Source organism: Microtus oregoni, unplaced genomic scaffold, assembly GCF_018167655.1.
Source record: "Microtus oregoni isolate MIOR12 unplaced genomic scaffold, Mior012 000018F_ref0000195, whole genome shotgun sequence".
In the NCBI taxonomy this organism is placed as follows: Eukaryota; Metazoa; Chordata; class Mammalia; order Rodentia; family Cricetidae; genus Microtus; species Microtus oregoni.
Window position 1 is genome coordinate 11029956 of NW_024543077.1, and position 288358 is coordinate 11318313.

A 288358-nucleotide genomic window follows, 5' to 3' on the forward strand; every position below is an offset into this window, starting at 1 on the left:
CTTTGTTGAAAATTTGTGCTCTGAGTGGTGTACCCAAACTTTATGGCTCTCTATTATGAATTTTTGTTCTATGTGACTGTTTTGATGGCAACGTCATGTAATTTTGTAGCCTCTGGATTTGTGGCATGTTTTGAATTAAGTAATTTGTGTTTTATTTTTGTCTTTCTTTTGGTTCAAGACGGTTTTAGCCACCAGGTGTGTGATGGTAACATTTTCTTATTGTCAGCTTGGCAGGATCTAGAGTTGTCTTGGAGACAAGACTTCAGGCACACCTGTGAGAGGGTGCTTCGTTTAGGAGAGCCGAACGTGAGGGTTGGCGAGTTTCATAGCTGCAAGGACCTTCAGGGTCTTGGACGTGCCTTAAACATACACCTAAGCTGGCAGGGTTCAAGACGCAACACAGATTTGCCCCCTCTGGGTTGCGGGTCTCTGCTCGGCGTGAAGACTCCTAGAACCCCGTCACCAAGGACCAGCCTAGTAATAGAATGCTGTAGGAGGTTGAAGAATGAATAATAATGAAACACCTTGACTGTGAAGGTGTACATGAGACTGAGTTTCACGCGAACATCACAGAAACCTAGCATGCTGTAAATAAACTTGCTATAAAGGGGGATTAATGATATTTTTCCTCCTTGGAAAAATTGGCCATTTCTCCAAAGGAACATTGAATTCTTCTCTAACTTAAAGGAAGCCCGTCAATTCAGCAATGGAGCTCACATCAGGTTAGATATAAGAGATGTGTTCATCTGGGAAAGGAAGGAAGGGAGGGTGGGAAGTAAGGAAGAAGAAGAATGAAGGAAGGGAATACAGGAAAGGGGATGGGAGATCGACGGGGAAAGGGAGGGAGGAAGAAAGATAGAAAATACTTCTTGGATAGCACTTAATATTTTGGAGAATATTTATTTCTTTTTTCATCTAAGCTGAACCAAATAGAAATTCCACTCAATAGTACAGACTTTGTGAAGTGTAGGGTGGTGGATCTATGTGACATTCAGGGCAACACACAGTCACTGGTCCCTGGCAGCCTGTCACCAGGCGACGATGAGTCTCAGAGCTCAGCGTGAGGGGAAAGAAACAATATGGCACATGCTTTGTAGACTCTGCCGAAGAGACAAGAGATCCCAAAACAAAAACACTCCAGGATGGTGTTCTAGCTCAGAACTAAGCCATTTCATGCATAATGAAAGCCAATGTGTAGAGCTGTCTCCCCAAGACAATAGTAACAAAATCCCAGATTACATAATGCTACTACAAGCAAAAGAGACTTTGTGGAGAATATAGCATTTCTATCTGATTTAAATCAGCAATTATTGTCCTAAAAAAAATGAGGAGTACATATAAAAGGAACATGAGACTCCTTTTTTTTTTTTTTTTTTTTTAAATCACAGATGTGTGATGTCTACATGGGATGTAATGTATCTGTATAGCACTAAGTACCCCACATGCTTCACAGGTCAAAAATATCATTTCTAAGGCCAATAACTGCTGTTTCTCTCACGATTAAGACTAACATCCAAAGTGACTTGTTATATGGTACAAATTTTACAAATATTCATACTTACCACGCAGATTTACAAAACCCTATAATCCACGGCAACTGCTAAGTACTCAGTAAAAGCGTCCCACATGACTTCGCCAATTGTGGAAAGGAAGACACTTAGTGTAATATGTAGTATAGATCCCATATTTTTCTGTCCATTGAAACTCACAAAACCAATGTAGACTTTTAGTCCCATGCTCCGGATTTATTAGGATTTATTTCTATTTTTCTTTCTTGTCTCAAAGTTGCAATTTTCTGAAATATTCAGTATTTAATGCAAAGGGGGAAAGATAGCCCTGCAGAACATTAGACATGGAAACGGCTCCTAAAGTCATGACTTCTCTTTTTAGTGTGGGCTTCTTGATGTGTCTGGATCTGCAGCTGAGTAGCTAGCATTATGCTGAGGGAGCGGGCAACTCACTTTACGGTACCCTGGGCTCTGGGGAAGCAGGAGACTGACCATACAAAGGGCCCCTCTGGAACAAGGATGGGAGGTTAGAATCCTAGGTCAGCTGTGTGTGTTTTGAGGACGTCTTTGTCAAGGTCATGTCTGGGAGACTCCAGGGGAGCTCTTACCACCTTTTGCGGAGTCCTCTAGATACCCTGCCTGAGTTCAAGGGAGGTAGGTCATTGCTTCTTTTGATAGAATTCTTTCTTAAGCAAAGTCTTTTTGAATTCTATCCTCTGGGCCAACAAAAGGCTAGTAGTGATGCTTATGCCAGGCTTTAGACTTTCAAACACACTCAGCAGAATTGTATTCTGTTGGTTTGAACTTTGGGAGGGGTTAGTGATTTATCTTAATACTACCTGTGAGTCTATGAGCAAGGGTGGTCAGGAGAGAGAAAGATAGAGTGGTACATCTGCTGCATCCTTGGGAACTGCGCTCTCTCTCTCTCTCTCTCTCTCTCTCTCTCTCTCTCTCTGTTACTAGTTGTCTTAAGCTGCTACTATAAACAGGTACGTAGAAGCATATGTAATACATGAATATAGTACATATAAATATATTTATATATAATTTAGTGTTCTTAACTTTGGACTCGAGTCCTCAACATTTTATCAAATTTCATTTAAATCAGTATATTTTAAAACTATCTTTGAATTGAACTTTTTTCCCAGAATAAACTCCGCCATTTTATTTAATTTTAGTTTCTGATTAACGTCTTAGTTTAGTCACATAGTCTTCATGCGAATTTAATAATTAAATTGTAAAAAAAAGTGTTTGAATTCTTAGCTCACAGAGTCATAATTTTCCGCATTACCTACCAGTGCATTAAGATTAAAATAGACTTGTGCATAGCTGCTTTGCTTTATTATTTAACATGGATCTAAGAGAAACTCTTTTCCTTATCTTTAATTTGCTTAGAGAAAGAATTATTTCAAAGTGTCTCACATGGATTTGTCTATTCACTTGGAATATTCCAGACATATATGTTCCTTAGGAACCATGAGATGTGTTTATGGTTTTAATTTCCTCTCTCCCTGTTGCCTCCTTGTGTTCCTAAACTATAGTTGTTGTTTTTTTTTTTTTAATGATTCAAATGCATGGTTTTTTTTTCAATTACTTTTGGTGGACAACAATGACCCCCAGTGGATTCTGGGGCCAATAACATGTGGAGTTTTCAGAAGACGTAAACTTTCTATTTATATGTTTTATAGATTCCAGCCTTGAAGAACCTCCGTGGAGTATTTTGTAAGTAATTTGTGAGTCATACTCATCTTCGAGTGACAGAGAAAGCCGTGAGACGTTGGCAGCACCGTATCTTCTCAATTGCCTGGCACACGGAGATAGCAAACAGAAATACTTCAATGCAAGGTCTGAATGGCTGTTCTTTACTGATTTTATGAACTCTGTGCTTGCTTTACTCTTATTCAAGACAAAAGTCTCATAAAGCTCATTTTAGAAAGGTAGCTGATAAATCTTTAAAACACAATTAGAAATGATTTCAAGATATAAACAGTCTGGAAAATATCAGTTTTTGTAATATAAGACGGATTACAATTCTCTAAAGGTCTCAGTAGTCAAACTAATCTAAGAAGCAATTTTTGTTTATAGAAAATGAGAGGAAAATGCTATGATAATTCCTTTTCAGGAAAGCACACTTCCAAAGTATTGCGGATCTCGGGGAACGGTTGACAAAAAGCTTGCCTTTTATGTTTTAAAAGCTCAAATGCTGCTAATATCTTCACTGTATTGTGAAGTCATGAATTATCAACAAGCATATTATTTCCATGTTGAACCATGATATAAGTATTATGGTTTTATCTTTTTAGTTGCGTTTTCTGAAAATGAGCTAGATGTATCTGCTCATAAAATCTTTCAAATCTCTGCCGGGTAATGACCAAAACAGCTCTAGAAGCGACCATGCCTGCTTCTACCACAAGAGGGTAGCACAAACCTTTTGATTAGCCTCGACTGCCATGTTTTGACATTTGAAAATATTTTTCTGAGAGTTTATCTTCCTTCTTTCCAAACTGGAGTGAAATTTAAAGGATATGTCATGTTTACAAAACAGAAATATTTAATACAATTTAGTGAATGTCTCATAGAAAGAACAAGCCACAGAACGGCGGGTCACAGGTTGCTTTTACGGTTGGTTTATAGCAATCACAACACAACTACTTAAAACTCACGGCTTAAAAAAATAAATCAGAACAGAGCAAAAAAGTTCACAGGAAAATCCTAAAGTATCTGATATTCTGTGTATTTTACCTTATGGTGGCAAGGAAAACCCCAGAAAGATTAAAGCTGGTTTAGTTTTACATTTGTCTTAATTATGAAAATCTATAACTTTTTCTTTAATATTATAATTATATTAAATATTCCAATGGTGAAATAATTTCCCTGAAAAGCAGCTCAAACTCAAAATTACAGCCACGGTCATGATGTTGATAAATACAAAGTGAAGCTTTTAAAGCAAAACACTCGTTTTGAGTCCTAGCACTGTGAGCGGTTTGTACAGTAAGATGAGTATGCAGAATAACTTAATACAGCGTTCCCGCCTCTCGGTACTACAGGAAGCTCTGGGAAGTCCTGGAAAGGCTTGCATGCGGTCGCTCTTCTCTTCCCTTTAAAGGTTTCCCATGCTCGGCTCCCTCGGCAGCCGGCGGAGGGTGCCCTCAGGAGTCCAGCGTGTGCCTGGGCAGGCGGTAGTGCTCCGGTTTGGAGCGGAGCCTCTTTTCCTGGGGGTTGGCGTACTTCCACTTGGAGGGAGACATTTTAAGCTTTTTCCTCTTCTTATCTGTACACCACACCTTTTCGCAGTATTCTTCCACTCTCTGGAAGTTGCTGTAGCCGATCAGCTGCAAGAACTCCTTGTACCAGGGTTTTGTGCCCTGAGGCACGCCGCTCAAAGGCGGGCAGGGCATCTTGGGATGATGTCTCTCCTCCTCGTGGTCCTTGTGAAACATCCCCTCCACCTTCTGCTCTTCCACTACCTCCAGCGTGATTTTACGCACAGTGTGGACAAAACCATGCTCGACTGTCTGGCAAAAATAGGTCCCAGTGTCGGATTTGCGCACTCTGAGGAAGAGTAAACCCAGGTCCATCTTCACCACTCTGTCGTCTGTCTTCACCTGGAAAACCAAAAACAAGCGAGTAAATAAGAAGATAAACAACGGGCGATGGAGTGTTGCGGCGTTCTCAACCTCCGCCCCTTCCCCTTATATTTTTTCCCTATCAAGTTCACACCATGCATTACGACGGTCTACAAGCGTGCTCGTAATTAAATGAGTCCTCTGTATGTGGCCTGTGCTTATTTACACTAGAAGATGCGTTCATCAATGACTTTGAGGTCACTTCCCACCAAGACAGTGGAGTCAAGGGCATGCGCATGAGAGAGCTTTTTGCCCTAATGAATCTAATTAAACAGGAGAAAAACAATCCATGCCGGCATAGCAGTCGGCCATAAAACGGAGTGAAAATTGGCCTTTTTTGTTTTTTTTTTTAAAACATGTCTAACGAACACAGCCAGTGGCACCTCCCAGGTCCCTCTGTGGGGTCCCGTGCTCCCACCCACGTGACTGAACGTTCAGCAGGGCTCTGTGCCTAAATGCTGGGATTTTTTTCACCGTCTCTTCTAAACCACCCACGCAAACAGCCCAGGGAACAACATGGCATTCCTACAAGACCGTTTATTAACAACTATTAAAAGCAAACAAATGAACTCCAAATTCCACTGTAAAGGAGTCTATAGTTTAGGGTAGGGTTTAAGATTTGCGTAGTGACCAAATAACTTTTTTATGCTTCGAACACATTTAATTATGCGTATTATTTCTATAAATAGATACATATATAATTCAGAGAAGAAGGCTTTCAATGGGTTACTGATACTCGGTTATCAAAGCCTGTACTTAATGAACGTTTGGTTTGATATTAGGTGAACTAGCTTCAACTATTGGCATGGCTACTAAGTCAGTGACTAAAGGCCTTTATGTTGATTTTCTGCCTTAGTTTTCTTTGGAAAAGTGGGACAATCTAGTGACTTGAAAGACAACTGTGACGATTGTATGGAGTCCCATGGTCTGTACCCTGAACATTGCTGTCTGCAGTTAGCTCTGCCTTCCATGGATTGATGCTCCTGGATAAGGCAAACATATGTCTTTGTGATGGCTGAGGTTTTATGATGATTCCATAAACCTCATTCCTTATTCAGAGTCCGTACGAGATGTTCATATGAGATGAACAAGTCAGACCATACTGGAATACTTCCCTGTGGTTCTGCCAAATTAAAGCCTGTTTTCACCTTTGCCGATTCAAAGGGGGCTTGGAGGTTACAATCACAATACTCACGATCATTTGTACCTCAGGAAAAGGTCCTCACAGGGATACTGGCTGAGGCTCTTGCCTGCCTTGACCAGAGCGCCATGGCGGAAGATATATGTAATAACTCCAGAGAGGAATCTGGGCCATATGTTGTTGCTCTCATCAGAAATCACACCCTACACACTCATGGACATTTTAAGCCATCAGGCTTCCCATTGGGAATCCTTTCAAACCATGTAGAGCAAGTTAGACACTTCAGAGAAAAACAGTTGAGACAAAAAGGCTCCACATAGTCTTCGTCCCTGATTCCCTTCCTTAGACAGGACTGGGCTCTGGGTGGGGTGGGGGGTGAGGGGGAGGGTGTAGCTGCCATTAACTCAAGGACTCCTATGTGGCATGGGAAGACAGTGAGCCCAAAGCATCTTCTCTGCCTATGAACAGACTGCTGTAGTAACAGTTAGTAATGAGAACACTTTTAGCACTGCCCCACCTACTGACATACATAAATATGTAATTGAGACAGGAGGGTAATATCGAGAACATGTTTTAAAACCTGCAGGAAACAAACACCGAACATCTAACAAAGAGTCAATGACCTCTAAAGGGCCTGAGCCACATTGTGTATTGTCACTACTGCCATGCTAGACTTGGATACAGCCTCGGATTCAACCGTGAACCTTGCCTGAAGTGCACATCTGTTTCAGCCTGTGATTGCAGGACCCCTTGGTGATACCAATGCAAAGGCAGCCTTTATCGTTTTTAAAAGGCTGCATTGTTGCCGATGGGCCTTTCTCCTTAAGCAGTTCTGTGGGGTGTGTGTGTGTGTGTGTGTGTGTATATGTGTGTGTGTGATGTGCTGTTATCCTGCCCCGATTATCTTTAGTTCACTTCTGTCTTTGTCAGATTTCCTCATCCTTTCAAATGAATATTTCCATGTACTTGTGACCTTTCTCTTTCTTTGTATCTACCAGATTCCTGAAAAGGGTACACATTATACATAGATATTCCATTGTCTTTATGTTAATTTAAATAATACTAAGATATATATTATTCTTTAACAACTTTGATTCATTAATTTTCTACCCAAGCAGCCCCCTCCATTTGCTGTCTTTCCCAGCTCTGATAATTTCATAATCACTCCAGGACTCCTACCCTCTACTGATGAATACTTATACCTGTCTACTACATATCTAACATCTACGTATCTGTCTGTCTATCTATCTATCTATCTATCTATCTATCCATCCATCCCCATAGACAACGCATCACAACCCCTTATCAGTATTTCTTCCTGGTAACCAGGAAAAACATGCTTTGTTCTTGATTTTGCTGCAGTGTTAGAACCCACACATCTCTCTCATGTTGTCTCACAGCAGACTTCCCCAAGTCCCCTTTTTCTCCATTCCTTCTATCGGGTTCTCCTTGGCAGTGTTTGGGACTCCTGCTCTCTTCACTGACTAGGAGGATTTTCTCTGTCTGGAAACATCTTATCCAGATTGACTGATGGAATTGTACACCGCAGACCTCCACCTTGACCTGAAACACACATCTCTGCAAACTGCAGGCCTCCACCTTGACCTGAAACACACATATCTGCATACTGCAGGCCTCCACCTTGACTTGAAACACACACATCTCTGCACACCGCAGGTCTCCACCTTGACCTGTAACACACATCTCTGCATGCCACAGGCCTCCACCTTGACCTGTAACACAGCATCTCTGCTTTCTTACCACCATGTTAGCTCTTCATCTTCTCTCTACACTTGAACACACGCAATGGTACTTGTACATACACTGCAGAAATTTCCTGCAGCGTTTTTCCCCTTTTCATTCATACTGATAGTTCCTTCTTTAGAGTTTTTCCTTAACCCTGAACTGGGAATTTACTTAGATATCTATTCCTTGTTCAAGTAGACATGAGTTGCTCAGGTGACTAGCATGAAACACTGTTTGTCACAGAAGAGTGAGGGGAACTGGGGCATTTCTGGAGGTCAGCCACTTTTCTGGAAGCATATTTTAAGTTACCATGTTTGCTTTTCCAATAGCCAACACTAACTCATAAGCTGTATTTTCTATCATATAGAAGATGAAATACAGCTTTAGTATTTGTATTTACCATATACAATCTGAACCATTTTCAAAACTTAATGTTTTCACAGATGCTAAGAAAAGCAAAGATGGACCCAGTAGACCGATGATACATCCCCGTGAGCCCAAACGGCACCACCATGCTGTGGGACTCAGAAAAATAGCAGACTCATTTGAATTAAGTGTTGGGATATGAAACTACTCTATGGCATACAGTGCAAGAGGCAAAAGTTGCATGCATGTGCATACACACACATGCATGCACATACACTCACGCAATATACACACGCAGTGCATGTGGCTCATGTGCCATGGTATGCATGTGAAAGTCAGGACAGCTTGCAGGAGCGCATTCTCTCCTTCCACGGCGTGGGTCCCACGAGTACACTGATCCTTGGCCACAAGCACCTTTCCCCACTGAGTCATCTCACGTTCTGAGCATGGTGATTCCTTGGGGGTGAGGCTTTTTCAGTCCTCTTCTGCCCTTTATTCCAGTCTTATTCCTTCTTTTCTTTAGCATATCCTTCCCTAGTGTATGCCAATGCATTTGCATTTTTTGTAAGTTTAAGTTTCCTTTGTAATGCCTCCCTTACAGTCATAAGGATCTTTCTGGTCTTTTGCAAGTCAACATTACTGGTGCCTGCAGCACACACAATGCTTAAAGTGTTCCTTAAATCTTTTTTTTTTTCCCAATGCAACTTTCTTGTCTTTAATCAACTTACAAGGTCATCAGGGGAAAAGGGTCCTCTTGTTTTTCATGAATCATTACGTTATAAGGAAGGGGCATGGACTACAGTGTAAGGAAAGCATCTCCATTTTCTCTTGAGAGCAAACTGCTGCAGGTCCATGAGAATGGACCCAGTATTCACATGTTCTAGACTGACCTAACGGTGATTTGAATGGTAAGGAAGACAACATGATTCTGATAGAAGTCAGTGAGTCAGGAAGACAGGTAGGAAAAGTCTAGGCCATCGCATCCATCCATCCATCCGTCCGTCCGTCCGTCCATCCATTCATCTATCCATCCATCCATCCATCCATTCATTCATTCATTCATTCATTCAGACCATGCACACACAAACACTTCCAGTGAGCATCATCTGCTCTCTTCCCATTGTCTGCCCTGAAAGCAAATGGCATGAGGAGATACAAAATTGTCTAGCATCTCTTCAGTTATGATATGAATTATTCATATGAATATGAAATATTTATGAAAAATAAATAAAGTGAAATTTAAACTATGTTCAGTGGAACTAGGGGTGTGTTTCTGTTTAATTTTTGATGTTTTATAGTATAAAGTAGTATTTCATTCATAATCAGAAAATCAAATTTGAGAAACACAGCAGTATAGGCATGTGAAGTCCAGAAGCATGTCATAGAAACATGACCGTTACCATGGGGATTGTTCTACATCAGTTACCTGCATAACAGAAACACTTCTATTCTCATACTTCTGTTTACTGTTACTGGTTACAGTGAACTCACACTTTTTCCTCAGGAATATAGGTCATTCTAAGTCCCTGTACCCATTGTTAGGTGGCCTCAAAAATTAAATGTGCCTTCTATGGGTGATGGACAGCCAAAAATAAAAATGACTCAAAAAGTTATATTTGAATTCCTCCCATGCTTTAATCCTTCCACCTTAGTTAAGCTGGATACCTCCAGAATCAAATCTTGACTACAGATTTTTTTTTTTTCACACAACTGTGCCTTTTCTACGTCTGCAGTCCAGATTTCTGTGGTCAAGAAGAGGGTACATAAGAAATCCTTCTCTCAGATGCTCTCCTGGGCAGTCTGTATAAACACAGAATTCTCACTGAAAATGGTTTTACTGTTCTTCACTCTAAAGATTGATTCAGGATGTGCCGTAATAGCAAATAAAAAAAGTAATTGAACCAAGAGCAGGGTACATCTGGGAGCTGGTCAGAAGGGAGCACTGGCTCTCAGGTGTACTAGCTACACGGCTCCATGCTTTTTTACTGGAAAGATTCATCTGAAAAGATAAAAGTAAATTTTTCTTTTATTTAATCATGTTCTAATATGACGCAGCATATGACAGAGATGGTTGCTAACTAGAGAGGGAACTAACTGCTTGTCTCTCCTGTGGAAGTTTAGCACCACACAGGGAACAAACGTGAAAAAGGAAAGTTATCGCCTAACATAAGAAGACATTGAAAGTTATCAGGATTAAGAATACAAATTTGATTGACCAACATATTTAAAACAACCAGGATGGGCAAAATGACTCAGAGAATAACATGGCAAGATCGGTGGCCTTAGTTTGATTGCTGTGACCCAAGGTAGAAGGAGAGAAAAGACTCTTAACAGAATCCATTCTCCATTGTTCAGCAACTTTTCTTTTCCATTGAAACTGAAGTTCTGAATGTTTGCTGACTGCAAACATCACTAGTTTTTAAAATGATGAACATTTTAATATGTTAAAAAGGAAACATCCAAATTCCTAAGTAGATGTTTCAAAGGAGGCAATAGTGTGTGCTCATTGTGTTGTATAAACAAGAAAAAGCAAGGACACTGGTGTGGAAGCAAACCCCACGCAGTCTGTGCATGTGTGTAAAGGCACAAGCATGGACTTCCGGCATCAGCGGTCCCTCACCTTTCCTCCCCTTTGTTTAGCATTGATGAAGGTTGGAAGAATGAGTAGCAAACAGGATGGTAGACAAAACACGGAGTCGTACTTTGTAACTGATTTTACTTTATACGGCATAACTTCAGTATCAACGGTGGAACTTGTGTTCCTGTGTTTACAGGAGCGGCCATCTTTGCAGGTCTTACTGCATAGTCAATACAGAAGCAATGAAATCTAAACATAGGCAGAAAGAGCAGCTGACTGCTGGGCAAACCTGACTACTGCACTGCTCAGTGGGATCGAAGTGACTTTGATGAGCTTACACAGCTCAGTGGTGGGCTAAAAGCAGTTAAAAATGATATTTAAAAATGGTAACTTTGGGATGGAATTAAAACAATATTGGGAATAAGGTATAATCCAAGATTTGGGAATGATGTCATTTTAGGCTTTCTCTTGAAATTTCCATCACAAATAGACACATTTGTGCATTATTTAAAGTTGACATAATGCTTACAATAAGCTAGATGGAAGTCAGACTATTTTGTTGTTGTTTTCAAGACAAGGTTTTGCTGTAGCTTTGAAGCTTGTCCTGGAACTAGTTCTTGTAGACCAGGCTGGCCTCAAACTCACAGAGATCCACCTGCCTCTGCCTCCCAAGTGCTGGGATAAAAGGTGTGCACCACCACCATCAGGCAGACTATTTTTAAACCATACTAACATATGGTTCAATTTAAACTGAAAATTCACAATGGTAAGATCAATAAGAAGAGAGGGGAAATGTTTCCTCTATGGTCACCAAAACAGAGACTGTACAAACTTGTATTGCTCTTATGGTCTGAGTGCGTGCTTTTCTGCTGTATCCCGCACGGAAGGAGAAGGACATGTTTACGTAGTACATCTTCAGGGGGCTCCCAAACCTCCCCTCACCAAGAAACTTATGACAGTTCAACTCACTGCTGAAAGCCAATTTCCTTACAGTATCATTAGGACATTGCATGAGTAAAGTCCGAAATCTAGAAGATTCCACTATAAACAGATTGTTCACACTATTGCTTAGTTCTAGTGGGAATTTATTATGGTGACATTTCAGTGCACACCAAACAGTGAGGAGACTTTTTTTTTCTGATACATCATCTTCTTCAAAACACAGGGGTACCTTTCACAATGATACTTGTTGGGTAAGGTTTCAGTGTATGAGCATTTTTTACCAAGTCATCAAATCTAGGAGCAGAACATTGTTATATAAAGAGCTATGCAGTCAGTACTTTGTTCCTTATGAATTATGTTCTCTTCTGTCAGTATTCCTGAATTAATAAGCATATAAATCTTAGCAAATAAGGCATGTTAAGATATTCCCCATTTACTGAATTTTAAAATATAATGCTTCTACATTTCAGAGAAAGAAAACATTTCAATTGTACAGCTAAATACTTTAACAAGAAATAATTTTTTCCATAATAAGGGTAGTACTGAAATTTGTCAGTTATTTGGGGGCCTTAAACTTTCAAGTATGTAAAACTGTAAGATTGAGAAATCAATAAACTAGGGAATAGTTGTGATTTGGATTTTCTTTTGTAAGTGTTTTGTTTTGTTTTTCTAACCAGAAGAAAATAATTTGCACCCTCTTCATGTAAAGTTTATTCTATTGTTTTAGATGAAAATGGTACACCAAAACAGTTGTGCTCACCAAAATTAATCAATGACAGCAGACCATTAAAGCGGCTAGCCTTCATCCGTGGATGAACTCCTACTATCCACTTACATCAACTCTTGCTTGTCCCCCAATGAGAGGAAGAGGCATTGTTGTATTGCTTGGGAGCCTAGCCTAGCAGAGCCATCTTGCCAGTCCGCTCGTTGCCTATTTTAGAACCTAGCCTGTCTCTTTGCTCTGGGATCACACATGTTCTTCATCTTGCTTAGCCGGGTAGCTGCACCCCCTCCCCTGCTATTTCCTTTCACCTATCAATAGAGCCAAGCCCCACATTTCAACAGAAACAATCCAAAACTCGCAGTTACCCTTGTCTCCCGGCTCCTCCTCTTCTCTTAGCTTAGCTTTTGGTACAGTCCGCTGCTTTGTCTGCTTCTCCTTCAGCCCAGACGCTTGTGTCCCTAACCCTACCCCTTGATGGCTTCTTCCGCAGCCATCCCACTCTACTCTTCTTGCTAGAGATTGAACGTGTGCTTCCTGCATTTTGCAAAGTATGTTTCTGATTACATATCCCAGCCAATTTCTTCTCCATACTCCAGTCTGACCTTTCTGTCTCTAATTACCTAAGTTATTCTACTCTAGAAGTACCGGCAACTTAATATTATTTGTATAATGTATATAGTGATACTGGCTTTCTCAGACAAGCGTTGGAAATTTAATGCTGGTTATGGTGTATAAACGCCTCAGAACAGCACAGGGCGTACGGCAAACACCGAATGGATGACAACTATAATCACCACTTGTTTTCTATTTCTTTCGCAGTCTGTCATCTAATTTTCTCTATAATGTATGATTTTCCTTTGTTCATAGCTGGAGCTCCCATTAGTTCTTAATTGTTAATTAAGATAAGCTTTGCAAAGGGAGGCATCTCTGTTTTGCTGCTCTGTTCCCTCCCGAACTGGTTGGTACCAGGCTGTACTTAAAGCAGTTAACTTTACAGCCCATGTGCTCTTAGAGAAGTAACTCCCTCTCTCCATGCTTCTGCTTCTTCACCTACAAGGATTCATCACTAGACTGCTGCAGGGGCTAAAAGTATCAACAGAAATAGATGCTTAGGATAGTGCAAAGCACACAGACCCAGAAAATACAGCCATTTTATGGTAACGCAGGGGCTATCCTTTTCCGGAAGGTCACGGAGTCAAAGCTTGGAAGTCACACGAAGAATGAAAACCCATTGCTGCAGATACCATATAACAACGACTCCTGGTACCAGAGCTTAGACTGGGGCAAGTTCAAATTATGGCAAGGGTCTAAGATACTTGAGCATGAAGAATAATGGCTCTGTCACCGAAGCTGAAGCTGCCTGCTTAAGTGTTTGTAAGGCTTACACTGGCAGATGTCAAGTGTCTAAACTCCTGCTATGAGCCACGTTCCCCTTGCTCTTCACCTTTAAGCATGTGAAAGCGTATTTATATTCTGATTTCAGAAGATTCTGTCATTTTGCAGAACATTTAGTAGAACGAGGCCTGGTCCTGAGTTTATTTTATTAGGTGTGAGTTATTACACATTCTGAGTTTCAATTACTTTGATTATAAAGTATGTTTTTAGAAGGGTTGTAATAGACTATACAGTCCTTTATACTGAGACAACGGATGACTATAAACTAACAACGGATCAGATATTCTTGAGTTTAAACACCGGGTATGTCACTGGCTGTTTATGAGCTATAACCCTCTCGACTTAACTTTCTGCATGTAAGAAGAGACTAATCATGCCCCCACTCAGCAGAGCAATCTAGCAACAACTAGAAAGGCACCTAGCACAGTCCTACAATAAGGTTTACAATAAGGATCGACTTCTATCAAAAGACTCTAGGTCTCTTGTCCTTCGCATATGACAATGTTGTATCTAGCAACCAGCATATTTACTTTATTCCCTGAATATTAAATATGCTTATAGCAACTATTAAAAAACAGGCTATGGAAAATGTTCCATGAAGTACAAAGAATAGCATATTTTAATAAATATTTGCAGACCTAATAAAATGTGTAGAGATTGTTTCCACATGGTGTATTTAGGGAAACAGGAAACGCTAAGATGGAGAGTTGAGAGAACTGCTGGTGCCCAGAGTTTAGAAGACAGACAAATGAGATTTTAGATGCTGCATGGTGATCCAGGAGAATAATATGATCAGATACTCTATTTGCAGAAAACACCACACGACTCAGTGCAGTGTACACACACACACACACACACACACACACACACACACACACACACACACTTGAAAAAGGCAGAGTTCCCAGAATCAAAGATTTCAGTTCAGTTGCAGGGAAGGATTATACCCTGTGGCCTGACCCAGTTTGTGAAGTGAGGGATACGTTTTGACTGTTGTAGCCTAGAACACTGTGCACAGCATCCCCCAAGAAACTAAGAATTTGCTCAGTAAAATCAAACATCCTTCATTATGGTCTAAATGTTGCAATAAGACTACTATACATCGCAAAGTAAATGAGGTGTAGAAATGATAATGAATGCAAAATGATCCCTAAATGAAAGTCAGGGCTTTCTGAGTCATTCTGCTTTCGGTGTAGAATATATACATCTGGCCTCTGATGACGTCAGCAGTTTGTTTTGTTTTAGCTTGTCAATAACTAGACGAATACATTGCCATGCCATTAACTGTCTGACAGAGCCGTGATTTTCATTCAGAGAGTAAATTCAAAATTCCAAATGTTGTAGCTATATCAGTCAGGGAAATTGGGGTGCAGCTGGCAAGAAGGTAGGCAGAAGCAGCAAGGTTGGGAAGAAGCTCAGAGCTGAACACTGATGGATGCTCTACATCGGCATGACTTCAAAGGAGGCAGATTCCAGTGAGCTCCAAACGAGAAGCAGAACTCAGTGAGGGAAGAACCCGACCGACGAAAGAATTACTTCTGTCTTCAGAAGCATTCTGACTGCAGCAACTGTGGAGTATTCCCAGGTCCCCTCCTGCCAAGTGCTACAGTGGAATTTAGAAAGCCGATTCATCTCACATTTGTGGAGTGGATTTAATTATTAATTGATTGCACTGGCAATAAATAAACAACTTAATTAAGTGTGGTATGTTGCATTGCCTTTGCCTCTGTATGTCTTGTTACACTGGGCGAATTCTGCTTTCCAGATAACCTTCCCTTTTATCCCTAAACCTTAGCATAGTAAGGCTCTTCCTTCCTTCTTTTCTTTCTTTCTTTCTTTCTTTCTTTCTTTCTTTCTTTCTGTTTTTAGGGTTTTTTTTAATTATACAATATATTTTGGTCATATTTTTCCCATCACCCAGGTCTTCCTCAACTCCCTACCCACCTAACTTTATTCCTCTTTTCTCTTTCTCTTTCTCTTCGTTCCCCCCTCTCTATATATATATTTGTATACATACATACATATATATCATACATATTATATATAAAAGAAATAACACATTTTTTAAAAAAAAATTAAACAAAAGAAAACACCAAAACAAAATTGGGTGTAGTGGTGCACACCTTTAATGCCAGCACTCGGGAGGCAGAGGCAGGTGGATCTGTGAGTTCTAGGCCAGACTGGTCTACAGAAGGAGTTTGAGAACATCCAGGGTTACACAAAGAAATCTTGCTTCAAAAAAACCAAACCAAAATAAAACAAAAGCCAACATAGATTTGGCTTTGAATTGGCCAGCCTGCCTAGGTTGATATACCAAGAGACACTCCATTGGAGAAAACTGATTTTCCCTTTGCCAGCAGTTATCAATCACAAACAGCTTCTTGCTTAGGGGTGAGTCTGTGTCCACTTCCTATTTTCAGTGTTGGGAGTCCATCTGGCTTGAACCTGTATAACTTTTCTTTCTATGAATATTCATGGATTTAGGATTAATAAATTTCATCATCATTTCAAGTATACTATGTGACTACAGACTAGACATGTTGCATTATTAGTTTTGCAAAAGCCTAAAAAAATATTTAGGAGGAACTGGTAATTTTGACTTCAGTGACAGATTTAATCTGCAGTAAAAAAAAAAAAAAAAAAAAGCAGTCATTTCTACTGGTCATCTACAGACACGCACGTACAGCTCTCCTCTGTGCACAAGGCAGCTTGTAACTACCCATCACTCACCTAGAATGAGGACTTCCCTTTCTAGTAAGGGCCATCTGTACTCTATTCATCAAGACCTTCCCACTACTGCGAATACTGTTCTTGCCACTTTATAGATCCTCTTGTGAAATAGAATCGGAATCCTTTAGTGAGCATCCATGAGATTTCTCCAGGCCATTCTGAATGTGCTTTAAGCCTGCCTCCCTCTCTTTCTCTCGAAGTAGCAAAGTCATTGCCCCAATCCTTAAATGACCTCAACAAAACAATCTCCAAAGCTACTCAAAATGGGCAGAGTGTTGAGGCTCACCTTTGTTCCCAGGGGATTAGAATTCTCTTCAATTTTAAATCAAATCTTACTTGATTTAAAGCTTTATTAATACTGATGCCACTATTATTCTTATATGTTAATAACTTTGCTATTTCTCAGGACAACTTCCTTGACGGATGTAGTTTAAGATTTTGCCATGACATATATCATCAAGCTGTAGGTACTTTCAGCAGGAAATACATGAAATATCAATTTCCATAGTTCAAAATATCAATTCACAAGTCTATGCAAAACAATCTATTTGAAACATAAACAATAGTTGTATAAATATATGTTTATATTATAAAATTACATATGTATAAAAATCTAGAAACTGTAATACATACTTAGCTCAATGTGGTTTTATTTGAAACACCAAGTTCACTCAATTTCTCCCTGAAGCTTGCTCTAGGTAGGACAGCAATGTGAACTTGTAGCCAAGACTTACCTCTTCTTTTCTTGTCTCACGTCCTTTCTGCACAAACCAGACGACCTTCGCTTGTAGCGAGCGTGGGGTGCACTCCAGCAGCGTGCTGTTACTCTCGATACCATAAGCCAGCCTCTCTTCTGTCCGGTCCAAAGCGTCTCCTACAGCAGAAAGGCAGGAGCATCAGTAGTGAGACTGGAATTTTATTGCTAGATGGTTTTTATTATTTTTATTGTATTCAGGTCCAGCAGCAAGGTAAATAACTCTTTCCTGGCTGCTAATCACTACACAGTTCTGAAAAATGAGTTATTTGGAACACCATATGAAAACTTGGGGATTACAAAAGGTAACTACATGATGAAGTGGGATAGAAGGCGGCACCTGGGAAACTGGCTCCAGAACATGGACAGAGATAAAGTTAGAGACAACATTCTCTGGTAAGTCAAGGGCATGGCATGAGACCACGCGTTCCAAGAACGTGTCTGATTTTCTCAGGATGTTTTACATTCACTACGAAAATTGATCTCTAAACTTCCTTTGATTAAGACCATACTTTCTCTTGCATATACTCCCAGGAACTGGAGTCCCTGCATGGAATCCAAATTTTACTGGGTCTAAAATAGTAGTAGCAATAATAATAATGATAATAATAGTAATAATAATAAACCTCTGGGTTGCAAGTTCTAACAGTAGGCATAACACCCGTTGACTATCCATGATGGCGGCCATCACCCTGCGCTTCTCGGAGACCCAATAACAAAACGAAGCTCTGTCATTGTCTATGACAATAGGACTGAAGAGATCGTTTTCCCCTGTTTTGTTTGACATTCTTGTTTTTGCCTAAATATGAAGATAGTTAATATCAGTTCTAAAATTACTCTGCTGTAGCAGAAGAGGAAATGGTTTTCATTTGTTCTAAAACTTAGTAGATGAGGTGATATATGTTACATCATAAATAATAAAAATAAATTTGAGAATGGTGGTGTTGTTGCTCATCTTTGATCCCAGCGTTCCAGGGGGAGAGGCAGGTGGATCTCTGAGTTGGAGGCCAATCTGGTCTACAGAGCAAGCTCCAGGACAGCCAGGACTACACAGAGAAAACTCTGTCTTAAAAAAAAAAACAAAAACAAAACAAAACCAAAAAAGAGAGGGTGGGTAATAAATCTGAGAAGAAGAGGTAGGTCCTGGAAGACACTGCCACCAACCGCTGGTAATTTGCTGCTTTCTGGTCCTAACTTTCCTCAGCCTTGATGTCTATTAGCAGGTTGTATCAGTGATGAGATCTGCAGCCAGTTTTGCTAGTTCTGTCAACTACATCTGATTGTAAACGTTGGGCAAAAACAGATCCTTCCAAAACAGTGGTCCAGGAAGGAGATGCACTTAAAGAAATGCGCAGTCCATCTTCAGCATATAGTGGGTAAATCACAACAATAGATTTTTCTAAGAATTACCAGCAAACTGTTGTCCGAAGCACTGCTGGGCCGCATTGCCATGCCGGACGTCCTGCCTGCGGAACCGCCTGGAGGAAAGAAAATTCAGGAGATTCTGAGATTTCATTTTACTGGATTTAAAAATACAGCCAAACAAAGTGACAATTCCAGAAAAGTTCTGCTGTTGAAAAAAAAATTATCTGTTATATAAAAGCAGCATAAAATCCAAGGTTTACATTTTTCTTATTTCCAGGCAGTATTTTCAATGGTTCGAAGATCTATACAACACTGTTCTTTATACGTTTACATTTGTTTGAACTCCAGACCCTCAAATACTAATTTAATAAATTTCTCTTTACAGTTTGTTAAACATTTGGTTCAACAAGAAACTCACAGTCTGTAAAGGAATGACAAGTGGTGTGCCCAGTTAAGAACAATAAGAATGTTTATTTGAGTAGAGAATGTAATAAAAAGCCCTACACATAATGAAGTGCAACGAGGAAAAGGATATGCGAATCCAAATATTTTACCTTCCTAGCCTCTCGAGTTTTCATTGTTACCGTTCCTATGACTCTTCACTGTCGTTAAAAATGATGGTGGAATGTTAGCGAGGAGGGCAGTTTTTATCACGGGAAAAGCAAGAGTAGACGATATTACCAATCAAATTTCGGCGCTATGCACTATATACAAAAGAATGCTGGCTTTGTTTTAAATGGATTGCTAATTAGAAAACTTTAGCCAAAGATACAGAATTTGACAAAATGAAAGTTAGAACTTCTACGAGAGTCATTGCTCTGTGCTAGACTGAAATAAAAACTTGTAATAAAGGCAAAGGAGCAGGGGGTTAGGGCGTTGTTTTATGCTAGTGTGCACAGCTAGATTCAAGAACAGTGAGCAAGGAGTCTCTTCAGCTGCCAGTGTGGAACCAGCCTATGGTGAGCACTGCTCCACAATATGAGTCTGCTGGGCAATGGTGGCTGATGCGGTAGGGGTCAAAAGGAGCAAGGGAGGAAACAGTTTGCATGTTGCAGTGATGATGTTTGTTGAGATATTATACTAACTATACGAGGATAATAGAAACAGCATTCTAGATCATTCTAGAAAAGAAACTTGAATAGTATATAAATAATTCAAATTTTTGTTCAAAATAGTTGGAAACCCGCAGTACTGAAAAGGTGACATCTTCCAGCAGGCTTTCAGCTCCTGTTAGAGTACCCAATCATTTTCCTTTAGGCTAGCATTAAACAAAACACTAGTTATCATCAGAACACAAGAGCTTGACTCAAGAAGCTATACACTCTTGAAGAATGAATATTTTTCTTGTATCCCTTCCTTCTTAGGAACTTGTAAAGAGGATACTGGAAATAAACAAAGGAGAGCCAGGAGGAGAGGAGGAGCCAGCTGCAGGGATTGCAGTGTACTTTGGAAGGTCATTTAGAAGTGGCCAGACGGTGAATTAGCTACCAACACATTTTCACTCTGGGAGAGGAAAGAAAGGTTTATGTAAATGAGTTCTTTTTCTCCCCGCTTCTATTCCCGTCTGAGGCAGAAATGATCCCTATAAAAGCAAACTACTTTCTCTCCATGTGCTGGAATTTACCCCAAAGGTCTCCTCCAGGAGGAATGGTTGAAAAGAACTGGACACAGTGGAAGATCTCGAGTGCCCTGAACTGAGCTAATTCATTTCTAAACATGGCTTCGGATCCTGGCGTCTCATCCCTTACTGCCCATTTATTTTGTACATTTCTCTAACTTTTTCTAAGTTACTCTTATCGACCTTGTGCTGTGGAACAATCTTTGTGCACTGATGTAGTACACTCATTGGTTAATAAAGAGCTGACTGGCCAAAAGATAGACAGGTAGAGGTTGGGAGGGGCTTGCAGACAGATGGGATGCTGGGAAAAACAAGGGTGGAGTGAAAGAGTCTCCAGGAGATGAAATTACTGTGGTGAGATAAGGAATTGAGCCACTTGGTAAAACATAAACAGAAATATAGGTTAATTAAAGTTATAAGAGCTAGTTGAGTAATAAGCCTAAGCTATTGGCCTAGCATTTATAATTAGTAAGGCTCAGTGTGGTTATTTGGGAGTTGATTGTCAGGACAGCTGACTGCTGAGATACTGAAACACCCTACCTACAAATCTGTGGTTGTAAACTTTTAAAAGATGCTCAAGGTCCAAATCAGGAGCAGAAGGAGACGGAGCACGAGCAAGGAACTCAGGACCACGAGGGGTGCACCCACACACTAAGACAATGGGGATGTTTTATTGGGATCTCACCAAGGCCAGCTGGCCTAGGTCTGAAAAAGCATGGGATAAATCCGGACTAGCTGAACATAGCGGACAATGAGGAATACTGAGAACTCAAGAACAATTGCAGTGGGTTTTTGATCCTACTGCACGTACTGGCTTTGTGGGAGCCTAGGCAGTTTGAATGCTCACCTTACGAGACCTGGATAGAGGTGGGCAGTCCTTGGGCTTCCCACAGGTCAGGGAACCCTGATTGCTCTTCGAGCAGATGAGGGGGGGGGGACTTGATCGGGGGAGGGGGAGGGAAATGGGAAGCGGTTGTGGGGACGAGGCAGAAATCCTTAATAAATAAATAAATTAAAAAAAAAATTAAAGATGCACATCAAATGAAGAAATATTAGCTCTGGAAATTCCTCTGTTAGAACAATATTGTTGCTGTGTGCCTGTTGAAGAGCTTGCTAGTCATGTATAAAATCGCACAACTCATAAGCGATTGGTGCAGTATCTGCAAACTTTTATTTTATAATTGCCAGTGACAATGCATCAATAAGCCTCATCCCATCTGTAAAATGTCCATTTGTGGCATGACCGGGGATAACGGAGTGTGGAGAAACATTTGATGGTCTTTATCTATGGGTATCCACCCTGGTTTCAAAAGTTTAATGAGAGGATGAACCTTTGGTGAGATAAGTCTATTTACCTTGATTTATTCTCTGCACAGTGTACACATACATGTGCGTGTGTCAACATCTCATTATAGCTCATAAGTCTCTACATTTTGCATCACTTAAAATTAAATTGGGGCAAAAATGTAAAACCCACAAGCATTAGATCTTTAAAATAATCCCTTCAGATAAGTTCCTCTTCTAGTATTCACTTTTGAGTCAGTGAAGGGCATGGTTCCTGCTGAGCGCTCGATGCCTTTGCGCAATCTTTTTCCTTAACTGGAACCTCTCTCTACTGTGTCATAGCAGTGACGCTCAGCTCTAGAGAATGCAATAAAACATCCCTTACACTGCACTTGGTCAAGCACCTAAAATGCTCAGAAACGAGCTGCCACTGGCACTGTTCTCAGCTCTATTCTCTACCCGAGTCCTTGGTTTTCTGTAGATGAAGGTCTTCACACCCCAAGCTTGCAGGAGTAGGTGAACAAGCTTCCTTAGCATTTCAAATAAGTCCAACTATATTCTTCAAGAATGGCTTGAAATACCGATGAGCACTTGTAGAGAAATTGAAATGATTTGCTCCCTTGTTCAGCACAGTTGGCAAACTATTTTGTCCATAGTTCTCTGAAAGATGCCCTTCATCTTTGTCTCATTATATTCTGTCTTTAAATCATTCTTAGAATGTTAATTTGCTAAAGTCAAATTAATAAAAGTTTTGAGTTAATGAAGACTTTTGTGTTTGTGTGCATGTGTGTGACAAAGAGACAGACAGGCAGAGAGAGAGACTTTTTGTGTGATCCTAAAAAGATTACTATACTGATTTAGATTCAAATTGGATCAAAATATATTTTTGAAAAATTAACACAAAATTAAATTATAATGACTGGAATTCATACACATATCTTTTCTGAAAGAATTTTAGATAATTCTATGTATTGCTTTATATATTCTTTATGAGAAAAAACACCCTGCTTTTTATATAAGAACTTTTCTTATTTATTTTTCTAAAATATATACAGCCGCCACATAGCGTAAGTGGAAAAATAGTCTTCAAAGTATTGTGGGAGCCTAAAAACTCCTGTTTAGAGATAGCATGGGTTTACTTTCCCTTGCAAATGGCAATGATTTCACAGAGCTACAGACATTAGACTTCAGAGGTCTCTTGGTACCTTTCATTTGTGTTGAATTAAATCACACATTTCATTAATTATACAGGTCATGTGTTTGCTTAGGAGTTAAAATATTCTCTTTCAAACTGACATAAATGAAGACCAGCTGCTGGAGGGGACTTGGGAAACTCCAGGGTGTGTTCGAGGATGTATTTATTTATTTCCTTTTTTAAGTCTCTGAATCCTTCAAGCGTGGTGGCTTTCCATTTCCCTGTTTTTACTTTCTCTGAAGTTCATTATGTCTTGGAGCAACAAAAAATCAAAGGAGGAGGAGATTTAGTGCAAAGTGAGGTAAAACGAAAAAGTCTGAAAGGGGGTGCTCAATTCTGCTCAGTGTACAAGATAGTACATCAAAAGGTGTCGGCATAAAAATGGCAACTTGTGAACGCTTTATGTTTATGAACAGAATATAATTAGGGTGGTTTGTTTAGATTAAAAAATAGCTTGTTTTCATTGAATGTGCACAAAAAGGAAAAAAAAAGACCCTCAAAATGATAGTTTTTCTGAACAGTGGAAACTTCCCCCTGAGTCGATAGCTTACCTCTTTGCATGTGCACCTGTTGGGTAATACCTGGAGCAGGAAATGCCATCCCAGGCACAGTAAGGGTCTCGCGCCAGGCAGCAGTCCGCACAAGCATTGCCGTACATGTCGCAGTGATGGAATCTGACCTGCGCCACCGCGGAGGGCGATCCGATGTAGAGCTGTTGCTGCAGGGAAGCATGAGGCCATTAGCGGAGCTGAACGTGCAGAATTCGCAAAGACAGAGCCTGTCTTCTTACAGTGGTAACAATAAATAATGAACAACCGCTTTTCCATACAGAAATCGTGTGCTACCGTCCTTGAGTGCTTTGGTGTTAATTAACAAACAGAAAAGACTTGGGCATGCAAGCAACTTACTCTTTTTGATGAGATTTCCATAGAAATGATAGGAGCTGGATCCTGAAATGAGTCAAAATGTTTTCTTTTTAGTAAATATAGGAATAGCAGTTTAATAAGAAGTCAAAATAGTTATGGCAGGTGCTAGGCTTGCAGCCTGTATCGTTTGCTTTAGTGAAACAACATGCAAATCCAATTCAATTAAAACACAGCTTTCCAGTATTTCCTAATGGCTAGGAAATCCTGCACACGTGAGGAAAAAGGGTGATGCAGTTATTCTTTGCCTCTGAGGTAAACAGCAACTGTTTTGATTGATATTTGTGATTTACAAAGCGCTACATCCTTAGAATAATAAAGTGGAAATTTACTAAAGTATTTGAGCCATTAGAAGTAAATTAACCGCATTTTAGAATATGTGTAATACCTAGTAAACTATATGGTTTTTAGTTATTTGAGCTCAAGCCTGTAAGGACCATGCCTGCAATATGAATGATCAGAGTGAACCACTGTACAATGTTTGACCATGATGAAAAATCTCGTCTTCTTAGGATTATGATAGACGAAAGACAATACATGGTACAGCGTCAGGAGCTTTCATGTTAGGTTAGCAATGCTGTTTAATATTTGAGCCTCTTTAACATTCACACACACACACACACACACACACACACACACACACACACACACACAAAATCTCTAAAATTAATCATACAAACAGAGAAACACCAGGCAGATGGAACTCACTCAGGGAATAGCTACCCTTTGAGTAATTAATTTTTAAGAGAAAAATATATGGACATTATGACAGTTTTTAAATTACATTTCAGATTTATTTACTGAGTGTGTGTCCTGGAGGCATAGTACCTGTGTGAAGGTGGAGGGCTGCTTTCAGGAATCTGTGCTTTCCTTCTACCGTGTTGGCTCCTGGGATCAAGCTTGAAACATTAGTCTTGGCAGCAAGCTGCCTTCCCAGCTGAGCCATCGCTCCCACCTTAACAGTTTTTTGTCCTGTTTGGGTTTTTTTTTCTCTCTCTCGCACACTCATTTTTCTATCTATTTATCTCTCTCTCTCATCTATCATCTATCTCTATCTATCTATCTATCTATCTATCTATCTATCTATCTATCTATCATCTATCTATCATCTATCTATCTATCATCTATCAATCTCTCACTTTTCTACCTATTTTTCTGTCATCTATCTCTCTATCATTTATCAATCTCATATTTTTAATCTATCTATCATCTATCAATCTCTCATTTTTCTACTTATCTATTATCTCTCTACCTGTCTCTCTATCATCTATCAATCTTTCATTTTTCTATTTATCTATCTACTATCAATCTCTCAATTTTCTATTTATCTATGTATCTATGTATCATTCATCTATCTATTTTTGTTTGGATTTGTGTGTGTATGCATTATGTAACATTTTGGACAATGAAACACTTTGCACACAAGGGCATTGCTCATTTATTCATCCAAGTAGAAATGATCCTAAAGAGTTGTTGTGGAAATACTGATAATGAGAGCTATTGCCCCAATGCTAAATTAAATATTACATAGAGGCCCACAATGCATAATAGCAAGTATATCTACTGTAGTTGAGAGAGAAAGAAGGCTTTCCCTGTGAACAGCACTAGGGAAATCCACTCTCAGGGATAGCAAAGATAAAATGTCTCTTTCTCCATTAACCAATTCTTTCTGCTAACATCCATTATATTCATATATGATCAGTCATCATCATTTGTAGACTCTGATTTGCAAAAATGTCTACCTGCTAAATTAGATTGTAGTCATAATATTAATACCTGAAGTGTATGTCTTTCTTTTTCACACGAGAAAAAGGAAGAGGGCAACAAAGAAACTGAAGTGTGGAATGTCCACATCTCTAGCTAGGTTGGCAGAGTGATCTCCAAATCCTTCAGCCTTGTGGTTTAAATAAGTGTGCACTTCATGGACTATTTAGTGCCATTTTGTTTCACTTCATTGATGGTGTCTTTGTGCTTAACATGTGTTCAAGCATGGTGCTGATGTGCTATGAAGTATTTTCAAAACTCAAAACAGCTGCGATGCATCTCAGTGTCCAAACCTATGTAAGACTTGAGCTCCATTCAGGCATGAGTTACAGTGATACTGAGGTCAGCTCAGTAATGTGTCATCAACAATGTAGACTAAGATGCTTTAAACAGAAACACACACAAGGCAAGGATGGGAATTGTTCCGATGAAAATATTGTGGTCAGAAATTTGCAGGATCCTGTTAGGCAGAAATATGAGTCAAGATTGAGGAATAGGCTTAAACATGATATCTGTTTCACTAATAAAACCTTGTGGTATATATTTTTCATTATGTTATAGATCCATATTCATAAATACATATTTTCATATATTTGTTTTATGTTTTAAATATGATTTTCTATATTTTCTTATTCTTGTTAATTTCTTTATGTAGTTAATATGTTACAGTTAAACACAGTGTGCTCCTCCTGTCACAACGTACACTAGTTGAAATGCGATATTAGTGACAATGTTAGCCATGTTTGTGTAAGATACAGGTCTTCACTGGTTGTTCTGGAATTCACATGTGAGATGAATGCTCTTTCTTTATGAAAGTGGTTGGATACTGATGTTTGTTTCTATTGCAAGCACAATGGCACTTTTGAACATTCTGGTCATGAGATTTTAAATTATTCTTCCCTTCATTTTTCTCTGAATTCAAAATAAACCTACTAGAGGAAAAAATATCCTGAAACTAATAAGACATTTTTCTCTTCCCTTCCAGCTTTGATTGAGTGTGGTGTGCGAATCTGATCTGTATCGCTCATGAAATTACCTTGAATATCTGCAGCTCCTCTAGAATGACCTCCTCCATCCACTCCGTTTCTTGGTTGTAAATTGTGATTACTTTCAGCACAATTCCTGTATCTATGAGAAAGCAAAATTGGCAATAATAGAAGGGGAGTGAGGAGCCAGACTTCAAGGGGACTGGAAATAAGAGGCACACAACACTTGACCACTGCCAGCTAAAACTCACGTGACTTCTTATACACCAACAACTTTAGTTGGTGAAGATCTATTTTGCATGCAGAACCAAATTTTTAAGTGACATACAGATTCTTTTTCCAAATAGTTTGGTCAATACAAAAACAAAATTAGAGACTGAGAAATCAAGCTACCATATTTTAGAAGTTTCTTCTGTGATGAATCAGATAAACAGATAAGTCTACCTAAGTCTTCTGCAGGATTAGAATCATGATGTACTTCTAGCCCCAAAAGAAACAAATTGCTGTTTTGTTTCTCTTTGACTGTGTTGAATACAGTGCCTACCATATTCTAGGCAAAACCCCTACCAGTGGATTGCACTCTATGACTTATGTATATTAATTTTTCAAATATCTGGTTTGCAGTCAATATAAAAGAGCAACGTATGTTAAAATAATCCCTAAAAGATAGTTTTTAGTTCTAGGTTTTCTCTGACATAATTTGTTCTTTAAAATCAGTGGTTCTCAACTTGTAGGTCATGTGTCATGATCCCATTGGGGTCCCATATCAGCTATCCTGCATATCAAATATTTACATGATAATTCATAAAAGTAGCAAAATTACAGTTATGCAGTAGCAACAAAATGATTTTATGGCACCACAGCATGAGAAACTCTCTTACAGGGCTGTAGTATTAGGAAAGTTGAGAACCATTGCTTCAGATTATGTTTTTCTGATTTTTTTCATCTGAGGGAAATTGCCTATACCAATGAATCAATAGTAAATACATCCATGTTGAAATTTGGAAGGACAGGCTGGGAAGACTATTCGGTGTGGAAACTATTTGCCATAAAACTGTGGGCCTCAGCACCCTTGTGACAGCCTTGACCCAGCCACACAGCTGGCACCCCTGAACTGGCCATGCAAAGACAGAATGATGCCTGGTATTTGCTGGCCAGCCACGTCTACCCCATTAAGGGAGATTAATAATTCATTGCCAACTACGCGGCTTCTATAACCGCATGTTGCTTTGTAAAGCTATAATTGTTTAGATTTCCATTCTATGTTTTTATTCTTCCTAATATTCTGAGTTTGTTCTATCTACTTGCAGTTTGGATAAGAAATTAATTTATACTTACACATAACTGATTATGGGTAGAAATAATAATTTATAAAATATATTAGACCTTTAGAAGTATTAATCTATGGACATCTGTGAGATTTGAACATTTTATCCATAATTACCAGGTCCTATACATGAATTAATAAAACTAGATTGCAATTAACCTGATAGCACACACCTTTATTTTCTATTAAATAAAAAGAATAAAAAATTGCTCCATTTTGTAAGTTAAATACACAAGTCCACATGATAACATCAGACAAAAGCAAAAATGCAAGTTGATTTATTCATTTGGAAGCAATGAATTTGCATGAATAACAGCCAAATATTGCATTAGAGCCCATGCCTGGCAAATATTGAGAGGGGGACCTATTATTTATAGGCTTTTCCAATATACTTTCCACACATCAAAAGTAGCTTCATTTGTTTTGGGAGACTGTAGCCCAATTGACAATATCAGTGAGTTAAATAAAATGTAGTTATTTCCCGAATGTTCTAAAAGAACTTGGATAAATCAAACAAGAAAACAGTTTTAGGATGGTTAGATATGTCTTCTGTTTTCTATGAGATTTAAAATAAAATATTTTCACCATTTTAACTGCAGTTCAGTCTTGATTTTGGATTTTCTCTTTTTAGTGGTCAGAAATCACCATGTATGAGTGAGTGGTCAGGTAATTACAGGTTTCTTTTTTTGTTTGTGGTTTTGTTTTGTTTTGTTTTGTTTTTTCTCGAGATAGGGTTTCTCAGTAGTTTTGGAGTCTGTTCTGTAACTAGTTCTAGTAGATCAGGCTGGGTCTCGAACTCACAGAGATCCGCCTGCCTCGGCCTCCCGAGTGCTGAGATTAAAGGCGTGCGGCTCCACCGCCCAGCAATTTCAGGTTTCTTACAGAGCTCCCATTCTTACAGAATATTGATCTCACAGAGCACACTATTAATCTTATCAACAATGATAAGATAGTGTCTGCACTATTGGTCTATTAAGTTTAATGTTTCTTTCCTTAAAATTTTTTTCTAAGATCTATTAAGTTTAATATTTCTTTGCTTATTTTTTTTTCAGGAAAATAAAGCTGTAGACCAAAGAAGCATGAAGAGGACTTAGCAATACATCCTTTTCCTGGCATACCCAGGCCAGGACCTCCTGCAGTGTCTTGTTTGAAGCTCCGTAGGGTCAAATGCTTAAGAATGTTTCCTAAGATCATTGCTCCTGCACACAGAGACGAGGATTTTAAGTTGAAGCACCACACAGTATTTGTTCTTCATAACACTGGGTGCTCAACAATTTACAAGTTTCTTCCCATAAGTAAGACTTAATGTGGCGGCATTAATTGAAGCTATGAGTTCATTTGGTCATTTTATCTTTAGCACTGTGCAAACCAGCTAGTGGAACAACATACGTGCTGATTTGTAAAAGCTGTCTGAGGACAAGCCGGAATGGATCAATGCTTTCTTGTGATTTTACCTGTCCCGATAAATAAAACATCATATTGGCCATCCTCGGCTTCCACTCGGTCCACTGCCAGTTGCTTCAGGTTATATTTTCCATCCGTTTTCACGAGGATTGGCTTTTTATGCGCCGGTTTTATGGGCTGATACATTAGTGGATGCGTCCTTGCGAAACGAATGGCGTCGTCAGGGTAGTCTTTGGTGGTCCCATACTTCCCTCCATTCATCTTGCTGGCACACTAAAATGCAAGTAGGTTAGTTCATTCTTTTCTCTTAAGCCTGAAGAGCAAACATACGACCACTACCAAAAAAAAATTAGACATGTCAAATAAGCTCAAGCAATGAACTGTGCACTCAAGGATATATAGTAGCTCCACATCTTCTGTTGCAGAAATGGATTCAGAATTAAAAATTTCAAAAGAAAACTAAATTATTTTTTTTAAAAGCAGCATTAAAAAGAACACTGAAATCCAGAAGACTGAAAATTTATACAATACAGGACAATTTGGGGACAGCAAATAAAATGCAACAATATGAATGATCAAAATATTTTCCATGGTTTTGAATTCTGTTTCTTATTTGAAGTAAATTTCAAACTGAAAAATCTGCCGTTCGCTGTTGACATAGTTTAGTGATAGCATGTTTGCCTAGCATACAAGCAGCCCTAGATTAAACCTACTGCACCTCAAAAAATAAAGAAATAAGAAAGGAAAGAGAAGGGAAGAGAAGGGAAGGGAAGGGAAAGGAAGGGAAGGGAAAGAAAAGGAAAGGAAAAGAAGGAAGGGAGAGGGAAGGAAAAGAAAGGAAAGGAAAAGAAGGGAGGGGAGGGGAGGAGAGGGGAAAGAAGGGAAGGGTAGAAAAGAAAAAAAGAAATGAGAAAGGAAAAGAGAGAAAGGAATAAAGAGAGATCTACCACTCATCAGAACAAACAACACGTGTTTTTGGTCATAAATCTCTAAAGCTCAGGTGAGCCCAGCACTGGGAGGTGAGGGGTGGAGGAGCCCATGTGAAAGGCAGACTGAGCTAGAAAGTGAGACCATGCCTTAAAAAGTAAATATAAACAAATTGACCCTAATTGTGCAAAATAGATTTCTCATAATTGAAACCACCACGTCAAATGGTTATGTTTCTGCTTCCCGGCTGCATATTTCTGGCGTTACGGTATAGAGAGTTATTCAAACTCTTATCATTGCTAATTAAAGAGACAAGAAAACCTCTTTGTATGGTCCTGATGTAATCTGTATGAATTTGTATTATTTCATATGTATCTGAAACTAACAAAATTTAAAGTTAGTTACTTGCTCTTCCACACGGCGATTCTTAAGACACTGATGCTAACACGCACAACTCCAGAGCACTGTGAGACTCAGAGCCTGGAACACGCACGCCAGTCTTTGCTTTCTGACAACTGCTGCTCACTCTCTCTCGTGTGTTCCTCAGAATCAATACCAGGTGGAAGAATATCTGGATTTTTTTTTCTAATTTGAAGTATAAATGCAGCAGTTAAGTAGCCAGGTTCTATAAAGGGGGCATTTATAATTGTTTGCTTTTTTAAAATCAGGCCATATGCCTACGTTTGGCATGAAGTGTGCACTTGGGTGCACTTGCACAATGCATTATTAGAAACATTTTGAACTACCTTGGAAGAAGTTCAACAACCAGTCACTTCCTCCGAGCCCTCCTCTAAGGCCAAGTGGTTTGGAGAAGCATTTTTAGCTAAGCCACAGGAGTGGATTTTCCCATTTAAATTGCAATTTCAAGCAATAAAATGAAATAAAATATATTTTATGTCTTACTAGAAGTAACGGGTTTAAGCCAGTGAGAGTGATTATCGTGATACAGCTTTGCCCTTGCTAATGGAGGCGAGGTTTGCTTTCGTTTGCAGCAGGCTCTGCAGAAAAGGCTCCTCTGTGACTCTGTGGTAATCACGGAATCAGTGAAGGCTTGCAGTCTCGTCAGACGCTTGAAAAGGGTAGATATGGCCTCCACGGCAAGCTTAACGCTCGTACACTGTGACTCTCATACAACACACAATGGTACAACCTTTGCCAACCCAGTTGCATGTGGTATCCATGGCCTAAATCTACATCATAATCTTCATTATTGTCAGCTTTAGACATGTTCCAATCAAAAGCATAGCAGTTGATACAGCTAGTTAGGGTTTTGGTAGCAATGTTCCAGGGTCAGATAATAGAATTCCCTTTACTCTGCTAAGGGAACAAGTTGAGAGAAAGTCTGTTCTAAGGAGCAAGGAAGTCAACACACATACTGAAATGGTAAAATTGGACAGGATTTTATTATTTAAAAGTGCCACATGGTACTAATTCTCCTCACACGGCTGGAAGAAAACTTTACCATTCCTATTTTATTAAATATGTCTATGCTTACCTGTACCCCCAAAAATGCAAGTTCCCTTGGAACTACTTGGCTGGAGCATCAGTGGGCACATACTTTATAATGCTGCCGCTAAGATGTATCCATGCACAGGTACAGCCTTTGCATTAGATAACCAGCAGAAAACTCAACTTGACACTGTTCTTTATTTACTGTTGAAGCATCCTTATAGACATGAAATTCTTAAATACTTCAGTTGCATAGCAAGATAGAATATGAGAAACAAAGACTTCATACATAGGAGTTGAATGTCGAATATTCCACTTACAGAACCAGGCCTCGGGTAAGGAACTTTTCCTTCATACAGTGACCAGTGGTATTCGGGTCCTTCTTTATGAGCATATGGGCCGTTAAAGGCTTCCCGTATACTTGACATGTGATAGACACAGATAGCATGGCCTCTGAATATATTGCTGAAAAATAAAAATTATAAATCTAGATATAACTAAGAGTTTACTTGGTCAAATACCCCAATATATGTACATTGGAATTAAAACGAGCAATTTCTTTCCTTTTCCTCTTTCTTTCTTTCTTTCTTTCTTTCTCCTTCCTTCCTTCCTTCCTTCCTTTTTTTTTTATTTTTTTGAGACAGAATTTCTCTGCCAAGAGCCCCAGTTATCCTAGAACTCACTTTGTAGACCAGACTGGCCTCGAACTTACAGAGATTCACCTGCCTCTGCCTCTCAAGTTCTGGGATTAAAGGCATGCACCACCACCGTCCAGCAAAAAGTAATTTTTTTAAAGCATAGAATATTCTAGAAATCTTAATTATTGCAATATTAAAGTAACAAAATCAAAAGACTTTCCATTCCTTTTATTTCCTATTTTCTAAACTTGAAAATGACATTAGGAGGGTGGAACTGTTCAACTTCTCTTTGAAATTGCTAAGTCTTATGTGTGCTTTTGCATTTATTTGAATTATTTTCATGTCATCATCACCTATTATTTCTTTGATAAAGGTGGGAGTTACAGTGCGCACAGTGTCAGAGAACTTTATGAGTCAGTTCTCTCCTTCCACCATGTGGTTCTCAAGTTCAAACTTAGATTGTCAGGCTGGGCTGCAAGTTCCTTTACTTGATGGACCATTTTTCAGGTCCCCTCTTTACATCTTTTTAAAGGCTATTAGCAATTTAAATTGCTCATTTTAAGGGAATATTTCTATGTCATTACATCCTGAGTGTAGCTAATGCTCCATTAATCATTATGTTGTTGACGTTACTACAAATTCTATATGCATTTTACTTGGTTTCCTGGTAGCCTTTACCCTACTTTTTATCATGGTGTCCTTTAAATATTAGAACATTTGTTAAACTCTTCTTCAAGTCACTGAATTCATCACTGATGGAAGGACTATATAAAACTCAGATACTTGATCATCATATACAGCAGCAATCAAAATGATTTTTGAAATGGTAAGATTCCTCTAGAGGGTAAATATCATTGTTGAATATGGTATTGGGGACATGTGCAATCACGTTTAGTGAAAAGCTATTGTTACAGTACTTGAACACAGAGTCGTCATTTGAATGAAGTGTGCCATTTCGCAGTCTCCTTATTTTGTGAATTAAAATAAGTGATGTTTGTGAAGGAGCTTTAGGAAAACCATAAACTCTGTGTAAGTGTATTTCCTGCACTTTGGGCCAGCTGTAGAGCAGAAGCCATGTTATTGTCTTAGGACATCAATTCACACATTTTTATACTACACCTTGAAGCAATTGGAAATGCCTGTGATACTGGGGAGAACTAGACAGTCTCAGCGGAGGTGGCAATAAACCTTTGATCACCATTCCACAAATATCAACCTCCGTGGCAGGTACAGCTGGGAGCTCTTTCCCCCTCTCAGATTTATATATAAACTGAACAAAGTGGAAATCATGGAAAAAAATCATGCCTTTGATTTCTCTGAATGATCCAATATGCCATCATTCAGGTAATTAGCTTTTAAAGAGATCATTTGAAAGAATAGAAAATAAACAGATTACCTCATCGATCAAATTTATCACTTAAAGAATTATCACATGATGCAACAATCATTTGCGTTAGGGAGAAAAATGAAGTAAAGGGGGCTGTCTGTGCATTGTAGTCAATACCAATACCTATTAACTTTTAAAACTGACAAAAAGTATAGTTAATAGAAAGAATTGTTCTCATATCATCCTGTGGAAGAAAAGGTCTGATTAAAACAAGATACTTGTTCAAAGAGCTTCTAGGTGTTTTCATTCAAAGTGATCTTCAAAAATCAGCTGCTTAAAATCTAAAGAAAACTGTGCGAAGCACCAGCTGCAGGGTCTATTAAACTTTGGCTTTAACACATTAATGAGAAGAGGTAGCTGGGCGGTGGTGGCGCACGCCTTTAATCCCAGCACTCGGGAGGCAGAGGCAGGCGGATCTCTGTGAGTTCGAGACCAGCCTGGTCTACAGAGCTAGTTCCAGGACAGGTTCCAAAGCCACAGAGAAACCCTGTCTCGAAAAACCAAAAAAAAAAAAAAAAAAAAAAAGAAGAGGTAGCAGCATCAACTCATCTCGGTTGACACACTGAGGTAGTTCCTCCGTTATTGTTGGTGCTGCCATTTTCCTTTGGAGAGAGACTCAGGAAATTACGTATGCAAACTTTCAACTGAAACCAATTCTAGGAACATTTCTTATTTCACACATCAATGCATGTAAAATATTAGTTTATAGAACTCTTCCATAGATACACAAAATGCAAAAAAAATGGAAAGGGGGGAATAGCACATATCTAAGCATCACCTTGAGCACCACATATCACAGATGGAGAGCAGATGACACATGCGTGCTCAGTATGTGTCTACACAGGAGGAAGACACAAGAACAAAGGCGTAGGGACTATTCCTGACTAAGGGCTTGGGAACATTTCTTGGGCATGTGTGGTAAGTATCAAAGAGCCAGCATAGACTGATATTGGAAGGGAAAGTCAAGTCCAGCAGCAATACTGAACAAAGCAGGGGTGGGAGAGTGAGGGAGTGGTGTGTGCAATGCTAAGATCTGTCCATGTAAATACTGAGATGTATCAAAGTATGATAGGCATTGGTGAAGTCAGAGAAAAAGTACCCAAAACTAATACTGTATCTACTATACATCTAATATATATATATATGTGTGTGTGTGTGTGTATATTTGTATATGTGTATAATATATATTATATAATACTAGAGCACTTTGTATATACATGTATATAATTGTAGAGCACTTTGTGTGTGTGTGTGTGTGTGTGCATGTATGTATGTATGTATGTATGTATATAATACCAGAATACTTTAAAAGCCTGGATTAGAAATTTTCATCTGAAAAATAAAATTACAATTTAACCTAGACTTGACAGTGTGGAAGTGATATCTTAAAACCTGACCATAAAAAAAAAATGTCAAAATGTTATCTGTAAGCAATGAAAGAGATTGGGGGACAAGCAGATGCAGGAGGATGATGGGACACGATGAACAAAAGAGTTAGGACTAGAGCGGGGTTGTGGCTTTATCCAATGAAGACCGGTGGCAGTCGGACAGAGGATGGGAATGGTGATAGGGTCGGTGTCTGCGAGCTGTGTACCATGGAAGGGACTGCAGGGATACGGTTGTCCTTTTCTAGTGCGTTCTCACCTGGTAGTGTTAAACAGCCCAAATATCACTGGGTTCTTTGGGTCTCTGGTAGGCAGGAGAAACACATCCTCTGGAAGAATGAAAGACCATCATTTTAACCTTCTCGACATGTGAAGAAAAAATATATACACAGCATAGTTCAGAACCATGTATCTTAAGACCGGATTTCCCACTCCACAGCTGTGCCCAGGGCAGAAGAAGGAACCATTGCTCTTCTCTGGATGGTGACTTACGCTGAGTGACAGAGCAGGACCCCACCCTGCTCCTCTGTGGAGATGAGTTTCTTTGTCCCCCCAACTCTTCTGCCCTCGGAGGAGATTGGGTCAAAGTGAAGAGACAGAAACTCGCCTTTGGGCTGTAGAGGTCAAAGCCTTCCGGGACACATTTTTTTCCACCCATGCCTGAGAGAGTGACAGTCAGAGAGAAACATGCCTGCAGGAGAATGAGCTGTCTACCCTCCAGGAATAATTACCTAGCTCGTCAAAATATGTGTCGATGCCATTTGCGCCTGGAACAGAGCAAACGAGCCTTGCTTTGAGGAATGTGCTCCACTTATTCACCAGTATTCTCTGCCCTCCCACGTCATTCTGGGAAAAACAAAATGGACAAATGAATACTTACAGAGCATTTACAAAGCAAGGTTTAATTTGGTGAAATGGGCTGATGGGTTTGTTGTTTGCGTCAGTGTGTGTGTGTGTGTGTGTGTGTTTGTGAACATTTAGCAAAATCCTCAGATAACACTACAAACCATTCCCTCTTATTTCTCCCTTGCATTGCCTTATCACTGTAGTATTCTTAAAAAAAATCATTTAATTTTTACTTTCACATGTGGAGTATTATATCACATTATATCACATGCATATAGGGATGAGCAGCATGCATGGGTTGGTGCTGCAGAAGCCAGCAGACGTCATCTGGTCCCCAGGGTATGAGTCCCAGGTGGTCGTGAACGGCCAGATATGGGTGCTGGGCATGGAACTGAGCTCCTCTGCCAGAGTCACAGGTGTAAGAACCTGTGACTGCCTCACCAGCCCCTCAGTGCAGTACTCAAATACTCTCAATATATTTTCCAGCTATTACGCTTACTAATACCACACATATTAACACTGCATTTGTGATGTAGCAACCTTGTTTATTATTTGTTCATATATGGTGTGCCTGTCTCAAGAATTTGGATGGATCGTACCATTTAGTTCGCTTGGGAGAGAAGCTTATGAAACAAGGCCTGGTGGCTGATATCTGTAATCCCTACACTTAAGAGTTCCAAGTCATTCTTAGCTGCACGTGTGTGTGTCTACATACTATGTGTGTTATTATTATTACATATCTTCTCAAATGTGAAAACACTCATTATCATGGTTTTGCTTTTAGTTTTGTTTTATTCTTTTATTATAGAACTGATCAACTGAATTTCTCATAACCAGATATATAGAATCCCAAATAGATTGTGAACCTAATAAAAATTATTAAATTCAATTTAAAATATTATAGAATTGAGACAATATGATGGCTCAGAAGGTTAAGGCACCTGCACAAAAGCCGGAGGACCTGAGTTCAATCCCCAGGACCCACATGGTGGCAGAGGAAAACATATGTCTAACATTCATGAACATGTACGAGCAGTAACATACACACAGATATGCACACATAAAAACGAGCAAATACATATACTATCTTTTAACTAGAACAAACTTCTATTTGGAAGAAAATACTAATTATAGACTATTTTCTAACATGGCTTTGAAAAATGAGAAAACTCATCCAAGGTAACGTTTTATCGTGAAACTTTCATTATCAATTAAGTGATGGACATAAGAAAGCTTACAGAACACTTTAAAATCTGAAAAGTAGAAGTCTGCTAAAGAACACTATGTCGGATGGGTAGGGAAGAGGTGGGGCATGAAGAGGAGTTGAGGGAGGGGAGACTGATATGACCAAAGAATATTGTATAAAACCCTGAAAAGAGGCAGTCAAAACAAGTCTAAAACTGTATACAAAAGGCCTGGTACACAGTGTAAGCAAGTAAATGTAGGAACACAGAGACACCATCCTCACCACGCACAGCCGCCCCACTCGGGTATAGATTGTGTGGGCACTGTTCTCTGCTTCCAGCGCCTTCTCAGTAAAAAAGAAGTACATCTTGTTGTCATCTCGGTCTTCATTGTCAGGGATCATATATGAACCTACAAATTTTGGTTCTATGGACAAAACATAAGTGAAAAAGTAAAAAAAATCATATATGTAATGGTGTAATAGCAAAGTCACCTTGATAAATTATTTAGCCCTGGATTGTCAGTTTGTGTGAAAATACAAACCATCTTGAAAGTTTTAGAGAATTATCGAAAATTAGATTAACTATCCTCATTTTTATGCCAAAATCAATAGACAATTAAAAATGTGATTTAAATAGGAAACACAAGAGTCAAGGATACAGAAAACAATTTTAAAGGTCCATGTTGCAAAGCAAGTACATTTAGTGAATGTACAAGCTGGAGACTATTATGAAAACAATCTCTATGAAATTCTTCTTAGTCTATACAAAGTGAACGTACATCACATCAAAGTTTAAGAGTACACTGGTACTTACTTTTATTCATATACAATCAATAAACCTCATGGAAAAATCACTCATTTTTGAAGTAAGAAATTTAAGCTTTTGTGTTTAGATTGGACAGCATCTGAGTAGGTGACTTTTGATTGATACGGTAGCAGGCATGTTAAAGATAAGGCATGTATATTGGCGCTTAATCAAAGGCTGGGAATGATGAAAACCCTCACTATAACATGGTATTTTCCCTCCCAGATATATTAGGATGTGACAAAATATAAAACTTATTTATATGTGTGTGTGTGTGTGTATACATATGAGTAAAACTGCATTTACGTAGTATAGAACTCTGGTTAGTGAACCACGAGTGACCCTCTTCCATTTTTCTTTGTCTAAAGTGCAGCGCGATCCTATCGAAGCAGCGAGGCACACAATAGCTATAGCAGCAAGGATGCCACTTATGAGTCTTTACTTTTCATATTCGGTTTGCTTATTTCATTTAGCTCTTGGTATCTTGGCATCGCTTTAAATAAACTCACTGCATCACTAAGGTAAACCACTTTATTAATAAAATGATAAACACATATCATATGTATTTTGGACCCAAGAATGCCATAGTTACAGAACTATTTTGTGTTTATATTTTCACTACCAAGATGGCAGACTTAGCCGCGGCCTATTGGGTTGTTTCCCAGTCTGGTTTTCCAGGCTCTTGTCTGCTCATCTCTACCTTTCAGCAGCCGGTCATCGTCATGCTCCGTGCGAATGTGGCCCAGCTTCCCCAGACTGCGGAAGATCGCAGAGTCTCTGCCCCAGTAGTCGCTGTAGAGTCCAGTAAACAGCTCGCTGCCTGCACAGGGGCACCGGGAAAAGAGTGTCAATGCCTGTCTCAGTCTGAAGATGAAGTAGAAGCCGCTGTTAGTCACTTTAACAAACATTCGACTTGAGGCCGGCAACACTGTTCTTAAGGGCAGAAGGGATGCAACCACGCAGCAGAGCAACAAATCCTGCTTGTCGAGTAGCTGTGAACTCTGAGCCCCATTTTCTTTCTGAACAGAAAAAGGAGCAGAGTTCAGAGCTGTTAGAAGAAAAGCACGGGAATGGGGCTGGGCGACGGGGGGGGGGGGGGGTGTCACTGGTGAATGCTGAGACCCATCTGGTGACGTAGCCGGGGTTCGTCTTAGTTTGGAAAATTTCTTGATACCAACTGTTTTTATCATTATCGCTGTACCAGGTATTGCAGTGGGTCAGTTAATACCTCAAGTGCTTCTTACATCAAATCTGCTGCCTTTAACGTGATTTAACCACGAAAAGTACAAAGTCTGCCAAAGTTGTGTCTACTCCAGTCAGTTGTCTTACATGTTGAGTTTACAGCTGAATCAGGGGAGACTGATAAAAAGATTCAAGATTTATCTGGAGTCAGCACAACGGCTGACCTGACCTGCAGCACCAGGAGAGGCCACAGACTTAAAACTCGGGGTCTGGGATTATTCAGATTCGTGTACGATCGTGAGAGATCACGATGTCTTTTTAGAGGAAGAAACAGGCATTAGTAGTTTAGGAAGAGAGAATAAAATTCTGTGCAAACAGAGAGACGGCATAGGCTGAACCTCGGGAATGCTATCACCTATGAAGCGTGGGGACCTCGAATGTCCTTCCTTCCTGTAATGACAGAGTGCAATGGGTTTGCATCAGTGGGCCCAGGAGGCCTGTCCTGGGAACGCCTGGTCTGCTCCCTCCCAGATGAACCTCATGGGCAAAGATGCAAAGAGTCACAGCAGATCTCTGGAACTAGGATCCTCACTTAGAGTGGTCAAGTTATTTCCCTACGGTGTGCCCAGAACTCTAACTGGGTTTGAAAATAAATCAGAAATGACGATGCTTGAAAAGTACATTATTGATTTTTACTTTTTGTATGTATGTGCTATATACACATCCATGTACATATGCAAGTGTGTGTTCACACGGGCGAAGCTACAATCTTTCTCTCTCTCTCTCTTGCTCTTGTATCTCTCTCTTTCTCCTTCATTTCCTCTTCCTTCCTTCCTTCCTTCCTTCTTTCCCTCCCTCCCTCCCTCCCTCCCTCCCTTCTTCCTTCCTTCCTTCAGAATGTATTTACATGTGCACACATGTTTAAAGTCATTCAAAGTGTAAGAAAACTCACAGTAACTTCATTTTCAATTTACTATGCTATTTATGCCATTAGTTTCAAGGTAAGACTGATAATGTTACCGGTATTAAAACTTGACCAATAAATGAACTCAATTTAAGGAGACTGCAGAAATTGCTTAAAATTTCATTTGTTAATTTTATTTCAGAATTTCTAAAGTTTTTTTTGTCTAACATAAAATCTTTAAAACTTTTCCTAAAAATTCAAATTATCACACACATTTGCATGGTATAAGGTTTCAAAAGTGTCAACTGGGTTGTGTAAAAGGGAATTCATAAAGATGTTTATTTCTAATGTGAGAAAACCATTAATTTTCAAAAACAATTGCTTTATTATAACAGTTAGAAGTAGGTTAATGAGATATCAATCAAACTCACATGTTTAAAAAAGTATGTATAAGTATTTCTGCAATAAACTAATTTTCATTTTTTTAAAATAGCAAATATAAATGAGATGCCTTTTCTGTCTAGAAAGCCTACAATGGAAGTTTAAAAACTATAGTCAGTTAAATGCAATCCTCTGGCAAAAAGAATTCACTCTTTTGTTTAGTGTGGTTATTTAAATTTCACATTTTCACTCTACAGCAAAAGCAATGTTTATTCAATGTTATTCATTTAAAGATTCAATTTACAACCAGGCAAACAAACATAATTTTCAAAAGCCACTTTGAAACAGACTAACTAGAAACTTACTGTGTGGAAACGAATTTGATTATTGCCTTATTATTAACTCATAATTTATAGCCAAGACTTCAGGATTTCTGTGAAGCTATCCCCTTGGCCTATAGACAGAACAATAACCCAAGTCGGCAAGACTTGGGCCAACAGTGTAAGTAGTAAAAGCAGCTCCCAGGTCTAGCTGAGAGCTTTGTTAGTAGTTCTTGATATATTTGTAAACTGGTCAAATTTGCTTTTGATATAAGAGCGGCTATCTTTTCTCAAAGTGTTACACCGGTGTTTTGCTTTATTTTCAGGGAAACAACTGCTATTTTTCAACCAGGCACTATCACTCTCTCTGCTTTCCCTCCCTCCCTCCCTCTCTCCCTCCCTCTTTCCCTCCCTCCCTCTCTCCTTCCCTCCCTCCCTCCCTCCCTCCTTCCCTCCCTCGCCTCTCTCTCACCCTATCATCTATCTATATCTATTAGTCTATCTCTCTATTTATCTATCTCTATAATACAGCACATCTCTCTATCAACCTCTTATACTTTTAATTCCTTCCAGACATGTCCTACTTCCCTTCTCAAATTTACGTCATTTTCTTCCTTAATCATTTTATATATGTGTATGCACACGTGTGTGTGTGTGCTACTGAATGCAATTATTATGGGCCATATATTCATAAGTACAGGGCTGGTCACTTGAGCATAGGCAAACTATCAGAAGACTTGCCCTACATAAAACTGGCTCTCTCTTCGTCAGGAGCTATCAATTGCGTATAGCTAATCCTATAAACTACAGTAAGGATCCACCCCACAACAGGGCAATAGCGGCGATAATATCTTAGGGATAACAAAGAGCTGCTGGGTTGGACTTGAGACCAGCTTATTTTCAGGGAACTTATACCTATATCTGAAAACCTAGGCAAGAGCCCATGGTCAGAGGGGTCACAGACCTTAAAGAAGAAAACATTACTACCAGTTTGCTAAGTTGACATAGTATCCAACTGTCTTCGAAATATTTATCCTGATCTCCATAGATCAAAGCAGCTCTCAGTACACACACACACAAAGGCAGGAATTCATAACTGATCAAGTTGGTGACTCTGATGTACCAGTCCCCGTTTGTGACACCTATAAAGGATCAGGGAACATTGCAGAAAGAGGGGCAGAAAGATTATAAAAGACAGAGAACCTCAAGAACTGCAGTAAAACAACATCTTCTGGACATGACAGAGATATTGCACATCCCTGAACTCTCTGTAGCTGTAACTGTGAGAGCGTCCCCATAGGACACCAGTCAGCATCCCATCATGATGCAGGGAAGAACACAGGACTTTGAGAGTCTACTTTTTCATAAAGCAAGCAAAAAAGGATAAGCCAATGAGAAGAATGTTCACAACCAACAAATCACGGTGGAAAGTAGCAAGTTCCCAATTCATTCCTCTCCCTTGACTTTCTCTTTGAACTTCCTCAAGAGAGCAAGCTTTAACAAGGAAGAGATCTGTTGTATTCATATCATTTATTAACATAAGCAAATGAGAGTACGATAATAAGAAAATAGCATAAAAAGAAAGGTATAGAATATACATTAAATTATAATTTGGAAAAGTTTTATCAGACTAGCATACATATCTTTTTATGGAGAGAAGAGAATTTTTGAGGCAAAAAAAATGACTCAGTGGTTAGACATGTAAACCATTTTCTGGGATTCAGTCTGTACCGTTTAATGAGACTTGAGACTCATCAACTATTATTATGGCAATACAATTTTACTCCTGTCCATATATCTTACCTCACTTAGCCCAAATTAGAATTTTGTTTCAAAGTTCTGCTTGTCTTGAGCAAGGCCAAACAATGACCATGTCAGCCAGTAGATGGCAGCCGTACAACAGCAAATGATGCCTTCTCTTGGCAGGTTGTCTGCTCCAAGATTTATTTTCAGTTTTATCCAATTTCTCTTTTTGTAGTTAGATGAAAGAAAATACTTCATAAAAATTCAAATAAATAAATGTAGGCTTTATTATTTCAACTTCACAGGAGGTTGTTAAAGCAACCAGGTGTTAAAAATTGTAAGCTATGGAAACCGAACCAAATGTTGGTTGGGCATATACACTATTCCTCAGAAGTTCCTGTCTTCATGTATTATTATCAGTGTGGAAAAAAATACCAGGCTACAACAGGTAGGTACTGTTCTTGGGAAACCATTTCCCAAAGAAAAATAAAGAGAAGATAATACACCAACAATAAACATAAAAAAAATAGAATTAAGCTTAGGTACAATTAATACCGAACAGTATTAATTAAATGAGTGGAACAAGTATCTAAAAAAAATAGTTCCTTAAAATATACTTCTTTAAAATTATAACTACTTGGTGTCATTAAAATTTTGATTCATTATTTTGCTAATTTCTGGAATGAAACAATGAATGAATACCATCCAAATTAGCCTTATTTCCCTGATTTAAAAAAGGGAATAGATTCATGTATAGAGTGAAATTTAGGGTTGCAACAATAAGAACAGACACATCCCTGGCTTTGTATTTCTGGGCACACAAATGTATTAATTTAGATGTGGTTTTTACTTGTTTCCAGTCTATTTTGATGTTTTGAATAAGAACAAGGTAATGTTTATGCCAAATACTCTTTTTAATTATTATAGAACTGCAATTGAATGGTGAGCAATATTGTATTAACTTTAGGCAGCTAATTGGTTATCAATGAGCAAAAGACACATGTTGTCAGGGCATTTTGAAAGGAATATAACTTATCACACTCAATGATAATCTCTACACATAGGTAAGATTACAACTGAGAAAATTCTGCACTGGAAACAAGCTAAGAGTCCAGCTCCAGGTCATCCACTTGGCCCTGAGAAAAGTGCTATTGTCATAACGTTACCTGTGGAACAAAGGGGTCTCTCCCTACTGACTTCCCTTCCCTTTGTATGACTCCTTTCCATCTACACCACAGAGTCTTCCAGGGCCAAATGCTACGGACACCATCCTAACTTATATCAATCATCTGGCTGAGTTTCTTTTCACTCTTACACACTTGACATTATATCCTATTAAAATATGGGATTTTGAAGATGTTCAGTAAACATTTATTGAATCAAAAAAGAGCATCATGAAGTAACAGTCAAATGTACCTAAGCCTCCCCTCTAGTGTTAAAAAAAAATGCTAGGAAACAGAATAGAAAGGACTCAGGACAAGATTAGATTTATTTTTTTCATTTACCTTCCAAGATGTAATACCTTTTGCGAATTTCATCCATAAGTGCCATGTTTATGTCGTTCTCATCTCTTTAGCTCCAGCCTCAAACGCCTCTGTGCCTCACCCCAAATTCATTGATTAATTATTTTCGAGTGACCTCAGGAAAAAGCTATGAATTGATAGGAGTCTACCAGGAGTTTATATGAATAAACGAATTCTTGAATTTTTATTTTTAACTTAATATTAACAACAATTAAGACCACTAGATATGGATATTACTACATTGTTATTATTAATTCTATGATATTAATGATAACTATAATTTTAAACCATGAATCCATAGATTCAATTTGTTTCTACCATTTGTACACAGTAGTTGCAGCCCCAAAGCCTTGCTGCTCTCACAAGATTATGTATATCATAAATTGCTTTCGAGAAAGAAGAAAAGATGATTATTCTGTCATATAAAAAATCCAATGTAAGTTACTTTAAAGTAAAGTATGGAATAAATACTTTCTACACAACTTCACTTTTTTAATGGTATTCTGTAGTTTTAATTAAACATAATACACCTTTAGTATTTTAGGAAAGTCATCAAGAATTTAGTCAATTATTATCTATCTTCTGAATTTGTATTCACTCTGTAGGAATACATATTTTAACTGTCTAGTAGGAGCAATTCATAGTAGTTATTTGCAATCTTATTTTATTTTACTCAAATGTTTCTTCTATTTATGTTATAAATGCATGTTCTAGATTCATAAAAATATTAAACACATTTGCTTTGTCAATAAGTGATTGTCTGTTCTAAAGAACCCATAAAAATGTCATAAGGGCCGGGCGGTGGTGGCGCACGCCTTTAATCCCAGCACTCGGGAGGCAGAGGCAGGCGGATCTCTGTGAGTTCGAGGCCAGCCTGGTCTACAAGAGCTAGTTCCAGGACAGGAACCAAAAGCTACGGAGAAACCCTGTCTCGAAAAATAAAAAAAAAAAAAAAAAAAAAAAAAAATGTCATAAGGGAGCCTGTCATGTGGGTACTTTCTTTTCTTACCAGTTGACTAGCCTTAACCATCAATATTAAGAATGTGGTTTCTGGGGCAAAAACATAAAAGAAAAGTTTGTTCATTTGCTGACACACAGGTCTGTAGCCGTATTTTGTTGTGGCTAACCAGTGACATCAGTCAATGCAGCCATGGTCAGTTAAATTCCTAAGGGGCATGATGGAAACCCAAGCTTGCAAAGCAGCAATCTTTTTTAGGGAGACGCTGAGTGTTTCTTTTCCTTTTTTTTTTTTCATTTGAGGAAATAATTAGAATATAAGCAAAGTATTCAAATAGCTCCTTGGAGAACTGTAGTCATGGCCAGACCCTGAAGTCAGCATGTAGACAGTGGACAATCTGCCAGCGTGGGGGAGCGAGGGGCTTTAATAAGATATTCTTTAGGGAAGGCAAAGTGGTAAGCGAGTAACTTGAGGTCTATTCCTATGCATCTGGGGTGAATTCGAGACATGACTAACCATTCCTAACTGCTCCTGATATAAATGTACTTAACACAGAAGAAATGATTGCTTATTCTTAAATGCTTTGCCACTAAAAGCTTAAGAAGCTCTTCAATTATTTTTTTATTCAATAAACATTTATGTTTAATTCATAGAACTGGTAATTGGGTATATATTCCCAAATAATATTTTCTTTACAAAAGTTCACGAAAAATTCCAGTGTTCAAAGACTTTGTAGTTTATTAAAACTCATGCGGAATCATAGATCTCCAAAAAGTTTGTTTTAAAAGTATCTTGAAACTTAATATTGTGTTGTGTGTGTGTGTGTGTGTGTGTGTGTGTGTGTGTAGGAATGAGAGTGTATGCCACACGTGGAGCTGTGGAGATAGGAGGACATTTCTCCTATTTTGGGATCCACAAATTACTCTAAGTTCACCTGGCTTGTGCTACAAGCACTTATTCTGCTAAACCATCTTGCCAGCCCCAATGTAAAATTTCTTAATGCTGGATATTTCATGAAATCGAATATTAATTCTTTAATTTCAATCACTGAGAGTGTTCTAGTAAAAGGTATCAGATTGTGGGCTGGGACGATGGCCTTGTGGGTTAGAGAAGTTGCTGGGCAGGCATAAGGACAGTAGCTTGGATCCCTGGTACCCATGTGAGAAGCTGGCAAGTCTACACACACACACATGCCTGGAGAACTAGAGCCATGGGGACTGGAGAGAAAGTGATACCGATGCTTGCCTGGGCACCGGTCTAACGCCAGGTAAGTGAGAAACCCTCTGTGAAAGGAGTCGGGGGGCGGGGGGGGAAGAGCTAAAGCAGAACAACCAGTCCTCCTCTGCGAACACAGGTGCAGGCATGCGCACACACGCTCACACACACACACACACACACACACACACACACACACAGAGAGAGAGAGAGAGAGAGAGAGAGAGAGACAGACAGACACAGACACAGACACAGACACAGACACAGAGACACACGCAGAGGGAGGATATTCAAAGGAAGTTTTCAAAAGAAACATGACACCCCAACGTGGTCTCTCTAAACACTTGCTCCTTTCAAGTGTAGTACTCAGGTGTGACAGAATTACAGTACACCCAGAAATTCTAACAAAATTAGTGGGAAAATAGTCTGTAAGATGTTGGGACTAATTGAGTCCTGGCCTTCAGCTGCTCTTCCCTGTCTAGAGCCTTCTAATTTTGAAGTTACTAGAAGCTGTGCTTTACCTAGGGGATCAGAGGATGGAATTTTCACCTGTTTGCCATTGACTGCAGGGTATTTAAGCCTCCATGGTGCTATTAAAGAAGGGCTTTTGGTACCAGTGTTTGGAGGTCTGCGTGTCGGTCTGTCTCTGCGTGTGTTTCCTCAACCTCCAGCCCCTTGCCCGAAGCTTGCGAACAGGGTTCTTGCGCATACAGTGCAGACCAGGCTGCAGAGCGGGGCAGTAAAAAGTTAAGTATCTAAAGGATTGAAAGAGAAAATGCAAGGTAGCCTAAGGTATGTTGCATCACACCTAACACTGAAGAGAGACAAAACATATGACACAGAGAAAACAGCTAATCAATTTCGATTCATTGACCACCAAATAACAAGCTGCTATTTTATCTTACTAAGCAAGCGAGGTGCTAAGTTCCTTCAGCTTGTTAGACAGCTGCCATGAAGTAACATGGCCACTGGGTTTAGTGCAAATTTCAGGGCACCCACAGATTTGAAAGCTAGTGATGGGGGAGTGTCATATATCAATCTGTTGATTTCATTGGTTAAGCAATAAAGAAACTGCTTGGCCCTCATAGGTTAAAACATAGGTGGGTGGAGTAAACAGAACAGAATGTTGGGAGAAAGAAGCTGAGTCAGGGAGTCGCCATGATTCTCCCACTCCAGGCAGATGCAGGTTAAGATCATTCCTGGTAAGCCAGCTCGTGGGCTACAGCAGATTATTAGAAATGGGCTAGCCCAGGTGCGAGAGCTAGCCTAAAAGAGGCTAGATAGAAATGGGCCAAGCGGTGTTTAAAAGAATACAGTTTCCATGTAATTATTTCGGGTAAAGCTAGCCATATGGGTGGCCAGGTGCCGGGGACGCAGCCCCGCTGCCCTTATTTCAACAAGCTAGGAAGCACTTAGCAGTTATTAAAACAGCCCTTGAGAGAATATTTGTGGTTACCCCAGGGGAAGAAATGGGCAAAACGCAGACACACTAAAAAACCCTGTATTCGAGGCATGAACTTTTCTGTATGGCAAACAAATCGGGCTTCAGTGAGACTTGAGGAGTGAGGTGAACTAATATCTGACCTCAGCTTGCTTGGCTTCTGATCGTGGGGAATGTGACTCCCTGTGGCCATTGCTTTGCTCTTGAATTCTTTTCAACATCGAAGCTGTTACCATTTCATTTCTAAATTTGGTTATAAATTTAATAAAAGAATGAATATTGAATTCTTTCACTTACTAAATAGTATTATTTTTCATTCCAGAGAATCTTAAATAATGTGAATTATTTAACTGAAATTAATATTGTATCCAAAATTAAGAAATAAACAGCGGTGTTGGTTCACAGTAATCTCAGACCTTGGGAGGCAGAGCAGGTGGGTCTATGTGAGTTTGAGCCCAGAGTGCTCTATGTACCAGACCCAGGCTAGTCAGAGCCACATAATGAGACTCTGGCTCAAGACAGAAGGCTAAGAAATACAATAAAGCAGCCACTCTTTGGAAAGAGCATTTGAGTTGTGGAGTGGAAACACAGGGCAGAGGACAGAGTATAGGGACAGTGAATGATGCTGAAGGATTTCTGAAGACGTCACAGACAGCTCCAGCTGGAGAAGCTCCCATGTATGTATGGGACATGTGCATATATCAGTAGTTATGAGAGTGGGCACAAGGCTTGTGCAGGCTCCTGGCAGACAAAATCTCAGCATGGAGGGAAGAGGAGGACAGGACATCATACCCTAGAGGAGGAGATACTGACAATTGGTCACTTGCCAGTAGAAGATCACATATCCAAAAATATATTGGCAGTACAAACTGGACTTGATGGTGATGAGAGAGAGAGAGAGAGAGAGAGAGAGAGAGAGAGAGAGAGAGAGAGAGAGAGAGGAGAGTTGGGTGATTAGGGAGGAGTTGGGGAAGGAGAGAATAATCAAAACACATTGTGTAAAATTTCTCAAAGAACTAATAAAAAAAAAGCACATTTTTTCTTCTTTAAGGCCCCATAGTCTTGTGAATGTTGTTATCAGTGTGAGTGTTTCCTCATGAAGTTAGTCTTCATGAGAACAATCATTACATATTTTGTGACATACATATGAAGAGACACAGGAATGATGATTAAAAGATGGCCAATCATCTCTGTGCTTGGGTTTTGTTTTAGCCCATGAGAACAGAATGTGTATGGCTATCAAACATCAAACTTGCCAAATTTGAAAAGTGAGCCATTTTATGGCTCACTTTTCTAGTGCGTTTTCAACTGAGTGAATTATTTGAACTTCCTATCGTGGAAAGATCTGTGGCTCACAGAGATAATCAGGTTCTCAGGCCAGTGCCTACAGCTTTCCACAGCGAGGAAACGATCTCTCCAAAGTACTTTGGGATGATAGGGAAAGGAGAAATATGAAGATTTATATTTTCATTTCTTCTCTTTGGAGGGATTGTTCCATAGCTTTTCTGTTTAGCTTGGAAAGCTATTCTTTAATGTGATTTCTCTTCTAAATAAACAGAGCAGCCCCCCGAAGGCAAGCATACCACATCTCAGCACACGGTGATTTGATCTAGTAGTCCAGGGACATTGTCTTGGCAATGCCCGTCCAGTAAATCTCCCCATTAAAGACTTCAACATTAAATTCCTGATTCCATGAATAATCAAATTCCAGGGAGACTGAATCTTGAATGACAGAGATAGCTATGGAAATGCCCATTTTCACCATTTAAATAAAATGTTTAAATGATTGGCCTTCTCTTCCAAAATTTTAAGTATTTCACAGCACAGGAATGCATACTATGCAATATCCAAACTCCAATATCTTTCTAATAAGGGAAATATCTCAAAATTTGTTTTTTGTTTGCCAGAATTTCTCAGTCTGTACTCTATCCAGACATTCAGTTTATCCAATGTATGCATTTTAATTCAGATCCTGCCAATTTCTGTGGAATGTCTAGCAATTATGGATATCGTATGCACCAAGAATGACATTCCTAATATTGTGATTACTACTGTCTGAACTGTCTTAATAGTTCTGTTTTCATATTTAAAGTCTCTTCATACTCTACATAAGTACACATACACACACATACCCCACATTTTATGTACAAATTTATAGAGGAACTAAAATATTTTAAAATAGTCATATTTACATGTTTAGTCAAGTCAACTTACTCTGTGACATTCTCATTTCATAACATCTTAAATTATAATGCGAAGTCAAAGTTTCTATGACCCACATCCACAATCCAGACAGGGAAATGTACTAAGCAGAACACAAAACCTGTCAACATCTGGATAAACCTGAATAAAATGGGTTCTCCAGTGTGCAGTCTGGAGAATCACACACAGCAGAGTTTAGTTTAGTTTAGTTTAATTTAGTTTCTTTTAATTTTAGTTTTAATTGTATGTGTATGGGTGTTTTGTCTGCATGTATGTCTGTGAATGTGTGGCTGCAGTGCCTAGGAAGACCAGAAGAGAGCATCAGATCCTTTTGGCCTGGCTATGCAGAAGGTTACAGGACACTGGGGTGAGCAGCCGGACACTGGGGTGAGCAGCTGGGACACTGGGGTGAGCAGCCGGGACACTGGGGTGAGCAGCCGGGACACTGGGGTGAGCAGCCGGACACTGGGGTGAGCAACCGGGACATCTTTCCAGCACTTCAGTAAATACTTTAATTGAACGTCAGCAAAGAATTTTAAGCTCTTTCAGTTTACTTAGATTATGAAGTCTCTAAAAGTTACAGTTTCTCATTTTCTTCAAAGAGGACTGATCACAGAATGGACTATACATAGGGAAAAATGTGATAATAGTGTCGTGTATAGGGGCCCTCAGATACTCAATACTGAAAACAAAGAAACACTCTTAGCATACTTGTTAGGTGTCAAGAATTGATTCCATTTATTTTATATGTATAGCGTCTCATGTGCTCATATTGCCACAGTACTTCAACGATCATTTCCAATTCCAGGTAATACAGAAAAGCCTGCTTCTTTACTGTGGCAAGGGAGGCTTTTGAGTAACTCATTTAATTAACCTGAATTAATCTGCAATATCTATCAGACAATGTGATTTATTGCATTGTTCCAAGGCACGCATTCAGGGTTGGTTTGAGCTGCTCAGCCTCTCTAGCCTATATTCCAGCTTAATGAGAATTTAGATGAGTGGGGATGAGCTGGCTGAGCAGTTAATGGTGCATGCCCCCAAACCTGGTGACCTGAGTCAGACCTAACATCCACATGGTGGAAGGAGACACTTGAGGCCTGTGTTTTGTCCTCTAACCTCTGTATGCATGCACACACACACACACACACACACACACACACACACACACCACTGCTTCAGGTATTTATAGACTTTTGCTTTTCATAAAGAGGCATAAGTACTAATATCACCTGTAGCTATTTTAGAGTCAAATTACCAAAGAGGTTGTCACTTGAAATTCACCATCATTTCTCCAGATCGCAGCCGATAGACCCTTCAAGGCAAAGATTATAAAGAAACGCCAAAGAATGTTCTGAGGCTGAAAAATACATTTCCAATCACCATGTCTACCATCTGATGTTTGTGGCAAAGATAATTACCGACTAGAGTAGAGACAAAGGAGGAGCTGGGGTCAAAGGGACATCTGCCCCTTCCTCTCTCAGATCTGTGGGACTCCAAGTGAAACAGAGGGTCCTGGAAAGACAACAGAAAGACACTGTCAAGATATCAATTGTGATAAAGGTTTAATTGCTCAGATAAAATATAGCAAGGGTAGGTAACTAACAACCTACATGGTCTCATCACGACCTCAGGAAAAGCACAGTATTTAGTTACTAACTGAGTTTTATACATAAGCATGGGGGCTTGGCAGATCCTATTTCAGTGTTTTTAGAGAATATGAGAGACAAGAGAAATTAGCAGTTCTTATTAATCAATTATACTGAGATGCATCAGTTAAATATTTCAAAGAAGAAACACTGAAAAAAGTTACAGTGTGATAAAAGCAGAATTGAGATTTATATCCCTAGTATGCCTTATTAATGTTTAGAATAACTTGGGAAAGAATAATAATAATATTTATTATAATAATTTTCATCATGTTATTGTTAAATATTCAACACTGACGATTTAAAATGATTAGTTCACAATTACTTTAATGTGAACGAGTGTGTGTGATATCCTATTTACTATTTCATCCAAAACCTTTAGTATCTGTTTTCATGGCAATCGGTATTGAATAAAAACATTTCCACAAAAATACTATTACACTATTGGCCTCTATTTCATTCATGTAAACACAGAAAATTTCTCTGAATGTTTCTAGAGTTCAAAAATTCTCACTCACTATACATGCATATATGTTTACATATATCAATGTGTGTAAAATGTGTATACACACATATATACATTATATACACATACAGCAAGTCTACAATAAGTAGTTTGGGTACAACAAAGGCATTTAGGAAACTAACCATAATAACTACTGTGAAAATTTTGTATAAATAAAAATAATTAGCAACAGAACATTTTTGATACTGAGGGGTACTCAGCCAGCTCACGGCCGTGAACCCACAGTGCCCGACAGCTGACCCCTCAGAGCTGGGTCTGCTTCTCTTCATTGGAGCATGCTCCACCACCCCACTACCTCCCATGTCCTGTTCTGTACTTTACTTATTCTCTCGGCCTGATAGTCTAAGATGGCTATCCTAACGTTTCCGTTTCAAAACCCTTCCAGTAACCCTTCTGAGTTCCTTTGATCCCTGTGACCATCCAGTCTTGTCTTTGAATGTGAAGCCTTGAAGAAGAGCCCAGGTGTGTGACTCCATCACTGAGCTCAACAGTGACGACTTTTTGCTCAGCTGCTGTGCACAACTTAGAAGGGGGTCTGCATGGCAGGAAATCAGGAGAGGGTACTACAAATTTCTATGGATAGCAATTTTCAGGGGCATGAGAAAAAATGGCCAATTTAGAAGGAATTGCAGACCTGACAAACTAAGGTTGATGATGCTCAAAGTTTCACGCAAATCTGCAGAGCAAACCCGAGCATCCCTTGCCAGACAGAAACTGTGCAGATGGGATTTTTGCCTGCTCTTCCACATCATATCACTTGACGAAGTGTTTGAGAAACTGATGTGGGATTCCCCTCTGTGTGTGTGAACACGTTTTATTGCCACTGGTTATTAAAAATCTGCTTCAGCCAATAGTTTAACAGAATATAGTCAAGCCGAAATATATATATATATATATATATATATATATATATATATATAGAGAGAGAGAGAGAGAGAGAGAGAGAGAGAGAGAGGGAGGGAGGAGTCAGAGAGAAGCCGTGTAGCCACCACAGGAGACAAATGGTGGATGTTGGACAGAACCTTACCAGTAGGCCACAACCGCGTGGTGATACACAGATTAATAGAAATGGGTTAATTTAAGATATAAGAGCTCTAGCTAGCAATACGTTTAAATGCTTCATTAGTGTTTTAATTAATATAGTTTCTGTGTCGTTATTTCGGGTATGGTGGCCGAGAATAAATGAACAGTTCCCGAGAACAGGAAACCAAATAACAAAGAGCATATAAATTTAAAAGGTCATAGAAGACAATAAAAATAAGTAAATACTGAGATGTTTGCTAAAGCCGGATGTGTTTTATACCTTAAAAATTCTGTAGTACCTATTTTCTAATCTAAAGTTGCTAATGACAGAGAGTATTAGACTCTGTAACACAAATATTGAAAGTGCAAGTCTACGATGAGCAATGTTGATTTATTCTAGGAAGAATCTTTCAGTGAGTTTAAATTTTCAAGTGAGTGAAAGACACAGAAAGTGCAGAGAAATAGTCATCACGAGATTCCTGGAATTGTGGAACAGGAGTTACAGGTAGGAAATGAAATCAATATTTCCTTAAAAATTCACCAGTTTTCCCTTGTGGAAATCATCACTTAGACTCTTTGAAGCTAACACTGAATTGTGGATTTCAGCGTCTATCTGAGATAACAAATTTCTGATAGATTCTACCTTTCCTAAAGATAAATTGGGTCAAAAGAAATGAAATCCCACCAAGAAGCCCGCAACCCTGACATTTTGAAAATTATTTGGAAAAAAATAAAATAAAATAAAATAAAAAAAGAAAATTATTTGGTTAATGAACCATCATCCTACAATGTCAGCCCTGTGTGAGGACATCGGTGCATCATGTACCTCCATCAGAGTCTGTGACATCATCCCTATGTGTATACAACATGTACCTCCGTCAGAGTCTGTGACGTCATCCCTGTGTGTGTACAACATGTACCTCCGTCAGAGTCTGTGACGTAATCCCTGTGTGAGGACATCAGTGCATCACGTACCTCCATCAGAGTCTGTGACGTCATCCCTGTGTGTATACAATATGTACCTCCGTCAGAGTCTGTGACGTCATCCCTGTGTGTGTACAACATCTACCTCCGTCAGAGTCTGTGATGTCAGCCCTGTGTGAGGACATCAGTGCATCACGCACCTCCATCAGAGTCTGTGACGTCAGCCCTGTGTGTGTACAACATGCACCTCCGTCAGAGTCTGTGATGTCATCCCTGTGTGAGAACATTGGTGCATCATGTACCTGCATCAGAGTCTGAGAAAAAAAACATAAACTCACAACATCAAATGCCACACCAAGAACACATGAACATTAACTCTGAGTGTCAGACAACACTCACGGGAAACTTGACTAAAAGGTTTCCCCCTTCTGGAGACATTTGATCAGTTGCTAACCCTGAATCAAGAGTGTTTATTAAAAATACTAAAGAAATTAAAACTTTTTATTTGATTTCACCTTCCAAATAAAATCCTACATTCTGGATACCCTAAAAGTTGACACAATTTGTCATTTCAATGTTAAATATAAGTATGCTTGCAACTACAACTTCAGTTTTGCAGTCTACTAACAAAAGGGTCATTGTTGTTTGTTTGGTGGGACTTTTGCTTGTTTCTTTGTTTGCTGCTCAAAATGTGGGACATATTTTCACAGAATTATAATATGGGTGCTACCAATATCCCTTGCGTTAATTATAGTATGCCTTTAAAACAGTAATATATCTACTTTGAACTTTATTCCTGAGCTACTGAATCAGATAAAGTGGTAACAATACCTTCACTAGCTTTTTGGGGTCAGGGCTATTATAATGTGCTTATTAAACACTTAACAGCAAGCTAAGGACGGCGTTTATTAGGATGACCTGAGGTCTGGAGGAAGGATCTGATCACAGGCAACGCTGTCTGAAGTTATTATTTCAGTCCCTGATCAGTTAACATCTGAAGTGGCGTCATCGCAACCTTTCAGCTGCCTGTGACAGATGTATGGGTGGCTGTCAGACAGTTTGCCTAAGCCCGTTATCTACGATCTCGAGTTTTCTGACAGTTTAGAGCAGTTAAAAGCTAAAGCAGGCATATATCAGCAATAAAATTGTCATAAGCAAAGTCAATGATGCTTTAGGTCATGAAACAATTTCTGTGTGGAGTTAAGGCTAAAAAACCTGGAGAGTTTGCCTCTTTTATGGACACACTGAAAAGAATCCAATTTTAAACTCACCAGTCCGCTGCTAAAAAGTATAAAGTTTCTAATAAATAAACCAAAAGAAAGATAATTTAAGAAAGCTCATCCCATCAGCTCTACTATTAATAGAAAAGCCACAATTTTGTTCCAATTTGGTAGCTCTCTCAGACATTTCATTATGTCTTCTGAAATAACACAGTTGCAATCAATTTTCAGAGTGTGTCTCAATCTCTTCGATATAACCAAGTCAAAAATACTGTGACAGGCAAAAAAAAATAAAACTGTGGTCTCAGAATTCTTGTCTTAATTCCTGAGACTACAGAAGGCATTTTTCACATGGCATCAACAGCAGGATTTTGAGATGCGAAGACTACTCCAATGATCCGGGTGAAATCTAATATAATGACATAGACCCTTACCAGGGAGGTTTGATGATGAAAACAGAATTGCCAATGAAATCCATGATTGGAAAGGTCCACCAGTGCTTACTTTGAAGATGGAAGAATGGGGCAGCACCAAGGGACACTGGTGATCTCTAAAGGCTGCTACTGACAGTGAAGTCAAGTCCCCACTGGGCGGTCCTCCTTGATTTTCACCCAGCAAGATTCACTCTAGGTTTTTCACTTAGATATCAACAATATGGTGGTTTCTGCCATGAAACTCATTGACTATTTGTTACAGTAGCGTGGAAAAGTAGCCCAGCTCCCAAGAGGACAGTGGTGACTACCTGTCCATTTCTCCCCATATACTCTGTGCTCTAAGAATTAGTCTTAATACTTTTCTCTACACCATGAGCACTGCAAACTAAAAAATAAAAGGAATTCTTATCAAGAGCCATGTCACAGCCTGGTCTGTTCAACCTTTCAAACATCTCTGCTTCAATCGTACACTAATGTGTATTTTGCCAGAACTATTGCTTACCCATGCTTTTCCATTGCTCCTTTCACTTTTATGATGTCCGCAATCTAGCCTGATGGTCACTACCCCTTCAGTGGTCTGACCTGGAGGACCAGGAGCCTTCACCCACGTCACAGATGCATATCTCTGCTATTCTGTGCAGTGTTTTCATGCTCTATTGACCTAGCTCAGCATCTCCTCCCCAAACTCTTCTAACAAAATTATCGATAATGTGAAAAGTGTTCTTTGACCCACGCAGTGCTCAAGATTTGGGCACTTCATTTTTGAAAAGATAACAAAGCATTCCTTTCCCTTCTGCCTCTTTGTCAGTCTCAAGTCTTTTTGCCCAGGGAATCTCTTAGTTGTTGGTTTAGCTTCTGTGTTATTAAACCTAACCTCATAATGACAGCTGTAGAATATCGTGAATGACTAGTGATACTCAAGACTACAGTGAAAAGAGGGGAGTGAAGGAGGAGAAAATAGATCAAGGAATAGAAAAAGTCACAAGTAGACAGAAGTAAGTTCTGGGATCCTATTCCATAGTAGAAGACTATTGGCAATGGTGATTAATCAAATAGTTCAGCAAAGCTAGAAGAAAGAATTTTGGATGTTCTCACCATAAAGAAACTATAAGTATTTGAGGAAATCTACACCTTTATCCTGATTCATACACTTCACAGTGTATGGACACATCACAGGAGATTCTTAAATATGTCTAATTTACATTTCACATGCATTAATATTTTAAAGAGCCAGAAAATAAATGTATGTGCAATTCATTTACATTCAAAATAGTAAAATCAATCTTAATAAAGAGTTTAATTACAAAGTTTAAAACACTGGAGACAAAACTTCACTAACAGAGCTGATTTTGCACAAGCCCATGAAATCAGCAAGCATCTTCTTTCCCTAGGAGTTTTCTTTAAAATCCTTCTGAGCAACCCTTCATGGATCAGGAGACAACCTGATATCTTCTGTATGTCTTCTGGAAGTGATGAAACCACACACAACGATACCACTTTTATTATCATCAAAGTGAATTACACATTTATCTTCTCTACTCCTTGTCACTTCCTCAGGATCCCTGCCTGCTCTCTGGCCTCGTTTGCTTCATTCCTTTCAGGTTTCTCATCCTGATTTTAACAGAGCTTGCTAGATAGTCTACAGAGCCAACTTGCCATTTCTCTGCTCCACTGAGGAACTTTTCCTTTTGAAATGTGAATGTCTTCACATAGGCGCCCAGTTTGATCTAGTCTGTTGAGTTCACACGCACTCCAGAGTGCAACTTGAAGACCTCTGACTAGACTCCCTCTTTTTCCCCTCAAACATTTTCTCTTCTAGTTGTGTGCCAGCTATCCTGAAGGACTTGCCAGTTTCTCAGGATCTCCTTTTGAGCTCAACAATGTAGTTAGGCTAATAATGCCCAAATAATATCAAGAATTCAAACTCCCCTTTGCATCCCAGAAATTCCTATCTGATTCCATTTGACACTCTGAATTCCCCCTTTTAAATTCTCCCCACAGCATCCTACTGTTTTTTTTTTCTGTATCAGTGGTCCATCTACGCCCAACCTTACATTTATTACTTATCTCTTTCCTTTACCAGCCCCTTGGCTCTCTCCCACCCCATCCTTCACTTCCCCCTTCCTGTTTTTTGCTGAGTTGCAAGCTTTCTTTTAATATTGTGCTGTTTATTGTGACTGTTGAAGGCTTAAATACACTTTTCCCAGACGACTGATGTGATGGTAGTTTTTGTATTTTAATTGTTGTTTAGAGCCATAACATTAAAGTAGAATCCATTTTGGCCTGGTTAAACTTCCAGGGACAGAAAGACAAACTGATGTCATTTTAATCCCCTCATTTGAAAATACTAAATAGTATTTTCAAAGAACGGTAACAATAACCATAGGCCATAGAGCACTAATATCATGGTGGGAGCATGGAATTTCCAGATTTTAATTGCTTTGCTGGTATTAGTAAAGCTTACTTCAAAATCAACTACATACAAAAAATTTTTAAATTATATTAATTGCTATTGTTGTAAAGACAATACTTACATATATAGCACACAATTTTAAAAAACATACTTATAAGCAAGTAATATGATGTTATTTTAGAACATGGAATTTAATCACTAAGAACACCAGAGTACTTGAGTCATGGTGACATTGTCAGTGACCCCTGAGCAATTAGCATCATGGGTTAAGCAGTGTGTAATTCCGGAGTTTAACTATGTTGAGGATGTCGGTCACTACTTACACCGAATTTCCACTATCTGTCTTTTAATAGTTGGAGGTCAGACAGAGTAGGCAGTCTCAATTGACAAGTATTACCAGTATTAACATATGGGCTAATTTTGCTTTAATGGGATATGGACAATTATTTTCAATGGATCCCCACACCATTGAAAATAAGCAAGACATCTAAATTAGTAATGTGAGCATATACACCTCAAAAATATTTCTAAATAGAGATGGCAGGTATTTGCAGGTCAATTTTTCATTTTCAAATGTGCAACAGGCCCTTCGAACCCAGTTAGCTTGAAGGCTGGTTGTTCTCAATAATTGTAAGTTATTACATGGCTAAGTGAAAACCCAACTAAATAAAATCATTCCGGCTAATAATTAATGTCTTCAATTAATACTATTGCGTCCCCAGAGTGCCACTTGGACATTCTCAAAGAAATATGGGGGAAAAAACTGAAATATCATAAATACAGGAAAAAGCAGATAATCATTTCCAGTTATTGCTGATTTGGAAGGAAAGCAGTGGGAAATCAGAAGTTCCTTACATCCCTCAACTTTGATTCAGTATTGTGGTTATAAAAGTTGTAACTTACCCTTTATGGTGGGTATTTAATACTGTGAACCACAAGTGACAGACTGGCTGTCAGTCTACTGTTTGCTTTGTCCCTTTGCCATGAAATTGGAACACTAACAAATATTTGCTATCTTTTCCAAGAATAAGGAAGCAAGTAGAAGAAAAAAGGACATGAAATTAAACATACATAAATGTTTTGGCTTTAAAGTTAATAGTTTTGCCTATTGATTCCTTTCTTTAATATTTTCTCTAGAGCTGATTTTTGACATTTGTATAGCACTTTAAAAAGTAGGAAGTACTTTTGTACACATTATCCTTTTCCTTCCTCAAAGTAAGTGATAAAGTCAGACAGCATTGTTTGGAAACAGCGTTACAGTTCCCCTGGAAACAGAAGCAAGTGAGGGAGGCTCTGTCATTACTCGGCAGCATCTTCTAATTTTGTATCCATTCTAATTTCAGTGCTACTTACTACTGTCATCATAAACAAGAGGGTGTGTATGTTTGTGATGCTGAACATTGCTGGGTATCTTTTATGAGGTAGTTAATGCATAATTGAAGTTAGAAATGTACATTATGCTTTTTCTCAATGAATAAAATATTTATTTCATTATTTGTTAGATGCAGGCTCAAATGTTTATATTTAATTCAATATTTTGAAAAGAGTCTAGAAAGCACCACTCAAATATTTTAAAGGCATTCACCATATACATATGGTGTGGGAAGTCCTTCAGTCTGTGTGTTGCTTTTATTAGTTAATGAATAAATCTGTTTCATCCAGTAGCTTAACAGAATAGAGCTAGGCGAGAAAACTAAACTGAATACCGGTGGAAAGAAAGCAGAGTTAGTGAGTTGACATGTAGCCCCCCTGGACACAGATGAGCTGGAACCTGGCCAGTAAGCCACAGCCACATGGTGATACTCAGATTAATAGAAACGAGGTAGCCAGATATAGCTAGCTAGAAATACATTTAAGTGATTGGTCAAGCAGCATTGTAAAGAATGTAGTTTCTATGAGATTATTTTGCTCTCTGGGTTGCCAGGAATGAACAAGAAGTCTCCGCCAATAAATTGATGCACCAATGTAGGGCTGGCTACATCCACATAATACCTGAGAAAGTTTGGAAAGGAATCCTAGAAACAAAAGAACAGAGTTAAGCATGTCTTTTTGGTAGCAGGGTTTTCTCAGGTAGGCTCTGTTTGCTAGAAGCAAGCAGAGGCATGATTCCTTTAAGAGATGTCTTCCTGATTCAGTGGCAGCAAAACAAACAAACAAACAAACAAACTAAAAAAAGCAGTTCCAAAATGGTGACTTCCTGGGCCATGCTGCCAGGATGAACTCTGGTTCTTTCTTAATGCCAACATATACCTGCTGTATGCCTGAAAATGGGGCTGGGAACATGGCTTCCACTGAACAGACCTCTGCCATGTTGGACTGGGCAGAGCCAAAAGGCAAAGTATCCTTAGACCTAGTAATGCCACTTAGCATTTTAAGAAGGGCTCCTGGACAGAAAAGGATTTCAGATACACAATAGGACAGATTCAGACACAAAGGTCTCTAAACACGGCACAGTGTGTTAAAAAAAATGTAAGTAAGTTTGGGAGAGAGAAGAAAAAGAATAAAGAGTAAATGTCATATAAAAAGCACAGGCAGTCATAGATTAAAGGAATAAAGATAATAAATATTAAACTTGTAGAAAAAGTAATAGATTAAGAAAAATAAGCCATGTAAAGATGGAATATACACAGAGAATCTGGATTATGTATATTATTGTGCTTTCCTTGAATTTTTTTGACTGTTAGGGAGCTATGTACAGACAGACATTTCATTGTATGGGCTGCTAAGCTAAACCAACATATATATTTTAAAGGTATCTTGGCTTCAAAATTTGGGTCTAAGTACCCGTTCTTTTATAAAAGAGGTTCTTCTTTTGTTTCAACAGAGGATGAGTACTTGTGGATTGCTTCCAGACTAATGTGGTTTGATGGACCAAGACCCTCTGAAAGGTCGCTATGAACACCCCTCAAAATTTCTTCACCCTCAAAAAAGCATGAAGCAGTTTGGAAAGAGTTCCACCCAAATTCCCTAATTGATTGTTTATAAATCAATTTAAAAAGGAATATGTTAAAGATATGAATACTTTGCATTGGTATGGATCTTGGTCTATTATACAAATTTTAGGACAATTTTGTTATATGCATATTTTTGCTCTTTATTAAGGTATTGTGTTTGTGTAGCCCATTTAAAAATGTAATGCATAACTAAGAAATATGGTTAATAAATAATCATCTATAATAGTCAAGCTTGTAGTCATGTTAGTTAGGTTTTCTAGATGTACAGAGATGTATTACAAATGGATAGGCATTTTTCAAACCTTTCAAAGACTACAGAACATGGTATTTAAAATGTTTAAGAATTTAGGACTTTTCATGACAATGAGACACATCTACTCAAGGCATCACCAAACTATTTCAAGGGGAAGATGGGCATTGAAAAGGTTCCTTATGGAGTTTTTTTTTTTAAGCAATTTGGGCAAAATTGCTCTTGCCTGGACTGTTTGATGTTATGCTCTATGAACTGGACATGCAGGACCCACAGAAAAATGATGGCTGAACTTGCATTAAGGTGAGATGCTCTTTGACTTCCTGCTTCATGAAAGAGTCTTCTAGACATTCTGCAGGACACAGAAGAAACTGATGGACTTTGCCATTCCAAGGCAAAAGAAATCTTCAAATTTCCTGTTTCATGGAAAAGTCTGCTGGATATTATGGGCCAGTAAGCTGAAGATGGATGCTCCAACAATTCAGAAGAACTTTGGGTCATTGATCAGACAGTGGGATATCTCCGTCAATTCTGGAATTTTGGGAGTTTCTTACAACGTACTTCCTATTTACTTAGGTAATATTATATCTTTCTTGGGTCTCTTATGGAGTTGAAGATAAATAGTTATAACTATATTTTTCCTTAGTTATGATAAAGGATAAAATAAATATAAATGTTGTAACTGTAATTTTTGCTTGATATCTGTTTTATTATATATAATTTTAATACATTAAAGTTGGAACCTTCCCTTTTACTTAAGCAGAAAACGTACGGGAAGTCCCTCTGCATATGTGTTGCTTTTATTGGTTAATGAATAAGCCTGCTTCAGCCAGCAGCTTAGCAGAATAGAGCTGGGCGGGGGGTGGGGAACTAAACTGAATGCTGGGAGAAAGAAGGTGCAGTCAGTGAGATGCCATGCAGTCACCTCCAGGGACAGATGCCTGCACTGCAGCTTGCTGAAATTTTGGGGAGAGGCCACAACCTCCTGGCAATACACAGATTATTGGAGAAGGGTTAGTTTAGGATATAAGAGTTAGCCAGAAATACGCTTGGAAAAAATAGTATTGCTATTAATATAATTTCCGTGTGAATATTTTGCTTCTGGATAGCTGGAAACAAACAAGCGGCCTCCGCCAACATACATATAATACATCTGAATAAAATTTCTTCGTTTTAAACAAATATTCACTGAAGTCTAGTGTCTGTCGAGAAATTTAGCCTCTAGGAGGGAAGTCGATTTCTTTCTTTGAGTCCACATTGATTCCTCCTGACTCTCCCAACCAGTCAGCACAGGATTAGCATATCCCAATTAATTGACAGATTTTTTGATATTATTTTCAGTTTCTATATTATAATTACCTGTTGGAAACAAAATTCTCCTCTTCCTTTCTCTATTTCGCCATAAGAAATCCATAATTTAAAAGGACTTCCTTGAAACCCTGCAGGACTTTCCTGTGCAACTTTCTGCAGCATCCACGCTCCTTTCCCTGCAACTACTACTGCTGCCGCATGGCTGCTCTAAGGGATGCATTGCCACACATGCTTAGCATGGTCCAAATATGCTATCAACATTGACTTCAGGAAGCAGGAGGCATGCTGGTCCTTTTGAGGTGCGTCAAGGAACAGTGGCGATTTAAACACATAAGGGCAAAAATTTTATTGGCACAAGGATGTGTATATAAAGGAAAACCATACTCAGTGAGCTTGTCATAAATTCTGACCTCATAAGTCTGCCGTGGAAGGGAATAATATATTCTTTGTGTATCGAGAAACCTGCCTTATCCCAAGTAAGTAATTAAAAACCAAATCACAGTGATTATTGGATAATGATAGGGACTATGATTATTGCTTAAAAAGGACATCAAAACTCAAGAGATATGTATTTAGAGAGGTTGCTTAAACTAATATACTCATAAAGGGAACTGATTTTCTCACTGTTTCCAGAGAAGACACAGCTGGGCCACATCTGTCCCGACTTTGATTTTAGCCCTTACCTCGGGTTTACTATCTCAAATGCTTTCTATCAACATTCTTACAAGCCCCTAAGCTTTCTTCAGCACATGCAAAATATTATAGTCCTTAAAATGTTTCCCTGCCTGTTTTTTAAGGACCATGGGCTCAGACACAGCTCTCGGACAGCAGCATGGACTGCACACACACGGCTCTCAACAGCAGCATGGACTGCACACAGCTATGACCTCTCCGTGGCGACCCAGACCACGGACATCCACATAAACCTGTGGTTCAACAGAAAATAATCAATTCTTCATCCCAGACATGCTGTCCTTGCTCAGAACTATGGTGACTGTGTGACTGACTGGGCAGCGTGTTCGGAACAGCCTGTGAGAGCTCCAGGCTGCTGCCCAGCACCCTGCCAGCCTTACTCAGCAACATCTTCCCCTTCCCCTGCAGCCATCTCTCACGCCTCTCACCACCAACTCGCCTTTAGTTCCATCCCTGCGCCACACACTAACTTCTCCATTCCTCCACCATTCCTTCCATCCATCGCACATTCGTTCATTGTAGTGACATTGGAAACTGCAGTTTGCCACACAGCGTTTTTTTTTTTTTTTTTTACCCAAACAGAATTACATGCAAATAATTATTGCAAAGAGTCTTTGGTCTGCTTGAAGCTTTCTGGTTTCTGAAGCGCCACAGTTAATGGCGCTTATTGCTGAGACTCATCTCAACATTGCAACTGTTGCCCAGTGTCAGGGTGGTGTTGTGGCTGGGCAGAGTAGGTGCCAGCAGACACCACTGTCTTCGGTTTTCCCAAATTGCCGGTATAATTAATTCTTAACTGCAGTCTAAATACTTATCTTTTTAAGCACAGATAAGGCTATCTCTTTCCCCTCATCAAAGAAAAAAGGAGGGCATTACAGAAATGCACAATGTGAAAGATAAAAAAATCAACTGCATCATTTATTACAACACAATTCCTACACCTAAACATCACAGCAGATGTCGGGGGGAAATCTCACCGGAGTCCACCTCTGGATGAAGAGCAACAGACAACCGACAAGTGCTGAGAGAGAGGGAGAATTAGCCTTTCCTGGGGAGGAGTCCCCTAAATGGTTACCCGATACCAAGGATCAACCCAAAACAGTACACATATGTGTCACACTAATTCAATAATTACATTTACGTATTGATTATAATTATAATAATTAAAGAAAAGCCTGAGAATTTGTTAGAGGGCAAAGCAAAAGGAGGATGAGAGGGAATGGAAAAAGTGAGAAAGAAGGGGAAATGATGCAATGGTATTTTAATTAAGTAAAAATAAATTTTGAAAAGTTATAATTGAATATCTAATATTGAGATGAAGAAGATTAGTACATTTTTAATTACTTGAAACACCAGCAAAGTTTTCTTTTGATTTTATTATCAGTATGCCTCTGATTCATTGATCTTATTATCATCTGGGTCTGATTCTGGAAAACCACTAACTAATGGGATAAAAAATCCATCACGTATAGCTAGCCGGTCCATAGGGACTTCTGACCTGCAGCTGACACAATATCACCATGACACAATGAGCCTTCTGGGTAGCTTATCCGTGTTCCTTTTACTTAAACAAATTACCCAGTATCCAAAGCAGAGCTCAAGATATGCAACAGCAGAAGTAAACCAACTTTGATTAAAACTGGCATCATGGTTCAATTGTCATCATTTTGTCTACTAAGTGAAATGCCAGGCACATTAGCAATCATAATGGGCTATTTTAAAACAGTTTCAATGTATGGTTGCTGTATATATAATTTTTTAGAAACTGTAGTAGTTAGTTATGAATTTTTCTATTTAGGCATTCAATTTCTCTATGGAGACAGTATACTGAATAATTGAGCTATAGTATATCTATTTTTGACCAAACATAAGATATACAATGACATTAATATATGTATAATATATGCATTCCATCTGCATAGCTAAGTATAAGATTAAATCATTTATAGATGTTAATTTATAACAATGTAGGAGAAATATATAGGAAATTATGAATAAACGCATATACTCTCAAAACATTAACTGGCGTTAATTTGATAAAAGTTATTCAGACATATACACAAGGCAAGAAGGACGAATCTTAGCTGCAACTGAGCTGCAAGGCTGGAGTTTTTCTTGAGCCTGTTTCTCCCAGCACCTTCCCTCAACTGTACTTCTCTGCTGTTAATTTGGCCATGTGGAATGGAGCAAAAATCAAAATTCTGTTTTGAGGACAAAGATGCTTTATATAAAATGATGAATATCTGCCTCACATGAGGTCATACCCCTTTTTAGCATGCAGACAGTTCTCTAAACAACCCGCCAGTTCTGCTCTCCCTCGGCCCCTTTCCTTGGGCACATCTGAAAACTCCCCAAATCTCTGAGTGCTGCAATTGCACTGAGTCATACACAATCACAAAGGATCCCAGTCCTGTGTGGGGAAGAAAGGGTCTGCTGGTTAAAGAGAAAATAAATCCGCCATCTGTGCAGTAGGGACTGGACAGCTGCGTGGAAAAGCATGCTTTCTGTAGCAGCCGCTCCGTCATTCAGCCTGCCTGAAACCACAGAGTTCTTGGACATAATAGTGTCAACAAAGAAAATCTGAAAAATAGGGCTAATGGACAAAGTTGTTCATAATACTCTGAGGAGCCTTGATTAAAGGACTCCCAGCTTTTTCTCAAGGAGGGAAGAAATTCATAGAATAAGAAATGTGCCTATATTGAGCTATCTTATTCTTGCACAAAGAATATTATTCCTGAAGTATTCTTAATCTTGAAAGAATTAAGTAATGTTTTCCAATATTAAGACTCCCACATCACAGTCAAAGTCTATATCTGAAGTAAGAAACTGTGCTTCATGGCCTGATATTAAATCTGAGCATATATTTCCACACTTTTTCTCTGTTCCTAAGTCCTCGTTTGACCAAACTGTAGAAATATTATCTTAGTACACAGATAGCATAATAACCCCCTAATGTATTTCATTTAAGGATTTATGTCTCTCTATATATTTGCTTATCTCTGTATAGTTCTCTCTTGCCTTATGTATGTACATATATCATACACATTATGTGTACATATGGAAGAGAATATTGTGCATAATAGAATTATATTAAACTTTGAACTGATGACCAGGATCTTTCAGAAGCATCTGGTGATTCAAGAACAAACAGAATTCAGAGTAAACTGCAGCAAGCTTTCTTCGGGTCACCAACCAGGCTATTAAATCATGACGCAGAGACGTAATATCAGCTACGAATGCTCAGCCTTAGCTTATGCTTGTCCCACTAGCTCTTATAACTTAAATTAACCTGTTTCTCTTCATCTAGGTTTTGCTTTGCGGCTTTTTAACTTCCCTTCATTCTGTATGCCCTACTCTGTGTCTGCCTGCCTGCCTGCCTAACCTTGCGTTTCCCTTTCTCTCTCCCTCCTTCCCATCCTTCTCTTGTCCAGATCCTAGATTCCTCCTACTTATTCTCTCTGCCCACCAGCCCCACCCATCCTTCTACTACCAGGCGATTGGCTGTTCAGCTTTTGATCAGACCAATCGGGTCTTAGGCAGGCAAGGTGGAACAGCAACACATCTCTACATCATTAAATAAAGGCAGGATAGGCAAAAGCAACACACCTTGACACAAGTAAACAATTGCAGCCTAAACAAAGGTAATACATGTTTCCATAGTTGAAGGAGTAGACCAGAGCAGTAAACGTCTTACCAAATGACCTGCCACATTAGGTTGGGTCTTCAAATCTAGTGAGCTTTGCGACTCCATGAATGTGTCGCTATGCAACTGAGATTTGATTCTTTCCTCAGAGCTTTTTACAAACATAAAGTGCTTTCCCGTGTTTTCTTTTACTTCTTTTTATTTTATGTATTTATCTATCATCTATTTGCTTATTGTTTTGGTTTTGTTGAGACAAGGCCTCACTATGTAGACCTGAATGATATTGAACTACTCACAGAGACCTGCCTGTCTCAGACTCTCAAAGTGCTGAAATTAAAGGTGTGTGCCACTATGGCCAGTTTATTTTCCTTTATTTTTGCTCACAACTATTAAATATAACCATTAAATGTACAATGATCCTATAAAGAACATCAGAGATCAAAATTGTTCACTGAGCTAAGTAGAAACACAATTCAAATGTCACAATGATTAACTCCATGTAAACAGCTCCTATAATAAAGTATTAGTTAAATAAAAGTGTCATGTGAACAGTAGTGATTAAAAGCTATTTCTGACCCTGAGGTTGGGGCTGTATGGCTTGAGAGGAGTGGCAATATTCTAAGATGTAATGAGGAAATAAAACAGCAATTTGCTAAGAGTCAATATTAGGAATACTTTCTGCCAGTGAGCTAATATCTTACTGCATTGCTATTACAACAATACAGGTAATTTTATCCTGGGTTTACAAATAAAGATTCACAGTTCCATATTTATGAAGAAATGAATCCAAACTCATACACCAACTAACAGATAGTTCTATTCACAAGTATCTGAGCGACCCATAAGAAATCTTAGAATAAAAAAATTAAATTGTTTCGTTGTAAATGGAGATGACGAATTGGGGAGAGAAGCATGAGGAAATGCAGGTTGCCTAATCAAATCACAGGATTAGATGAACAATCAAGATGGAAGGAAGACTAAGGAGATGTAGGGCAGCTAAGATGGAAGGGACATGCCTGTGTGAGAGATGCATGTGGATTTCTTCCACTTGGGGCACAACAGCAAGTCCTGGTCATGTGAAGATATTTATTGATTAGCAAGATGAATTCGACACTAGAAATAAGCAGGTGAAAGTGTGTTAAGTTAATGGAATGGTCTGTGATAATAGTGGTTCTGACATGGAAAAGAAAAGATGAGCCGGTAGGCAAAATGACTATATACAGTCAGATTAAATGGGTTCAAGGACCATTGAGGAAGAGGATGTGGGAAGACTGTAAACACCAGAGGGAGTGGATGTATTTTCCAGATACAAGGCCACTGCTCCCATAAACTCCCAGAAGATGTATCTGTAGGCATTAAGACCTGCACAAGATTAAATCAGCCGATATCTTCATAGGGAGGAGGAGGAGTTCATAAAGTTCTACCCCTTGCTAGGGAGCTATTGCTACTGGTGGCTGTTCCAGGATGGAGAGTCAGTTTTCTTCAGTAATGTGGCCCCAGTCAAGTCACTCATGTTCCAGCAGGTGGTCATACAGTACACACATGCCAACAGCACTAAGAAGGCTCAGTGTTTCTCCTTTATTTTGTTTTGAGGAATATATAAAATTTGGTGGGAGATGATGGAGGGAATTGGAGGGAAAGGAGTGGGGGAGAGATATGATCAAAGAACACTGTATGCGCAAAGGAAATTCTCAAACAGTAAAAAGAACAGTATGTTTCTAAGATGAGAAATAAAAGCGATAGGAAAGTTATTGAGTGGATTAGAGTAGGAGAATTTTAAAGACACAATCAAGGACATGCATTGAATCATCTTGAAGAATGTGTGGAGTTTTTTTATGAAAAGGAAAACATGATAAATCAAGAATTTAAATTTAGATGTGGCAAATAGAAGGGAGTTTCATCCTTCTATGTGATGTGGCCCCTGGCCCTCTAAGGTATGTTCATTCATATGTGCATGAATATGTGTGCAGGCCAGATGTTGACTTTGAATGTCTTCCTTTGTAATTTCCACCTTATGTCTTGAGGCAGGGTCTCTTACTCTGCCTGGACCTACTAGACTGGTTGGCCAGTGAACTTTGGGGACATACTTGTCACTGCTTCCCCAATACTGTATTACAGACATTTATTACCATGCCAAGCTTTGACGTGAGTTCTGGGCATCTGAGTTCATGCTTCTGTGCTTTCACCGGGCAAGCCCTGTACCAGTTGAACCATATCCCTACCCCCCTGTGTGTTTTTGGAACTAGAAAGTATTCAAGTCCTCAGAGTCAATACCTGTGTAAGCGTCACTGGAGACAACACAGAAAATGAATTAACTTCTCATAAACATTTAATGCCTCCCGGTTTCAAAGCAACAATTTCCCATATGAGACCTCAGCGTCCTTGCAAGCTAGGCATTAAAAAGTAGCTTCTGGTTACAGACAAGGTGAGGTCATGGGTAAACAATGGGTAATCTGACTCTTCCTGGACTGAATTGGGTCTTTCCAGTCCCAATGCCTGTGCTTCTCTGCTGTGTTAACCTGCAGTCACCCACCATGGAGAACAGTGGGAATTAGAACAAGGTCCTTTCCCCAGATGGAAATCTGTTGAGAGGACACATTGATGCCATTCCTCTAAACTTTAGGGCCTAAAGTTTTATCCAAGAAAGAAAACTGAGCCTGTATATGCTAACTAATCATCCCAGAATACCAATTCACCAATTATTTCGGATGTTATCTAGCTCTGGATGAAACCATGTTTAACGTTTGAATTTTAGAGGCGAACGAGGTTGTTGCTATGCATAAGAGAGCAATGAACACCACAGCCTCTTTATGCCTTTTAAATGCAAAAAAAGAAAAGCAAGATGCAAAATGAAGACAAACCCGCTCTCCATGGCACTTGATGGCGCTAGTACCGGTAAGGGGGACAAGAGGTGCCTGACAGATGATGCTTGTCCCGGCAACAGGGCCGTGAGGTTTCCCATGACCTCGCCACTGTCTTTAGTAAAGTAAAGTGATAAGCAGCACCCCTGGCCCTGTCATTCCAGTCAGTTCATCCACTCCTCAATGCAAACACCCCAGATCACATCCAAGAAACGAGATCTACGTGAAGCTGTGAGACCTAACACAGCAAGTGTGTAAAACCAGAGTTCAGTTCTGTTTAAAATGGCCCTCACTTTTCATTGGAGAAAAAAAAATAAAAATCCTGACAAAGTTTTTCAATTTTGCGTGGTGTCCTGGAATAAGCAAATTAATTTAGTTACGCAGATATTTAATTAGGGTACCAAATTTCCCTCTACAAACATCTGTGCTGTACTGTGTCTAACAGTGACCACTCAAGAGTCTGGTCTCACTTAGGTCCTTTATCTGACTACTCTAGTAGGGGTCAGACTGGTGGTAAGGAGCCAGTAGCACTCATCACCTGATGATATTCAAATTTCTAACTGAAATTACAAACGAAGTTTTCCCAGGGTCGCCCTTCCCCTTTAAAATCACTGCCTTCAAGCGAATGCTGAACATTTCTAGCTAGAGTTTCCCTGCCTTTAGATTCCCTTCTTCCTGAGCCTACTGAACATCTGAATTTATCTGACGTTTCCGTGATAAGGTAATACAGCCAGGACAAAGCCTCCACTACTGTGTCCTCTGTGAAATGGAAATGAGGTATCACACTGGCACAGCACTTACTACAAAGTAGAAAAGTCATCACCTCAGATGGCAGCGAGTCCCTGGCATGAGCGCTGAAGTCACGCAGCAAGTTTCTACCGTTCCTCTGCACCTGCTAGCGCTGTGAAGTGTACGTTCTCCACAGTCGTGGGGACTCGTAAAGAAAAGATACTACTGGATATAAGACATTAAGAATGGCAAGGTTGAATAACATGCCCACTTCAAAATAATGACTACTATACTAGTCACTCAAAATTAAGTGATTTTAACTACATTATTAATATACGTGTTTCGTGATTGCATTGATTTTATACACATTTAGAAATGTAATCAGAAGCGCTGAGGCTACAAAGACAGTATTACTGCATCCTTGTAATATACTAATTAAGGTATAGAGATTTCTACATTTATAAACCTTTAGATGTGTTCATTATATGAAGAAACTTTCACAGAAGCTCACATGTTTCTAAATCCTAAACGTACACCCAGAACCACAGAACACAGCTAACTCTGGACTTACATCTATAGTGAAGATGCCAAATACCGTGACTGAAAATACTGTTGCTTTGTTTCTTGACATTTATATGTTTACTTATTTGTGGGTGTGCACGTGCGCACGCACATATAGTGATCAGAAGATAATTTGTGGGAGTCAGTTGTCTGTTTTCACTGTGTGGGTACCACGGACTTATGTCACACTGTCCTGCCTGGAAGCGGGTCCTATGACACCAGCCTCAGAGAGCTTTTATTTCTACTTCTTGTTCCTATATCCCCAGCAACACCTTATCTATAACCCTATTGCTCACTTTCATTATCCCCCATCCCATTTTTAGAATCCTCACCTAAATTTTATCTCTGTTTTAAAAAGCAAATGCTTTATGATTGGGAGTAAATTGCACAGAGAGTTTTCTGTATACTGCACAGCACTGGACACTTTACACTTACTGTGCCATAACCACCTCCCCCAAAACGTTATTTGGTAAATGCCAAACCACTCTTACTCACTAAACTGATGTCTTCAAAAATGACTAAAAAATCTTCAACTTTCGCATTGGAAGATGTGCTTGTCTTCCTTAGTCATCAAAAATTAGAATCACAATGTGATGTCACCAGAAACCCATAAAAAGGTTGAGAATAATGAGACCATAGGAAGCAAGTCTGTGGAATACGGCTGCTACCGTGAGTGGGCGTCTGATTGAAAGGTAGCTAAGGGAGTCCATGACTAAAAGTCATCTGGTGGTTTTTACTGAAGCTGAGCACAGGAAATTGTGCTCTGAGAATCAGCTCGGCAAGAGCACATCCACGTCCACAAACTACAAGGACCAGCATGCTCCGAGCAACAAGACGACAGCAGCGCTGCAAATGACCCTCAAGGTCAGGAAAGGAAGGACGGACGGATAAATGAGTTGACTCATATCCAGTAAAAGAAAGGAAAAATGGGGTACAAGAACAGCAAGGGACTTGTCGTCTTACAGTCTGAACAAATCTCAGCGGATTATTGAGTAAAAGCAGCCGAACTGAAGAGTTCAGTTCCAAAAGCAGCAAGCCACTCAGTGACAGAGTTAGAACCCGGCTGTTTGTGGGGTTGGCGGAGGCGCAGGAAAGGGGTATGACGTCATGAGACACTGGACGTGTACTTTCTCGTCTCATGCTGGTTACACAGACATGTTGAATTTTGAAACCCGTTCACAGGGACTTTAAGAAGAATCTGTACCCTTTTATTCATGCATTTAACAAGTTATTTAAAAGTGAGCTTAGAGAACATTTCTGCTCTTCTTGGTTTATAAATTTATATTCGAAAAACTAAAATGTAAATTAAATAAATGTTTAATATGAGACTACCAAAGCTTTCCAAGAGTAAGACAAATTCTACAAAAGAAAGATAAAAACATTGAGAAGATTCATATTTTATTTTTACTTTCTTTTATTTTATATATACTTGAGCTAATTTTTCTAAATAAGGCCAAACCAAAAGCAAAGCGAAATAACCCAAAGTTACTACAACCGTATGTATTAAGAAAGCAGAAATTTCTTAATTTGGACATCTTACAAATGCCACATTGTTTTCGAGGTATAAAAGCATGGTCACTTCCATTCACTCCCTCACTCATACCGGGCATAGTTACCAGCTAACTACTGGATAAGTACTTAAGGCTTTTAAAGTTTATTGTCCCCCTGGAGCTTAAGTCACCAATGCCAGTGCCAGTCAGAACCAGGTGGAGATAAAAACTGGCAGCAAGGCTAGTGTAAGCCTTTATTGTGGGCAGGAGTGATGGGGACATTGTTAAACACAGGCCTCTGTGTCAGGAGTGTGGCGACAAGAACCGGGCCCCCGCTGGTCTTTTCATGAGGGTCCAGTGGAAATCACAATTTACTGTGTGAACCCAAGCGGTTTTTAAACGTAAAAAGAAAACAAACAAGAGACGCTGGCTGTGACGAGCAGCGCACATCTGTGAGCTGAATTAGGCATATGGCTGCCCGTGTAAAGTCTGATCAAACGAAAGAGACACAAATGCTTGCTGGGCGGCCGCCATGGACACTCACTTGCCCTTTAGATGCCCAACCAACCACACGAGTGCCATGCTTCCCCTGGCTCACTCTCACCTCATGATTTACTGTTCTTGAATAAACCACAGTTGGGGACATTATCGTCTCTGTATCCCTACAAATATTAGGCGCGTGTTTAAATGATTGAGGTAGAAATAGACCTCCTCCGCATGTGTGCAAGTGTGTGTGCGCACATGCGTCTGTATGTGTATGTGGTACGTCTGTGTGCGCGCGCTGTTTTGAGTGACGATAACTGAATCAGATCTAGGACTGCCAGGGAGGAGGCGAGAAGAGAGTTGGCACTGGCGACCTTCACATTTTCATTAAAAGACTCTTTCCGTGCATTTATTTTTCAAGGTTTAAAAAAATTTTTTTTTACACGTGAATTCATTCCCTGGGGATTACGCCTGCAAGCTCTTTAATTAGCCACAGTTCTGGTTCAGCACGAGCCTCCTCTGGACCTTCATTCACCAATGGCCAACAGGAAGGCTCTGAGCAGCCCAGGTACAAATCTCTTTCTCTTTGAGCTCTCAGTGCAGACTCAGGACATAGAGCGCAGTTTCATCCTAACTGTGTCACACACCGAGGATGCGCAAAAAGGGGCTGCCTTCCCAGGAAGAGGATGATCCTTCACAGGTGGACATAGTAGGGACACCTGTTTTCCTTCCCCTAGAAAACAACTTAACCAGCTTATCCTGGTAAGATAGGCAAGAGCTGAAGGCCTCAAGAAACAACCTCTTCTCAGCCATTTTAACACAATCCCATGGATTTTAAAGATCCCAAAAATAATGACTGTGAGCTTCAGGTAGTCTCTGTTTATTTAACAAGTAACAACTTGCGATTTTATGTAAAGGGATCAAATGAAACAATACATTGAGTGACTGATATTCCAATATAGACATATAATTTCTCTTAAAATAATGGCTACTGTTTAAGTCTTTCAATTGTAATTTATAACTAATTATCTGGATATGCTGAGATTTGGAGCAGCTTACAGAAAAAAAAATTGGTCTTCTTTTTAAATGACAAATCACATAGCATTTATGTTTGATAGCTGTTATTTTGCTGCAATTTTCTTTTCTACATTTAGCATTTATTATCTATTCCAATATATAGACAGTCCACTTTGAGAATATAGCATCAAATGATTGTCATTTTGTTGGCTTTAATCTCTATTACATTTCTAGTCAAAGTTACACACACAGACACACACACACACACACACACACACACAGACACCATCTATACTTGAGTGCAAAAGTTCCTTTGATCACAAAATAAAATATAAGTCGAACAATAATGCTCTTAACATTTCATTCATCTGTTTGAAATAAAAGCATAAGAAAGTCTGAACACTTTAAATTGACAAACCATTCTTATATACCATCTAAAACCAAGAAAATATTTCCATCCCACATACGTACAGCGCCATACAAACATTCTGGGTATAAATTATAATTTGGAATTTTTGTTATAAAATGATATCTTAATATCTAAAAATATATAAACATATAAATGTTGATAAATAAAAGTGCATATTTTCATAGAACTATTCTATTCAGAGAACAAATGGCTTCAACGATTTACATGTTATATTTAATTCCACATCTTATTTATAACCTACTATTGAAAAATTTACCTAAATAAAGAAAATAGATCTAACAGAAACATATCAAAAGGAACAAATTTTGAAACTACTGTTTTAAAAGTTCGAAATAAGAGACAAGAGTAAAAAAATAATTTGTCAAATTAAGATGGGAATAATTCTTTGTAAAATGCAAAGAATATTAAATGCATGGCCACACTGACCTCAGTTGTTTAAGTTAACACACTTGTTTCTGATAAATAACACTAATGAACAATTTTGAAAATCCAAAATCTGTTACGAAATGAGTTTAATATTGCAGTAAGGTTTTTATTGTACACTATAAAGAGCCTCAAGATTAATACATCAAGAAACCAAACATTAATGAAACACTGGTGAGAAAAACATACCTAGTTAAAAAAACCAAATTGCTAGCCACGATGCCACGTGTTTGCAATGCTAGACCTCAGCAGCCTGAGACAGGACGGTCATAAATTCAGGGCCAACATAGGCTGCACAGCAAGGCCCAGTACCAAGCAAATAAACAAACAAGCAAACAACAAAAAGTCTGTCTTTTTAAGACACATGTTTTACAATGTTGTGGATTCACATTCTTTCAGTCTCCATTAAAATCGAGTTTCCAACATTAGGAGAAATACAATATAATATTTAAAACATGTGAATACTTAGAAAAACTATACACAACTAGGGGGGAAATCATTTTCTGTCTACAAAGTTCAGCGCACACAGACAAGAATGTTACTTGGGGACTGTCTCTAACATATATTCCAATATTTTTATATTCTTCTGGAGGGAGACTTACAGCCCCAATGATTGTAAAGCCAATAACATCCAAACTTAAATAGCTGAGCTGCTGTTCTTCACAGTAGGGGAAACTTATCAAAATCACATGCTGAAATTCCTAAAGTTCATTTTTAATTTTCTTTGGTGCAAAGTACATTTGCATGACTAATTTAGTCTGCATATTTAAAAAGTGATATAAATATGCCTTAAATAAAATTACACTGAAAAAATACACTCTATACTTATAAAACATGACAGCGGTCTACATTTAAAAACACGCCTTCAAGGACAATCAATTTTTTCCATATTTGGATATACAAATTCAGGAGATGGCCCATACAGTCATCCCCTAACCTCCACTGAACTTGTAAGCAATTATTAGGCTTCCCACTTAAAAAGAACCTCTTCTTTTCAAGTCTTTCGTTATGTATCTTTGCTTGTCTTCCCCAGGAACCCAACTTAAAAGCATTTGCTTAATCAAACCTTCTCTTTGTCCACGAAAGATGAAAAGAACAGGTGTAAGATGGGAACTTTGCCAGGGGCAGCCAGGATTTCCAATCCCAGGTAAGGACTCCCTGGGAAATTCCCTTTCCCTGCTTGTGGTGAGTGAGTCCCGTGAAATGGATGACAATCCTTCCCTGGGTTATTACTACTTCCTGTCGATGGGAAAGTCAGTCCCCTGAGTAAGTCTCATGACATGACTTCCTCCTGCTGGCCCTAGAGAAGTGTGGTCCTACACTATAATAAAGCTTTCTCATAGGGGAACTGCTATGGCCTCTCTCAAGTAAGAAACAGCCATCAGAGGCTGGAGACTTCAGTCTTAGAATTTAAAATCAAGTCATGTCAATAATAACACGAACATGACCAAAGACTCCAGAACCTGGGTAAAACCTTCATTTCAGCCTGGGGGTCCTGAGCGTGAGAACCAACTGAACAGTGCCTGGTATCCAGCCCCACGAAAACAATGCAACCGATACATGTGTTTGCCAAGTGGCCACAGTTTTAATAATTCATTATGTAAAACAGAAATTTCACACCAATAGGAATATGCTAACACCATCATGCTAAAAACACTGTTCTTAGAGAACTCTTACATTTTAAAGGCCATTTTAATTTTCCTAGAATCTCAAGGCTTTTGCCACTTATGTATAAACTCATGTTTTACATCAGGAGCTCTGCTTTTTATGGTGTAAACCTTTTATTATTATTTACAGTACAGTTTCCATTTTCTTTGAGTCATAAGTTAGCTATGAACTTACATGTGTGGCTTATGTAAAGCCTTAGATTTGTACAGAGGCATGCATTCAAGTCTCTATAAATTCCCAGAACAACAGAGCCAGCAGCAAGGGAAAGCAAAACCAGTCTCGCCAACACCCATCACAACTGCCTCCAAACGCAACACCCGTGCAAGGACTTCATGTAGCCATGAACTACAGCAGGAACAGAGAGAAGAGCCCGGGTTTCCAAGGCTTTCTTGGCAGAGGAACACCATTTAGGGAACAGCTGAAATTTTCAGCAGCTTTGCTAAACCAATCTCCGAGTGACTGCAAGGGATTTGGGGCAGGTTGCAGACCCATGAGACTCTAAGTTAGCATGCTCATATTGCTCCAAGGGGGTGCTTCTTGAAGTTGAAAAGAACTATTCGGAGAAAAGGATATTTAGAGAGACATGGAAAAAGTAACATTCAGGGTAAAAGAGCAGGAATAAAGGCTAGAAGAATACATAACCACAAACTGGAGCATTCACAAAATAAGAATAGGGGTCCTACATTGTGAAGGTGATTATCTATTCTGAGCTCTATAGTCCTTCTAAAAGTTCAACAAGACTTACTATACACAAAATGAGTAACAGAAAAGGTTCTAGTTGAATCCAGGTCAGTGCTGCCAGGAAGCAAAATGAGAAAGGCAGGACTATGACCACAGACAATGGAGGCTCATCAAAAGACAGCAGAAAATATATAGAAATCTATTTTCATAGAAGCTGAAATTAGAAAAATGGTGTAGGCTAAAAGGACAAAGTGGGCCAGGTTGTGGCGGGATGGTGAGCATTTGTGATGGCCTCAAGAAAATCTACCATTTTTTGAGTTAAAGTTGAGTTCCGTGTTTCTATGTTGAAGGCTGAAAGTCTTCCCCAACAAACAAGAAATACACCTGGAGCTGTTTCTAACTCCTGCAACATGTGAATAAAAATGCCAACTTGTATACAGTCTGGTGGTGATCCGTTTCTCACCTCAGCTCCATACATCCTTCTCTGGTATTGTGGCAACACTGTCAAACACTCTCTGCTCTGCCAAGATGCTTACGGTAGGCTCCTCCAATGCCTCTCTGCCCTTTATCCTTTCCTGCTTGAATTAATCCAAGTTAATGTCATATCGTCTGAGTACTCTACTCAAAATTCCATCTTCTCCTCTTCTGTCTTCAGAAAACTTTCAGGTAGCACTGTGTGACGCCAAAGTCATCCGTATACTTCCCCCACCATTATTCCTTGCTATTCTTCACGTCACATAGACAAATAGTCAAGTATTTGCAAACATTACCCAGAATGACTCCCTGTGAGCTTTCTCATAAGTATTTGCCTCGACTATGATAATTGGTAACTTTTCATTTACTCCAAGATTGCACATGGTGCACGGGGAATAGAACCCTCATTGCTCTGATTACCATGGGGTTACAGATTCCTTTAATGAGATAGCTTTCATACTGAACTGCATGACACTGGATATTCAATGCTATGCACATGCAGCTTAATTACAAAATGCTTCTGCTTTGTTAATACAACTATAATTTGTATTGGAAGAACTTTTCCATGGTGATTAAAACAAGGAAAACAACTTGTATAAAACTGTGGAGGCCCAAAAATGTGAGCCTATTTCCACCTTGTCTGAAGGTCAGAGAGTTTGAGGTTGCTCAAAACTGTTGACAACAACCAGGGCTACACATTCTTGACGTAGGGTGTGGTTACTTGGTTCTTTTGACATTAAGATGGCCCATACAGGTGGGTCCATCCACTCTACCCAAACCAATGGTCAGGAGATTTGAGCAAAGTTCTGCTCCTTCTTTGAAATAGGAGGATTGATCTAGGGAATGGTTGCCTTCAGGATACTTGGTCTAAGGTGGGTTCACTGCCTAAAAACAGAATGCTAATGACTTGATATCTCAAAGTATTGAAGCAAGTAACTTGAGTTGTCTTTTGTATCATATTAAAACAGTCTTTTGTCTTCTTCTCCTGCTGTATTGAGGTGTAAAACCATATGGAAAATTAAATACAGGGATTTCAGTATTCACTGGAACTCCCTCCTGATACTATCCTATGTTTTTGTTATATTATTTTCACTAGCATCTTCATTCTTTTCACTGATCCCCACGCACCTACCCTGGTAAATGGTATTTTTTGTCAAAGCTGGTCTCCAATACAAAGCTATTTGGATACACTAGACATTAGCAAGAGCAAAGTGAAGGCATTTTCTCTTGAGAAACCACGTGGTTCATGTAGAGAGGAATGGTGGGTGCCGACATAGAGGACTTACTGAGATGTCACCAGCAAAGATTGAAGGGGTAGCTCAGTTGTAAAGTTAGGGCAGAATCTATAACCTGAGGTTGGGCCCTGAAATTTCTACACCCTGTGATAATATGAGCTACATATATGAGTTACAAATCATTCAGTATATTGAATTATACTTGTGAGCAGACCCTGAGTCATGATTGAAAAGTTGAAAATATTGACAACTATGACTTTAAGTTCAGCTATGGCAGGAATTTATTCTTAGCGTTTAGTCAAGCAGAAAGAAGGAAGCATTTGGTAACTATGGAAGAATCTTCTTGGGGAATCACAGGGCACTTTATAGATTTGCTAAGACAGCAAGCAAGTGGAAGTGTTCAAGGGATACTGTGCATAGTCTTTTTCTTCTAGAACAAAAATAAGCCTCTTAGGTGAGGTGACTTGTTTGCCACGCAAGCCTAATAACTGGGTCTCAGTCCTGAGAACCCTCACAGTCGTGAGAGAAAAAAAAAAATGAATAACAGTGAACTGAGCTAGTGACCTGTGAGATGATATCTAGAAGGCAAAATACTTATACACACTGGAGCCTCTGCAGGGAAAACACAAGTGACCGAAGGGAGCAGAAATGTTATCAAAGGAACATTTTGTAAAACATCAACATATGTGATACAGGAACCCATGTCTCGACAGCCTTGATAGCCTAAGAAATACAGCTATGCTTTGCCAAAGACCTCTGCATTCAGAGGTACATTTCAGATGACCGCTGGAAACAAGGAAATAAATACAATTTTGAAAGAGAAAGCCTCTTCTAACAAGTTAGAGTCGATGTGCATGAAGCCATACTTACATTAGGCACAGAGACCCACAATAACCGAGGTTTATAAAATAAGACTGTAGAATATTTGCTCCTAAGTGGAAGACATGTAGCGCACATCATGCTCACAATGTTCAGAAATCTTTGCAGGAGACAAAGACTGTTTTTTTTTTTTTTTTTTTTTTTTTTTTTTTTGTCAGTGACAACCAAGAAAGAATTCTTTGAGGCCCAGCAGGACAGCTGCACATGTGGGTTCATGGTGATTGTGCCAGCAAGGTAGTTATGACAACAGGGTGACCGTGACAGCATGGACAAATCCTGCATAAGCCAAGCCAGACCAAGTGCCACCATGGAGAGCGGAAGTGGGCTCAGAGTCCCACCCCTCTTTTGGGACCTATCTGCTGGGAGAGGGAGAGTCCTATTTAGGCAAGTGACACATATCCAAGAGCAGCACAAACTGGTCTTAGTGGGTTTTGTTTTGTGTTACATTTTTGTTTGTTTTTGTTGTGGTTGTTTTAATGACACAGATGGATGGGATAAGGAAAAGCTGGAGGGGGGACCATGATCAAAGTACACTGAACCTCTCAAAGAACTAATACAATTTAAAAAAAATTAAAAGAACCTAAAAAAGTAGAGCTAACAAAGCATCTTAAAATACTGAAGGGATTATGAGAATAGTCCTAATCTAGAATCTTCTGCTCAGAGAAAGTGAAGGAGCAGCAAAGATGTCATTGAATGAGTGAAAACAGAGAGACTATGTGGCTGGCTAGCAGATAGATAAATACGGAAAATGTATGTATGCTGGCTGTGCATATGTCTGCCTGTAAAGAGATAACAGAATTTCTGGTGTGCTGTTATGTGACCTGTCCTTGGTCTGACTTGTCTTCTTCTATATCTCTGTCTAAAGTTCTTCAACCAGGCTCTCTCTCTCCTCCAGCCCGGCAAGATGCCCAAGGGAAAGAAGGCCAAGGGGAAGAAGGTGGCCCCGGTCCCCGCCGTCATGAAGAAGCAGGAGGCGAAGAAGGTGGTGAATCCTTTGTTAGAGAACAATATCTTCTTAAAAGCAGGAGTGGGACTTGCAGTCATTGCCGTCTGCACAAGAAGGTTTGGTGTAAAGATGCATGGCATCTCACCCTAAGATTTATCTGCTATTGCTTTGAAACCTCTCCTTCTACTGTGTTTCCCACCTCACTTGGCTGGAAAGAACGTAATTATAAAATCAAAAAGCTTTACTTTTTTTTTTTTTTGGTAAAGTACAGTATGCAGAACTTTATATAAATTGTATTTATCTTTGTTTATGTGTACCTCTTTCTTAATCTGTTTGTGTACATACATATAAATATATGTTCTAGTTAGAATTCATAAGTAAAACATATATAAGAGCATAGTAGACAACACACTTTGATGTTGCAAAATCTGTTTTAATCAGACAATTAAGGAAATAAAATTGCTTGGTGAATAAATGCCAAAAGTTAATTGGTTCACAGATTGAGAGGGTTTTAGACACAGGGAGACCAGTCCTCTGTCTCAAGTACATTAAATAGGCACAACTCAAATGGTCCTGTCTTTCTTGAGGGAGATTGCACAACCTTTCCTTTATAACATCCGTCTTACCTCTGAGTGGTACCCGACTCTGATGAAGGCGCAAAGCGGATCAAAGGCCCCAGTAGCACAGGTCAGAAGGTGCGTTCTGTTGTAGTGATGCAAGACCCGGACATAGTTGGCACACTCGCTCTAAAGTGGGATTGAAAAGACACCTAGTTAGAAGGGAACAAATGTTTGACCTACCTTTGACCTTTGTTGTCCCTCATTCCTAGAAAAGGAGTCTGAATCGGGAGGGAAAGGAAAAGAGAGTGGGATAAGGAAGACGAGGACCTGGGAGAAAGCAACTAGTGTGAGGGACACGTGTTTAATAAGCAGTGAAATGTGAAATGCTTTTTGTTATAATTCTGTAAGTCATTTTTATAGCATTCTCACGAATGTGTTCAGTCACACTAATTTGCATCAATATAGTCCCCATGTAATTAAAGTATTCCCAGGGCTGCCATTTTTAACAACAGTATATGTTTATGAACCAACATAAAATTAAAAACCCAGTAATTAGAAAAGGGTCGTTATTCTTAAGAAAATATATGATGTTGACAGCAGGGTACTACAAAATTTTTTAATAGTTTGAAAGTTTTTAACTGGCAAAAGAAATTCTGACAAAAAAAATGAACCATGATATGAAAATGCCATAATATCCCAAAGTAAGCAGTAAAATCGAGTATCTAATATTTATTTAAACAAAATTCGAAAGCTGCACCCTTAGATTTAGAAGTCCTCATTGGCACTACAGAGTTTTGGTAAGCAAAATAGTGCTCATATTCGAAATTATAAATTCACATAAAATGTAATTTGGGGGAGATTTTTTTAAACATATTAACTATTAGAAACAACATTTGATTGGCAAATGTTTTGAGGGTCTTGCTACAAAACGCTGCAGTGCAATGGTCAATAATTTGTCTATAAATAATGATGCGTAAAATATTTAATTCGTGTGGCAACTGGTGAAAATCCTCAGGTGTGCAGCGATAGAAGAGAAGAAGCCATAGGTGGTGAAGCACACGTGTGTGCTGCATTCTGTTAGCTGTGTGCACAAGAGCAGACTCCAGACCACTTCCTGGGGATCCCAGCCAGGCAGCACTAGCTTTAAATTTCAGATTACAGAGAAGAGTATTTAACTCATGCATTGCTGCACCCACTTATAAAGTCAAACAAGGAGTCTGGTGCTCCGAACTTGCCAGCTATTGTCCTCCCATTTTCCAATCATTCCTTTTTATTTGCATTAATATATAGACATATGAGAATGAGAAAACTCATCAGAGTTTTATTGAATTTGTCATAATTAATACTATATTTTACTTTTAAATATAATGTGCTTATTTTAACAAAATGATGGCTTTCTTTATGAACATTTCAAGATCATAGTAGACTCCGTGTGGCTACGGTGAAATTTTCTGCCCTCGTATTGCTGGCAGCACTTGCTTTTTCTCTACTGACACTGCATCTCTGCCATTTTCACCCTTTCTTGCCTGCTTGTGCTCTCTTGCCAGTGGCCTCTTCCCAGAGAGTCAGTTTCTGCTCTCCTGCCACAGCAGTTTTGAAAATTGTCTTTATTTTTTGACATTATGATGTCATTATAATGCCATTATAATTTCCTTTACTCCCACTAAACTTTGTCATGTATCTCTCTTTGCCCTCTTTAAAATTTATAGCCTATTTTTTTCATGAACTGCTGTTACACGCACACACACATACACACACACATACACACATGCGCACACACATACTCACTGTATCAGGCACTGTCACGTCTCCGCCATTCAGGCAGGCTCATCACTTTAATACACACCCCAGACACACATATGCATACACACACAGACACTCACACGCACACACACACACACTCACATATTCTCACACACACACACACGCACACACACACACTCACATATTCTCACACACACACATGCACACACGTGCACACACACTCACTTTATCAGATGCTGTCACATCTCCACCATTCAGGCAGGCTCATCACCGTCATACACTCCCCAGACACACACACACTTACATGCACACACTTAAATTGCTTCAAACCAAATTAGCCAAATCAATTTTTGAAAACATCCTCCTATCAATTTAGACATCACTATGTCATCAAAAATAAATTACAAGAGTAATACTAACCCCTTTTAGCCCTAAAAATTAGTACCTTAAAATAAATATTCACCACAGTGATAAAATGGACAGAACAAGATTTCTCCTTCAAGTCTCTCTTCTAAACTGGCTGGGATGGAAAGTCCAGCAGATTGACCTTGCCGTGCAGTCTCTCAGGATGTTAAGCCCCTTGGTAACAGTGCAAACTGCATTCCTGAGCACACAGATCTATCCGCTCAGCTCCTACATATGTAACATTGCACTTTGTGCGTGATCCATACAGTTAATAGAATCTGACCATGCAGACAAGGAGAAATTCTCTGCCCTCACATGGCTGGAAGCACCTGCTTTTCCCCTATTGACATCCTGTCACTTGGTAGACAGAAGCAATTAGACCCCATTTTGGCTTCGACTGCCATGGGCTGCGAGTCTGTTCGATTCTCAGCATCACAACGTGGACTAAGGCAAGAAGAGCGTTGACTCATGTCCTGGCTATGCTCCAGTGGCAACAGAGAATTGGGAGTTGCTAATAATGTGTAGTCATTTACATTTTTTTTTAAGCTTAGGAGAAACAAAGATAAGTTTGCTTTCAAGGAAAGACCTATGGCCATCCTCCAAACCATGTATTCCATCAGAAAAAGGAGCACTCATTCCATGTAGGCCTCTCACCCACATCAGGGAGTCAGAACAGCATAGAGAACAGCACTTCTCACTCCTGTACCTCATGGGCTCCAGGTTTAACAGGGATAGACTTTGCTTCTGATACCAGGGAAGACCCCAAGCTTTTCCTGCTTCATCTCTTTAAGCTCTGTGACCTTATTTTGTTTCTACATTTCTAATAAATTCATCAAAGTGAAGGGAAATCTTAAAGAGTTTGACTTTTCTTATCTAGTCCTTCAAATTTAGCAAAAGAAGCACCTACAATTATGATTTTTTTCTACCAAATAGTCAGAAGATAAACATTAGTATAATGAGTTTATCAACCCAAGCTTAATAAACTATAAAAGAATAACAGGTTCCCTGGGGTTGGAGAGATGGCTCATCTTTAAGGGTTTCAGAGGATCCAGGGATTTCTTTGGGCCTCAGAGGATACTGCATGTATGTGATGCACAGACATACATGTAAGTAAAACATCCACAGCATAACAGCACATGAATTTGTTTAACACATGCTCCTTTCAGGATGGTAGCCTCTTTTCTTTCAATTCTACATTATAGCTAGTTTTATAGAATAATGTATTTATTGTGTATCTTTTCTCTTTATGAAAAAATTGTAGATATGTCATTGACAGGAAATAAAACTTTATTGATTCATTGCTTTATAGGCAACTGATGGAAGAAGGTCATTGGTTAAATAAAGAAACTGCCATGGCCCTGATAGGTTAAAATTTAGATAGGCGGAGTAAACAGAACAGAATGCTGGGAGGAAGAGGAAGTGAGCTCAGAAACCATGCAGCTCCTCTCAGATGCAAATGCCTCAGACAGACGCCAGGCTCCTCTCTCTCGGGCAGCTCCGACCCAGGATGGACATAGGCTAGAATCTTCCGGGTAAGCGCACCTTGGGGTGCTACACACATTATTAGAAATGGGCTAGTCCAGGTGCGAGAGTTAGCCGAGAAGAGGCTAGATATAATGGGCCAAGCAGTGTTTAAAAGAATACAATTTGTGTGTTGTTATTTCGGATAAATCTAGCCGGTGGCGGGAGCTGGGTGGTGGAATGCAGCCCCGGAGCTCCTACTACAGGCAACCAAGAATAGAATCCGCGCTTTGTTTAGCCTACAGTGAAGAGTACTTACTGTGTCTTTTCCTTTCATTATGCATTCTTCTACTTTTCCTGCTGGGCTCGGCCAGTATATCTGAAATTGAAGATAATGTATCATTATGTTAAGTGCATAGAGAAGAAAAACTTCACTAAAAGCCACTTCATTTTCTTCTACAATCCAATTCCCAGTCCATTTTGTCTACTTTCTGAGAAGATAAAACCTTCTCGTCTTCAGATATTTAATTGTGTGCTTAGAAGCTTCTCTATGAGCTTCCTCTTCGCATTAAACCTCTTTACCAATCCTTAGTCTTCCCGGTGGTCCCTTATGCCTTTCGCCTGCAGAGCCAGTCACTCTAGAATCCATTCCTATTCATATTTCACCTGCAGGAGCCTTTGTCTTCCAATTTAGTTGGGGAACCAGAATACTCGTGATGGCAAGAAAGCATCTCCTTGAATTTTTTGAGTTCCTTTTGCATTTTTACTGCCACGCACAGAAAGCCATTGTTCTGGACTCTGAGTAATGTTTGACTACAGAAGAGTATGTAAGGATGGATGTGCGTGATCCATACAGTTAATCAAATCTGACCATGCAAATATATGGACTCCTAAATACATCCCCCAGTATCAAGTCATAGACACACTACATCTTTACATGGCTACACAGTGAGGTTGCAGCCAGGCCTGGCTGCAGGAGACCTTGTCTCAGCACTGCCTCATACAACAGAACTGTTTCATGCTTCATGTTTCCATGCGAATTTGCAGCAGTTGACATGTTGTCTCAAGCTAGTTGGCCTCTGTCTTAAAGAGAAGGCAATATAAAATCCTTTTCCCTTCTTAACAATAGTACCAAGCACTTTGCTGAGACCAAAAGAAACAAAAAGTTTTTCCACAGTTTCTACGACATTACTTCTTTTGGGGAAAAAAAAAATGGTTTTATTTATTATTATCTCTTCCCAGCCTCCGCTTTTCTCTTATTGCACAGACTATAGGATAAATTCACATGGGACAACCCATTGCACTGATAATTATAATTAATTTTCCCTTCTACCCTGTAAGCATGTGCACTGAGGTTTTGGGTATGCAAGGCATAGCTCATATCATCAGTGGCCTGAAAAGGCCTTTCCTTTAGTTATTTATGATTTCTCCCTTTCTAGCCTGGCCATCCCACCTACCACTTAGGAGGCAATTCCTGTGACTTGTTACTGCATACATTGTTTTCATGCTTGTTTACATTTTTTAAAAGTAGTTGGTATTGCTTTGGTGCACATATTTTTAATTTATGTAAGCCAATCTCACCATCTATTTGTTTAAATTAAATCTGCGCAAGTAAGGCAATTGATGTGTGTGTGTCTTATGTCTCCTCTCAACTCCTCAAGGTTCCTCTATGCATTCTAAGTAGAACTTGCCTGCAAAAGCCTTTGGATTATCAAACTAAATATTAGCTATTACTTTTCATTTGACAGTTGGCAAACATCAAGAATGAGAATTCCTGTTTAAACATCCAGTTTTCTGATGCCTCTTAAAAAAATATATCAAAAGACAGGCTACACTGGGGGTATCTCATGTAGCAAAGCTACTGCCAGCTTGGTCTTCAGGGGCGCATTCCAGTGCTCACTGACTGATTGCTGGCTGTCTCGTCTACACCCATCATCCCACTGAGCAGTCTAGGTTTTGACATCTGATAGTCGTCTTTGAATCCCAAGTATGTTTAAGATTTAAGTGTTCTTCTAAAAGATGATGCCGCATAAAAACCCATTATAGTCCAGAAGTGGAAGGGGCTTATCACGCCACTCACACATCACCCAGCCTAATCCAGGCCCGGAGAGGGAGCAACACTGAAAATTTATAAAATGGTGGCCATTTTATTGTGCGATTAACTTTGTTAGCATGTGAGCCACCAAGCTGTGCTTAGAGTTTTGCTGGTCCTTGATCTCCCCAGATGTTCTTGCTGACAGTCACTCAGCATCTGACTTTTTTACCTTTCAGAGTACATCATCAGAACCTTACTTGAAAGCATGTTGGTATTCAAGAAGAGAAGACAAAAGAGTAGAACTAGAGAAGGAAAACACTTCCAAAAGAAAAAACGCTAAGGCATATGCGTAAAATCTGAGAATTGTTGCTCCTAGTTTTCACAGTGTGCTCTTCAGGAGATCACGTGTGATGAATCAAGACATCACATGGAAGTGATTATGGTGTGTGTCCCGGAAGTGAAGTTGCAGTTGTGGGGTGGACCCTGGAAATAAAGCTGCAATATTTATGTTCTTTATCTGATCTAGTATTTAGATTAAAAAACCCAACTCATTGCCCTGAGAAATTTTCTACAAAGATTTGTAAAACTTATTCCTCCAAGTTGAGAATGATGTCTTTACTATAGATTTATAACTTATTTAAATTCATGTGTTAAAGTAGGCTTCATACATATATGCATATATACATATTAAATAAAATAAAACTCACTTAAGGATTCTATAATTTCATGACTTCATTTACTGATAGGAACAAATTAGAGTACAGATCATCAATAATTCAGAATGTCTTCCAGCCTTAGCATACTTTTAAGATGGAATCTTCAAAATGTTACCTTCCTTCCTTATTCACTTTGTTTTTATTATAAAAATTATGAATTATTTAATCTGCATTCTGAGAACACCATACCAAATATTCTCTTATTGTTTCATAATGATTATTTCCAAACACTGTGTTGGTGGTAAATCTCAAAGCATTTCTCCTTATGTTCTGATGGCTTTTATTCCGGACTATCTTTCCAAATAGCTAGAAAAGACACACACATAATTTATGCAAGGTAAAAGGGAGATTTGTTCACTGATGGAGAAAATAAAGACGAGGTCTCCATGGGCAGAGGTTAGACATTTCTGCTGACAGCCTCCCCCACCCTCTAATCACAGATGGTTTTCTGAGCTAGAGATTCCTCAGATAGAAAACATGCATTTCTAGCTATGTCTACCGAGGCTTCTATGTATCTCTCCTTCAGAACTTAGCCTGGGGCTCTTGCTGCCTGCTGTTCAGAATAACAAGACTCCTTTCTCTCTGGCCCAGGAGGGTATTGCTTTCTGACAGAGTCTAAGAAACCATACCAGCTAACTTGCCTTGGATATCATGCAAAACCTCAGGCCTGTGGCAGTTTGGATCAAACAAAACAGAGTGTATTATGTGATCTGTGATCGGGATAAAAATAAACACCTTTTCTAAGATTTTCCATCGGTCCTAGAGCAAAGCTAAGAAGAGCAATTTATCTAAAGCTGACGATCTAATCTTGCAATCATGTTATGCAAAGTGATTCTCAGCAAAACCTTTCTGTATGTTTTCACTAGGTAATATTTCTCCTATTTTGATTCCTCATGGTGTTCTTGTTTGTACAGACACCACAATGAGTTATATATTTAATTTTAGCTCTCTTATTAGAATAGAAGGGACAAAGCCAGTCAATGTCAGCGGGTCCCCTGGTTTAGACAGTCTGTTTATTCAGTATCTGATGATTGGTGTCTTTATCACATTCTTTATAAAGACAATTCAGCTAAACAACTAATTATGAACTCTAAGAGATACAGTTCACAGACATGAAAATGCCTCACCCAAGGTCAAATAAGATGGAAAGTTTTTCAGTTTTATCAGGGAAAAAAATACTTTATCACAATTGCAATGGCCTAAGCTTTCAAAGATTGGCAGGATCACTGCAATGTCTTTTGTAAGGCAAAAAGAAAGTGATCAAACCATTCTAATTGGAAAAGGGTGACGAAATTGGCCTATAAATGCTAAAGCAAAGTCTGATGCATGGGGAAATTTTCCTTAAAGTTCTGTTGTTCTGGTTTTGCTTAGAGGTTTTTGTTTGCTTGTTTTAATAGCTGAACAAGCTCAAGACTGTAGCCAGAAGTCAACTTGGGTGACAAAATAAGACAGAATGACTTCGATGAAAATAGAAAGCTGTTTTTCTAAAGTCATCATATGTAAATGCTCTGCCAAGGTAGTAAGGAGAGTCATTCCCTTCATTTGTATTGGCAGTCAGGATGGCTTTGGATTCTGCTGCACAGTTTAGCATCCAAAGAAGCCATAAAACTAAGTTATTTGTTCTGCACAAACATTTTTAAAGGCAGTTAAACAACAGGGTGTAATTCTGCTTCCAAATTCTCTGTACTAAAAAGAAGTACAAAAGCAAAAGGTTAAATACACATCATTTCATTGCAATCCCCCTGCTGCACAATCCAGTTACTCCACTGCACCTTAACAACCATTTACTGTTCTGCGCAGCTCAAAGGAGGAAAACAAGATAAAATATAAACTGAATTACTGAGTCATTTTTCTGTGCTCCCTAGTGAGATTCATAATTATACCAGGATTGAGGATGCAACAACTTGCTGTTGTAAGACACTCAGATTTAGTGGACCAAAAAACACATTAACAAAAATGGGATAAGTTAACTGTTTAAAAATGTCCTTTTTACTGAAAAATAAATGAAAGAATACAGCTAACATAAAATATCTCCATAGATTGCAATCACACAACTATGACACTACTATATTTTCATGCAATACAATCTCAGATTTCCAGTATTCTAATGACAAATGCTTTATAATTTGATTTTATTTTCTGTTTTGAATTCATATATAATAATAGAACCATTAGTATAAACTTAAATTATACATGTTATAAATATCATTAAAGGCAAGAAAATAATTTGACTATAACACATTAAAATAATTATAATGGCTAATAAATGGTAGTCCTTAACCTCACAGACATTATCGCTCCTAGGGTTTATGACTTTGTGCCTCATTATAATGCCTGTCATTATCCAAGCTGTTTATAAGTCAGAATTATGATCTCTTAGACTCCAGATAAAAATCAATAGTTGAAAGGCTTGTTCGCCAAAGCATTTACACTCCAAGAACTCACACACTATGCCAACATCAATGACCTGATAAATGCCCCCTTACTTCCGAAACTTTCTCAATTGCTATCATTAATGTGAATTACCCCTAAAATTCATATGCAAATTATATTTTAATGTTTTCCCTCCACTCAATCAAAAACTAAATTCTAAACTACAGTATTTCTTTTGACCTTGAAAGAATGAGGAAATCGTGTATAGTTTTCGAATGGTAGTCATAGCTACAGAAACCCAAACTATGTGATGTGGTTTTAGCTCAAAATGATAAAATAAGCTCAAATTTAGAAACTTAGAGAACAGAATATGTTACCAAAGTTCCCTTAAGTGAAGAATTATTGCTAAATAAATAAATTATGGCCATCACAAAATATTGCTTGTATAAAGAAAATATCCATTTCTGATGTTTCACAGGAAAGAAAAACATGAGATTTTATGCTTTAAACTAAAGTTGTTGTAATCCAGAGGGTGTTTGTTTTGTGGGAATTCACAGAAATTGTCTTCCAGGCCCAGACCTCAACAGGAGGTAAGGGCAAAAGGCAGATAAATCCACCTGTTACCCGAGGTTGGATGCTGCCTCCTGGGGCTGTCAGCTCTGTGCTCAGGAAGGAAAGGTAGTACAGTTCCTTTAAGTTCTTTCCGCTTCCATCAACAAAGAATTCCTTCAGTTCTTAAACACTGGCAATCTAAATAGCAGCTCAGCAAGACAAGCAAGAACTAAAGGAAGTTACCTCCTTACAAAAGATGCAGCCAGGAGGCCTGGTGGTACCCTGAAAACCAGCGGAGGAGATGAAGGTAGTAATTACCGGGATGGGGAAGGAGTGACATGGGCAGAGTAGATGCATCTGGGATAGACGTGATGCTGTCTAGGAACTGCTCCTTCCTAGTTTCCACCTCTGGTCTCCTTCCATTCATTCAGTGCGCTGCTGCAGAAGGAAGCACAACTGAACTCCCTTTCTCACTACACTCTGCTCGTGTGAAGACCACTCTAGCCGCATTGACATTGACTATAAGATTGATTTCCACAGCAGAAGAGCCAGTTTTCTTTGGGAGCCAGTCTCAGTCACATTGTGTGGGTGGCAAGGCCTTCTTGTTTGTTTCCTGGCCTCCTGGCAGCTCAGATCGAAAGTAACCACACAGAAACTATATTATTTAAAACACTGCTTGGCCCATTAGCTTCTTATTGGCTAACTCTTACATCTTACTTTAACTCATTTCTAGTCATCTGTGTATTGCCACTTACAGGGTAAAGTTCTCAGCATCTGTCTCAGGTGGGGATAAATGGCTTCTCCCTGACTCTGCCCTTCTTTCTCCCAGCATTCAGTTTAGTGTTCCCCGCCTAGCTCTGTTTTACCCTATCAGGCCAAGCCAGTTTCTTTATTAACCAATAAAATTCACAGCCTACAGAAGGGAATCCCACATCAACATTGCCTTCCCTTTTGCTTGCTTTGAGCCTGCTCTCATCGGTACTTCTCACCACTGTACTCTTACCTCCACTTTGCTTAGAAAGGATGGCACACTCGAATGAGCTGCCTTAAGACATAGGGATGACAAGTATTTGGATAGTGTTTACTTTGTTTGAGATACTGTCTCAGACATGTACCAACTCATCTAAACGCCTCAAAAAAGGCAAAAATTAATGGTAGTATGGTAAATCTGTCCATGATTGAAAAATCTGGATAAGAAATTAATAGATCCATATCAATAATCTAATAAGCAGTAGACTTAAGATAAGAGTCCAGGCAATCCAGCTAAAGAATCTGTGAACTTGTATTGTCTAGCATAGTAAGAAATTTCTATGAATTACTCAAATAAGCCTTAAAATTTTTAACAACTGGTTTGAAGTTCAGTGGATCAAATAAAATTAAAAGTATCAATGCAAAGAAAATGTCTATCTGTTGAGTATGGATCTGCTGATCAGAAAATTTAACAAGTGGCAAACGGTCACTATTTTCCCAGGTTGCATTTCAATGTCACCAGAGGTTTCAATACACTGGAAGTGAAGAGTGTAGGGATAAATTGTATATATATATATATATATATATATATATATATATATATATACACACATATATATATATTTCAGAAAATCTAAATTGAATTTATTTCTAAAGAATGAATTATAATTAACAAATAAAAATTAATGACAGGAGTATGGTTAGAACTGTTTGAACACCAAACATGAGGAGCTATGGATTCCTGTGCATGGAAACCAATCTCAGTACAGGTGTGGAGCTTTATGGTAGACAACTACAAGCAAGCAGGCCCGAAGTGGGGACTGAACTGCAAGCAAATGAGATGTTGTCTCTTCTGTGTTCACCCTCCTATCAATATTAGCTCTTAGCATTGTCAAGTCTGGAGTAGACATCTCAAGATGCTGCCGAACGTTCCCCTCAGAGCACGCTTTCCTCTAAACTCTGCCAAACCTTTCCTTGGCGGCAAAGATTTCAGAATTAGAAAATAGGAGGGTGGTTTTCCTTTTAAATTTTTCTCAAAATATCACTGATCAGGTGACGAGATCAGAGTTGAAATCTGAAAATCTAATGAGATTTAGGGATATTTTAGAGAATTTTAGAGAGTATGGCATAGAAATTTTAGCATAGGAGCATTCTCAGATTAAAGCAAATGGAATCACAAATTGAAAGCTTTAGAATGAAGAGAAGGTTTAGCATGAGGACTCGCTTTCACCTTTCAGTGAAAGTTCAACGTGCCTCATGGATATAACAGACAGAGCTAAATGGTATTCAGTGGATAAAGACTATTATTGCATATTTGGAAAAGGGTAATGAATAAAATCATTTGTAAAACAACAGCAATTCCTAAAAACATCCACATATTTCCATTTGAAACACATATTTCTGTTTGAAATATGTTTAAATATATTTAGAACTACACTGATGTGGGATTATCCTATGTGTGCAGTAAATACAATTGGTTAATGAATAAAGAATCTGCTTTGGCCTGTGATAGGATAGAGTAGAACTAGGTGGGGAAAACTAAGCTGAATGCTGGCAGAAAGAAGGTGGAGTTAATAGACACCATGTAGCCACCAGGAACAAACATGCTGGAACCTTGCCGGTAAGCCACAGCCATGTGGTGATACACAGATTAATAGAAATTGATTAAATTAAGATGTAAGAGCTAGCCAATAAGAAGATAGAGATAATGAGCCAAGCAGTGATTTAATTAATACAGTTTATGTGTGGTTATTTTGGGGCTGAGCAGTTGGGAATAAACAAGCATCTTCCTACTACACTACATGATGGGATTACTATTTTCTTTGAGATGGATATAAAGTCTGGATATACATTATAATTACCTAGGTAGACTTAAGAAACTCTGCTTTTATTTCCTGACTTCACTCCAGGGCTGGAGTCAGGCTTGGACATTATTTACAAGAGCATTAGGTGTTTACAAATATGCAATTAAGGTTGGGATTACTATCATATGTTAAACAGTATCATTTTCTTTGCCAGAAAGTATATACCTAAGAGTTAAGTGTGGGGTGGACTTATCAGAAGGTAGAAAAAATTAACATAAGTAAATGAGAAATTTTTTTTAATTAAAATTTTTTTCTGAATGTGGTTTTGACAATAAATCCAGTAGGATTTACAAGAGAGAAAATTATGATAATTTATGGGGAAGTTCTAGAATTAACAATAAATTTACTTTAATTCCTTCAGCACCTATGTGTATGAGTTACTTTTCTTTTTTGTGGGAGAAAACATCATGACCACGTCAACTTACAGAAGGAACCGTGTATCTGGGGCTTACAGTTTCGGAAGTATGACCCATCACCATGGTGGATGGGGGGCATGGCTGCAGGCAGGCATGGAAGCAAGCAGTTGAGTGTTCTTATCATGAGGAAGAGCATCCATACTTCCTCTAACAAAACCACACCTCTTAATCCTCTAGTTCCTCTAACTGGAAACCAAGGACTCAAATACAGGAATCTACGGAGGTCATTCTCATTAAACCACCACACAATGTTACTTGAGGTACCTATATCTTCATAAAAGAACCTAATAAAGACCTACATGTAGGGGCTATCCTCCCATGTAGATTGACAGCTACATAGTCAACTTGGACGCAATATGGGAAACAAAAATCAGATTCTTACAGAAAGTTAAGAAAAGGGCAAGGAATCTTCTGCAAATCTAGTAAGGAGGAAGAAATAATTTCAAAAGTGGAGGAGGGAAGAAATTTTGGAGATTTTGGGGGAAATGTGACTGTGCAACAATCAGAGGAACTGAAGAGTAAGGAGAAGTGGTTTGATTGGCTACGTTTTGGTGTGAACAAGCTGAGATTATGTTTAAAAGGCAGGCAAGAGTAGATCCTGAAGAAAATCACCCCAATTTTACTCAGAAACCTCAGAATGTCTTATATTCCACTAATCTTATTTTATCATTTCCTTTGTAATCTATATGATAATTTTTATACCTGTAAGTATGACAAAGCCTTCAACATATGACAGATGGTCGTAGGACCCCAAAACATGAAGAACTCTTATCCAAAGAACATTTTTTTGTTTTTGTAGAGAGGAGGTATAAAAAAGTATAATGAAAAATAGAAAATAACCAATTGTGATAAAAGGCCAGAAAAGAATGCTTCATATCACATACAAAAGAAGTGTCATCTTATAGGAAAAGAGGGGGCAGTTCTAGGTAACAAGGAATGAGGGAGACAGAGCCTCACTGAGATGTTAGGTTGGCTACTGACAAGGAGGTTGACGGTTTCAATGTGCAAATTGAAGGTTAGTATTCACTCTCTTCCTTGAGAGATCAGCAAGGCTAATCCATCGTGACACATCCCTGTTGACTGTTGCCTATAGTCACCAAAGGCAGCACTGACCCTTACCCAGGGTCAATAACCAATACTTAGAAGCACATCCTATAGGTCTTTGTAAAGCCCTTAATTTGACCTCACCCTTCTAAATGCCTCAGATCTTTGTGTTAATTCCTCTGGAACAGCATTAACAAAATTCCTCCTAACTTCACCTTTACTTCTCTAATTAATACCTGGCCACCCCTTGAGACCACGGGCTCCCATCAGTCATCTCTACAGATGATGTCCTTTTTACTCTGGTGAAGATGTCTTCATTATATTTTTTTACCTCTTCAAGAATTTGCCCAATAAAATCTTAAGATATAGAAGTGAGAAGAAAGCTCTGCTCAGAGGTTCCTATCAATCGCCCCATCCAATGCTACTCTACTTGGAGGTTCCTATTCATCGCCCCCATCCACTTGCTACTCTCTTGGAGTCATCTCCCATCACCCTTCAGTGTTCTCCCTTCTTACTGGGAAATCTCTGCTTTACAGTCCTGTCTTTCTCTTCACAAATGTGGCACATCACCCATCACACCGGCCAACTGGTGCCTGATCCTTAGCTGTTTCAATGATCTGATTTTCCAAATCAACCTTGCCCATGCGCTCTGACTTTATTCTCTGGCTCTGCAGCCTAGTACAGTAACCACCAGCCACAGCTGCTTACAGAGCCTTGAATCAGTGTGTAATCAAGTTTTCTTCTAAAAAAAGAGTTTGCTGACTATCCTGCTCTCCTTGCCATCCTCTTTTCTTTTTCCCCCAGAACTGCTTTATTTTCCATGTAATGCTTGTATTAAATGTTATTTTATTTTCCTATTATGTGTTCTAAGTTTTACAGTCTATGGTCCATAATATTGTTGTTAGTATTACAATAAAATGAATTAAAATGATTAAAATGGAAATTACAGCTCCAAAGCTATTAATGTACTCTTAAATAGATACATGAATCAAGGAAAGTGTTGAAGCTGGGTGGTTGATGGCACACGCTTTTAATCCCAGCAGTCACAAGGCAGACAGATCTCTCTGAGTTTGAGGCCAACTTGGTCTACAGAGCTAGTTCCAGGACAGTTAGGGCTGTTAAACAGAGAAACCCTGCCTCGGAAAACCCAAAATAAAATAAAGAAAGAAAAAAGAAAGAAAAAAGGAAAGTATTGATGAATACATGGGCTGTGAAGACAAATGGGGGAATGGAGGTGAGTGTGCAAACAATTGGCAGCTATCTCATGGTGGAGGAAGAATTTGGCAAGGTTTTCTGGGGTCCCATCTTTTATAAGCGCCACTTGGGTATCATTAAGTTAATGATTCTACTTCTGCGTGGATTCTTTGGGAGCACTTCTGTGTTTGTATAGCAGAGGAGGCGTTCTAGAATAAGCTTAGAAGCACTAGGAAGCCCAACACCAGAATCCACCCAGAATCATGTGACATGGAATGATAAAGTATTTATTTAATGGAAAACATTCCTCAGACCGAAGAGAATAACAAGAACTTATACAGGTTATTAATTGAGTAGCTGAAAACCTCACGTGGTCTTTCACCAAAATTAACAAATCTTGTATACGCAAGAGGACTAATATTTGCCTCTTACAAGTGTGCAACAGAGGCTCAGGGAAGTGAAGGGATTCACACAGCATTATAAATGAAGAGTCAACATTTGAGCTTCGCAAATCAGAGCTATGACCCCTGGTAGCCATTCCTTCTCTAACAGCAAGGATCCAACACAAATGAGGAATAGGATTAAATCTACAAAATGACATTAAATGAAAATTAAAACAATTGGAAATTATAATGTATTATTGTATGTCATTTTTCACAGCTAGTCACCTACACTAATTGATACAGAGTATAGAGAGCATGCAATAAAATCATTTTGAAAACTGAAAACAAGGAAAATTATCTTCTCTTAGCAGAAGATGCATAGAGAAGTAAAACAAAGACAAATATAGTCACCCTCATAACAGGATTGGTGATACCCTCATCTTGAGGTGGTTAGTGATTCTTATTATTGTATTATCTAAGGCAATGCTTCTCAATCTTTGGGCCATGACCCCTTTGGGGGTTGAACATCCCTTTCATAGAGGTCGTCTATCAGATATCCTGAATACCATATTTGTGTCATGATCCATAACAGTAGCAGAATTACAGTTATGAAGTAGTATCAAGAATAATTGGAATCCCTACAACATGAGGAACTGTATTAAAGGGTCGCAGCATTAGGAAGGTTGAGAACCACCGCTCTAAGGTATCTGAGTTACTGATTTACATCTTAAACATATTAAAACTAAAAAATGAAAAAGTAAAATGTGATCATAAAAATAGGCTTTGACTATATTTTCCAAAATACTTGATGAACAAAACAGAAGGAAGGATGTGTACAATAGGTAGATCCACAGGTAGGCTGGGTGGTGGTGGTGGTGGCGGTGTTAATGGGAGGGACTAATCTTGAATATAGATGAGAAGATTGACTTAGAGTAATGCTTTCTCCTGGGGAATAAGAAAATATCTGGAGACACTTATTTTATTATCAAGACCTTGGGGATTACTTGTACACAATCATAACTATTTTCTGTTGTCATAAAGCACCATGATCAAAAGCAGCTTATACAAAGAAGATACACTTGTGTTTACAGTTCCAGAATGATAAGAATCCATCATGGTGAGAAGTCATACCAGCACTGAGAGATCACATCTTAAGTGCAAGCAGGCAACAGAGAGGAAGGAGAAGGAGGAGGAGGAGGAAGAGAAAGAGAGAGGGAGGGAGAGAGGGAGGGAGGGAGGGAGAGAGAGAGAGAGAGAGAGAGAGAGAGAGAGAGAGAACTGAAATTGGAATGTGGTAGTATGGATAAAAACGGTTCCCATAGACCCATAGGGAGTGGAACTACTGGGAAATATGGCCTTGTTGGAGCAGATGTGTCTTTGTTGGAAAAAGTCTGTGACTGGGGGTGAGTGGGCTTTGGGATCTCAGATAGTCAAGCCAGGCCCAGTGTGGCATTCTCTTTCTGCTGCCTGGAGATCCGGATATTGAACTCTCAGTTCCTTCTCCAGCACCCTGTCGATCTCCATGCTTCCGTGTACTGCCTTGACAATAGTGAACTAAACCTCTGGACTGTAAGCCAGTCCCAATTACATGCTTTCTATTCTAAGAGTTTATGAGGTTATGGTGACTCTTCACAATATTAGAAACCCTAACTTAGACACATGTTCTCAGACTCTACCCCAGTGACTCACTACCTCAGTGGGAAACTCAGTGGGAGAGCTTGCTCACATCACCTAGATTTCAGAAGTGAGACCACTGGAGAACTCACCTCATGTGAAGCCCACTCATTTTAAAACAGACGGTCAGTGAAGCATCCCTCCCTCGCATACTATTGTAAGTAGACACAATCGAGCAGGGCTTATTGGGTTGCTAGGAGTTAGATTGCTAATTATTTGGGTGGAACAGACAGAACAATGGCAGACGAAGAAATGTAAGTTGAACATGCTACCTTAAAGTCAAGTAGTCATAAACCGTAGCACAATTCCATGGGATCTGCCCCTGCTGTAGACCTGACAGCGGCCTATGTAATATTGACAGTTACGTTTGAATTAGCTACATTGAAAAGGCTCCCAAGAATGTGTAAACGTTGGGCCTCACAAAATCAACAGTACAGAGAAGATAGTCAGTCTATTAGTGTTGTAAGTTACTTTCATTGGCATCCTGGCTAGACACACCCTGAAGATCAATAGTCTCATGCTTCTCTATTGCTCCCTCAGAGTTAGTTCATAAAACCCCAGCATGCTCTGGGTCGCCTACTCTTATATTATTTTCAGGGATCATTTCCTCCATGAAATCTCATCTTCTGGCATTAAAGGCCTGAGGGTACAATTAGGGCAAAACAATAAACGAGGAATAGGCAGGAGATCCAATTTTCTCTACTCTGAATGGGAACCTGAAGGGCTGCCGCATCTTGATCTCTCCGTCCCCAGAGGAGAAAACAGCTCAGGAAAATGGTTACGCGACTGTATGCCCTAGGAGGCTGCTCACAACGTCCAGGACCTTCTATCAGATGATGGATCCAGTCCAAAGATTACAGAGTAAGAACCCTGTCTGTAACGCAAATATCACTCACATTCCAAGAGGCTAGATTTCAGGGAACATCTTTTAAATTAGAAATTCTATTTTCTTTTTTTTTAAATATTTTATCTTTTGATGGGTCGGGGGGCGTGTCACATATTGTGTCTGGAGTTAGAGATCAGCTTTGGGATTCAGTTCTCTTTTTAGATTAGGTACATCAGAGACTGAGCCCACGTTTTCAGACATGCGCAGCAAGAACTTTCCCCTGCTGTGCTGTCCCCTCAGGCCACATGCTAGCAACGTTAACAGAGATTGATCTGGCTTAATAACATATTGATTCATTTTGCTTTTTCACAATCTCATACATGAAAAATATGTATTCTAATTCTTTCCCCTAGTCATCTTGTCACCGTCAAGTCCTCACTTGTCAGCTCTAATACCCCTTTTCCAAGATTAATGACACTTGGTTTGGCTTTGTGACTTTTTCGTCTATCAAGGGCCACATATGGGCCCAGAATTCCATTGGGGCCTGACAGGGTCACAGGGAGTACCCAGCTGAAGTCATTGAGTCCCTCTCTCAGAACCTACCAGTGGCAAATTGTTCAGCTGCTGGGGGCAGGGTCCCTTGAGTTGCTTATCTGTTGGTGCTTAGATATTAACAGGTACATTATTATGTGGTCTAATTCATTTATTTATTTATTTATTTATTTATTGCCTCTAAGTTACCTATTCCATCACAGAAAAGCTGAGTAAATTGACATATTACTACTGAGAGTGACTTGGAAAGAGAGTTTTAGATGTGAAAGAGGCCATCCAATCAGTGAGGGAATAATCCATAGACCTTAACTGGTGGTCATGTACATATGTCTGCATTCATGTAGAAAATCACTAGAAGAGAGATGTCGTGTGCTTATTTGAAGCCAAATGAAGACCCTTGGGTATCCAACAGAAGTAGTCAGCTCTGAAGTAATATAGATAAGAGTAACTTTATATGGATTGAGCAAGCTGTATTTATATATCTATATGTGTGAGTGTATCATGCATAAAGTCATTGGTTCAATCACACCCTCCCTTCTTTTCCTGCAAATATGAAAAGCCAACATTGTTTAACTAAAATCAGTTATAGCGACGACTTTATTTCAATTATGTTCCTTCCAAATTGGAAAGTGGTAGATGCAATGTCTTCCCTAAAGTTAGCAGATGCTACACAAATCTAAACACACTTCTATGCATGGACAGCAAGCGGTACATGGATGCTTTCTTATTTGTAGGGAAGTTAGGATGGCTGCAGCGGAAGCAGGGGCCTTATGAGTGCTAATTACATGCTCCCTACTAAGCTCTAGCCCCAGCTCTTGTGCATGAATTTTACACAAAAATAAAACAGCAAGAACCAGAAGAAACAGAAAAACATTTCTAAACTATTTCCTCTAGAGATTAGGATTTGGCAAAGACTGAGCAATGCTGTTTTTTGTCATATTTTTTAAAGAATTTTGAATTTGAATAAAGGAATTTTGGCTCATTTTGATGACCATCAAAATAAAGCACAAAGTGCATTTTTTTTCATACCTATACAATGCCACAAATCTACAATCTAAATTTCTTCCTATCTCATGTAAAATTGATATGACTCCGAGGAACGTAACCCGATTCTCTCTTGTATACACCGTTTTTCTTCTCATCATCAACCATTTTCAACACTGCTTTTACTTTAATAATGCACTTTCCAGCAAGCTTGGGGAGCATCCATCTCAGCTAATAATATTACCAAGAAAAGTACACGAGGCAGTTATGCTGATATTACAGGTCCATATTTGGATGCTGGAACAATACAGCCCAGAGGCACGGCTAATAATCCAGGACCCTCTAACTCAGGTCTCCACACAGTGGGTGGGTATAGTGACCAAAGTAAGAGCATCAAATCACAAGGAAAGTGTCTCTCTCCAAATCCTGGTATCAGTGACAAGCTAGAAAAGTTCATACACAAGGCTTTAAATTTTTCCCCAAATTGTTTCCTTTATGAAGATGACTTTATTTCAATTAAGTAATCTTTCCAAATTTGAAAGCGATAGATGCAATAAGAAAAAATGTCAGGAAACATGCTTGCAATTCCACCCCTCTTTCATTCCCTTTTCAAAGAGCTGGTGTTTCCATACCTCTCTGTAGTTATCACTGATTCGTTCCAAGTTCAGGGAATAGACAAGGTCCCTGCCACCCACGAAGAGCCGCTCTTGGTACTCATCCAGCAGCATTGTGTGGAGATCAAGAAATCCCAGGGGACTTTGAAATATGGATGTCCTGTTCAGGTCCAAGAGTTCTGCAATGCAAACAGAGGTCTATACTAAGTACATGAGAACACATTAACACTCTTCTCAAACACAGGATTTTATGTTTGCTTCATACATATGAGGCCTTAAATTGAATAATTTAGAGAAGATTAGAAATATCCAGTATCCATGTGGACTTTGTCCTGCATCTTTCAGTACTGTGATGTAAATAATGTGATGATACCCAGATCCTTTCTACAGGACAGTTTTTAGTTATAACCTAAGCACATTATTCCTTATTCTTTGAGTCTTCTCTAGATTCTTTTGATACCCAATGTAAAGTAAATGCTTTGAGAAGTTATTACACTGTAATGATAATAATAATAATAATAATAATAAACAATTTGTTTGAGGAATAATGAGAAAAGTACTGGTATGTCCAGGATAGGTATAACACTTTAAAAACCTGTATGTCCATATTGGAACTGTGGAAGCAATAACCACAGATATAAGAGAGTAACTAACTGTATAGTCACAATATATTTTAATGTGTGAGCATTCACATGTTTATTAATTTATTAATCTGAATATTTAAATAAAACTTGGAGTGTAAGGCACATTTTCTCTGATTTTAAAATATGGACAAAATCATGAACAATAGTTATGATATAATGCAATGTTAAAAGTTCATTTTCAATCTTCCTTTGTGTACATAAAGCACTCATAAGTGCATCTATTTAGTTCTAATAGATACCAACTCAGGAAAACCACCTAAAACTGATATTGAAAATCATATCCAAAATCAAACTGAAAAACCCTGGCAACAATCAAGTTCATAATCACAGCTATGATTACTCATGAAAATCATTTGGGATCTGCTTTCCACTATTGTGATTCAGGCTATCTTCGGGCATTCGTGTCTGGGTTAGGAATTACAAACAATATCTTTGGAACATATATATTAAATTTAAGAAATCAGAATCTGGCAAAGTCTTATGTGTATGTTTTCTTGGTGGAGGCAGGATCTCTAATTTCATAAGTCGGTTTAGTACTTAGGGCTTGGAAATTGATATATGAGAGCTTTTGAGAATGAGGAGGAATATTGGTCCTAAGATAAGGTTGAGTATGGAAGAACGGCTGAGGGCTCCTTGGGAAACAGTGAGCAGAGGAACTCGTCCGTGCAGTTTATTCCAAAACTGCACGTAGAGTGTGCGGAATGTTGCGGAACAGGACACTAAAGCACAAGCAGTCAAGGGAAGCATGAGAAACATCCAACATCTTCCAACATGATGAAATCTCATTTCTGCACTATTAAGAATAAGGGTTGAGAGTTCAAAGCCTGCTTGGGTTACTAAGTGAGATTTGTTTCAAATAAACACAACAAAAACAACAGAGTGAAAAAGAGAGGGTTCTTTAACTGGTCTCTCCTCTGCAGTCTTGGGTGCTCAGAACTCTGTGGAGTAGAATTTCCTTTAGATCTCTGGTTTAAATCAGGCAATACTGCAAGCATTCAACTATCCCGGGTATACATCACATTTGAGATACTGAACCACTGGGCCTAAGTAAAAAATCTGAGACTAAATCTTGAGGGTAGGCCTGAAGGAATACCGGGTATTTTGGGGGGAAAGGAGGCAAGCTGGAATTAGAGAGATTAGAGAGAGGCCCTCGAATTCCAGAAGAAAAAGAAAAGTCACAGTTAATATTGTTTAAGTTCAAAGTCATACAGTCATACTTACTGGACATTCACAAATTAGAAGATGGTGTTTTAGGATTCGATATCATCTGAGATGCCGGGAGCAAAGCTCTCGGTTCCCCTTATGCTTCGGTCCTTATAAAAGAGAACTACGGTTTCAGGTGAGCCCTACTAAGTGGAATCTTCTCTGGAAAACTTTCCCTAGGTAGTCTGATAATTTGCAGAGGTTTTCCACTTTCTATGCATAATACAATCTTTATCTTAAATGGATAAGTCTGGTCAAAGAATGGCCACATATTAGCAAGAACACTTTTTATACGATTGAGTTGCCAAAAACGGTAAGATGCAAAACTCAAGAAATTAAATTTCTTGGAAAATTAACAAACTGTGTGAAAGATTCTGATGTGAGGTTCCTTGACTGAAACAGAGTTTAATAGGAAAAGCCAGGGTTGTTTACTGAAAATGTGGAATTGGGATGAGAACCAATGAGGCCGTTGTGTGAGTGAAGTCCGTCTGTGGAGGTTGGTGCCTGCTTTTTGATGAGCCCATTTCCACATTACCCATCTTGACATATAAGAGAGCTATCATCTTCTACTTGCTACCCGGTTTCCACTTCTGGCAAACTCACTATAGTTCTAAAAGACTAAAGGTTCTTATTTATTTGGCAGTTGTAACAGTTGCTATTTATGGTTTCACCAATCATCTTTTACTCCGATGATTTAAACTCTTCTCCGACCCATTCTGTCTACAGCCCGATAGGACCCAAAAGATATAAGGATCACTCATGTTAGTGTGGATGGCGACTGGACAAAGCAAATGGAAAGAACTGGAGTGTGCATTGGCCCGTGCAAATTATGCACACACTAATTTTCAATGACTTATTTTTTTTTCATGAGCTATAGTATTGCAATAGTTTAAATTATCATTTCCTTCATTTTATTCTGAAAATCTCAGGCAACCCCAAGTTTCCTGACTCTAATAGGTTAATGCCATCACAAGAAGAAAACACCCACGTTACTTATGACAACATGATAATCACAGTACAGCATGCATGCGCATTAAAACAGAATTCCTATATGCAGAATCTGGAGAAACAAATTTTTAGTTAGGAGTTTGATCTAAGTTGCCTGGGTAACTTTGGACAGCCTTTAAACCTTTTTGAATTGTATTCCTTCTATGTTAATCCTTTTCTGCCTTTATATTTTTTTAATTGATTAACTCAATTGCGTTTTCATGGTGAGGGGGGAAAACAGAGTATAAAAAATAAGCCAAACTTGTCACTGAATTAATAAATTTCCATGCATAATGTTTTGCTTTAAAAGGGATGGTATGTTTAATAAATAAAGGCTAGCTATTTTCCTGTATTGAACCTTGTTTAAAAAGAAATATTTAAACTATTTCCCTTATTTTTATTATTTAAATGCCTATATGATGAGATAATTTTTTTCTTTTTGTTAGTTACAAAAAATTAGAGATTATTTATCCTGACTCATTCATATGGCCTCATGAGACATGGTTGCCAAAATATTTATGGTACCTAAAACTGAATGTCACTACCAATCTTAGGCAACAAGTCCAATAATTTCATTTTATTTTACTTATGCAGATGTTTTCCATAATAATTGCAAAGCGATTTTTATATTTAAAAATTAAAGGATTAAGTATAATGTACTTTAAAGGTTTTTACATTTGGGAGAGCTTAAGTGCTTCAAATGCTTCTGCTGCTCCTTAAGAGAATGACCCACATGACAGAGCAGTATCAGCTGTGGCTCTCTAGGCAGTGCAGGCTTGTCAGTAGATGTACTATCTCAGAATCATAACAATAAGCGTACCATATCCCTACAGCACTTTCTATATTCCCAGGCAACCCCCCTGATTTCCTATCATTAATCTGCTAATGTTTTTACCAGGCCTTAGCTGTCCTGCCCAATAGGAAGTCATGCATAGTTATCTTTGGTTTAGTCAGGAAAGGTTTACAGTATTGATTACAGGTGAGGATGTGTGCTATAGATGTATGTCTGTGACAAGGGACACATTATTTATAGTCCTTTCTTTATTGAACTGTGCTTTGAAAGGGACGTGTTTATTTGATTTTATGTTTATTCTATGTTAACTTCACTTTTACTTAATTCACTTCGTTAACTTACTTCTTCCCCAAAAGGATCTGAATCTCCTCAAACAGATAATCTCAATTAAATTAACAAATACATACTTTAGAAGAATTAGGGTAAGCGGAAAACAATTTAAAAAGACACAGTTGGAATTAATGTAACTTACATATTTCTCTAGCACTTGACACATTGCTAAATCATCTCCTCAAATTGACCTCAAGCTCACCTATACCCAAAGAAAAAGTCAGGGCGGAATAATAGGCAGCAAGGTGAAATCATGTGCATGGGAGCATCACAAAGTGCCAAGGATCAACAGAAATTTCTCTTAAGGTTATCTGAAGAGGAATGCTCGAAACACCCACAGCAACCTCTGCTACCACTCCAAAATTATTGCAATAATTAGAGTCCTCAATGAAAAACAATTGGTTTGTATCAAAATTCAGCTCTACAAAAGTAAGTATACGGTCACAGATGACCATGATATTCAGGACAATTACTGTTGGAGAAATAAAAAATAAATTAGGTAATGTGAATCTAGTGCAGAAAGTTAGGTCTTGTAATTAAAAAATGAAGAGAAGACCATATAATTGATCTCTGAGGAAATGTTCCATCTTAGTTTCTTCCTTCCTTCCTTCTTTCCTTTCTCCCCCCTCTTTTCTTAAAATGTCATTGCTTCAGTGTACTGTTGCTGAGGTTTCTTCATTAATTTTCTCATGGTCAAATATGCCTGTTGGCCCCCTGTTGAGTGATATTCCTTATTGTACAATAGTCCATCTACTTATAATGTAACCGGCTCATCAGTGTTTCCATTTTATACATAGCTGGGTTCTTGCAGATTGCTTTATCATCCTAAACGGCACCAACTACTTATCTGTAGTTGTGTGTAGAATCATGTGATAGACAGTGTGGTCCCTATAGTTAAATGACACCAGAGCAGTCACCACGAAGGCTCTGCTCCAATTGTACAGGCAAACCTACTCAATGTCAGATGTCGTATAGTCTGCATTTCTACTAGACTGAAAAAATTGACTTGGTGTTTATAGATAGTCAATAGAATCTTATTAAATGTTGGAGAACAAACATCTGCTGAAGTTGAAATTGTATTTATCTTTTATTGATTTGGGCTATCTTCTCTGTACTACCAACTGGCTTGTCAGAGCTGTTGACCCTTCTGGAGAGATAAGAAAGGCCTGATTTCCATATCCAGTCTCTCTACTTCATCCACATGTATTTGCTAAAAGTTGAAATATTTTGGACTTGTAAAATAGGTATTCTAAACATAAATCAGTCAATAATTAAAGTGTAAAGTTTGGTAAAGACCCCAAAAATAATTACTAGAATTTAAAGAAAGTGTTTATATGAAACACAAGAAAATTATTTATATTCAAGCAATTAAATTTGTGGTATTTTTTAGTGTGTTGAAGATACTATTTTAATGAAAGTATTATTGCTTGTGTTTTAATAATGACATTATGAATAATTGAATATAATCAATCTTACTAAGAAATTAGCATAAAATATCAATCTTCACAGAATTTTAAAAATTAAAAACTAATGAAAATATGACTTCTAAAATTTCATAGAACATTTCTATTTAATTCAAATTTTCTATAATGAACATAAGTCAATTAATTAAATTCAGACTTATATCTCACAAGTAAAAGAGAAAGACATATAAAATGCTTCCATTTTTGTAATGAAATGTCTTCATACTAGAAGGCTTGACTGTCAAAGTAATAATAAAAGTAGATACATATTAATTGTATAGTCATGTGTGATTTACTAAGGGCCAAATAAATATTATTTCATTTAATCAAAATAACTGCCGCTCAGAAAAACTCTATTTTCTATGTGTGAAAAATGGGAAATTATAGTAATTCAGTACATAGCTTGGGTTGTTTGGTTGGTTTTGGTACAACATTTGACCAAGAAAAGTTGATTGGAGAATTTAAAATATATAATATATATACATATTCCTATCTATTCTATATGAATGTTTATGTATGTAACATCAATTAAAGATAAAAGAGATCATAAATTTGAAAGAGAGCCAAGAGGGTATATTGGGTTGGAATGGAAAGAAGGAAAGGGGGAAAAGATATGCTCATATAATAATCTCAAAAAATTAAAAAATACAGACTTAGAAATGCAAATGAAATCATCACTGTGAATTCAAACAACTCAGTCACTCCATTTTGTTCTCAACACCAAGAAGCAAAATGATTGTTAGAATTGTTAAAAGTTTGTTCTTTGTTAACAATGAGCCGATGTATGATACATAAAACGTGTATTTTAAAGTTTCCTGAGAAAACACCTGTATGACGGGATTCTATTGCCTCGGTAACAGAAGGGTTTTGTGAGAGCTCACAGAGAGTACTAGTTCAAGTGAAAGCTATCCCTGAGTTTGACGTTTTGATTTGATATAGTTAAAATAGAAACACAACAGAAAAATTCAGCTTAATATCAATTTTATCTTTAATTTGCATTTTCAGGCAGTCCCATAACGATATGGGGGTTTTTACATGACTTTTATCTAACAGTTAATGACATATTCAGTTTTATATATTTTATTATTTTACAAAATGCATTAAGCTTTTCTTATTTAGCTACAGAGTTTCAAAGCCTTTTTTGGTGCGTACCAAGGCAGGCAAAGTACTGGCAAGGCGGGGCTCCCCTGCTCCTTAAGGACGTTTCTCTCTAATCTTAGCCTCAGATATGCCATGGAGTTGGCATGTTTACCAAGCAGTGGTAGTTCCTTTATCCCTTCCAGGCACTTCAAGCTGTCTAGAGGAAAGCAACAAAATATACAGGAAGAAGGGGACAAAGGGACTCAAATCCCAGTCAATCCCCACAAAATGCTATAAATAATGGCCAGTGCTGACTCGGGGAGACAGTGACATCTTGAGTTCTTTCTACCCTAAAAATAACACGAACCACTTGGGGAGAGGACAAAGAAACAAGACAGAACGAAATGTACCAACTCCGAGTTCCTCCGGAAACGTTCTAAAGAGGGAACTAATTATTATAGCTAGGCTGCATGCTAATTATCAGCTGTCAATGAAGATTTGCACAGAGGATTTAGTCATTTCCTCTCGGGCCTTTCTCGTTAACCTGCAGGGCTCAAGGTGTTAAACCTCGCTGACATCGACATATTAAAGCAAAGTTCTCTCCGGTTACAACGGACTCGGGTGCTGCCTTTCTGTGTGTAAGACGCAAGATGCAGGAGCTGAGCCCTCGTATTATCTAACCCACAAATTTAAATAGACTTGCTTCCTTCTTAAATACACACTTCTTGTTCCACTGTTAACCACCAAGGAAGAACTTGGTGCAACTTGGTTCTGTAATGAAACATGTCATTATTTTCCAAATCAATGAGTTTCTTCAGTGTCTCCTGAAGTTTATTCGACGGAAGTCATGATGAACACAAATAAAATGTGGCAATAGTCACTAAAAATTTCCAACTTCACAGCTAAAATGGAAACTATGTCTCGCATCATGCTTTGATGATTTTGACAGACATGGCAGCTGACTGCTAACCGCAGTAATAATGTTGGAAATGATTGAGTTGTAAAAGGCAGAAGGAATTGTGGGGTGTTGAGAATGTAGCTTATTGTCACAACGCTTGCTTTGCGTGTATGCATCCCAAGTAGTGCAAAAAGCCAAAATACTAGCAACTAACTTTTTAAACAATGTGAACATGGGATTGCCGTGATTCTAGCCTTTCATGCATTCATTGAACATTTAAATTCTGTGTCCCAAGTCAATGGTGGCAGCAGGGCCCTGCAGAGGACTAAACTTTCAATTATTTACTACTTCCAAAGACAATGAAATAAGAGTAGACAGTAAATAGTGTTTTCTTTCTTAAAGGTCAAAAGATAATTCTGAATTTAAAATTCCTTGAGCCATTTTTACATACATGATAATTATATAGTAGTTTATGTGATTTTTTTTTTTTGGTCTCTGAATTCTGTGACAAAAAAGCCACTGGATACATGTTTACATAAAATCACTGTCTATCCATGAATTAAACATTTATACAAATGCATGAATTTAAATCATTCATCTGAACAAGACAAAGCTATATAGTTAATATTCCTGAAACATACATCAATTATTTAAGTTGGTATTTAAGAATACCATCTCTATATTTAATTCTGACTATATTATATCTCAGTAAAGACCAAAATGAAGGACTCATATAGGAACAACTTCTTGAAGTGAACCTGGCGTTGGTCATAGCAGTGCTCTAGACTGAGATCCAGGAAGGTGCTCCCATGTTCCTTGAGGACTTTGTACCTAGGGTATTCTACTCTAAACTTGGAAGGAATGAGTTCCAAGTACTCTAATAGTATGACTAGATTTCCTGAAAATACTGATTAGTCTTGGAAGTGCATAATCCAGGTCAGAAAGGAGCAATAGAGGATAAAGGGAGGCGTGAAGATGGTTCTGTATGGAGCAGATGGGGAGAATGGGAGAAAACAAAGCACCAGGCATCATGGAGACAGAATCTGAAGGGCTAAGTGGATGAGAGAAGGGGTCAATAGACATTTTTAAAAGCGTCCAACCTCTCTGCACTTGAAAACCACTTACTTCAAGAAACCACCTTACCCAATTCATGAAGAAATGTACCAACAAATACTGTCAAGTATGTGGGGAAGCAAAACCATTATTTACTGCTGGCGGCAGAATAAACTGATAGGGACGTTAAAGAAGTTAATAATTAATTTTTATATAAATTAAAATTTTATTAACATAAAAATAAAAATAGAACTACAGTTGTAATCTAATTATACCTCTCCTTGGCACATACCCAAAGAATTTCATATCAAACCACAAAGATAATTGCATATCCATGTTTATTGCTTTGTAAACTGTAAGCAGCCTAAATAATAAGCAGTAACAGATGAATAGAACTGATGAAATGTAGCATATATATGTGTATATGTATATGTAGCATATATGTATATGTGTGTATGTATATGCATACACATATATATGCTACATATATACTGTACTCAGTTGTAAAGAAAATGAAATTATGATATTTCCAGTATGGTGGATCAAGTGTGGATCCTACGCTTGATGTGTGTGTGTGTGCATGTATATGTCTATAAATTCAAGCAAATGAGTCAAAGCAAACAAAAAGTGTATTGCTATGTGCAGAACGGCTGTAGCTCGGAGACACCTTAACTAAAACTACATTGACTAGAGTTTAAGTACTTTTCTTTTTTCTGATCTGCCCTGGGTTATATAATTTTATTTTCAATTTATCTTCTAGAAGAAATTAAACATGTTGTCATACACCTTGGAGTGCTCTGTCTTAATTTTGTGTGATTTTTTCCATCCCTGTACACATTGCCTGCTATTCCATTGATTGGGTCATAACTAAGGGGCCAGATCTTCAAACTCTTATATTTCACATAGATCACAGATGAGAAATAAAAGAAGGTGTTTCCTTAAAAGGCAACATTTCCATTCAGACAGGGCTAGAATGGTTTTTTAATGTGATATTTCCTTACTTCCGTAAGTAAATTGATTTTCTCCTCAATTTTGCTTTTTAAGTAGCAATTATTATCAGGCATAATCAACCTATTCAGCAATAAATACTTTAAAAGCATACTGTGTTAGTAAAGACTTAGCCACAAAATGTTCTGGCTATGAAGGCAAACAAGGAAGATTCTCAGCTTCTGGGACATTATACTAGACACACAAGTTCAGTTCTGGCACTAACTGGCAACAAGAAAGGCAGAGTCAGATCCACAACAGACCCTCCTTCCTCAACATGAAAGGAAAAATGACCCAAAGTCCTCATTTAACCTACTCTTGACAATTCTTTGTTTCCTGGACTCAACGAGAGTTCCAGAGGTCTAAGGAAAAATATACCATAAGATGATAATCAAGACATAGATTAAGGAAGTTCGGAACAGATGTGAAAAGCTTTAGCATCGTCTATAGTCAGTATTTTATGCTTTTTGTGAGAAGACTTAGAATTTTAGAACATTTTCTCTGTGCGGAAGGGAGAAAGCCCTGAAGTGAGGGCCTCAGTGAAAATGTGCTGACTCGGAAACCATGACATAAAGATTGTCCATCTCGGACACCACCCCCATCCTCAAGTCTAGTCCAATGGGCGTGGCCAAGACACTCCCTACCCAGTCAGGTGCTCAGAGGGGATTCAAAGCTTTGCTTAGAGTCCTGGTGCAAATATTGACCTTGCGGAACTTGCCGAGCACAGTTTTACCCCGTCTATGCTCACAGCCTCCTGCTTCAGAGAAGCAGTTCCTCCCGCGGTGATCTAGCCTGCCTCATCGTTCAGCTGTATCTAACAACCCTGCCTCCATGTTCTATTGTATGCAGGAACCCTGTCCACCCCTTCACCTGTGTATAACATACAAGCTGAGCGTAGGTGCTGATGTGTAGTAGTCTTGAATTCCGGCCATCATCAATGGGCACAGGAGTAGAGACAATGCCAGTGCCTCCGGGGCAGGGATGAGAAGCACCAACACAGAGCCACAGCGGCCTGTCACTTTGCATGGAACAGTGTGGGGCTTGCCAATCTTGTTACCCCAGTAGCCTCTGCACACAGGGATGATGGAACACTTGGCCAAGATGTTGGCCCCTCAGATGGCAGTGGATACCTCCTTGGGGCACTTAACACCAAGACCAACATGACCATTGTAGTCCAATAGTCAAAAGCCTTGAACCTGTTACCCTGGCAAGCCCGAGTCTGCTTCTGCAGAATCTCACCCTTTAGGGACGCACCCAAGAGATTTACTAATGGGCAGGGAGAACAGGTAGCTCTCCTACAAGAACTTGATCTTCATGTCTTTAACCAATGACCCAGCTTGTTGACAGGGATTCATTCCTTGCCATTGGCTTTACCTCCAGAAGCCCTGCAGGCTTGACCACAACCAGGGTCTGTAAAAACTCTGCCCGATCCTCTACAATTGTAAGCCACTGTTTGCTAATCCTGCGCCCTGGGTCCTCAAGGCCCTCCCTCTGCACCTACATTATCCGCCATTTGGTATTTTCTAAAAGAATAAAAAGGAGGAGAAGGAAGGAGAAGGAGGAGGAAGAGGAGTCCATTTTTATGCAGGTGGATGGTTTGATGTGGCTTTTCGGCCTCACACCCAAACCCCCTTTTAGGGCTGTTTCTTGACCTCCAATAAAAACCCATACTTTCACATATATGAAAACAAATCATTCCAAAACCCATACAATTTAATCCTGAAAAAAAAATTTCCTATGAGTGACTTCTAGATTTATTAGAAGGATTCAGTCTTGCATTTGTAACTTTAAATATCTATAGGTTTTAAGTTGGTGCAATATCATACAGTAACGGCTACTGCACAACTTGGACACTTTCTACAGTAACAACACATCACTGTCAGAGTTACAAAAGTGAGGAAATTATAACTGAATTTTAAAACCATGAAGACGGAAAAACAAGATTATAATCCTGTATATCCTGGTAATTAAAAGGAAATGGAACCAACTTGCCCCCAGTACAACAAGGGAGAAAATTGGTGCGTGTTTATCTGGATGTAGAAATAAGGTTGGGGGTGGTATTTTAATTACCTGGACGATTTGGAAATGCTGTTCAGCCTCAGAAACCTGATTCCCTGTGAAATCACAGGCCTTCCAGTGCCTTAGCTGCCTCCCAGTGGGGAGTGGGCCCCCTGGGTGGGCAGGTTCTCCTAGCAGAGGCAGAGAGCAATGTGAAGAGAGAGGACAAGCTGCCTTGGTATGGACAATTCACCGATGGCTTTCTCCCACAAAAGTTGCCTTAGTAACCAAGTTGTTAACAAATTCCTATTCTCCTCTTGTGGAAGTTCTCAATTAGCACTGATTCCCTTCCCAGAAACCCCTGTTGTTTATGACCTGTCACAAAGCAAACAGTAGCGAAGAAGACTACCCATTCATTCTTTGGAATCCAGGCATGTGGGCGGAGACTTATATTCATGGATAGTCTCCCTCTGTGTGTGTGCTGTGGTAGGTTCTGGGAAAGACGGCAGCCTGCATGGGTCGTGACCCTTCCCCTCGCTCTATTGGTGGTCACAGCTCGGTTTCACACACCTGTAGACAGACACTCACTCACAGTGAAACTCAGCAACTTCTAAAACTCACACATCACTTGAGAACAGGTGTTTGAGGATCTGAGTGAATCACCCGTTTTCATATTACAATAAACCTAACAGAAGAATTATGAAATACTGGCTAGTCTTTTGTGTATGAAACATATTTGTTAGTTTGCATAGAGCAGAGATTCTGGAAGTATATTGCTTTGCATATTTCATACACTTATCTAATAATATTTATGCTTTACATATATCCATTGATGTTGTCGGAGGAGGATAGATATTTTCAATTAAAACTCGCTCTTTCTCCTGATAAGTATAAAAAAAAAAACACTTAAAGGCAGTGGGTTATAGAAACAGGTCAATACAACGAGAGAGAGAGAGAGAGAGAGAGAGAGAGAGAGAGAGAGAGAGAAAGGTGGGATAACACATCCTTGAAAACAAACAGTAATCTGCCAAGTATGCCAAGACACTGGTTTCTTTTCCACTGTTACCACTGAACTTAGCAACTGGATTTTTGAAAATATTGTTCCTGCCAGACGGAAACAAAAGTAAAATACTTTAACACATTGCTGCCGTGTTCCCAGTCCATGACTTTGTCTGAACAGATGCGTGCAACCAGGTAGCTAGCTGACCATTCATCATGGAGTCAAATGTGATTTAAAAAAATCTTGGATCCCCCTGGCAAGGTCATTGATCCTATCTGGGGAAAGAAATTCCACATGAAATTGGGAACAAAAGTCCATTTTCATTTTCCATCATTGTCAAGCACAAAGAGCAAATGAATTAATCCTCCTTGCCTTGCCTGAGGGTTGTCATCAAGGTGACGAGGCAATGATGCAGTTCTCTGTGATGTTTGGTGGTTAAGGACTAGGGTCTTACCATCCTAATGCAAGCGTATTAAACTTTCAGGGTAAATTTTTCATAAATATTCCATTCAGGAAAATGAAGATGGCAGCTAAAACTACTTGTAAATATTATGGATAAAAGAGTTTTTAGATTCAGTTCTTACTGCAATCTAATGTGAATTAGGAATCAACATATTGCCATTTCAGAATAATCAGGTCTCAGCCTGTTTGGCAAAGCACCAATTATACTACCAAAGATGCTTGATTTTCCATGTATTGGCAAAAATTCTGTTCTAAAATTATTAAATGTCCTTCACCATTTTTAGTTATACTGTAGTATTGAACAATTTGAATATATTAACTAAACGTCTTATTGGCTAAATGACGCAGTTCTCTTTGGCCAATGCATGAGGAGTCATTAAAGGTTTCATATCTCTGAAGCAAATTCTAACAATTACAGTACTTACTTTGTTATGTCCTTACTATTTTATATAGCATGCATGTGTGATATCACAGACAAACTTTATGTCACGTCTTACTATATTTGGGAAGATGATAAACTGCATTTTGTTTCGCTAGTAGAGTTATTTTAATGTATTAATGGCATAGTAAGCATGTAATCTTGGAAAGGGCATAGCCACCCATGTGATAAAATTTAAGATCAGTTGTTTAATCATTTAATCATTTTGGAATTACTTCTGCCTCTGAAGTATGCCACTTTGATGTTCCTTTCAGAAGATCTTATTACAATTTTGAAAGCCTTGTGAAGGATTATGATATAATCCTGTATCAACAGGCGATTGTGCTGTATCTGAACACTTGATGTAGGTGGAGCCTAACTAGAAAATAAGATGGACACAAAGGATGGTGTTTCCCGAGTGACAAGAAAGCAGTGACAATAGGGTAGAAACCTGGTCATGCAGAAAAAAACAGGAGAGTCAGAAGCTGGCACAATTACAGGGTTTGTGATAGTACCCCAAAGGTCAAGTTTCTAGGTCCTGCTATATGTATTTGCTATAGTCCCACAATAGGGAGGAAAAGGCCAGCAGAATTGCTTACGTACATCTCAGTATTCTGGAATCAATGGGGCATATCTCTGACTCATGAATGTATGTCTGGATGATGTCAAAATTTACACAATATGGTAGAAATTTTGCTTGGTTCCCCCTCAATCCAGCTGAAAGAAATGCTATATTTTTAATACATCCTGCATTTGTTGCATGGAGGTATTATTTTTGCTAATTTTGATCTTGTCTTCATTAATTCTAGATCAATAGTTTCCTTTGGAATGCATACTGGAGTATGCCAGAAGCCCCAAAATTCTGATCCCTAAGTTGCCTCTCAGGAATGAGAGCTGTATTTGGTCTGACACTGAGATTTTTAGACACTCTTATTCTCCAATAATTCCAATATGACATAAGGATTGGGAGTTTCTATTGCAGAAATATGCTGTTAGATAAGGGCACATACTTACTCATACCCTTCCAGGACCCACAAGCTCAGCTGTAAGCTTGCCAGAGCTTCCAGGATGCCAGACAGGGTACAATATTCTAACTGCCATCTAATCCCAAGTCAATACTAGTCGGAAAATAAGGCTGATCTCTTTGACATTCCATAAAGATCAAGACTGGGTTATATCAACATAGTAATCTGAGGAGAAAAAAATATTAAGAAGCACATTCCTGAGAGCAGCTGTCAGTATTCTGAATGAATGTTGAGACAGCTTTTAACAACTCAAACAGAAACTTATTCATGAGATATGCTCCTGCCAAATCCATTTCATCTTTAATTAAGAAATAAATAAATATTTGTTTTAGAGAAATAAAATTAAATCATTCCTTTAATAATAGTTAATGTTTACAAAGAATAAAGTGCCCACTTAAGTAACAATACCTAAAATTTATTAATTTCTTTTGATCAATATTTTTTCTAATGGATATTCAAGCAAAATTTTATATTTTAATTCACTTAGGGATCACGATTTCTTGAGAACTCGTGCACATGTTTGATTTGAACCTGTCATTTTTACAAGGCACACACCTGCATTTCGAAGGCCAGAAGGTAAGTATCATTATAGTGTCCTAAAACTGTGAAACCATGAACTCCAATAAGCCCACTTTCTTTCATAATTCATTGTCTCAGCCATTTCATCTCAGAGACGGAAAGTTAGCATCATATTACACAGGGATGCTTGCAGACTGAGTCTTAAATGTGTTTACTTTATAATGAGGCATAAAGCAGATATTTTAGAATACCAAGTCAATGGAAGCCTCAAATTATTCTGATGATATATTTTCTCCTGAATCTAATCTTACCAGTCCCGATTAGTCCCAGTGACTCAGTAATCTGTTTCTGCTGTGCACTTTCAGAAGGTCTGATGGATCTAATCCCGTCAACATGGAAGCGCAGTAGTCCTAAGCAGGAGAGGGCTGGGATCTACCTGTTCATCACCGAGGCTGGGAGGAGGAGGAAAGTCAACTTCTATTTTCTAATAGCAAGGCTGCGTCAGAGGCTATAGTTGTTCTGAGTGTTGCAAACTTTGACTAGGATTTCCTGGCCAGGAAGCCGACAATATCAGCAATATATCAGCAATGCCTGAGCAAAAATCATGCGATGCTTTGCCTCATTTGTTCATCGTAAAAAAAAAAAAAATTCCTAAAAGTCAGTTATCAGTGAAATGGGAACCAGGAAGTATTTAAACCCTGTAAAGCATATTTGCCCAATAGGATTTTTTTTTGCCTTTTTTTAAATGAAAGGTTTAAATTTTTTAATTATTGCATGTATTATGCAGCATATTATTTTGGATTTTTAGAGCAAATATTTTAATGCTTGTTTGTGGGTTTCATATCATGAATCTCATCACATCCATCCCCAACCCCCACATCTGTCCATTGCCCTGGCGACCTCCTCCCCAAAAAAAAAACAAAATTTGGAAGAAAACCAAAAAACAAACACAAATTGGTTGTCTTTGAGGTTACATTTTAATGGCATTTCTCTCTTCTTTTCTCCTGCCTCTAAACCTCCTATATACCTTCCTCTTCTCTCCTTCAAATTCAAGTTTTTTTTCCACCAGTTATCATTGCATGCAAATGTGGATTTGTATATACACAAATATTCCCAAGCATAACCTGTTGAGTCCACATAATGTCATTTGTACGTGTGATTTTAGAGCAGACTTCTCGACACTGGACATGTTTTAGTAGTGATGTTGGTGAAACTTTATATCCTTGGTGTGGCTAAGAAACAGTCTTAAAGCAAAGCACCTGATCCTCTGGCCCTGAAATCTCTCCTTCCCCTCTTGCACACTGGTACCTGAGCCTTGGCTGTAGGAGTCTTCTGTATCTGTATCTGTCGCAACTGTTGCCCACTAATTCTAATGTTTAAATTTCAGGGCTCCTCAGAGTCAGTGGCTGCAGAGGCAGGTGATGGTCACTTGGGCTGGCCTTAACCTTTCCAAGTATGACCTCCTTCAGATCCCATACTTGGAGGACGTATGCACACACATGCCTCATCAAAGAAAAAGGAATCTTTGGAAAAGAAGGCGGGCTAGCAACCTCAAAAAACATCTGTGAATTTACTTATGACAGAAGTTTTAAAATTTAATCCACATCTAGAAAAATTCAAAACTAAAAAATTCTTGAAATGCACGCCAAATACTAGCTCATTCATCACTAATTGCATAGACATTAGTTATGGTACAGCAAAGACATGGCTAGCATATTCCAAAATGAATTATATTTTGTTTCTACATTATATAATTTTAAAGCAAGAAATGGAAAAGAATCAGTTAATTATGTTTTAAATATAGTTGGGCTTGACATTAATTTGAGATGAAGAAGTAAGCCTAAAATACATGTCTCTTTTTAAACCACCACAAATTATTTTAATTGCAAACTTAGTCTTACTTAATAGCATCTGGAATGAGCACTTTGTTATCTGAGGTTTGTACATACAAGAGAATGTGGTAGGAAAGAACTGGATCCATCAAAAGACGTCCATCCTGTTGAACGTTGCAGTGTGCCTGCTGCCGTGCCCTGGACGAGAAGCCACACATGCATTTCCCTGGCTTTTAATTCTTCTGCAATATAGCAATAAAAGCAGTATGGTGTGTGAACACTACCAATGTAATTTTCAAAATGTATTTGATAAATATAAAAATATCTTCAATGGAAAGTTTTCCATTGATAATGGAAAAGATTTCTCTCATCTTACAGCAATCCTGAAGCTAAGACAAAGGTTAAACTAATAGTGCCCATGCCTTTGAGAAAGAGTCAGTGAGGAATTCATATTTCTGAGCTATATAAAAATAAAAGCTGCCCGTCAATTATAGCCTGCACTTCTCTGCACATTTGCTTTAATGAACTGCCATTCATATTTGGCTGCTCGTCGTCTTTGTTCCTGGAAGAAGCCTGTGATCACTCACTTCCAATTAGTGAGCCATGTCTTCTCTGGTAATAGGTGGCCACCACATCATAGCCTTTGAGTTTTCAGGCTCAATTAAAACAGTGATAGTAAGTCCTGGCTCAAAATCAAGGCTGCGACCCCTACAACCATCACAGCCACTTTAATCTCCTTCGGCTCTGTTCCTTGACAAATCCCTGAACGTAATTGCCCCTTCCGATTGCGCTCCCAAACACCTATGTGCAGTTCCCAGGGGGATCAGATCAGAAACGCCACAAGTGTTATACTTTAGAAGCAAAACAAAATTACATATTCACAAAAAAATTAGCAAAACATTACAAGCACAATTTTTGTTAAAGCTATAGTACACAAATACCTTTTAAAGTTTTGTGAATTTAATGACATCCTTTCTAAATGAAGACAACTTGCTAAAAGAGCAGAAAACCATTCTGGCTACACTTTAAAGTTAGACTGTGTCATTAAAGGCAAAATATTGGTGAGTGTTATGAAAAATACAAACACGCAATCTGGACAGTGTATGCACAGTCACCATAAGACAGTTTTCTCAGTGACCACCACAGTACGTACTGCAGGAAAACAAGTCATTCTATATGCTTTTAGGTCTTATAAAATAAGGGTTTCAACTCCCATTAACCAATTATATGTGTTTGTAATAACTGCCAAGCAATTTTGATCCAAATCTCTTCAAAGCTGTCAAAATCTCCTCCAGGCATTTCGTGTAAATGCACCATCGCTTCAAGGTCAGGATGATATTAGCTTCTAATGTTTCTACTGGTATTTTCCTCTTTAAAAGTTTGGACTTCATACAACATAAAGAACAAAAACCTTGATGTTTTGTTCTGTGTCATTCATGGTATGTGCTTTCTTGGGAGTGTGAACACTGCAATAAGTATACAGCTTTGTCTTTGCAAAAAGAGAAAAACAACAATAACAACAACAAAAACGAAAATAAAAAAAAAGCCTCTAATCTTATTCTATGTGGGAAAAAAGATTAATGAAATAAGACTGGATTGCATGACTCTATTAACTCGACATTCTACAACAAAGTATAACAAAGTGGAATATGCTGTTTTACCTGCATCTGATAAGATGTATTTCTTTTTAATCAGAGGAGCTAGGGAGTGGAAAGGACAAATCAAATCAAACCTTATTTCAGTATTCAACGAGTATCAGAAACACATTTCCCGTGTTTGTATATGTGTACTTTTTCCTTTACGAGTGCATACTATAAGCAGGAAACAAAGGAAAAAATGAAGAAAATCTATTTCCTCATGCAATGTTTTTCTCTTCTCTTGAAACAGCCTCTGTTGCCAGCAGAAGCTGCGCTAATTGAAATGTATTCTGCCCTCACCAAGGCAAAGGAGATAATTAAACTGAGCAGCAACCTTGGTCAGAACCTGGGAGGATGCTAGGCTCACTCTGTGACCCCTCCCATCCTCATCCTCTTCCCTCCTTTTGGGCAGCTGAGCTGAGGCATCTGGGGAAACCTGCCCTGCAGGTGTTTGAAAACTCAACAAAGGCTTTTACTTAGAGAAGGAAGACAGAAAGGTTTGCCACACTGCATGGGCAGGTAAGCAGGAGTTGGATAATTTTTTTAACCAATTATTTAAAACGCTAGTGGTAAATATCAAAGGACATGGCTGAAAATCATCCTGGCTGCCTTGATGCTTCCTTCCTGCCCTGAGAGGAAAAGGGATAGCTGACATATCCCTGCCCCAAGCCATCCTCCCTCAGTCCACAAATCGCAGAAATACATGGCTTGCCAAATTCCCCATTACAAAAACTGCATTTGAATATGTGATGTTTTTTACCCAAATTTGGAGTCTTTGTATAAAACTTTTTTCTCAATGATTCCTAGGTTATCAAATATGTATGTATGTATGTATAAGACGTCACGGTTTCAGTCATTAATTTCAAGAGTGTTTCCGTTCTTTGACCTATTTTCTGGCCTTCTGATGTACAAAAAAGTCACACTCTCGCTCCCCAGCCTTTACCCTTTAAAGCAAATCCTGCTTTCTTCTTTAAAAAAGATAAATCTTCTTCCTTCATAAGCACTTAAGTAGGTGTGCTTAACATTGTTGGCTAGGAACAAGAAGCAAATGTTATTTTTAACTCTATGGTCCTCTTTTTCCAACTTAATTTTACTCTGAAAAAAAATTCTAGGGCAAAGACCAGCTTCTTTAGGAGGAAGTGGGGTATTTTCCATAAAGACAAGGAAAAGCTGCAATGCTTCAGAATGGAAATTATTCTCAGCAAATGTAAACAAATATGTGCTCATCATTTGGTTTTGTTGTTGTCAAGGGATAATGTTTAGTTATGTGGCTGAAGATGATACATCATTGTTATGTAAACTTTTAGAAATTATGGATTGTGAAGGGATTACAACAGAGACAATATACACATACTACAATGGTTGGGTCAGTTTGTTCTAATAGCCCCAGCAGATAATTTCACTTTCAACAGAAGTGCAGGCAAAGTAGTCTTTTGAAGCAGGAATAGGGCACTCTCCTGCTTCATTAGCGTACTTGTCCTTTGTGTCTGTCACAGATGCCAGGAATGCCTGAGAGCTTGCTTTCATTCCCTCCGTCCAGGGAAACTCTAATACTCAATGTTAGTAATAAAAATAAGGATGTGCGATCATAGGCATGACCTGAGTGTGCCTTTGATGTTCACCACAGCTTGCAATAAGTAGTATGTTGTGCGGTCTATGCAAAGCCACTTGCGATAGCCAGAGAAATGTGTCTGTTCCACACAACACTCGACTTCCCAAAACACAGTTTAGCCTTGTGCCTGCAAGAATAAAGGAACACAGTTCTCCAGTGTTCCTCTAGCAGCCCAACTCACGTTTTCAGGGTCTACAGGCCCATGCATTGAAAAATGCACATCTGTATCTTTGGAGAAAGACATTAGCAACAGCCTTGGTGCTCCAGATCATGTGTTTTTGCAGCTGCCGTATGCTAGACAGAGCATGAAAGCCTTTGCTCTGTGGCCTTTATGCACTCTGTACAAGTTGACTTTGCAGGCACAGAGGGAGAGCAAGGCAGTGAAGTAATGTCACTTTAAGAGCTGGTACTAATTTCCACAACACTGAAACCTTTTAGTCATCCACAAGTTTAAGAGGAGGAAAGAATATTCACATTTCTATATTTCCCTGCAATTCAGAAACCTAGAAATGATGCTTTTGCTACATTTCTTCAAAAAAAAAATCAATCAGTGAGCAAAATTTTTGCAGTGCATTAGCTATGGACATCTCCCTACTCCTCTTCTGGAGATTGTATATTTTATTGAACTAGCTACTTCACAAAGGTGAATGGGGTAAAGGGAGGATAAAAAAAAAAAAGCCTAAACCAGCAAATTTTCCATAAATAGAAGAGATGGAAAAGAAAAGGCGGGGATAAGGAAAAGAGAATGGATGCATGAATGAAATGTCTTTAGTGAGCAAAGACTTGGACCCGGTGCCACACCCTGCACACACACAGTATGCTGCCAGGGTTCAGAAGGATGCTCCGCACACAGGCATGCAATGGAAAGTGAGCTTTCATGTTGCTTAAATATGAGTGGGTTGGAAGCAAGAAAACATTTTTAGTCCTGATGTGAGATGAATGAGAACAAGCCTGCACAATGAGGATCACAATGGAAATGAATGGGTTTGTATGACAAGAAAAATGGATTAGTTAATCCCATTTGCAGGAGGGAATTCCAAAAGTTATCTTTTTCATAGAGACAGGGAAACTTGAGGGGGGAGTGCAGGCAGGGAGAGACATAAGAATATCTATAGGAGGAACAAAAATGGAAAGAAAAGTATGGGGGAGAAAAAGGAGGAACCCTATGAAAATTGTGAGTTGGGAGCTTGGAGTTAGTTCAGATACAAGCCTTCAGATAAGAGGGCACAGGATGGGAAAGAGGGATGGAAAAGCTTTCTGGGAAACACCAAATTGGAAAAAGTGAATTAACAGCATGATTTTAAATCATTATTATTTTTCCTACATATCTCCATTGGTTCGGAAGTAAGAGGCAGCCAATGAGAGTGTCAAGAAAACAGAAACTAAGAAAGCACAAACAAGGAAATTTACAGAAATTGGAGAACAGTGATTGATGAATGGAAGAGACAGAAACAGTCCGGTTGCCTGAAAAAGTGTGATGAAGATGAACACTGGCTTTGGTCTGACCTGGTCATGAAGTAAACTCATCTTCCCAGAAGTGATCTAATCTTAGGAAATCACTTGTTCTCAGTTTGTTCTGTTTCTTATCCGCACCATGAAGAAACTGACAGACAGACTTTAAAGATTCCATCTACTGATTTATGTCAACAACAAAACAATCAGCTATTGTGCCCATGACAGAGCTCCTTCCCTTCCTCAGTGATGTCCAGACATCCCCCTTGTTCAGACACAACACTGCCCTTGGCCACCAGCAAGCTCCGTCCTTCTGTTCTCTGCTGACTCACACAGCTCTGCATCAGCCATTGTGCCCACCAGTATCTAAGGTCTTGTTCCATAGTACATTATAGCTTCCCTGTGCACTTCTAATTCCTCATGAATATCTGTCTTACCTGGACTTCAGCTTACCAACTATAGTGTGTGTGTGTGTGTGTGTTTGTATACCTAGAAAAATCTTCCCAGATAAGACTTACATTTTCTTCTATTTTCTGCAAAATTGCTTATAGTTCTAGCATGAATTGGATTTTTTTGCAAGTGAACCTCAATCGCTAAGACAGTGGTTCTCAACCAGTGGGCCGTGGCCCCTTTGGGGGAAGGGGTCAAATGACTGTTTTAAGGGGTCACCTAAGACCATCAGATAGCACAGATGTTTACATGATAATTCATAAAAATAACAAAGTTATAGTTATGAAGCAGCAAGGAGAAACATTTTATGGTTATGGGTCACCAAGCACCACAACATGAGGAAGGTTGAGAACCACTGCTTGAAAGCAGCAGCAGAGCAACAAACACCAATATCAGTGTCTATAAAGAGAGCTGCACTAAGTCATTTTACATTCCCAGAAGGACTCTGGCTCCTCATGTCTCTGTATTTTTTTTTCTCTCAGGACACATACCAAATCCTAACACTCTTCATCTCAGAACTGGAGAAGTATTTCAGCTGGGAAGACCGAGCTGTTCAAAAGTGAAGATCTGAGTTTGCTCTCCAGAACCCATGGAAAAAGTCAGATTTGTCTGTGCACTTTTAACTGCAGTGCTGAGAAGGTGGGAACAGTGGGTGTCTGGGCTTTGCTGGGCATTCAGTTATCCTAGTTAAGGGATTTCATATGCAGAGATAACCTTTCTCAAAAAACAATGGAGGTGTCTCCTAGGAACAGCTCCTAAGGATGGCCTCTGGCCTCCAAAAGCATCCAAATACATGAACATACATCACATGCCCACATACAAAAGAAGAGACAGTACATCTCTCGTTTCAGATTGAGTAATGTGAAGGCCCATTTCCACCTTGTCTGCCAGTCAGAAAGTTGAAGATTGCTCGAATGGTTGACTAGCATAATTGCACATCCCAACTCGATGTGACTGCTTGATTATTTTAACATTAAAATAGTCCATGCCATCCTGACAGGTGGTCAGGATATGCAAATGTACTTCTGTTTCTTTTTCTGTAAATATGAGGTCACCTTGGGAGTGGTGGCTTTCAGGATATGTGGTCTAGAGCAGCTACACTGCCTAAACAACAGAATGCTAATGATTTGCTGTCTCAGAGTGTTAAAGCAATTACTGAGTTGTCCTTTGTATCATGTTAATAAAGTCTTTTGTTACATACCTCTCCCATTTACATTGGGTATAAAAGGTATAGAAAAATAAACACAGGCAATTTCAGTAGTCACTGGAATGCCCTCCCAATACTTTCTATGATTTTTGTTATTATTTTTCATGCATCTTCATATTCTTATATTTCTAAGTTCCCATACCCCTACCCTGGAAAGAGGTAATTTTGTCAAGTCTGGTCCACAACAGGGTAATATCTTCTATAAATGCTATAGCTCTGAGGAAAACACACATTATGCTGTATTTGCTAATTTTTTATTATCATTATACCCTAGTAAACTATATAAATCTGGGTATACTCATTTCTATATGCATAGAACCTGAACCTGGAATAATCCATGATAATAATGACTATTCCATTGAAAATGTGTACCACTTGTACCACATGTCAGATACAGCTTACCTGAAAGCAATGAGAACACACATTTTTTTTAAAAAAAAATATACCAGCCATTTTACATAGGATGAATCTAAGGCATGGAGGCTAATTACAAAAGTTCCCACAAGGTCCTTGTTGTTGACACTCTTCCTGGAGAGGTGTGAACAAATAAATATGTACTCACCTCACATAGGAAACCAGGCACAACAATGTCCAGTTTGGTCAATCAATGAGTCTCCTTGGGGTTGCTTGCAGGAATATGGACAAGGGGATACTTAGAGGAGCAGAAATGATCCAGATAACTATGCTACCAAGGTCCTTCCCAGCATAGGTGACAGCTCAATAAAGCTAGAAAGCTGGAGCATTGGGCACAACCGGAGGGCACTGTAACAGGGTGGAGTGAGTCTTTTCCCAGCAGCTTAGTCAGCCTGTCCATTCCTGGTAGCTCAGCTGGTCTGAGAGACTTTCAGCAGTCCTTATAAGTTACATATGTATGGGGATGGAGGAGTCGAAAGTAGCTAGTCAGTTTCAGGGACTTCCTTCTAAGTTCTTTACTCTTTTTGTTTTTTTTTTTTTAAGACTATTTAAGTATTTGAGCATTCTCTATCTACTGTTTTAATTATTTTCTGAGCGTAACTAGCTTCTCTCAAGAATGGAATATTTCCCCTCCTCTTAGAACATCCTGTGCCATAAGGAACTTCCTGGATGCAGTGACTATGTCACTTCTCTTTCATCCTGTCCAGGAATGAGCTTCCCTCCAAGATGGAAGGTTTTTCTTGGCTAGAACTGCTACTTAACTATCACAGATACATTCAGAATGGAGACACGAATGAGGTGACCTAACCTAGTGGCTCATTTCTAAATACCACACAAGCCTTCCAAACCCAGATCTTGCCTTGCTCTCATTAACTGGCTGTGTGACAAATTAGTGAATTAGCTATATTCAGAGAGCCTTATATTGTAAGTCCAGGCTTTATATCCAATGCCATTGGTACTACCAAATGACTTCCTTCTTCAGAAAAACTTCTCATCTGTGTTCTGCGTAGAATAAGTTCTAAAACATTCATGTCCTAGAGAGCTCTTGTTCATATCACATTTACTGTCAATCACAGCTCTTCTTTCAAGTCATTAGAAAATGGGGTACCTCAAGAGTGGGACTGGCAAACCAGCTGCTTCCGTCCTGGTTAACAAGATCCCTCACCAGTGAAAATGCTGTGGAGACAAACCCCTGGCAGTGGAATCAGTTTTCTTTCTTCCCTGCTTATAAAGTATGATGAAAATCATCTAAACGCCTCAACACCTGCCTTTCCACCACTAAGACCTGTGGAAATGGGACAGAAGGAGAAGACCCAGTATACAAGACAGACGGTGTTGGCAAGATCCATGCAAACAATCACAGGGCAGTCCATGGGGACAGAGGCACAGATCTTAGGGAACCAATCATTTCTGTCAACTGCAACTTAAGAGATGGATACAAAAATCATTTTTATAATATAAAAGCCACTTAAAGAGATAAATAGGAATTCATTTAAAGACATCATCACCCAAACCAATTCTAATATAGGAAAATTTTTTTGGCTTGCTTTTTGATAACAATCAGTTGGCCAGTTACCATTCTGAGTCACTAACTGGTCAGTCACAGGCACCAGAGTTAGAGAGCAAGCTGGACCATTTCCAGGATTGTTGGCTGGTCCCCAGCAGCACATGGCCTTACTCTGTATTACTCTCTGTGAGGATGAGGCTTGAGGTGAGTGGTGAATGCCAGCCATATGGCTAACCCCCTCTTCTACAGTGTGCCTGCCTGCAAACAATGTTTTCATTTCAGTGACCAGACACTCAAGTCCCTTTTGGAGAAGCACCTGAACTTTTTAAGACTTTTAGGACCAATATTCAAAATGTCAATGGTGCTTTAATAGGGACCTCTCCAGGAGGTCTTCCTAATGGCTTTTTTTCTGTTTTTAAGTCCCAGTTCTTCCTTGGAGAGCTCTGAAGACAATATCCATGAAGATACATTGAAATAATAATAAGTGGCCTTCAGATTTAACCTGGCAAGGCAAAATACACATATCTAGCCCATTTGGGTATAACATATCACAACAAATACATTAAGTTATGTACAAAATAACCTAATTTTGCATTACTGTTCACTTGGTAGGACAAACACAATACTAGAAAATTGTGAAAATTCTGTTTCAAGTTTTATTTTATCTTAAATTAAAAAAAATCATGTTTAAAGGTGAGTGCTAGGGCTTTTCCAACAAGCTAACATGAACAAGATAAATAAAACAACAGAAACTTAGTTCTCACAATTTCTAAGCCTAGAAGGTCCAAGATCCAAGATCAAAAATGTTACCTAATGCATTTCCCAGAGAGGGTTATCTTCCTGGCCTCAAACGCCTCCTTGAGAGATCCACACACAGCAAAGTGAGCAAGCTCTCACCTCTTCTACGAAGCATACTCATTCTATCAAGACCCCACATGGTCTTCATATTTCCTCACCTTAAATACTGTCACCCTGGAGACTTAGGATGTTCATATATGGATTTGGAGCTTATCATTCTGTTCACTGCTGACACCTTTATAAATTATTAAGCTCCCCACTCTCTCAGGTACTGAGGACATGAGGATCTTCCAGAGAGGCAAGAAGTGTGTGTGTGTGTGTGTGTGTGTGTGCAAATATATTCATTCTATTATTGATAACATGATATCATTTTTCCCACAGAAGTATTTAAAAGAAATTCTCATAAGTATAGTTCATATGTGTCATACAGATACAGATGTCTCACCGTTGCTCCTTGAGAAGTTATGAATTAGAATCAGGTTTCTCCACATTTCTCGTGTTATATTGAGTGATAATGTTAGCACAGGGTTCTGCCAGTGCTGCACATATATTGGCTCAAGGCACTGTTCATTCTTCTAAGTGTGTTCGTACCTGTTTCTCCAACATAGTGGTACTTAGGTTTAATGCATTCTCAGTTTTGTGTCTGTCCAGGTTACAACTCTGCTACCAAGCTATTTTTCCATCATGAAAAAGAACTAGAGGACCCAGGAATGTATTTCAGTCAGTAGCCAATAAGTGATTAGCTTGCAGTTACAAAAGGTCAAGTCCTTTTTCTTAGTCAGCTTCATCTGGCACTTAATTTACACCCTACAGTTTCTCACAGGAAGGTGGAATATTGAAGCTTTTATGCCTGTGGTCACATCTTCATCTGTCTTATCACTTTCTTGTACTGATCCTCCAACTTGACCTGCTTCTCCTGGAAGAGTGCATGCCTCGGTCTCCTTAGTTCACTCTCTGTTGCTCGGAGAGAATGCTTAAAGACAAGCCCTCAGAAGAGAAGTATGCTCTGCTCAATGGTGATGGAAACCTAAGTCTGAGAATCTCTTCTTTGTCCTGTCAGGGTCACAACACAGAACTATAAAAGAAACTCCTTGCATACCCAAGGTCTGTGGCTTCAATTTTTAGTTCACCCTTCTGAGAATTAATTAACTTGGCTACCTAGAAAACCACTGTGAACTTTGCCAGGAGCAGATCCCCCCGTGACTTAACCATTTACTCTAGGCCTAAGAACTTAGGTTCTTCTACCTCTAACACCGTCATTTTGATGATCCACTGGGGACAGCCCACACCACAGCTTTAGCAGGATCTTTGGGGAATACAGTTTAGCGCAGAAATTCACATCACATAGCCAGCATCACTAATGAGATATATCGACAGGAGAGGACACTATACACTCCATGCTACTGTCTTTTAGACCTAACATCCTTATGCTTTTCTGTTGTTAGTTTGAAAACTAATCCTCCAGTCTCTCGTTCGATCTCTCATCCCCTGCACTTTGTACGAATGTTTTATTTGGTACCCAATCTTTAACTAACATTCCTTAATAAACTCCAAAGCACGGTCACCCAATTGATGGAAATGCAGTCGGGAGAGTGGGGAAAGGTAAATCTGCAACCTTTAATCCACTAAGTACAGACACGTGGAAAGCATGGGTTCACGACACCAGCAGCACATAAAATGGGCAGATACAGTGGCCCATAGCGGACAACACCAGGTGGAAGAGCAGGGGAATGTGCCGTGGAGGACAGACTCAGGGATTGCCGATCTGCTACCGCTTCCTGTTGCGCTGGTCAACCTCACTCCAAGCCGTCCAGTGCGGCTCGGCTGATTCGTCACTGTGCTTAGCAGAGAGCAGTCTATGTACCGCTCTAACCTCATCTGCTGTCTAGTTGGGTACTGAACCATTTCTTTTTGTATTTGGAGACTGTTTGCTTTTAGTTAGTCACATAAGAAAACATTAAAGGAGCAGGCCAGTCAACATGACTGCAAAGGAGAGGGAGGTGTACAAACAAACTCAGCCAATTCCAATATGGACACAAAGTCGTTGATTGTTAGCAATACTTGACACCTGCATCTAGGAAGATACTGCAGTTTCTCCTTATTTTTAGTAGCCTGTATGGCATCATCTTTCTCATCCTGTTACCTTGAAGTCTTCAGTCTGCATTTTCTCAGTTTCCAGTCATCTTTGTATCTCTCTCTCTCTCTCTCTCTCTCTCTCTCTCTCTCTCTCACACACACACACACACACACACACACACACACACACACACACACATCAATCACTCTCTGGCAGAATTTTCTTGCTCAATTTTCCCATGAATTATTATATTGTTAAGAACTTTCCTAGTCAGTGTGTTTTCCTCTAGTGTCTTATGAATTTAATTATATTTAATGAAATTTCAGGAAGCATTGTAACTAAACAGATATCTCACAATCCTAGAGGGAGAGCCAGTTTCTTCAGGGAATTGATCCCTGGTGTGTTACCTATGCTTCAGTGGGAGACTCTACACGATGCATATATGAGAAACGCTGTTAGGCACAGTGCATTCTGAAAAGAAAACATGATATTGGGAAAGGTTTTGGCAGGAGTTGAGGATCTGGCGACTGGTTGGTAAGTGATACAAGCAAAATACACTGAATATATGCATGAAATTCTGAAGCACAAACAAAAGAGCTTACTAAAACCTGGAATACTAAGTACTTCATGGCTATTCGAAAATGGAGACAGTCTTGATTTTCAAACTTCCTGCCACTTAATATCTACAAGGCAACCAGAAATTGAGTTTTGAACAAACTACATGGTTATAATAAATGTTCCATCAAAAATAGCTCACATATTCTTCGTGAAAAAGTCTTTAAACTTATTTCTTAAAACTTACACTTAAATAGCCTTGTAGTGGTGGTAGTGCATGCCTTCAATCCAGCACTCAGGAGGCAGGCAAGTAGATCTCTGTAGGTTCAAGGCCAGTCTGGTCTACAGAGTGAAATTTAGGACTGGCTCCAAAACTAAACAGAGAAACCCTGTCTCGAAAAACCAAAACACACACACACACACACACACACACACACACACAAAACAAAACAATACACTTCACAGCTATTTGTGTTTAATTGCATTTGTGAATTGTGAAACCACTCTTTGTACTAATTAAGCAACTGTAATCCAGTATTTCGTGAACTATATAAAACAACAAAATTGTCTCAGTAAAAACAGAAAGCAAGTGTATCTTTTACTGATATTTATATACATGTGCCTTAGGACTGCCTTCTTTTCATTTGAGGGGAATTCAAACCACTGGAGACATTTACGTACTGGGTTGCTACTCAGTGAGTCTGCCTTGGAGACTTTAAAAGAATGATATCCACAAAGTGTTCATAGCAGAGGGGGAGAAAGGGAAATTGTTACGAAAGTAAAACGCAAATGCAAAATTTATCTGTGGAAAGTGGCAAATTCTTTGAAGGCTCAGACATTTCTGCTGCTTGAGTGTCAGTCAAAGGAGAAGGAAATTCTAAATTGTCACATTGCTCTCCGCGTCAGCAATTCTAGGAATCTGGAGAGGATGTTTGTGAGGGGCTGCGCCGCATTCCAAGGAGCAGGTGGCATGGTTAATGAATTTAAACCACCAACGTGTGTCACGTCAAGCTATGTACTCCTGGTTGCTCGTGATAGTGTGAGGTTTGAAAGTTATCTGAACGGAGTTATATATAATGTGAAAATAATATTATTTCTTCTGATCTTTCAGTTCTAGAATTCAAGATTCTCTCTTTCTGCCCCCACACACTAGGACCTTCCATACCCCTTAGTTTCTGTCTGCTTACCTTCTATGCCCTTCTCATATCGTGGATCTAACTCCCAGCTCTCCACCTGCTGCCTAAGACCTTCTGTCAGTAATTCTAGACGGATCAGGAGGTCCAGCAACTTCACGGAGAACTCTCTCTTGGAACCCCTGCCAACAGCAGCATGCTGTGCCACCCTCTGTTGGTCACGCACTCTACCCTCAGATCTCCATCTCGCTGAGAGTCTCGTAAGTCCGTCCTAACCCAAAGGCTCTTTTGTAACTCATTGTTCTGTCCTGATAGGGTACATCATCAGACAGCTCTCTACGAAATGGCTCATGAAGGTGATCTCTTTGGCCACCTGCATCTTTGAACTACCTACTTTATTTATTCCCTCCCTTAGGTTAACTAATAATTTGACCTCATAAAAAATTTAACATCAGAAATCATTTATCACCAAATTTTGAAGAGAAGTTTTGCTGTTTCATTAAAAAATTCAACATCAGAAATCATTTCTTACCAAATTTTGAAGAGTTTTGCTGTTTCCTGAATTTGGGGTTGAATCTATGGGGAAAACAAGCATTTTGGAACTCTAAAAAGTTTGTACTATTTATTTTCCTCATACCCAAAGGAATCTAGCTTTCTAAATGTCACATTGATGACCTCCTTTGCTTAGAATCCTGTCTTCAGTGAAGTTGGCTATCTCAGTATAATATATTCCTTCCAGTATTAAGAAGAAGCTTCGTGCTGGGCAGTGGTGGTACGCGCCTTTAATCCCAGCACTCAGGAGGCAGAGACAAGAGGATCTCTGTGAGTTCAAGGTCAGCCTGGTCTATAAGAGCTAGTGCCAGGACAGGCTTCAAAGCTACAAAGAAATCCTGGAAGAAGAAGAAGAAGAAGAAGAAGAAGAAGAAGAAGAAGAAGAAGAAGAAGAAGAAGAAGAAGAAGAAGAAGGGGAAGGGGAAGGGGAAGGGGAAGGGGAAGGGGAAGGGGAAGGGGAAGGGGAAGGGGAAGGGGAAGGGGAAGGGGAAGGGGAAGGGGAAGAGGAAGAACTGCTCTAACACATGTCGTGCCTTACTTCTACATTTTCTCCTTTTTGAACTTATCAGCTGCTATTAATTGCTCACATGTTTCTTACTTATTTCTTTTAGTCAGTTTCTTCACTCAATGGACCACCTTGTCAGTTATCACTGTTAAAACAGCCCCATGGGATCTGAATCTCCTTTTATTTCAAACTCAAGGGACTCTTTGCTTCTCAGTTCCTGTTTGAACTACCAAGTTGAACTTGGTGTCTGGATGGTGTTTTATAAAGTCCTTTCTTCTAACAGAATGTTTTCTGCTTTCTCTAAGTTTCTCTATTCAAATTATTTTGCCTCTGTATTTCACTTTAGAAGCCCCCTTTAATTTCCCATCCCTCTAGAGTTGCATGCTGCTATTTAAGAAGGGCTTAAGAACATTCATTAGCTTTTAAAATTAGGGGTCAAGGCCTGACAACTCTAAGAGTGACTGAGAAAGAGTCAACAGAATCTGCCTTTAAGGAAGCCAGGCCTCAGGGTACTCTGCTAATGACTAAGTTCTCTCTGAGTAGCCTACTGGTGTTTAGGAGCAGCTAATGCTCTGAGTCCTGAGGAAGAGAAGGCTGATTGACTGAGCCTGACAGGAGCTTCATCAGAATGGCTGGTTACATGCATTTCTTCCCAACCTCACAGTCAGAGGTACTGCTCACTTTGAAGGTGGGGAGTGGGTGAACAAAAGGGCTGTCAGTGTAGATAACAGTCTAGATGACAATCATGCTAGCACCAGGCTTCCGAAACAACTCCACCAGGCCTTGAGACAACTGCATGGACTCCCTGTCTCCTGAAAGATACTGCCTCAGCCTCAGGCAGAGCTCTCTGGCACTGTGTGTAAATATTGCTCGTTATCCTCTGCCTAGAGAAACCATTTTCAGCTTTGCCAGAGGTGAGCCCCTCCTAATGCGGGAGAGACCACTGGTGATAAGGACAGGGCCATGACTGGCCCAATACACAAATCTGACTGTGGATAATAATAATGAAAAGCCCAATAAGTGGCCATGCTCAGTCCAAACATCCCTTCCAGTGCTGTATCAGGAGGCGTCTCAGGTTTCCAAGGGGACTTAGCTTCCTTGTGCTGCTTCCCTGTGTTTCAACATCAAATCTAGAATATCTGTCTCTGTGTGTTCTCTTCTCGCCTCTTTTCAGTCCAATAGGCCAAGACATGAATTAAGAAGCAGAAACAGCAGGAAGTAGAGATGGCACTGGCAGCAAGGACAATGACAGTGGTGGTTTGAAAGCTGAACAACCAATAGCCTGATTTTGAAAAAGAAGCAATCTCTGTGTTGGATTTACAGCTTGGGCTGATGTGGAAGTTGTCTGACAGCTGGAGAAACTTGAAGCTCTCCCACAGAGCTGAACCTTCCTGATACCATATACAAAGGGATCCGGTTGTCAGTGGTTAATAATGGGCTCCTCCTCTGCCTGTGTGATGTCAGCCGGGCTTAGTGTCCAGAAGTTCTGAACAGCAGTGCACTGCTGGGGATTTCAGTTCAGCTGCTGAACACATTCCTAGCAGAGACAGGCTTCCCAGGTCATGCTGAAAGCAGCAGGCATGGAGTATGGAAGTACTCAAGCAGCTAACCTGCCAAAGAGTGAAGAAGCAGCTCAACCCCTCAAGAGAAGCCAGGGCAGGATGAAAAGGGAAACAGAAAATAGATGGCGGGAAAGACTGGAGAGCCAATGAAAGGCTGTAAAGGTTCACGGAAGAGAAGACAAAGGCGTTGACAACCGCAGAGTTGCCATGTCTTCAGAGCCAAGGGTCAGGATCCAGGCTGAGAGCTATGACTTTGGATGCTGCCCACGGTCAAGTTGTTAGGATCCCTGAGGCATTCATTCACAGAGACCGAAACACTTGGAGGTCAAAGGAGTCCACGTGCCTCCATTATCCAAGCAGACTACAGAGAAGGGCATCACTCTATTGCTCTCTCTTGCCTGTTGCTATTGCTCACTGCTGCTGAACACTGGGGGAACAGAAGTCACCATTCAAGACTTTTGCCTTGCTTGTGTTTTCTGTAGAAGTACAGCAAAAGAGGCATCAGTCAGCAGATTGGTGACATCCAGATATATTGTCTTTGCATAAAAAATCAAGGTGAGTGAGAGCATCTTGGATTAGGGTGAGCTCATAGGATCAGAGGAAATTTGAAATTCAGACAGCAGAGAAGACCACGTGACTGAGTTGCTCTGGGACAATGGTCTTTTATTTTGTCACTTGTATTATTTTTAATAAAACGCTAATTGGCCAGTAGCCAGGCAAGAAGTATAGATGGGGTGACCAGGCACAAAGTATAAGCGGGGCAATGAGAATTCTGGCAAGAGGGAAATTTCAGTCTGCAGCCATCACCCAGACACAGAGCAAGCAAGATGTGACTGCCTCGCTGAAAAAGGTACCAAGCCACGTGACTACCAGAGACAATAATTATGGGCTAATATAAGTTATAAGAGTTAATAAGAAGCCTGAGCTACTAGGCCAACCAGCTTATAATTAATGTAGGTCTCTATGTGTGATTCTTTGGGATTGAAAAGCTGCGGGACTGAGTGGGACAGAAAACTCTGTGAACAACGAGTGACACAGCAGCAAGTGGCAAAGAAACATTCTTCCCTAGACCCTTCAGAAGGGGCTGGCCTTGTTCTCAAGAACCACGAGAAACGTTCTTCCCTAGACCCTTCAGAAGGGGCTGGCCTTGTTCTCAAGAACCACGAGAAACGTTCTTCCCTAGACCCTTCAGAAGGGGCTGGCCTTGTTCTCAAGAACCACGAGAAACGTTCTTCCCTAGATCCCCAGAAGGAGCGTGACCCTCTGGGCACCTTGACTTTGGCCTTGTTCTCAAGAACCGTGAGAGAACAGATTTCTATCATTCAATGGAACTGAGTCTGTGGAACATTTTTGTGTCATCACTAGTGATCTGATTTCAAGACTTTACTTTTTCCCTGGAGCAGGTAAGCATAGAGTTAAAAAGGTTCACTACTCAATTAGTACTAACGTAAATAAGCATCTTATAAACAATCCATGGTCCTGTTGAGTACAAAGTTTAAGTCCCTGCCTATTTCACCTCAATTATTTAATCTATTAAATAGATAGTATTACAGGTTCTAGTCCTAGAGTGACTAGCCAGATACAGAATTTCATTTGTTATTGTCAAAACTATAAAGGTTGGCATAGATAAACATTATTGTCAAACTTCCTCATTACGTTACATCATCATTCACTTCCATGTAAGCGTGCATACAATTATGGATATCAGCACTGAAAGTGAATGAAACCGAAGACCTTATTATCAAGACACCAGTACAAGCCAGAAGTTTAAACATTTTCATTTACTAATCCCACTAGCTAAATGTCTTGCCAAAAATAAAATTATTTAATATTAGTTCTCAAATTAATTTTAATATTTGAAAAAATTCATTTCAGGAGGATACATGAGCACAGCAACAGCAAAAGATAGAATGAGCTTCCACGAAAGGGCAATGAGTTATTAACCTTCTAGGCTGTGAGTCTTCTGGGAGTGGCGGCCTAATGCACTGCACTGTACTGTAAAAGGTTTGAGGCTCTGGAAAGTATGCTCTGAAGAGATGGAGTAAATACTTTTCAGATAATGAGTCCTTTGTGTCTTTACAAAAATCGCCAGACAAAGCTGGAGATGAAAAGAATATTCAAGTTGCCCATTCTACCCCTTGTGAAGGGCTATCCTTCTAACAGAGTATTTGAAATGGTTCACACAGCAATCCCTGGAATGTGACATAAGAGCTTTCAGAAGCAACTGGAGAATTTGATAACTCCCCAGGAAGTAGCCCTTCAGGTGCTTCGAAGCTGTGCACTTAGTAAGTGATGGAAAAAGGCCATTCCTCTTCTATAAACAGTCTTGGAACTAGCCACACTCGGGGCAGAGCATCCTGCCTAACACTACTGCAGGGATTGGATCAGTGTATCTGACTTCGCCTTTGCCTTCTTGCTAATGCTGAGGGAACCAGGAAGACATCAGGCAAATTCAAGAGCTGAGCGCTATCATTCCATACACTCGGTAATTAGTGGAAAATCATGCTGTCAAAATCGGTCATATGTAAATTATACATGACAGGTATGGGAAGCTCATTAGGACTGAACCTTGCTTTTAAGAAAGTGATCAAACATTTGGTCAACGCCAGATCATTTGTGTATACAGGTGTATACAGATTTTCATTCTCAAGTTGATCCGGTCTAGGGAAGTAGTTGTACTGTATTCCCAAGTACAGAAACTTCAGCCTTGACTCGTAGGTATTGACTGACTAGGGGTCTATTGTGGCCTTGACGAGGGCTGGACAAAGCTAATGAATGATGGAAACCCACTATAATAGCTATAAGTCACAGGGCACAAATGTCGGATGGGATCACTGAAGCAGGAGCATTAAAGATGAAGCTTCAAAGTTCCTGTTTACCCTCCTTCCTTCCCCCCTTCCCCTAGTTTTGCATTTGATTATTTGTATTTTCTCTTTTTATCTATGGACAGAAGACTCTATGTGGCCAAAATTAGCTGTCAGATGGTCAAAAACTATGCTCGGACAGATCTCTTTCAAACCTAAGTCAGGGAAAATTCCTCTCCATGCCAAAGAATGAAGGTTACAACTCGGATTACCCTACCATAAGTTCACATTCATCCCTTGAATCTAATTTCATATTCCAGAGCATAGTATATGTGACTAACAAATCCGTCAGGAATAGGAGAGTAAGACTTATGGTAATTATAGTAAGGTTTCAAGGGTGATTCTCCAGCTAGCTTGAGTTAAGTAAGGTAATTGGACAAATCAAATAATCCTAGCACATTGCAGAATGTTCCAAGTACAAAAGTGTGTGAAAAAAAAAATGGTTCCTAACTGAAAGTGATCTTCATGTCCACACCATTACTTGGTAGACTAGAAGACAGCGTTCAAAAAGATAAATTTCACAACAGTTGCGTGATTATCTAGGGATTGTGTCAAAGTCTTGTAATCAGTAATATTGTCTAAAATTTATCGGGTAATTGAGTTTGAAGATGGTAGGATGTATTGGCTGTATGTATCATTGGAACTGCAGTCACAATTTTGTATAAGATGCGCTATTCTGAGGAGGCCTATTCCAGAGACTCTTCACCTTTGGCCTCCCTAGCCTATTCATGTCACCGACTTCCATGATGAGTTTAAACTCAGAATTTCCCTTTTTGCCACATCCTAACAGTAGTTTCTTCATTAGCTGGCTTGCTAAACTGTCACCTTAGACAATGGGAGGGCTTGAAACAATGAAAACATTTATTTACAGTTGTTTTTCTTACACTGAGATTCAAAGATGGGAAGTGGGCATTGGGGTTAGATGTTTGTAAAAATCAATCACCAAACATTTTCAGGATACAAAGGAATATAATTATAAGTAATTATAAATATAATATCTATGAATTATGAATTGGCTGAGTTAAATACCTTGAATAAATTAAAACAAAAAAGCAATAAATCAGGGTTAATGGAGAAAAAGCATTATGCATATAAATGAATATTGCAGGTAAAATGTTATTTATCTTCCCCAGACTTTTTTTCATTGTATCTTAGAAAAAAAGCACAGAAAGTGAAACTGTAGACTTGTGGATGCTACATGAGGAAGTGGATTGTCCCCGGTGTTCGGGGTTAGGGAACCGTGTTATCACGGTGCTGGCAGTAGGAGTGGTGATGCATTTAAGGAAGGATTCAGTAGACAATTCTTTACAATAGCCTGGGAGTAGCTCATATCATTTTCTTCATTTTACAAATTACAAAGTTAAATAGAAGCTTTCTCAAGTAACTATAAAGGAATTTTTACATAAAATATTTCTTCTGAATCAATTTACAACAAACAATGCCTTTTATGACAAACAAGTATAAGTGACTTTTCTTTTTATTTGTTTTATTTTGTTTTTTGTTTATTGTTTGGTTTTTGGTTTTTGGATTTTTTTTTTTTTTTTTAGACAGGGTTTCTCTGTGTAAAAGCTCTAGCTGTCCTAGAATTTGCTTTGTAGACCAGCCTGGTCTTGAACTCACAGAAATCCTCTTGCCATTACCTTCCAAGTGCTGGGATTTAGGATCAAAGGTGTGTGTCACCACCACCCAAAGTTATTCATACTGGCACAAAGTATAACTGGATAATCTCTTGATTACAAACAAATAGCAGGGTTGTTGTTTTTGAAAGTGTTCATTAGTGTCTGGAGTGGATAAGTATAGAATCCAGTGCTACAACAATCCTTCACCTCTCTGACCTGCCATTCTCTTAATGAAATTTCTCTGTTTCTTAGCTGGATTTCTGGGCTCATTCCTCCCTTCTTTGCCTTCATCTGTTGACAAAACTGTTATATGTGATAGACAATGTCCTATAGAAATAAAGGAATTTATTCCCATAGTTTTTGAGAGTACTGCCAACAAAGTTCAGCTGTCAAAACTTTCAGCTGATGTCTATGCAGAAATATAGAGAGGCTCCTTGCCCAAGGTCAAGCTCCTTCCCTGGGTAGCCCACAGCTGTGAGCAGAGTCAGGTGAACCCAGATGATCATTGCGGCTCAGAGCTCTCCCTACGGGATGCAAGTGCCAGAACCACACACACCACTCCGTTTCTCACCACCTTTGTTTCTTCCGTTTCTTCTGCTGGTCTCTAAGATCACCCTCCAGCAACACTTCCCCAAACACCGCTTCTCTGGGAATTCTACATTCATGGCCCCCACAACTAACTCCAATCTGGTAAAATGCAATTTGCCAAAAGATTTCCCCTATAGATACAACACAGCTGTAAGGTTAGGAACGGTGTCAGGGAGAAGCAGGTAGCAGTATCTTTCCCTCTCTTGTCAAGCTAAGCAGGAGGGAGCAATCAGAACAGAGCTTTGCTTGGTATTTGTTCTATGCACGCTCTTGTTTCTTTACACGACTCTATGAAGCACCATTAATCCCAGCAAAGCTCTGCACTATCTTAACAGGAATGTTTAAGACATTCATTGCCCATGTATCAAAATCATACCAGGAGTTCAAAAGCAGTTCGCACCATAGTTTTATGCATAAGAATTGTTCTTCCACAGATTTTTTTCTTTTTTGCTTATTCCCAACTAAGGAGTACAAGAAGCATACTCACTAACCACATCTGTTTTCACTACCAAACACAACGCTTGGGCTGCTTTAAGGGTTTATTTTGGATAAATTTTTTTTTAATATTTGCAAATTTTTTAATTGAGAGAAATGATAACATTATGATAGCAGTTTAGGTTACAGGTTCCAAAGAAAACATTGCATCATTAATCTGAAGCTAAAAGAACATAATCAAAAATATTTTTCAGTCTTTCAAAGAGTAATCAAAATATTTTCATATGAGATTATCTGTTTTTATTTTCTAAGCTTCCAAAAGAACACTAATTAAAATGGCCACGGTACAATCACAAAGTAAAACAGCATTGTCAAAATATTTAGCATAAGAATTGAAAAATCTATGATCACATTCATTGCTACAGAGGCAGGCATTATTAAAACATCACCAACGTTTCTGTCGTGAGCTTTGTAATGCCAACCCTGATGGATTTTAACTGGTGGCTCCAGTTTTCACTGTCATAAACAACTCAATTTATGGAACATGTGGTGTTTTAGGAGGACTTCAAGAATATGTTAAAATATGAATGTTTTGTGTAAATAAATGTATAATTAATTTAATTGAAAAGGATAGTAATTCACACATATCATGAATGTGGTATAAAAACTGTATTGTGATTCAGCTGCCTAAATATATTTAAAATGAATCTAGAAGTCACTTTGCTTGGGGTAAGGGTACCATTGCTTAAGTCAGCCTCCTTTGAATCCCTGTGTGCCTTAGTTTCTCAATATAGTGGTGTGCTCACAAGATTCCTAAGGAGATGGGCTGGAGAGATGGCTCAGAGGTTAAGAGCATTGTCTGCTCTTCCAAAGGTTCTGAGTTCAATTCCCAGCAACCACATGGTGGCTCACAACCATCTGTAATGGGGTCTTGTGCCCTCTTCTGGCCTGCAGACATATACACTGACATAATATTGTATAATAAATAAACAAATAAATATTTAAAAAAAAAAGATTCCTAAGGAGAAACATAGAATTTCTCCAGGTGAGTACCGTGTACAAAGCTTCACATGCTGAGTCCAGGTTTCCTTTCCCAAGCTACAAACCTAGGTACTGGTTAAATATAAATCATGGGATCATCTGATCAGAAAACAGTACACAGTCATTGAAAGGTAGAACAAAGTTTCCCTTGTTCTGCTAGAAACAATTTCTAAGACGAATAAGTGTTCATGTATTCAGTCAGCAGGAGTCTATTGTGTTTTGTTTTTTATATACATATGTTACATATATATATGTAAAACTTGGGCACACATATGTATACAAAGTTGTTTTTTCACTCAAATTATTATTCATCTTCTTATAATGAAGAATAATATATCAATCTAGTAAAAAATTATATTTGCACCCACTATAATGAAATAAATTTATAACATAAAAGCAGCCTGTCCTAATATCTACTTACTATTGTAACAACTCATTTAAAGAGCACTGGAGGACACTATTTATTTATTTCACTCCATTATATATATTTTTTATTATTTTTGAAACAAAAATAAAACAAGGAAAAGAGATCTACAGGAAATTTATAAACTTTATTCTATATTATTCTTGTTTTTTGACATGATGCACACCAGAAACAAAACTATTTTATTTTTAAACAAAAAATTATTTTTCTGTGGTTGCATTTCATTGGAATAATCACAATACGAACATCCCCAACGAATCTGTATTCATCTCACTAAATTTTAATTTCCAGTAGATTCTAAGTACAAAACTGAATAAATTTTCAGATGTCAAAATATTTACTTAGCAAGTATTTTACTTTTGGCACTGCAAAAAAAATTATGACGGGAAAGTTGTGCTGCATTGTATATTTTTCCTTTATTAATTTGAACCATCTTACGACAAAAGGTTGGCACCTATGAAAATGACTTGAGTCTAAATATTTGCATTCCACCGTTACATCCCGGGATGCTCAAGAGCTGGGGCATGTGGCTCTGGACCCTCACACCCGTGTGATGAACGTGAGTTTGGAAGACTGGCGTATGTTGCTGTCTGCTATTTCTTCCGAGCAAAAACAGGCACAGATTAGGAAAGCCTGACAGAAACACATCAGTGCAAAAATTTAAGATATTTAAGGACAAAGCTCTTCATTTCACTCAACCATTTTTCTTGTTAAATTGATGACATTTTTTTTTCTGGAACTTGAAAACATTAATGGAGATAAAGAGCTGTTCTCATATTCTGAACAATCAGATTCAATTAATATCCAGACACATGACAGTGGAAAGCTATCTTCAAGTCTTTGTGTCTAGGATGGTGATTTACTATCTCTCTTCCCTACAAGAGTATGAACTCAAGAGGGCAGACACCAAGTGTATCTAATTCTTAGAAGAGGGACTAGCATGTATTAGAAACTGAATTAATGTTAGCATGTAGGTACTATGACTCTTTTTTAAAGTGAGGTTTCAAGATGCAGCCAGTGGACTCATGTACAGTCCAGAGCGGCGGCCTAATGGGGTCTGGTCCTAGCCATACTCATCCTAGAGCATCTTTGCACCACCTATCCAGAAGGAAATGAACAAAGCTGTGTAGCTGGAGAAGAGAAATAACTAGAACTGAGTGCCTAACATCTTCACCTGAGAAAAGACGGTGAGATGGGGGTTCCCAGTTTTGCTCATGTCCCAAGCAAGATTATTTATTCTTTATGTGGGAAAAGTTGCTTCCCACACTTCCTTTAGTTTTACCAGTTTCAGACTCAAGTAGCTGAGAAGAAGGTGTTATAATAAGCTACTGAGCCCTGGCTAGCTGGCCAAGACAGAGCAGATTAGGACCAGACATGCTTGTCTGCCCAGCTGTGCTTTAGGCTATGCTTCTAACGTGGTTCTAAGTTCTCAATCACCTAGCCAAGACCTACAGTGACCTTTCTAGAAGGGTTTCTTCTCAGTGGGATGCGCTTTATCACAGTTGTATTAACAACCCAAGTTTCGTTCTGCGTCATAGAGCATGGGAAGACAATCCTCTCCCTCTCGTTCTCCCCGTCTCTCTGGAATTTAGAACCTCCTTCTGTTCAAACTACACCCAGAGGCAGCAAACCATTATGCATACTTGCATGTGATAAAAATCTAAACGAAGGTTTCACGAAACAGTGCTGAGTCAGTTTACTTAGGTACAGGGATGTTTTCTACTCTATTTGATTTTTTTGTTGTTGGTTTTTTAAATACCAGCTAGATCAGCTATGCCACTGTTTACTGATCATGGCACACTAGTGGTCTTGTTTGGAAGTACCTTTGGATGTAGGGTAAAAATGGACAAGGAAAAACAAGCTGCTTCTGACCAGACTGGAGACCAGGGACAAGGAAGCAGACCCTGACCCTGACTTAATCACCCCCCCCCTCAAATCAGGGATGGAAATTCACCAATCCCTGAGCTTGCCCCAGAATCAGGCTATACACTCCCAATGCCTAAACATAGAATCCCACCAATACCTGTGGTCCCGGAGCTCAAAATGCCACCTATCTCTGAACACACAAAGTGCCACCAATCTTGAAGCTGGCCCCAGAATCTTATCACAAAAATTCCAGCCCCCTGGAAAGCTTCGCCCCTCAAAAGAAACCCTGTGTAATCTCTGTACCCTGTTCCGTCTGCTGCTTTTTCTCACCCACGGCAGCCAACCTCCTGGAGTCTTCTTCCTAATAAAACCCTTGAGTGAGGTTTGTTGTGCAGTGTGACACTGTCGGTGGAAAAGAGCAGAGTTGGGACTCTTTCACTGGGGAAATTGTCTCCTAGCCTAACAGAGCTGTGACACTTCTCAGGAGCTGTAACAACTTCGCTGGAAACCCTCCCCTACAGCAGCGTTTGAACTGGGCAAACATTCCCCAGGAGCAGAGCTGTAAACTGCTGTGCTTACAGAGACTTTCTGGAACTCCTTGACTCCTGACCACCAGGGCACCTCTCATCCAAGCTGCAATGTTTATTTTGGGGACTATTATTCTGGAGAAATTTTAGGAGATTGTCTTTCAGTTTGGAGGATTGTGGTCTTCTAATTTGTAGCTTGTAATAGCTTTATGTTTTTGTTTCCAATCAATGTACATTTTATTTCTCTTTGCAGTTTAGTGTATGCTTAATCAAAATGATGCATAGTGCTAATAAAAGCAGCCATCTGAGGCAATGCAAACAACCAAATGCTGGCTGTCATGAATTGATTGCACATATGCCATCAAATGGTCACAATTTGCAAATCAGCTGGCCTAGAACAGGAAGCTGCAAACGAACCAAAGCAGGTTTTTTCACCTCTTCTTGTAATTAGAGCTGTACGGATATCAGATAGACTGCTAATGGATTACCCAGCATCCATTTCCTGAAAGGACGGCAGAATTAAGTATGAAAATTGTATGGCCTCAAAGTCTAAGCCGTTTAGTACCAAGTTCTATAGAAATTCTGTCTAGTCCTTTTCTAAATTAAGGCTTCTTACAGGGGCAGGTTTAAAATAAGGATAATAAGGTTACAAAGGAGACAGGATCCAATCATCAAGTGGTGTTCTACACTAGAAGGCAGGTGTGTTTGGGGTGATGATGAAATATCCATTGGTTCTGTTCGGACCCTCCTGTGAATCCACTGAATGTGAACTTAGTCTTTTCCTAATTTTAAATATGAACCTCCTAAAATTTAAGACTCCTTTCCTACTTGTAACAAGTCCTGAGTTGCATTAAGCAGATCATGAACTTGGCCTGTGTTCAGTGAACCATACCCAGAGATGGTTTCGACCTGTGCTCCTAGAGATGGCATTGGCAATCAAGATCAACCATTCCGTGCCTAAACCTATATCTCTAAATTCATTAAATTAAAAATGGGAAAAATTCTACTTGCATTTTTCTCAAACAGTTAATCTCTCATTAGCAGATTCACGAAACATTTTCGCCATTTGGTTAGCCATTACATTGTTCTCCTGAAGATAATAATGGCTGACACATTATCTTTAGAAGGTGATTTAGACTATTCACGTTTGCTTCAGAAACCGCATTCAAGAACCTGTCATTGGCCTTGTAAGGGCTACTAAAATGATTGCTATTCTGGTATTAAATTTTAAAGCTTTGTTATAGCTTTACATATTCCAAAACTGGGACCAGCAATATATGATTGAGTTTATAACAACAGATAATTATTTAAATATGTGACTAGCCAGGAGGACTTTATTAGTAAAAGGCTAGAGAAATAGATAGCTATTTATAATATACAGAAGGATAAGTATTTGACATAGGAATAAAAGCCTCATAAGAAGAGTGTTTTTAGAATTTAAGGAAAAATTCCAAACCTACATTTTGATTAAGTATACATTAAACATTCAGAAAATAAAGGTGGCTTCCAACACGAGAGGTTATGTGACAAGGGTGTCAAAAACTCAGGAAGATTAATAAAACCAAGCAAGCTCCGTTAATCATATGTCTCCAAATGGCACACAGGATTTGATTTGAATTTGCCTCTCTAGACACCAGCGATAGAATCTGCTTTTTTGTGTGAAGCAGCCAAAGTGTCAGCTTGATAGATGGGCTAATTCTTTCAAACGTACCTGCTCTGCTGTTTCTCATATATGTTGATGAATGTATACAGTAAAAAGAAGATGAATCATTTGCTAAAAATATAAGTTTGATCCCTTGACCAAGAGGCTTTCAGTTTTACAACTAATTGATGAAATAACAACTTTTAACAGAATCATTGTTTAAAGAAGTGAATGTATATATAAATATCACTACATCAAATGACGTTATTATGCAAGAAGAGTGTCCTGGGTAAACTGAACCATTGGGCTTTAACAATGAATGTGCAAGTTTTGAATAATAGATTGCAATGCATGCCTGAAGTCTGCTATGAATGGTTGGAGATAGGATTAGACAAATATTTCACTTATGACACCTTTTCTAGTGAAGCTCTTGAAAAGTATCATAGCGATTTGTGTTCAAATATATCTTAACTTTAAAAGCAAATAAATTAAAAATGATTTTCATGTCACTAAAATACCACAGGTAAGAAAAAATAACCCAGATAAATTGAAATATTTTTTAATTCACCACAAACTTTGAAATATAAAACTCTGAAGACTCAAGTCAGAGTAAAAATGAAGAATGGGAGGAAATTCCTAACATTTTCAATGACGTACCATGACAGTAGGATATTTCTATATATGCTCTAGTGTCCTTAGAGGAATTCTAGAGAGGAGTAACTTTTATGACATATTCTTCATAGGGTTTCCTTTTTTACATAATGCCATCCAAACTTTGGTTTTCATTTTATTCAACCTTTCATCTTGCTATGGACTAAACTGAATTAATATGGTGAAAGCAGCTATTCTACCAAAGCAATTCACAGATTCATTGTGATTCTAAAGAAAAAAACAACAGTGCTCTACACAGAAATAGAACAAACCAGTCCAAAATTCATATAGAACCACAGATGACCTCAGATGGGCAAAGCAACCCTTAACACAACAGGAAACTGTGAAGAAAGCCTTACTCCAAATTTCACGATAAATACAGAGTTATAATAAGAAATCCCAGATAATCCTGTGATGAAATCAGACACGCTGACGGAAGGAACAAAGCGGGGGACTCAATCATAACTGTATGCAACAATTACGATCTGGTAGTTGACAAAGATACAAAAGCCCATGCTGGAGAAAAAAAGGATTTTCAATTAAAGTGCTGAGAAACCTGGGCATCCACATGGAGATGGATAAAATCACCCCCATATACATCTCCCTACACAAAAATTAACTCCAAAGGGATCAAAGACTTCAGAATGAATTTGAAAATGCTGAAATTGCTAGGAGAAAGCATGGGCACTTCCCTACGTGATATTAGTGCCCAAAATGAGCTTCTGACTAGGATTCCCTTTGTCAAAGAATAGTTAAAACCAAGAACTGAAAACTGGGGCAGTTTAACACTCAAAACCTTCGGTAAAACAAATGAAAGAGGTAAGTGAAGAGAAAGCCCATAAAGTGGGTCAGAGTCTGTGCCAGCTGTACACCTGACAGGGGATTAATTTCCAGATCACATTAAAAAGTCAAAAAACAAAGCCATCAAAGATACAAATAACCAAATTTTTAAAATGTGCTATGGTTCTGAACAGAGAATTCTGTAAAGAAGAAATAAAAGTGGCTGAGAAATATGTCAAAACGTGTTTATCAATTCCTTAGCTATTAAGGAAATGTAGGGGAACTACTTTGGGATTTCCTCTTACTGCAGTCAGAATGCAAGGATGACCAAAACCCCCAAAACCAAATGTTGGCGAAGGTATGATGAAAGGAACACTCATTCACTCTTGGTAGTTTTGCAAACTGGTGCAGCCACTGTGGAAATCAGTGTGGAGAATTCTCAGAAAGCTAAAACTAAATCTACCATATGATACAGCAATATCATCCCCAGACGTAAGCACAAAAGACTAATATATTGCTCCATGGATTCTTGCTCACCGTGTCCATTGATGCTGTACTCATAATAACTAGGTCATGAAAATGTTCTAAATGTTCTTCAGCTAACAAACTAATAATGGAAATGCAATCCACATAGACAATGGAGCTGTAAAGAAAGTGAAATAATGAAATCTACAGGATGGATCTAAAAAGTATGAAGTTGATCTTGTAACCTAGACCTATAAATTCAAATGCTACATTTTCTTTCTTATTTGCAGTTTGAAGCTCCAACCCTTTAGATGTTTAGATGTCAGTCTACAGTTCAAGCAATGCCAGAAAATAGGAAGATGTAAATTGACAGTGTGCTTCCATTTCACGGCCTCCCAGACCCAATCACACAGAAACTGTATAAATTACAACACTGGTCAACAACTCAGGTGTAGTCCTAGCCTAGGTTGTTAAATCAACCTATTTCTGTTATTTTATATTTTACCACAAGGCTTATGGTTTATTACCTCACATCTAGGTCTTGGGCGGTTACATGGTATCTGCTTGACTCCGTCTTCTTTTTCCCTGCATTCAGTTTAGTTTTCCCACCTATTCTACCCTGCCATAGGCCAAAGCAGATTCTTTATTAAGCAATGGTAATAAAACATATCCACTACATACAGAAAGGAATCCCAGAACAGGAAGATAAAATGGGACCATGTGGAATGAAGGAAAGGCCCTAGAAAGAGGATACAGTTGATACGAAAAGGAAGTGGACCAGGCATCTCTGCAAATGATGATGAGTAACAGCACCCTAGGGAAACTCATTTCACTCATCCTGTGGATCCTGCTGACCTTCAGATCTCAGCGCAGTCACAGATCCACAGGTAACCATCAATACAGACGATTTTATTACATTTCTCTTACCTCAAACACAACCTCCCTTTCATTGAACTATTGCTGCCTACAGGGCAAGGAACCCTCCAAATCTTCCTCCAGCCCCAAGCAAACACTAACCTACTTTCTACTTTTTCAACTAATTTCTATTTATTTCTCACTTCTGGCATTTCGTGAGTGGAGACACATAATAAAACCTCTGCATTTGTGCTCTTTAACTTAACAAAATGCTCCAGGTTCACCTCAGGAAGGCTGGTGCCAGCACTCATTCTACTGACCAGCTATTCTATAATATAACATTTGTCTACCTGCTCACTTGTTGATAGAAATTTGGGGACTTTCCCTTTGGAGCCACCTTGTAAAATCTTACTCTAACCATTGGAAAACAAGTTTTTATGTAACCATGCTTCTGTTCCTCTTTGGTACATATCTAGTGTGATTTCTCGGTTGTAACAACAACCCTATATGCAGTCAATCATTTGAGAAATAGCTGGCCAAATCCCCTTTCCATTGTGCAATCTCACCAGATGGGTGTGGCAGTTCTGACTTTCAATATTCTCCCTAAAGCTCTTTATATATCTTTAAATTCTAGTTCTCAGTAGGTTATGGTCATTTTGATTAACATTTAAATAACCTTTCATATGTTTATTGGGTACTTGTATGTCTTCCTTGGGAAATCTCTACTCAGATTTGTCTCCCATAATACCCAAACAAATTTCAGCAGGCATATCTGTAAATTCCATTCTCCTTCCTTCTAGATACTAAAGTTGTTAAACCACTATTTAATCTTTAACTTACTATGCAAGTAATAAAAGTGAAAAAAATCGAAAATCGAGTTGTGTTGGAGATGGGTGGCTAGGGAAGTAGAAAGGATCTTGCAGAAACAAACGTATCAAAATATACTGTATGAAAGCAAGTTTTAACTAAAAAAGTAAATGAGCAAATAAAAAAAGAACAAAATAATTTATAACATTTAGCCCTCTAGAATAATTGCCATATCACTTTGTTTAATTTTCTGTGGAGTTTTCTTTCTCCTATATCTGAGCTTTCTTGTTTGTATTAATTTTCCATAACATCCAAGGAAATTTCATTTTTTTGTGGCTTAATCTTCTGGAGCCATGTGATCTGCCATATTATCTTGATGACTCTGGTTGGCAAGTTCATAAGGGTTCTCTTCTGTCCTTAAAGTGGAAACTATATAAATTTTGGAAACTAACATTTTTTTTGTAGTCCTGGCTCTCAAAGGTTCTACCTCTTCCCAGGGGTCCCAGGGACATTTTGTCAAGCTCCTAACATGTGTCCCTGGGAGATACTCAAGATCCAAAACACTGTCAGGTTCTGTAATGTGCCCCTTTGACATTAGTATTCAAAGCAAAGTAAGAGGTTCTTTGTGAATCCAAGTTCATCTTAATACAAAGCAAGTTCCAGGCCAGCCATGGAGATTCTGTCTCCCTCAAAATATTCAAGCCATAACAGTAGAATGTTGACATAAAGATTACGTCTAATGAGATATATAAATGGTTTTAGTGAGATGGCTCGGTGGTTAAAGCTGTCGGCACACATGCCTAATAACCTGAGATTTTCTGACAGTCTATTTACTAATTAAACAGAATAAGAATTTCCCATTCTCTATGAGCAGATACTCATTGCTTCCTGTATCTTCAGAAAATTTAGGTTTATTACACACAAGATGAAGCATGGCTTTATTATTAGACAAAACATAACAATAGAGTGAAAGCTTTTATGACAATCTGGAGGTTAAGGGAAATTTCACCAACACTTAATGGAATTCTCCTAAGGACACACAACTGAGCACCCCATTACTTCTATCATAAGAAAGGATAAAGTGTATATTTTGAGAACAGAAAAAAAGCCTGTTCTTATATATCTGGCTAGTGAGACAGCTCAGTGGCAAGATGCCTGCTGTCACACCTGATGACCTGGTTCAAACCCCAGCATCCATCTGAGGAAAAAAGAAAATGGAGTTCTGCATGCTATCCTGTGGCTTCCATACTTTCCCAATAGCATGTGCAAACCCACACACATATACACAATAAATAAATAAATCGACAAAATATGTTGAAGTCCTCTTTATCGCCACACATTTCAGGGGAAGAACAAATCTGTGCACTTGCGTATTTATCGCTGGAGCATCTCCCTGTTTTGTACCCAACACAATGCAGCTTTGCCTGGCACACAATCCTCCTATGGCATTGTGTGCAGCAACAGATCCTGAAAGCACAGAGGCAAGTTACCATAGACTTCTGAAACAGTGACTCAAAATAAAATCTCCTCCTTCTAAATTGATTCTGTCGTGTATTTAATTACAGCACTGGAAAGCTGATGAACACCTCTGCTAACTATTAATTTATGATATTTCATCATTTGAAAAGTTCAATACCACCACTGGTTTTGGATTGGGAATAAGCCAATATATATATTAAGCTATGATAAGTGATGTGGGAAGTTCTTCTGTACATGCGTTGCTTTTATTGGCTAATGAATAAAGCTGTTTTTACCAATGTCTTAGCAGAGTAAAGCCAGGTGGGAAATATGAACAGAGATATATAAAGAGAGTAGGCAGAGTCGTTGAGATGCCATTTAGCTGCCAAAGGAGAAAGACACTGGAAAACTTTACCAGTAGGCCACAGTCTCGTGGTGATACACAGAATACTAGAAATGGGTTAATTTAAGAAGTAAGAGTTAGTTAATAAGAAGTCTGAGCTAATAGGCAAAACAGTATTGTAATTAAAATAGTTTCTGTGTGATTATTTAGGTCTGGGCAGCCAGCAAATGAGCATGCAGTCTCCTTTTACAGAGAGCTCATTAAGAATGTATATGATTAGCATATTTTAACTTTTCTTCTTTAAACTCTATCTTATATTATTCCAAAAGTATAGAGTAATTAAGTACTATTAATTCAAAATAGATCAGTGGAAAACATAATATTTTAATAAGTAAACCTACATGCTGATGTTTCGAAGTACAGAGTAATTAAGTTCTATTAATTCAAATTAGATCATTGGAAAACATATACTATTTTAGTAAATCTACACACTGATATCCTATTATTCTGCCCTTGTAATTTAAGAACGAATAGAGAATTGTTACTTAAAATAATATTTCTCAAGATTGTTCCACAGATAATTTTCAGTAAGAACGCAAAATTTAAAAATACAAACATAGTCTTTTTAGAACCATCCAAACCACTGTACAAGGAATTTTAGGGTGATGTTAGAAGATCTGACCAGATACTCAACTTCCTGGGGAACATGAAGAAAAGGAAAAAAAACAGAAAATTGTGCTGTAATCAAACCACATTTAGAAAAAAAAAAAGCTATAGACTTAATCTTATATTAAGGCATTAATGAATTCTTAATAGACCAAATCACCTACAACATAGAGGTTTTGTTTAAATATAACAACTTTCTTTTTTCTGGAAGAAAGGATGTGTCAAAGGTCAATTTCTACAGAATGGGTATATCCTAAGAGTCCAGGAAACTGGTGAAATGCCCATATTCTAAGGAAAGAACCATAGATAAACAAATCCATAGAAAGAAATTAATGTATGCTTTTGGTTAATCTGCTTATGGGGAAAGAGGCCAAGACATTGTGGATATTTACTTTCTTCACTGGTTTAGAGTCATTAAGTACTAGAGTTTAAGAACTCTCTATACACCTCAGAGTTTCTTGCTGAAGAGCCCGGACTGAGCTCATTTCTCGGATCCTTGGAAGGGCTTTGAAGTGACATGAGGGTGGTAATTGTATCTCTATGAGGGGAGAAACTGGCCTGGTGTGGGAGGTTCTTCTGTCTATGTGTTGCTTTTATGGGTTAATGAATAAAGAAACTGCCTTAGCCTGATAGGGTAGAACTTAGATAGGCAGGGAAGACTAAACTGAATGCTGGGAGAAAGAAGGGTGGAGTCAGAGGGACACAATGGATCCGCTGCCAGAGATGTGCTGAAACTTTGCTGGTAGGCCATGGCCTCATGGTGATACACAGATTAATGGAGATGGGTTAAATTAAGATGTAAGAGTTAGCCAATAAGAAGTTAAAGCTAATGGAGCAATCAGTTATTTCAATAATACAATTTCTGTGTAATTATTTTGTTTCTGGGCAGCCAGGACAAACAAGCGGCTCACCCCTTCTTCCAACACTGACCCATGTCTTGTCTCGTCTTCAGCATCCGCAGAGTAGCTGGTTGCCATGTATAGCAGAGGCCAGTGACCATCAGATGAGTAAATAAGCAAATGAATTACACCTGAACATGGGAGGTTGCACTATCCAGAAAACAAGAGATTACAACAACTACAAAGGGAAGATGCTACTGCTTCCAATCAGTGAGCACTGGGAAGCCTGTTCTCCTGATCAGGTCTTCCCCTCTGCTGGAGAGAAAGGCAGAATACCGACTACTTCCTGCATCCTTCTGTTTCCTCCAAGAAAGCAGAAGACAGCTGCACTCTGGCATAAAACCCCCCAAAGAGCTCTCCTAGAAGGGACTTTATGAAAACATACTGCAGAAGGGTAGAGGAGCAAATGAGAGGAAGAAGATCCTTTGGAGAACAGTCAAATGGCTGTTGTAGTCAGCCACATCCCTGCAGGGTATAGTTCTCCAGAAATCCTCCTTTGGAGAGACTCCCTGACAGCCATGGATGAAGCAGCACTTTCAAAGACAGAAGCAGATGAAGCAACAGAAAACCCTGAGGATGTTTAGAGAATTAGTAGCTGTTGAGATCTTATGGTTTTTTTGTTAACTCTACTTTATATTTATAGTCTTAAAATGCAAGCACCAAGAAATCAATGTCGTTGTCTGTTTTATATAATTTTGAGTAGCCAGATAGGCAAAATAAATGCGTAGAGAAAAAAAATGGATCATTTCCAAAGCATAATTAAAAATAAGATGTAACAGTTCACCCTAGAGAGCAAGTGGAAGATATAATAACTTTATTGCTTTCAAGGATTATAGTCTTAATATTATCTTCTCTCCCTCCAGAGAAAGTGTATTCCCATACAACGCTGGCTAAGATGAAACTTAGGATTCTCCTGCATTTCGATTTCAAGAGCTATGATTAATGATTCTCCTGCGTTCCGATTTCAAGAGCTGTGATTACATATGTGTACCACCTTGCCTTCCCAGCTTCGCCTTTTTCCTATAGTCCTTGGAGTTATGAACTGCCTAAAATCCCGTCTCTCACTAGACTGTAAACTACTAAATGATAAGGTTTAGATGGCTTAGGTATCATTTTTCAATATAGACTTATGTTGGCACATAACAGATATGAAATCTTTTAAACTAACCTATAAATTTAAGACATGATAAGAGATAATAAAAATTTTAATGAAAGCAATTCTGTAGCTTATACTTTGAAAAATATCCAATGTTTTACATCTGTCTAGACTATTTTTTTTTTTTTAGAATAAGAAAAGGTTACTCATTTTAAGACTTGGGAAACTACTTGTGTGTTGACTTGATTCTCCATTTATCCCAATGGTACAACCTGTAGGCCTCGAACGATTTATAATTACTTTGCATATAGTGCATGCTCAGTTAGTCATTGCCATCGCTAACAATATTTCTCTGAAAACAATACCTGAATGAATTGAATTTTGATGTGGGGCTATCTGACAGAAACAGATCTGAAGATATTTGAATGAGTCAGTCAACATGGGGTGGAGTATTAGCCCGATGGCTCATAGGGCAAATATAGCCTGCTGCCACACCTGGCAAATTTAATTTGATCCCTGACACCTGCATTCTGGAAAAAGAGAACTGGATCCCTCTAATTCTACATAAATGCTATAGAATACACACACACGGAATCACAAATAGAAATGCTTTAACAAATACCAAAAAATGTAAACCATGCAATCTTATTTTAAGGAAAGAAAAAAAATATACATTTCATTCATACTCTAACATGATATATATTAACAATAGCATAAAATTTAAAGATTTTTCTGTGTTAGATAATTGGAAGGGGCAAATGTATTAAAAGGTTACAAGCACTTAAATAGCTCCACTCTGATTCTGTGGGGCCTGTTGTGATGTGTCCGGACTCATATTAACTCGTCTACAATTTTGGCTTCTCAGTACAGGAAAATAGTAAAGTTCCAGCTCATAGCCTCTTCACAAGCTCCTTTTTAATGAGAAGCTTGTGATTTAATGGGTGGAGAAGTTAAAGGTGATATACGCCTGTAAAAAAATGCTTGTAGGAAACCAACAAGCTAAGGCAGTTCTTTTGTAACTCAAGCAGTAAAGTGAATCCCTGCTGGCATCAAGAGAGAATGGCAAAGGTGGGAAGAGGTGGGGAGACTGAGTAGCTGTGGCTCTCTTCCTGGGCTGATGAATAGCTGCTTTCCTTGTTCTGCATGCCTATAAGATGATGCACTGGAAATGCTGACTTCAGAACTGAGAACACCATTGTGTCAGGTGTAGGGCAACGAGGATGTGAGATAAAAACCTCAGATTGCGAACGGTTCCTGGACCAGCCCACTATGACGTGTTTGGATCCGTTTGCTGTAACCCTTAAATGTTCCTGAGGTCAAAACTCCTTGTTCATTAGATGTTCTGTTCAGTCTTTCACTCGAAAACTGTTTTGATTGTTACTTTCCTTTTTCTGCTTCATAGAGCAGGTTCATTTCGAATGAAGACATTAACCAAAAACGTAAAGTGCCAATTAAATTATTTCCTGTGATTTCATAAGACATCTCAGAAACAGACATCTGCATAATTGCCTTGTAGAAAATAGTAACTCTTTATGGGCTCTTAATGACAGGAAGGTTAAAACACGCTTAAGAGGGATCTGTAAATGCTTCGTATTGTTTCCGTTCTTCACCATTTATTTAAAACCTTAATTGAAGATAATTGAAAATCATAGTGCTTGAACAAATCCAGTGTATATTATATCAAATAATCATATCACTTAGAAGCCGTGTTAATTCCCCATTTGAACAGCTGCACACATAAATAATAATCATCTCTAAACTCCTGGCTGATTGCTGTTTACCTGGGGGATTTGTGAAAGACGGTTCCACTTGGGGAGGTGGGAAAGCATCAATGATGAAGGAAGAACCTTCTTGCTGCACTGTGCTCTGGACAGCAGATAATACAACAAGTGTCAGGTATTAGATCTGCGTGCATCAACATGTGAGCTCTCGCTAAGTGTTTTATACGTGTTGCCGTACACATGGCAGGACCAAACTCCACCCTGTGGATACTGTTGGTGAGGGGAAACTGAACAGGGTTTCATTACTTTCGCCACAGACGTACTGCAGATACCCAAACTGACGTGACGTGATGAGAAACCCTGAATCTAAGACTTCAATCTGTCTTTACGAACCATGAAACTGTTCAGAGTCCCACGCCATAGCTTCGCAGCGTCTGTGTCTCATCTGAGTGGGATACTTCATATGGGCTTCATAGCAACTTTCGTGATTGGTTGCAATTTTTAATTAATTAATTGCGCATTTCTTTTATGTGCAAGTGTGTTTCGCCTACATAGATATGTGTGTACCACATGCATATATGCCTAGTGCACCATGGAGGCCAGAAGAAAACACCAGATCCCCTGGGAGTGGAATTACAGAAAGCCACAAGTTCCCTTGACTTGAACCCAGATTCTCTAAAGTGGAACTGAACCACCAAGCTGTTGCTCCACTGCTAGTTGCTCCTTTTTAAAAAATAATTGAAAATGAAATTTTGGCTTGATCAAATTGTAATTGCTGAAAAAATATCCCAATGCTTAACTGTTTTCTAAACTCACAGATTCTCATAGTGATGAATAGGATGGTCTCAATCCAGTCTCCGCTAATATCCAGCAAATGTTATCAGCAGAAGGAATGAAAACCAGGAGTGTATTAATAGAAAACATAATTTCTAGACCTTAATAGATCCGGTGCATTTTTGTTCTGTGTATATGCACCTATTTATCAATGAGAAGGCAGCTTGTTTGCATCAAAAACACAACGCAAAATGTTAAAATCTGTTATCAAGTCTAGGTTGATATTCATGGATGATACTAGAAATGCTTTTTTTAAAAAGTGGGTGGTAGAATTAATTGAAAAAGCATAAAGCCAAGATAATGCTTGATTACAGAAGAAGAACTGAAAGCAACTCAACCGCCTGTGTGTGTAGGGATAAAGCAATGACTTTAAAAACCTAAAAATGTTAACTGGGTCCAAATAATCTCATGAGAATTTTGAATTCTAGTCAACAATAAAATTAAATCCTAAATATTTTTATCATTATTAGTCCATTGTAGATTACTACTTACTGATGATTATACAGTCCCAGTTGCTAGACATGCACATCATTTATCCTCCTGCACATAAAGCCCCACTCTGAGAGATACCATCAGCACAATCATTGATCTATGTTTTCTTATTTTTGATCCAGCTTGCAGAACTGCCATTAGCATTTTAATAAAGTCTACACTTTGTGCAGCAATGTCATTAGCTCCAGTTACTATATGAATTTTCATCTTCACCTCAGAGTCGTCATCTGTGGCCTAAATAAGGAAGTCAACTTACGGTACAAAAGTTGGCCTGGTCTTCTATGACCAGAAACATGTTTTAAATGCTCCCCAAATGAAGAATGCATGGTATTATATTCTTATCAAATCATATTTAAAGTTTTATATTTAACCTTTGGAAATTGGCTGCTTGCCTAAACGTCTTGGTTCCTGCTCCAAATGGTGGTTAGTGGGTTTCTCTAAGGCAAACATGGGCCAAGGCAAATTTTCTTCCACCCCCAGAGTTTCAGTAGGGTATATCCTGCCTCTTGGCTGCCAGGTGAGGCAAGCTGCCAGACTCCAGCAGGCTTACTGCAGCAGACATATGAAAAAGTCCGCCCACTCTGATGCTAAAGTAATCATCAATCTTTCAACAGAAAATAAAATACAGAGGAATGAGGAATTGGTAGCATTTCTCAGTCTGGAGTAAGCAGCCAGAACTAAGGGATTGAACTTTGCTACCTTCCGTAGAACATACCCTTGTATCTGGCTCCAGTGTGGCTCACAAGCCAGACCTTTCTTTAGCCTTGCCATCTCCTGTCTCTGTTCCTGAATCAATCTTTATTTTGTTATAGCACTGTGTGTCCCAAGGCCTTTCCATTCTCCATTCTCACAGCTATATGAAAGAGTGTCTAGAGAAAGAACTGAGATGAACTAGATCACAACTAGATACCACCCACATTGATGCTGTAATTTTTGAATGGCTGAAAATATGTAATGGCTTTGTTTTCTCCACTTTATCTTGACTTTGCTGGGGGGAAAAAGGACCTCAAACTATAAACATGCATAATTTATTATTTCCAAGACTTATCTTTTTCATAGAAGTTAAACACATTTGGATCAATCTATTTATGGCTAAGACTCTATTAAAGAAGAAGATGGTTTTCAGCCTGGTGGATTATTTGAACCAATTCTCTTGAAAGAAAGCCTTGAGAAAGTCCCTAAGTCATTCTTATCTAGACTCAATATTTAGTGACTGGATCCTTTGACCTCTGGTCCTGAACCTAAGATCATTGGTCCTAGGTTCATCTGGTCACTTCTAATATCTTTGTAGCCTCATGATATGCATCCTACCCTATAAAGCTATGACTTTGATGTTCACCAACCTTGGGCACATGGATTCTTACTAGAGATAAGAATCATGGCTTTGGGGGAGCCTAGGCAGTTTGGATGCTCACCTAACTAGACCTGGAAGGAGGTGGGCGGTCCTTGGGCTTCCCACAGGTCAGGGAACCCTGATTGCTCTTCGAGCAGATGAGGGAGGGGGACTTGATCAGGGGAGGGGGAGGGAAATGGGAAGCGGTTGCGGGGAGGAGGCAGAAATCCTTAATAAATAAATAAATTAAAAAAAATAAAGAAAAAAAAAGAATCATAGTACCTGGTGCAATAGGCACTGGGGGTGTTATTCCCAAATGCACTAAGGTATTGTCCTTACCTAGAATATATGCTGTTTTCTGTGTAGAGAACCCAACTTAAGGTATTGTCCTTACCTAGAATATATACTGTTTTCTGTGTAGAGAACCCAACTTACATTCTCACTGAAAGAAATGATGAGGGTCCTACTTCCCATCACTTCCTTACGCCTCAAGGCCTTGACCCACTGTATCCCGCTCCAGCTGTGGACCTGACTCAACCATATGTTTGATTCTTACTTCTCTCCCATGTCTACGTGGGATTGGAAACAAATGCAGGCTTCCACTAACACAGTGTGTGCCTCCCAGAGAGTGGAATTAAAAGTCTGGACCTCTTCAGAATTGGCAAATAAGAACCTTATTAATAGCTCAATTTAATAGATTCTTTCCAATCTAAAACAAATTTTTATATCGTAATTTATCTTTTATCACTCAGTAAAAATTAAGTCATATGGAAACCCTCACCTCAATATTCTATATTAATTTTTCTAGTCCCTACTTTTCTCCTGTGCATACATTGTTTTCCTATTTTCAGATCAGGCCTGAATCATAAATAATCATATTCAAGAATTTTACTTAACATTTAATCTTACTAAATGTCTCAACAAAATAAAACAACTCACTTTCTGTAAATCCTATGATGATGCTGTTTCATAGTATAAGGCTACAGCTAAAACACAAGGAAATCGGCTGACAGAGAACTCTCAACTGGAATCTCCACTACTTACTAATCCGATGATTAAATGCACCAAAATATTTCCACTCTTTTAAGTATATCATCACGTGATTTCCGCCACCTAAAAGTATTACCACTCAAATGATTTCATTTTCTTCATTTTATATTTTCTTTATTATTGAAAGAAGAGGAAGGTCTGCTCTTGCTTAACTTTCCACCACTTTCCATTGATGTTTTATCTTCTGTATGTATTATTCCTCTTTCTTTCCACCCAAGTCCATAAGCTGTGATCATAATATCAAAGATAAAATAGTAATTTTAAATGACCAGTCCTCCTTTATCCATTTTCCTTTAGGCCCCAGACACATGCTTCATAAGATCTTTGCTTCAGCACCAATGTCAGAAGCATGCATAATCACGTATTTTCCCAGAATGCAATAATCATGGGATCACTAGACAAAATTTATTTTTGTCGACTATATTTCTTCTGTGTATTCACTGCCTTGCCAATTTCAATTCAACTCTAAATTGTAAATAATCATATTTAGACATTTTCATTTTCAAAATCAAGGGTCTTCTAGTTTAAATCAAGCAAGTTCAACAGTCTGTGTTATTAAAATTGGCATGTCCAAGCACCCTCTTTTACCCTGCAATATATTTACTCTAGTCCATTAGGTTTGAAAAGTAAAGACCATACTTTTATTTACATTGTTTGAGGTTACACAAATCATTCCACAGAAAGTATGCTAAAGAAACATTCATTGCCAAGGAAATCAACCATCTCTGTTTATCTAGTTCCTGGTAATATTAAACACACATAGGATTGACAATGAAGGTTACTAATAAACTAGAGAAGTGGCAACACCTATATTCATAGCTGGATATAAAATGTGATTTTTTGTGTGTGTTTCAAAACCCCTCATTTAAAGATTTCATCAAACTGTTTAGTTATTTTTTTTTTCAATTCCAGTAGGTGAATTTTCTTATCTCTCTGTACATGTGTGGGACCTACCAACATCAATGAAGTACTTACCCATGGAAAAGGAATTAGGCCTCTCACCATGTTGGAGACATCAGAGTTGTTAGTCTCCTTACTTGTGTTCATTGTTCAATTTGCTTACACAATTGTTTGCCAGTAGTACAAGTCAGAGCACATCCTGAGTTTAAAGAATAAATTACTGTGTGGGAAGTATACAGGTAGCACTCATAGAATGAAAACTATTTTATTTATTTATTTAAGAGACACATGACTTTTGAAAAGCATTTCATATGCATGGCTTTCAAATCAAAGAATAATTGCCATATTAAATATCTCATTCTATTATTGCATATATTTTTCTGTGATAACTCATCAGAGATCTCGTTCATTCATTAAAGGTCTCTGAGAAACTGAGAAGTAGGAACCACTGACATTTCTTGGGATAATTAAACCTTGATAATGCACAAGAAGATTGGTAAACATATAAAAAATATAACAAGTCAATAATAAAATTAAAATATCCCAATGTCAAAGTTAAGAAATGTGGCTAGACTTTTACTACAAAAATATACATATAGGTGGGGATAAACTTATAAAAATGTATAACCTCAAAAAATAACATACTTAAGACCTCAGTAAGATTTTATCTGAGACATAACAAGTCAGCAAAACCAATGAAATTGGATCATTCGAAGTGTTGGTGAACATACAAACCAAGGGAACACTCGCAAATAGATAGAGGTGGCCTTTAGAATGAGTAAAACCTTTGGAAAAACATTGTTCATAACATTCGTTCATATGTTCTTTGGGTTAGAAATCCTTTTTTGAGGCATACACCCTAAAAAAAAAGGTGTTGTAGAGCTGGGTGTGATGATTCATGCCTCTCTAATCATAGTACGTGAGAAGTATAGACAGGAGAATGGAATTCCTGTTTTTCCTGAGCTACATCACAAGTTCAAGGCTAACCTGACCTACATGAGACTCCACAGCAAGCATCTACTTCAAAGAGAGAAAGAAAGGATGAGAGAAAGAAACAGAGGCAGAAAAACACAGAGATAAAGAGAATCAGAGACAGAGAGAGAGAGAGGACATATAGGTGATGGATACACAGATACTGCAATTATATGAAACTTAAAATCTGATGTCACCATGTCACACACCAATGTGAGTAAACATATTGCTTTTTATGCTATACATATGCAAAAGAAACTTACCATGAAACAAAGCGTGTCATAATACACAATGACATTTATAAAAATAATGTTCTTTGCCTCAGAAATTTCTGAAACCATTCCAGATGTCCATTGAAAGAACTGGTGTGTTTGTAGCTTTATAAAGTTAATATGGCCTGCCTCCTACAGTAATATATAATCGTGACAAAAACAAAATATGGCTGTTCACATCAGTGTAAGAGAATCTTCCAACTCAAGCAGACTATCATAAAGACATGTAGTGGAAAAACATATATGCTATACTTCTTTACTAACGTGTAAAGTAAGCAACAGCTTACTTTAAAAGTGAGAATGAAAAATGTAAAATTCTGCATGACGAGAACTTTGGAAAATGAGGAACATACAGGTAGAGGCCTCACAGAAAAGAGGCTGGCTCTCAAACTGAAATAGATGCACAGATACATAAATAATCATGATACATATGATAGACACAAATATGATGAGTGCCTTCATTTTGCTTGAACATTTTAAAAAATGTTCCTTAGTAATTTCATAGCAGGCTTTCTCATCTCAACATGACTGATATATTTATTGGGCTGGTCAAACTTTTATGCTATGAGGATATTTTACACATTGTCAGACACCAGGAGGCATGTTTGACTCTGTCCCCCATACCAGGAGCAAGCATTTAGCTGTGACACCCACAAACATTTGTACGCAGTACCGAACATCTCACTGGAACCAAAGCTGTATCCACTTGAGATCTATCATTATGCATAAGTAGTTCATACAAAATTTCCAAGAAATTATATTGCATTCATTTTCAAGCAAATATTAAGATCTAAAAACGCTGATATGCCCACTGTTACACCTGAATGTGCATACACACATCACCTGTAACACTAAATTAAAATACACTGTTCTTTACTTATCAGATGCCTTTACACTATACATAAAGTGTTTAAACTCAGGAAAAGGCATGTACGCTAAGGCTTTGCTAGAATGTGAACCTTGAAAAAGTCTTATCTCTTCATGAAACTTGTACATATTATTCTCTCTAGGGAGAAAACTAGTGCTAGGGAAATTCCCAGGAACCCACGAGGAAGAACCCAGCAAAGACTCCTAGCAATAGTAGAGAGGGGGCCTGAACTGGCCTTCTCCTGTAACGAGATTGATGTCCACCCTAATTATCGTCATAGAACCTTCATCCAGTATCTAATGGAATCAGATTCAGAGATGCATATTCAAGCACCAGCCAACCTCTGAGAGTCCAGTTGAAGAGAGGGAGGAGGGATTATATGATCAAGGGGAGGGTCAAGATCATGATGGGGAAACCCACAGAGACAGTTGATTTGAACATGAGGGAGCTCACAAACTCTAGACCATCAGCTAGGGATCCTGCATGGTACTGAACCAGGCCCTTTGTATGTGGGTGACAGTTTTGTAGCCTGGTCTGTTTGTGAGACCCCTGGCAGTGGAACCAGGATCTATCCCTAGTGCGTGAGCTGGTTTTTTGAAGTCCATTCCATATGGTGGGATGCCTTGCTCAGCCTCAATGGGGGAGGGGAAGAGGACTTGGTCCTGTATCAACTAAATATGTCCAGGCTTTGTTGACTCTATAGGAGACCTTTCAACAGAGCGGATGATGTAGGGGAGGAGGAAAGGTAAGAGTAACTGTGGTTGGTTTATAAATGAATAAAATAAAATTACATATATATATATATATATATTCTATCTCTGCCTAAATTATAGCCATTCTGACTCACAAAGAATTCACCCTTTTTTCTGCATTGTGCATTTGCCTATCTCCTATAGCATTGTAAGCCACATATGCTATTGCAATTCTGGAACACACACGCGCGCGTGCACACACACACACACACACACACACACACACTGAATTTTATCCACTTACTCTCCTCGAGGCTGACACCATGCTTTCTTAATTTCAATAAATGAAGCTGAGCTTGTTAGTTCATCTGGTCTCAGTAAGCAATCAATAAATGTATGTTGAATGCTTACAGTCAATGTTAACTTCAAAACAAGGAACTAAATTCATCAGTTCTGTTACTAACTCACAGCTGTTACTCTAAGTCAAATACTGTTTGAATTATCTTGGTCAAACTTTAGGCATCTTATGAGTATAAGTTTCTTATCATATAGACCAAGCAGACTTAATCTTGTATTAATTCTAAATCCAGGTTACAAAAATAGTTTTATGGATATTCAAGGCTTGCAAATCCAAAGGTTTTCAAGTTTAGTGTTAATTGATTTCTCCATTGTCAAACAAAATGAGTATTTTGAAAACATTTGTGAGAGCAATGCCTGCTATTGCAGCCTACTGGAAATTTGATTCATAGCAACCACAGGAGGCAGCTAACACTTGCCTCTATCTCCAGCTCCAGAGAATCGGGTGCTCTCCTCTGCCCTCTATGGATACCTGCACCCACGTCCACATACCACACACATGCATATATACATGATTAGACACATTAAATCAAGAGCATGGATAGATGGATCTGTAGTTAAGAGTACTTGCTGCTCCTACAGAGGACCTATGTTTGCTTCCGTGTACCTACGTGGTGGCTCACAATCATCTATAGTTATAGTTATCTCTTTTGACTCTGCAAATCAGGCACACAAGTGGTGCATATACATAACACTCCTACACATAAATTAACAGTAAATAACATGTTTTAAATTAATCTTTGAGATATATTTGTTATTACATTTCTGTGTATGTGGGCATGCCTGTGGCTATCAGAAGTTGGTTCTCTCAATCTCTGTGGGTCCCAGGGGATCAAATTTAGGTGATTAGGCTTATTAGCATTTCTTCATCTGCTGAACCACATATCTGACTGGCTTACTAACATTTATATATAGAATATCACTTAAGTATATTAATAAAAAATAAAATTTTAAAATCTGAATCAAAAGATATTTGCTTCATGGTTTTCTTTCAAAATCTTATCAAGTATAAAAATGTTCTCCTCTGCATACTTAAATTTAATGAATGTATTCTTATGAGACTTTAAGTAAGAAATTAAGAAATCAATATCCTGGAGAGTGATAGGAGTCAGAGCGGGAAATTCGGGGAGCAAATGCTTCCTCTCAGATCTACATGGGAAGGGCATAAAAGTAGAAAGGGGACTGAGGAGCAAAGGAGTTGAGCAGAAGGGAAGAGAGGAGACACAGGTTTACACTGTGAAGATTTGTTACTCAGGCTGGTTTAATAAAAAGCTGATTGGCCAGTAGCCAAACAGAAATTCTAGGCAGGGCAACCAAACTAGGAGAATGATGGGAGAAGGAGGGTAGAGTCAGGGGAGACACCAGTCAGGCACCAAAGAAACAGGACATGTAGAAAAATGAGGTAACAAACCATAAGCCACATGGCAAAGCATAGATAAGAAATATGGGTTAATTTAAGAATAAAAGTTAAGACTTCCTTGCTCATGTTCTCCCTCCTTCTGCTCTTCATATGGACCTTGGGAGCTCAGTCCAGTGCTCCAATGTGGGTCTCTGTCTCTATCTCCATCTATCGCCAGATGAAGGTTCTATGGTGATATGCAAGATATTCATCAGTGTGGCTATAGGATAAGGCCAGTTCAGGCACCCTCTCCTCTGCTGCCCAAGGAACAAGCTGGGGACATCTCCTTGTACACCTGGGAACCCCTCCAGAAGCAAGTCTCTTGCCAACATTAAAATGGCTCCCTTAATTAAGATATCTACTTCCCTGCTCCCTCATCCAACCCTCCTCCATCCCAACCATCCCATTCCCTCAAGCTCTCCCCATCCTCCCCTTCTCCCCTCGCTCTGTTTGGATGCTCACCTTCCTGGACCTGGGGGAAACAGGGAGGACCTTGGACTTCCTATAGGTTAGGGAACCTTGACTGCTCCTTGGGCTGGAGAGGGAGGGGGAGGGGGAGTGGAGGGACGGGAGGGAAGTGGGAGGAGGGAAGGAGGTGGAAATTTTCAATAAAAAAATAAATAAATTTAAAAAAAGAACAAAAGTTAACAAGCAACAAGCCTGAGCTATTGGCCAAGCATTTTTAAGTAATCTGAAGTCTCCAACTAGGTTATTTGGGGACAGGCAGTCAGGACAAGAAAACTCTTCAGGGGCTAAATGAAATCATTACAATATATAAATGTATAAAAATGTCAAAATGAAACATTTTAATTATTATTTAATGCTAATTTAAGTCTATAAAATGCAAAATTTCCTTAAAAATGTAACAATCATCTTAAATCTAAGCTGTCAATTTACAAATAATATTAATAATAATAAATCCACAGAAAATTAATTAAATCAAATTGCCTCTGACATCAGAGTATCCACACATCCCCAGGCTATGACCGCAGGTTTGTATACACAATAATGCTTCCAACATCTACAAAGAGTTGAGCCAATAGTTCTTACTGTTCTAAAAATTCACAAACATTCAAGAAAAATGTAGAAAATATTGATGAATACCCTAAAACTTTTACTCTTGATAAAAATATTAATAGAGTGTCAATAACTCCAAGTGAATTAATGTAAGAGTGATTACCATGGCAGAAGTTAAAAGCATGCACCATGCACTGTGCTTTCTTTATTTCCAGAGCCTTCCTTTTACAGCCAGATTAAGAGCGTTTCATAAAAGATGGACTCTTATCTATAAGGACAATTCAGGTCAATGGAAACTGCGTAGGTTGAAGTGCAGAAGTTGTTCTTCTCTGACGGTACATGCGGTCTGACATGTTGTGAATAAGCCATGATGTTTGGCCTGTCCTTTACCATTGGTCAATGCTCTGTCTTGATGGGTGCAGAGGAAATCTACTAAGCACTAACTTTCTTCCTATATAAAAAAGTTAAGAAAGATTGGTGGGTTACTTTACCCTGATTACTTTATCTCAATCTAATACAAATAATAAGAATTGTGTTGGAAGACATAGTGGTTCCCTTAATTAACATAAAATACATGTTTCATTAGCCAAAATAACTATGTTCTAAGTTATCTTTGCCGTTTCTATACTCCTTTATCCATCTGGAGCAAATATTTCCCTTCTGGAGAATGAGACCTACATCAACTGGCATACAGTGTCACAAAGCTAGTCTCAGCTGAATTGTGGCATCATTATGATGGCCTAGATCTCACTGAAAATTAGTAAACAAATCTACTGGTAAATTGGACATGTTAAAAGATTTAACCATTTTGAAAATTGGATTTCTGATTCTTAACTATTTGCAATTTGAGGTAGAAATCAGATCCAGCCTGTCAGTTTGCACAGATGTTCAATCTGTATTACCTACTACAATGGCTACAAATAATATTCATTAATACAATTTTTATTTCTTGAGGCTATTGTTAAATGTCAGGGAGAGTTAATAGTCACAACATACCAAGAAGGGAATACATAGTGGTTCGTTGTTCATAGACATTAAACTTTCTCCAAGATTTATATATTTTTACTTTATGCCTATGACTGTTTAACTGCATGTATGTTTGTGCACTACATACATGTTTGATGTGTTTAGAGGCCAGAAGAGGATGTCAGAGCTGCTGAATCTAGAATGATAGAGAGTTGTGAGACTTCACGTGTGTTCTTGGAACTGAACTCAGGTCCTCTACAATAGCAGCAAGTGGTCTTAACTACTGAGCTCTCTCAGACCTTAGATTTCTGTGAACAAACGGTTTAGTATGAAAGCCCACATTTTGAGGAAAGGACTGTCTGTTTAGCTTAATAGAGCATGTGCCCTCAAAGCATTTGTAGGTACAAGAAGCATACAGACAAGCATACAAGTAGCATATGACATAGCATATCATCTGGACATCTTTAAAAAATTATTGCATGATATAAACTTGCATTTTTGTTGATGAATTCATCTAGTTCTGAAATTTGTATACTTGTGTCTTACCCAAAATTCCTGTCCCTCCTTAATCCCCAGGGCAACATTTTTAAGATACAAGATAACAAATAACTAAACGGTGAGGACTCAGTACTTGTGAGCAAGTTGGAAGGTTATAAAAGGCAGGTGAGAAATAATTATATGGCTTGTGGCCATTTGTTTTTATATCCTTTCAGTATATAGCAAGTTGTCATTGTGGGAGAAGAGGCCAAATCCTCCATAGGCAGGGAATTCACCGAGCCCATAATGTTGAACACCACCAGCCTCTGGGACTGTGAGAAATATTGTTTTGTTATTCACAAATTGCCCAGTATCAACTATTGATTTATAACAACAAGAATAAACTAAGTCAATTACTGACTTCATAAATTAACAAATAAGGATAAAACTTATAGGATATAAAATATCAATAAAGTCTATGTTAAGACATTTTGTTTGAAAGTGTGTTTGCTTTCATCACCAAACTTATTGAACAAACATGATTTTCTTCAATTATATGGTGTATTTTTAAGAATAGTCTATTGACAATATTGCAAAGAGGCAGTAGACTGGGAAATAGCTAAAATTCTGTCTGCAGTCCAATTAGATGATTTAAGGATAAATAAACGTTTCCCGTTAATCGCATAAGCAAAAGTTAATTTTTGTAAATCTGTAAAGAAAACATAATGAAAAGTAGCACTAGTTAGTGCACACAGACTAAGGGTATAAGTCAATAAAGCATATCAAAACAGAATTTGAATGTAATCAACATCATTAATTAAACTTCCTTCCGTTTCACATTATAAAAGCTCAGTATTCATTACTATGCAAATTAACACTAATAAGCAGTGGTCATTAATTTTAGTGTTGCTAGTTATCAAGGAACTATCAAACGACACAGAATGATATGAAAAATGAGCATTAATTATTATTTGACAAGTTAGTCAAGGGAATCCTTTGAGACTATTTTATAAACTAAAATGAATTTAATTCTATATGCTACGGCAATAAAGGTTTTGACAACTACATAAGCAAAAGAACCATATTTTGAATAATGAGATAACTTTTGCCAACAGCTTATGCTAGACCTCATGTAACTGTCAGCCACGTCAAAGTTCAGTGCTCTGGACCCCGCCCCCCAAACCAAGAATTAGTGTGTTGGTGGGTGAGCTGCAAACTCCAACTTTAGCCACAGGACCAGGGCTTTGGGTCTAGTTTGGGCATATTTCCAGCATCTCTAGCTTCTTATTTGCACATACGATCAAACAGGTTATGAAAGAAAGAATAGCAAAAATATGTTTTTTAGGTATTGAAGTGATATAGGAGAACTGAGACCAGTATACAATTATATTCTGCACTGATTTGGTATGCGAAATATATTGCCGATAACTATTACTACAATTATAAGTTAACAATTAGAAAAGTAGATAGAATGAAGTAGACGATCTCAGTAAGGAGAATGTGGCTTATGGAACTTTGGTGTAAAAAAGGACAACGAACTACTCTGTTAAACCAACCTTCAGGGTTTCCATGGCCAACCACTCCATTTGGACTCCAATTTCTGGTGATCCAGTAGTGGAGAGGAAAAAAGAAGTCCATAATTGGGATACTAAGAACTTATTTAAAGAGTTATATAAACAATGCGTTTCTGCAGCACATGTTTGTGGCTAAGAGTTTCAAGGCAGAAATTAAACTAGCCTGTCTGAGACAAATTAAAATGACATTTATCTCTAGTAAATATCCTAAGGATGTTGGGGCACAGAAAATTTTAAATAAATCAGTTCAAGCTTGAAAAAAGAAAAAGAAAGAAAAGCCTAAAAATATTTTTATAGAAACAAATATTTGAAGCAATCACCAGAAGTCTCCTATATGACATGAGTAATAAGGTGATTTTGAATATGAAGAAACATACCACCCCTAATTTTTGCAAACAACACATTTTCTACATTGTTCTAATTTATAGAAACCGACACCAATATTTTACTGAATAGCTTTGTGCTCTTCTATGCTACTGGCATTTGATTTCAAAATATACATACTGACATATCCAAGCAGCATTTTTTTTCGTAATTTCCCTTTAAAATTTGGACTGTAGCCTTTTTGTTTGTTTGTTTTTGTTTTTCAAGACAGGGCTTCTCTGGGTAACAGCTCTGGCTGTCCTGGAACTCACTGTGTAGACCAGGCTGGCCTTGACTCACAGAGACCCACCTGCCTCTGCTCTGCAAGTGCTGGGATTGCAGGCTTCCACCCATATTGAAATGTAGCTTTTAAAAGGGGGAAATTGTTATAGGAATATGCATTTAGATACCTCTCAAAAACCGCAGTTGGTAAATTATGCTTAATTCAAAAAACACTATGACTAATATTAGCAAAGATATATTTCTTATATATAAGAAATCCATATGGATTTCTTAAATTATGACTATATTTCAGAGATGGAGCAATATTTTAATGTGTTTTAATAAAAAGATACTTGAGAACCAGTGCTATGATAGACCATAACAAAATGAGATAATAACTCTTTTATTCTAATGACCTAAGATTAGAAGTTTTACTCCTAACATCATTAGGCATGACTAATACTTAGCATTCCACCACCAAATCACACTTTTTAGATATGCAAAACATTCTCTTTCTTAAAAAACATGAAATACAGGCAGGAGAGATGTCTCAGCAGTTAAGAGCACTGGCTGCTCTTCCAGAGGATCCTGGTTCAATGCCCAGCACCCACATGGTGGCTCACAGCTGTCTGTAACTCCGTTTCCAGGGGATCAGACACCTTCACACAGACATCCATGCAGGCAAAACACCAATGCGTATGAAATAAAAATGAAGACATTTCAGAAAGTATTAAATACAGCATCAGGCAAGCATAAACTACCAGTCAGTCTATAACCCTTTCCTGGTCGATCTTGGTGTAACAGAAATATCTAATGACACAGAGCAAAAGAATGATCCCAAATCCTTTCTGGAACTTTTGTTAACTTTGGGACTGCAAGATACTTACATGTTTACACCTAGCTTTCCTGTTCCTTAAGATAATCTGTTCCCTTAACAGTATTTAACAGGATTAGAAGAGGTTCCAGCATTAGGCAAAAATAAAAGGCAATCATTAATGAAAGTTCAGTCTTAAGCTTTAGATTAGAATCATATTTGTTTAAATATCCTAAGTATTACAGCTGTCAGGAAATGATACTTGTAAAATAAAAGAAAAGGAGCCAGCCAGCTAAATTGGTTCAACTCAGAACTTGGAAGGAAGATAACAGAAAGGTCAAGGCCATCCTAGGCTATGCTGAGAGTTTTAGGATAACCTGTGCTACACAATGAGACCATGCCTCACAAACAAAAACGGCAAGGAATTAGAAAAAAAAAAATGGCGGTGTTAGGAGTTTCACAAAGGAAGACATCCAAATGGGAAATAAGCAGATTACCATGGCTTGAATGTTGCCACTCAAATCGTGTTGAAATTAGCTTGCCACTGTGGCACCTTAACAGGCGATTAGTCATGAGGGATCGTGCTTCATGCAGAATAATGTTATCAGGGCAGGGGTTAACTATAAAATTTTTGTCTTTTGCAATTCTCATGAGTCTATCAGTTCCTTTTTCTTGTTGTTGTGACGTCATACTCTGACAAAAGCTACAGCTCAGTAAGGTTTATTTTGGCAATTTTAGCACAAAGTCTATCTTGGCAGGGACACCACAGAGGCAAGAGCTTGAAACATCTGTTCACACTGTGTCTCCAGTAGGTAGGATGGCAGGAACGATGCTAGTTCCCTTCTCCCTTGTATTCAGTCCAGGACCTTCCACCCATGAAATGAGGTCTTCTCACCTCAATTTACCTAATTAAATAATTCTTCACTGGCATGCCCAGAAATTTCTGTACTGACTGTTTCTAGATTCCAGCATCAATGGACACCAGCTTTAAGTATCACTGAGTCCCAGGACTAAAATCTGGGACTTATTCCCTTTTAGCTTCTGTTGCCAGTTATCTGAGATATACCCCAAGATCTACCTATGTAGATAAAAGCAATGAGGCCTCATATGGAGGAATATGGGGCGTGAAAATAGCCTTGCCACGGTCTCTATGGGACACATGCTAAAGGTTTCATTGTCATTTTTTTTTTTGTCTCTGGCCGCCTTTTTAAATCACTCTAATAATGGAATTTATACACCCCCTAGACTATTATATTTAATAAAATTTAGCTTCTTATCACATATGTACAAATATGCAATAGTTTAATGCTTATATAAAAATGATACTAGTTGAAATTGATAGTGTTTGAGAAGATTCCAAGTTCCAAGGAGGAAAAAAGTCTAACACTGGCATAGAAGTTTCGAAGTATCTGGTTAGTTAATCTAAAAGGAGGATAAAGTGTTTTTATTATTGTATAAATTATATATATATATATACACTTACAATTTTTTTCTTTGAAATTAAGTACTGTATTCAAAGTTTGAAATTTTTCCATGACTTAATACCTATTGTGTTACCATAAATAAGTGGATACCTATACCTGCTTTTGAATGCCCTTTAATTTTAGGGAATAATTAAGATAGATGCTAAGTCATATACACAGTGCTATACTATATTCTTCATAGTTTCTTAATTTTATTAAAAAATATATAACCATTTAGTGTTTTATAAAATAAAATAATTTTAAATCCCTAATCTATTTATTACTCCCTACTAGAAATCAGTTTTCAAGAAACTTTAAGTTTCCTGAAAAGCTTTTAGAAATAAACTATAATTATAAATTTTAAAGTTTCCTGTGACTGATGTTTTTTTCATATCAATGCCAACTAAACCTTCAGCTTGGTCAGTCTGCCAGTGTTAACTGTGTCTTCTCCAAGTTCTTCAGGACCAAACAAATATTAACTCAACTCGGGTTCCATGGGGTTTAAACTGAAAAACCTTAATAATGCAGAATTTGTGTCTCTAGTGACAAGTCCTGCCTAAAGGACACATCAAGTTTGTTCTCAGAACTATTTAGATTTGAAGAACAAAACTATTAAATGGGAAAAGTCCGTATTTCTGGTCAAAAGATTTCAGTAGAATTTTGGAACAGGAAGAAAGAACCAAGGAAAAGGACCATGAGAAAGAAATCTCTGTTACAAAAAGATACCAAAGTAATAATATAAATATTTTGAGAGGAGCCATCCTCAGAGGAGAGGGGAGGAAGATGTAAAGATTTATAATCACAAACCCACAGCCAGACATCATGAAGAGAGTGAGAGACCATGGGACACTCAGCCTTAGATGAGATGTCTCCATCAAAGCCCTGTCAGGGAAAGAGGAGGCAGAATATGTAAGGGCCAGAAGGTATGGAGGACCTCAGGAGGAGAGGTTCCTCTAAATCAACATGAGCACAGCTCATATGAACTCAAGAGACTGAAGCAGGGCCTGCACGGGTCTACACCAGGGCCTCTGTGTGTATAATATGACTTCCAACTTCACAATTTTTATAGGATCCCCGAATGTGCAAAAGGGTAGCTTTCTGTTTCCTGTGCCTTCTCTTGGGCCCTTTTACTTCTGTTGGTTCCTCTTGTAAAACTTGGATATGATAGCTTTTGTTTTATCTTATTGTATTTTAGTTTTTTATATTTTTAAAAAGTGAATAATTGAAAACATACCACTAAGGTATAAGTTAACAGATGAACTGTCCCTTATACCTTCTGGGAGAAGGAAAATCGGTTTTCTCCAGTAGCATGACCCTGGGTATATCAACCATTCCAAGACAGGCCTCATGTTTGAGGGTAGCCGACAAACATACAATACACTCCACATTTTTATTCTGTGTGTGCTTTTATTTGATTACAGTTTGGTGGTTTTTTTTTTTTTTTTTGAGGGGGAGGACATTGTTTTATTTTGTTTTCTGGATTTCAGGATTTCAGGGGGAAGGGAATTGGGTTTTTTTTTTTTTTTGAGAAAGAATTTCAACTTGAGTGGGGAAGAGAAAAGGATCTTGAAGGACTGGAAGACTGGGGGGTGAAAATATGATCAGAATATATTTAAGTTTAAAAATTGTTTCAAATAATAAAAATATAATGAACACAAGGGAAGAAAACGAGAGATACGAATGAAGTAAATTGCTCACAAAAGCGCCTCAGCAATCCGTTGCCTGGTATCTGCAGTTTTGGCCTAATTTATCTACATAAATCATGTGATTTTCTTAGTCAAATGGGGGGAAATAAATTTTACAAGAAGAGTCTTCATAAGCATAAGCCTATATGGTATCCTTCTTTCTTTCTCCGGGGCTGATCTTTAGTGGCCACCTTGAAGGCAAGCCTGCATTGACCAGCTCCAGAACTGATTGTTGTGTTCAGGACTGAGGCACCTGAGTCAACAGACAACAGTCCACAAGAAAACAGCCGCCAGACATGCTTCAGGCCATCTGGCAGATCAACACCAGCCAATCTGGCAGCTGACCAGACACATGAGCGGAGCCACCAAACACAGGTGAAGATCATCAAATAAAAATACTGTTCGTCCCAAACAGAGTCAAGAACCCAAAGCATAGGAGTCAGGAGCTTTCAGTCAGGGCATTTGGGAGAGGTGTGTTTATAACAAAAGCTAACTGATGTGAGAAGTAACTAGATGGGAAATAAAAGATCCAATGTTTTATTCCTCTAGTAAATGGTTCGTTGTATTTGTTGACTGCAGTTTAGGTGACCAGAGCACTTCCCTTAGAAATGTACATTAGTTTCGTAAATCTTTTTTATAAATTTATTGTTTCCCGGAAAAAGATATCTTTTCTATAAAAGCTAGAAATAAGAATGTATCTTCACCAGGCTACCAACACTTGTGGAAGGGTATCATGAGGAAATGTGGAACACCTTAAAACTGTTCTTTGGAGAGAAATGGATCACAATGTTATCGACTCCATGCATAGCTGATTCAAACCAAAGATGGCCGCTTCCATTACATGACTAGAGTGCATTGCCCTGTAGCAAAAAACTAGTATCATTTTATAATATTTAATATCATAACATTTGTTAATTCTACTTACTTATGCTACAAGATACAAGTTTTGTTTCCAAAATAATTTGGAAAGACCGTTGTCAAAAGAATTTCTAGCATACTGCACAACTCATTAAAGAATATGCTCTCTACTTTCTGAAATGTTTAAGTCAAATCGCTCAAGTGAAAGTACTTGGTGTAAGTTATATAATTCTTTGGGGCCATAATTAATGGCCCAGCTGCAACAGGATCTGCTGTGCATGATGGGTAAGTGTTATTATACATCATGCTTTCACTTTCCTGCTGACTGCCAGATAGAGCACCATGTCCTGTGATTTTTCCGCCCTTTGATTAATTGAAAAAGGAGTCAGTTTACCACGTTGCTATGTGTCAGAAGGAAAGTACACCAATTTTATCTCCTTAGTAGAACAACAGGGGTAGATTCTGTCATTTTTTAGAAAAAACGTACATCCCAGTCATGAGCAATCAAATGGAATTCTCTGCCACAAAAGCTAAGAAATGTTCTTCATGTAGCAGGGTTGTGTAGCTTTATGTACATCTTTAGGCTTCTGATATTTTATTTAGATTAATGGCTGTGTCATGTTTATGCTGTTAATATTATTCTACCAGTTATATTTTCTTCTTTGTTTATTAAAATATAAAATCCATAGTTTGCTCTATTACAAGATACCATCCAGAGAAAGACTGTACAGACTCAAATAAATTTGTAAAACATATGCAATACTGGTGATTGAATGAAAGTAAAACATATTCTATTATTTCCACAACTATTCCAGAACAAACTCCTTTCTTAAAAAGAAATATAAAAGTCTAGAGACTGAGGGTCCACTGTAACCGAAAACAGATGACTTCAGATTAGACAGGCCTATGAATAAATTTGATTATATGTAGACATAACTAAAGTGAACTTTTTCAAATATGGCACATTAGATTTGTGAAACGCTGTAAATCCATAGAATAATAGTATTAGCTTTTCACTTAGAGCCTATAGTCTAGCCAGCCCTGGCTTCGGTGCCAGTACATGGTAGCAGACATGAGTTGATCTTAGGGTGCAAGCTTTACATCGAATTAGAGAGTAGTCAAGTATATTTAGTGATGGAGGAAGGTCATTGGCTAATAAAGGAACTGCCTTGGCCCATTTTATTGGTTAGAAGATAGGTGGGAGGAGTAAACAGAACAGAACGCTGGGAGGAAGAGGAAGTGACTCAGACTCCAAAGCTCTCCTTTTGGGAGCAGATGCCTCAGAGAGACGCCATGCCCCATGAAGCAAGCTGCCAGGTTAGACATGCTGAATCTTTCCCAGTAAGACCGGTGCTCACAGATTATTAGAGATGGGTTGATCGGGATGTGAGAATTAGCCTGTAAGGGCTAGAGCTAAAGGGCCAAGCAGTGTTTAAATGAATACAGTTTGTGTGTTGTTATTTCGGGCATAAGCTAGCCGGGCAGGCGGCTGGGGTGCCAGGGACACAGCCCCGCCGCCCTTATTACTACAATTTAGTACGGTCATACCACTATGGCACGAGCTGGTGTACCTTGCCAGAACAGCAGGAACTGTAGCTTACAAAGTCCACAGTAGGGTAAGATGTGATGATTTTTCTCCTCCAGTAGCGTGGATAGCTCCTTCCAGAACTGTGAGAACTAGCCGAAAGGGATGAAACTTCTAACTCAGTACCAGTCTGGTTTCCCCATGCCCTGTGACTCAAGCCTATGATGTCTTCAGCTACAACATCTTGACATCAAGGTAGAGAGTAGCCAAGAACAAGGGCAGCAGTCTGGAATTCTGGAGTCTGATGTGACTAACAATTCAAAGAGGGGAAACCCACTCCTGGACCCTGACTTTTTTATTTGATATCATGCTGTGTGTTGGGGAGGCATTGTTCCCTAGTTATAGGAAAACATCATTAAAATATCTTTCATATATGTACATGTGTGCATTTAGGATGTTTCTAATGAAGTAGGCTTCAATGTGAACTTGGATTTTTAAGAAACACAGTTAAATAACTATTAGCGGAGTTTTAGATGCTAACCTGTGTGTATACCTACTTTGAAATTGTTTCTTTTCTTAACTTTTCAAAATCAATATGAGACTACTAAGTTATTTTATAACATAGCTGGGATACATGTTTAAAGTGTGTCACAAGATTCAGTATCTTCCTGAGAATCCACATCAAAGTGAATGTCTAACTTCTCACACACCCTTTAAAACAGAACTCCACGCGCATCCTCTCTGTTCCCATACACTGTGCATTTTTCCAGCAAGAAGACTACGAACCGCCTTTTAAAAACACTCTGCACAGTCTATGGAAAGATATTGCTGATGCCAAGATTTCCTGCTAATGGTCCAGAGGTGGTCTTCTTGCAATTCAAAGTTCTATGTTGCAAGATTAGAGAGGCGAGTTTATTCTTCATGAGGGACCTGTCTTCACACTGTCACCTGGATTTCAACTTTGAATGCCTTATTCTGGTGCATTTTGTACATAGTATGCTTGTTCACTTTCATAGATTAACAATTTTTAAATATTTTTTTTCAAATTACGCATTTCAGCCAGGCAGTGGTGGCACACGCCTTTAATGTTCTTAGGAAGCAGAGGCAGGTGGATCTCTGAGTTCCATATCAACCTGGTCTACATGTCTACACAGTGAGTCCCAGGGTGGCCAAGGTTTAAAAAAAAAAAAGAGTTTTCGACTTAATCAACACTGAACGTTTAGGACACTCAGCTTTTCAGCACAGAAAAAAAAAAAAAAAAAAAAAAAAAAAAAAAAAAAAAAAAAAAAAAAAAAAACAACTGTAAACATCATTAGCTTATACCAAAAAAAAAAAAAAGAAAGAAAGAAAGAAAGAAAGAAAGAAAATGACATTACTTCTTCATATCACTGCTGAAATTTGGTATATCTGACTAACCAACGAATCATTGAGCTGCTACTGCAGTAGAAAGCTCAGGCCATGCATTGAAAGCCCCATGTGACATCATCTGTTATAGTATGTGGGTGGACCTGTTTCTATTTCATTCACAGGCTCTGTCCAGAATGCTCATTAAAGACAAAAGTTAGAAGACATTCACAGTAGTAGAAAATCCTATCACCAGTTCAAAGTGGAAACCTACTAAATTAATTGCAAAATAAATATTATCATCAAATGTGCTGAGAACAGGAAGAGAATTACAGTCTACAGAATGCTGACTTGTTAAGAGGAAGTCGAGTGAGAACTTTCTAGGAGCCCTTAGCGCCCCAGGAGTGCAGAGAATATTGTTTCCTTTCTCAGTCTCGATCAGAATTGCAATTATCCTTCTCAAAGGACAGAAAGCAGAAATGATAGCAATTCAAATAAAAAAGTAAAACATTTCAAACCATGGGCCAAAGTCAGGCATCAAAATAAGATTATATACATAAAAAATAAAACTCCATAATCACAAATTGATAAAAAATAATAAAGCCTGTAGCTTAAAAGATGGATTTGGAAGCCGATTTCCTGAGATGCAGACTGCAGTTCTGGGAGACTGACTGAGCGAGGAAGATGCTGGTTTTTGCTTGCTGCCAGCTGGATAGACTGGGTAGACCAGATAGTGCTCTATAGATTGTGGCCGTTCTACTAACTCATGCCAGCAGCATAGACAGGGCATCACTAACCATATCCTTCACTGAGAGGGCTCTACTTGTTGGATGACATTGGAAAAGAATAGAATTATCTTGTTCTGATGAGAATGCCAACCCTTCTCCTGAAATCACTTTTAGATAGACTTTCCACATTCCATAAAAATAAATCAAATTATTTCTTACTTCATGTTTGTGTATGTACCTATTCACATGAATGTATATTAACACTGAAAAATAAAATACCTCAATTTTAACTTCAACGTGTACAGGTATGTTTACATTAAAAAACAAATTACCTGTTCCTTGGGATGACTTCCTTTCCTGGGATAATGATATTAATGTAAATAATTTTTCTGGCCTTGACATTAAAATGTGATTAAACATTTATTACTTTTTAATTAACTCGCACTGTTCTTTTGTGCAATATTTATATAGTCTTAATAGCAGGGCTGCATGCTGTTCATGTGATGTATTTTTCAAAACCTTCAGCTAGAATCTCTGGAACTCCATGTGTTCCATTGATCCTGAAAAATGGCTCGTCTCAGATAGACAGAAAGCAGTGTTAAAACTAAAGCAGAAGAATGTAGAATGCAGGAGGAAGGGGCACCCTCCCGTACCAGATGCTCTGTCCCATCTGTCGCCGGCACCCCCTTCCTGCCTTTCCCCATGACTGTTGAGTCAGCTCATCTCATTCCAATCTCTGCGGGCAAATGTCTACTCCTACCTACCCTGTCAATGTCTCTCCTTCTCAGTGACTCACCTAATTTTTGGCAAGTGAGACTATAAGATAAACAAATTTTGCTGGTGGACTCTGAAATCTCCTATTATAAGGAGCCCTGCGAGAAGAGGTACATCGTATCTTCTTCATTCTGTCTGAGTCCTACGGTGGGTACTTCTACAAGGCATTTGTGAGTAGGAGAATCAGGTTTAAGAAGTGACCTTGAGGGCCTGAAGAAATAGCTTGGTGGTTAAGAGCACTGACTGCTCTTCCAGAGAACTGGAGTTTGATTCCCCGTACCCACATGGCATCTAGTAGCTGTCTTTAACACCAAGATCAGACACCCTCACGCAGACATACATGCAGGCAAAGCATCAATGTACATAAAAGAATAAACAAATTATTTTTTTAAAAAAAGATAAGTGATCTTGATCTCTAGATTAGGAAATTAGATCATGGGTTTTATCACATTGTTAATCCTTCCCAATTAATATGTACAAGGACATACTAGGATATGAGTCCTTTGGAGTTTGTTGGCTCTGCATTGTGTTCTAAATCTGTCTTAAGAAATGTAGTTGTGATACAGGCCATGCCAGAAAAGCAGATGGGGCTGGCCGACTTTACCCACTCTCTCTGTTCCCCCAGACCTAATCCCTCAAACTTGTTCCTAGCACTGCAGCAGAACACCAGTGACAGACTCCCTTCCCTCCATCCCCCAACCCACCTGAAAGCTCTAGAACAAAAAGAATTAGTACATTCAAGAATAGTAGACAGCAGGAATAATCAAACTTTAATGAGGAGTGAACTCAATAAAACAGTAACAAAGAGAATACAAGAAATCAATGAAATGAATAGTTGGTTCTTTGAGAAAATCAACAAGATAGACAAAACCTTATACCAAATAATGAATGGGCAGAGAGAATATTCAAATTAACAAAATCAGAAACAAAAAAGGGACATAAGAACAGATACTTTGAAAATCCAGAGAATCATAATGATATTCCTTAAAAACCTGTACTTCACTAAACTGGAAATATTAAAAGAAACACAAAATTCCACTAGACTTTCAAAGAAGAGTTAACGCTAACACTTCACAAATTATTCCAGAAAATAGAAACAAAAGGAACATTGCCAAATTCATTTTATGAGGTCATAGTTATTCTGATTCTCAAACCAAACAAAGACTAGATAAAGAGAATTACAGATGAATTTTTCTCACGAACATTGATGCAAAAATACTCAAAAATCAAATCCAAGAACATGTCCAAAAGATCATCTACCGTGATCAAGTAGGCTTCCTCCCAGAAATGCAAAGATGGTTCTATATTGTGAGATCAGTAAATATAATTCACCATATAAACAAAGAAAAAAACACAGAAAACAAACAACAACAAAAAAAACACATGATATTCTCATTAGATGCAGAAAAGTCACAAAATGGACCTCATGAAACTGAAAAACTTATGCATGACAAAGGACACTGCCAATCAGACAAAATGGTAGCCACAGAATGGGAAAAGGTCTTCACCAACTCTACATCTTTATAAATCCAAAATATATAAAGAACTCAGTAAACTAGATATCAAAAACCAAATAATTCAGTTTAACAATGGAGTACAGATCTAAACAGAATTCTCAATACAGAAATCTCAAATGGCTCAGAAACACTTAAACGTTCAGCATCCTTAGCCATCAGGAAAATGCAAATCTAAACTTCTTTGAGATTTCATCTTACACTTGTCAGAATGACTAAGATCAATAACTCAGGTGAGAGCCCATGCCTGTGAAGATGTGGAGCAAGGGGAACATCCCTCCTTTACTGGTGGGTGTGTAAACTTTTACAGTCATTATTTAAATCAGCATGCTGCTTCTTCAGTAAGTTGAGAATTGATCTACCTGAAGATCTAGATATACCACTCTTAGGCATATACCCAAAAGGTTTTCCATCCTACCACAACCGTGTTCATTTTGGCTTTATTCATAATTGCTAGAACAGCTGAAAACAGCCTAGATGTTCCTCAACTGAAGGATGGATAAAGAAAACGTGATACTTTACACAATGAAGTATTAAAAAATGTGTTAAAAAATGACATCATGAAATAGTCAGGCAAATGGATTAAAGTAGGAAAAATCATCCTGAGTGAGGTAGCCCAGACTCAGAAAGATAAATATGGCATACATTTACTTATAAGAGTATACTAGCCATTAAATAAATGATAAGCAAGTTACAGTCCATAGACCCAGAGAGGTTAGATAAATAGGGGTCTCCGGGACTGCACAGTTCTCGCTGGAAGGGGGAAATAAGATAGGTTTTGCAGGTAGAACTGGGAACAGATGGGGATGGGAGCAGGCGAGAACAGGTGAGAAGAGACGGAATGGAGGGAAAGAGTGTGGGATGAAAACGCTGGAATTGGGGGCCACTTGAGGGGCAGGGTGGAAACCTCCTGCCATGCAATCTAAGAGTGTGATCCCCGTGAGGATGCCCAGTAATGGAGGATCCAGAGTCTGCATGGGTCATATCTTAGAGACAGGCAACTCTACAGTGGCAGGACTGGGTTACTTACACTCAGTAGAGCTGTTGGCCAAGGGGTCCTGGGGAGATCCCTAAAGAACCAGAATGATGCTAGGACAGGGGGTTTCTCTTTGCAAACTGACAGTGGGGCCCCATCGCCAAGGACAATGACCACATCAATCATTGAACACATGGAGTTCAAGCTAGTACAGGCTTGGAGCCGTCACCCTTATCTTCTCGCCTTTTTGAGGGAGGTGCTCTGCAGGCTATGCTACAGAAAGAGATACACCTGGACACAAACTCAGCAGTAAAACATTTGACCAACAATCTGTCCAGCGTGCAAGTTGTACTGGGGCAATTGTGGCCCAGAACTTGTGGGAGTGGCCAACCAATGACCGATCTAACCTGAGAGCCACTCCACAAAAGGGTACCCATGCCTACACTGACTGGATTACCAGGAACTTAACACTGAATAGTCCAGTCAACCAAAAGTAGAAAAGAGAATCTAAAGTAGAACCAAACATAACTGTTCTAAAATAGAGTATAAGAGTAATAAATTAAAATAAAAATCAATAAAATAATTTCTAATGATGTTCTGCTATACTCATAGGTCAGTTCCTTATCCAGCCACAATCAGATATTTCTCCGGCAGCCAATAGGAGTGGGTGCACAGACCCACAGCCAGATATTTTATATGGGAAGGTAGTCTAAACTGGAGGTCTCCATCAGGTCATTTCCCTCGAAGATGGGGAACCCCACAGAAGATGGGGTAGAAATATTGTAAAAGTCAGAGCTGGTAGAGAACGTGAAGAGATGATGGCTTGATGAATCGGCTAAGCAGGCCTCACGAGAGCTCAGAAGAGACTGACACAGAATGGGCGGGGCCAACCAGGGTCTGCTCTAGGCCCTCTTTTTGTATGCTGTGACTGTTAGCTTCGTGGTTTTGCAGAATTTCTAACTGTGGAAACGGGTGTGTCTCTGACTCTTGCTCGCTCTTAAGACTCTTTTCCTCCTATCGGGTTGCCTCGTCCAGCCCTCATGTGAGGGTTTCTGCTTTGTGTTATTGAGTCTTGTTTTGTAGTGTTTGGTTGTTGCAGGCCTTTGGAGGCCTGTTATTTTCTGAAGAAGAAATGGAGGGGGAGTGGATCCATGGGAAAGGGAGATGGCGGGACCTGGGAGGAGTAAGGAAAAGTTTATTGTATGAGAGAAGAGTCTACTTCAATTTTAAAAAATATGGTTGCTTTTGTGTTTATGAGACTTGCTATTTTTGTATATGTTTGCATTTAAACTTCTGCTTAGGCAGGACAGCAATTAAAACCAAAGTGACTATATATGATCAATATTTATGTTATGTAGGGGGAAGCTCATTCTATTCCTTTCTCAAAGATACTATAATGCATTTGCAAATAAGGCAAGTCGATAGATATATTAGGAAAGAAGTTATTTGCCCAATTTACACTGCCAATACTGAATAAGGGCCATGCTCTGGCAGTTCTGAATCATGTATCTCACAACCTTAATGACTTCGTGTGAAGCTTTAGAACTATGATTTCATGTATTTATTGCCAAAACAAAAGTTTGACAGGTTCATAAAATGTTCGAGATCTGCGGGCTGGAGAGATGGCTCAGTGGTTAAGAGCATTGCCTGCTCTTCCAAAGGCCCGGAGTTCAATTCCCGGCAACCACACGGTGGCTCACAACCATCTGTAATGAGGTCTGGTGCCCTCTTCTGGCCTGAAGACATACACACAGACAGAATATTAAATAAATAAATATTTTAAAAAAATGTTCGAGATCTGAACTCTAAATTCACGAAACTACCTTTGTAGAGGAGGAAATGTGCGTTTTATCTGAGCTTGTGAGGAAATCTTTAAAGGGGGTATTGGATTCTGACTCAGAAACAGTAGGAACACCAGCTCTAAGCCTTCCAAATAGTTCAGAAATACAAAGCAAAGAAAAATACCCCTCCCACTTTTCTTCTGTCAAAGCCCGGCCCAAGAGTACCGACAACTCTCAGAGCCTAGGGTTGACTATACAGCGCACTCTTCCTATTTCAGTGACAGGGCGTGGCTTAAGAGACGTTAACTGCTGAAATACAGTAGACATCCCATCATCTCTCTTTTGGTTCTTCTTCCTCCCATCTGGATACCCTCCAACCCATTCTTCAACTAGCTGCCAGCACTTTGTTTCCAGAGAGACCTCAGTGAAGTCGTTTTTGCATTTCCAGCACACCTGACGGTGATCTTTGCTCTGATCTCATGAGAGGCCTGCCTCACACTGCCTGGCGTTCCTGCGCCGAGCATCATTTAAGTTTTCTGCATCTGAAACCTGGCCTCACGGGCATGTTGTCCCCTGCATCGGTACTGCTCTTTTCTCTCCTTTCCTCTCCTCTGCGTTTCTCTGCTGCAGCTCCGTTCACAGCGTCATCGTCCCTGGTGCGCAAGCGTCCCCAAGACTCTTCCGCGCTAATCCTCCATCGTTTCCGCTACACTAGCCAGAGCTGTGTTGTTTCGCTGTCCTACTGCAATGCCCAATAAACGACGATACAGCTAGCATTTATCTTCTTAGCCATTATGCCCTCTGATTTAGTCACAATATAGAGTACTCCATAAATGTTGAGTGCATATATAGTTTCTCGTGGTAATTTTGCTGATTTTTTTTTCTATTTCAATAAATCGTGAGGTTCTAGAGGATGTTTGTTTTACTTTGGATTTGCAATTAAGTACTTCATACTTAAGTAATTATGAACACAGGACCAGAATAACTCTACCACTAACCACATCTAACTAGAGGATTTGAATGAAATGTATAGAAATTATACATTCAATGCCCTGTACCGAGCAAATGATCCATAAATAGTAATTATGTGTTAAATGGTGTACCTCCCCTAAATTTTTTTTCATATACTAGAGCACATGAAAACAGCCTTACCAGGAAGAGATCTCTGTAGATGCAATTAAAGTGCTTCCAGGATGGCACTGCCTTAAATTCATTCATCAAATCTTCTCTAATAAGAAATAAGCATTTCGGAAAAATTGGGAGGCAGAGGCTGGGTACCTGAATACAATTTACATCTATTAAAAAAGCAAATACTTTACTACACATATCTATGCAAACAGATATAGGCATTGTAAAGTGAATTGAATTTGTCCTGTGTCCTCAAAACAATCTTATTGGATAATTTTATTACCTATGAAACTCTAATTTTGAGCCCAATTAAAGTTATGAATCTAATGGAAGTAGACTTTGAAGAACCCCTGAGGGTCGAGGCACTGCCTCTCCAGCAAATGTTACATGTATGTTCCAGTGTCTCTCTTTCTGGGGAGAATGTGGTGTTCATCTAATGTCAGACGGGTTTGGGACCTTGAAAACCTCAGATCTGGAGAATCTTAAAGGTCATGAATGTCCTTTCTGGTTGCGATGTTGATACAATATATCAGGTTTATATCATTTTAAAGCAACCAAAGGAGCTTAGCATGCTATTTTAATCAGTGTGATCCATCCTCTGCCCACAAAGGACAAGGAAAAGAAAGGGCTATAATAGAGGTTGTCTTAAGTAAACTCATCTCCCTCTAAACGTTATAATAAAAATCTACAGGTTTCCGTTTTCTTGTGCATGGTCTGTCATTACCCGCCATGCTCCAGCAAAGGAAGCAATCTCTACAGTCAACAACATAAATACAGAGTCCAGGTCTCCCTCAGCTCTGAAATTGCTATATTCAATTAAAGAGGCAGAGATTCATGAAGACAAAGAAAGGAAAGCAAATGACAAATGCGCAGGAGGAGGTCAGGTTCTACTTACTGGATCAACCATATCTTTACGTTGACTCCTGAAGCCATAAAACATGGCTTAGGATGAACATCTAAGAATGGACACTGCAAATTTCTTTTCAAATTGTTCTTTCTCTTTTACCCCTTCCTAAAATAACAAATAGAAACTAAGTACTTTCTGTGCAATTCCATCACATTAAGCGAACGTCAAGAATATAGACCTGCCATTAATGAATGTTAAACATTCTTGTAAATACATCACCTATATACAGAAATCCTTTCAATTTAATAAAATTATATATACTTAAGGCTTATAAAAATATATTATGGATTTCTTAGCAGTGGCCTCCTGAGAATTAAAACAAACTTAATTTTGGTTTATACACTAGGAAGATAGTAATTCGTGAAGAGAATGATGGTTCAAATGAGTTCTTGGATGAGGGTCACACGCAGTAAATCTGCACACCTGGAGTGACAGTTTAGGACAGGTGGAGAGTAGGTGTCGCTTATTGACAAATAGCAAGCCACACGGATAAAAAACCATCCCTGTGAAATGGATCAATAAGCCTTAAATGTGTGCTTGAAGCGATTGCTCTCTCGGACAACAACAACAACAGCAAAAACTTTGCTGGGCTTGTAAAACTAGCTGAATTAAGGACAGACAGAGGCCTTGGTGAGCAGTGACTAGCAGGGCAAAGCCTTAAAACAGTGGCCTGGACATATTGTCTCCACCATGTCCTACTGGATTCTGTTTCAGTCTTGTGTTCTCAGAAGTATCAGAGGGAATTAAAAGGAATTCACTGCACATTTGTTTGCTCAACCTTCTCCAAAACGCTATTTTTAGGTTTGCATGGTTTGACCTGAAAGGTAATAATTAGTCCAGCGTATCTGTGTGCTATGGAGAGCGGCTGAAATACTGCTGCAGACACCGAGCATCACTGATGTTGTTATTCGGACAACCATAGTTTATAGTTCACAATATCCAGTGAGTATTTTTTTGAGAATTTTCTTCAGTTGTGAAGGATTATTTATCACACATGTGTTTGCCGTTTGAAAATCTGTCCTTTGCTTACATTCATCATTCTACGTATTTTGTTCTAATTCCTTTGGCAAAAATAAAAGGTTAAGAGTAGAGTCAGACGTCAGAGTGACTCTTTCTGACTGATTTGAGCTAAAGCTTTCTGGACATTGTCTCCTTGTTTGTAAACGTAGATAACAGGCAACAACTTCTCAAATCCAAAACTACACGTGAGTATGACTAAAACTGTAGCTTATTCATTCACAGGGAAAGTAAATGATTTCCCTCAAACTTTGCTGAAGTACATTTTTAAATATTTGTACATACCAAAAAACCCTTAGGTAACTTTTCATTGAATGAAATGGATCTATATGTGCTAAAATTGATGGATATGTACTGATACATTGTATATTGAACATCAAGTTCTAACATACTGTATTACATGATGTGATCAAATTTAAAGAAAATGTAGAAAATGAAAAATACTTAAAAGATACTTAGATTTGTCTAAAAATTTAGCTATCTGGTTGTTAATATATGCATACTTGTACATATATCTGCACATACATGGTTTTATACATGAATAGAGAATTATAATGAGTATACTCATTTCTTATCTTTCACATGAAATCCTGTGAAATATTTGAAAGTATGCTTACTTTTCTGATTATTTACTACTTAACACTAATTCTTACATGACAGAAATGGAGTTGAATGTCAGTGCTGGGATATGCAATCTGGAGCCGGTTAAGAACCCTGCCTACTTTTGCAGAAATGGGATTCAATTCCCAGGCCCCACTTGGCACCTCACAGCTACCTGTAGCTGTGATCCTCTTTTGAATTCCTCAGGCAATTCATTCCCATGTACCCCAAAATGCATGCAGTACATACATAAAATAAAAAGGTTTTAAAAATATATGCACCCATGTTATAAATACTTCCATCCAAGCACGAAATCCTATTAAATCCTCAATAGTCACATCTCTATTTTCATAAGATCTATATATTTTAGTAATCACTGTATTTATGTTTTTTGTATGTAATCTATATGCAAACTGATAAAATTTGTATTAAAAGCCTTTTATATACTTTATTATGTTTAGTGTTAAAATTCAAATACTGTGATTTTTCTCATGTCTAAAGATGAAAAGTGCTAATTTAATAAAGAATTTAATAGTTGAATCCCAGGGTGTGCTACATATGTTTTTTGTCTACTTGGATACAAACTAGTATCAGCTGGGAAGAGGGAACTTCAGTGGCAAAACTGTCTCCATCAGATTGGCCTGTGAGTATATCTATGGGACATTTTTTTGTCTAATGATTGATATCAAAGGGCCTACCCATTGGAGGCATTGCTTCTCTTGGCCAAGGTGATCTTGGGTTGGATAGCATAAAAAGCTGAGCAAGCCATGAGGAGCAAGCTCATAAGTAACTTTCCTTCATGGTCTCGCTTCAGTTCCTGCCTCCAGGAACCTGCCCTGCGCTCTTGCCCTGGCTTCCCTCCATGATGAAAGTGTAAACAAAAGAAACACTTTCATCCATAAGCTTCTTTTGGTTAAGGTGTTTATCGTAGCATCAAGGAGTAAACTAGCACACTATGCAAACGGGCATTAAGAAGCTGGTATTAAAAATCAGCCAGAAATGGTTTGGACGGATTCTCTTGGGGGGTGGGAGAGACCATGGAAATATTAGCTGATCTTAGAGAGTTTTTAAGAGAGAGATGCTCATATAATAAAAGCCCTGAGGGCTGGAGAGATGGCTCAGCTGTTAAGAGCACTGGCTGCTGTTCCACAGGACCTGGGTTCAATACCCAGTACCCACATGGCAGCTCACAACTGTCTGTTCACGACGTTGGGCTCATAGCATCAGGAAAGTTTGGAACCGCTGCTCTGGGCTGACACAATGGTAAAGATGCAGGGTGAATCATCGTGTACCTGCACATCTCTAGGATTTAAAATCACTGACTAAATTAATAAATGACAAGTAAGTAAATAAATAGAAGCAGATAAATATAATTTTAGCATTGTATTTGAAGACTCAAGTATATGCAGAATATTGCTTCAAAACATACTTTATCCATATTGAAACTGAGTGTATTTCTTTTTTTTATTGATTTATATTGAGCTCTACATTTTCTTCTGCTCCCCTCCCTGCTTCTCCCCTCTTCCCTTCAGCCCTCCCCCAAGCTCCCCATGTATTTCTTACAGCTCTAGCCCATCTCAGTTCAGCTATCCACACTTGAATTTTTCAAAAGGTCCATGTGGCCAGCGGCTGCTGTAATGGTTGGCAAAGAAAAAACTGGCCCGGAAATGCCTGGTTTTATAGTGTCTCGGTGGCTTACACTGGTATAAACCCTTTAATATTTTTAAATATCAAACCTCCCTCCATTGTATTCAATAATTACCCTCCTACACCTCGAGAAAATGCTCTCTTGGATGACTGTATGACAAATTGCTATCTGCCATTACCCTTTATTCTATCTTGTGAATTACAGAAAGAGTATTTTAATCGAGGAACTTTTATATTTAATATACAGCTAAGAAGAACCATAATCATTGTTTCTAATTTGCAAGACTAAAGACACTTTCTCAATGTAAAACTGAACACACAGAAATACATAAATTTAAAGACTACAAATACAACACCTTCATAACGCCTCTTCTGACCCCTTGGTTACTCGGGGGCTCACTGTGTACCATATTATAGCTTCGCTATAAATGTCCAGAAAATGCTTTTAAAACCTAGATTCCTTTACAACATTCTGTGTGGGTGTTCTTCCCCTAGGTGGAGACTTGCAGGCTCATTAGCAAGGTCTAGCGAATAAACATGTCTGATGACTATCAGAATGGCAGCTTGCCTAACCTTAGGCACCGATTTCTCTGCTGATGACAAAGCCACCATTGAGCCCTACTGCTCCCTTTCAATTACCATGTCCAAAGAGAAACACTAAAAGGAGAATATTGACTAGTTGAAGTCAATTAGGTATTACCTTTTCCTAGCCAATGACTGACTTGCCAGAGGTATGTGCTGTGGTTCTATCCAGTAAAAACAAAAGACTAGGAAATGATTCTTTTTTTTGCTCCAAAAACCAAAACACAGCTGTATGAATGGAATAGTCTTTTTGTCTTCAACCTGTTATGCCTGAAGCCATGGCGGAGTTCTTAAGTAATCAACTTAAAAGTTCTAGTGGATGAACCAAGACGTGGCAGGCAAGAAACTGGATCCTTGATACTGATACAAACTGGCATCTTCCTGAGGTAAGAGCCTTCTGCTTAACAGACTGAGTCCTGTCTGAGTTATCTGAAACTTACAGCATCTTTTTTTTTGGCAGTTCTCCAACTTTATTTGAGATTCAGTAGGTTCAAAAACAGCATGTAGTAAAAAATTTTCATTAAAAAAACTACCAGCGCCAGGTGATGGTGACTCACACCTTTAATACCAGCACTCCAGAGGCAGAGGCAGGTAGATATCTAAGTTTGAGGACAGCCTATCTACAGAGTGAGTTCCAGGGCATCCAGGAACTTTTTTTTCCCCAGAGAAACCATATCTGGAAAAAAAAAAAAGGCAAACTACAACTACATTCAACTTGACAACTTTAACACAGAAAATTGAAGAGGAGAAAAGTAAGGATATTTTTTGAATGTAAGTCACTTTCTCCATGTTAACTCCCAGCTATGACATTAGCCTATTCTTATACACAAAGCCACAAGAAAATGCTGTGTTCTGTTCTCATTGAAGTATTTGTGCTTCAGTGTATCGTGGTATTAATTAATGTGTCTTTTAGCATTGTGTAAACGGCTGAACAAAAATATATTTGTCATAAACCTAGAAATGGAAAACACACTAATGTTTTTATTGTAAAGTAACATTTTCACACAAAATAGTAAAATTGGGGGGTGGGACTGAAGGTGCACCCCTGTAGCCCTCACACTTGGGAGGCACAGGTTGGAGGAGTATGCATTCCAGGCAGTCCTAAATCTTCCCCTGTGTAATACAGTGAGAGCTGCCTCAAAAGTAAGGAGAGAGGAAGCGAGACTAGGGAGACAGTTCCGTGGTTGAGCACTTCCCATTCAAGCATAAGTATTGAGGTCCCAGAATGTCACATATATACAAGGTAGTCTTGGTAGCCTGCAGGTAATTCCATGAAGTCGGGATCCACAGAGCAATCTGGCAGGAGACAAGCCATTTTTGTGAGCTCCGGGTTCTGGGTTTGATTGAGGGACACCACCTCAATCAGTAAGTGGAAGAGCAACTGAAGATCATTCCCAACATCAACTTCTACATGAATGAACAGGCATACATACATATGTACTCATACAAATGCAAAATTATACATACATGTGTATACCTCACATGTAAAAGGTGACAGCAAGAACAAAAGGATGAGGGAAGCAATTAGGATTTAGTTATTCTGCATCTCTATTTGAGTATTACTGATCCATAGCAAACGTCCACCTGATATTAGGCATGGACAGTTGTTGTGTGATACTTTGTTTGTGTTCTGACAAAGTTTGCCTGGAGATCAGAGGGTGGAGATAGCCACTAGTCAACCATATAGAGGTCTGGAGGTCTGTACAGACAAGAGACAGGAAGTGATGAGGCTGGGCAGAAAGAGGAAGTGACAAGGAGCAGGAGCGGATGGAAACAGGCTCTCGGTCCTCTCAGACTAAGGAACAAGAGAGGAAGGAAGCAACTGCAGCCACTCCTGGTTCTCTGACCTTTCAGGTTTTACACTAATACAGTGTTCTGTCTACATGCATGCCTGCAGGCCAGAAGAGGGCCCCAGAACTTATTATAGATGGTTGTGAGCCACCATGCAGTTCCTGGGAATTGAACTCAGGACCTCTGGAAGAACAGCCAGTGCTGTTAGCCCCTAAGCCATCTCTCCTGCCTTTTGGCTCCCAATTTACAATATTAAGACTAATTAGGATCACACTTCACGCAGTTGCTAGCTAAATTTGTACTTCAGATTAAACCAATGCTTCTATTGGAGTGATAACTTTCTTGATTCCTTAAAAGACGTAAAGATTTTGAAGTGTTTTTAGTCTATTCTGTAGTCTTTATATTTTCTCTGTGAGATGTAATGATTCTCTGTGAGATTTTCAAGTAATGAATCCAAAGGAACATGTTTATACTATCTCCTCTCTCACTCTACCAGAGCCAAATGGTTGACTCAAGCTAAAGGCCTTGACACTTTCATACACCACTATACCATTTATGGGCTTGACTTGTTGAGACATGGTGACTGGATATAAAGGGACATACTAAGTGAGTGACAGAATTGTAGGCTGTATTTGATGCCCAAGAACATATATTGAGTCACTGGTGGTTGTTGGTAGGTTTGAATTTCGTGGAAGCTACTCAACTGATGGCACAAATCTGGAAGCAATTTCCATGGAAGCCCTGGCTGAAATAAGAAGGGCAGATGGAACGACTGAAATAAATGTTAATCAAATAGGCAAGTGAAATAGGAGAGAGAGGTATCTGGAATATGATAGAAGAAATTGTTTGCCAATACTGGCAAGTCAAGATAAGATTTTAAAAAATGTATCTGTAAGATACAAAAGTATCAGGGATATGATAGAAGCAGAAGTTTACCATAAATAAAATTCACGATTGTTTGGGCCTAAATTTGGGGGTGGTTTGTTGATTAAGTTTGCTTACTGGCCAGTCATGAGTCATCAAATATGAAATGAGGAATAATCAGAGCTTAAATATGTGCTATCTTCAAGCTTAGACGAAGACTAAGAGGACAAAAGGGTGGGTCAGAGAGGAGAGGAAAAGAAGAGAGAAGAGTTGAGGAGAAGAAAGAAGAGAAGGAGGAAAGGGAAGGGAGAGTGTATTCAGAGAATGGGAAGATAATTTTAGAATCTGGAGCCAGCTAGAAGTACATAGTCTACACTAAACATAGGACTGTAGGACTGTGCAGAAAAGCGTGGATTCACAGAATAGTAGATATACAACCAGTAGCACCTGATAACTACACGTTGAAGCTAAGCAGCAAAGGAAGAATTAAGATGACCAGAGATTTATTGCCTGTTTTCACCAGCATGTGGTTAGACATAGAGATACTAGGAGAGGGTATAGGTTTGGGCTATGGTGTAATTAATTACATTTTGAGCAGTCTAATGTAATTAGGGTTTTTCCACATGGAGAAAGGCAACAATGAAGAAAGACATCTGAATCAAAAAACAAAGTCAGAGCTACAGAAACACATAGAACTCGTCTACCTTGTAGTAGAAACACCCATGTTTTAAAGCATTTCAAACTGACTACAGAAATCCATAGCATAAAATGTACGATATAGGTAGAAGTTTTGCAAATGCTGTCTATGCCTTGCAAATAATTTGAAAAATTATATTTCAGTTATTAAAACAGAACACAAGTAAAATCTGTTTCATTTCGTACGTGTGAGAAATGATGTTTGTGTTTAAAGCTCTACAAGCCAGCTGTATCTTTTAACACAGACTACACACCATCCACTTTGGTGGCTGAGGTTGTTCCTCATGTTGAACCATGCCAAAAACGGAAAGAACTTGGCCAGCTCAATCCAGTCCCACAGAGTTTTTCTCTGGACAGTATGTAGGATTTCTACTCCTGGTCAAAAGGCACTATTGTGTTGTGTTGTTCAACAGAACATTTTGTATGTAGGAAAAGCAGGGTGCTTATGTGAGAACAATTCAAATTTGTTCTGCCAGCATTTATGCAATGCTTTGTTCCTTAATGAGGGCACCTGAATTGTCAAATGAAATTACCAGTTTTTCCAGGTGCAGGTGATCAAATTAGGAGGTGGGAACAGGGCCAAATGTCTGTAAACAAAGGAACTATTTCCATGGATGGTGATTGAAACACAAGGAAAAGGATCTGGCTAATCAGTGATGGAATTTCAAAGATTAATAAATTAACCTTCTAGGTTAATGAAATAATTGTAGCACTATGGGCAGACAGGGTGAGCACACTCTTCTCAGCTGTCTGGAAGGCTAAGTAGTTTAGACAGCCTAGGTTTTTGTGTCACATCAAAATATTTATGATTATCAGAAGACTACATAAATTTAATTTGAAAAATGTTTTAATGGGCAGTGGACATTAATTTCTAAAGTGTTTCTCCTTCCTAGGACTCAATGTTTGTGCATTTGAACCAATTTCATATTGCCCAGCACCCTACTCTCAGTACTTAAGTAGAAGTACTTAAATAGAAGACAGACCCACTGGCTACTAACTGTCTAAACCTGAATGTGATTCCAGCAGTGCCATAATTATATATATATATATATATATAATTTTTATAGTATAATATAGAATATAAATATAAATATAATATATATTATGTGACACTTTGTTTATCTTATATATTTCTTCCCATTCTTCCCTCCTCTCGTTCTTCCTTCCTCTCTCCTTGTCTTCCTCTTTTTTTTTCTTCCCTCATTCCTTTATTTGTGCGTCAATACCAAAGGATCATCTTCTGCCTCTAGGTTTCAGTACAACCATGTCTATAGGGATCCTTAATTTTTTAAATGAAGAGTGGGGTTTGGTGAACAAAGGTATTACTATTAAGTATCATTGCTTTCAGGCTCTCTCAGTGGATAAACATAGGAGACAGACAGAAAGATAGACAGGCTGTAATTTAAGTATACTATGAACCTACATATCTTAAAACAGTACTTTGGTTCTCTCTATCTCCCTGTGTATATCCATAAGAATAATTGTGACCTTGACCCTCCAGCCCCCTTCCCAGACTGGTGTTGCCTATCTCCAATGATCAGCTGCTTATTCCAATTCATGATTTCACCAATCTCTGTTCTATGCACTTCTGGTGACTTTCAATGCGCTATTTTCTGGCCTGTGAAAATCTTTTGGCTGCTCCCTAAAATTATCCCAGGCACAGCAGAGAAGTATCTATAGAGTCAGAATCTAACTAGCTGAAATGATGCTGCCGAGGAGGAATGGGGCAACCTCTTTTACCTGACAGTTTGTCTTCCAGCAGTCATTTGATTTGCCCTGACTATCGCTTTCCCACATAACACTACAGGCTAACATCTCAGTGAAAGCACAGATCAAGTAGACCAGCTTAGTCCCTGACTGACTCTGCAAACCAGAATGATAATGCTCAGCTTACAATGGGTCATCGATACGATCGTCATGTAACAACTGCATTCCCTGCTAGAGATGTATCCACATAACATCTTTCTGATATTAATGTCGTATGTTCACATAAGCAAGAACCCAACTTAGACCTCTGAATTCATAATGTGACTACAATTTAAGACCTTCATCATGGAGGCCTCTTTTCAATATAGATATAAACTCTTATATAAAAAAGAAAGGCATATTTCTGGAGTTGTGTTCAGTTTTCTGAGTTAGGTTCTTCACTGTAGCCCAAGTTGGCCTTTACCTCAATATCCTCTTACTGGCTTACACTTTTTTGTGATCATTGTCTGTACTAGTGTAAATATATCACAGCCAAAAAAGACTTTCAATAATACTTAGTATAAATGTCCACTATTGTCACTTCCTAAGAAAATCCCTATCGGTTTCTTTCTCTGTTGTAGTATACCATTCATTACAGGAAAACATTTCACTCTCTTGCCTGTTGTTTGCACAACACAACTTCCTTTCCTGTCTGCTTTCACTAATTATGACTTTCATGAACTACCTTAATATGTCCTTATAAAGATTTCTAATTCATTTATTCATTTCCTAAAAGCGGCTGGTATTGCATTTCATTGGACCTATATTCATGTCTGCCTAAACACAGACTAAGAATATTTTAAATAGTCTAGCACAACTAGTATATTCTTGACTATTTGTATGATGACATTAGCATAGATTCATGAAGCTTCACTATTTAGGTAGCACAGAGGCTAATAATTATTAGCTAACGTGACACTCAGTTCTAACACAATCATAAATTTTGCTATTCCTTTAGAACTAAGGTTCTACATTTTCACAATAATAATAGAATTGTCATAATGTCAAATGTATCAAGTTTTTGGAGATTAAAACACTGATCAAGTCCTGTGCACTGGACAGTGGACAGTTCTTGGGAAGAAAAGGCGTTGCCCTCGTGTAGAGTCTAGGGTTACCATACTGTTTCCAAAAGCTCCAGCAAAAAGTGTCTTTCACTGCCTGTGGATGAGCGTGTAGGGCATTGGCCTCAGTGAAGCTGAGAAGGCTGGAGTAGCAGTGAGCTATCTGGGGCAGTGTTAATCCTTGGCTGTACAGAAGGAAGAGGATCAGTGCCATGACCATAAATTCAGAGAGATGCTAGAACTAGTAACTATCTCTGTATAGACCTTCAGTCTTCATTATACCAAATGCAATCATTTTACAGCTTCAAAGCACTATAAACCAGGTGGTGGTGGCGCACACCTTTAATCCCAGCACTTGGGAGGCAGAGGCAAAGTCAGATCTCTGAGTTTGAGGCCAGTCTGGTCTACAGAACAGATGAGTTCCAGTTCAACTGGGGCTACATAGAGACTCTGCCTTGAAAACCCTGAAAAGGGAAAGAAAAAATCCCTATAAAATCCCATTGTAATATACGAGACCATTTTATTTTTTGATGGCCAATTTTAGTAAATAAGTTATTGAGAGAAAACATTGATATGCCTTCTGTAAGGTGACTTTGTGTTTTATTCATCCATGCCTTGCTTATCCATCTAGATCATCTGCTCCGTGTTTCTATATCTGTTATCATTGGGAAGATGATGCTGTTTTGGTGCCCAGTCTCCTTGGCAGAATGATCTGTTAAGAACATTTGCAGTCAGCTGCTTCAAGCACTGCAGAGCTTGTGCAGGGAAAAGGCCAACCTTTCTTAAAGGGATTAACCGAATGAAAACGGTGTGATCGGAAAGCCTACAAGGAACTACTGATGATTCTGCATTATATGCCCATGTCCTTTAGAATTTGCTCTGTCATATTCCATATATTTAATTTTATGTCACTTTTCTCCTTGCGTCTTATGTCTTTCTTTTCGTATGACCTAAAGTACATGGCATTAAATATACACAGTTAAATAATGTGTAGGAAACAATGTAAAATTTTCCCTTATAAACAGATTTTCTAAAAATAAAATTCATGAAAGGTATTTTTTTCAGTGAATTTTAAAAAAGTTTTAAAGAAGTGAAATTAGATAAGGATCTTTGATTTGAATACCTTGGTGAAATATGAAGGACACATTTTTAATTAAGCACAGAATGATGTCATTGTTAGTTGCTAATGCTTAATATTTTCCACTGCTAGCCCTTTTCTAAGACAGTAAATCTAGAGGAAACATTAACCTACACGTAACACAATGTTCCTCTCATTAGGAAGCTATGGAACTATTTTCCCTACTAGAGGGTAAAGTATTCCGTGGTCAAGCAAGAGCATTAAAGTCACTATGTGAACATGAGACACAGGAGAGAAGCAATGTAATCGTTTTAATCTTACAGATGCCAAGAGAGTTCAAATTCAAATAACCTAACTTTGCTCCAGACACGACATAAGAGTCATTAGATGCTTACATAGTTGGTCCTTCATGAAAGTAATTGACTTTAAATTGCTTTTTTTTTTTTATCTGTTGTTAACGTGGACATGAATAGTTCTTCCAAATTGAATCGAATTTAAACAAGTATACATTCTGGCTTTTGTTTGCTTGTTAACTAGCAATGTGCCACTACTCACATTCACACGACCAGCTAATACGATGAAAAATCAGAATTACTGAATGAGATAAACCAAATAAAATATCCCTTTCCTTAATGAAATATATCTAAGGTTTTTCAAGTAGCATTTACATCAGAATTGCATGAAGTCTTATCCGTGTAGGTAGCTATGTATGCTTTCAAATAATTAGTATAGCAGTTTCTAATTATCTCTAAATTTGAGGATTATACTCATAATTATATAACAGCAATTTTCAAAACAACAATTAACTTTTTTTTGAGATAGGTTTTCTGTACATAGCTCTGGAGCTGATCATGGAAATCACAGAGATCCTCCTGCCTCTGTCTCCCGAGTGCTGAGATTAAAGGCATGAGCCACCACTGCCTAGTTAACAATAAACAGTTTGAAAGATAAATTTATAAAATTGATAAAATAAATTTATAAAATTGTTTCATGACATGACAAGAATCATCAATCTTATGTGATTCTATTACATATATATTCATATATATACATATATATTCATTTGAAAACTCCTATAATGTGGATCTCAACTTACTTTTCTTTTTATCTTTCCAACAAAGGTTTTTATTTGTTATATAGTGAACTATCTACTATGCTTATTTTGCATTATCTTGTTTGGGGATTTTTTTAACAAAAATTCTCATAATGAAATACCCTCAATTCACACCTGTGTCTACCTAGCATAATTAGAATTTTGCTTCAAAGTCTACTTCAAATATTGGGTGAATCGCCTTAAAAGTTAATCACTTATAGGACAAACTGTAGAGCCATAGGAAGTTGTTAGAGAAGGGCCACTTGTTGGTTCCCGGCCACCCAGCAATCTTAGACCTGAAATAATCACACAGAAACCATATTATTTAAATCACTGCTTGGCCCATTAGCTCTAGCTTCTTATTGACTAACTCTTATATTAATTTAACTCATTTCTATTAATCTGTATATTGCCATGTGGCTGTGGCTTACTGGGTAAAATTCCCAGCATCTGTCTCTGGCGGCTCCATGGCTTCTCTCTGACTCTGCCTTTCTTCCTCCCAGCATTCAGCTTAGTTTCCCCCGCCTAGTTCTGTTCTTCCCTGCCATAGGCTCAAAGCAGTTCTTTATTCATTAACCAATGAAAGCAACATATAGACAGAAGGACCTCCCACACCAGGCAGTGGCACCAGGATTTATCCCTACTGCTTGTACTGACATTTTGGAACCCATTCATGGATACCTTGCTCGGCCTAGACATAGTAAGGAGGGCCTTGGTCTTTCCTCAAAACAATGTGCCTTACCCTCTCTGAGGAGTGAATGGGAAGGTGGGTTGGGGGTGAAAGTGGGGGAAATGGAAGGAGGGGAGGGAGTGGGTGGGACCTGAGATAGGTAAGTAAATGAAAAGACGATTGCTTTCTTATTTAAAAAAAAATGGCCTAGGAAGTACCAAGACCAGAATATATTAATTATTGGAAGCCTAGTAGATAGTCTCAAAGAGTTATACATCCTAAACAAAGAGATAAACCAAAATATGGCTTTTGCTAAATAAGGGTCATCACCTTGTAGAAACACGGACAAGTAGGTCTGAGCACAATGTGAGGTTACAAGATAATGGGGAAATAGATGGCTTCAAAAGGCAATGTGTGGATGGAGAGGCTAGACCGTGGGTGGTACTGTCAGGCAGAATAACAGCCTCTCCATTGTGGTACACCTCTTCACTGAGTAGAGACACCAAGAGAGGTCATGGTTTCTAGGATACTCTTTATATCTAAAAACATTTAATCATTTTTATTCCTACTTTTTTGAGATTAGAATCACATAATTCCTCTTTTCCTTCCTCTCGCAACAAAACCACCCCCTACACCTGTCCTTAACTCTCTTTCAAATTCATGGCCCTTTTTTCATTGGTACAGCCATATTTTTATGAATATACATATATTTTGAAATGCATAAACTTGTTCAATAGATAATGTTATTTGTATATATGTTTTCATACTATAAGGTCATAGTCAATGCTAGCTTAGGGTTCAGGGAGAGATCTTTTCTCAAAAAATAACATAAAGAATGACTGAAGAAGACATCTTCATGTCAACCCCTGACCTTCACACTCGCCTATTATGTCAGCACCCGCAAAACACATGCATGCAAAACTATACCACACACATCTGCACAATCAGCAATTAATCATTCAATCTTTTTAAAGCCATTGATTTGAGATGGTATCTTCTCTGTTAGAAACAGTATTTTTCAAAAATATATTTGAAGCTTATTTTAAAATATATACATTCTTTTGCATTTTGCTTGACTGATATTACATTACCGAAAAAGAGCCACTAAACTGAGATTCCACAAACTTTGTGAAGTTAAAGACAAAAAGCATGCAATTTTATCATCTTTGCGCTGGCACTGGGCTGTGGGAAATGCAATGTCGGAGGTACTGTTCTCAGTTCTTTATTAAGTCTGAGTACACGTGGGTGACATGGTGTCCAATTAGATCATCATTTTCTGCTTGCTGCTTCTGAAAATAGATAAGGAGGACTGTGCTTCAGAATGAGCCGAAGGGAGTGTTGTACCAGCAATCGGGAAGACGTGAGAGGCTCGCAGGAGCTCGTTTGTCTCTGTGTTTGAACAATCCTCATGTGAAATGACCAAACACTGCATATACAAATACAGATTCAGTTAACTATTATGTCCACAAGCTAAATGGTACACTTCTCTCCTCTTATTCTTTTTCTTCTCTTTTCTTCTTTCTTTTCTTTTCTTTCCTTTTTTTTTTTTTTTGTTGTTGTTGTTGTTGTCTTGTTTTTTGAGACTGGGTTTCTCTGTAGCTTTTGAACCTGTCCTGGAACTAGCTCTTGTAGACCAGGCTGGCACCAAACTCACAGAGATCCTCCTGCCTCTGCCTCCCCAGTGCTGGGATTAAAAGCATGCACCACCACCACCCGGCTCATTCCTCTTTTTCAAATAACTCAGTTTCTCTTTCTCTGAATATATAAAAATCACAATCAGTGGAAAGACTGGGATCATGTTGTCAGCTAAATCTTTAAAAAAAAAAAAAACAGCTAAATATTCTAAGAATCTTCCAAATTACTGAGCATTTTTCTTAACATTTATTTTAATTTTCTGTGCCTGTGGGGTGTGTGTGTGTGTATACATGAATACAGGTATCTATGGAGGTCAAAAGAAAGCAATGGATTACCTGATCTGGAGTTATGGATGGTTTATGAGCCTCTTGATCTTTTTTTAAAAAAACATTTATTTATTTATTTATTATGTATACAGTGTTCTGTCTGTCTGTATGCTTGCTGGCCAGAAGAGGGCACCAGATCTCATTACAGATGGCTGTGAGCCACCATGTGGTTGCTGGGAATTGAACTCAGGACCTCTGGAAGAACAGTCAGTGCTCTCAACCTCTGAGCCATCTCTCCAGCCCCCGATCCTCCTGATCTTGATGCTAGAAACTGAACTTGGGTCTTTGGCAATAATAGTATAAGTTCTTAACTACTGAGCCATTACCAAACCCGAAAATTGTATGACCATATTATCTTGCAGCAGTCTTTACAAACAAACAAGTGTAGAGCGAACTCTGCTAGTTCAAGGCCAATCTGGTCTATATTGTAAGTTTTAGGTTGGATAGAAAGACCTGGTAATGCCCTATTTTAAAACAAACAAATAAACCAAAATAGAAAGTTGTCAATGATCCGAGAGGTAAATCCACAAGACCTTCCCTGAGAAACTGAATTAGAAGCTAAATTCCAAATGCTGAGTAGAATCTAAGGAAAGAGAAAAGGGTGGCTAAGGAGAGAATGTGGAAAGTCACAAGTTAAAGTAGACAGTACACCCCATACACACCAGGGTACAGTAGCAGACGGCAGGGGAGGGTGAGGAAATGGAACAAGGCATCCCAGCAAGCGGACTCTTAGAGCTTGTGTTAGGGGTTTTCCCTGGAGAAAACAGTCAGAAGCCCTTGGGAGTGTTACTCAGAAGTAGATTCAGCCAGACAGCATTTTAAAAGACTGTTTCAGCTGCGTTCTGCAGCACAAGAAAGGAGTGAATGGATGAAGTCGTGATGAGTAATGAAGGGACGATGACATTTGTCAGACTGTAGACTGTCACTTTCTCCTGATGCTCACACATTGCGTTATTTTTAATATGCACTACCTTATCATTTCTAATAGCATTAAAAAGAAGGTCTGAGGAGCCTGAAGAGAGAGTTTGGTTAAAACTACCTATTGCTTTTGCAGAGGACCTGGGCTCTGTCCCCAGCACCCTCCCCAACTTCAGGGTAATCACATGACTTCTTCCAAACCCTATGGTCAGTAGACACATGGTATATATACATACATAGAGGCAGAGCATCCATACATATAAAATAAAATAAAGAAGTCTAAAACAAAAATGTTAAAGGGATCTGAAAAGAGGAATAAAATATTTATAAACTCATTACCCTTATAGCAAATACATGCACATGAGCTTTTGAATGTTTTGTCTGAAGGATGCGCCTTTTTATTATAATACACACAACACTGCAGGAATTTGGCATTTGATTCCTTATATCTTAAATACATCCTTATTTCTTGTGTATATTATAATGCATCGTGACAATATAGCAAAATTGGCATCACTCAGCTTTTATTTGATGATCAGCACTGTAACCTACAGTCTAGAAATATCTGTGCTGTCCTTCAGATACACATGAGTTGTTTGAATTCTCACATCACACTTTCAGTGTGTGTACAAAGTTTTGACTCTTTCTGCAGCACCTATATACAGTATTGATCTTATTTTCAAATGGTTCTGCCCAAAACGGTTATGGACCCAAAATGCTTTTACACGTGGTAGAAACCCTCCCTCCTTGTTTGATAAACCACAAGAGAGGTAGTGGATGGCCCGAAAACTTCTCTCTTTAAATGTCTTTCATTTGAAGAACTCGAGGTAGGCTTGGCAGTACATAAAAGTAAAAGCCTGGACTGCCTTTTTAGGTATTGCCAACGTATGCAGTTACCTCTGACGGATCTGTGAATACTGTAAATGACACGCCAACCTTACATTGTTGTTTCTTTAGGCTTCCTTTCTCAATAGAAAATGCTTGGACCACTACTGTATTTGATCACATAGCACCACCATGAAGGCCAAAATTGCTACACCAACAATACAAGCATGCTACTTCAAAATTGTGTTCATCAGTTCCTAGTTTATAAAATGGGAAACGATTCTGTTTAATATACAAATTCTATTCAATAACAGAAAAGCATGTCTCTATGTTTACTGTGAGAAATAAAGAGCTATATGTTGGGGTGCAGCATATCTTTTGGCAAATGTATGCCCCTAACTTCTCTGATTCTTTATGTCCTTGGAGACAAGAGGGCACATCATGTGGCACATGAGCTAAGGGAAGTATTTTAGATAATTGACTTTCACTGAGTTGTAAAATGTCACTGACATAGACTATTCTAAATATAAGTCATTAGTTTGTCCTTGAGGAATACAGCACTATCCCACCTTATAGAGCTCACAAAAGCACACAAGCCTATTATTCTGTAACTGTAATGTGGCTGGCTGTATCTTCTCTATTATGGCCATGGTGACTAACAGTAGTGAGATGACGGGTTTCATGTAGCCAGTCACATGTTCTCTCTGTTACACAAAATTTGTGGAGAACAATCTGGCCCTACAGATGTTTTTTTCTTTTGTGAAATAAAGGAAAGACACCAAGTTAACCTGGGAAATAAAATATTTTCAGAATGATAGCTAAAGAAAATGAATGTTAGTCATCTTCTAATCGGCTTTTCAATGTCACCACGGTGAACTCTTTACAGTAAACCAAAAAAAAATAAAGTCAAAATATTTTGGTAAAGTTTTCTAAACATGACTAAAATTGAAATAAAGAACAATTTATGAAAAGTACAGTTTTTTTTCTTAACAGGAAATTTATTATTATGATAGAAAAACGAACTAGGAGACTACAGCAAAGCAAAATGTCTCTACTCATATATATGGCTCTTTCTCTCGCTTCCTGTTAGAAGTTACCTGTTCTGATTTGTTTTCCTTTTCTTAATTCATTGGGTTGTGTGAATTTTGTGTCCATGTTGGATATTAACCAACCCCTTGCTTTAACAACTTGATAGGAAGGCATCTACTAGAGAGTGTAAGACTGTAATGGACATGGGCAGACATGACTTTACCTTGAAGGTTAGGGGATGACGGATACAGTCCTGACTCTTGTCCTCGGTTAGAGTCCTGACGGATGCACTGACAGTCCTTCTACCCATGGTGTCGCTTCCCTTACTCCTCTACTAAATAACTCTTCACCAGAGGTCTTCTCCCTGGCCGGACCATGTGTGAGAGAATCCTTGCCGAACTCTGTCCCGAAACTGCTTTATCTAATGCTTATTTTAATTCAGAATACTATTCAATAAGTAAAGTTGGAGAAGACCAAGGCAGGAAAAAGAGAGACGTGAAGGGAGGGCAAGAAAGGAGGGGGAGGGGAAGAGAGGCCCATCTCCTGTGGGAATTTAAACCTTAATCAGATCAGAAATTTCATTGTTGCTTTCTGGAGATCCTCACAATAAAGCATATCCTTTCTTAACTATGCTTTCTTTCGTGCTCTCGGGGAATGTTTACTATTTTAAGATTGCATTATGCCTTGCTCTGTAATACGAACGTTACAAGTAATACTTAAATTAATCCAAAGAAAATTCTAGTAGCAAACTGAAACATGGGTATGAAGAATCAGTAATCAAGGTGACACAGTCAAGACTCTACTTTCAATTAACCAGAGAAATAAACAAGCAAAATACCCTCCTCTAGCCCCACTGCCTTTCTGATGCTGAGTAAGCTTGGATAATGTTTGTTTGCATTGCTGAAACCTTATTTACATAATATTAATAACCTGAGTGCTTCCAGTGTTCCTGTGGGCCCACAGTCCCATAAATGTGCTTCAGGATAAACTCACTCCAAACCTGAGGGAAAAGCCTTTAGGATCAATGCTTTGGAGTTCATACAGTGACCTCACCTGGAAGAGTTCTTCATCCTTGAAGCATTTACCACATCTAGTGTTTCATTCAGAAAAACATCATGGAGATCAATTGCCCTGGCATTGGAGAAGGCATTGTGATAGATTAAATGTGAATAATCTCTTAAAGGCTTCTCCTGTCAACCCCATGACTTCAGTGCACAGGTAGACAATGTCATCTGTTGCCTCCATGTCTTTTTTTAGTTGATCTGTGAGCAATACAAACTGTGGGGGCTTCACACAGGTCATCTGAAGTTCTAACCACAGAATAGATGTTCAATAATGGTTACTTTTATGGAGTTGGGAAAAATGGTCCTGGCATTGACAACTATTCCATAATCTGAAGGCACCAGGGACTTGACCTTTCTTTGCATTCACTGAATCTGTTTCAACCATCCTGCCTGCCTATGAATAAAAAAAAAAATAGCATAAGGGAAAATAACTAGTGATGTACAGAAATAATGCATAGGAAAAAATTATCAATTCTCCTTTCTGAATGAAACCTTATGAGAGCTAACGACAAGGCTAACAATACTGCACTGTTTGAAACAGACCACTGTACAACCACAATGCAATCTGAATCGGTGCCTGCCTTATAGAATACTCTTTCTTTACCCCTTTCTTCTAACACGGAGCCAACAAGGAGTCCTATTTACTGTCTGCATAGAGCATCAGGCTTACAGTAACCAAGCATTCAGATCTAAAAATAATCAGATGAATATGATTAGCAACGCTTTGGAATTAAGATGACCAATGGTTTTCTGTCCGTCCATTCTTTTGTCATTCACAGGCCCCGTTTCAGCTGTTTCCATCAAAAAGTCTTAGTCCGAAAACCAGCGTGGTCAAATTAACGCCAGGATTACGTAAACAGGAAGCAGTAGTTCAGAGAGTGACAGAGAAGAAACAAAGTTGGGGGTTCGCTCACCTAACTAGTGTACCTTTCAGATGATTCAAGTTGCTAAAGACACCTCCTCTGTTGCTCCAGAAACTCAAGACTTCATCTTTGTTTTCTGTGGATTGCCATGAAAAACTTAAGGCAAGTTTCTGTATAAGCACTTACCCAAACATTCAGTCAAATGATTTCTAAGGATAAGGCATCTTTTAAAGAATTTGAGATATAAAATATTCATATGTTAAGAGGAAGAAAAGAAGAATTCCATAAATGTCATGGAATATCTAAGCAAAGTATCCAGAATGTGAAGGAGACAAATGGGGGAGAGGGTCCCTTCCTCTACATTTCAGGTTCGCTGGGAGAGAGGGAAGAAATGGGATTGTTTGCCAATGAGAGTCTCAAGGATTAATATCATACCTACTTCAAATCAAGTAAGCCTAGAGCACTTGTCCCCCCCACACACACACACTCATTTGTTGCTTTGTTAGTTGTTGCTGAGGAAGAATCTAGGAGGTAGGGCATGCTAAGTCAATGCTACCCTACCAGCAACACACTCTAGTTGTATATAATGCATAAAATAAGACTGGTTTTTTTTTTGTTTGTTTGGTTGGTTGGTTTTGGTTTTTCGAGGCAGTTTCTCTGTGGCTTTGTAGCTTTGGAGCCTGTCCTGGAACTCCCTCTGTAGACCAGGCTGGGCTCAATCTCTGCCAACCAAATGCTGGGTTTAAAATCGTGTGCCACCGCTGCCCGGAAAGACTGATTTTTTTTTTTTTTACAAAAAAAAAAAAAAAGATCAAGTAGGTAAGTCTCACTGAATCATGAAAACAAATAAATAATAGTAAAAAGTGAAGAAATAAAGGGGATTTAAAAAAAGCTTAAGCAGCAGGATGATATTCCGAATTCAGCACTGTGGACAGCCAGCCAGACGCAGTTTTCCCGTGCAAGCACAGCATCTGTTGTTTCTTCGCTTTAAGGAAAGAATCCTGCCACAATCTGAATAGGAAGGTTGGTGTGAGACAATCAGTTATGCAGAGTAACACCTGAACATAATTTATCCGTGTGCCAAGAAAATAGTTTGCTTGGTCGTGCTTAATTGCAAAAATATTGTCTTCATGTGAACAAGTGTGTTGCGAGCTGTCAGTCAAGAGTGAACGATTTAAGTTAGAAGAAACAACAGAGCCCAATGGCTTCAAATACACTTCTGTGTCTGTCTCATTGGCTGTATTCAAACAGGCTGTCAAGCTGACCCCGCTTTGCCAATAACCCTGAGACACAGCGACAACGACTCTTTGGCAAATGAGATTGTGACGGTTGGGGTAGGGGAGGAAAATAGAAGAATAATTCTCTCAACAATAAGGCTCCCAGGTTCTGCTCACAGTGGTATTTATCAAATTTGTCTTCATCTAGCTGGTCAAAGCAAGTCACAAGCCATACTACCCTCCAAATTACAGGAAGATGTTAGAAAGAATGCCCCCCCCCAAACAGGAGAATATTCAGAAATATAAGTTATTTTCCAACATATTGTTGTTTCATAAAAATTATTTTGGTTGAATCAGGACATGTTTACCAAATGTTAAACGGAAGAAAGCATTACAGTCCAAGGGAGAAAGCAATGGATAAGACACAGTTCCTACCATGACATATTTAGACAATATTGTAGCAGCATCCACATCATAGCCAATAAGCTACAGTTCAAGTAAGTAGGCCATTATCTTTGTTTAAATGCTTTCGTAACTCCCATGTATGCTGAATCTTTGCAAGTAACCCAAAATTTTCATTACTATTACCCTTGTTCTTTTATCATTAATGTTGACTTTTCAAAAATTAGTTCCAAAGTATAAATATACTAATTATGCTATTTAAAAATGACATTCTGTGGAGAAAGGGGTGCACTCATCCATTGCTGGTGGGAATGCAAACTTGTGCAACCACTTTGGAAAGCAGTGTGGCGGTTTCTCAGGAAATTCGGGATCAACCTACCCCTGGACCCAGCAATACCACTCTTGGGAATACACCCAAGAGATGCCCTATCATACAACAAAAGTATATGCTCAACTATGTTCATAGCAGCATTGTTTGTAATAGCCAGAACCTAGAAACAACCTAGATGCCCTTCAATGGAAGAATGGATGAAGAAAGTATGGAATATATACATATTAGAGTACTACTCAGCAGTAAAAAACAATGACTTCTCGAATTTTGCATGCAAATGGATGGAAATAGAAAACACTATCCTGAGTGAGGTAAGCAAGACCCAAAAAGAGGAACATGGGATGTACTCACTCATATTTGGTTTCTAGTCATAAATAAAGGACATTCAGCCTATTATTAGTGATCCTAGAGAAGCTAAATGAGAAGGAGAGCCCAAAGAAAAACATATAGGCATCCTCCTAAATATTAGCCTTCATCAGGCAATGAAAGGAGACAGAGACAGAGACACACATTGGAGCACCGGACAGAAATCTCAAGGTCCAAGTCAGGAGCAGAAGGAGAGAGAGCACAGGCAAGGAACTCAGGACCGCGAGTGGTGCACCCACACACTGAGAGAATGGGGATGTTCTATTGGGAACTCACCAAGGCCAGCTGGCCTGGGTCTGAAAAAGCCTGGGATAAAACCAGACTAGCTGAACATAGCAGACAATGAGGACTACTGAGAACTCAAGAACAATGGCAATAGGTTTTTGATCCCACTGCACGTACTGGCTTTGTAGGAGCCTAGGCAGTTTGGATGCTCACCTTACTAGACCTCGATAGAGGTGGGTGGTCCTTGGACTTTCCACAGGGCAGGGAACCCTGATTGCTCTTTGGGCTGATGAGGGAGGGGGACTTGTTTGGGGGAGGGGGAGAAAAATGGGAGGTGGTGGTGGGGAAGAGACAGAAATCTTTAATAAATAAATTAATAAATAAATAAATAGAAAGAGAAAAAAATAAAAAATAAAAATAACATTCATGGCAGCTAGAGAGATGGCTCAGTGGTTAAAATCATGAACTACTCTTCCAAAGGTCCTGAGTTCAATTCCCAACAACCATATGGTGGCTCACATCCATCTGTAATGAGATCTGGTGCCCTCTTCTGGCATGGAGTTTACAAGATAGATAGATAGATAGATAGATTTGATTTTCATGAAAGGTTTTGTGGATTCTTTAATGAGAAGAAAGTATTGCTTTGAGGGTCCTAAAAATAGCATAAAAGAATGATATGGAAAACAGAAACTGGGGTTTGACAAAAATATTGAGTTCAGTAATTGTAAGTGAATAGAGCAGCCACTGGAAGTTGAGTGGAAAGACAGATGTTTGAGTTTTGAAAAAGGAATATCAGGAAACTAACATTAATACTGTCAGTCTTTTGTATTTCCTGTCATTGCTTTTACAAAAGAAGAGAGAGATTTTCACGGGTCTACCATGATGTGGGATTCCTTTCTAGTGATAGGTATCCTTTAAACCTTTCAAAGACCTACAGAATATAGCACTTAAAATGTTTTAAGAACTTAGAGTTTTCTCAACAGTGAGATATGTCTGCTTCTGACAGCACCAATTACTTCAGAAAGGCTGATGGTCATTGAAAAAGCTCATTACAGAATTTGCCTTCAGTATGACAAAACTAGCCTTAATTTGCCAAATGTAAATGAACAGAATATTGTAACTATAATTCTTGCTTGATAACTGTTTTGTATATGTAATTTTGCTATGTTAAAGTTAAAAACCTTCCTTTTTATTTAGACAGAAAAGGAGAGGTGATGTGGGATTCTCCTCTGTATGCTGTGAATATGTTTTATTACCACTGTATGCTGTTTCAGCCTATAGCAGGGCAGAATATAGTCAGGCTGGAAAAGGTATAGAGAAAATGTAGGTAGAGTGAGGGAGATGCCATGTAGCTCCTAAAAACAGATGTCCTAGAACCTTCACTGGTGGGTCACAGCCTTATGGTGATACACATATTAATAGAAATGGGTTAATTTAAGATATAAGAGTTAGTTAATAAGAAACCTGAGCTAATATAATAGGTCAATCAGTGTTGTAATTAATATAGTTAGTTTCTGTGTGATTATTCAGGTCTGAACAGTTGAGAAACAAATGAGCAGTCTCCATCCACACTACCACCTAAAGGCATATCATAGCAAATATGAAGTCGTTCTCCTATTATTATGCATGAGCCATACAGTGCTAAGGAGAATGGGTTTCAATGGAAGAAACAGGAGAACTACACTAAATATCATAATTTGTTCTGTGAGCTTTGCCAGGCAAAAGCAGAGGTCAGCACTAAGAACTATCTCTCTCTAAAGTCTATAAGCACTAAATGGAACTTTTTTCATCAGAAGAGGTTCTGAACAATCCTACCTAAAGGTAGCCCTATGGATCAGTTTAAAAAAGAAAAAAGAAAAGGCACTTATGCTTTGGGGGACTTAAATACTGCCTTGGAAAATAGTTCCACTGCAAATTTCACAGACTGTTAAGGCCTTCTCAATCAGTGTTTCCATCATTTCCATCATTCCATCATAAATATATTCAGTTGGGGATAAATTGTACCTGAAAATTGGATATGAGTCCACTTCTTTATCTTTAAGGAAATGGAATGTATGTGTACAAAAACCAAGTCAAAGTGGGGTGTCCATATATTGAAGTCTGTGATTATTATGGGTGATCTAGCTAAGGTTATTAGCTGTAAATAGAGAGATGTCTTTTTAAAACTATATGCATTCTTTTTGCATTTCCTACTTTTATATGAGGAAATTACTCATCAAGTAGAAATACCAAACTGCCAGACCCTTTAGCTGATTTTCTCTTCATTCACACCCAGCCAAGCCATCCAGGTCTAGATGAGACCCCACATATGCCAAGACATCCAAGACTAGAAGAGACCCCACCCATGACAAGACATCCAAGTCTAGAAGAGACCCCACCCATGACAAGAATCAGTCTTCGTGTACCCTAACTCATAACTTACTTCCTCTATTTTGATAATTAATATGGCTGAAATTTCAAAATATCATGAGTCATTCTTTTTCATTAAAAAATACAATATATAAATATTTTTTAGGATGTAAAGTCTTTGATGACCATAAATTATTTTTATGATCTTCCTTTTATATTCTTAATGCTTTACACTCCTGTATAAGGCTCACTTTGCAAGAGTGACTTTGCACATCCCTCCTTTGAGAGTCACGGTTTTCCATTCCATATATGAAGGTTAATATATGCTTTGAGGAGGCTAACTATAGAGCGATAAAACTGTCCCCCAAAGTATTCTTCCATAACCAAGTCACAGAGTATAAATAGCTTCCATTTCACTTGTGGAATTTATAATTTGAATATGTTAGGAGCTAAGTGATTTTATGAAAGAGGAAATTGTAAACCACTGATGGATTTTGAAAAGCTTTCTTTACTAACTTGGTATTGCCAGAGATGCTGATCTGGAATTCAGACAAAGTAAAGTCTGGAATTCATACAAAGTAGTGCCTGAAAAGTACTTGTTTACAATAAGAAAAAAGTCATATCAACCTAGAGATGATTAAGTATATGACACATAATTGTGGGTAATTTTGGAGTTATTTGTGAATAGGCTGTTTATCTTCTTGACTGGAGAAAAGAATCTTTTGTGTAAAATGCGGATACTTCTCTGCATGTTTCTTGTGTGGGCCTGAAAGACCAGTTTAGCCTTGCACAGTGCATTCGGTGATTCCTTGTGTTTATTAAATTGTTGTTTATCATGAGTCTTCTAATAAGTGCATGTTTGTACCGGTGAATAAAATACGGTCCCTCTACCAGGCGAGTTTGCTCTGGGGCACTGAGTAGGTAAACATGCAGTATTCATTTGACAAAGTATGCTTGGGGCACAACGTAGGTACAGCCAGACTAATTGTGTCTACATTAAGTCCAAACGATGGGAAGCTGTTAATATAGAACAGAGTGAACAGGGAGTACGGAGAGAAAAGAAAGAGGCATTCGCAGGAGTATAAACAGAAAATATGCAGAGGCCTGGAGGCAAGAAATGCTGGACAGGTCACATGGCTGGCTAAGGGTTCTGAATAGTCAGACGGGCTGAAAAGAAGATGCACAGCAAGTTGGGTGTGGTGGCACATAGTGTCATCTCCGCTACACAGGAGGTTTTCTTAGCCGATGAGCTTGAGAAACTCCCTGAGCAACGGAATGCGTTGTTCTGTCTAAATATCAAACCAAACGAAGCAGTAAAAAATATGTAACAAGAAAGAGAGATGTAAATAGGTTTAGATCCTGAAAAGCACCGTATAGCGTGCTTCGTAAGCATTTTTCTAAAAATGCATTATGTATTCCTCCATTAGTGTTATTCTGAGGAATGGAATCAGAATGGTTTGAATTTTTAATCATCCACTCCGCTTATATTATGCAGAGTAGACTGGGTTGCTGGTAAGAAATATATAAATCATGAAACAGCTTCGACAAAGCTCACCTGCCAAGACATTGATGGAAGTAGAGAGCTACAAGAGGATTGGAGGAACAACACAGTGGTAAACTGCACAGTTACCTCACTCTGCATAAGCAGATGGACTGAGTGTGGTAGGAGGGTAGAAGGAAAGAGGTGGAGATTAATGATCCCCAAGACCTCTGGGATTGGGCCGGGTGAGTTAATGCACGTACAATTCACTGGGCTTGGAAACAAGAGGCACTGGATGGATGATCATGGTGGAAGATAACATTCAAGCTTGAATACACTGACTTTTGACTTAGCTAAAGGATGGCAAGTTTGTCTGTGACTCTGGTTGAATTTTAACAGTTTTTGTAATAAAAATAAGATAGTTGTAGAGGCATTCTAATTATAAATATCAATAAAAAACAGTAAAACTATGTATTAAAAGGAAAGTAGCTGGGTGGTGGTGGTGTACGTTTTTAATCCCACCACTTGAGAGGCAGAGGTAGGCAGATCTTTGTGAGTTCAAGGCCAACCTGGTCTACAGAGCAAGTTCCAAGACAGACAAGACTATTATATAGAGAAACCTTGCCTTCGAAAACTAAAAGAAGGAAGAAGGAGTAAAAATAATTCTTATGCTGTTTCCAATAAATGTATAAAATTAGACACAAAATTTATGAAAAACATTCTTTATGTGCAATGACTCAATTAAAATATACACTATGGATTTGAACAGAGTTTTCAAAATAACAACTTAAAATGGACAATAAATATCTTTAAAGGTGTTCATAATCCTGAGTGATTACTGAAATACAGATTAAAATAACTTTGAAATTTCATTTTCTCTCAGTCAGAATGGCTAAGATCAAGAAAACGAATTCAAGGCAAAAGAATCCTCATCCCTGCTAGCAGGGTGAAAACCAGTGCAGCTAGTTTAGAGAGCACAGTGGGATATCCTCATCCCTGCTAGCAGGGTAGGAATTAGCAGCTAGTTTAGAGAGCAGAATGGGAAATCCTCATCCCTGCTAGCAGGGTGGGAACCAGTGCAGCTAGTTTAGAGAGCAGAGTGGAAAATCCTTTAAAAAGCTAGGAGATCTTCTCTGCTACCCAGTCATCCCTACCGTTCCTTGGCACCCTACTACAGAGATCCATGCTCAGTTCTGTACAATGTCACATTGCTCACAACAGCCAAATAGTTCAGACCATCCGAAAGTCTTCCGACAATGAACAAATAATGCGAATGTGGTGCACATGCATAATAGAATACTGTTCAAACTAGAAAGAAGAATGTAATCATGAAATTTGCCTGTAAATGGACAGAACTTGAAAACATAATAGTGAGTCATATAACCCAGACCCATGAAGAAAAATTCAGGGCCTGGAGACGTGACTCGGAGATTAAGATCATCGTCTGCTTTTCCAAAGGTCCTGAGTTCAATTCCCAGCAACCACTTGGTGGCTCACAACCATCTGTAGTGAGATCTGGTGCCCTCTTCTGGCGTGCAGGCATGTATGCAGGCAAAACACTGTATACATAATAAATAAATCTTGAAATAAATGGCAAAGACTCATGCCACGGTTCTCTCTCATCTGTAGTTCCTAGCTCTAAATCCTCAACTGTGAGTGTACAACACAAAGTAAGCAAAGGAACCAGAAAAGTAGATCGGGACCATGTGGGAGAAGACCTAGAAAGAGGATCTTATATGGGTGCTACAAAGGGAAAAACTGGGGGGGTGGCTTTAATTGGAAGGGGGATTGAGAGTAATACAGGGGGAGGGGAGAAAGGAGAGATGATCACACTAAGGGTGTTGAGAAAAGTCATAGGGAAACATTATCATTATAACCCTACCTGAAACATATAATATATATGTTTGTGAATATCGTTTAAATGGAGCTGTGTTACATAGTGTGATAAAGATCCACTCAAGAACAATAAACTATAAAAAGGTGTCATGCCTGACACTTCAGGCATGAGCAATCTCCCTCATAGCTGTTGGTCAAAGGTCCAAGAGACCCAAAAACATCACAGTGAATTGCCACTGCCTTGAAACTGGCAATAAGACTCTTTCAATTTCTGAAGAAGAAACACTTTGAATTTAGTGGAACCCAGCTGAAACTGGCCTGGAAGCCTCCAGTCTGCAGACTGGCTCTCCTAATTTAGAGATGACATGTAAGATGCCAGGGAGCCCTACCCAGCTATAACATCAACGAACTACAACAATGACTGGCCCAGCAAGATTTCCCCAATGTTGAAGAAAGGAGTTCTCCCATTTCCTGCACAGCTTATAGTGGATAAAATGAAAAGGCAGAAGTAAACTCCTGTTCTGTGTTCTGTAGGAGTCCCTACAGACCCCCACACTGAAACCAATCCAGATGATGAATGCAATACATTCTTTTGCAAGATAATTTTGCTCACTGACTTTGATATATTTATGGATTATATTTACTACTCACATAAATCAGAACTGACATATGTTTAACATAGATCATTGAATACATTTTGCTTATAGAATGTAGGCATATTAAGTGGCTTGGTACTGAGGAGGCGCTTGGATAAGAATATGGAGAAATAGTGTTAGTCTAAATTTACATCAGGAGGTGGCAAAAATATCAACTCACCTAACAGTAAGTTTGATGATAAAAGATACACAAACAAAAACATAAGAGTATTTATACTATAAGAGGAAATGGAACAACTCAGATGATCTATAGTAATAAAATTACCTGCATAAACTATAGTATATTCAGGAATGAATGTGTGTGATTATTCTTCCATTTCCTCACACTGATATGACTGTCACATTAAATAAAGGCATAATCTTTTCATCAACGCATATAACTTGCATGTAAGAAATGAAATAGACTGGAAGGCACCTAAGGGCTCCTTACTGTTAGTGTAAAGTAACCCCAACTTCTTAAACAAATATGAATTATTGCAGATGGGTGAGTCTGTCACATGCAACCTTCAAGGATTGATCAAGAGATCTCTTTTATCACAGTGAAGAATTTCAAAAGCCTCCAGTCTATGAATCTAAAACGACAGTGTGGCAGTGAACACAGTTATGTGAAATCTGCATTATCCTGATGATATCTGATGAGTAACAGGATATTCCTTTGGCATTGCTCCTGCACAGTAAAACAAGGAAAACTACATGCAATGTGTAGACTGGTAATATGGAAACCTAACATTGGTGACGCAAACAGTATAAGGAAAAAAGATTCAAAACTACAGGGAAATTTGGTTAGCCTAGACATTTTTTTTTTTAATTCAGAAGAAACGAAGAATACTTTAGACATGTAAAATCTTCTCAAGAATGATTTCCATTATCTTCCTGTCTGACTTACAAGCAGTTAATGAAAAAAACATTATTTTTCTGAAAAAAAAAAATCATATGCCTCTTTTTAAAACACAGGACTTGTTACAAATACCCAGAGAGACTGGCAAATCTACAAAATGACAGCAAATTAAAGTTATGAAATTAAGCAATCACAGCTATGGTGGTATTTTAATTCTGCCATTCTGTTACGGTGACCATTCCAGATTCCTTTTACATAAAAATTTGTTCAGACATTTCTAAAATCTCCTGTCTATTTCATCTGTGAAGAAAGCTTCTGGGTCTTCATCCTAACTAATTTCAAATTTGTATTTCAATAAATATAATTATGTAAATATTTATTTAAAAAAGCAGCAGTGACATTTATTGGTCTTCATGTCCCAGAAAAGCCAACAGTATATATAGTATATTATCTAATGAAAAAAATGTCTCAAGTCTCTTTCCAAATACTGATATTTAAATAGAGCCACGATCTGTGTATTTTATATTAGAGAAAATAACTTCTAAAGCATTTTTTAAGTAATTCGAGCTTTGTAATTTCTACCTAGGCTTTCTGAAGGCAATAAATGTACAGATAATGTTAAGTAAATTAGGGAGAAAACTACAATTTGGATGAAGGGATGTCTCCCGGAACCTCAGGTACTTCTCTTCACCATGCTTAGGAGCTATACAACTTGGAAGAGGGCCTCCCTGGACTTCGATGAGAAACCACACATAGGAAATAAAGGAAAGGACTGGCTTCACTAGGGCTATGCAAAGCCCTCAGAAGGGCTGACAGCAACTTCAATGCAAATGAATAGAAAGCATATTTGACAAATAAGACGTGTCAACTCAGGTGGCCTTGATAAATAAAAGTCGCTGCTTACAAGCACGTCCCGTGAGCAAGGCAGACCTCCCTGGATGAGGAAATGGGGTGTGCAACATAAAGAGGAACGCTGGCCAACAGGAACATGGCCAGAGCATGGACAATGTCTTTATAATCTCCACGGGAAGAGAAATATATATTCCCCTAAGCAGAAGGCCACAGGAACTAACTAAATATTTATCGATCTGCCTCGGCTCATGTCCTGGAGGGATTCGGGTAGAGGGAGATGGAGAGAGATGTAGTTCATCAGCTTGGAGATATATGGACAATTGCTTTTTTCTCCACTGGACTATTAAAAAGCTACACTGGACAAGTAAGTACGACATGGCAGATGTGCGGCCGGCCACCTGACCACTTGCTTAGAGGCCACAGAACTGATTTCTGCGAACACTGGGCAGTAATCAGGGAATTTTACATATCCAAAACTTTCTCAGTATGAATAAAAATACAAAAGCTTCCCTAAACCATGCCATTCTTTTTCTACTTGTGATTTTATTTTATTTTGTAATTTCAAGTCGATAAATGGCTAACTGCACCATACTGGTTTTAATTGCCTAAGTACGATTATGTTTTCAACTGTGCAGTTATTACTCAACTCTCCATCCCTACCTAGCGCCTTTCTCCCTCCTTCCCCCACTTCTCCCACTCTGTTCCTTCCTATCAAATACCAACTTAGCAATAACTACATGCCAAGTCCTGTTCTGAAGACATTAGCAAGTCCTTTTCTTTAATCCTTATCTAACCAATGAAACGAGTGTTATTTATTATGTCTTTTAAAAAAAATCACACCAATAAAATCTCCCTTATTTTATTTGTTTTCTAAATAGTCTTTAAAACGGGATGAAAACAACAATGTGTAAAATAAAATAATTTTCCAACTTGAATGGACAGATATAAAAGACGGGCAGATGCAAGCAACGTTTTAGAAAAATATCATTTATCTGTTCTGTAAAGATCAACAGAAGGAAAGATTATAAAACTGAATGAAATAAAGTTAGGAATGGGCCCACCCCAAATTATTTGGATGCCAGAGTAAGCCAATCCCAGCTGTTCTTCCTTCCTCTGGCTGCCGTCTCTTGGAGAGCAGGCGGGGGAGTAGGAGCGAACAACCTGCAGCAGCGGCAGCTGGGCTGGTCTGGAAAGGGGGGGGGGGGGGTAGTCTGCAAGACAAAGGGCAGTGGCGGAGGCTGTCACTGGGAACGGAAATTTGGGAGGCAGGCTGCGGGTGGGCTCAGGAGTGAGGTGCCACAGCGATCTTACAACACACTGCAGTACGGACAGACCTCTCTCCTGGAGCATACCCAGGGAGCCAGAGCTTTCCCCACAGAACTAAGCCAATAGCACTTCTCCATTCCCTCCTGGTCACTATGTGGACGTGCAAGCCTGGAGCAATTCTGAGTCTGTTCTAATGATCCAGAGGAAATGAGCTTGCAGTGGAAGGCAAAGAGCATTCTTAATTCAGGACATCACGCTGTGGTTATTGCATGTTCACTAATACAGAAATGGAGTTGTCTAGGACAGGTTGTCTAAGGCATGAGCTCTGGTAGCAAACCACATGCAATAATATCCCAGCATAGCAATTATTTTACAGCATCTAACACTAGAAAGGACTGGATGTCTTTCTAAGAAAGTATTCCCTTATTAGCCTAAAGGCATTGGTATAGATTGTCCCGTTATCTTCCTGAGACAGAGTTTATCTGCATAGCTCTGGCTGTCCTGGAACTTTCTCTATAGATTAGGCTAGCCTTGAACCCACACCTTTACTTCCTGAGTGCTGGGATTAAAGGTATATGCCACCCCACCCTGATGATTTATTATTAAAATCTGCATTATTCCACAATCCTAAAATATATCTGACTTCAATTTGAGAATATTCATTGTGTGGGACATTTAAAAAAAGAAAAAAACTAACATAAAGAAAATCTGTTAAAAGCAAAGCCCAACTAACCCATAACTGTCGTCTTTATCTGAAGGATATAACGATGGAGATAAAATTTATTTCTGTTAAGTGGAATTATAATTAACTGAATGATATTATTTTTCTTACTATAGTTCCTTGAATTTTGCTGTAGAAAGTTACAAGAAAATTAAAGTATATTAAGGTCACAGAAGCTTAACTAATCATTTCTCATTACTTTAACAAATTAGTATTGACTGATATTTTAATTGGTTGTGAAATACATTCCAGTATTTCCTATCTCTTTTCATTTTTTTCTTATTTCTTTTTGATTTATTTATTTATTTTGAATACAACATTCTGCCTCCATGTATGCTCGCATGCCAGAAGAGGGCACCAGATCTCATTACAGATGGTTGTGAGCCACCATGTGGTTGCTGGGAATTGAACTCAGGACCTCTGCAAGAGCAACCAGTGCTCTTAACCACTGAGCCATTTCTCTAGCCCCTCATTTTTTTTTCTTTCTGGACATAATAAAAGGGAAATAGCTTGAGTTCTCATATTTGTGAAAACATACAATGATACAGATAATTAAATATCCTCGTAAGGAAATCTTTTAACATTTGACTGTGAAATTTTCTTTTGTTTTTATTTCAGTTTACGTTTTAAATATTAGTAACTCCTCTGAGAATAAATCATATGATTACTTCACATTAATCCCAACCCTAAACTGACAGCATGCTACTTGGTATTAATTTTAAGCAATTTTGAATATTTGACCTATACTTCTCATCCAGCCAGAACTATGTATAACATATACAGTTGAAGTACTGAGGTTGAATAATCTTTTACCTTTCTTCATTTTTACTGTTGTTACTCACGGGCTTTGTGGGTTTGCCTGAGATCTGGAGCGCTGTAGGAAGTCTAACAGCCGGTGGTTACCCGCCCACTGGGGCGTGGCCTCTTATGCTATCTATGCCGTTGTAAGGCATACATCCAGCCTCTTTTCCAGCTGCGGGATTCGGTTTCTGATCTCCTTTCAAGCAGAGGATTCTGGTTTGTGAGTCTATTCCTAAATAAATAACCATCTATTTCTCAATTCTGAGCTAATGTGGGTTTTCTTTTAAGCGTCCTTCTTCATTGGAGATAATGACAAATAATGACAAACCAAAGACAGCAGGATCAAATTACGCATCAAACAACCTCTCCCAAGGACAAACTGATAAAAAAAAAATTTAAAAATCTTTAAAAAAAAGAAAACACTTTGCTTTGTTCCACGAAGGTAGGACAAGGCTTCACAACCAAAATACTGGATGAGCGATGGCTCTCTCGCAACGATTTCTCCGGCGCTGAGGTCACAGTTTTCCTTTACTGTTTCTTGGCGTCTGTTTCTTCAGCATTTATCAGTGTGGCCGTCAACAGGATATTGCACAGAATGGGAGACCACGACTGGAACAATGAGAGCAGATGAAGCAACCGGGGCCGTCAGGTGTCTAGCCTGCATGGATTCAGACCATTCCTGTGGAAACCTCAAACGGCATCTTTCAAATGGATTCCGGATTGTTTTAAAGCCCTCTGGGTTCCTTTCCAGAACTGTCCAAAGAAAGAACCTGAAGCCATCGAGGACTTTTGAAGAAGTGGAAAGATAAATTTTCCTTACTTTTCCTGTCATTGGTGTTCTCCAATCGTTTCATTTTCTTCAATCTTTTTTTTTTATTTATTTTTTTTATTTTCGAGACAGGGTTTCTCCGAAGACCTTGGTTCCTGCCCTGGAACTAGCTCTTGTACACCAGGCTGGCCTCGAACTCACAGAGATCCACCTGCCTCTGCCTACCAAGTGCTGGAATTAAAAGCGTGTGCCACCACCGCCCGGCTCATTTTCTTCAATCTATTAGGAGCATTTTTAGAAGTGGCCTTCAGCCAGAATTTAAATAGATGATACTAATGTCATTATTTAGGGCAAATATATTATAGGTATTGAAATAAGTAATTAGTTATATTGCAAAACTAACATTCATTAGAATCAAAATAAACAATAAATCCTATAACTGCTACAAAAAATTTCAGAGTCAGAACAGGCAAGATTGTTCCAGGAGTACAAGCGGCCAGTGTTAATGACCTGAGTTAGATTCCCAGGGGCACAATGTAGAAGGAGAAAGTTGGCCCCCCAAAGTTGTCCTTTGATCTCCACACACAGGTCACGACACATAAGCCCACACACATGTACACAAACAAAGAGTTTTTTTTTAAATTTGCAAATCTGCCTGAATTTTCATTAATAACGTATCACTCACGTTAAATAAATGAAAATTCCTCAGACTCACACAGAAATGAGGGAGGTAATTGAGGTGAACTGGATATCTAGTAGAGAGGGACCTTTGACAGGATCATTAGAGCAGGAGGACTGAGCACAGCAGGATGCTAGAGAGAGAAAATGCAAATGACTGGCTCATGGCTTCTGTCCCACCACTCACTCACTCGTCATCCAGACTACGTTCCAATGCCCCTTTCCATCAAAGCTCTGTACTTCCTTAGACCTCATCTTCCTCATCTTGGCATTTAGTACATAAAAATGTCTTCCTTTATCGTGATAAGTCTCTTCACAAATACGTCTTGGGTCTCTTAGGAATAGGGTTGTATAAGGTGCTCTCTTTGTCTTTCTTTCTCTCTCTCTCTCTCTCTCTCTCTCTCTCTCTCTCTGTGTGTGTGTGTGTGTGTGTGTGTGTGTGAGCATGTGTGTGTGTAAGAGAGAGAATAGAAAGAACTTTATCTTAGAACAAGTTCCTGTTCATAGGAAGATTGTGAAGTTAACCAAAGAAGTTCCCATATCCATAGACCCAGTTCTCCATTTATTAATTGTTTACCTAATGGTAACATCACAGCTATGGATGTGTAATTGTTAGCTAACACCCATGCCACATTTAGATATCCTTCGTTTTACCTGGCAAACTTTTGCTGCCCTCAGGATCCCATCCAGCACACCATTTATAGTCCTAAAAGACTTTCTTTCCTACATTCTAGAATCCTAGCTTCGTGCTCAGTCTCTAAACACTGATAAAGCTCAACAGGCATTCAAAGAATAAGACGTTGTTGAATTAACCCATCTTTTTGGGAAAGCTAAAAGCTTCTACATTTCCAGGGGGAGATAAGATTCAGAGCACATGGATTAAACATCGGTGAAATCATTCTGTTATTGGTCCAGGGAAAATGCCCTTTGTGAGATGTACATGTTCTAAAATTTCACAGAAAGCTTCTCCATAATCGACCAGACTTCTGAACTTAAAATAGAAATATGTCTCCAATTTACAACATCAGTAATGAATAGAATATTTTCATATGCTAAACTGCAATCACTATGTGCAAACACATCATGCTCAATTAAAACTAATCAGAGAATCGTACTATAGCTCAACTTCTATGCTGTGGTCTCAAGACCAGTCCTATAATTTAGACATTGGGATGCTGTAGTTAGCAGGAACTCTAGAACAAGGTGGACTTTATTTGACCATAATGTGGAAGGCAACTAAACATGTTTTCATTTGAAATTCTATAGATGGTAGACACCCATGCCATAAGTACAGTCTTTAGAAATGACTTAAATAAGTAATTTTATTCCCTACACAATGGCAACACAAACAATTCTATCTTGACTTTACATAACGTAAAGGCAATTCTACAAACTAAGGAACAGTATAAACATCACAATATCAAATTATATATTACATATTTCTAGGTTGTGGTGCACTTTTCTATAGCCATCACGTGGGACAGAGTAGCTTTATTGGCTTCTTTCTAACCCTAAAGAAAGTGAATCTCAGAGTTCAATGTCTTTGCAAGAATCAGGAAGTAGAAATAAGATACTCTGCAGACTCAAATCCAAAAATTTAAAAATTGTTCATCCGTACGCTTTTCACCACAGAATACTGCTTCCAAAGTCCTGTCATGTTTAAAGAATCTGGAGAAACAGACACATGGGGAGGCCATCAGAGAAGAAAGAAGTCCATGCATTTGGGGAACCGGAAGGGACCTGAGGCAGCACCAGCACGTGGTCCCCAGTAAACTGCACTCAGGAAACAAGCAATCAGGAGTGGTAAATAACAGCAAGCAATGGAGAGAACCCCTTTTGTTTGGCCTTTTGATCTACAGTACGTTTTGAACTCAGAATTTAAAGCGCGCTTCAGCCCCCTCGTTTCCAAGAGAGGATGGGTCAGAAGAGGCTGGCTGCTCTTCTCTCCCTACTTTATTCTCCTTCTCTTTGCCGCTCTTCTGTGGGGCTGTGGAGCACTGGCCGCCTGAATCACCGGTGGGACTTATTCTTAGCAAATTTTGTGCCCCCACAGAAACCTAAAAAGAAAGCTCTCCTTTTGTTCTCGCTTTCCCCGAAGCTAAGGCTCAAAAAACTGAGCGCATAGAAGTCAGTAGGTTTGAACTGATAATAGTCTGCCTTTCCCCTAACTCAAGTTTAGCATCCCCATGCTTCCATTGCCTCAATCTCTTGGTACGGTTGAGCATCAGCTACCAGCCTGAAAAGAACAGGCTAGAGAAGGGAGATTAGATGTTTGATTATCCAGTGAGTTATCCATCTACTCTTTCATTAGAAGATGAATTTCAACGAATTCTGACTACCTAATAATTGTAATTTTTTCTGATTTAAAGCTCTATCTTGCTTTCTGGTCATCAAATTAAATAACAAAAATAAAATGAAGTTTGAAGGGAAACTGAGAATAAATGAATACATGTCACTCTCGACAAGTTGTTTGCCTCTTATTTGTCGGCCTAAAGTGAGGAAAAGATAAGGAATTCCTGTATGAGAAAAAAACAAACCAGGAGAGAGACGGTACGAACTGCACGCTATGTAGCAGAGGACCCAACTGGCAAAAAAGGAGGAATCCTGTGATTGCCCAAAAATGGAATATGCGTGCAAAGTAGTGTTTAGAAGAAAAAATTCGAGGATTACACATAGATGGGAAAGCGAGGGATGCCGGGAAAGGACTTCCTGAAACCCTGCTGTTTCCCTCACCATGGGTAAGGAGGTGGATACCCAGGCAAGGCTAAGCCCTTCTTCTAAAGTGAGCTTTACGGAAGGAGCCATAAACAGCTGCTCAGCATGCCTCAGTTTCCCCGGAACCTTTCACACACCACCCCATCACACTCCGCTTTGGAGATCACAGTGTCCAAGGTGTTGTGCCTTACTCCTGCGGCGATGAGCACTTGCTGAAGTCCAGCGAGGTGTAGGTGGTCAGTCCCGTCCCCGCCCCCCCGACCCTGTTTGTCCCGGGATGGCAGAGCTTAAGGCTGTCTTTCACTTTCAAAGCAAACAACACTGCTGAGCTGATAGCCGCCTACCGGACACTGTTTAGACTAAGCTTGCTCAGTGTGGTCTGGCTTTTGTAATATCAGCCCTATTGTGCTTTACAATGTTGGGTCTACAATTACCTTTGTCAGGTAGGCATCTTTAGGAATTGATCTGCTGCCTCCAAAGTTCCAACTTCCTTTAAACTATTAACAAAGGAATTCTGCAGTAACTTAAATTACAAAGACACCAACTTCTGTACTATGTGTAGCCTTCTACAACAGTAGGAACTGACTTTAATAAAAAAAAAAAAATCTTGCTTTTAGTGAAAACCTGTGATGAGTATCTACACTTATTTTAAATTGGAAGCTAAGAGTTTGAGCATGATTATTTTCACAATGAAAAAGGAAAACCAGCGTAGATGATGCTTTCCAACTGACCTCTGGTTCACTGAGTCAGTTTGGAAAAGCTACCTAAGGGTAAAGTATTGTGCTTCTTCAGTTTCTGTCTTCTTCCCTGATCCTTCCCAATCTGCAAATTAAACACTACATTGCTGTAAAACTGAGGAGACTCATGCTCACTAAATACAAGTTACTTGCTCACGCCATGCAACAGAAGCTAGGTTGGAATTAGGCATGCTTCATCAAAAACGAGGGACTGAGGCCATCAAAATAAGAATTGTGAGAGTGTTTTTTAATGTCTGGGCCTTAAATATTTGTTCTATTGATCATTCTAAGCCCATGGGTAGAGAACACTGATGGCTGAGAATTTAGTTATCAGGGATAGATGTGGAATTCACTTTTCAGGTTAAAAAGCTTCAAGCAGGGGGTAGACATGATGGCACACGCCTTTAATCCCAGCAGCACACAGGAGGCAGAGGCAGGCAGATCTGAGTTTGAGGCCAACCTGGTGTACATAATGAGTTTAAGACAGTCAGGATACTACACAGTGAAACCCTGTCTCAGACAACAAAAACAAAACCAAAAAGCCTTCAAGGAAACTAGTGAATTTCTCTTGTATTTTTTAAGGGCCATTGAAAGGCAAGATTACTAGGTCAGAGTATAATGTTAATAGGAAGAAAGGCTGTGATCTACGCATTAGAATCTCAAAAGGCAGAGGTGTTTTTGAATAAGCTATTGCTTTGACTACCACAGGCTCATGGGAAGACAAGGCATCAATCCTGAGGAGCTGTCAGCTCTTGAAATCAGTAGTCCTGAAAGAAATGTTCCCTCAGGGGCTGGAGAGATGGCTCAGTGGTTAAGAGCATTGCCTGCTCTTCCAAAGGTCCTGAGTTCAATTCCCAGCAACCACATGGTGGCTCACAACCATCTGTAATAAGGTCTGATACCTTCTTCTGGCCTGCAGGCATACACACAGATAGACTATTGTATACATAACAAATAAATAAATAAATATTTAAAAAACAAAGAGATGTTCCCTCAGCAGCAGAAACTGAAACCTTTGGTTTACACGTGGCACTAACATGTTTTTAACAAGTTGAGAATAACTCACCTACAAATGTATTGTCATTGCCATCTTTACGATGTATGCAAAGAACAATGCTTGTTTACGTCTAAGGAATACCTAAAGACATTGATATTTCTCTGTTTCAAATCCTGTTATGGAAGCCATTATTTACCATAACCAACCATTTCCTTACACAATTTATTGAGCGTTCTGAAGCATCAGGTGTGAACTAGCAATACTGGTATTGGAACTAAAAAAGAAACCTAAATCGTCACTATGCACCCTTAGGAGATATTATGAGTAATTTCATTTCAGCACGGCTTTGCTTTGAACTGTAAAACTGAGGGCCACTTATGAGAGTAATGACAGTGTCTGAATGGGGATGGGCATCTACAGAGTGCCTTACTGGATTCTTGCTGACAAAATTCCTCTATGAAACCACAAAACATTTAAGATAAAGGAGTAAAGTTTTACACACTCTCCTACCCAGAAACCTGCAATGAACCCTTTAGACATCACTAATGAAATAAAACTGACTCAACAGATTGCTAGCAATTTCTCCCAGCAACCACTAAGTTAATAGCTTGGCAGTTTATTATGTGAACACAGAATTAAAGCATAGAATTGAGAAGTGATCTCATCTCTGGAAGAGAAAAAAGAGACGAAATGCCCTGAGGCTAAGTGACAAATTCGGCTTCACTAGTGAGACAACAATATGGCAAAATAAAGGTTTAAAAGAATACTTCATTATTTCATCCTGATTTTTATTGTATATATTTATTAATCAAGAGCAGGCATAGATCTTATTTTCCATATAGAAAGTTGCCCTCAAAAGGATTCTTAGATAGCTATACAGACATAAATTATTATCTAGTTAATTAATAAACTTCTTCTGTGGCCTTTTCTAACCCTGACCCTCAGGCGCCTTCAATTCTCTAAGAAGGAATAGCTGTTTTACCTCTGTGATCTACAATAACCGTATAAGAACTGAGTGATTCATGGAATGACTGATGTACTGATACGATATCCATGTAGCATCCGATAAATACAAAAATAAAAGTTCAATAAGTACCATTCTTACTTATTACTTACATAGACTTTTTCTACAGAAAGCATTTTTGTGTAAACCCAAACTCAAAGAAACATTGTTATTTCTTAACATAAACCGTTGGTTAAGAAAGCCACCCTGTCATTCTCGCCAACACTCCCCGATAGAGTCTGGCATGGAGGTTAATGTTCACTCCTGAGTCCTATTTAACTACTGTGATTATGAATCATGCCTTATGACCAGTTTTTATTTATTAACACCCAGAGATGTGTGACTAATATCACTACTGATAATGCTTAGCTACTGACTGAAACCAAACTTTGAGCTGGGTCAGGAAATAATAGCTTAGTTACTGCCTTATTTTATTTTAATTTTTAGTTATTCAAGTCCAGGACAAACATGCAAAGCTTTCCTTAAATTGTATTTTAATGATTATGTATATATATATATATATATATATGTGTGTGTGTGTGTGTGTGTGTGTGCGTGTGTGTGTGTGTGTGTGTGTGTGTGTATGTGAGAGAGAGAGAGAGAGAGAGTTGTAAATCATTGTGGTAATCAGAGCAAATATTGGCCATGGAAAGTTGGCGATGAAGATGGAGTAATGATCTTCTAAGTTGGCATAACTAAGGCACAAAGGTATGGAAGATGGGGCTGGAAAGATGGCTCAGTGGTTAAGAGCATTGCCTGCTCTTCCAAAGGTTCTGAGTTCAATTCCCAGCAACTACATGGTGGCTCACAACCATCTGTAATGAGGTCTGGTGCCCTCTTTTGGCCTGCAGACATACACACTGACAGAATATTGTATACATAATAAATAAATAAATTAAAAAAAAAAGAACTTTGCCCTTTCCCTCACGATAAAACATCCATATTTAAAAAAAAAATGTATGGAAGATGGCACTTGGAATGAATGGCTCACGAAGATCATCCATCACATTTTCTCCCTGTATGGCAGCACTGTTTTAACACCTGTTCATATCTAAGTTCCCTCCATTGCCAACTGTCATTTCCCTTAGAACTTGCTGCCTTCCACAACAATCAACAATGTAGTTGGCAAGAAATATTAGTAATATATTCAATCTTAGATTATAAAGTGCATTCTCTATATTGTAGATCTTCTCCAACCCTCAGTGAAATATACAAGAAGGGCCCCCACGGCATCCTGTATTTTTCACACTGATGCACAAATCGCCATCATGAGGAAGAGTAGGGCATTGGATGGAGGCTGCTGATATCACACCCTGAGTTCTTGTGACTGTGGCAGATCAGTCAGAATGCCTAAATACAGGCACACTGCTTAACACTTTCTAGGTCTAGATTTATGTGTATGGGTGTCCCTTCAAAGCCTCCGTTTATAATGTCAACACATCTTGACCTAACTGTCTGTTCCCCAAAGATCCTAGGAGAACACTCTTTTGCTGAAACACCACTCTCTGTGTCTTTTGTGACCATTCTTCCTCATGAGGACGTTGAGCTCCTGTCTTCCAGACTCCCTGATGGATTGTTCCTGACTGAATTCTCGGTTGATCAGATCTTTCTACAGATACTGTGATTGCTTCTTTGCTAATTGGTTTTTTTGTTTTTTCCTTCTCTCAACTCCTTTATCAAGAAGGTTATTTTTGTTTTCCCAGTAACCTCATTAATGCAGGATGGTGACAGATAAGGAAAGAGCAGACACCAAGGAGGAACCACTCAGGTCTTCAGGACTCCTCCTCATTCTTTCCATTTGTTCTTTCTTGAGGATCACAAGGAGAGCTCTTTGAACAGAAAGTGCGTTCTTTATTAATCTTATCAATGCCGTCTTCGTTCGCAGGAACAGCTAAGTGCACACGGAGCATGACTACTCTCCAACTTGAAAATTTTTGCCTTATAGAGTCAACCTCAACGCTACTCAGATCTTGACTTCTGGACTGAAAAGTCTTTCAGAATGAGATAGCATCTTGCTTTTCTTCCCTGAAACTCACTCTGCAGACCAGACTGCCTCAAACCGAGAGATCTGCCTGCTTCTGCTTCCCAAGTGCTAGGATTAAAGGCTTTCGCCACCAACTCCCAACTTTGTTTTCATTTGTTAACTAGGCTTATTTGTTCTTATAAATTTCAACAAGAGAGACATGTATGTTCTAAACAGGAATTGCCCTGTCTTTTCATGTTCTCTACTTGTCCCAGATTGACACATTTTCCGAATAATGATATAGTAAGAAGAACAAAAGATGAATACCTCCCATCATAGGTGAAGAATAAATGTTTGGAAATAAACTAGAAGGCACTCTCTATTCCATACTCCCTTCCTACTTAGTAGCCTTCTTCTGGAAAAGTCTATTGAAGAACAAGCCATTGCCAGATGGGCAGAAGAGCAGAAGAAAAATGAAGGGATTTGTGGGTTTCCAGATATTTTTCTGAACACACATTTAGACAAATTAACTCAGGCTTGGCGCATGACAGTTAAATGCCTTCCTTCTCGGGAAGATTCCCCCCCCCCCCCTAATCTTGGAAGTGGAGGGTGTAAGAACAGTGACTGCCCTTCTCCCACCCTTCTCGCGCACGGTATAGACCACTGTCAGGAGAAGAATGATGGATGCATACCACAGGCCACATCTAGGGAGCTGACAGTGTTACCTGCTGGGGTCAGGCAGCAACACAGAGGTGCTGTTCCATAGATGCCCATATATCTTATTTGAAGGAAAGAACATCCGTTGGGAATTTAATGGCTTAAATCCTCTTCCTACTGAAAAACCAACGTCACTGCCACCATCCAATACTCCAGATGATTAACCTGCACTCAACTATTCCTAATATTTGAAGACTCCTGGAACAGCTCCTGAATTCCAGAGTGTGGAGGAGCAAGGGGCTCATTTTATGCTGGCCAAACTGGGTGTCCTTGCTCTGACATTCTTTGATTCCCCTGTCACTGAGGCACCTGTGGTACAGCAAGCATTTGTATAAAATCACCACCATAAAAGTGTCTGTTTAGCTCATCCCGATAAAAGGTGAAGAAATGCCAAAGAGAAATCTTGCGAGAGTATTCTGTCTAGTACACACAGATACTAGCAGCTCCTCTCGACGACAGCACATGACACAGCTCATAACATCACTTACAGTCATCTCTCTGATTAACAGAGACATCTTGAAGACGAGCTTGATAAAAGTATAAAAATGAGATCGGCTCTCCCATGTAATTCTGGTACACTGACCAAATCGTAATCTCCAAATCAAATGAGACAGTTTGGAAAACATACTAATACTGAGCTATCAAAAGCCAAGCACTCCTGGGGCAGAAAGGTTAATAGAAGGCCTAACAGAATCGCAGCATGTCAAAACTGACAGCTCACCCGCTTTTCTTTCTTCTCTACATTTTTATTCCGTTTTCCACCACAAAACAGAAAAAAAAAGAAAAGAAAAGAAAAGAAAAATTATGGCAGAGTTGAAGCTCGGAGGAAAAAACTACCTTTAAATCAATCCTCTTCCATGACTCATGTGTCCTTTTGCCTGCATTCCGTCCTTCTTCATCACCTAATATGACCCTTCCTTGGGTCTGCTGTCTAAATGCCATACTACACCTAAGTTCGTTACACTTGCTCCTGTTTACAGAAGCACAGCACACATTATAGGGTAGGATCCACGTATCAGGGAGATATACAGTGTTTTTCTGCCTGAGTTTGGGTCACCTCCCTTAACGGTATGCTTTCCAAGGCCACTCATTTTCCTGCAAATTTATGATTTTATTTTTTTTTCATAAAATCTATATGAAAAGTGAGCTTCATGTATACCAACAATTTATGCTCAGAAAAAAGTAATTAGAAAAAAAACATTCATAATAGCTCTAAAATAAATACTACTTATAAGAAACAGAATCAACTGTTTGTTTCTGGCATCCTCATTTTCCACCTTCCCTCCCATTCATTTGGCACCATGATATATTTGGCTACATCTTCTAGCAGAGACTTTGATAACTATCATAATATAACGTCCTAAATCAAAAGCCATTTGCTAATCCAGGACACTATATTTCATATACTTTACAGAGGTAGTGTTCATATATTTTTAAACATTTTGGTACTGACTACATAATACAACAAGAAAATTATCTAATTCAAGAACATATCCATAGTTTTAAGTATTAAGAGGAGAAATTTCTACAATCCCCAATACATTTTCTGCTGTCCAATAAGAAGACATAAAGACCATGTATGTCATACAAAACTCAGACCTGCTATTTCCAGCTTCTACCTTGTACCCAAAAGTACAGGTTCTGTCTTTCCATAGTGAAAGACAATTTAAGAGCTTACTCAGCTTGGAAAAAAGAAAAAAAAGGCTCTTATGTAATCCTTATTATTGCATCTGTTCTCTGTCTTAACTGGTGGTGGCAATGAATACTTCATTCCCAACAATTTATTCCAATTCCTTTGAAGTCAACAAAATCACTTCCTCCTAAAACAGATTTTGTCCCTTGTTTGCTTGCTGACAGGAGAACTCGTAATTGATTTTGACTGGTCCTGATGCAAAACCTATCATCTTTATGATCATTTATTTATGAATATGATGTAGCTGTGTAAGACCTAAGTGCAGAATTAAATAAATAAATAAATAAATAAATAAATAAACAAACTCTGCTAGACCGTCAGTAAAAACAAGACGAATGCACATTTAGAAGAAAGGACTAGTGCTTACTAAAATGTAAGTCAATTTACCATGATTGCCAATAGGCTGCTTTATTTTGCCACATATCACATTATTCAAATAACCATCTCAGCATGAAGGCTAATTTGTATTAGTTGTTAGTCATTACATGTAATAACATTACATGTTATTACATGGGGGTGGTATCATTTTTCCCCCCTCAGGAATTTTCTCCTCCTCTCAATCTCATAATAAAGAAAACAAACAAAATACCCAAATTAAAAAAAAAGTGTACTTCTATTTTCAAAGCATGTCCCATATAGCTCCCATAATGTAAGTGGTGTTATTTCAGTACCTACTGCTCACTTGGTGGATTCAGCCTTTCCAGCTATTAGCAACTGTGCCCCACCTTCTCAGTTCTGTGAACTTCTCAAGAATAATATCTGATAATTCTAGGGCAGAAATAACACCTCCAAGTTGGCATGTGATTTAACACTTTTTACCAGATGAGGTAGGATATGTTAACTCGAGGTGCTTCCGATCCTGGGTGAGTTTTGCAGTAGGTTTCAGGTGCACTTTTGAGGTCTTGGAAGATGATGGACCTGTGTTAAGGGGCTTTTCCATTTGGGCATTTTCCTAACAAAAGGATACGGAAAGGGAACTTACCTTTATGTGACAGGCGTAGCCTGGGGTAGGCGGGGTCCGCGGTGTGACCTGGGGTCCAGAGCTCCAGCAGGTGACCCCAGAGCAGCAAGGTGAGGATGCGTCCGTCCGGTGCCATGGTGTGTGCCGGCTCTCCCGTAGCCTCGGCAGCCTCACTTTAAGGCAGGATCGACTCAGTTCTTCTTAGGACTTCCCTCCAGGGCCAACTGCAGGCGACAGGCTTTGTCACAAACAGAGTGGGTTGTCATCAGAAAAACACCATTCCCAAGTACCATTCCCTGGGCAGATTTGGATCCGCAAAGCCTCCCTCTCCTCGGGACCGGTGGTTTAGAAGCGCAGAGCAAGAGGGCATTCCATTCCAAGGAGCGCGTCTTAAGAGCCAGGTCCCGGCTGGAGCTGTCGCCGTCACCCAGCCGCGGGCGTGAGGAGGAGGCTGGGACTGGCTTCAATCTCCCCGCCAGCTATTCATTGAGAAAACAGCCGGAGCCGACCGGCAACCTCCCCCAGCTCTTCCCCCAGCCTCCCCCAAGCCTCCCAGAAGTCAGCCTCCTGCACTGACTTGCCGAGCAGCTAGCTCTTCTTCGCCTCTCCTCGCGCTAATTAAAAGCAAGAAGTGCCACTTGCGCCAGGAGCGCGGGATCCACCCAGCGGGGATGCCGCCTGTCAGCGCTCTGTTTACAGGAAAGTTCAGGCAGGGTTGAGCCCGCGCGCGTTTCTAGGAAGTGTCTCCAGCCCACGTGCCCCGCTGCATCTCCGCGGCTGTGACGCGCCCGCCGGGCTCGGGAGACAGGTCCTCACCCTGGCGGGGCGTGGCCAGGAAAACCTGCATAATACCCCGATTATTTAAGAATGTGAAAGCCTGGGACTTGGCCTCGGGAAGGACTTTTAAATGCTCCCTCACCAAGGGCGATCCCTGAATAAATCCACTTTTTAAAATCCTCTGCCACCATCCAGGAGCCAAATTAATTTGTTCACTCTTTCCACAGACTCTCGCTCACAATTCAAGCTTTCTGTATTGCTTCCACCTTACAAATGCTATGTTTGATTCTTCTGAGGAAAGTGCTTTTTTTAAAGAGCCTGGGTGGGGGGTGGGGGGGATGCCGCCCCCCCCCCCCGCGAGCCCTCGTTTCATAAACGGCTTAGTATGGAAAAAAGGATTTGTCTTCAATTCATTCTTTATAAAGAGAAAAATAAATCTCACTTCAAATTTAAGAAAAAATTAAACGTTGAGGTATTGCTCCTCTGTGCGGTGCATGGTAAAGTTGAGTGTGTCTTCCCGGTGGGTCTGTGGGACACAGGCATTAGAGAAGGCAGGATGTGAGCGCCTTAGAACTCAGTGCTGTGTACTTTTTGGAGTTTGTTTTCACGACACCCTGTTTGTGTAAATACGCTTAACACAGTAGGGCAACTTCTCAACCTACTTTCAATCAGTTTCAAAAAAACTAAACCAAACATTAGATCTGCTGGCATGGAAATGAATTGCATTATTTCAAGCGAGCCATAAGCTGCGATAGATGTTTGCCCTGACAGCCGAGAGCTAAATGGTAAACAATTGATATCAGCTATGGGGACTTTCTCCGATTCTTTATCCTGCACAGCAATGGATTTAAAATTATGTGCTTAAAACTCTGTGATTATAACAGAAAGGTAACTTGGGTCGTTCCAATATCCTACATCACATATAAGCAAAAAAATACAACCAGGCGTTCTTTACCCATATTTAGAGGATGATATGTTCTTATGCAAGCAGAGTGTAGTTAGTAAAATGTAAATGTCACTGGAGATTATAAATAATTAGATTTCCAAGGTTTACAAAAGATAACAAGTTCTAAACAGTATTTAACACTAAAACAGCATGAAGTATGTGGGGACTTTTAACAGGGGGTGGTCTCCTAAGGCACTTGAGTACTTTAAAAGCCAGGCTGATGAGCTACAGATCTAATTGTGATATCTTGTAACGTCACCATCCTCTTTCTCTTTATTCCAGAAGTGAAGTAGCCAGAGCACAGAGAGCAACTGTATCAGCATCATCTAAGGACAGGGTTCTAGGGGAAGACAGTAACTGTAGACTCTGTGCCCTTTACTGAAATGAATACACTTATTCAACTGACGTCTACTTAAGACTGCAGTTGTCCTGGGTTCGCATGTCTTGAAGCAATGCTAGCCATCACAGCCATTTCATTAAGACACAAAAGTCAGTGAGGGAATAAACACTATTGATGTTAAATGTTTTCTTCAGATTTACATAGCATCCTTAACGTGGCTATAGGACAATTTCAAAGCGATTAGCACAGTAACCAGTTCCTCGTTCACCACAAAACATGCTCTTGTTCATCAAGTTTCCATTGGGTTTCCCTCTGATCCTCTATAGGGCCTTTACCTTCAACATAGATGATACAAAAATAAACAAACAAACAATAACAGTTAAACTAAGCATCCAGAACTTTTGAAGCTCTCAGATTCCCCCAAGTGTTTTCAGATACTCCTCGGGAATAGTCTTTGAAACTAAACTGGCCATTCACATTGTAAAAGAAACTAAGAACAAACCTCAGAAGTGGGTTTGCCGTTCAAGTTACCACTTCAGTATGACATTTTGGGCAGTGGATTTTTTTTTTGAGTAATTACATATAAGCCAAGAATATTATAGATATACTAGGTCATAAAATTACAGTACTTTGAATGATTAACATTTACTTTGGAAAATATTGGATTGGAGGGAAGGTGAAAAAATAAAATCAGCACTGAGCAAAGTGTCTTTGTGGACTTCTGATCTCGTGGATAAACATTAGGATCTGGTGATTCCATGTTTGATTTGAGATGCTGCAGGGTGTCAATCTAAACAACAGAAAGACGTCATAGAACAACACAGATAACCAATGCCAGTAATAAAGTTATTCTTGTCAAGTCAAATGTCCCACTCTCTATCTCCCATTGATGTTAATCTTACTGCACAAACAATCTCAATATGGAAATGTGGGGTGATGGTGGAGGGTGATAAATGAAGAAGACTAGAAGTCCCAAGTCCTTCCAATTGGTGTAGACACATTAATCGCTGGACCCCCAATTTCATTAGTAGAAGAGAAACTGGCCTCTAGCAAAATCCTTCCCAGTAGGTACTCCTGCCCATCTTGTGAATCATGTGGAATATTCGTTAAAAAAATAAAAACAAATTTCTATTTATAACAAGGCTTTCAAATGGGGTGAAGTTTTACAAATTAAATTTGGTTTATAGAAATTCCTTTCACGGTGTTATCTAAACATTAGACATGAGTATGTTTTATTTGCCATTTTTATTATCACAGCATAGGTAAGTAAAAGCCAACAAATTTATATAAAATAAAAGAGTTGCCTCATACTAAAATCTTTCAAGTAGGTGCTAGAACAAATACATATTGTGAACAGGTATTTCTGCACAGTTTGAAATGTCCTTGTGTACTTTGAGAGACTAGGCTTCATTGCGGCTACCAGGAATACCCCATCTTTCTTTCTGGGCATTCAGAGCACGATCTTCCTTGTGCCTTGGCAATTTCTGAAGCTATTTACCTAATTCTGATCAAAGAAATATGAGTATAAGTGGTAGGTAGTATTTCTAGCCTAAGACAGTGAAATAGGTACTCCTCAGAAATTCTACTTTCTTTGTTTTTTCTGTGCCAAGAGCAGAGAACTAAACAATGAATGTGGGGTGGAGAATTGAAGATCTTGGGTTACTGAATCATCATAGTGGAGGCAGTTGCCCGAGAAAGTTACTCAGAGATACAACAGATGGTATATGATCGGGAATCAAAAGCATATGCTATTTGGGTGGTGTGTGTGTGTGTGTGTGTGTGTGTGTGTGTGTGTGTGTGTGTGGTCGGTGTGTACCATACCATATAACACAAACTCGTTTGGCAATATATTTTGCATGCTTTACCTACTCTGCTTTGGGAATCTTGCTCTCAGACAACACATCAGAATGTCATCATCCCTCTTTCCTGTCTGTCAGGAAAAGTCACTAGTAAAGACAATGGGACCAGCAGAAGTCACTGGGACCAGCAGAAGTCACTGGGAAAGGCATTGGGATCAACAGAAGTCATTGGTAGCCACTGGGACCAGCAGAAGTCACTGGGAAAGTCACTGGAATCATCAGAAGTCACTGGTAAAGTCATTGGGATCAGCAGAAGTCACTGGTAGTCACTGGGACCAGCAGAAGCCATTGGGGCCAGCAGAAGTCACTGGGAAAGCCACTGGGGCCAGCATAAGTCACTGGGAAAGCCCCAGAGTGATGTGGAAACTTGGAGGCTAAATAGGAGGCACACTGATTGCTGGAGTCACAGCTGGAATTGTGGGAAGTGTCTTCAGCTTTTCCAATTGAGTCCTGTACACAGAAATGATGTCATAAACACTATTTGCCCATGAACAACCTGGAACCACACCTCAAGGCCATCATGATTAAAGCTATTAATAGGCTATAGTATCACAATAACAGTGGTGCTGAGTCATTTTGGAACTAAAGATAAAATTTCTTTATGGTAGCCATGGAATTTTTGCTTCCCTAATCCCTCTTCAGCTTGTGTGAGCCCTGCTATGCCTAGCATCTCCAGGCCAGAGCATCTCAAGTGTCCCGTCAATGCTGCAGCTGCTGATTTCTACAGCCGAGGCTGAATATTACAGACAGAACCTGCTGATCCTTTCCTCTACCGTTCAGTTAAGCTGCCTTGTCTCACGTGATTAGCAGCTGCATCACCTACCTCCCTATTCTGTAACTTAAAAGTAGAGGGCAAATAGATACCTGACTTAATATCCATTTTAAGCTTTCTTTGGTAGTAGATTTACAAGACACCAACTCAGGGTGCAAAATCTACTCACCTACATGAAAGAGGTCAAGTGGTACCATTCCTTTTTGTTTGTTTGTTTGTTTTTGTTTTTTGTTGTTTGAGACAGGGTTTCTCTGTGTCACCTTGGCTGTTCTGGAACTTGCTCTGTAGACCAGGCTGGCTTTGAACTCATAGAGATCTGCCTGCCTCTGCCTACTGAGTGCTGGATTAAATGTGTGTGCCACCAGCAGCAACTGGTACCATTCTAAAGCCAGCATTTAGAAGAAAGTCAGTTAGTCAGCCTTCATTTAGCCTAGTCATTCCAGGAAGAGGAGAAGGAAAAGTAGAAGAGGAGGAGGAAAAGGAGGAAGGAGAGGACAATGAGAAGGGGGAGCAGAGAAGAATGAGAAGAGGAGGGAGAAAAAAATAAAAATCCCCTCATAAAATTTTCAAATAATTTATGATTTAATCTTTATTCTCATCTTCTTTTGAGGGTTTTTCATAATTTAAAATGTCTTTAATGGTTTTTAATCAGAGAACAATGTTTACACGTGCCACATTTTTTTGGCAAGATGAAATTGCTATGGATGGTAGTCAGTCTGCAAACCCTTTAATTTTTAGGTACAGGTTCTATTTTCTTTTCTGTGTGGGTTACAAGAATTGTTTTTCAATGACAGAGCTCTGCATTTAAAAACAACACAATAGCATCCATAGCTATTGCAATGTTTTCCAAGGATGTCGTGGCATCTGTCTGGGACCTTGGGAGCTCCGGTGCTCTCCCTGCTGAGTCGATGACAAAGCTTTGCTAATATCCTCAGCGCCCGTGCGCGCACGCACACACACACACACACAAACACACCCATTGTTGTGTTTCATATTGATTTCACTTTCGCAGAGTAAAAACAGTGATTACTGTTAGTGTGCTTTTTCCTATAACCTGGAGACCACTCGAGGGACATTTGTGCAGAAACCAGGTAAAGTCTGAGAGCGTCCCTTTGTAAGGCATTGCCTTCTCCTTGGCACTTACACACAAGCTAGCTCTAGGAGACAGATGCCCGTGGCGTGGCCCTGGCGAAGCCCTATTAATAGGAACAACTTCGTATTAAACTGCTATTTCGGAGTCAGCGCTCCAACCCGGACACTCGCTTTTCAGAGAATACTACGGAGGCAAAATTACATCACGGTTCTGTCAAATGTCCTCTACGTAACTTATCATTAAGAAGTCTTAGTAACACATTGCATCAAGTTTTAAATAAAAAGTCCTTCAGGTGCTTGCTACCTCAGTCAGCAATCACCACCTGGGTTTGGCATCACTTGGGACTGACATCACCGGATACATTCCTTCATCTCAGGATGAGTCAGAGGGAGAAAATTAACCATTTTAGACGTCAGGTTTTGACTAGTCATCTTGGAGCAATCACTGGAGCTAAATATGGAAGTGAAAACTTTTAAAGAATACATTCTAAAGTAACTAAGAAAAGTAATATTTTGAGGGGACTCATGAGCTAATAATGATTCTTGTTTCTTGATACAGATTTGTGCAAAGTTATAATCATATCCATATGCTATATAGGCACAACAGACCTACATATGTGTTGTTATAATTTCAAGGAGATAAAGATGTCTCCAAGAAAGGATTTAAAGATAATAAATCATTTATCAAGAGTTAATTATAGTTATTTTATATAAAAGATCTCAGCAATTTCATACAAAGGTTATTGCTAAAATAGCTAAACAAAAGACAGTATTTTATATTCTACCTGGGTAAAAGTAGATTCCGTGTGAAAACAATATTAAATGCTATAAATGTAGCAGAGGATTTGCCCAACCCTTTGTGTCTGAAATCTCATAGAAGACTCTGAGACCACTCTTCATTTTTTTAATCATGGAAACAAATGGGCAAAGATGTTCCATTGCCAGGTACCTTGCCATATTGTTTACTTGTAAAAGGGGGAAAGAGAAAAATGACAATTCTACGATTACTTTTTAAATTTTCTATTTTTTTTTTTATTTCCAGACTCAAAGTCTTTCACTTTTCCATCGTTACTTAACTACACCTGTTAAAGTCACCCAAACTCTTTGGCATGGAATGATTTACTTATTCAACACGTATTTATTGAGCGTTTTGGGTTTGTATTTTTTTTTTTGAGTGATTTTTTTGCTTTGTTTGTTTTTTGAGACAGGGTTTCTCTGTGTAATGGTCTTAGCTGTGATGGAACTCTCTCTGTAGACCAGCCTGGCCTCGAACTCACAGAGATCCTTTTGCCTCTGCCTCCCGAGTGCTGTCTGGGATTAAAGGCGTGCGCCACCACATCCCAGCTGATTGTGCATTATTTTACAAGATACTATGCATATATTTTAAGATACTTAGAAAGTTTTTGTTTTCTTCCTATAAGTAATTCAGATCTCACCTGTAGTTTTCCACCCTGTCTTAACAGATGTTGGTTATTATGTAAGTATTAAGTGAAGAAAAACCTATCTGTCTCCTTGTACAAGAAGGACTGAGACAGTGCAGTTACCCTTTAGTGGGTTGGCAAGAAACTAAGAAAAACTGCCAAGGATAATCTATTGTTATAGTATCTTCAGTTGTCATATAACCAAGAAATATATACAAAATGAATACGAAATCTCATAAAGCTGCCACCAACTCTATAAATGTATCTGTTTCACGTTAAAATAAATGGAAACAAACACTAAACTTAATGTTGCAAAGTCTGTGATAGAGCATAAAGATATTTTAAGTAAGCCGTGTTTTGGCTTAGCTAGTAAATTTTAAAGTTCAAAACAATTATAATAACCAACAAAAGGATATGTATGCATGCACACACTTGCACATATACATGTGGAAATCTGTGAGTCTTCTTTCCCTGCAAGGACTGCCTTTTCTTAAAATATTTCAGGTAACCATCCAGCGAAGAGAGGAAACAAGTGCCAGTCAACCCATTAGTGAGAGCCAAAGATGAGACAGGAAATCACACATAATTATTTCCAATCACCTTTCTTTGGCGTCACTACAAATGGCTTAGACAAATCATTCCTGCCCATAAGCCAGATTTCGCATAAGGCAAGCTTTCTGCTGTACTGCCGGTGTGGTCAAATCTGCTTTCTTGTTGTTAAAGCCATTTTAGATGGGTGCTGAGTGGTAATTCTGCACTGCCAGGCAGCTCTGACTCCTTAAGTCTGAGGGCACAGCGCTAGCACCATGTGGAGGCAGAGCCTGGTACTGCCTGTAGTTGGTATCAAGGAAATGTGTAATTGCCAACTTATTAAGACTCACAGTCTTTGTGTTGTTTTTCTTGTCCCCAAATAGAAAAAGAACATTGTCCAGGGAGAATGTGAATTTAAATGTTTTGAATATAGCCATGTTTCATGGTTGGTGAAACGGGTAATCCTAGTTAAGAAAAACATTTAAATGTTTTCAATAAACTATGTAAGATTAAAAAAACACTAAAACTTTTCAAGAAATAAATTTTACTAAATACCTTGAAATTTTGAAAAGATGATCATTTTTGTCATAAACAAATGTGTTATGTATAAAAATACACACTGTGAATATGTGGATTAACACTTTAACACAAACAAACTCATTTGAAGTATTAATAGTTTTAAGAACTATATTTAGGCAGACCTGGTTCATAAGTGCAGTGCCAATATCTATGTCATCTCTAATATTATTCTTACCATGAAACAACTATGCAATTTCTGTGTGTATTTTTTTATGGACTCTGATTTACCGCAAGAAATAAATAATGCAAAACTAAAACCAGAAAATATCAAGTACCCTAAACCTCAACGTCATTCCGCTCACCTGCCAAATAACAAAAATAAAAATCAAAGAGTACCTTTCCCCATTGTTCTTAACACAGAGACTACCTCAGTTTATAGTTCGACTTTGTGCTACATGAGGCTAAAAATTAATATGTTTTCAGGGATTCGTGTACTCACATAGAGCTGTGGTGAGAATCAATTAGAAAGATTTTTAACATATTGTTTTATCATCTGAAAGTGGATCATTTAATGTGGTAAGAAAAGACAGAATTTCATGAGAACTGTCATATGAAACATTTCATATGCATACTTAAATTGGAAAAAGCAATGAGTGCATTATATTCCTAAAACAAGCTGAATAAGCTCTCAAATACAAGAAACGATGTGTTTCAAAAATAAAGTTAAAAGGCAAATTAAATATTTACTGTGTGTTAACTTTTTAAAGCAAAAGTGTCTACTTTACTAATTGTTTTCAACAAAGCCGTCTTTATAATATTAAAATGTGGCGTACCATTTATTTTTCTCATAACCTAACAAAAATTTTCAGAAGTCTGTGTGGTATGATTTTCTTTAAAGTGTAACAATATTACCATTGACCTAAGATATAAATAATTCAAGTATAAATTTCACTGCTTTGCATAAATTTTCAACTTAAATATTTCTCCTAGAATTCCTCATTTCCCCCACAATCCACTGTATAATTCCTTGCATCAATTTAATCCTCTTTATAGAATCAAATAATTCTTCTTTTGGAAATCCTCAGCTTCACAAATGTTACTTTTTATTCTCTTAAAAATAAATTGCTCCTGGGACTGGAGAGATGGCTCCATGATTAAGAGCACTGGCTGCTCTTCCAGAGGATCCAGGTTCAATTCTCAGCACCACAAGGCAACTCACAGCTGTCTGTAACTCCAGTTCAAGAGAATCTGACACCTTCATACAGACATACATGCAGTCAGAACACCGATGCATATAAATTTAATAATAAATCTTTAAAAATATGTTCCTTACTTACTTTGCTTACTTTCCAACTAAAAACTGATTTTTCTTTTGAATTCATGAACCAAAAAATATTGTGCATATGCTCCCTTTATTTACTTGTCTCACACTTTGCCTAAAATACGTTCTGTGAGAATTTTGAATTGATTGCAGGCAATCACAACTAAAAACAAATACACCAGATACATAGACCAACGAAAAAGGTGATTTGATTATGACAGATGTGATTTTTTATAAAGACATCATGGGGTAGGTTCAGGACCTCTGTAGCAGAGAATGATTGCTAGTGATGTGAATCTTAGATTTTCTACCAACATACAAGAATCCTACAAAATAAGGAGTTACATGAGGGCATTTCCATGTGTGCTTGTGCTGGATTTTGGCTGTATTCACCTCCTGCCCTTACTCCTGATCTGCCCACCTTCTTCCCCCGCCCTGTGCCTTTCCCTTGCTCTCATGCTCTTCAGTTTGCTTTTTCCCTAACTTCCACCTATGAGAGAAAAGATGCTGTAATTTCTGAGATCGACTTGCTTCCTTCACGCAATGGTCTACAGTACCATCTATTTTGCTACAGACAACTTAATTCTTCTTCAGATAAAGCTCTGTTGGGTATCATGACATATTCCTTATCTGCTCATCCGTTGATGGGCACCTAGACTGATTCTGTAACTTGGTTATAGTGACATGACGTGCAGGTGTCTGACGCATGCGCTTTTTTATGCGGAAGTTCATCCACACTCCTCAGTTTCTCTCCATACATCATAGTCCAGACTCACACATCACAGCTTCTCTTCATGCAGTAACAGTCAGGAGATAATAAAGAAGGATGCATTCTGACTTGTTGAAGTTTCTTCCTAGAAGCTTTGTGTTCTTCACATCTAAATGTTGAAAACTCAGGATTTTAGAACTCGGGATTGAGAACTTTGCCTGTTCTACATCCGTATCGAACCCTTTTGGATAGACGACTTACAATCCACCATTTTGCCAAAATGGTTTACATTTCCAAGATTCCTATTTCTTCTCTGTTTCTGGTTACACTTGAATCAAAAAGGAAATGTCTAGGAGGTATGGAGAGTGGACATGAGTAACTGGTGGGTTAATTACACAGAAGCTGCTGTTTCTGTGATTGTCCCACCCTCTTAGCCTTCCCATTTCTTGGGCCGGGTATGTGTCTTTACTTTCATGATGAACAGCTGCTGAAGCTTCTGCAAAACACTGACATTACTGAGGTCAGGGGCAACAGAACCAGGCTGGTTTCCAATCTTCTTCCTTGTGTTTTTGTTCATGCTTGTGGATCGGACCTTGCTATCTCTCTCCACATTTTCTATTCTCTTCTCTCTGGCCTGGCCTGTGTCCTTCAAATCCAAGCACCAGGCAAGAAGAAAAAGCACTGAGCAAAGATTTATGAACCAGTTTTCACAAATGCTTCAGGTTAAATCCCTGTAACAAATTCATACTTATCTCCTAGATATGCTGATTCTTTGAGTTGGCCGACCAGTAATCTCAGGCAACACCAAGACTTTTCATCATATCTAAGAGATGAGATAGCAATCTATATCAGTAAACTCAAGCACTCAGCTCTTTAGCTAAAGTCCAGATCTTTATAGCCAACATCTTCCAGACATCACTGCTTAGATCTTCAATCAACAACTTCACCTTAACATGTTCAAAGCACAAGTTTGGTTTCTAACCATCCTTCCTCTATAAATCTTCTCTCAGTGTATGAAATGTTTAGATCTCTCCCCTTCTCAACATCAACCAGAAGAGGAAAATCCTTATAGTAGTGTATAAACTCCATCTTGATCCTGGTCTCTGCTCTGTGTTTCTACTTTATCTTTATCTCCCATTCTTCTGCTTCTCGTACCACACTGAGGGCTTCCTGGAAATCCTCTGCCTCTCTAAGCACATTCCTGCTTCAAGGCCCGTGTTCTTACTGCTTCTATATCCACATAAAAATAACTCTTCTTATTAAAAGCCTGGGGAATATATAATCACTAAAAAATTAAACACAATTATTCTTTGTGACATTGAACATTTATTTATTATATTTATACTACATAAAAATGTGAATAGTGATGTTTTAACTTACAAAAAATCCCTAGACCTATATTTAGAGTAAACGGGATGGTATGAATTCTTCTTTAATATCATACAGCTAGATGGTGGCCCTAATCAAAATATTTCTCTGTTTGCAGCATTACCATCTAGCATTTGTGAGATGTACTGAAAGCCTTAAGCGTTCCTAGACTGATATGATTACATCTACACATTTTTTTTTCAGGTGCTGTTATGTCTATGTTCTATTCTGTAGTTAGCATACTGAAGTATTTAAAGAAGTTTGCCTTCTTCAGCTTTTGAAGTATGAAAAAAATCTGAATGGGCAAATGCTCAGTGAGGAAGTGTTTGCCTTGCAAAACTCACCATGAGACAGACAGAATAACTAACTCCTGAAAAGTTCCTCTGACTTCTGTGTGCATTGTGGGAACATGTAACAACAATAATAATAATTTTAAAAGAGGGAATCTTCACGAAGCTCTACCAATAGCGGGGTTTATTCATATCTTATGAACAATGGGATAAAACACTGTCTTCTCTTGAAAACCACTGTTTATCAAGCACTTCTGAAACTAGCCATACTAGAAGCATAATTGATGTTTCAGGATTCAGACACCGTAGTTCTTGTGTCACCGCAAACGTTTTATATTTTCAGCGACATTCCTAAAGATATAGAGCCACTTTCCTGACGTGGTGAAGAGATCTTTGCATCTGGCAACTCAACACCTCTTCATCCCATTAATGAAATGGATGACCTTTCCAGAAAGACAATACACCTCTCAGAATGAAAGACAGCTCACATCCCACGATCAATAGAAGAATTATCTTAGCATGTTTCCATGTGGTCAGAATATTAAAGGTATAAAATGCCTTTGAAGATGTTGCTGAATAACTTTATCAACAAGAGAATGTATTTTTATAAAGTCAGTCTCTTAAAGAATTTTTATAAAGAATTCAATCATTTGTAAAAACAGAGACATTAAGAAAATTTAAAAATATCAATTACAATCATGTTGGTGAAATACTAATTACTGCTAGATCTGTGTTCCTTGATTACATGACCTTTCCATTAAAATCTAGGCACTTGCATATCTCAGTGTGTAAAATAAACTTATTAAAATGGAAAGAATGAATAAAATAAAGTATATCAGTATACCAAGTTAAAGTTAGGCTATGTTGGGAATGACAAAATGGTTAAAAGCATTTTCTGTTCCTGCAGAGGACCAGAGTTAAGTTCCTGGAACCCACATTTAATGACTCACAACCCCTTGTAAGTCCAGGGATCCAACTCAATGGATCCACCTCCCTTTTCTGGCCTCCAAGATCACCCATGTACAAAACATGCACACTCCCCATCCCTCAACACAAACATGCCCACCACAGGTAAATTAAAAAAAAAACATTTCAAAAATCGGGCTATTACTAATATTAGAAATTATAAACAAAATCTTATAGATCATATATGTAATCACTATCTTTAAATTTTTATTTACTCGTTTTATTTCATGTGAATGAGGTTTTGCCTACAACATATGTACATGCCTATGGTTGTGATGTGGGTATTGAAAACTTATCTTTGGTCCACCAAAATAACAAGTATTCTTAACTGCTGAGCCATATCTCCAGACCCACAATCTTGATTATAGAGATTTTCATGTGTCATATTTATGAAATTATATGTACTCAGTATATCTTACTGTACCCCATGTATGCCTCAGTAAAAGTAAAAGATAAGTAGAATATAAGAAACAAGTTGAGCTTCCTTTTTTTTTTTTTTTTTTTTAGAATTATTTCAGTGTAGTCCTGTAATGGAAAGATTTGGAAAGAAAATCGTGTTAAGCCATTATGTTCTGTTCTAAAAACTTGGCTTTTCCACAGCTTACTAGAATTATTTTTTTTTTCTTTTCAGAGAAGAAAATACAAAGTAACAAAATGCCAAGACAGACTCGGTGACATTTCTGATCATCTGTAACATCAGTCTACATGTTCCATCAATTAAAAAATTTAAAAACTTAAAATTTTTTGATGCTTGAGTTGATAAAAAAAAATCTCCTCTTCTAGAAAGAGTTTAACTTTTCACCTGTAAGAAGGAAATGCTCTGGAAGATACCAAAGCCGTTGCTCTTGATTACCCTCCAGAATTTGACAATGTGACTCTATTGCTCAAGATACCTTATACTTGAGTCACAGAGCATAAGAAATAAAACTGGTACTAAACTGGAAATTTCATCACTTCTGGCTAGCTTTCACAGTGCTGGAATGTGAATATATGCTACCTGAGGGAAAATAATTAATCATTATTCTTACCTAACTCTAATCCCTGTGAGCTACAGTGAAGACTGTCCTGGCAATCTATGAACACTGCCACAGTAGTGGCACAAATGTATGAGAAGTAACAAACTACTCTATGACGGGAATTAAGGCCACTTTGATGACATGGAACCCACAGCCGAAACCAATTTTGAGCCAAATGTGGCTAGACAGGACATGAGACCTAGGAGAGAATATAGTAGTGTTACTCTGATAAAAGGACAGAGTATTAAACCAAACATCAAATGCTAGTGACTTGCTGTTATACCCACAGATTAGTATATCTCTTACCCCTTTTCAGAGAAGCTTCTTGTTGCTGTAGATGCCAATTAACACAGACGTCCAACTGATCAATGTGTAGAGAGTAAGAGAACATAGAGTACTCAGTTCTCATTGGGGCTTCCATATCAAACTCCTATCCCCAAGATTCAAGGACTGTGGGAGAAGGGCCAGCTTGTTTGTCCCGGCTGCTCAGAACTGGCCTTTCGGCTGGCTTAGCCCCAAAATAACCACACAGAAACTGTATTAATTAAATCACTGCTTGGCCTATTAGCTCTAATTTCTTTTTGGCTAGCTCTTACATTTTAATTTAAACCGTTTCTATTAATCTGTATATCACCACAAGGTCGTGGCCTACCAGCAAAACTTCAGCATGTCTATCTCTAGCAGAGGGTCCATGGCACCTCTCTACTCTACCTTCCTTTTCTCAGCATTCTGTTTAGTTTTTCCCACCTACATAAGTTCTGCCCTATCAACAGGCCAAGACAGTTTCTTTATTCACCAATGGTATTCACAGCATACAGAGGGAAATCCCACATCTAAGGACCTCAGAGAAGAGATGGACAGAGATAGTATAAGAGCCAAAGGTGGAGGATGGTTACAAAGCCAAAGCTCTTTAAGACACTACAGAGCAGGTGAGTGTATGAACTCAAAGAACCTGTGACAGCATGCACAATTCCTGTACAAGCTCACGCCTTTCAAAATCCCAGTAAGGACTAGGGAAGGTGGGTGTGATGCCCTGTTCCAAGCTGAGAAGCTATATGCATTTGATAGCTTCTGGTGGAGACAGAGTCAGTTGTCTTGAAGGGTGTGACCCCCGGTAGGTTACCATGCTCAGGGCATCCAGCACAACCAAGGGTATCTGGACAACACAAATTCGACTTCTTGAGTTTAAAAGAAAAGAGAGTGAACAAGAAGTTGTTTAGGTATCAAAGTAGGGTCAGGTCTGAAAAGAATTAAGAGACTGAAGAAAATATAATCAGAATATACTGATGTAGTTTTACAAGAATCAATTAAAAATATTACTTTATTAAAAAGAAAGAAATTTATTCTAAATCATGTAAGGTTCATTTTTGCTATTAATAGAGTATTTCATGCTATCTGTGTATTCTCCTATTCCGTGTTCATACATTAATTTACTATATTGAAATAATATATCACTTGAGTTATTCCTTACTCTTAAGATAATTTATATTAATTATTAGTAATACTTTGGTTCAAATTAAAACTCAATTTAGACTTTATATGCACTAAAATATTGGCTTTGTTATATTTAAATTAGTTATATTTTTAAGCTTTAAAATCAAAACAATAGCCAGGGTTTGCTTGTTTTTTTTTTCCTTTTTAGTTTTTAACAGGTGCTCCAAGTTGTGCCTGTTGTGTCTAATAATTTGCCCTTTTCATAAATAAAATTATTCATCTGTTAAGAAATTGTTCAGAATTATAACTTGGATATTATATGTTGTTAGCTTATCTCATCATATACAGTCCTTTACTAATGCTTCATACTTGAATAATAAGCTGCCAAAGTAGCTATGATGAAAAACAGCAATAGTGAGTCTTACCATAAATTTATATAATATGTAGAAACTTTGAAGAAATGTTTACGACCTGTTAGATTAAAATCAGATTTGATTACCTAAAATACTCACAGTTTTAGAGCATAGATCTGAAACTGCAAAACTTACCCATCCGTCCACTGGTCAGTTCTTTCCATTTCTGACTTAGAAGGGAAGACATTTTTCTAAAGGAAAGAAGACGCTCCTTACTTTCTCATTCATGATGAGTTGCAAAAATACATGGCACAGCTTTTTTACAGAGCCCACACAATTACAAAATTCATTTTGGTACATTAATACGTTCTATATTCTTTGTCACTGCAGCTCTGTAAGAAGTTTTATTACAGTCCAGCTGGCCTTGGTGAGCTTCCAATAGATCAGCCCCACTGTCTCCGTGGGTGGGTGCACCCCTCTTGGTCCTGACTTCCTTGCTCATCTTCTCCCTCCTTCTGTTCCTCATTGTGACTTTGGGAGCTCAGTCCAGTGCTCCAGTGTGGGTCTCTGTCTCTATCTCCATCCATCGCCAGATGAAGGTTCTATGTTGATATGCAAAATACTCATCAGTATGGCTATAGGATAGGATCATTTCAGGTTCCCTATCTTCAGCTGCCCCAGAACTAACTGGGGACCTCGTCTTGGACTGTGACTGAAAAAGCAGGGGATAAAACCGGACTCTCTGAATATGGCGGACAATGAGGGCTGCTGAGAAGCCAAGGACAATGGCACTGGGTTTTGATCCTACTACATGTTCTGGCTTTGTGGGAGCCTAGCCACTTTGGATGTTCACCTTCCTAGACCAGGATGGAGGGGGGAGGACTTTGGACTTTCCACAGGGCAGGGAACCCTGACTGCTCTTCAGACTTGAGAGGGAGGGGGAGAGGAGTGGGGGGAGGGGGAGAGGAGTGGGGGGAGGGGGGAGGAGTGGGAGGCTGGGAGGAGGCAGAAATTTTTTTCTCAATAAAAAAAAAGAAAAAAGAAAAAGAAAAAAGAAAAAAAAAGAAGTTTTATTACAGTGCACACTTTTCTTTTTCCTCCAGGACATAGTGGACAGCACCTCTGTTAGCAGAAATTCTGCATGGTGTTAACATGTTTATTGTCTTGATTCTCTTGGGCACAATAGCTTTGACATTGTGTTCCTTTGCCTTGTTGTGTCTAACTTTAACTTGTGTTTTTTTTTTTTTTTCATTTCAGGAAGATGCCAAAATAATTCAAACCTCTTGTGAATTTTATACTCTCTACATATGAATTACCTTCACAATGAAAAATCTATCATTACCTTCCCTTTGCCTGTACGATACACATTCCTGCCTGCAGATGGAGTTTCAATTGATCTCCTTATTCATTTTGTGAATTCTGTAAATAGGGACATCCCTGTAGTTGCTGCATTTTCAGGAGTTAGCATGCTAAGCTGAGTATACTATTCATTCTCCCAACATATAATCATTCTTACATATCCTGCAAGTCTTTTAAAATACCAAGGTCTAATAAGATATGACACATCATTTTTTAGAACATTGGCTTGTCTTTAAAGATCACAATTTTTTTTATTCCTTTGTCTTGTTTTGTTTTTCAAGACATAGATTCTGTGTGTAATAGTCCTGCTGTCCTAGAACTCGCTCTGTAGACCAGGCTGGCATGAATTCACAGAGATCTGCCTGTCATTGCCTCCCAAGTGCTGGGGTTGAAGGCATGAGCCACTACTGTCTGGCTAAGATCATGATTTTTGAAAGTAACATAAAATTATCACTGCACTAATATTTGTATGATTATAAAATATCTTGTAGATAATGAAGTAAGACTATAATCATGTAAGACCCTGCTGTTAATAATATTCATAATCAATTTTTTTCTTCATACTTTTCAATATTTTTATAATAGGATTATAGTACACATATGATGGGGCCAGCAGGTTGTGTCCCGCCACCCGGCTCCCAGCTGCCTGGCTAGCTTATGCCCCAAAATAATTACGTGGAAACTGTATTCTTTTAAACACTGCCTGGCCCATAAGTTCTAGCCTCTTACTGGCTAACTCTCACATCTTGTTTAACCCATTTCTAATAATCTGTGTAGCACCACGAGGTGGTGGCTTACCAGGAAAGACTCAGCATGTCTGACCTGGCGGCTGGCTCCGTGGTGTCTGCCCTGGAGAGGAGAGGCATGGCATCTGCCTAACTTCACTTCTTCCCAGCACTCTGTTCTGTTTACTCCGCCTACCTAATTTTCTGTCCTATCAAAGGGCCAAGGCAGTCTCTTTATTAACCAATGAAATCAACGCAAAACAGAAGACTCTCCCACATCACACATATGACTTATTATATAATAAAGGGTGTATATTTTCTTTGCCTAGTCTTTTTATTGTCACTTAACCTTAGTGTCTTCAGGTGCTTGCAGCTGGATTTCTTTCACTTGCAGTTGAACTTTCAGCTTCTCAGACACTCTGCTGCCTCTGTAAACAACCATCTTCTAGAATTGGTCATGCTTCAGTTCAAAGGTCAACAGCTGGAGCACATAAGCTAAATCTGGCTGTGTAAAATGAAGTAAGAGGAATTTTAAATATTGAAAAAGATCTGAACAAAGACTAGTTTTGGAAATGCATGTAAAAATTAAGTTTTAATGTTCATAGGATACAATTTGAGAATTGGTCACGGACTTCCTCTCTGTTTACATATGATCACTGGTTGCTTCTCTAGTACAAATTCCAGGTTGAACAGTTTAAACAGAGAGTAGATCGTAGAACCTAATATATCCACTCAACTCTTTGGAGAAATCTACTGACTCATGTTCACTGGCCTTGATTCTTGAACTTGTATATAACAAAATCATATAGGGTGGCTGGAGAGATGGCTCAGAGGTTAAGAGCATTGGCTGCTCTTCCAAAGGTCCTGAGTTCAATTCCCAGCAACCACATGGTGGCTCACAACCATCTGTAATGGAGTCTGGTGCCCTCTTCTTGCCTGCAGGCATACCCACAGACAGAATATTGTATACATAATAAATAAATAAATAAATACTTTTTTAAAAAGGAGAATCATATAGGAAAATTCATAAAATGCTGATTTGGAGTCTGGAGCGTGGACCCGAGCAATCAATGGAGCTCCAGGTGATGTCAGTGTAGCTCTGGCTGTTCTGTCCTGGAACTCGCTCTGTAGACCAGACTGACCTGGAACTCAGAGATCCACCTGCCTCTGCTTCTCTTATTCTGGGATTAAGGGTGTGCATCACACTACTAAACCATTCAATATAAAATGTAAAATAAAAAAGTTCAATATGCTGATATATACAAGCATTGGGTTTTCTAACAGTAATTCCTGTGATAATGAAAATGTGCAATATGCTTCTGCAAAGTCATTAGCGTGTTCATTGATAACAAAGTAGTGACACATATACTTGTAAAATGTATAATAATAAAATATGGTTAATGAGATTTTTCCTTTTATGAAAAAGTCTCTGTGAGCTCTTTGGCAAAACAGCAGAGGCTGTTGCACTGGCCTTCTGCTGTGGCAGCTCTGCTAGGCTTCCGTCTCTCAGCATTGAGGCAGGAAACACACAGTTGTGCTAGAGAAGGATGAGGGAAGAACAAAGGCGTTGTACACTTTGCCCTGTGTGTTGGAATGACTAACTTTCCCCTCAGGCTGGGAGACAGTAAGGGCGAGTTCACAATTACTTCTCCCTGGGAGGTCCTTTAGCAAACCTGGGGAAAGGATGCCTGCAGAGCTGGGACTATGATAGCCTTGTAAGAAATATTCTTTCCCCTGGGCCAGGACGCCTTGCCTCTGGTTAACAGAAAAAGGTTGCCCTGAGGAGGAAGGTCCATAAAAGGGACCAGTAGCTCAAACTTCAGTTTAAGCTATGAAAAGAGTGGTGATGTTGTATCTGTAGGTCACAAAACATGTAAATACATACATCAATAAATATTCAATTTCATTTACTGTGTAGTTGCATTCCTGAAAATTTTGGCATGGCTAAAATATTCAAAGAATGTTTATGTGTGAAACCCAGTGAGATTTTAGATTAAGATAATTAGAAGGATTTTGAGCTTATGAAAATTAAGCAAAATAATAGAAAGTGATGTAAGAAATTCTTCTTGTGATAACATATTTCCAGTGTGGGTTGACCAGTGATCTCAAGCTGAGAGTATGCGCCAATAACGACAAAACCAGAGTTGGTATTTGTTATCATAATTTCCAAATGCTTTTCTGATAACAACTCTGTAGCTACTAGTAGTCTGAATCCCATCTTTCTTGTTTGTTTGTTTGTTTATCTTTTACAAGACAGGTAACTCTGGCTGTCCTGGAATTCACACTATAGACCAGGCTGGCCTCGAACTCACAGAGACCTGCCTCTATCTCCCTGAGTGCTGGAATTAGGTATAGTTGTGGTATAGATGCATTCACTAGGGCTGGTTCCCCCACAGTCACTCGTTCTTTGCATTATGGCCAGTGTGACCACTTGCCTGAGCATTCTGTATTGCTGTAGGAGGAGACGCTTGTTCATCCCGGTCACCCAGAACCAAAATAACCATGTAGAAACTGTATTAATTAAATCACTGATTGGCCCAATCGTTCTAACTTCTTATTGGCTAAGTCTTACATATTATTGTAACCCATCTCCATTAATCTGCGTATCGCCACAAGGTTGTGGTCTATCAGCTAGATTTCAGCATGTCTATCTCCAGCAGCAAATCCATGGCGTCTCCCTGACTCCGCTCTTCTTTCTCCCAGCATTCAGCCTAGCTTTTCCTGCCTACCTAAGTTCTGCCTTGCTATAGGTCCAAAGCAGTTTCCTTATTTGTTAAGGTAATCACAGCACACAGAGGGGACTCCCACATCACTCTTCATCTAATGTGTAAAAAAGCCATGTTGATAAGCCGTGAGAGCTACACTTATCTGTGGAAATAAAGATTAGCACTGAAATTTGGTTAGAAATTCTATCAGTTCAGGAAAGTGGCAGTAGCTGGGTCTCCTCTAGATTCCAGGCTATTCAGGTGTCCCTCAATGAGATTGCAATGCCCCTGGATCAATAAAGGGCGTGATAAGGGGTCCATAAAGGATACGCTCCAGAGACGGTTTCAGGGAGCAGCATATGCTTCCTTATGTGTGAGCAGCAACCACTTACACAGTGGAAGCCATCAACTGTTATTGGTTAGCACATTACCTTAGGTTGGACAGTGAGAGCTCACACCACCAGGGCCTCTATGCAGAAGAAGCATGTTAAAGGTGTCGTGGCTAGTGCAGACACATCAGCTATAGGCTGCTATGGGCTGCTTCAGAAACACGTGTTTTGACTTCTGGGAGTACTCCGAAGCATGGTGTGCCATGTTTCTTATGCAGAAGTGCAGTGTGCCAGGTGGGCCGGCTTCCAGGTCATGGCAGCATTTCGGCCTATTTAAGTCCAATAAGGTAGCTATTGGTTACCTCAGGATGTAAGCGCCACATTACCCTGCTGGCACTGTGTTTTGTAGGTGCTGCATGGCACTATTGATTCTCTTGGCAGCGTGCATAGCATCTTCTGACACTGTGGAAGAGACTTTGTCAGGAAATATGTTTCCAGGTCCCATGGAGGAGAGCAAACCCTTCTAGCCTTCTGCCTGCAATGAGTGGGGTTTTCAGGAAAAAGATCTTAACTGTTTTCTGAAAGGCAGTCAAGGGCTGCAGCAATGGTCTATCTTTGGTTAAGCAGACTGTCTCTTGGATCCTCTGACCCACAAGCAGAAAGGAGATTTCACACACCTGGTACTGGAGATTTTTTACAATCTAACCTTGAGTAACTGCAGATACCAGGAAAATAAGAATGGACCATGATGGTGGTGGGGAGTAGAGAGGTGTTCTGGAGAAGTAAGAGGTAGGACAAGGCAGCTATATACATGAGACAAATGCAGTTGGAGACTTACCTGAGGAGGAGGGAGGGAGGGCAACAGGGAGGGAGAAGGAAGGTACGATGAGAGATCAATAACACCAAGGGTATTTGAAAAACCACAGGTAATCTTCTTTTACATTTACTTAAAATTACATATGTTGTGTGTGTGTGTGTGTGTGTGTGTGTGTGTGTTTGTATATGTGTAAATCTACCTAATTTATCTGAGCGTTCACTACCTGGGATGACACTGCCTCCCCCAAAGAAGGCACATATCTGCTAGGGTGGGGGTGAGTGGCCTGGGAATCTGGATGACCCTTGAATGCAGTGAAGAGTTATTTGATGATGCTGTTTAAGGAGGTAAAATTGAACTATTGTTTAACTTTGTTGGTGCTGAAGAATTCTAGCAACATTGCTTTCAATTTATTTCCACAAAATCTATGACAGTTCTATATTTCATGCTTTGAAACTTCTTGCTCCCCAAATATTGTTCAACTACAGTAGGCCTTTGGTTATTTCTTTACATCTTAGGTACGTTTCTTTTTTTAGTGTCTGGTTTAAATTTGCACTAAACACGAGGCACCTGAATGGGCAGCATAAGAAACTGATTATTCTGCTTTCCTTTACAGAATATTGTAATTTCTGGGAAATAAGCCAGAGGCTGAGCTTGCTCATCTCAGGACCTTGAACAACTCACGCCTAGTGCCCTGCAAACTCATCCACAAACAGCAGTAAACAGCAGTAAAATGTATCTTTTCCAAATAACTCAGAACCATTCAACTGTATGTACAGACCACAGCAACCCCATCAAAATGTCTGTTAGAGCTGCAAGAGATTAATTCCTTTTTCAGCTCGTATATTATGAGAAAAGGTGTTTTTAAATGTTATCATTTCACTCCTTACTGTTCCCCTTTGTCTTTTCCTTCAGATTAGACTACAGCTCGAATGGTTTCTAAGTGGAGAGTTAGAGGAATAATTTTTTCCACATTTTGTCATTGAGGGTTAGGTTCTCAGTAGATTCACAAATCTAAAAAGAGCTCAGAATTATGTTTTAGTTTTTAAAGGCAGAAGTCACTTCATCAACATAAAATGACAGCTCTGCCCGCCTGAGCCCAAGAAGGTTCCTGCAGCCTTGCAAATGGAAACAGTTGGGCCAGTTAGTTAAACAGTGGTGATTCAACCTGAGTCACAGGCCAACACCCAGATGGAAAGTGAACACCCTGAAGGCCTCTGGGGATCTCCAGAGCCAAGAATCCAAGCAAGGAATCCCCACCACCCATGAACCGCTCAAAGTTTCAGAAAGAATCTACTTATGACACTATTTTATTTCTAGCATGGTCCCCATCATACTCTTCAGAATGGATAATATTCTTTGTTTGCATTTCTAGTGAGTTCTGGTGAGTACCAGTCACTACAATATAGAACAAGACATGTCCAATATGCACTTGCCATGGCATTGCCTTAGGTAGAATAGCAATCATGCCGTTCTCTCCTTGAGTTTCTAGGAGGTCAGGTATTTGTGGAGTCTTCAGAGGCAACAGCATTTCATGTCTTCTTTGTGGGCAGGAAGACTTAGTGAGAGTCATTATGTAAGTGCCTTATAGCACGTTTACCCACCCACCCACTCTTTGGCTTGGCTGATTTCTGTCAACTCGATTACGTCATGCCTTGAGGTGGGGATTTTCTTTAATCATATAGCTATATAGCTCATAACTTGAGAAATATGAACATAGAATCTTTTGCCTCTGGATTCCGAAATCATTCTGATTATTAAGGTTAAAAGACAAATATACATTTTCCTAAATAAATACTTCAAATTTTAACCGAGCAAAAGAATAATCAACAAGGAAACTTCATAATATTTGACGAATATATATTACCCCACAACAATGTTGAAATATGTTTCAGTTACTGAGAAGTCAACAATAGGCTCAAGGGACAATAAAAGAAGAAAGAAGAGACAAGGACAATCATGAGTTCAAAGCCATCTTCAACTATATAGGTAGTTTGGAGTCAACCTATGTACTGAAGGCTTTGTCTACAAAAAGGAAACATATGGGCCATCAATTTGATAAACTAACAAGCCAACAAAAGCATCCTCTAGACAGTACAGAGAAGCCTGAAGGAAGAAAAAAGAAAACCCTCCATTCTATGCTTAGGCTGCCACCTGGGGAACCGCAGGGTGAACTAGGACTGCAGGGAGACCTGTGAAAGTCAGGTGACCAGGAAATAAGAGAGGGGGAAGGAAGATGCATCTGGAGGGATAGTGAGGCAGAGATGGAGCAGCTTCTGCTCCGATTAAAGCACACATGGCTGTGTTATACACAGAGAGTGGTTCAAATTTAGATGTACTCCTCCAGTTTCTGAGAACAGACCGGAGAGAATAAAGAGCAAGGAAAGACTAACCCAGTTAGGAAACCAAACTCGATGTCCGGAAAAAAGGTGATGTTTTCCTGGCCTAGAGAAAGAAAGAGTATTGAAAATGATGAAACCCAGCTTGGATTCTAAACCGGTTTTTGAACTGTCAGACTTTGCTAGTCAACTGAATAGGAGGTGTAAGGCAAACAGCTGGGGTAGTATGAACATCTGGAAGAGCAGATTTATTTATTAAGACATTTAAAGGGGTAGGAATGGCAGGTAAAGAATTTTTGCTAAGCAAATATAGAAAAAGGAAAAAGAGAAGCAAAGAACTGGAGCATAAAGCTGTCCATATGATTGCCAGTGTGATGTAACTGGCTGCTGTATCCCATGGGGTTGGGAGAAGAACAGTAAGCTGGGGAAGGCAGAGGGTAAGCTTCTTAGAGTCAGTTCTGAAAAGATGGCTGACTTCACCAACATAAACTCTAGCTCCTTCCAGTTTCTAAGAGAAGGTGCTGGACCTGTCAAATATTCCATCTCAACATCACCTCCAGATAAGTTCTGATTTCTCAAGATTCTTCTTTGCAGAACTACATGGTTTCTAAAACATAAATTCTCCAGCCCTTAGCACTCAGTCTTTATTGAGGAGTAGTTGGCTTGGGGAATATATTTGACAATCCCTGAACTAAAATAGACTGTTCCATGTAACTGTTGAATCAAATCCTCTGAGCCATGATTCACTGAATTTCAAAAAATAATAATTTAAAACTGAGAAATTGAATATTAACAAACTCATCCAGACAGCTGCTAGAGATAGACAGAGCTAAGACCCAAGCCCATAAGGTCAAGTTGAGCTACCGAAGCATAGGACTATCAGGGCAGGATGCACAGGTGAACAATTGCAAGGTCAATTAGGTGATTAAACAGTGGGTAACAAGGAAAAAATATGGAAAATGGAAGGCGGGCTGAGCCTGTGGAGTCAAACCCACACCCGCAGAGATTTATCATTGTAAGAAATAATAAAAACTCAGAGACAGATATTGGACTTCAACCTTAAAATCAGAAAAACAAAGCAGCTAATAATTAGAGAGACTTGTTACCTCTACCAAATTTTCAGACAGAAAAGATGAGATCCTGTCTTCATGAATCCTCAGACTCCACACTTCAGTGAGTTCCTATCTCTTCATTTTTATTTATTTATTTTTGATACTTAAACAACCATCATTAATGGCAACAAAACTAATCATTTTTCCATTAATGAGGGCTACTTTCTTATTTTCAAAGTGTTCCACAATGCTTACCCCTTTCTCCCCAGTCTCCCCAGCAGGATGAGCTAGTCTTGCAAGTATTCTACAAAGCAAAAACCAAGAATGTTAAAAGTTCAATGATTCCATCAGAAGTAGCTTGCGGGTTGGTAGGCTGCAACCCAAGTCCAGCTCTCCTGAATCCTTAATGCTGTTTCTTCTTGGCTGACTTTGCAAAGTGATGTAGCAAACATGGCAATCAAACCACCAGCAACAACACAACCCAGATCATATAAGGCAGGCACGGAAGAGAGAAGGCACATTATTGAGTGAAGAGTTCTTCTCTTTGTCATGATGATCATAGTTTTAGTGTCACGACTTGAGTGGTTTTAGGGTTGGCTTGAGTTTTTTTCTTTGATTCAATGGCAGTACTGTCATGTTGAATGGGAAGTTTTTCTTTCTCACACATGTAGATATTCTGAAAATATTAATTTTTTTCCCCGCCCCCTCTTCACCCAGTCATATTGCTCCTTCTTCTGTCTTCACCTCCGTAGTGCTGAGATTAAAGGTGTGTGACTCCCAAACACTGAGTGTTGTGAACCACCACCACCTGGATCTGTTTCTAGATCGATTTTGTGTAGCTCAGGGTGGCCTTGTATACTCACTCACCTGTCTCTGTCTCCCAAGTCCTAGGATTAAAGGTGTGTGCCTCCACTCCTTGGCCTGTGTGGATGACTAGTGTGGCTGCATTGACTTCTGATCTTCAGACGAGACTTATTTATTAAAACACTTATAATATAGCACTATAGCTTACTTTTTCTCTATAAATATTAAGTTGAGGTAATCAGAATGTAATGGAAGTTAATAGTACGGATAGGATGGCGTTAGTGACTATAGCCATAAAGAGATTACTTTCTTCTAGATTTATGCTAGATCAAACTGATTGGAAGGCAGGTATACTGATTATGCTGAGAAAACTGATTCTCAGCCAGGTGGTAGTGGGGCACGCCTTTAATTCCAGCACTTGGGAGGCAGAGGCAAGGGGATCTCTGTGAGTTCAAGGCCAGCAAGGCCAACCTAGTCTATAAGATCTAGTTCCAAGACAGGCTCCAAAGCTATTGAGAAACCCTGTCTTGAAAATCAAAAAAAAAAAAAAAAAAAAAAAAAAAAAAAAAAGAAAGAAAGAAAATTGATCCTTGATCCTCATCAACAGATAGATATGTGTTTTGATGCAAAGTGAAATTTTAGTTGTCACAGAAGGAATGCTGACCCAATAATTACATGGAGATCCTGGCATCCAGTACCCTGATGAGCTGAAGCCATAGGGAATAGTGGAAAGTTCTCTATTTAGATGATAAGCTGATTAGGTGTTTAGATGACCAATATTGATGAGGCTGTTTGCCATGGCAATGCTATTCAACTGCCATGTGTGGGCTAGGAACTGAACGAGGTTCTTTGACAGAATACAAATACCAAATATAGATGAAACAGAAGAAAATGACTTAAAAAAGAACTTCAGGAGAATGTTTGAGGCCCTTAAAGAAGAAATGACAAATTCCCTCAAAAAATGGAGGAAAAGACAAACAAAAAATTGGAGGACATCAACAAATCCCTTACAGAAAACCAAGAAAAAGCAATCAAACATATGAAAGAGACTATTGAAGACCTGAAAACTGAAATAGAGACAATAAAGTAAACACAAGCCAAAGGAATTATAGAAACAGAAATCATGAGAAAATAATCAGGAACCACAAATGCAAGCATAAACAGGAGAATACAAAAGATAGAAGAGAGAATCTCAAGCACTGAAGATACACTAGAGGTAATAGACTCATCAGTCAAAGAAAATATTAAATCTAACAAAAACTTAAAACAAAATATTCAGGAAATATGGGACACCATGAAAAGACCAAATCTAAGAACACTGGGTATAGAAGAAAGAGAAATTCAACTCAAAAGCACAGAAAATATATTTAACAAAATCTTAAAAGAAAACTTTCCTAACCTAAAAAAAGATATGCCTATGAAGATACAAAAAGCTTACAGAACACCAAATAGACTGCATCAAAAAAAAAGCCCCCTCGCCACATAATAATAAAAACACTAAACTAGATAAAGAAGGAATATTAAAAGCTGCAAAGGAAAAAGGCCAAGTAACATATAAAGACAGACCTGTCGGAATTACACCTGACTTCTCAATGGAGACAATGAAAGCCAGAAGGTCCTGGTCACGTGTTATGTAGACATTAAGAGACAACCGATGCCAGCCCAGACTACTATACCCAGCAAAACTTTTAATCACCATAGAAGAACAATACAAGATATTCCATGTCAAAACCAGATTTAACCAATACCTAACCACAAACCCAGCCCTACACAAAGTACTAGAAGGAAAACTCCAACCTGGGAAGTTGGCTACATCAACAAAAACACAAACAATCGATGATCTCACAGCAGCAAATCCCAAAGAAGGGGAAAACAGACAAATTGATATCACCAACAATGAAAACTAAATTAACAGGAGATAGCAATCACTGGTCATTAATATCCCTTAATATAAATGGACTCAACTCACCTATAAAAAGACACAAGCTAACAGATTGGATACGAAAACAGAATCCATCCTTTTGCTGAATATAAGAAACACCTCATCCTCAAAGTCAGATATCGCCTCAGAGAAAAGGATTGGAAAAAAAAAAATCCAATCAAGTGGACCTAAGAAACAAGCTGGTATAGCTATCCTAATAGCTAACAAAATAGACTTCAAACCACAATCAATGAAAAGAGACAAAGAAGGTCATTTCATATTAGTCACAAGAAAAAATCCATTAAGATGAAATCTCAATACTGAACATCTATGCCCCAAATATAAGCATATCCTCATATGTAAAAGAAACACTTCTAAAGCTTAAATCACACATTAAACCCACACACTAACAGTGGGAGTCTTCAACACTCTACTCTCACCACTGGACAGGTCTGTCAGACAAAAAATTAACAGAGAAATAAGGGAACTAACAGATGTTATGACTCAAATGGACTTAACAGACATCTATAGAATATTCCATCCAAACATAAAGAATATACCTTCTTCTCAGCACCTCATGGAACCTTCTCAAAAATTGACCTCATACCCGGTAACAAAACAAACCTCAAAAGATACAAAAAATTCGGAATAACCCCATGTGTCTTATCTGATTACCATGGCTTAAAATAAGAATTCAACAGCAACACTAATTCCAGAAAGCCCACAAACACATGGAAATTAAACAATGCTCACCTGAATTATCACTGTGTCAAGGAAGAAATAAAGGGAGAAATTAAAGACTTCCTATAATTCAATGAAAATAACCACACAACCTACCCAAATTTATGGGACACAGTGAAAGCAATGTTAAGAGGAAAGATCATAGTACTAAATGTCTACATAAAGAAGCTGGAAAAATCTCACACTAGTGAATTAACAGTACATTTGAAAACTTTAGAACAGCCGGGCAGTGGTGGCACACTCCTTTAATCCCAGCACTCAGGAGGCAGAGACAGGTGGATCTCTGTGAGTTCGAGGCCTGCCTGGTTTGCAAGAGCAAGTTCCAGGACAAGCTCCAAAGCTACAGAGAAAGCCTGTCTTGAAAAACCAAAAAGAAAAAGAAAAAAAAAAAACTTTAGAACAAAAAGAAGCAAACTTACCAAAGAGGACTAGACCACAGGAAATAATCAAATTGAGAGCTGAAATCAACAAAATAGAAACAAAGAAACAGTACAAAGAATCAATGAGACAAAGAGTTGGTTCTTTGAGAAAATAAACAAGATAGACAAACCTTTATCCAAACTAACCAAAAGGCAGAGAGAGAATATTAATAAATTAATAAAATTAATAATAATAAATAAAATTAATAATAATAAATAATAATAAAATTAATAATGAATTAATAAAATCAGAAATGAAAAGGGAGACATAACAACAGACACGGAGGAAATCCAGAGAATCATGAGGTCATATGTCGAAAACCTGTACTCCATGAAATTGGAAAACTTAAAAAAAAAATGCACAATTTTCTGGATCAATACCACTTACCAAAGTTAAATCAAGACCAGATAAGCAAATGGGAGAGGGTTGAATGGGAAGGGAGAGACAGGGAGGGGAGTAGAGAAAAATGTAGAGCTCCATAAAAATCAACAAAACAAATAAATAAATCACCCCCCAAAAAAGCTCTCTTAAAAAAAAAAGTTGTGCCGGGCGGTGGTGGCGCAGGCCTTTAATCCCAGCACTCGGGAGGCAGAGGCAGGCGGATCTTTGTGAGTTCGAGACCAGCCTGGTCTACAAGAGCTAGCTCCAGGACAGGCTCCAAAACCACAGAGAAACCCTGTCTCAAAAAAGAAAAAAAAAAAAAAAAAAAAAAAACCTTGTTTCCATTACACAGAGACTTTTCTTGTTTATTTTAATTTACATAGAGACTTTTATATAGAAATGTTCTCTGTAATTTCCACCAGCTAGAAAGAATACTGAATAGTTATAATTGAAGAGTTTTTAATTAATAAGTAAAATGCAAAGTCATGGGAAAATATTTCCCAATGTTAGGAACGGTAAACCTATAGGTTTTTTCCTTAGACATAGACTGAAGAAGGAGCTGTAAAGATGGCTCAGTAGTTACCACTCAGTGTTCTTCCAGGGGACCAGAGAGAGGCCAGATTCTCAGCACCCACATGGTAGGTAGCTCACCACAATCTTCAATGTTAGTTCAAGGGGATCCAAAGCCCTCTTCTGTCCTCCAAGTTTATCAAGCATACACACAGTTCAGACAATTACATTCAGCCCAAACTCCCCAAAACATAAAAATAAATGAATAGAAGAAGATGATTATTAATGATGAATACAATGTTAATGCATAAATTTTCATGGACAAAGAAGTGAAAGGTAAAATACACCAGCCCTTAAACCTAAATATTTTCATAGGCAAAGTTTTTGAAGGTGTAGGGATGGAAAAAATGGCTCAAAGGTTAAGAGAGTGTATTGTTTTCCCACAGGACCCAGGTCAGGTGACTAGCAAACACCTGGAATTCCAGCTTTAGTGGATGCAATGCCTCTGGGCTCTGCAGGCATACACACACGCAGGTGGCTTACACTCATACTGGAACACCAACACATGATCGCACACACGTACAACAAATTAGAAATAAAGTAAGCTTTCTTTTCTCTTAAAATAGCATCTGTCGATGATTGATTTCCTCTTAGTGCTCTAACAAACATTTTGGGACCTTTAGCTAGGACTGTGGTATGTTTGTTAACATACATCTCTGTATCAAAATAGTTCTATTAATATATTTATTTATTATTAAAATAGCACTGAAATGAGTTTTGTAATTTTTCATAGTCCATAGATTAATAGTTAGGATTTCAAGTAGATTTGATAGAACTAATTGTTGTTTGCACGTTTTCTCAAGAAATATACCAAATTGATCTTAGCCACGTAATAATTTAAATTCTATTGGGTTTTCAGTATAGTGTGAGTTACTGACTACCTTTTAAAAAGATCCCAAGGATATATGAAGCGCGTGGAAATTGATGCTTTTTAATTACGCATATCTGTCTTCATTGTAACGTCCTTCATTTCAGATTGCTGTAAGGTGACCGACCTACTGGAATTCTGAGGGTGTAGCAACACTTGTCCCAGTAACTGTGAGAAAGTTTGCAGAGCATGAGGGGCGTGCATCTGATTTGCCCGAGGAGTAAGGCGCAGGTGCCCAGGTGTGAGTTAGAAAATCTCTGGGCAGAGCTTCAGGATTAATAAAGCCCAGGGTTGTGAAAATCACTTCGGCGGTGGTTTCAGCTGCAACCAGTTTTGAAGTCCTGACAGACTCCCTCCCAGGGAGGAATGGATGGAATGTTGACTCTCCACTTTACCTAGGCTTTGAAACAGCAGGCAGCTCTCCACCATCTCCCAGACCTCCACACACTGGAGGTTTTCAGGGCTCACTAGCAGTGGGGCCAGCATTAATCCATAAATCAAAGCGAAGACGATACTCTTGGAATCACAGTGCTTGTGCCCTCTTGGAATCATTTCAACACTCATTGCTGAAACGAAACCAAACAGACAACAAATTGAGGAACAGGGAGGTTGTTAAAAAACTGGTTATCTGAAAGTGCATCTACAGATTTGGCAGGGACCAGACAGCTTCACTCAGATTACAGAATGCTTAAAATCGTGGTGTAATCTTTATTATGGTCATAAATAATTGAAGCATCTGTAACATCCACGTAATTATGCAATGAAGAAAGTAAACTCCAGGGCTTTATAGGATCAGAGGATAGGCGTGCATTCTGCCCGAGATAACAGGAACTGCTTAGCTTCAACACCCCAGCTTCTGTTCCGTGTTTGAAAATGTGGAGGTTAGACTGCTTACTCAAAATTCATGCTTGAGCATTTTACATTTTAAACTAGAAGTTGCTTTCAAATATCGTTAAGTATTGCAGAAGTCACAAATTGTGATTTGATTATTTTAACTGTTCGTTTTGTATGTATACAGTCCTGTATGCTTAATGAAAAACTCAGGAGCAATTTAATAGCTTCAGAAAACTGGTAAAGTTATGTTTAGTTGGAAGAAGACTAGAGTCTACAGTCCAGCCCTATGTCTCACACAGTGATTAGGGGACATGCACTTGGCAAGGGTTTCGTGGGGTGACTGAGGCTGAAAAGGGCCTTGGATCTCTGACTCTCTGATCTTTTAGGGATGTAGTTTTCCTTATTTTTCACACTCTTTGGATAAGAAGCTTAGAGAATAGGAAGTGAATCAGCTCAGAGCTAATTAACACCAACTTAGTAAATGATCCTTAGAAACAAATTAGTAAATTCTATAACCGAATGCAATGTGGTCAAGGCCAAACTAAATACAACCAGATTTAAAAAATAAGTAGAGAAAGCTTTGCTACACAGAAAGGAAGCGGAACACTAGGATTATTCTGAGCTCGGTGCCACTCTTGAAAAAAGGACACATGCAAGTTTTATTCCAGGAGCCCACACAATCCACAGAAAAAGCACTTTGAGGTCGCATTCCTGAGTGTGTTCAATATAAGTTGTCCATTACTAAGTAAGTTCTGTCTGAGGTCAGAGTTCAAAAAAAAAGGAAGATCCTGGACTCATTCCCGGGCATGGTTAGCTCAAGGTATAGCACCTGTTGGGGAGATTAGAGCAGTTAACGGAAGTTCTTCACAATATATAGTCATCACGACAGCAGACAAGAAACGTTCCGGACAGATTCAGTTCCTTTCAGCCCAAGAGGTACTAGCTGGAGACAAAGGAAAAGATGATTTGAAGATGTTCATACATAAGGCAACGGCCTTACTTATCCGCTAAGAGGACTACCACTTAAAGCGCCCTGTACACATGGTCCTTCAACCCACATAGACTGAAAAGGAATACAAACATCCCGCAGGCTTTACCTATGTAGAGGTGCATCCTTGGGGACTATCGGGATGTCAGTCACAGACAGACAAGTGCATCTTTACACTTACAAGACGTTCAGTCCTAAATAACGAGAATCATGCTGATAGAGAACAGAATGGCAGCTAACCAGGTGTGGTGTGGGGTACAGAACTATTGATTTACAGGCACGGAACTTCTATCAAGTGAAGTCGAGGGATAGAGATAATTTACAGCGTTCCTCCTATAGTCGACACTAATGTATAGCACACCTAAAATAATAAGAATATCATCATCATGTTTAGTTAAATGTGAAAGCCGAGGTATAAGATTGAAAGCTCATAAATGAAGCATAAAATTATGTCTGGGGATCTTGGACTATTATCTCCTCATTTCTATTAATTCATCGTGAATATTTTGGTTGTTTGTGTTTTCTGTTGTTGTTGTTTTTGTTTTTCATGATAGGATTTCTCTGTGTATCTTTGGCTGTCCTGGAGCTCACTCTATAGACCATGCTGGCCTCAAACTCACAGAGATCCACCGGCCTCTGCCTCCTACATGTTAGCATTAAAGAGCTGTGCCACCATGCCCAACCCACAATGTTTTCTTTAGAGCAAGATTACAGGACAGATTATCTCAACAGAAGGATCATGAAACTTCCCATTTAACAACTCAGACTCAAAATTCTGATAATCTGTAATATTGACCAGTTTCATACATTTGAGTCCTAAAATAAAAATTCATGAGTTGAATCCTACCTCGCCATTTTCCATCAAACTAACGATGAATAAGTTGGTCAATTTTGCTTAATTCCGTGATTTATCAAATAATATAATTTTACCCATTCCACTCCTATTAGTCCATTTTCTTTTTTATTGTTGTTATTTGTTTGGTTTGGTCAGTAATTATCTAAGAGATGGTCTCTTTCCTTAAGCGTTCAAACACATCTGACACGATTAATGGACAGTTAGATACTTTGCCTCTGGAAATCAATGGGGAACCTGAGAGCTACTACTAAGATCATCTCTGTTTTACAGTAGTTGTGTAAAAATACTTCCCCATCCTGTCAGTGGTTCAGAGCAATGGATCAGGAAAATGTGATGTGATTCCCCGGTGTCACTCAGCAAGCTAACTATAGAATTGAACTATGTAACTTAAGTACCTAAAACTTAAATTAGATTCTTTTAAATAAGAAAATTGGGATAACTTTAAATGTATCGGGTTAACTGAAACAAATTATCTATGTACTTACCAAAGCTTTTTATTCCACAGGCATAACTACAGCTGATCTGAAAGCTATTGAATTTTCAATCATAAAATGACTTTCAGTAAGTAGGACCTAGGCCAAGGATTAAATTTCTTCTGTCCTGCTCAAGGCCAAGGAGTGAGAATAATGAGAGGCGCTTTTAAACAGGCACGAGAGTAAGCCAGTCCAGTCTTATCTTGACGGCTCTTTATCTCCCGGGAGTTCTTGTCTCAGTCTGGGTGCTAACTGTGGTTTTTATTTGTTTTGTTTTGCATTTTAAGTTTCCTTTTACGCTGTGCGTGTCTGCATCTCCAGTGACAATTCTCTTTGTGATACTCATTCCAAAGTGTATTTTGTGTACTCTTTGTTTAAATAGTTAGCTCCAGAAATATTTAAGACATTTTCTTTACTTAAACATTTTGAAGAACCATGTAGAAGTCAGAGATGATGAGTGGCATGTTTTGTGTTAAGCCTTACACTGGCTCCAAGGGTGAAATTTTGTTACATTGTAAAAATAGTCCCAATCCCTCATTAAAGCAAATAATGTGGTTGCCTGAGAGTCTCAAATACCAATTTCCTTCAAACAGAAATCAAAGGGCTGAGATAAGTGTGGAGTTTGTTATTTGAATTGCTACACCTTTCTGAGATGGTGTGCTATACACACAGAGCAAATTGTGAAATGCGAAGTTTAAAATAAACTCAGGTCATAAGCTGAAATATTTACAAGCCAATGTAATATTAGCAATTTCTTGCTGGAATCTTATGATATTTACTTAATGCAGAGAGAAACCTATGTTATACACCGAACACCAAGCACTTCATTGTCCCTTTGATTAAAGTCTGTTCCGTTAGTGTCTGCTTGAGCATCTGAAGAACTCTAGAGAAGAGCTTTGAACTACTTGAGAGCAAGGAAAAAAAATCAATCTAACAATGAAAAAGATCTGGATTATTAATGCTAGTTATATTGGCGTGGATGCCTGATGATCCCAAATGAGCACATCTTCATTCTGGAACAATGTGTCCCAAACCCACAGTCTTTCTGAACTTGCATTCCCTGTCATTGTCCAATGTGATGTTGTGAAAATATGATAAGGAACACCATGAGAAACCGTTGTAGTTTTATGATTCTAGATATTTAAATGAGTGAAGTGTGTGTATGTGTGTGTGTGTGCGCACGTGCACTAATTTAGTCTCTCTCAGGGAAAAGCTATAAACCCAGTCCCTCCTCTGATGGGACTTCAGGGGATTTTGTGCTAGATGTTTATACTGCTTCTTTCATGGGATGTTTCTTTATCCTGGCAGAGAGCCTGAGTTTAATTGTTTGACCTGCGACCAGGTATCACTTTAACAAGAAAGTTGCTTATACTGGCAGACACCTCTGTGGCTCTCATCTGACCTGTGTCCACTTTATTGGTATCAAAATGGCCCCTTTGTAAGAAAATGCTGACTGGGAAAGATGCTCTGTCGGGTCAGATGGGTGAGGCAGAGAAGAGGCGACATAGGAACACAGGAAGCAACAATTAATGATCTGCAGATCCAAAGGAGAAGGCAGCAGCATGTTTCACAGGGTCCCGTGGAAAGGATAACAATGAGGATGACCATGTTCAAACCATGAGAGGGAAACAAGGTGACTGGAAAGGGGACCTGTTTGTTAGTCAGCACAGCTTTGTCCTTTGTCATCTGCACAGGATGTGGGGTCAGCAGGGCAAATTAAACGGATGATGACGTCTAGCACTCTTACAGAAAGAAGAGCAGCAGGAAGAGATTACCTAATAGGTAAGCAGATAGGTTAGTCTTGCACATGAGTGAGAAGAGGTAAAGATCTGGAAACTGAGTCATGAGTGCTCATTACTTCTGTATGAGGAAGGCAAGCTTATACTTCAGATGGCGCACGTAGGAATCCTTAGACTGTAGACATGTATTGCAGTGCTGTACAAATTCGGAAACTTCGAGGTTAATTTTAATCTGAAAAAGGGAGCTACTTTGCAGACACAGCTGCAGTAGATACAGTGTACAAAGCCATGAAGGGAAATAAATTGAGAACCATATAATTTCACATATTTATAATTTGGATTGGTTTGGATCATAAACTATTGTGTTAGCCACCAATTTTACAAAAATAAACGCAAAAGCAGGTTATATTTGATATTATTATTTATCAAAATAATATATTTGACATCTTTTCCAAATAAAATAAAAATAAACAGCCACTATGAAAATTAATAATGTATGATATGAAATTAATAACTCTAGAATTTTATAAACCCTCTGAAACTCTTTGAGTATAGCTAAAGTTTCATAAGGCAAAAAACGTTACAGCTGGCTCTAATAGCGTAATTTCAGCTATGGTGTAAAACTACCAATTTCTATATGGCTGCAAAATTTCACACCATTATACGTTCTGTAAAAGTATATCTTTTCAAGTAAATGTAATACACTATTACCTCATTAAGTCAGAAATATACAGAAATTCTTGAAGTCAAAATTTATTTGCTCAGGCATCAAATGGGAATAAAAATTATTCTTTGTGTCAATGCTGTTCTCAAATTAATGTAAATATACATTAGATCTAATTTTCTCACGAAATCATATTTTCAGTATTATATCTTCCTTATTATAAAGTCATTTGACCTCAGGAAGCATCAGTTGAATGATAGATGCATGAAGAATGTGTAGGCATTGGTTTTCTTTCCAAATGCTGTATATGGTGTATATAGGTGAATCAGAAAACGAAGAACTTGGTCTTGGGTCTGCTGCTAATCAGCCTGTTATGCTTTCTCTGCTTCACTGGCTTCCTCTATAAAGACAATGCTGTGGAGTTCTCTATGTTGCAGCTATTCCTAAAGTCTCCACTATGAATGAGATGTAGCTGCTGTTCTAGAAAATTCAGAACTGATGGCAAAGAAGGTGGTAGTAGAATATCACTAGAGTTACACCATCAACATGCTCAGAGATGCCTGGGGAGTTCCGTTTGAAAATTAGAAGGCCTTCTTAGAAGAGAGTGTTTGAAATTAAATTTGAAAATTCAGGACTACTTTTTCAAATAATGATTAGGGAAAACTGGTCTCAGGTGAAATGAAAGCAGCGAAAGTCTGGAATTTAGATAAGATAACTTTAACATACTTTTTTAGTTTCCAGTACAAATTAAAGGCCAAAGAAGTTCTGGAGAGATGAACTAAAGAAGCAACTGAAGCCAGGCCATTTTGGTAGTCTGCATAATGAGTAATTTCCAGGCTATGTTTCCTGAGGATTGATCAGTTCCATCAGGGCTATCAAGAGCTGTCTTTGCTCCCACGTCACCTGGGTTCCACCCTCAGCAACCAAGTGTGTGCCAGCTACGTTAAGAAAGTGTTTGGTGTCTGCTTTTGTTTATTTGGTTTTGTTTTGTCCTGTTGTTATTAGTCTGTTATTTCCACATGATCTATATGCAATTAAAGTTCTGATGAAAGTTGGGCTAAAAATCTACAGACTGGCGTTTGAACATTGCCTGGAGATTCATGGGAAAACAGTGTATTCTTTGGTGCCTGATGCTACCTCCTGGATTAAGATAAGGGAGAGTCCCTTGAAATCTTTCAGATTAAACTCCTCTCCACTCCCTCTACGTCCGCTAGTTTTCACATTCTAAATTAAACAAAAATTCACAAATATGGATACGTTTGGGATCCAGGCTTAGTTACGCCAAATATAGACACATGTCACTTAAGGACAGAAAAATATGCTAGTGAGCAAATTTGGCTTTGTGGAAATATGATGTGGTATACTTTCAGAGTCTAAGAAGGTTACAATGTTCTTTGACCATTTAATCTCTCTGGGCTCGTCACATACAGTCTGTCCCTAACTGAGGCATTACTGTGAAACATGTGGCTACATTCAAGCTCATCACATACAGTCGGTCCCTAACTGAAGCGGTACCGTGCAACACATGGCTACACCCTAGTGAAGGAATCATAGGGTTCCAAGGGAGCATCTTTTACCTTCCCTTCTATTCTGTTCTTGTGGCTTTTTACCCTGACAAGAGTTATAAAAAGGAAAATTCACTCTAGGATTAGCCTCAGTAGACAAAGGTTTTTGTGGCTAAGTCTCTTGATGTGACTTTGATCCCCAGAACGTACATGATCGGAGGAAAGAACCAACTCCCACAGTTTATATTCTGAGCTCTTCTACTTCCCCAAAGTAAGACATATAAAGTAGAGCTCATCTACCCTAAACCATCAGAAAGAGCACTCTCTCTCTTTCCTCCTTTCTCTTTACAGGGTATTCCCGAAGGGTCCTGGCTCACATCTGGGACATGCTATAGACACGTCAGGAGGAGTCTGAACAGACAGCCTTTCTTGCCTTCTTGCTTCATTCTGTTAAAGCGAACCCCCTACTTCAGTACTCAATAGCATATCTAAATGCTCTGTTTTCTTTGTGAAACCTAAGTGTAAAAGCAGGTAGTTTCCCTTAAGTGTTTGGGTCTTTATTTTTGCAAGATCTTGGGTCATGTAAGGCAATCTAAGCCCCAGAAGACCTCCTGTGGGCCAGGGCTACCTTTAAAGTTTGGGGACTAGAGTTTCCTTTGGACACGACATGATGAGTCCTTTTGACTCTAGCTTGTGTGTTGTTCTAGAATTGCAGGCTGTGGAGATGATGGCAGCTTTCTACTCACCGTGGAGAGCAGGGCTCACATGTGTCCTCCAGCGTGTTCCTCCCCTTGCCTTCTTAACCTTTCCCCTCTGAGCCACCTTGAATTGCTAGAACCACAGGACTGATGGATAAACATCTTTTTGACATCTAACTCAAACTATCCCCCAGCAATCAGGGGCCAGCAGAACAGACTGCATCCAAATAGGGGCAATTATCGGTGATAGTGAGGCTGTATCCTAGAGCAGAAGCAATCATCTCCAAAGAAGCAGATTGTTTCCCTGAGCAAAGGCTGTGATAACAGCCTACTCAGGACCACCTCGCAAAACCAGAGCACACTCGCCTGGGACTGCTTAGTAAGCCTACCTCTGGCCCACCTGCCCCAAATTTTCTTAACATAAACATGGGTCTTTCTTTGTTCTTTTTTTTTTTTTTCAATTTTTTCAAACATAAACACCACTTTCTTTGTTCTTCTTCATGTTATGGCTACAGTGAATAACTCTCTCCACTTTTAAACATTGCTCGCTTGACTAATCCTTCTGTTAGAACCGATCAACAAGCCTAGACCTTTGTGACAGCTGGCTTCTGAGATTTCGCAAGAACATCCATGTGCTAGTGAGACAATAGAAGAGAAAAAGGACCGAGGAGAAGCAGAACCATCGTGAAGCTAGGACGGGGGCTAAAAGCACAGTTTAATAAGGCTTTCCTCATTTTCCTATGCTCACTCAGTTCACAAACCTTCAACAGGCTCTCTCTCTTGTCTCTCTCTCTCTCTCTCTCTCTCTCTCTCTCTCTCTCTCCCTCTCTCATACACACACACACACACACACACACACACACACACAGTCCTTTCTTTCTTTTTCTTTCCTTTTCCTCATTCCTTTCCCTCGTCACTGCACTGCTCAGGGTGACCTTGAACTCACAATGCTCTTGCCTCCATTGCCAGGCTTAATGGAAGAATGGCAACTTTCTTTTTTAATTGCCCCATATTAAGATACTTTTGATTAATTCTCTAATCCTGTCTCCTATATTTCCCGAAATGCCTACGGAAGTCCTTCCTTGGCCTAAAACAACTTTTTAGAAATTTAAACGGAGAACAAATGAATGAATATTCGATTTTAAAGTCTTTTTCTTTCCCTGTCCATGTTCTTCCTAGGTTTAGAAGTGTTGTTTGTGTTCTGAGTTCTTTCCCTCAGAGGGGCAGATTGCCACCAGATACTTGAGACACAAGTTAAAAAATGCTAAGCCTACTCAATGTTTTCAGTTGTCTGAAGATAAACATTGGCTTCGGCCCAAGAGAACTATTGCTTTTAAACACCAACGGATCAGCACACAGTCACTCAGAACAACCCGCTTGTTCTCTACAATCCATGGCAACAAATTCAGGGATTTGGAGGACTCCTCTTGAACTCGGGCTTGGCTTGGGATGGGGGTGGGGATTCCCTTGACCAGTAGTGGAAAATGGAATCCCAGTCCCCAGGACCTTGCTTGTGGTTCTACAATGGAAAAGCACCTGCATCTGCTATGGCGCCCCCCTGCGCGGACTACCCTGGAGGTGGTCCTTGGCTCCAGCGTTCAGGGCATTCAGCCCTGTTTATAGAACCGCTGTGCCGTAGCCGTTCTCTCTTCCTCCGCCTTACGTGCTTCAACAATGGTAGGAATTCAGCGAGTCCTTGGGTGGGAGGTTATGCAGAGGACCAAGGCAAAGACTAAACCATTCACGTACAAATCTGGGTCACCCATCTTTATTAGCCGAGCCGTGCTGCAGGGACAACAGTGGCAGCCGCTCTTTGAGACCCATCATAGACATGTTAATTGCGCGGTTACAGTTTAAACTTCGTCTCCCGTCCTATTACCATATGGTTTTCGGGGAACACTGGAGCAGCCCTCCAGGAGAAGGGGTGGCCCTTTTCAGTGAAAGTTGTAGATTCTCTCTCCTGCTGAGCGTTCTCACACAGACCTCCCTATTTTCTCCTTTCCCTAGCAAAGGAACCTTTTGCCCACCCAGGGTCTGACACCCTCCTTCCTCCAACTCCTTTGCTGGCATAATTCCTTCCAATTTAAATCACAATACATCCGAATGACCAGCTGGCGAGGGCAACACTTGTGGAAGGCAAGGAGTGATTGTAAAGAAAAATCCATTTAAAATGAGAAAACAAGGAGCGTGGCGATGCATTGAACAGGGAATGCCCTGTAATTTATAACAGCATACATTTGGGAAGGTCTTCAGTCTGAGGCTAGAAAGAAGATATCCAATAGCAGGTCAAAGCAGTCAGTTTTCTTCTGAAAAAAGTAGCAAACATTTGCTACTTGTTGAGGGGATGCCTTTCCAAAAAGACATGTATAGGAGAGAATATAAAAGATTAGCTAGAAGCCATCACAAGAATAACTCACAGTCGACCAACAAAGGCCTACTTCTACTTGGTGACAGCAAACATGGAAACAAAATGAGAGAAGCAGAGATAACACAAGAACACCAAGATTTTAGGTAGAAACGTAGAGGGACATTAATTTCAAGTTTAACGTTTTAAGCCTCATTGGCTTACAATTGAAAATTGTAATATCTTAATATCTGAGAGCTACCTTGAGGGTCAAAGCTTGAGGCCATCGCCTTCCCTCCACTGTTAATTGATCCTCCACACAGCTGGGCTCCTGCTCATCTTTATTGTCTGGCCTTGCCTTCCCTTAATTCCATCCTGGATCTTGCAACTGCACTGTACAGCCCAAGTCCCCTTCTTGTTAGCTCCTAGGTCATAGTCTCTTCATTTATAAAGATTTTAAAATCAATCTCTGGCAGTGGTATTGCAACTCAGCACCTGGGATTAAACTCAGGGTTTGTTAAAGCTCTCTCTCTCTGCCCTAATATTGAGAAATTTCAAAGACTTCTGGGAAAAGTTCCCATGATGTGGTGTGCCTTAGATGTTCTGTGTGTATTATTCAGCTAACTCTCCCAGAAACCTATATCTTTTAAGAGAAAGGGGACTGAGGTGGAAAGGTTGCTGAGGAGCTGGAAAAAGACCTGGGTACCAATATTTCAGAACATAGAGTTTAGAGTTTCCGTCTCAATGCTTGAGATGAAATCAAGCAGACTTCTACCTATCTCACTAGAGGAAACGTATTCACTTCACGAGAGTAGGATTTTGTCTTATGTTTGTTTGTTTCCAAGTTAGCTTACTACAGTCTATAACCCATTACCCAGAGAGGGACCTGGTAATGATGAAGTCTAAATATATTTTATTAATTGTTTGCGTGTGTACACACACATATACGCACGTGTGTGGGTGAAGATTAGACAGCATAAAATAGGGTCTCATCCATCCTCTTGTATCATGTTCCAGACTAGTTCCCTGCAGACTAGCTGGCAGCAAGCTTCATGGGAATCCTGGCTCTGACATCACCAACCCACAGGTGTGCTGGGCTCTCAGGTAAGCACCACTGTTTCTTGCTTTTGCAAAAGTTTCAGTGATACAAATGTAACTTGCCAGGCTTGTTTGGTAAGCATTTTTACCTGTTCAGTCCTAGCCCTGATCCCCGAACTACATATTTTAAAGTTATGAAACCATTAAGCATTAATTAGTGTCTTTTGTATACAGGCCATATGTCAGACCCTGGAGACAAAATGATCAGGGAAACCTAGACACCGACTGCAGGCCCCCAGAGGACAGGTGCAGAGATAGAGAAGGCAAAAGGGATATGAGTTACCTTAGACTAAGAATTGCACTGTTTATGTACATAACTTTATTTTTTTTATTCAGTATTTCTGATAAAGCTGAGAATATATGTTTGCCTAATAACTTTTGTCTTTTAAAAATGGTTTATTTATTTTATTTTTCATGTGAATGTTTGCCTGAATGCGTTTATGTGCACCACTGAGGATCTGGTCACTGTGGACGTGAGTAAGATTGATGGGAGCCACCATGTGGATGCTGAGAACAGAATCTGGGTCCTCAGCAAGAGCAATGATGGATTTTAATGACTGTGCCATCTCTCTGCCTAGAGTGATAAAATGTTTGAGTGATATCCATCACCATACTCCGGGAAGAGTTGTTATCATTTTTAAGACACGAAATCATATTGGTAAAATTATATAAGTAATGTTTAATAGATTTGCTTATGGAAGAGTGAATTGACAGCATCACCTCAGTTAAAACTTTTAACAGTAAGAACAGGTATGAAAATTAGCAATTAGACTAGCCATATCCATCAGCCTTGCTCAAATATATAGATGTTCCTACTTGGAAAAACAGCATGGATGATACATACATCAAAATTATGTGTAAGTTACATTTGTAAACAAAAATGGCTTGATATAAGTGAAGGACTCATGGTGGCAGGTCCCCGGCTCCTTCCTGGCTGGGAGAAAATTCTGGCGGATGGAGGACAGACAGATATGCCATGTGGAGAGAGCTTGGGTATAGAGTTTATTTAATGGGTAAGAGGATTATGGAAGAGAATGGAAAGAAAGCATGAGATCAGCTTGCCTTGGAGATGATGGGGAAGATTGGGCGTAGGTGGAGCTTGTCTCTTAAAGGGACAGGGTACCCAAGTGACAGGGAAGGTCAGCAGATCATATCGTAAGAATGGAATTCTGCCCTCTTTTCATTGTCCTACAATGAAAAGATGCCAGTTGTGCGAGCTGTCTTGGTACCAGACACTTGTGCCTACTCTTGGGAGCCCACCTTGAGGCTTGGATGGGGGACTAGGATGAATTACACTTTGCTAAATTGTTCTGAATGATAACAGGAAAAAAGTTGAATATTAATTAAAATGTGTATGGATCACTCCAAGCAGAAAGGTATCAGACAAAGTTTCAGATAATAAAATGAACTGCACGATTTTCTTGGCTAGAAGTCTGTGAAAGCGATAGGCAAATTCTAAGAAAGTTATTAATGTTTTTCTGTCTCTATTCATACTACCTAATTCAGACTCTGAAAATCTTTCTGCATATTCTCATGTAATTTTTCAAATCTGTGCTCAATTTAAGTATTTTAATTGGACTGCCTCCTTATCAGTTCTCACTCCTAAAGCTTTTTAAATGAAAATTTCCAGTATGTACATGAGGCGAATGCTAACTATTTTCAAGCATTGCTCTGAACACTGAGAGAAACAAAACCTAAGCCTCAAATTTAAGAGAATTTTCACTAAAATTTAAGAAGTATTTGTGTTTATTGTATGCACCAATGCCGTGGGTATGTGAGGGCGCATGGGTGTGTGTGCAATGATCACAGGACACACTCAGATAAGTCTCACTTCCACCGTGTTGAGTCAGGATCTTTCCTACTGCTTCTCCTACTGGAGCAGAACGCCAGGAGAGGCTGCTCTCAACTGTCTAGCTCTAGATGATAGATTTTTCTCCTGATTCTCTTGTCTCGGCTTCCCATCATACCACAGGAGTATTGGGATGACTAATGCATGCCTTTGTGTGTGTGCATGTGTGCATGCCTGTGTGTGTGTGCGTGTGTGCATGCCTGTGTGTGTGCATGCCTGTGTGTGTGCGTGTGTGCATGTGTGCATGACTGTGTGTGTGTGCGTGTGTGCATGCCTGTGTGTGTGCATGCCTGTGTGTGTGCGTGTGTGCATGTGTGCATGCCTTTGTGTGTGTGCGTGTGTGCATGCCCTTTCTGTGTGCATGTGTGCATGCCTGTGTGTGTGTGCGTGTGTGCATACCTGTGTGTGCGTGTGTGTGCATGCCTGTGTGTGTGCGTGTGTGCATGCCTGTGTGTGTGCATGTGTGCATGCCTGTGTGTGTGCGTGTGTGCATGCTTGTGTGTGCGTGTGTGCATGCCTGTGTGTGCGTGCATGCCTGTGTGTGTGTGCGTCTGTGCATTCCTGTGTGTGTACGTGTGTGCATGCCTGTGTGTGTACGTGTGTGCATGCCTGTTGGTGTGTGCGTGTGTGCACGCCTGTGTGCGTGTGTGCACGCCTGTGTGTGTGTGCGTGTGTGCATGCCTGTGTGTGTGTACGTGTGTGTTTTCTGGCATTGAATTCAGGTAGTCAAGCATGTTTTCCTCATATCCCTCTGCTCATCTTTCTTGGTTAATAGCTAGGGATTTCTGTGCCCTGTTTTCATATCACATCAATTGATGTTTGGAAGTTTATAAAAGCATTATAATGAATCTAAATGAAGTTTCTTAGATATCTAACGAGAGCATTCTGTTTGATAGGGAGTGATTGTATGTACTATTCTAATATTAGAGCAAACAATCATGATATCAAGATAGGAAAAGTATTTAAACACCGCCTTATCTCACACTTCTGTGGCCTAGTCATATTAACTCCCCAGTAAAGTTTACATCAGACTCCCCCTCCATCCCATCTTTGATCCACTTTCTCCAAAGGATCATTTTGCTGGAGGATTTCCTGAGTAGCTAACATAATTGAGGAACCACTACTCACACATATCCGAGTTGCACCTGTTTTTCATATCTTGTTTGTTTTCCATAGGTACCAGTTTTTAACATCAGTCTTCCCAGACTGGCTCTCTTGGCCTCACCATATAGATAACAGATGGTGGCAGACACATAATTTTTAAACTTACAGCCCTCAGTTCATGTTACACCTACCTATGCTGACTAAGTCCAAATTCTCAGTTCCTCCGAGAGAGCATTCTGAGCAGTTTGGGCCAGGAATTTATTTATGATCTAGTCAGTTGTGGCCCGCAAATGAGTCTAATAACAACAATATGCCTGTCAATGGTGAAGCCTTGCTGGAGGCTGTGGGTAAGGACGAGGCTGTGTTATATGTGGCAACCTCTTACTTGGCTGGGCTCCTGTGATGCCTTGAGCCAATTTGAATGCCATCCCTTTGGCTGAATCTTTCCTACCTCATCAGCATCTCAACATCTTGAAATAGTGTGCCAGTCTAGTCCCAGTGACTTAGGACTTTGTCTCTCCCATTACACAGACTTCGCTGTCCAGCTCTAATTCTCTAGCTGTTCCTCCATGCATCACATGTCAAAAGAAACACGATAGATATAGTCATGCTTCTGAGACAAGGTCTTACTATGTTGTCTAGCTGGCTACAAACGAATGAACATTAAGACAGCGGAACAGCTAGCTGGGTACACGCACATGGTAGTTCCAATTTTAGCCACAAGACAGAGACTCTGTGTTTTTCTTTTGCAAAAATAGGTATCTTGTGATACAATTTTCATTCCATATAAACTACTCATTGAAACAGTGCAATTTGGTGGTTCTTATTAATATTCACAATTGTATAACTATAACAGTAGTTACAGCATTTTTATTACACTTATTTGTGTGTGTGTGCACATGTATTTGGGGGCAAATGTGTTCCATATCATGTGGAGGTCTAAGGATAGCTCCCACAACTCAGTCTTCTCCTTCTACCATGTAGATCCTAAATGTCCACTTTTCAACTGATCTGTGCAAATCTTGTCTGCCGAACCTGGAATCCGAGGACCTGAAATAATGTGGCAGACTTCAGTTTAATGCTGTAGACAATCTTCAGTTTCAATGTACTTCTTTACATGAATGTAACAAAGAAGCAGTGATCTAAGGAAGGTTGTTTGCGTTTAGAAAAACATGATCAGGAAAACATGCGAATGAACATCAATAAGCACATACTAAACATTGATGGAGCAGTCCTTTCCGAGAACATTTTTAGGATAGACCAATTTAAACACACATGTCTAGCACATATATAGATTATATATGAGAAAGCATTGAAGCAAGGCAGAAGACCATCTCTAGATTCAGGTACACTGATCAGACTGGCTTCTATAGCTGTGTTCTCACATACAACAGCAATAAACAAGGCACATAAATTCAATAAAAGTCTTATAAATTGAATGTAAGTATTTGTTACATGAGGTATGAAAATCACATCCGGAACAACCCAGGGAAGGAAATGCATCTGGGGTAAAAGGCCTTTTCTCCTGGAACCGCTCTTACAGCTTCCCCACGGCATTGTTCACCATGGGTCATTCTTTTGACCACGTCTGACACTAGGGATTGAACTCAGGTCAGCAGCTTGATGGCAGGCACCTCAACATGATAACCACAGGCCCAGTTTTTAAGGTATTTCCATCAATGTCTGCAAAGACCCCGTGTGTATTAGCTACCAGTCCTCATTTCGCTCCACTGCAAAAGTCCTTCTCGGGTTTTATTCATGACGTTCCGTGTCAGCGTAAGCATCCAGAGTCTGACGTGGTGTGACTGCCTTCTTTCACACAGCTCAGTGTTTGCAGGCTTACTTATATGTGTAAACGTTACCTGCCATTCATTCTTTAAAGATGGAATGATGTTCAGTACTGCAGTTATGATTTTGCTTACCCATTTATCAGTGGATGGCATTTCAGTTGCTACTCTTTAGACTATTGTCAATGATGTCACTATGAACATTCACATGCAAGTGTCTATTGTTTCCATTAATCTGAATATACCTATAGAAGCCTAGAAGTAGAACAGTGTGGATCATAAAGTAATTTTCTTAACATTTTTAATAAATCTCAGACTGCTTTTCAAATGGTAGTAACAATTCCTAAATTAATTTGAGTTGACATTTGTCTGAGAATAGCCCAGCATGCATATGGAAAGCAGTTAATAATACTATTATTATTGTTGTTATTATTAATATTATTTATTAAGAAAATGGTGGCAAGAGTTACACTGAAACAATGCTTCACATGAACTAGAATATTTCTTATTCAAAATACAAATGATAATAAAGGTTGTGTACACTGTAGTGTTGGAGTAATGGATCAGAGGTTAAGAGCTCCTGCTACTCTTGTAGGGGACCTGATAACTGCCTGCAACTATAGTTCCAAGGGACTAATACCCTCTCAGACCTGTCTCCCATTTGGTACACACACATGGTACTCATATAGTCAAGTAGGCACACATGCATACACAGAAATAAAACTTCACTTAAATGTGAAGGAATTAGAACCTTCTACTTTTTTGGCATTCTTCATGGAATTCACATTCTGAAACTATCTATTTATGATATTTATTTATCATAAATACATAAATAGATATGATATATATTTATATATTAATAAATTATTATTAATAATATAATAATATTAACACAATATAAATATTATAAAATATTATTCAAGTTTCAAACTTAAATTAATACTGTAGGTGATACAACCTAAAAATATTATAGATACACAAAAGTGAACAATACAGGATCAAAATATATTCTTAGAAATTGTATGTGAAGGGGGCTGGAGAGATGGCTCAGAGGTTAAGAGCATGGCCTGCTCTTCCAAAGGTCCTGAGTTCAATTCCCAGCAACCACATGGTGGCTCACAACCATCTGTAATGGGGTCTGGTGCCCTCTTCTGACCTGCAGACATACACACAGACATAATATTGTATACATAATAAATAAATAAATATTTTTTTAAAAAAGAAATTGTATGTGAAGGACTCGTACTTAGTTTTAGAACAAGGGTGAAATATTATACCATCTAGCTGCTGAAATCTCTTTCATTTCTCATCCTCAGCCCCTTAGCTCCCTTAGGAAAATATTTATTCTAATTTCTTGCTTTCCAAAAACATTGTAGCCTCACGGATTTCTTTTCATGCTCACATCCCTTGTAATAATTTCACCAGTAGAAATGATCTAGTCAGATTATACAGCACAATACGTTCTGTTTTTAAACAAATACAAAGATTTTTTTTTAAATATGAAGAATACAAGACTGCGTATGTTTAGAAATTCTAAAAAGAAGTTGCATGGATGTGAGCAGGGTTGGTCACATTCATAAAAGACAGAGTATTTTACAATATCCTGAAAACATTTGTGTTTTCCTTTTTTACATCTTGTATTTTTTCTGGACGATTATACTGTGTTATTTTTTCCTTATTGTTCTGTCTCTGAGATTGTCTTTAATGATTGCACATACTATAACTGAAATTTCAAAACTATCATTTGACTCATTGTAAAAAATCGTCTAGATATACGTTCATTTTAAATTTACACCTGTTGATATCTATTCTGTATATTGTAGCTTTCTTTTTTAAAGGCGGCATGTAAGGTTTTACTTTTAGCTTGCTCAAAACGGAATGAAATGTCTTGAAAATAGTAGAAGAAATACAAATTTTTCTTTCGTTTCTTGATTTTCTTAGATTTATATAACATGCCATAAATGTTTTATGTAGATAAGTTATAATTCCACATTAGTATTATTTATGCAATTTGATTTCATAATTTAAGAAGTTGTTTCAAAAATATTGCCAAAATCTTGGAGTCTTAAGACTTCTATGTATCTACTTATGTATTTATCTATGGAATTCTGGGGAAGAGAGAGTGATATGACCACCTGGAGAAATAAAGAGACTGGGGAACCCGGTGCAGTGACTCAGGCAACTTCAGCCCGGCATGCGGTCTCAGATCACCTGACTAGTTGGCGGGTTTTTTTTTTTTTTTTTTTTTTTTTTTTTTATCTGTAGCGTACTCCACATTCCCTCGTGCTGGGCTGAGCCCTCCACTCACTACAGGCTTGGCCACATTCTTTCGACCTTTAACAATGTCAAATCAGCCCATCTTGAATTTCATTACCTCGGTGACTCACTGGATGAATGGATAATTAACGTCTTCAAGCCACTCAAGCTACTGGGTTAACGACGTGCCAGATACTGCTTTCGTTGTAAAAAATGTTTTCCCTCAAAGGAACATTAACGTCAGAATCCAAGTCTCCTCAGCAGGGTGTCTTGACGTGAGGCAGCATCTTGACCTTTTCCTGTGTCACAGAAAGATCTTATGTTTAAACTTCATCTACTCTTTTCGTTTTCTTCCTGTGAAAACGTTTCTCAGTAAACTTATGTTGAGAAGTTTCATAATATCTGAAAGAAAATAGAACCTGGCACTTACAGTTGGTGCTTGATTTCCTCAAGCTGAGGTCTCATTTCATTAATTCATAGTGGAAGTCCTTTGCTCTAAGAATCTTGAGCCTTGAGAAAGATGTTAAAATCATTATTAGAAAATTTTAAGTAAATCCTGAAGTTTTTTTTTAAATGTTTATTTATTTATTATGTATACAATATTCTGTTTTGCGTGTATGCCTGCAGGCCAGAAGAGGGCACCAGACCTCATTACAGATGGTTGTGAGCCACCATGTGGTTGCTGGGAATTGAACTCAGGACCTTTGGAAGAGCAGGCAGTGCTCTTAACCTCTGAGCCATCTCTCCAGCCCAATCCTGAAGTTTTAAAGGAAATAATCTACCATTATTTAATTCAAAATAGAAATGACTATGTCTACCTCGTGAGTCACATTTTCATATTAACTTACTACTTCAACTTTCTGAACTATGTATTTTAAGAAAATGGAAAGCCCTTTGCATGGAGATTTTCAAGGACAATTCCTTTCAAATGCTAGTGAATTTCAGCTTGCTTTTTTCTTTCCTTCCTTCCTTCCTTCCTTCCTTTCTTCTTCCTTTCTTTCCTTCATTTTTCAGTTTTTTGAGACAAGGCTTTTCTGTGTTGCGCTGGCTTTGTGAGACTTACTCAGTAGACCAGGCTGTCCTTGAATTCACAGAAACTCACCTGCTTCTGCCTCCAGAGTATACAAATAAATTAGGACATACCTCACAGGCGAACATGTAAGAAAAGGTAAATCACATTACTTAACATTATCTGATAAAATATTTAGCATGTATGTGTGTCTATGCAGAGGTGTGTATGTATAAATACATATATGTTCCTTTAAAATTATAGCATGTATGCCTTACTTCAACTATCATCCTCCAAGTGTATTGCTTTGAATAAAACCTCATATTCATTTGCTCTTTCTACTAGGTAGGCTTCTCAGTTTGCTTTCTGTGCCTTCCTTTCCCTTCCACGTTTGTCTTCTCTGCCTGCCATTTCCTGAAAATTCCTTCCCTTCTCCCTCTCATTCCCCTCATTCCCTCCTAACCGTTTTCTCTACCGCTTAGTTTCAACTCCAATGCTATCACCGTGCCATTTACCGTATAATTAAGCCAGGAATCTCACCATTCGGGTAAGGCAGATGTCCATTTGATCTGTTATTGTGGCGATGGCTTCAGCATGACTTATCCCCTCATTTTCTTCCTCCTCCTCTCAGGACTGGAGACGAAACCCAAGCCCTCAAGCACAGTTGGCAGACATTCGCCCTCTGACCTTCATTCCCAGGTCATGACCTTCCATATTTTCACTGTATATGTGGGGTGGGTTTATTCATTATTTATCCTTAGTGGTTCCTCGGGCCCAGCTTACTCAGCAAATGGTGCGCAGCCTGTGTATGAGATCCATTTTCTCCCGTCATCCCTTGTAGATTTTGGATACTGGGATTCCTTACGAGTTCTTCCGGTGTCGTGCTTTATGGCACATTTGATCCTGGCATCTTTAACGGTAGCTTCCGTCAGCACTAACACCGATGCCCACCCACTGACCTCCGTGTCTGTGTTACAGTAGCAGCACCAACCTCCCACTGGTTTGGACTTAGTTGTCCAGGGGCTACTTCAGTAGCTCCCACACTGAAGACATGAAGACTGTCCCCACACGTCCTCACGTGTGCATCAATGCCATATGCAATGCCACACTGCATTATTCATCAGCCCAAAGGTTGCGACTCTCATTGGCAGAGTGGCGAGCTTCCAGATAGCTCATGTTGGCTTTGTTTGAAAGTAATTGCTGAGCCTTTTGTTTCCAGTCTGTTTACACTGAAAGCATATTTGCATATCTACAGGAAGGTTGGGTCAGGGTAGGGAGTGAAGTGTAGTAGATCACAGTCAGCATTTCCAGGGTACCTAGGATATCATTATCTACATGGCCTCTTTGTAAAATTTTGACTCGTTGCATGAGCTTCTGTAGAAAAGATCAAGCTGGGATGCAGCTGATAGAAATTGGAGGAATGTTTATTCATGTGCTGTGGCTTATAAAACACCCCGACCTACAAAGGAGAAGACTTTACAGTTCTGAACAGAGGCGTCTCAATGACCTTAGAGGAGCTGGGGCTGATTGCTTTAAAGACTGTCTACCATTTGACAAAGCTAGACATTGATTCAATTGACCTAAATTACAGTACATCTTAATAAATAGTTTTTGTCATATATAGTACAACAAAACAGCTTTCTACTGGAATGAGTTTATGAGGTGGCAATTATGGATTATTAAATGAAACAGAAACCATTTTCTAAATATAATTTAAAAATTTTGGTTTGAAACCAGGGAATAGATCTTTTGTTTTGTTTTATTGTTGTTTTTTTGAGACAGGGTTTCTCTGTAGCTTTTGGAGCCTGTCCTGGAACTGGCTCTTGTAGACCAGGCTGGCTCTGAACTCACAGAGGCCTGCCTGCCTCTGCCTCCTGAGTGCTGGGATTAAAAGCATGGGCCTCCACTGCCTGGTGGAAATAGATCTTTTAAAAAACAAGTAATATACACATTAAGTCACTTAGCCTATCAAGGCAATGCATGCCTTTTGGTTTTCATGTAATGTCAAAACTTTGCTTTTCAAACACTCGATTGGAGATATTGCATAAATTTTCAGCAAAGTGAGACACTTGCAATTCTATTCAGGGCACACTTTTTCTCTGTGTAATAGATGGAGAACTGTACCTGTACCCCAGTCCATTGTAGCTCAGTGGGAGCAGTCACTGTCCAAATAAATCCTCTAGTTACTAAAAATGCAGTTTGAACTTTTCTGTTTCCTTCCTTCCTTCCTTCCTTTCTTCCTTCCTTCCTTCCTTCCTTTCCTTATTTCTTTCTTTCCTTCTCTCTCTCTCTCTCTCTCTCTCTCTTTCTTCTTTTTCCCTTTCCTTTTTTCTCTCCTCTCCCTCTTCCCCCTCCTCTTTCTTTCTTCTGGCACGAGTAATTAAACCTGTCTTGAAAGTAAGTCAGCAAAACGTACTACATTCTCAGAGTCACCAATAATATTGCTTAGTGCAGTGGCACACGTCTTTCCATGAAAAGCCTATTTGTTGAACAGCCAATAAAGTTCAAAGAACTTGATTTTTTGCAGCTCAACACTTTAAGGAGAAAGGTGTTTACTGCAAACTGCTTTCTCTTTCGCCAATTAGCACCTGCTAGGATTCACAGCGAGAAGACCCTTGCCAGGGAAGTGTTTGCTGAGACCTTTCTTCTTGCTGTGAAGTGGAAAAAGGTTACTTAAATTTCCTATCGCATTGTTCCTGAGAATGAGCAGATGTAACAATAGAATAATAATACTTCAGCGAGAAAACATATTGGTGGAAAAGAAGCAATTTACTTGCGTTTTCATTTTTTGTATGTAAATAAACTACTTTGCTATACATTTTGGGGACATGAGAGTTTTTATTTTTTACTTTTCTTTTTATTTTGCTTTAACACACCAGTCTCTTATGAATGCTTTGTTTTTCTGTGTTGATACCGTACACGTGTTACAACTCTGTCGAGTAAAACTGTAAGCGAATGTTTGCCATGATGTGGATTCTTTTATCTGGGCCTCTTAAAGAAGTATTAACAATTCATCTTTGATAAAACAAGATTTTTCTCTACCTTTTTCCACCTGGGATCTGAGGTTTTTGTCACAGTCACAATGTACAGTAGACAGTGTGCACAATTCTGTGCCTGGTATCAATAATGTCACATAACATTAAATCAGATCATGGTCATGAAAGGTGAGGCCCACTGTGTGCGGTCACGTTTTGAGTTAATAATTGAGTCTGCTTAGGACTGGGCAACTAGAACCATGTTTCACCATTTATGTCTACTTGGGACCAAACTGCAGTTTTCCCCACTGACTTTAGGGATTGTCAGTTCCCCTTTAGAAATGAGTTTTAACATTAAGTACCTTTGTCTTTTTTTTTTATTTACCAAAACAAGTTCAGTCCGTAATTTGGAAAGATTTGAAATTAAATATATCAAAAGTAATAATGGCTTATAGGACAGACTAATTTTAAAGTTATATGCATTTTCTCCTGAAAGAACTTAATTTTTATCAACCATATTGCTATACTTCAGTGAAATACAATATAACAAATCTAATCATATCTCAGCAACATAGCAAATATATCATAGTCCTATATTTTCTTTTCACATAGAAAGCACACTTTGTTAAAATACTAGCTATTTTGCTGTGTCTTATAACATCAATGGTTTTCTTTTTATGTATATATCACTAACCATTTTTTTTTCATTTTGAGTGATAAGATAGCATTATCAATATGAGACTAGTGGGTTTCTTAGGAGAGAAAACAAAAAGAATTTGACAGAGGTAAAATGTACTCCTGACTATTTCGGTTCTTTCCCTGGATTTTCATTGAATGAGCAGTCTCCAACTGAACATTGGTCTGACACATTTTGAGTATTTTTGGAGGAAGTGATGTGTTGCAACTTCATCATATTAAAATCTGGAATATATAACTTTAGATCCATTGAATCTGAAATCTGGCCATAGTGTGTGTTCAGTATTGGCTTCTGCTCTTGTGATGGTATAGAGTGTTGAGATAAAACTATAATAGATCAAGTCTTGTATTCCTCAATTGATTTTTATCTACAATCTTGGAACTGGGAAGCTGTTTGCACTGCGTGTGCAGGTTCTGTGGGGTGAGCTCCAGACAGCGGGGTTAGGTAGAGCTGGCCATTGTGAAAATGGTTTGAACAGTTGGCTGGTTGTGACCAACAGAAGTTCCTCTCAGTCACTGGCTGAGTCACAGCTGTTAACTGAAAAGGCCAGTTCCCAAGTTAGGTTCCCACGTCATTATCTTCAGGTTTATTGAGTGAGGACACAGACTTTCTTCGTTTGAATAGTGTAATGTATTTGTAGTTCTATTTTTAGAACTATCAGAAGCTGATAGTTTCTGCTATCTACCTATTATGAGTTAATCAGTGTGTTCAGCAAATATATGTCTGTCAAGATTTTAAGCACTAAGAATTTGAAAATTATGGTTCCTCTGTTCCATTCTCACATATACTTTGGAAGGGAAGGCAAACATTAAGCAGATAATTATAAAGTGCATAGGACATTTATAACAATGGATAACCTAGGAAGCATAGGAAGGAGATAATAACAGACAGGCATGAGAATAGCAAGTGTGTCAAAGGTAGCTTAGTATGACATATAGACACAAGGAAAACTGAGAAGCAGTGTTCTTGTATGCAAACACCTGCTTTACAATTTACCCATTCCAAGTCCTTCATTCAAACTTGTTTTTTTTTTTTTTTTTTTTCTTGATTTGGTGAGACAGTCCAAGTCCCACTAGATCAGCCTGATCTACAGAGCAAGTTCCAGGACAGGTTCCAAAGCTCCAGAAAAATTCTTTGTCTCAAACGAACAAACAAACAAAAGAAATGGCTCAGCAATTAAAATCACTGGTTGTTCTTCCAGAGGACTCAGGTTCAATTTCCAACACCCACATGGCAGCTCACCATTCTCTGTAACTCCAGTTCTTGGGGTCTGACACCCTCACATAGACACACATGCAGGTGAGACACCAATGCAGATAAAACAAAATAGAACTTAAAATAAATTAAAAAATAGTATATTACAAATGAAACAATGTGAATTGGAGAAGAAAGCTTTGAGATTTGAATTATCTTAATGGATCAGTTGTACATAATGTGTCCCATGCCATTTCAATCACAATTCATTGGAGGAAGAGATTCTGATAAAATTTTGCCAATGTCCATAGATGTCAAGTGTTTCATGGATATTCTATCAAACTCACCAAATTATATTTTATAGATCATCTATTATCTATCTGCTGGTTTGTCAGCAATACTAGGTTAGCTGAAGAAAGCATATATTGAAAAGAAAAGATGCCAAGAGAAAACAATTTACTTGAGAAATGCAAAAAGCACCAAATGTTTGTGTAATCATAAACATTAATTTAGAAATTTACTGTTAACAAAGCAAATTAAAGGGACCACAATGAATTACTAACAACTTTCTTACCCATAAAATACATTGATTTACATTAATAACTCCTACATTAAAATTATAAGTATTTTTAAATATCCCAAGACAACAATAAAATACTAGAATTTGAATTTATTCATGAATATTGGAATTCCATGTACCCCTCTTTGGCAAGTGTCTGCCCTGCCTCTTTTTGAGTACCTTTAGTTGGGTGGTAATGTGTCACTCCTGGTCCATTACAATCGTTCTTACTTTGAGCAGAAACCCAATGCTTTGAAAGCATGGTGTTTCGGACTAAAGGACTTACTCCGTATCTCTCATGTCATTATGAATTGTCATCAATGCTTACACTGGTCTCCACAAGTTTTCTTACTAAATACATCACCAGAAAAAAGATCTACTTCTGCTATCTATTGGAAAATAGTTGAGAAAATGTTCATTTGCATTGTCTGAGCTATAATGTATGTCTATTCATGTCATTATACGATATTTTGGATGATTTGTGAAGTTATTATTTTCAGTTAATCAGGTTTAAGTGGTCATGTAAATTAGAAGCTAAAGCTAACACACCTTACATTTTATTTCACATCATTATTGCATGGGATAATATTCAATTAGGGTTTAATTTCAAGAACTGAGTCAGCTTACAGGAAACATAGTGCAGTGATTCTCATGCCAGATTGTATCTGAGGAAGTGAAATTTTGCAGAATACCATGCTTCCAGCCCCAGTGCACTGTGAGGGAAGTGACCATGTGGGCATCACCTTTCTCTTGAATAAAGAGAAACATCAGAGTAAGAGAATATTAATTGTTTAAGGAAGTACGTAGTTCATTGGTCTAAACACAGAACCCATTCCATGTGTTTTCCTCCCTCAGAAATATAGGAATATGGTATGAAAGCAGAATTTTTTAGAGCAGAATAAATCTAGACCAATGAGGAATGCTGTCTTTCTAGCCAATTCACAGTGGCATCTTTCATAAGACTTAAATGAGCATAAGGTCCACAGAAAAAAAGCTTTTGTAGAAAAAAATTGTAGCAGATGCTGGAAAGTATCCTAGATAAACAACCCACTCTGTGACGTGTATTCATTTAATGAATGAACGTGTATTCCTCCACGTTCTTTCTCTTGTTTCTGTTGAATACTGACTTGCCTTTCATGGGCAGTGGCTAAGGGATTCCAGAGGAAGGTGTCTCTTCTTTCCCACTCACAGTGTCTTGGAATAGGTTATTCTGTTTATTTGGATAACTCTCAAGATGTGAACTCAATTTGCCAAGATTCCTTTCTCCCCCAAATTGACTGGAGATCAAATTATCCTGAATTGATCATTTCTCAATGCAAATATGTAAAAAACATCACGCTTTAGGCTGTGAGTGTGTGATTTTTAGTGACCAGTCAAAATTTGTCGAAATAATCAAAGGAAAATATACAATAACACCTGGAGTTTCAGTTAGAAGTAGGTGCAAGTTGTCAATTTTTGACAGTATATCTGTATAGACATACAACAAAGCAAATCTTAGTTTCACACTGTGCCTAAATTAAGAAAATAAAACTATTATCAAGGAAGGGAGCTGCTATCACAGAAAGATGGGAATCTTGAAAGCCACAAGCCAATGAGGAACGAACTTTGCAGAGAATGAATTGGTAGAAATCATGATGAGTACACACACCTAGCTTTCCTAGTAAAGTTTTAATGGTATGTGAGTTAAGCAGTGTCCAAACGCTATTCCTTTCTATTTGTGTACAGCTTTCATGTTAATTTTACAGTGTAACATCTTTAAGTTGCTGTTCAGCAAGCCACACTCACACACAGTTTGTAGCTTAAAGAAACTCCAACCTTTTGGCTTTCTCACACTGGACTCTTGGGCAGTTACTCCTCAGGGTCTCAATTGGACCTCATCAGATAGTGGCTAGAGCCATTTCAGGATATGTGGGAAAGGCTGGGAGAAGAATGGCACCTCTCTTTGCCTCTGTCTTTCCTTTGAGGAGTGGTGAATGTGTTTTGTTCACCAGGGAACCAAAGGATTCCAGAGTGAAGGATGCTATAGTGAAGAATTCCAGAAACACAACCAGAAGTCACATCACCCCTTCTAACCTGTTTCATATTATTCTGCTCAACAGGACCATATCAGTTTGCATAACTTGAACAAGAGGAGATAGTGTCTTCTGTAGACCAGGTTAGTCTCGAATTTACTCTAATTTACTGTGATGTAGCTAAGGATAACCTTGAGCTTTTCAGTTCCTCTTTCCTCAACCTTCAAAGTGCTTGGATTATAGGTTGGGCTTGGGATTGAACACAGGGCATATATACATGTTACGTAAGTACCCTAACCATCTAAGCTATAATCCCCAGATACATGCCCTCCCTCCTGATGGGGTGCTTGTCAAATGACTAGGGGCTCTATTTTAATACTATTACCTACTTATATTTCTATTTCTATTTGCTATCTTTCTATTTTCCTACAAAATTTGCCAATATACACACTACAAACATTCTAAATACTGCCCTCCAGTTTATATAGGGGCCCAGGATTATTGATTGTAGTATGGAGGAGTGGGCTGCGTCCCGCTGCCCGGCTAACTTAACCTGCAAAATAACTACAAAGAAATTGTATTAATTTAATTAATGCCCAGCCCATTAATATCTAGCATCTTCTTGGATCACATCCCGATCTAACCCATGTCTGTTAATCTGTGTATCACCACTAGGTCATGGTTTACCAGGAAAGATTCAGCATCTCTAACCTGGCGATTTGATGGTGCTCTCCCTGTCTGCCTTCCTCCTTCCAGCATTCAGTTCTGTCTTCCTGCCTAAGTACTGCCCTATCAAAAGGCCAAGGCAGTTTCTTTATGTAACCAATGAAAGCATCACAAATACAGAAGGTCTTCCTACACCAATTGATTTGTTTGAACTTATCATTTTTCTTGTAAGTATATGGTGTGTGTGTGTGTGTGTGTGTGTGTGTGTGTGCGCGCGCGCGCAAGCGGGTGTGTGTGTATACATGCCATAAGAAGCATGTGGAGGTGAGAAGACATCCTGGAGATCCAATCCTTTGCTTCCATTCCGTCAGTCAACCTTGCATGCCAAGTGTTTTAGTGTTTTACCAGCCCTCAGACTGTTTTACTGTGATATTATATTCAACTTTTGTTTGCCTTCTGTAACTTTTTAAAGTTATTGCGCTTACCTTTGTAAAACTGGCCATTCATTATGCATGTGTGATTTTCTGAAACATTTTAAAATAATTTTTTTTTACTTTGTTTAATTTGTTTTGAATGTTCAGTGAAATGTGTGGATTTTAAAAACACTAATGATGAGTTTATTTTTCTTTATAAATGTAGGGATTCCTGGGAGGGAAGGAAACTGTGTTACCTTAGAGAAAAGAAATCCTTACCTTTATATGAAATGAAGTGAATTGAAAGTTTGTCGAGGGCTGGAGAGATGGCTCAGTGGTTAAGAGCATTGTCTGCTCTTCCAAAGGTCCTGAGTTCAATTCCCAGCAACCACATGGTGGCTCACAACCATCTGTAAAGAGGTCTGGCACCCTCTTCTGGCCTTCAGGCATACAAACAGAATATTGTATACATAATAAATAAATAAATATACAAAAAAAAAGAAAGTTTGTCAAATGAGAAAATGAAGATGCAGTAGTTTTGTAAGTGTGTGACCATTATGATTGTTTAGATCATGATTTCCATGTTCATGTACTCCTGACTTAAAAGCTTCTCAGAAGACTTTCTTGGCTAAAATGCACTCTAGATATATCTCATAGCTACTTCTTTTTCTTGTTTGAAATTAAGTAAATATTCCATGATTCATCTAATAAGGAAGTATACCTAACAGCAGAATGTAATTTACCTAAAAAATAGAGTTGTTTTAAAATCCATTGTTTACCCGAACTGAGGTCAATTAGACTTTAAGGAACTAATTTTGGGAACTAATACTCTTTCTTCTTCTTCATTCTACTCCATAACTCCTAACAGAATTTTGGAAACAAACAAACTATTGTATAAGTGAGATTATTTCTTTAGTTAACTGACAGGCAAATAATGATCCTCATTGGTGTAATATAAATAATGTATCCATGCTAATATTAGTAATGACAATGAAAGAAAATGGGGAAAGTTATTGCTTCACGTTTTCAATTTTATACAGGTTTCATGACTACTTACCTGTGAGTAACACACTTCTAATGAAAAATACAAATTTCTATATGTAAAGAACTTAGCTGAGAAAAGATTAGTGCACATGTGCATTTTTAGGCTACAGGGATAGGTGGATAGATACACAAACAGAGGTTCATATTGTTTTGTGGACAACAAGATAATCTTTTCGCTTTTCCAAACCCTCTTGCAGCAGTATTCCACATAGAGACATGCAGGCCTCATCATGGAATGTCAACAACCCATACTTAGACTTTCTCAGCCTGGGCTTGGGGACATTCACTAGCACTGTCCTGTGCTGGGAAATTCTGCAGCTTCTTCTGTGCCTTGCCCCCTTTACTAATCACCACTGATGACTCCCAAGACTGAGTTCTAAGTTCCAAAAGCTCTAGTCTAGTCATGCTGTCTTGGGG

General features: G+C 38.8%; 1 protein-coding gene across 3 annotated transcripts; it reads right to left on the reverse strand.

Annotated features, from left to right (window-relative positions):
• Nucleotides 1–4649: 4649 nt before the first annotated feature.
• On the reverse strand, nucleotides 4650–229178 carry LOC121459110 (semaphorin-3E-like). Of its 3 annotated transcripts, XM_041668631.1 has the most exons (18): nucleotides 229013–229178; nucleotides 228457–228659; nucleotides 101191–101351; nucleotides 85295–85354; nucleotides 81412–81531; nucleotides 51290–51383; nucleotides 38700–38819; nucleotides 37477–37619; nucleotides 35894–36008; nucleotides 35422–35491; nucleotides 32073–32217; nucleotides 29427–29649; nucleotides 26696–26787; nucleotides 23881–23922; nucleotides 23524–23690; nucleotides 18921–18988; nucleotides 17491–17630; nucleotides 4650–5113 (listed from the first exon to the last, which is right to left on the reverse strand). In XM_041668631.1, the coding sequence occupies exons 2-18, from the start codon at nucleotides 228569–228571 to the stop codon at nucleotides 4658–4660; spliced, it is 2331 nt and encodes a 776-aa protein (XP_041524565.1). In that variant the 5' UTR covers nucleotides 228572–228659; nucleotides 229013–229178; the 3' UTR covers nucleotides 4650–4657. The 3 variants fall into 3 exon arrangements, with proteins under 3 accessions (XP_041524565.1, XP_041524564.1, XP_041524566.1); XM_041668630.1 differs by having other exon boundaries at nucleotides 228457–229178; XM_041668632.1 differs by lacking the exon at nucleotides 4650–5113 and adding an exon at nucleotides 16583–16644 and having other exon boundaries at nucleotides 228457–229178.
• Between the last annotated feature and the right edge of the window lie 59180 nt (nucleotides 229179–288358).

Coding starts and splice junctions, on each gene's coding strand:
- LOC121459110 (XM_041668631.1), bottom strand. CDS start 228,571: ATGGCACCGGACGGACGCATCCTCACCTTGCTGCTCTGGGGTCACCTG. Junction 51,384..81,411: donor GAGTCGGGTACCACTCAGAG/GTAAGACGGATG, acceptor TTGTCTTTCCAG/GACCCTCTGTTTCACTTGGA. Junction 29,650..32,072: donor CTTACCCGAGGCCTGGTTCT/GTAAGTGGAATA, acceptor CTTGCATTTTAG/TGTGCCAGCAAGATGAATGG.